The sequence below is a fragment of the Gorilla gorilla genome, chromosome 4 (assembly GCF_029281585.2).
Source record: "Gorilla gorilla gorilla isolate KB3781 chromosome 4, NHGRI_mGorGor1-v2.1_pri, whole genome shotgun sequence".
Lineage (NCBI taxonomy): Eukaryota > Metazoa > Chordata > Mammalia > Primates > Hominidae > Gorilla > Gorilla gorilla.
In genome coordinates, this window is record NC_073228.2 from 165,666,369 (window position 1) to 165,869,374 (window position 203,006).

Here is a 203,006-nt window from a genome sequence, read left to right on the forward strand (position 1 = left end):
TCCCTGTTTCAGAGCTTGCGTTCATTCATATGCAGGCAGTGGTTTAATATTTGATCAAAGGTAGAATAGTTGCACTAAATAGTTGTATTTTTAATGGGCTCACCTTAAAATCGGGTGTTCATAAATTGCAAGTGTGAAAAGACTCTAAGTGCAGTCCGTATGTCTCTCACCCTTTCTACCCTTCCCTCCCCCATTGCCGCTCCCCCCAAAAAGAGAAGCTTGCAGCAGATTGTAGAAGGATTTGAGCCTGAAGCTAGAGAGAAGGGGATTAGGGCCAGAGTGGTGCAAGTTAAATTGTGCTGCATATAAAAAATGGGCGGATTGGTCTCCAGATCCAGAGGCTGGTACCACCTTCCTTTCTAAAATAAAATCTCTCTGGCATGAAGTCACCGCCTATTTCACATCCGGTTTGCCCTGGGACGTATTACTACTGTCTTGGTAAAGAGAAATCTTTTGTTGTATAGCTGCAGATTGGGTATTGGGAAGCAAATTTGGGTGTGAAATCTTCAGCAAAGGAGCACGCAGAGTCCATGATGGCTCAGACCAAGTGAGTGAGAGGCAGAGCGAGGACGCCCCTCTGCTCCGGCGCGCCCGGACTCGGACTCGCAGACTCGCGCTGGCTCCAGTCTCTCCACGATTCTCTCTCCCAGACTTTTCCCCGGTCTTAAGAGATCCTGTGTCCAGAGGGGGCCTTAGGTAAGTGCGACTTTGGACCACGATACACAGACAGAGCTTTGAACGTGGCTTTTCCTAGCTGGAGAGACAGGAATGTTATAGTCGGGGGGGCGGGGGGAGACGGGGGGGGGGGAGAGAGAGAGAGAGAGAAGAAGGAGAGCGAGCGAGCGAGCAAGGGAGCGAGCAGGACAGGAGCCTGATCCCACAGAAGGTAGAAACAACGAAATGTTTTTCTTTCAGGGTAAAACCGCAGCAATATAAGAGCATTATTATTATTATTTTTCCGCTGTCTTTCTTCTTTTCTTCTCCTCTTTCTTAGGCATATTTGAATGCATTCCGCAGGGTGGGTGGTGGCATGTTGTTTTGGTCTTTTATTTATTTATTTATTTGCAAGGAGGAGCTGGGGCGAGTTGGGGAGGGGCGTCGGGGGCCATCATCTAAAGTTAAGACGCTGGGACGGAAAACCTGTCTCACTGTTCCATCATCCTAGGGAAGGCACGCTCTTGTCCTGGCTGCAAAATTGCCTGTTTTTCCCTTTCCAGTGGACGCTGGTGAAATGCCCTCTGGTGTAGGGGTCTCTCCCATTCTGAACACGAAAACTCAACTTAGTCTTTGATATGGATGGCATGGGATGGTAACGTTTGGAGTGTGTGTCTGGGGGAGGGGGAGGTTGAAGGTAGGAAGTGGTAAGACTGCAGCTTAGCCATTCTTTTAAACTATTATGTTTGTATTTGCAAGAAACTTTCTTAACAACTGAAGTGCCATGATACGTTTGTTTTTCTCTTTTAAAAATGTCAGAAGAGGGCAAAAAGCTATGGTGCCTTGTCAAAGGGTTTTGCTGTGTTTTGTTTACCCATTCAGATATTCAATCTTTTTAAAAAGATCAACAAAAATTAATAGGGCTAAGAAAAGTTGTTTTCCCCTTGTAACAAACGATGAAGATTAGTAAAAGGGTAAATTAAAATTTTGCAATTTAGATGTAGCAGTTTAACATAATATTTATCCAAGATTTCTTGTCATAGTCAACTAATCTGTTTCAAAACCAGTCACTAAATTACTAAATTAAGGAAAAGCTATGATGAGGCTCAGAGTTCTTATCTCTAGACCATTTCGCTCTAAACATATTATGTTTCATTGCTTACATGCCTGTTTGTAATGGTTTTTAGTGATTTGAATGATTTCCCGAGACTGCAGAAAGCATTTTGTAGATGTATTTAAAGGCATACCACATTAAACTATAGAGGGTTTAATGAAAAAGAAGCTTTAAAAGATTGCAGTCTATTAATCACTTACCCTACAAAGAAATACAGATTAAATACTTTGAACATTCCTTATATTATGACTGGAATTAATTACAGCACATTAAAATGTTACCATAGCTGCTCCTTATCCAGGTAGTGCATTGAATTTCGAAAACTGACTCCACACATAGACTATATACATTTTTAATTCTCTAAGCTTTCTGTACTCTTCCAGTTCTCCAACATTCCACTACCAAGTCTAAATTCAACAATCAGATGGTGATTGATTGCACTTTACCTAAGAGGTAAAAAGATCCCTTTATTCATGCAAAGCAAAGCACTCCAGCTTCCATCTGTTTGAGATGAAACATTTTCTAGCAGCAACCTGGCAGAATTTGAGAGGGCTTGAAAGATATGTGTGGGCATGTTTGTGTGCATTTGTGTGTGTGTGTGTGTGTGTGTGTGTGTGTGTGTGTGTGGTTTGTATGTGAGAGAGATCAGCACATGGCTTGACTATAAAGTGTGTCCTTTAGCTTCGCAGAAACATTAGGAAGCATGTTTAACAAAGCAGTCACAGGAACAGAATAAAAGCACGACTCCGGCATTCAACAGTGTGTTTCCTATGTTTTTAAATAGAAATAAATACAGTTGCTTCTGAAATCAAGGTACCTGCAGAATTCAAAGAGGAATTCAGCCATCACAACGTGTTAACCTATCCCATCCAATCCCTAAATATGTTCTTCCTGTTAGAGACACCAGCTTAAAAATTTTAATGCACAGTTCACTGTGGAAACTGAAATCATAAAAGTCCAAATTTTTAGATGATAAACAACAAGAAGAGAATAAACCAAACTATATTCTAAATATAAAACCTAGAGATAAACAACTCACAGTTTTTACGTTGAGCAATACTGTCACCTGAAAGCGTTTCAGCTTGTATTCTTTTACAGGAGAATAAGGACACTGATATATTTCTGAATGGAGAAATGGAAGGGAAAGTGGAGAATGGATGGTCCAGGTTTCCATTGCTTCCAATGAGGTGTCATATCCCAGTGAGGTCATTTCCTGACTTCAAAGCATTCATCTAAACTGCCTCAGTCAGCCCTGGTGGTTATAACCTGATGTTTCTTGCTAGAGACATTGATCTCTACTTATTCTACTTTTCAGCTGCTCCAGCCCGCGATGAGGAAAAGTCCAGGTCTGTCTGACTGTCTTTGGGCCTGGATCCTCCTTCTGAGCACACTGACTGGAAGAAGGTGGGGACACTTTTTTAAAAATCTGCATGAAAATTTCTGTAACTTTTCATTTATTTTATCAGGGGAAGAAAATTGTCCTCAAATGAATTTATGACTAAGGGAATTCAGAAAACTTAACTGCAATAATTTCCAGCTAAAAATAAAGAGGAGCAGTATGAAACAAATCATTATGTTTGCACGTTAGTTAGAATACAATTAACAAGCCATTGTTAAGACATGTATTAATTCAACATTTAAGTCTTAGATTGAACTTCTCACTGTTCAGTTGGAACTGAACAAAACGTGCGGTTTCCTAATTCATAGAAAAAGTTACCTCAATTAGTGGTTGCATACTGTGTAACCTGGTTTTACAACGAGAAAATTTCTAGCCTATTGTAAAGATCATAGAGTAACTTTTGTGTTTATAGAAATGGAAAGTTTTAAATAATATCTGTTATTTGAAAATTATGTCTCTCTAAATGCATATGCATATCATGTTTTGAAATCGTTATCTATATAACTAATAAAAGTGGACTATATGAGACAAATATTTAAGAACTTTGGTAAAATCAAATTTCCCTATTAAAAAAACAATTATTAATTGTTTATAAAGCTTAATCATAGTCAAAATATGTTCTAATGATCCAATCAAGCATGTGAAATTAATATAATAGAAACTATTTACATGACTAAGTATTACAGATTTTTCTTTATCTGCTTTTGTATTTCTTGTGTAGCCTATTCCTGTGACCCACAAGAAGGTCAGACATATAATAAAAACATGAGTTTATTCAAAATGTAATGGCAAGGGAACTCTTAAGAGTTAAGATAGGGAGATGGAATGGTCTGGAAAGACATGAATTTAGGAAGATTTATTTTAATTCAGAAGTTTTCTGTTGTTGTTTTTTGCTATTGTGTATGGTAAACACTGACAGACAGGCATTATTATCAGATATCCTTAATGAGAGAAGTTAAATGTCTTTACTGCTTTTGAAAAATTATATGAAGTGTTACTATTGCAATGACCTGTAGATGGAGTTAGTGCACAGTGTTTTATTATATAGTGGTTCATATGGAATCAAAATCAGGTACTGTAACTGGCATTTCTCTTCAAAATATATATTCAGTTTAGGAAACACTACATTGGGATGAGTGTTTAATACAAAATGAATAAGCATCTTATTCGTAGGGTTTTTTTCTGGCAATTAAAACTTGACATAGTAAGTTAGAAGTAAAGATGAAATGTCATTAAAAAATCATGTAAAATAAAGATTTCCATTCCAGCTGGGAAAGCAGAACTGGTCTTGGGGAAAAGGCAGTGGTCTCTTTGGGCATCTGCATTCCAATGCAAACAATTGGTGAAAACATTTTTAAGATAAAACCAGGAAGAAAAGCATTTTCTGAATTTTATAGAAGCTGTAAAAACTTAGAGGGTACAGATAAAGGTAATAAACACTCTATATTGTAAGAATTGTTTTAATAATTTAAGTTTATTTAGTCATGTTACCCCATTTCATCTTTTATTTCTTCTTATTGTATTGCTTTCTTCCTCAGAGTTCCCGATCAGGGCCTCCTCACAACTTAGGGTGTTCTAGCATTTCTTTTCCATTTTTATCAAGATGACCTTCCAGCATCCTTGAAAGATGCAGGGATGGCAGTTGATTTTGTGACAATGAGTTTTTATAAATAATTGCATTCATAAAACTATTTTTGCCTTACTGTTGTCTGCCAATGAGACATACTGGAAGACACTTAGCTTGTTGAAAATTTGATTAAAAAAAAACAGCAAGATGTTTAATTTTGCCAAAAGAGAGTAAGCCCTCAATCTGCATGGCATCAATGTTGAAATTAGGAGAATGAAAAATTGTTTCCAAGAGACACATTACATATATCCAATATTATGGATAGCCTTTAGTTTTAGTAACTTTATCAAATTAAAACTTTATCAGAATAATAGCCATTGCATTTTGCCGATACGAAATTAATTACCTGCAAAACAGTGTTTGTTTTTGAAATGATTTTTTGATCATATATCTTGCTGCTGTCAAATAAGTGAATTCTGGTTTCAAATGTTACTATTTTTCTTATATTTATCAGTAACATCAGCACACAGGAATGAAGCCCAAAGCATATTAAGTAGAAAATACAGAAGTGATATATTTGTGGCAGTTTCTTAGTTTACACCCTATATTCATTTTGCTTTTGTACTCAAGGTCAGAACTATGATTGAAATATATCAGTAAATGTGATCCATCCTAAGATAGAAAACAATTCTCTCAAAGGATTTTGGAGTTGTCATGCTAATCATCACATAAAATATGATTCAAGGAGCATAGATAGCAATGTGATTGATGTAGGAAAAACACAATCTTTGAACTGAGGTCACTATGTGGTCGAAACACAAAGACTAATAATGGTAAGGGATACAAGCTACATCTCCAACTAGTAACGTTTAAATATAAATAATTATCCCAATATAGAAGAAGGAAAATAAAGTTTCAGACTAGAATTTGAAGAAAGCTAGGTTCTAGGTTAAGGTTTGCTCACAAATAGGTGTGCCTTCTTAAACAAAACACTAAAACTGTGCTACAGCTTAGTCAACCACAAATTAAGATTATTGAACTTGATCTTTCTAAAGGTTCTTTTTACATCTAAGACTAGAAACAATAAAAATTAATTAGGTGTTTGAACAGACAAATTTTAATCATTGGGTCATGAATCTTAAGAGGAATGGAAATTTGCACACTGACGTAAAAATATAATTGTCCTAAGAAATAAATTTTACCTAAATCTCTTAAAAGAACATCAAGAAAATCCCACCAAAACACAGACCTATATGAAGTGAATGAAGGAAAGGAGGTTGGTAGGTAAAAACTTAGGCTTTTGCTGCATGTTAAATAAAAAAGAAAATCAGTTGTTTTGGTAACTCCTTTTAATTTGGAAAGAACTTTCCTAGGTTTGTTTTCTCTATTTTTTTTATGTGCATTAGCATTCTTGCTTGCTCAGAGAAGACGTGCATTGCAACGTAATAAACATGATGAGAATTCAAAAAGTAAACAGACAGAAGTCATTTCTTACAATTTTCCTTTCACATTTAAAAAATGAAAATTCGAAATATAATTAACTGCCCAGAGTTTAAAAATAACATTCTTTTTTACCTTGTGAAAAAATAATTTTCAAGTTAAGATTCAGTAGAAAGCAAAGTAGAAAAACTGAGAAAGGATTTATTTGGAAAGAGGTTTTAGTGGAAATGTATAATTTATCTATTGCTTCCCTTTATGTTTTTTTCAGCTATGGACAGCCGTCATTACAAGATGAACTTAAAGACAATACCACTGTCTTCACCAGGATTTTGGACAGACTCCTAGATGGTTACGACAATCGCCTGAGACCAGGATTGGGAGGTAGGTTGCATTATTGTATTTTTGTTTTAGAGAATAATATGAGATCTTTACTATCACAGCCTTAATTTACCTCTAAATGGTCAAATAATAAAAATGGTGACATGTAATTTAATGACAAATCTATTTTTAATAGATCACTCTATGTTAATTCAAGTTACTCTGTAGTTTCATATCCATACGTAGTAAAAGGCAGACACAAACTTCTAATAATGACACAAAGCAGATGCTACATTTATATGATAAGCACAGTACTTTCTGTGTAACGATTTTATCATATAGGTAAAAACTGGGATAATATTCTATCTTCCAGCATAATGACTGCAGCTATCTCACCTGGTACTGCTATGTCTGCATTTAATTCCAACAGGATATCTTTGATTCTATTGGTTCAAACATTTATTTTGGAATATTTCATATTGATCCACTATTATGTGTTAAACTGCCACCACCTCTAGGATAATAGGGGAATGAGATAGATGGTAGTGTTGTGGTTTAACTGTGCATTTGAACTTATACCCTAATTTTCTGTAATACAATTTTATTTTACTTGGTATATCAATTACTCGGTTATATTGATACATTTCTGCTTAGGAAGAAGACAGCACTTAATAACATAATATATATAACAATAAGAGTAAATAGTTCTAGGAATTGCACACATTTGAATAACACTTGAATAAGATAATCAAACTATCTTATTTGGTTAAACAAAGACTAATGAAGCCAAATCAAAATATTGATCTCAGAGTAAAACAAGTGAAGCAAGGAAATAAATTTTCTTTCAAAGTCACACAGAAAACCAAGGTTAGAATCCATGATTCCCAACTATAGCTGATACTGAACCTTTCCTAAAGCATTTGTAGTAGCTATTTAATAGCAATATTTAAATAGTGATTAAATGGCAATGTTAAGAAAGCCACCTCTTCTTCATTTAGACAGCACAGATAAGCAAGGAATAAAAAGCTTACAAATTCAAACAATGATTTTTCAACTAAATGGTTGCATGGATTTACAGTTACTTTTAAATAAATATTTTGCACAGTATAATGACATGGATGTGTATTATGGGTCTATTTTGAAGCTGCCAAATGTCATTAGTGTCTCAGAGGTTTAAGGGAAACTGCCTTGGCAAAGACACAACCCAAATATATGTCAAAGGTCTTACCAGGTGTCCTTTCTAATCAATTTCAAACATTCATTTTAGGACATACTATACAAATTTCCTCAGGTTTAGACTTCACCAAGTTTATATTGAAGTTTTTAGAAAAAATTCTTTAAGTCAAAATAGAGGGGTCACAAAATGGGGAGCCTAATTTTGTATATGATATGTTAAAATGCTGCTTGTGTACATTTAAACATCTCAATTGGCTTCAAATTTTTTTATTTATAAAATTTGTGATAAATTACAAAACTAGCTAGATGAGGAATGTATGAAAAGAAGAAATAGCCAGGCTAGTGATATAAATTTTACATAGCAAGACTTTTGAAAATACTGGTTGTAATGTATCTTATTACTTTACCTAATCTCCTCCCTACCCTATGATCTCATTCCCTAAAAAGTCAGCAGAATTTTACAACGTATCTAAAAAATTTCTCTTCATCCTAGTTTAGAAAATTCTATTTAATATTTTGGCATGTAAATATGAGTATTATTTGACACATTTGTGCATCATCTTCAATTTATTAAATAATTTTACACACAAACTGTTAAAATATTAACCATGTGGTTATATTATTGTTCAGAGTACACGTAGCAAGCTGTGACTATTCATTTCCTTTTAATTCATTTCCTTTTAATTGCATAGAATAACTCTTTAATAAATGTATACTTTAACCCATTCATCAAATAAATTTTAGGTGAAATTATTTTAACTAATTCTCATATGCACTCCTAGACCCTGGAGAGCCATAGAACTTGAAGATATAAAGATTAGACTGAGAGTACATTGAAAAGCTAATTTTCAATACTGGTGATACTGGTAGATTTGCTTACAGGAATAACTACATTAATTCATACTGCTACACTGCTATTTTTGTAGAATCTACTTTTATCATCCAGTTAATCCCAGAAAATAACAAAAATAGATATGTATTTAAAGAGCAGAAATAGTAGTTGTCCAAGTATAGACAAGCTATCTTCCTTTTAGTGAAATGAGCCTAATATGCTACAATAATTCCAGGACTTGAGAAAATTAACAGTGGATGTGCTTTTATCTTTACTAAAGATGGTTTTTCTGATATTTCTGATTCCTGGTAACAATGACTTTTGAGGGTATGATAGAAATTAAAACAAACAAAAAAGTAGCTCAAATATTTTCTCTATTTTTATTCTAAACATCCTATTGGAATTTAGTACACTTAAATGTGATGGATTTGAGATTTATGAAAAAACTTTGATACTGATTAAACTTTTTTTTAAATATTCTTTTTTTGGAATTTTTTTTAATCCTTAAGGAATAAAATGGCACATGTTTATTACTTATATCTACAGTAATAACATTTTAAAGTTATCAGAGTCATCAACATTTTAAAGTACATTTTGAGAAGGTATCTGTCATTAGAGAACTATAGTTTAAAATACTAAGTACAGTTTTAAGACATCTTGAAAAACATAACCAGCCATAGACTTAGAGAAATGTGATAATAACATGTTTGCTGGCTGCTATTAAGTTGACATTATTGTGGCTTTTTTTTTTATTTTTGCAGATTTGAAGTACTTAATTTTATTCATCTACCATGAATTTTTGGTACTTTAAGTATAACATGCATCCCAGTAGATCCCAATTGCAAAACAGACCCTCCCTTTTTATTTTTTTTATAGGAGCCATTTGCCTCCAGATGAAAAGACTATGTAAAGGAAATGTGCGAGATTATCATTAGCTTCTAAGGGAATAAAAGTTTTCCCTTAGTAATTTTATGATCACAGCTAGGATGATTTCCTCTTGCAACATAAAGGTGCCCACTGTCTTCTTTATTATGACAAAAGTCTTTTTTATATAAAAGTAACAACATTATGCAAAAAATGGGGATTTTTGCTTCTGAATGTCCTCAGGAAATAGAAAAATGTGATAAGCTGAGACTTGAGACTAATACAAGAAACTCCTGTATTTGCAAATCCATCATGACCTGTTTTTTAGAAACACACACTGCATCAGAAGGTATAGCACTGTTCTTAGTTTATATGTACCTTGGGTTCAATAATTAGAAAACAAAATATATAACTTGGTTAATCTAGATGATAGGAATCAGTTTGCAAATATTGTAAAACTATTTTAAAAGACTGCCTTTTCAGGGATAAGAGCAACCATGCAGAACTGCAAATAAAAGGATGACTAATAAAGAGATATCTCTAGGAAGGGATTTTTAAAGGTAGGAGAGCTACAAAGGATTAGAATACGTGGAATTCTAAAAATTTAATATGGTCTATTTGGGATTGTAAAGAGAAAAATAAGATAGCTATGTTCATAATTTAAGTGCAATGTCAATGAAGACACTTTTAAATGGACTTGAGTTAAAATAATCAGTATCCAGAAAATACAAATAAAAATTATCAGTAATTACAGAATTCATTCTTGTCCATAATCGCTTTATTTGGTGGCAAGGTGTGGGGGACTGCTACTTTCTTACAACTAGAAGCTGAGCAATGTATTTGAAAGAACTCTTACCTAAAGCATGGTCAGTGTAGAAGAATAAAATAAGGAAAAAAGGATAAAAGTCAGAAAAAATGGGAAGATGTGAAAGAAAAAAGTTAAAAAAAAGGAAAGCAAAAGAGGATAGAACATAGAGAGAGGGGAGGGAGAGGAATTGAGGAAGCAAAGGAGAGCAACACAGAGGAAATGAAAAATAAGAGGAATTAATCTCACGAGCCTGGGGAGACTCAAGTGTCCCTTGATCAATTTATATGGCTCTTTTAGTTTTAAATCAGGATGAAACCAAAATTTTCCCAGGAAACTCATTTTCCCAAGTTTTCTCCTCTTTGCCCATATTATAATAAACGAAGGAAGCCTGGATGTTCTCCAGCTTCCTAAAAAATTAAATAATGCTCCTGCTGTACTGCTCCCATCTGCGTGAAATTTCAGTCACTTTCATATTGGCTTCCCCTGCACTTTGGGCATAGGACAAAAATAATCCATAAACAGAGATTTGAAGCTGAATTTTGAAGGAAGATAATCAGGCTTTTATGGATACTTAATACTCTTCCAGTGATATGTTTCTCCTCCCTTTTGCCCCAGCATATATACAGGCTACACTTTATTTACAATAAGCCAAAACCCCAGGTGAGCCACACTGATGTACAGTTTATCACTAAGAGGTGATGCCACCAAGCTAAGGGTTTTTTCTTCTTCTGTACATATGCTCATTTTCACACATCTAACTTACAAAAGATGTATTATTCCATAAACACATTCATTTCACTTCTTGGAAAACAAATTAGGGCAGATACTTCTTTAACTAGAACACAAACATGCTATAGCTGAAGGAATGAGGTCTTGAGTCACATTTGGAATTTCAGAAGAAAGACCTTTTCATCCTCTCTCTCCCTGTTAATGGTAGTTCCTGGAAATATTGTTATAATATCTGAATCAGTCTTCAACTTAATATCAGTGTATACTAACTTGGATGATAAATGCCCCTCAAAAGTTTTGTCCTCAAACCACATAGATAAAGACAGCAAAGGAAACAGAGATGATTGTGTATTCCTAAAACGACAAACCCTGAGAGTAGAGTGGAGAGGCAGATGATACAGAAGTAAGATTGTAGGTAGAGAATGGCCTACTTTTATCCCTGCTACATATTTAACAGATATTTAGTTAACATTTTCTTTTTTCTGTAAATGGTGTAGATTTGGATTTTTTTGGTTTTGGGGGTTTTGTTTTGTTTTCATTTATAGAGTTTCTTTGACAGCGTCAATTAGAAAAGCGTTAGTAACTGGAGCTGTCTCTGAATGTATTTTAACAGTAACATACTATTTTACAAATCATTTATGCCTCAAAGCAGACTTTCTCCTTACCATCATATTTTTTCCTAATCTTGAATTATTTATGCCAATATAAAACCTTTAAGACTAACCTTTAGCCTAATTGTTGCAAGAGATCTCAGCTTTAAGATGTAAGAATTCCCAACTCCTAATGCAAGGCAGCTGGGTTGGAAATTCCCTGCAGTTGGCAAGATGCTGTTGGCTTCTTAGGGAATTGGCTTGGGTCTTGGGTTCCATTTCTTTATGTAAAAGTAAGAAAAAATGGAAAACTAAGAGTGCTCTAAAAAGATCAAAGTATTTTTTGTGCAACTTTGTAAAATTTAGGTGACTCGAGGATAGGAAAAGCAGCACAGTTTAATTCTTTTAAAATTCAGCTTTGAGCTGTCCCGGGATGATAAGATGCCTGATATTCATGTGATCTTTTGTTTCTTTAATATCCCTTGTAACATTGAGATCAGAGAGAAACATTTTGTTCATGTTCAACTAATGTCAAAATATCTATTTTGTATTTATATTAAGAAAACAAAATTTCAAAAAATAGGACAAAATAATTTACGTCACAAAGTGATAGCATTAGATAAAATAATCTAAATTACTGACAATTTCCAAATAAAATTAAAAGATGGTTAGGTTTATCCAACCTCTTGTTGTTGTTTTTGTTGTGTTTACTTTACCAGAGAATAGCCTTTAGTATTATGTTTTGAAATTCTACTCTGGAATCCTTCCTTTTGAACTTGCTGTCGTTTTCTCTGTGGCTTTTAATGCAAGGTATGGAGCAAATGCTCAGACTTTGGCAACATGCAATACATTTCCACAGAAATACTGTACCTAGACATTTCATAATTCAACAAATTATAGAGAAAAGGTAGTTACCAAAACCCCAAGAAGAATTGTTAAAATGAACAGAGAATACCTTTTAACATTTACTGGCTGAGGTCTACCATCAGCTCATGAAGCCACATTGTCTGATGAATTTAACTGAGCTACCCAAAGGAATGTTCTAGCGTGTTTAGACAACTTGCTGCTTTCATCTTTTCTGTGGTATATAAACCATCTACCTGATCAGTGCCAATATTTTCCTGAGATAAAATGAAACTACTGCCATGTTTGTCTTTCTGTGCCTGCCTTATTTCACTCAGCATAATCACCTCCAGTTGCATCCATGTCACATGTTCTCACTTATTAGTGGAAATTAAAAATCAGAGAAATTACACCCATGGAGGCAGAGAGTAGAAGGATGGTTATCAGGCAGGGTAGGGTAATGGGGGGAGGGAGGTGGGGATGGTTAATGGGTACAAAAGAAAGTACAAAAAAGTAGGAAAAATGACTAAGACCTAGTATTTAATAGTACAACAGGGTGACTATAATCAATAACAATGTAACTGGATATTTTAAAATAACTAAAAGAGTATAATTGGATTGTTTTTAACATGAAGAATAAATGCTTGAGGTGATGGATACCCTGTTTTCTATGATGTGATTATGATGCATTGCATGCTTGTATCAAAACCTCTCATGTACCACATAGATATATACACCTATTAGGTATCCACAAAAAATTAAAAATGAAACATTTACAAAAAAGTAATCACTGCAACTATGTCCAAGTTATAAGATGCACAGTATTAGTAAACAGCCATTTTTTTGTGCAGCTACTCTTGACCTTTTTATATAGTTTCAATTTCCCGTGTTGATTCCAGATCCAATGTGGGATTTTAACAAAATGTTGTCTATAGATCATTGCTTTTTTTTCTGGCAGAATCAGAATTCTGTACTTGAAAAATAATGTAGTGTTCCTGAGATGAGAATCTCATTTGCTATACGTCACCGAATGCCATTTTTGGAAAACTTAAGAGAAAGCAAGGCCCTAAGTATTGGCATATTTCTATAAGATTGTTAATAGTATTATTCTCGTATAACTAAAATGCTACCCTGTGAATGTGAAATAGGGTGCCTGAGAGTTATCACAGTTTGTACAATTTTGATCAAGATTTATACTGATAACTCACTGCATGCTTGTATCCAAACATCTCAGGTACTCCGTAAATGCATACACCTACTATGTTCTCACAACAATTAAAAATTATAAAAATTTAAAAAAGACTTCTACTGACCAAAAGAAACCCATTGCTCCAACAGCAAAATATACATTTTTTCTAAAGATTAGCCCTATGTCCATAGAAACTGCTCATATTACAGCATATGGAGGTAATTTATCAGTGGAAATAAGATAAATAGCTCCTGCAATAATATCGACCTTTCTTCCTAGGACATGCTTGTATAATCTGAGTTCTTGGAATCCCAAAACACTGAATAATCAGGGACTGGTCAAACGCCTTGAAACTTGGGTGTCTACCCCCATATCTAGACTTAGTAGCTGAATACAGCCAAAATTAAGTAGCTCTACATATCATCTAGGGGATAGTTTCCAGTTTTTCTGAGGCATTAATTGAATGGAGATGAAGGACAGGGGACAAAAATGTTGCTCCAATCAATCAGGTCAGCAGGGAGCTGGAACATTGCTTTATCCAGGAGTATACATTGATGTTTATGTAGGAGCCCAGGATATTTTCAGTTTCCAAACAGGACCATTTTAAAGTAGGGTTTTCAGATACATTTTACTATAATGACTAATATTAGTCCATTTAGTCTCCATGTGGTGCCTACCTGTGTGAATCAATAGACACAAAACAGCTTAAATAAGGCAATAGACTTCCATCATCAGTTATGAACCCATGGAACTGTATTACTCTGAGTTCCTCAGCAGACAGCATTTCCAGGGAAAATATGGCCAATACCATATTAAATAAATGGTTGTGATAGCATTACTAACAAAATACCACCTACAATTCTTTCTTATTCATTCCCTCCTCCATTTTTTTATTACAGTCACTCTTGCATTTCACTATTCACACAGCATCAGCTATCTTCTTAGACTGCAAGTTACATCATTTCATTTCATTACCCAAAGTCTTCCTACTGCATCAAAATAAAGGTCAACTGCTAGCTGAAATGCACAGGGCTCTTCAGATATGGTCCCACCTACCTCTAGATTGTCATCTTGTGCCATGATCTTCAGCATCACCAGGATCCAGATATACTGCACTTTCTGTTTCTTAAACATAACACATTTAACACATTTATTTTCACCTCAGATCCTTTGCCTCCTTCTTTTCTTAATTTTTTTCCTCTCCTTAATGTATTTCCCTGGATCTTACTAAATTTTTCCCATCTTTAAAGTCTCATTTCAAGTTTTATCTCTTCAAATGACATTTTTTCAGAGCATTTATAATCTGAATTTAATTAGCAGAATGTGTATATATGTGTTTTTGCATAACTCTGTAGGTACTCACATCTCTATCCATCCCCTAATTGACCTAAAATATATTTTTCCTAAAATAAGTATGTGGTTTGCTACAGAGGAACAGAAGCATTTACAGTTTTACTCATCATTGTATTACTGTTACCTAGACGAGGGCCTAAGTGGCACATAGAAAATGTTTAATAAACATTTATTACTAAATTAATGTACTCAATAGATGCCTCTCAAAGTGTTTTGGCACCACAGTGTTATTTGAACATCACTCCAATGCTATGTAGTCATTTGAGCAGGTATTATTTATTCATCCAAAATGTAAGAATAGAGACTCAGAGAGATTAAAGTATTGCACCTAAAATCACATAGCTTGTTCTCGAGAAAAATCAGAGTTTAAATCTGAGTTTTTAGATGCTTAATCTATTGTGCTTACTACTTATTTTACTACTCTGCTTTTCTCATTTTTGCCTCCAGTACTAATCTCATCTTTTTGAATTATCGCTTCAAAACATATGTTATTTCAAAACTTATCAGCAAGATATCAATATTGTAGAAAATTCCCAGGAAAAACAGATTACCTGTTGTCTGGGAGTTGGGGGATGTAATACAGTATTTGTGTATATATATATATACACATATACAGTGTGTATATGTAGAAGTGAGGATGTGGTTTGAGGAAAATGATTAAGTTTATATTTGAATAGAAAGTGGATGTGTTAGACTATTCTTGAATTGCTATAGAGAAATAACTGAGACAGGTAATTTATAAAGAACACAGGATTTATTGGCTCAGTATTCTGCAGGCTGTACAAGCATGACACTGGCATCTGCTTGGCTTTTGATGAGGGCCTCAGGAAGTTCCAATCATGGTGGAAGGTGAAAGGGGAGCAGATGTATCACATGGCAAAAGCAGAAGTGAGAGAGAGAGCCACACACTTTTAAATGACCAGATCTCAGGTGAACTCAGAGATAGAGAGCTCAATTATCGCCAAGGAGATGGCCCAAGCCATTCATGGGGATCCACCCCCAAAATCCAAACACTTCCCACCAGGCCCCAGCTCCAAAATTGGGAATTAAAGGTCCACATGAGATTTGGGCGGGGACAAATATCCAAACCATATGAGTGGATTTATGTGGATGGTGGCATTCCAGGAAAGGAAATTTTACTTGTTTTCAAGTCTTTCTGAGTTTTTTAAACTTATATTTTGAAGCTTTTTTTTCTAACAACACAATGTATTATATTGTTATATACGCCTCAAGCGTACCCTACAGCTTTTGAAATATCTTAGAGTAGCAGCCCCAAATAATTTGGGGAAACATGGGTAAACAAGGTTAACCATATTTATTTAAGACATGATTTCTCAGAGACATTAGGATGTTAATGTTTTCAACAGTGTTAGAAAATTAGCAGAGTTTTCCAGCCACATAAACTTCCCCCCTTGCTGCCCCGCCACTGGACACTTGCCAAGAGCTGATGACAAATCAAATGAAAGAATTTCTTGGGTATGTGGCAAAGGAGATATATTAGAGGGGAAAGTATAAGGAGGGGTTTATTTTCATTGTCATAAGCTATGTTCTCATTTTGAACTTTTAAAAGGGTAAACTGCAGATAATTCCTACATCAAGGGGCTCATTTAAGCAGTTTGAAGTAAATTAATTTTTTTTCTTTTATTATTATACTTTAAGTTTTAGGGTACATGTGCACATTGTGCAGGTTAGTTACATATGTATACATGTGCCACACTGGTGCGCTGCACCCACTAACTCGTCATCTAGCATTAGGTATATCTCCCAATGCTATCCCTCCAAAAATATTGTATTGTTATTGAAGGGAACATCTCTGATTCAAAATTATATTTTTAGCTGACTTACACATTATGTGTAGGGTATAACATGACCTTCTAGGGATAAATATATACTGACAGTCTTAACTCTTCACAAGTAAATTGCTAAGGGAAAAGGGCCAGCTCTTGATTTCTAAAGGAAATCATCATTTTATAAATTCAAAGGAATTTATAAAAGTTGAATCACCTTTTTTATGTTATATGCCAGAGATACAAATACCCTGGCATATAAATATTTGTACATGGCTAGAAAGATCCTCCAGGTGTTTAAGATATTCTTGGGAAATATATAGTGTACTTTAGCAAGACTTATTAATTCTTTAAGGACTCAAGAGTATGTTTTATAAATGTTTGTTTTCTTGCACTAAATCATAACTGAGTTATCCAAATTATTCCCCAGGAAAAATATAAATTAAAAATAATTTTAAAAGTAAATAAAATAAAATAAAAATAAATTTAAAAAAATAAAAAAATTAATGAACTGTTAAAGATACTGGACTGCATTTTTCAGAGCTAGAGATGAAAATTATAAAGTCATATTTTTTGTTTTCACCCCTCAACAAATTGTTCCTTTTCTGAATGCATTGTTTTTCTATTTCTTGGAGAATGGCAGTATTTCTCTGGAAATGTCTGTGTTCAGTTGTCATAGCACTATAATGAATATGCTTTATTGGTTGATATATGTGCCATCAGAGAGCAATATAATAAAATCACATGGAATGTGAAACAGAATATATTAAGTGAACTTTTTCTGTGCCATGATATGTTCTTCTCATCCTGAAAATTGAAGAGACTTATATAGGATGTCATATTTTCCCCAGGGAATAATTGGATAACTCAGTTACGATTTAGTGCAAGAAAGCAAACATTTATAAAACATACTCTTGAGTCCTTAAAGAGTTAATAACGCTTGCTAAAGTACACTATATATTTCCCAAGAGGAGCCTAAATACCTGGAGGATCTGTCTAGCCATGTAAAAATACTTAAGCTTAAGCTATACCAACATGCTAATGTATTTTCATTACAATGTGAAGCAGTTTAGTATCATTTAGGCAAGTATGTCCACTCTTGAAGAATTCATTAGGCAGCAGCTGAGTTTTCCATAAAGTCTGCCTCCCAAAGTGGCATATTTAGGCTTCATTCTCCATAGAAAATATTCACTGTGAAATTTTATGTGTAAGCAGTAAATTATCAGGACTACACAGTAGACCAATTTTAGAAATAGCTAATCAAAGACAATCAATTTCCCATTTGGGTGTGAGTATGTGGTAGTGAGATCTAATAAGGACGGTTGATAGACACTCACTCGCCCAATTTCCTGCTTCAACAGAGCGTGTAACCGAAGTGAAGACTGATATCTTCGTCACCAGTTTTGGACCAGTTTCAGACCATGATATGGTAAGTGGACACTTTATCTTTGCTTTTCTTGAAGAATTTTTAAAATTTAACTTTTTAAAGAAAAATATAAACTAAGTTTTTAGGGAGCAACCTGAAAAGTCTTGGCTATACTTTTGTGTCTTTCTGTGTGTAATATGTAATATAATATTTATACAATAGAAAAATACTCATTTGCATTCCAGATCAGACCTATTTCCATGATTTTCAACCACTGCAGTCATCTTTTTTTAAAAAATATTTTAAATGATTGGTTTGCGTTGGTTAATACCCCGCAAGCCATACAGTATGAGTTATGTTTCATTTTAGTTAGCAGGCCATGTTGATTCAAGGATGCTGTTTTCAGGTAACCAGAACTGTTATAGAATGGCCATAAACATTATGATTTCTAAATTATTTTTGGCTACTAAAAACTAAAAGGAAATAAGTGTAAAAGTTGGCCAGAATTAGACAAAAATACTTAAAATACACCACTAGGAAACATTCTGTTTCATTGCAAAAAGCATTCATTAAAGTATTATCCAGAGTGGAAATACAATGAATCTATACCTGCTCTTTTTTTCTAGTTCAAATAAATTAACATGAATTTCTCTTCTGTCTGATGGGAGTTATAGAGCTCTACAGAAATTATATAATATTCCTGAACTAATAACAGCCAAGGTTCTATATAAGCAAAACATCATAAAGTGGTCATGGAAACACACCATTATGAATATTTCAAAGATACATTAATTGAATACTATTTTTGAAATGCCTCATGTTAGCACCAGCTTACTGTAAAAGTATTTTGATTTCAAAATAGCTCACAGAGGGTCAGAATAAAACTTACAGAAACTATGAATGGCAGAGTAAAAGCCCTGACAAGTTCTGAGGTAAAACAAACAAAACTATATTTTATCTGGTGTTTTCACAATTGTATTTGCCCAAGACCTTTTTTGTCATTTGACCCCTGTTTATATTCTGTAGAACTAATATTCTGTGAAGTGAACATTGGGAAATTCTGGCCCAGAGGATAATCAGATATTTTAGATTTTAAGACAAGTTTTGAAATATGCCAACTGGACAAAGAAAAATATGTGGAGTGTATAAGAGGTAACAGAGTGGTAACTAAGAATGCAGATTTCTGAACCAGATTGCCTGGTTTATAATGCCAGCTACTTCACATAGAAGGGTATATCCTTAGGGAAGTTACTTAATATCTCTCCGGATCAGTTTCTTCATGTATAAGGTGGGATTAATAATGCCACTTAACAAATTTTAGCCATTACTAATATGCAAGAAATATAATATGAAAGTCAATCATACTTGCGAATGTATGCATCTTATGATTTATTTTGTAATTATGGTCAGTCTGTAGACCAGTTTACTGAAATAACATGTGATACAATGTGTTTTACTAAATTGACAGCTCTCTGAGGACCCATGATTCTCTCATGTTGGAACTCAGTCTTCCCACACTATTCTCTCATGGTACTTTTATAGTTAAGAATGCTTATTAGGTCCCAGTCATGTTTAAGGTCAAATAAAAACTGTTCTGCCTGTATTCCCATAAATGATTTTGCCACTCTCTGTCACTTGTTCCCAATATTAACTATTTGTTTTAGGTTTTAGTCCTGCTTTCTGCAAGGCAGTACAGTGTGGAGGTTAGCAGGGCTGGCTCTGGGATTCAAGCTGGTTGAATCCAAATCTCACCATCAGCAGCAGCATGACCTTGAACAAATTGCTTAAGCTTCTAAGGCTCAAAGTCTTTCAAATGTATATATTATTATAGTTGCCTATTCCTGCAACATTTTTATAAGTTTTAGATGAGATGTGCAAATAAAGTGTCTATCAATAGTGCTCAATAAATGATAGCTATTATTATTTTTACCTCTGAGCTCCTTATCATGCCATGCAGACCTCATGGAAATTTCTTCTACTCTTTACCCATCTAAGTCAAATACTTCCGCAGAGGCCCAGATCAAGACCCAAATGCTTTATGAAATCATTTTTATTAGTCCAATAACAAACTGACTTTCCGTTTTTGTATTCTAATCACATGTATTGACTATAAAATACCTTTTAGCTTTTGGCCACATATATAGCACTGCTTTGTAAACTTATTTCTCTTATTTATAAATAAATATCTTATTTTCTTAAATTGTTGCCAAATATGTAAAGGCACATGTGTTTCACATCTTTCACAGTATTAGTGCATTGTTATTTTAGAGTAAATGTTAAATTACTCTTTTCTTGGTGATAGGTTTAGGAGCCTATAATATTAAAAAAAAATGAGGTCTTGAGGGACCTAATAAGTTATGCCCCCTTTCTTATCTGTGTTCTGAAACTTTGAGATATAAGACAATAGAGTAGAAGGCATGGGGAATTAAAATGTCATATATATTGCTAATAATGATGATATTACAGAATGTGACTTATATCTGTAGACAAGTAGATTTGCAGAGATTAGGCACCAGAATCAACCAGATTAACCCACCCAGTCATAGGCAGTGTTGACTTTCCTTTGCTGGGGTGTACATTATGCATGTAAAACCTCCAGCATGGAAGAGCACAGGAGAATTTTTCACTCTTATAGGCAGCCAGCAGCCAAATGGAAAAGACAAGAGAAAAGGACTGAAATAGGTAAAATTGATGTCTTTTTCCAAATTAACCTATCAGATTAAATCCCCTTCCTTCCTTCTTTTTTCCCCAGTAGAAGAATTGGGGAATTGGGAGCATACAGAAATTTCCTTTTTCTCATTGATGAAAACATCAAGAGAGGGCATGCAACATTCAAAAACATCACACACTGATGGCAATACTCATCTTACTACTTATAATAATGTAAAATTTGCTTAATGGCCATTCTATCTCAGTCTCTGGCACCTGGCATGGTGCATCACAGAGTCAATGTCCAATAGGAGTTGTTAAAGGACAATGCCCAAATGAAGCCACAGGCGATCAAAAGCTTTTCTCTTTTCTTAAAAAATAGGTGGCATGCCTTTGAGTTATTGCTTCAGATTAATTGTGATTCCATAAACCAATGTTGGAGCTTTTAAATCTTAGAATAGGCTTTTTGATACACCTTCAAACCTGTGATTATAATCTACATTTTATATTTTACATTTGCTCAAGTATCAGGAATAAGGAACAGCATGTCCAACCAACAATATTCCCTATTGCCTAAAACCTCTGAACAAGACAATGTTTCAATTGCTCTGTCAAAGAATCAGATTAGCCATAGGTCTGCCACTGGTTTGCTAGTAGCTGGTAGAAATTGTACCTGACCACCTTGCTTTAGAAGATTAATCATTTAAATTACATTATAGGAGAATTGTGTACAAGAAGAAGCAGCATGATTTAGAAGCAATCAAAATTAGAAGGCAGAAAGACAAAGCTATTTTTTAAAATGGGAAAATTTTGTAGTTCTTAAAGTGAGAACTAATAAATTAATCTATATTAATAACATAACAAGATTTAATGCTATTGAATGCTTACAACACATTAGGCACCATGCTAAATGCTTTCTAGATATTTCATCTAATCCTCGTGCAAACCTTTTAGCTAAGTATTATTCTTGTCTACATTTCCTGGAGAAGGAAAGTGACCTGCTAGCTAAGTGTAGCAACTTGAACCCAGGTTATTTAGCCCTAGAGACTCCATAGCTCCCAAGGCATCTGACTTTATCTGGAATAGCAAACAAAATTAGGACAATTCTCTAACTTTATTTTAAAAACCATTAATTGGCAATCAAACAGAACATTCCCAGGGCACTAGGTTCTGACAGAAATATCCAGGCAGTACAATCACAGAGCCTTGTTTTCCATAGTGCTTAAAATGTATTAAGTCAAAGTACACACAGATGGTAATAAATGGCACAGGCAGGAACACTTCAATACAATATTTATTTAGGAACATAGCGGATGTTTTGTCCCAGATCTTCAGACTAAGACTCACATTCTCCAGAGACCTACACTATTGAACAGAGCAACTCATACTTTTCACTTGAGTGGTGGGGGCTGGAGCCTGGAAACTTGAGCAAATTATTTAGGAGAGGTTTACCTTTGTCCAACCTCTCTTCCACAGAGTCCCCTCTTTTGCATTTTGTTTTTAGTTAACTTGGTTTCGGCCACCTTCTTACTTTCCTTAGATTTCCTTTCCTACAAGCCTTCTAAAGAGAAACACATTTTCATGACCAGCTACATAAAAACCTAATATAAATTTGTGTTGATAAAATAATAAAATGGGAGACAGATAATAATTTCTAACTTTTACTAACAGCTTCCTATGTTCTAGGCACTCTTAAAAGATATTCTCACAAGTATCAGCTCACTTCTCACGATTGCAGGGTGAATTATCCCACTTTATAGATTAAGAAACTGGGGACTTAGCAAGAGTAAAATAATTACCTAAGGCCACTCAGCAGGTAGGTTCAGAACTTACATCCATAGTCATTATGCTATAGTTCTGCTGCTCGCCTCTCTCTTTTTCTAGCTTCCTTAAGAAGGGGCTTTGGCCAGGCACAGTGGCTCACTCCTATAATCCCAGCACTTTGGGAGGCCGAGGCGGGTGGATCACCTGAGGTCAGGAGTTCGAGACCAGACTGACCAACATGGCGAAACCCCATCTCTACTAAAAACACAAAATTAGCCAGGCCTGGTGGCACATGCCTGTAAATCCCAGCTACTCGGGAGGCTGAAACTGAGCCAGGAGAATAGCTTGACTCAGGAGGTGGAGGTTGCAGTGAGCTATGACCACGTCATTGCAGTCCAGCCTGGGCAACAAAGAGTGAAACTCCTTCAGAGAAAAAAAAAAAAAAACGAAAAAGAAAAAAAGAAAGAAAGGAAGAAAGAAAGAAAGAAAGAAAGAAAGAAAGAAAGAAAGAAAGAAAGAAAGACAGACAGACAGACAGAAAGAAAGAAAGAAAAAAGAAAGAAAGAAAAGAAAAAACAGAAAAAGAGGGGGCTCTGGCCAATCTTCATCCAGAAGCCCACTCTTGGTCTAATGAACTGTGCCCATGGGGCAAGGTCATCTTATAGAACTAGCTTCTGGGAACTACCTGCTGCCACCACAACAATCACACAGGGAGAGTTCTCAGAAATGGGAGACCAAATATTTACACTGTTGGTTAGGCAGAAACTAATTTTCATCAACTGCTTTTATTTCATTTTGTATTTCAACTTCTAACAGTGCAAAAAATGGAAATGAAGATTACCCAGCGAGTGTTGCTCTGTGTGTGTGTGTGTGTGTGTGTGTGTGTGTGTGTGTGTGTGTGTGTGACTGGTACAGTATTTGAAGGAAGAATGTCCTAAATGAATTTTGGGATTCCATTGTCTGTCATTAGCACAAATAAAGCTGGTGACAAACACAATAAACATGTGAACATCAGGATGTTGGCAAATCTTTACACAATTTTTTGAAATTATTGCCTTTGGGATACATCTTGTCAAAGATTTGGTAATACATCTAGTTTCAGTTTAGTTTATACTTAACATTTATTTTATTTTCATAAAACCTCTTTGGAGCAAGCAAATAAAATGAACCAAAGGCTAGATTCATGGGAACGTGGTCACCTTCAGCATCCTTGGAACTTTGATTTGCAGGTGGCCATTCATTCCTTCTGCTGTTGACCAATCTAAAGTCATTCAGTTGGACAGAAACTAGAGCTTATATGGCTAAGTCCTGAGTAACAGAAAATTTCATCATATATTATATCCCTTCCTCACAAGCTTGTCTGTCATCCAGAGAGGAAAACCTGCACATCCTGAGGTAGATCCATCCACCCAGTTTTCCCGACAGGCACTGGCACATTGTATCACTTGCTGTTATCATCCACAGTCTCCCTTCCCATGGAAAATACTATTCTATGCCCATCGTACACCTTCATGAGTTTTTCTTACAGTGCCCAAGCCTAAACAGTCTCTCCTTTGCTGAATTTATTAGGTGCTTAAGAGATACTTGTTGGCGAGTATATTCCCTTCATGTATTTATCACAGTGCCTTTCATCTGACACTTCCAGACACAAAATCATAACCAGGAAACAAGGTAACTTGTCTTGTCTACAAAGACAGTCTGTCACCGGATAACACTTCCTTGTTTCAATCTCAGTAAGCAATCAGTACTATATCTGGTGCATTATAATACGTTTAATAATAATTGTTAGTTACTTGATCAGTAAGGGCTCAGTAATGCCAAACATGTGCCAGAGAACACACCTTCATTCAGCCTTCACCCAGTATTGCTTAAGCCCTTGGAAGGAGACATGTAGTTAAGTTCGTACACAAAACTCCTAAACACATACATTTTATTTTATAGGTCCTAATGACGATATGTTTAACATTTAAAAAACACAACTGCCATAAAAAATGATGAGTTCATGTCCTTTGTAGGGACATGGATGAAATTGGAAATCATCATTCTCAGTAAACTATCACAAGAACAAAAAACCAAACACCGCATATTCTCACTCATAGGTGGGAACTGAACAATGCGATCACATGGACACAGGAAGGGGAATATCACACTCTGGGGACTGTTATGGGGTGGGGGGAGGGGAGAGGGATAGCATTGGGAGATATACCTAATGCTAGATGACGAGTTAGTGGGGGCAGCGCACCAGCATGGCACATGTACATATATGTAACTAACCTGCACAATGTGCACATGTACCCTAAAACTTAAAGTATAATAAAAAAAATTAAAAAAAACACAACTGCCTTGTGATGTAACAGGGCTTAAAGGATTAGGAAAATGTAGTATGATGTTTTCAAGTTAGTTCTCTTTCTGGTTTGGAGTATACTTAGATTAACGGAGAATGTGGTAATCTCTATTTCAAACCATTGAGCTCCAAATTTAGTGTCAGTGTGGCAAGTACTGCAAGAAAGATGGATATTACCCTTTTCAATTTTAGGAGCTGGTAAGTCACATTGCTTGTTTTCAGATTAGCAGATGTTTGTCTCTGGGTATTGCCATAAGGAATGCTGTGTTTATTCAAATAAATAGATTCCCTGGCTGTGAATGATGATGAGCTTCAAACATTTCTCATGTGGCTTATACACATGTCCAATCACAAACACATACTCACACACACCGACACACTCTGCATTCTTATTTTTGTTCTTTTTCTTTTTGAAAAGGATTCAAATTACCAGTAGAAGCAGTTTCTTTGTTTTCATAATCTTCTTTAATGTGTAGGATAATTGAAAGTCTATATACATTATCTGTGAAAAAAATGTTTATTTCGCCAAAAAAAGATGGAATTTTTACATCCATATTGGAGTCACAATTTACTTGGGTGTGGGCATGAGGTTTTCAGAGGCAATGAGAGGGCCCCCAAAACACTAGGCTTTATCTTTATGGCTGGAATTGTCTAATTTAAACATTTTTTTCTGTGCATAATACCCTCTAACATGAGTTTGTTTTAAAATTGTGATATATTCTATTTCTTCTAGTGCTGCTGTGATAGGGTGGAGGTGGGGTGTTACTTTCCTTTTACATATCTGAGCAGATAATTGGAAAAATTTTTCTGACCAAAAAATATGTCAGGCATTTTAGATATTTTTTAAAAAAATCATTACACCAACCAGTGATTCTCCTGACATCAACATGTACATGCTATCACACGTTTACTTCTAAAAACATCACCTAGCTAACATTATACTTCCAAAGTTGCAAAAATTATGCACTGTCTGTGTTAGATATTTGCATTGCAAAATACAGCGCAGTGAACTCTTCGTCATTTTCCAAAATTACCTAGGAATATACAATAGATGTATTTTTCCGTCAAAGCTGGAAGGATGAAAGGTTAAAATTTAAAGGACCCATGACAGTCCTCCGGTTAAATAACCTAATGGCAAGTAAAATCTGGACTCCGGACACATTTTTCCACAATGGAAAGAAGTCAGTGGCCCACAACATGACCATGCCCAACAAACTCCTGCGGATCACAGAGGATGGCACCTTGCTGTACACCATGAGGTAAGGATGGCTGCACTGCCACTCATGAATGTTTCTGTACTTCATTCCCTTCCACTTGTAGGCAATCATCAGGCTGATGAGCCATGGTGGAATATTTGCTTCCTTGTTTTTCAACCTTAACAATCTTAAAAATCTCTCCAACCTGTTCTAATTCCCTCAGTCAAGGATGAAGTATTATTTATGCAAATGTTTATTTGCTTACATCTAGTTTTATTCTTAAATCATTTTCTGTAGCTAGGTGGATTCAATATAAGGAACTTCCTCTCCCTACTATAAAAGTCATATATTCCTTCATTCCAGTAAGATCTAAATTTCTAGAAGCCGTCTAATGATCTACATCTGAAAACATTCCTACTAAAAATGAAGTAATAAAAAACAGAAAATATGGAAAGTTACAAAATTCATAAAACACAGATTCATGTAGACATAGGTATTTTAAGAAGTATTTGAATTCACAATGGCGTTGATAGCTAGACGAGAATATAGATACTATTAATTTTGCTCAAACTAAAGACTACGTATACATTTCTGTTGTATAAACATTTCCCTCTCTTTAAGATTGCTGTAAAGCCTAGCATCTATTAAGTGTTGAATAACTTATGATTGAATGAAGGAAACATGAATCAAATAGTTTTGAATTTTATATAGAAAAAAAGAGATGTTTAAAAGTATTCCTTATTTATGAGAAATTAAGAATTGTCTGGAACTCATTCTTGAGAGCAGCAGTAATTTATTCCCAGATGACTTGTTAGATACGAGTTTTTTACCTTTGGTCAATACACAGTAATTCAGCTTTTTCAATTATTTCTTTGGTACAAAAAGGTAATAAAGGCAAAATCCTCAATTTATGGATTGTATGCAAGTACAGTAATATTTTGCCTTTGGAGAAAGCTGCCAGAATGCCTAGCTTTTCAAATGCAAACATCCAAAAGAAAAGAAAAGAAAAAATGCTTCAAGAGACACTTTAGATATTGAGCCAACTAATTAAAATGTATTAGGACTTAAAAAAATCTAAAAGATAGAAATAGAGGGCCAATGGACACATGTGTTGAGAACTTTCTAGATTATCTAAGCAGGACCTATTCATAATTGAAATTTGAAATATTCCCCCCCGATGAAACACCATACACTTGGCTTTGAGCCTAAATCCAGTATTCATTCCTCTTAGATGGCAATTTTCTGAGGAGAGACTTGCATATCCTAAGTAGTTTATTGATTAATGGTTTCTGATGTATACGGTGTTCTTCATCTGTGTCTTTCATCTCCTAAAATTTTCCTTTGCTAATGTGTTTTTACTTTCTTTAATAATTTAATTTAAGAATGCAATTTAATCATAAATTTACACTTTGTATATTTGCTTTAGTTGGTATTCTAATCATTTAATGATTGGCTATAAATCTATCTTACTACGTTTCTTGAGCTACTTAATAATACGGGTAAATATGCTTGCTAAAAATCATATGAAGGGCATGAGTATAAATTTCCTTATAATTCTACAAACTGAAAGCAAATATATTTCAGTGAACTTCTTTCTTAGCAATCCAAAACAAACCAAAACAAAACAAAACAAAAATAGATTTCACATCCACATAACATCCCAGGGACTAGAGAGAAGCACAGCAGAGTCCTAGCTTCAATTAGATGGTGGGTTTGTAAATAAAACCAAATGGTTTGCAAGTAGTGAGATCATATATGGAGACGTTGTATTAATCTTAATCTCACAAAGCCTGAGGACACATCCCCCTTCAGCTTTTCCTACCTTCCTTTATGCATTTGGTGCTATTTTAGAGAAAGAAGCAGAGAGAGATGCACTTAGAACAGGAGAAATTCTCTTCTCTTCCATGCTGTCCATGTCTTCCTCTCAAGCAAGGATAAAGTAGTATTTACACAAGTGTTTATTTGCTTACATCTAGTGTTATTCTCAAACAATTTGCTGTAGCTGAGTGGATTAGTTAACGGTCTTTTTGGAAAATATTAACAAGGCTTTCCCATTGTACAATATCAGGGGTTGCCTTGTTTCTTAAAGCAAACAAACAAAAGGATAGAATCCACTCATTATTGTAAATATGTATTTTTAGATCATTTGATTATTAACAGCTCAGCATAACCCTGCAATTATGCCTTCTTTGTTAATATATTTGCTACAGTTAATAACATTCCACTTGTACTTATCAAGAAGTATCTAATCTATATGGCTCTTGTTTGTATTCTATGTTTCCCTTAAGGCTGACAGTGAGAGCTGAATGTCCGATGCATTTGGAGGACTTCCCTATGGATGCCCATGCTTGCCCACTAAAATTTGGAAGTTGTGAGTAAATTTATATGGACTTTTCTTGATTGTAAGTCATTAAGCAAGAGATCTCTAGCTATATCTGTGAGAAAAATGCATAGATAAGGGAATCAAGAAAATTTAAACAGCAATATACCACATGGACTTTCCATAAGTAGTGCTCTGTGACTTCACTTTTTAATGTTGCTTCAAGAGAGAGGTTATTCTTTATCTACTGAACTAGAAAGCATGGATTAAACTAGTTATTGAAATAATTCTATTTATGCTGAATTTGTATTTATAGAAAAAGAAGTGAAGTATGGATGCTTCTACCTCATGGATAATATTTTCCTCTCAATTAATGGAGATCATTGTGTCTATTTTATATCTTTACTGACACTTGTTTGATCTTAAAAATAATTAAATTTGTTTACCAGATTAAAGTGTTGGTAAATGGCAAAGGACAGTAAGTGTTTCTTAATAATGAAGCCTACACCAAACTGATGTTGCAAAAAACACAAATACCCTAATCATAGTCTTAGAAAATTAGCTGATATGTGTGTGTATCTCATGGCATTCACATATATATATATATATATATATATATATATTAGTGCTCTTGAAAGTATCCTGGATAAATGCCCTTCATAATAACTTCCTGGGTTTCAGCTGTTTGAAAATATTCAGAAACACCTTGGAGCAGCCAAGAGAAAAATGACTGTGAGAGTCAGGTTCTCCAGTCTTTTCTTTACCCTTCTGCTTTCAACTGGTTTACATGCATGGAGTGAGTGGGAATAATGTATTCTTGGTTTCCTGCAGGGGAGTTATGTACAAGGACTGAGTCAACTCCTGGACTACCTAACCGATTTTCTGTTCTCACTAGACAGGCAGTCTAAATGACTATTTTGGTGAAGATATGATTCATAGAAAAATAACAGTGGTAGTGTAGGAAGACAGAAAGTAAAGAAAATAGCAAAAGGCCTTCGGGCTCCTAGCAGCATCAGTCCTGGAGAGAGAATTTTATTTATAAATCCCATTTTGTACTGAAACTCGAAGATAAACTGCTTCAAAAACTCTAAGTTAAACAGGCATTTGGTGATAACTCCCTTCTCCCTGCTTTTTTCCCAATTTAATATACATTCCTTAATATGAACGATTATGTTTTCTCCTGAATAACAGATCCATTTGTAATAATGACAATATGTGCTACATGTTACTTGCATGTCAGATAGTATATTAAATATTTGTACATTTATAAGTTCATCTAAATCACAACCTAATCTTACAGTTAGGAAGATCATACGCCATAGTTTCCCTGGGACAGTATCGGTTTATGCCTAATATACTGGTATACTTTTTTTAAGAGACAAGGTCTTGCTCCATTGCCATGGCTGGAGTCCAGTGGCACAATCATGGCTCACTGCAGGCTTGACCCCCTGGGCTCAGGCAATCCTTCTGCTTTAGGCTTTTGAGTACCCAGGACTACATACATGTGCCACCACGCCTCACTGATTTGTAACTTCTTTGTATGGTTGTGGTATAGACAGGGTCTAGCTATGTTGCCCAGTCTGTCTCACACTCCTGGTCTCAAGTAAACCTTCCACCTTGGCCTCCCTAATTTTTGGGATTACAGACATAAGCCACAGTGCCCAGCCTGGTATAAATACTAATAATTCCCCCTTTTATTTTAAAAAATCCTAATTTGGAAAATGAACTGCATATTTTTAAAAATTAGTCAGGAATGCTTTCAGCAGTGAGAATAGCTGAAAAAAGGAGAGTTTATCATTTTATATAAGATGTGTGAAAGTGAGTGCTGATAGATTTCTGATTGGTTCAGCATCCTAACAAGGCCACTGTCTTAAGATGTCTTTAGATATTCTTTCTCATCACAAGATGGCTGCTGTAACTCCAGTCAATGCAATTCTGTTTGTGATAGAAGGTAATAGTTGGTAAAAATGAAAGGAGTAGTGCCTATATGAAAAAGATAAAAGCTTTCCCTAAAATCCTAGTGCAAATCTACTTACATCTCATTAATCAAATGTCTCACATTGCCAATGATATTTGCAAAGAAGGCTGGAAGTAAATATTTTTAATTGGACACATTGTCAACCTGAAGAATATTAGAGGTATTTTAAGAAGAGGTAAATGTATAGTGAGTAGAAAACAGTGTCTCATATAAGAAAATTGAAGCTAAAGAAAAATAAGTAAGCTATTTTCCACCTCAGAGCCATATGCTCTTTTCTTTGCTTGGATTACTCTTCCCTTGGTTTTTAGCATGGCTGACTTCTACCTCTCCACATGTCAGCATAAATGTCATCTCCCAGGGCCTTCCCTGATGACCTTATCGAAATTTGCTTACAGTCTCACCAGTCTTGTTGATCACAATGCACATTTATTTTATACCATTTATCACAGCAGTGATGATTCATTTTATTTATTGGTTAACTTTTTTATTGCCTGGAGACTGTAACGTCGTGAGAGAAGGACATACTTTGTTCAGCTTTTCCTAGCACAAAGGCAAATACACTGTAGGTTCTCAGTAAATATTTATTGAATGGATAAAGGTTACAAGACTCAGGCTTTAAATGCCCCTTCACTGTTTAAGCTTCAGAAAAGGGAGTGTAAGACCTGTGGGGAATGAAACAGAGCAGACTAGACATTGAAGTGCAGGCTTTGACGGTCATGCTTAGTGGAAAAGAACACCATGGCTAATTACCACTGCCTGGCATTGGCACAAGAAGAGGCAGGGGCAGTCCATTTGTTGTCCAGTGATTTCTCTGACCTGGCCTACTTAGCATATTTCAAAGGTGAAGAAACTGAGGCAAGAGTGGGCTAAAAATATTTTGACTCATTTTTTTGAAGTAAACATCTTGCCGAAATATCAGAGAAAAGAATAGGCAAGAGGAGTTTTCAATAATTTAGTGGAACAGTCTGTAATAAATGTTTATGAATATTCTGAAGCAACCTTATCCATATGGTGATAAAATCTAAAGTTGAGAAGCAGTCTTTCTTACCGTTCTCTATTAGATTCTGGTTGTTAAGGCTAACTTAAACTTTCTACTGGTTATGGATAAAGCTCTCTTTATAAAGTCAGCTAACCCGAGGACAATGTGCATGATACAACTGTGATCGTTTCACTGCTTTTGAGAAATATACCAAATAAGGCTTTGTTTCCAAAAGAAGAGATTTGGGTTGCAGATTCTGACATAAAGACCTAGGCAAAAGCTGAATCTATTAAGGCCTTAATATATGATTGTCTTTTGGCTAATTATCAAAAACAATGCATTTTAAACACACTGAGAGGAATGAGTAAAAATTTGAATGAATTCTGAACAATGTACGACTTTAGAAATCATTTTGTTCATGTGGCTCATACAAATGGAAACACAGAGACTCATAAAAGTGAAAAGATAGTGTCAATTAGAAACTCTCCTGATACTAAGTAATATATGTTCCCAGTGTTTTACCACCACAGAGTTCTTTCATAACACCAACCAAAACCTTCTTGTCTTTTTTATTTTATTAATTAATGTTTTTGAGACAGGGTCTCTCTCTGTTGCCCAGGCTGGAGTGCAGTGGCACAATCAGTGCTCACTGCTGGCTCAACCTCTTGGGCTCAAGTGGTCCTCGTACCTCAGCCTCCTGAGTAGCTGGGACTACAGGCACATGCCATCACACCTGGCTAATTTTCAAATAAATTTTTGTAGAGACAGAATTTTGCCATTTTGCCCACACTGGTCTCAAACCCCTGGGCTCTACAGATCTGCCCATGTTGGCCTTAAAAAATCCTGTGACTGCAGAAATAAGCCACCGTGCCCAGCCACCTTGTGGTCTTATTTCTAAAACTTTTTTGGGGGCATTATAATTTATTTGAAATTGTAACTTAAAATTTTTGGCTAAGTAGCTGAAGACTCTTTTTAACCTCACTTTTCTTATGCTGATGTCTCTGGTCAAGTACATTTTCATAGGAACTATTTTCTGGTTACTAAAATTTAAGGAAACAATAGGATATATCATCTTTGCTAAGGCCTTAAGTATATCTGTATTCTCCATCTTAAAATACCAACTTGCATCATGTGAATCTACCCTTCATTTTGGAAGATTCTCATGGAGAGACATGGATAATGAGTCATCTGCACCTTCACAATGATGTCATGTTTGTAGTAGATGGCCTACACATTTTCATATGCAATGGTGCTTCTATGAAATTGCAAGAAATGATACACCAAAATTATATAAAATGAAAAGCCAATGGTAACACATTTTTCCCCCTCTACAACTATATTAGCAGCTCCGTAACCACACATGACAAAGGATAAAAAGATAGGGTGCAGACACTTTTGCTAACATCAGTGCAACATAAAAGCAAGAGTTTTAGTTTGTTGTGAAATGACACAAGATCTAGACTTGGTTTCATCACTAATTGCACGACCACCGAATATCTTTGCTTGGCTTATGCAAACCTATCTAATATACCGTTTTGCCTAGAAAAACACTTACAAAACACAGTAAAGTCAAATGAACGGCATCCTAAGTCTTTATCTTGGTTTTCCCAGTTATTAGTAATGTCTGCTTAAACAAGTCATTTTATTTTTTTCCCTCAGTTTACCATCCGTAAAATGCAATTAAACTCTATGACTTTTGAGGCATTTGCAAATTGAACATTCAATCATTCCATGTTACCATAAACTCATTATGTCTTCTTAGGTAAGATGCTTCCATTAAAAAACAATAATTTATCATATTAAAAAATTAGTAAATATGGTTATATACAAATTGTAAGCGATAGGGTCCTTCTCAAACTAGTATGCTCTGCCTTCTTCTAAGAGATTTGTAAATCACATTTTACATCCCTCCTAATAGACACAGTACTCCTGCTATACACAATGGTGAAATGCTTTCATTTTTACGACCATGAGGATAACCACAATTAAAAAGGAAAAACAAAGATAAATTCAAAATTATCCATTTCGTACTTTTACATGTCCCATGAACCACTAAATTAAGTTTTAGTTCATTCTCTTAAACTTATGGAAAATTTTGTTTTTAAAAACCATCTGCGATAGTTTACTGAGAATGATGCTTTCCAATTTCATCCATGTCCCTACAAAGGACATGAACCCATCATTATATGTAACTAACCTGTACAATGTGCACATGTACCCTAAAACTTAAAGTATAATAAAAAAATAAATTAATTAATTAAAAAAACCATCTGATTATAAATTGATGCAGAAGCAATATTGGAACTGGCAGGCTACCCTTATAAAATCAGGGAACACTGGCTACATTTTTCTGCATCACTCACCTCAGTGAAAAGTAATCACATTAGAAGCTTTGTTTTAGGGACTGAAAGGCATGACTCCCATCTTTCTTCAGGCAGCCTTATTTTCATGTAAAAAAGCAACCATAATTTTACACCTCACTATATCTTATCTGGGGAAAATGTTTATTGGACAGAACACAAAAGCCTGGTTATTTAAGTGGGGATTGGGTCAAACAGAGGTGCATTATGACTTTTATGAGCCCTAGGCAGTTTTGCCTTTGGAGGCCATTCCTCCAAGAAGAAAATTAAAATTATTTCATGACCAGGTTGCTACAAAGATGAATATAATCCAGATTATATTATATTCACTTTATCTTTGGATTTCAAAAGAAATTAAAATATTTTTGTGGCCTCCTAAAAGTATTGAGGGCCTCAGGCCCTGTGCCTAATAGAGAAGTTGACTGTTGGCCAATGAGTCAAGCTCTTGTCATAGGCCAACATTTACTATGATGCCTCCCCCTCAGAAACACTGGAAACAGCTTGCTTTTTCTAATGTGATATTTTCTTTAATGTTTAACCTCATTCTGCATCTAAATAGAAGAGAGTACATACTATCATTCCAACCTATGTGAAGTGGGTGTTATAGGACTAGAAATCAGAAAAAGGTATGGAATTCCTTTTCCTTCTCTTTCTCTCTCACTCTATACAATCTCTCCCTCTAAACTGTGTAAATTATCCATCAGAATTATGACCTAACGTCTTATTAGGAGATGGCCAAGTTCAAAGTGACATGGCAAATAAAAATGATTGAGAAGAGTGATAGAATGTAACTCATCATCATGGAAAATATCTCTAAGAAGGATAATCAGTAGAAAAGAGGAGAGTAAACTCAGACTTGCTAATGGACATGCAGCAAAATTTCCAGTGATTTTTACATTTATCATGACCTTCGCATTTATCATGACCTTTTCCTGGCTTAACAATAATTTGGACCAAAGCTACTGCCTCTAACCTCATTTCATCTCTCATATGCTTCACTCTAGTCAAACTGGTCTTCCTCAAACTAGTCAAGCTTTTACCTGCAATAGAAGAAAACACTTGGGAGGCTGAGACAGGAGGATTGCTTGAACCCGGGAGGCAGAAATTGCAGTGAGTTGAGATGGTGCCACTGCACTCCAGCCTGGGTGACAAGAGTGAAAATGCATCAAGAAAAGAAAAAAAAAAGAAGAAGAAGGAGAAGGAGAAGGAGAAGGAGGGGTAGGGGAGGGGGAGGAGGAGGAGGAGGAGAAGGAGAAGGAGAAGGAGAAGAAGAAGAAGACACTTGTTAGTTTGTCTGTTGGACAAACTCTTCCCCAAGATTTTCACATGTATCTGCCATGTATTTGTATAAATGTTACCTCCTCAGAGACGACTCTGTCTGAGCCCCTTACCTTATTTAGGATAAGTCTCCATCCCTTCATTCTCTATCCTTTTACTCGGTTGTCTATGACTCTATCACACTTATCTCTACTTGAAATTACATACGTATTTGCTTATATGTTTTTGTCCCCACTGCTACAATGCATATTCCATAAGATAAAGAACATTTGTTCTTATGTTCACTACTGTATCCCCAGCACAGTGTTTTGTCCTTTGTAGATCTTTATAACCATTTGTTGGAAGAGTGAATAAATGACTAAAAAAAAAATCAGAAAACATGTTTTAGCTTTTGTAAATTAAGGGATATGAGCTCATCTTTCCTAGCCTGCCCTCTGGAACCATGATATAGAAAATATGAAGCTGATAAAAGGTACCGACTAAATAAGAGAATTGAAGTGGTAAAATATATGGATCATTTTCTACTGTTTCCTTTTAGATGCTTATACAAGAGCAGAAGTTGTTTATGAATGGACCAGAGAGCCAGCACGCTCAGTGGTTGTAGCAGAAGATGGATCACGTCTAAACCAGTATGACCTTCTTGGACAAACAGTAGACTCTGGAATTGTCCAGTCAAGTACAGGTAAGTACGATTTTGTTACTTCAGTTATGGAGGAAGAAGCAGAACAATATTTTGTGGGAACTCAATGAATCATTCAGTAACACAAGTCTAGGAGAGAGAACATTTCACTAAATTGGGCATCAGTTGAGCTGGGAACTAATGTAAACTCGGTAGACCTGTGACCTTGGACATGTCATTTAATGCCTCTTGATCTCTGTTTCTGTTTGTTTGTTTGCAAATTGAGAAACTGGCTCTATGTAATTACTGTAGCACAACAGGTAGCTATGTGTGAACTCTTAGAGATGAACATCTGGGTTAAATCCTTACTCCCCAAACTTGTCAGTTGTTTGTAGTCCCCTTGCAGGGTGGTTGGAAGAAATACATTAAATTCTTAAAGAGTACTTATCACAATTCCTGACACATCAAAAGCTTTTCATAAATAGCTATTTATATAGTCTAGGCTCCACATATTACCATTAGTTAATGAATTTTGCTAAATTTGTAGCAGTGATTATTACACGCAGGACATCAAAAAGCCAATTCCTTCTACAAATTCGTTTGTATCTCTAACCAAGCATCTTCCGCAGCTAAAGCCAACAGAGTCATAACCACATTATTGATCACTCCATGTGGGAATTAAAAGTAGGTAGCATGCCATCCTTTTTAGTGTAGTATCTGATTTACTAATTCTATACTCAGAACTAGACCTGACACTGTGGAAAAGCTGGACCCACATCTTTAAAGTTGTTTCGAACAATAAGATAAAAACTTTGTTATTCAAGTATCCATTTTGTACTATCTGAAATGTGATCATCAGACCAGATAATTATAAATAAAAACTGGACTCAAACAATTAGAATAATACATGCCCCACAAAGCCCATTATTTACTGAAAGCTTTAGCAAGGGTCAAGAATTATTTTTTCAAAATTATGTCTTTCAAAATTTAAGTTGACTTTATTCACTCTTATTTTTTATTTCTAAGGAAATATGATTTAGTAATAAATAAGAGGAGTGGTGCTAAAAAAACTTCTTCTGATTTCATGCTTTATATTGGGACCCTCACAAGCATAATACATTCCAATAATAGGTCAACCTCTCTTGCTATGATTATTAGATAAGTTCTGACTAACAGGATCTGTCTCTTGCTTGCTTAGGAGCCCCCATTGCTAGCCCAGAAGCTTAAATGTTTGTGTGTTTTATTTTTTTAAAAAAATGGAAACTGTTTCTCTTTTTTAATTATTTCAAATCCAAGTGGCATAGTGGAAAGGTCATAGGCTTTGTAGTGAGGAAGATGTGAACTCAAGTTCTGATCTTGTCGCTTAGAAGCTTTGTGACTTTGGGCAAGTCATTTGTTCACTTGGAAACTCTAGTATTGCCTAAGTAATGATAGTCCTGTATTTTGTATTAAAGATGAAATAATATAAAATATTGCGGAGTGTTATACAGTAGGTACTCAAATGGTAAGTAAGAGCTGTTGCTATGGTCCTGAAATATCCCAGAACATGAAAAATGCTCAAGATTTTTCCTTCTTACAACATATTATGTTGGAAAAGATATGAAATTAAGCTGTGTTTATTTTTAAAACTTGAATGTCATTATAAGCTGGGTATAATGACAGTCACTACAGATTAAATGATAGACAAGCTCAGATCTTGCTGTCATGGAACTTGAAGTCTAAAAGAAATTGAACACATAAACTGTAATTATCAAAATAGGTAGTTTAAGTGCTGTGATTAACATTTTTTTTGTGATGGAAGAGACCACATCTGTCTTCTCTATCCCTATTGTTTTCTGTAGTAGTTGAGACATAGGAGGCATTGAACAAATATTCTGAATTAATGAATAAAAAGTAAATCCAGCCTAAGATGATCTAGGAAGGATTGTTGCAGGAATTGATTTTTCATTTTGTTAGTCTGAATATATTGGGGGATAAATAATCACTCTCTAGGCTCCAGGCAGACCAAATAATGCACACATAACATTTCCTCAAGGAACTCTCCATCTATTTTTGTTAGAAAGGAAGTTGGAGAATGTTGGGAAACAAATCAAATGCAGTAGTATGCAGGCATATATGTATGAAGTCTCAAAGGTTGCTTAGAGGAGGGAATATTCCTACTCTAATTTTAGCTTTAACAACCTTAGTCATGTTACTATAACCCTCTTATGCCTGAGATCCCATGTGTTCAAAATTAGAGGCTTAGTCAAAATAATGGAGACCTTCCTCACCTTTGGCTTTCAAGGGATTCAACCTGTCTACATTATGGATACTCAGAAAAAATATGCAGTCATTTAGTAGAATGAGAGACAGTGGCCCAACCCATTGACACTTATGAGGGTAGACCTCATGGGCTGGGTCCACTAGAAGTAATCATTCTGTGCTAGAGCAGTAAGTTCACCTACATAAAATAAAAGCTTTTTCCTGTCACCACATAGTGAATATTAGGCGGTAAGAAGAATAATGAGCAAATTCTCAAATGGAAGCTCAGTTTGATGTACGTTTCAACTCCACAGTAACACTGAATTATACTTCCTCTGGGGCCACTTTAGCTCACCAAGAATCCACTGTGATAGATTTCAGTAGAAAGAAACAGAGACCTTTGTGTAAGGTCTGCAATGCTGTATTTTATGTCTCTTTGTGGAGCCCTGAAAACATCAAAATAAATGACCTTGAGTACCATTACCTCCCTGATTCTGTCAGAAGACTAGAGAATGATGGTGAGAGAGAACACACACATTGAGAATGACTAGATAAGAGGCATCTTCTTCTACTTTAAAATTCTCCCTGGAGAGAGAATCATTCAATCCCCTTGGTAGTTTAGAAAGTGCTGTCCTACTTACCTGCCACCAACACATGGGAAAACATAAACACACAATCCTACTGACCTCTTTGAGTCAAAATATTTTCTAAATCACTTCATTAACATAAGAGGCAAGAAGATGGAAATCCTAGCACAATATTTGAATTTCTAGTTCAGTACAAATACATTAGAGGTACAATTCCTTCCTTGGATACTACCATTAAATTTAGGAAAAGAATATTTAGTTACAGCCTTAGTTTCAAGTGCACTTACTCACCTGGCAGAAAAATACTACTGGACAGAGTATATGGCAGAGAAATAGGCAAATGGGAAAGATGATCCAGTTAGTTTTCAAATCCAATATGTCTTTATTATTCATTCATTTATCCACGTAATCCTTAAATCACTTTTTCATTTACTGTGTCTGACACTGTGACTGGGCTTGAAGAAGAGAGATGAAAGGCACAAAACCCCTGCCCTTCAGAAGTTCTTAGTTGAGTGAGATAAATAGCTAACATGTATTGGCACTGTTCTATTCTTCACATCTAATACTCACAAAAATCCTAGAATTGGGGTAATATTATTATCCCCATTTTATAGATGGGATATATGGGGGCCCAGAGAAGTTTAAACATTATTCCAAGGTCATACAGCTGGGAAGTGGCAGAACTGGGATTTGAACCTGGGTTGTCGACGTGCAGGGTATGTACTCTCAACTACATGTCATACCAATAACAGGCATCAGAGACACATAAGATGTGGAAGCATAGTTGTTAAGAGTATGAACCCTGAAGTTATACTACAAAGATTTCAATGCTGGTTTTGCAACTTATTTACTGTGTGACTTTTGACAACTGCTTTAATTTTTATGGTTTTTTTTGTATGTATCTTTTTCATGAGCTATTGTGAGATGGAAATAAGAAAATGCATGTAAACTGCCTAGAAGAGTATCTGGTTTGTAAAATGTATGCTGTAAGTGTCCGATATTACTATTAATAATAAGAGTAGGCCTGGGTGCAGTGAGTCATGCCTGTAATCTCAGCACTTTGGGAGGCTGAGACAAGCAGATCAGATCACTTGAGCCCAGGTGTTCCAAACCAGCCTGGGAAACGTGGAGAAACCCCATCTCTACAAAAAATTTAAAAATTAGCTGGCCATGGTGTTGCATGTTTGTAGTCCCAGCCACTTGGGAGGCTAAGGTGGGAGGATCACCTGAACTCAGGGAGGTAGAAGCTTCACTGAGTCGAGACTACATCACTGCACTCCAACCTGGGTGACAGAGTGAGACCCTGTCTCAAAATAATAATAATAAAAATAATACTAATAGTAAAGCTAGTGTAAGGGAACTACATGATGGCATAAAGGAAGAAGAGGGGTCATTTCTACTTGATGTGTCAAGGGTGGCATAACCCCTTGTCTCTTCCCACCCTCACCACATTATGCTTTCTAAGTAAGTCTTCAAGAAGAGCCCATGCAAAAATTACTACAGTGACTTAAGGACATGAAATATAACTTATAAAGAAAAACAAAATAATGAAATTGATCATGAAGCATAACGATATCAGTGTCCAGAAAACATTAATAATGTAATGCCATGCAATGTTTCAAAAACACACAGTGATGACTGCAAGTTCTCCATATTTACCTAAATAAATTTGATTATAAGAAAATTTGATAAGTTTGGTGAAAAAGAAAGTTTCTTCTGAATGACTATTGTTAATCCTTAAAAGAGATGACTAAGAAACGTTGTAGGATTCTCTTTTTTGGACACAGAGTCGTCTCTGCATGAGTTGATGTAATGATGACCCAGAAGGGTCAAGATAATAAGAAAAGCAACTGTCTTCTTTGACTATGGAGTAACATTGGTGATCGTCATTCATCCAAAGAGCCTAGGGGCTTCCATTTATGAAGCCTAGTACATGGTCTCCAGAGAAATAATTATAACTATAGAATGTAAGTCCTGGGGAAAAAAAAAGACTTCTGTGGTCATTTGGTCAAACCATTTATATTTCAAATGAGGACATGGTCCCAGAGAGGCTAAATGATCTAGAACTATAATCAGTGTCCCCTTATCTCTATTTAGAATCTCTGAAGCAATTAAAAAACATAACCACCACTTTCTCAATAACATTTTTGATAGAAAATTCCTTTTGCAATATTAGTATCCATAGAAAACACCAAGTTTAGAATACTTGGAAGGAAAATGACAGCTTCACAAGGAATCAATGTTCAATACAATTTTGTTGAATGACCAAGTGGTTGATCTCTGAGTTAGAGAGAGAATACATGTCTGTGTTTTTAATCTTCACACTGTAAATGTCCATAGAAATAGAGTTTTTAAAAAGTGCTTTCACTCAGATTATGTAATTTTATCCTCACATCCTCCTAGGAGACAGTTAAATTAAAAACTATTATATTAATTGGATAAATCGGGAAACTGTAGCCAAATGAACCTATGCAAGGTATTTACCTCCAAGTAACTAATATTTGAGAAGGCAAAGATTGAAAGCCAGGTCTAAACAAATCTTTAATGCTGTTTTGAAAAATTATGTTAGTTTCTTTTCTTCCACTCTCCTTAATTTTGTATTGCAATATATCACAAATATTGTCACATCTAATTTGCAAGCTTCCTTCAGGGTTAAATAAACTGCAAGAATATTTGAATTACAATTTCCCTAAACTGTTGAAGGAGGGGAAAATAATTTGACATGCTTTGTGCATAAGCACTTGATGTCCAGATGTATTATTTCAATCCAATTTAGGTGACTGGGTTTTTTGTTTTTGGTGTGTTTTTCTTTCATTTTAAGGCTATTACAACATGATTCTGATGTTGCTGCCCTTTTCTTCCTTATTTGAAAGTTTTGTGCCAACACTCTTAAAATTGTATTTAATTTAGGAAAAGGTTTCAACACATTGGAATTTCTGCTGTTAGGGAAAATCTGTTAGGGAAAAAGTTGTTTATAAAACAAATATAATGTCAAATAATAGCTCTTCAGATCTCCAAAAATTATATTCTTTTCAGGATCTTTGCAAAAATGTCATGTTGAGAACAACAAAAGATAATGGAATGTATGCAGACACTCATTTTCCTGACATTATATACAGATGAATTTTTTTCTTTGAGCTGGTGACATTTTGCAGGCTGCAGTTGAATGAATTGTTAGGAATAATAATGCATGCCCCCGAGATGGTGAAGTGTAGCATGGGTATGTCCACATGAGACTATATTTTAGTAGTGTTTTGGGAAAATTGTTTTTCTACATTTTTCTCAAATTTGGATCACTTCCTTCTTTTCAAATGACCTTAAAGATATCACTAGAGGAACACACAGAAAATAATAAGAAATTAATCTGGTAACATTCCATTTGTCCTTTAAAAGAAAGATTCTTATGAATTTTGTTTTGATTGAGTGACCATAAGCCTCAGTGCATCCATTTTCACTATATGAAGGTATTAAATACTGAGGATATGGCCGGTCATGCTACATAACCAAATAACTATTCTTCTTTTAATTAACTTTCAGTTTGGTGGGAGGAATATATGTATGTAGTTAAATAACTAAAATGCAAAGTATGATATATTATAAATATAAACAAGAGATATAAAGTTGAACACAGTAAGTGTTTAGTAAAGGGCAGGTGCTATTATCAATAACAGTTAATAATGAAAGCAGGCATAAGTGCATAGATAATTTCCTGCTACAGAAAGCAGGATGTGTTATTCTACCAACACTTCTACCAATTCTGATTGAGGAGAAGTGTGAAGAAAATGGAGAAACAAACTAAAATTTATTTTAACATTATAACGTGGTTACATAGTATCATCTTAATTAGAGCCATTCTTCTTTATTATCCCCATATTGTGCTTCTGACTATTTTGTAGACAAGAAAACTAAGGGTAAGAGAGTTTAAGTGACTTACCAAAAGCTACACGGCAAGAAAATAGCAGATCTGGGTTTTGAAGTCAAATTCATTTGCTTCCAAATATTAATATATTTTCTTCCATAGGACAATAATTTCTATTCCACTGAGGACCTGGTACTTGGGCTGGAACCAACTTATAGATGAGCAAAATATTCAGCTGCAGAAGATAGGTAGAGTTTTGTAGGCCAATATATTGAGATGTTGAAATGTTCGAAGAGACAAGAGAATTCAGTGCATACTAGAACTATGCTATGCATACTCTTAAATACAGATTAGGAAATTTGCTTGTTACTTTGTAGACCTTGAGTCAGTTTATATTGTCACACAAGAGAGGGGCAGCTGTTTGCTACTGGCCTCTAGTAAGTAGAGTCCAGGAATGCTGCTAAACATTCTGCAATATATAGGACAGCCACCTTCAATAAATGATTATCTGTTCAAAAATGTCAATAGTGCTGAGGTTGAGAAAGCCTAATGCTGCTAATCAGTCTCCATTAAGATATTTTAAGTTAAAAAAAAAAGAGCGGCAGAATCGCATATGTGAAAGATCACTCTACATCAAAATTTAGGAAAAATTGGAGTTAGGATGTGACTAGAGCCTATATTAACCCTATATTTTGAGTGAATAAGGCTAAACAATCCTAAGATTTTTAACTGAGAAAGTATAAGGCAAAAAGAGAAACAATAAGACTCTCCTGCAATTTGGGTTGTGTGTCTACTGCTTTATACCTCTAACTGAAGTCAGAATTCGAAGTGTTTAAGGACCTTGGAGAGCGCCTAACTAGACCACTGTTTCCCAGATCAATCTAGGAATTGGGACAAACTCAAAATCTGGTTATTAATACAGATTTTCCTGACCTTTCAAAGAACGGTTTGTAAATCTAGTTGGGATTTGAAGAACTGCATTCTTCAAAAGTTTCCCAGGTGATCCTGGAAAATAAATTTTGAGAAACAAAAGATTCTAGCCCACTCTCCTTATTTTGTAGATCAGGCCATGCTAAATTACTCATCTGATGTCAAAGAGATATTTAATGCAGTGTTGGAGCTAAAATTAAACTGTCCTGATGTACACGCCAAAGCTTCTTCAGTAGGTATTGTGGATATGCTCTGTAATGGACACACTGGAGATCTGATCTGTTTCTGACCCATTGGTCTATGTCACAGGGTTTAGCATATTGCCTTCTTAGTCAATTTAAGGATTGGAAAGCCAATCCTTAAATATAAACTCAGATTTGTTCCTCCAATATGTGATGTATTTGAATTAAGAGGTAAGAATATCTTTAAAGACTCTGGCACCTCAGTCTCATCCTCAGAGTCATTTTACTGTGTGTTAAGTATGTCTCTTTTATTTTCTGGATAAAAACTTTTTCCTCCAAGAACTGGATGTCACATGGAGAAAGGATGTGTCTAATTCCCAGACCTTTGGTACTCATAGTAAATCTCAGAGATTACCTTTTTCCAAAGTCAAATTGCTCATCTTTCTTGTCTGTTTTACTTCTCAGGAGAATATGTTGTTATGACCACTCATTTCCACTTGAAGAGAAAGATTGGCTACTTTGTTATTCAAACATACCTGCCATGCATAATGACAGTGATTCTCTCACAAGTCTCCTTCTGGCTCAACAGAGAGTCTGTACCAGCAAGAACTGTCTTTGGTAAGTCCCAATCAAGACACATACACAAGGAAGGGTATGGAAGACAAGTTATGTCATATCTGTGACACTGCAAAGAGAAATAAAAAAAATTATACACTCAAATATTAAGTTCATACAACAGAAAGTTTCATGGAATTGCCACTCTCATTATGGAATATATTTTTAAAAACTATTTAACTAGCAAGCTGTTTTAGTATTTGTGAATAGATGGCATTAATGAATATTTGATTTGATATTTTGAGATAAAAATGAAGTGAAGCAGGCATAAAATGCATAATATTAAAAACTCATAAACAAAAACTTAATATTTAAATAATATATTTAAAATATATAACATGAATCACTGAGTTGTTCGAGAAGCTTAGAAAATATCAGTAGAACTACTTACTTACATTTATAAAAAGCAGAGCTTCTTTAAGTAGGGAGAGCCAATTAATGACCATCATATCACTGCAGGAATAAGTCACTTTACCTGATGTGTGCACTTCCATAGAGTTACATGCATTCATTTTTTCTATTACAATATTTTTAATGACCTACATGCTTCAAGTTAAGAAATCTAATTGAGTATTGTTTAAAGGGTAAGCAACCTTTTACTAATAGGAAAACTTATTTCCTCATGTATTATTTTAGAGGGTGCATTTGATATAAAAAGGTATTTCCTGCCTATATCCCAGTATACTATTTCAACCGTATTTTTCAGGCTGATGAAAATGAAAGATTCCAATAGAATATCTTCTAGACACAGAACGCAGTAGTGAACTGAACACAAATCACCACTCTCGTTATGAAAATTGCATTCTGAAGCTTAAAATTGAGTAATCATAAAATCAAATGCTTTTATACTAGGCGCTATTCTATACAATTAGCCTGTATTACTTAACTATAAAACAAATTCTATCTACTATTATTATTTCCATTTTTAAAAGTGAAATCTAAGGAACAACAGATTGAGTAATCTGCCCATAGTTAGAAGCTATTAGATGGCGCCAGGACTAAGACCCTAGCATTTAGCTCTGGAGTCTGTTCGCCTAATGACAATGCTGTATCGTCACCTCTGAGCTATCCTGCTGCAATGAAAATAATTGAAATGGGAGTATTGTGGTTAACTTCATTTGGAAATCACCACTACATATTTATTGGTGAGAGGTGCAATTATCAAGGTTCATTCCACAAATATCAACTTAGGCACCTGCTGTTTTTCAGAGCTGTGCTAAAGGATAAAATCCTTAAGAAGCTTATAGTCTAAACTGAGGATTATTCACCTGAAGAGATTCCTATGGTATCATTTTTCAATAATATGTAGTGTATGAAAAATCAGTTATCTCAGAAAAAAAGCAAGACTCTGCTACAAGTACCAGAAATGTGTATTTTCTTCTGAACTTGGCAATATGCTTCTAGATTGGCAAACACCAAATCATTGCTCTGACAATAGCCTAAGCATATAGCTAAATTAATATTCAGAATAATTGCAGCTGCAGAACGAAAGAGCAGTTCATTGCATACTCATTCTTTCCCATTACCACGTGTCGATATTAACTAGCAATGAACTCACTAAAGACTAAGTCTTGTTAAGATCCTTATATCTGTATGAGTATGCCTTTTTCTCACTAGGAAATTAAAACAAACAAACAAACAAACAAACAAAACACAGGACATGCCGGGCACGGGGCCCATGTCTGTAATCCCAGCACTTTGGGAGGCCGAGGCGGGTGGATCATGAGGTCAGGATATCGAGACCATCCTGGCCAACATGGTGAAACCCCGTCTCTACTAAAAATACAAAAAATTAGCCGAGTGTAGTGGTGGGTGCCTGTAGTCCCAGCTACTTGGGAGGCTGAGGCAGGAGAATGGCTTGAACCCTGGAGGTGCAGCTAGCAGTGAGCCAAGATCGTGCCACTGCACTCCAGCCTGGAGCAACAGAGCGAGACTCCTTCTCAAAAATAATAATAATAATAATAATAATAATAATATAAATAAACACAGGACATATTTATGTTTTATTTTATTTTTGTAGTATGAGTACAACACTATATTGGAAAAGGTTCTTTTAAAAGGTGATTTTCCCCTTCCCACACCAATGAATTGTACTCTTTTGATTTGAAAATTATTACAGCATTTCAGATGGTGTATGTCAAAAAACATTGCTCTTAACTTTTTCAGCAATCTTATATCTCAACAGACTCATGGCCTTTGATGAACATAACTATATGTCTGTAAACTTAGTTGTGACAAGTATTTTTGTGTTTCAAGTTTTATGTTTCTAATATTTTAAGTTCACTAGAATCACAAATACAATTTTCTAGACTTTTAACCTTTTAACATTTATTTTGTACACGTTTCTATGCTTTTTAGTTTGAACTCAGCACATTTTTTTTTCTTAGCTCTGTGAGAAGGCTAAAAGGATCATGTAGATTCAAAAAGAAAAAAACAAAAGAACCAAACAAACAAAAGTTGTACTTTATAACCATTTATTAAAAGACATCCAGAATGAAAGAAGGTTGCAGTCTATCTTATGCCTTAGAAGACCATATTCTTGGTTTTCCATGCTGTCTCTCATTTGGAGGCAGTGTGGTCACTTAATTTTGCTGCCAAATACATCCAAGTTTGAGATTCAGTCTCGCCACCTACCAGCTGCATGGCATTGGCAAATTTACTTCCTCTTATGGAGCTTCAGTTGTCTGTTAAATGAAAGTACAAGGAAAGTAAAGTAATGCTGTTTTTTAAAAATTGAAGCAAATAAAAAAATGTACATTGTCAGGTTCAGTACTTGTAACTTAAAAGCTGTTCAACAAATCTGTGTTCTTTTCTCTTTTCCTGTAACACGAATTGTATTTTCCTATGGCACAAATTGTATCTTCATGTTAATCTTCTCAACTGCTCTTAATTTATGGACACATTTGGTTTAAAAATACCCATTACCACATTACTTCTGAGAACTGACTACATAAACCAAGATTTTTTTTTAAAAATTGAATTTATTGTAGTAGGGATTTATCAAAAAGAACTAAAATTGTCAATTATAATAGTCATTAGTTTTGCCCTTATTATCAGGCTAAGAGCTAAACACTTCATTGCATTACCTTACTTAATATTCATAATAGCCTTCTGAGTTAAACTTATTAAATCAACTTACAAGAAAAAAATTTTATAAACCCCAGAAGCTCGTGATTTTAAGTCAATTTTCTCAAGGTCATTCAGCAGTTATAGAACAGGGATTTGAAACTCGGTTGCCCTGGACTTTTAATTACCCTAATATTTGCTCAAGTTAATACTGACATGTAAATTCAGGAGCCTGAATTTACAAGTCATTGCATTTAATCCTCATGATAGTCTTTTGAGTGAGTGAGCAAAAATGTCCTTCTCCTAGAATTTCAACAATGGTATAGACAGTGGAGAGAATGAAAGACAAGTCATCCCTTTTACAGAGATGGGCACAGAGTTCCCACAGGTTAAATCACTTAGCAGAGGTCATAGAGCTAAGTGGTAGGGTTGAGACTAGTCACTGGAAGAGGTCAGAATTATTTCTACAATATGTAGCCTGATCCACCCTGAATGGGTAACTGTGACTGTTTTTTTAACATTTTTATATGGTTTAAAGGGAACCTGACAGCATTATACTTCTGTACTGAGTATAGTGCATTACAAATAGTAGGCTGACAGTATTTGGTAAATGAACATTAGAGGGTATCATCTTTCTCATACTAACTTATATAATTGTGTAAGTAAACTAAAATGGGCTAACTTGAAAACTTCTTTTGAATAGAGGGCATTTTAATCACTAGGGATGGATTTGCAGAGTAGGAAAGATGAGGCAGGCTTATCAGAAAGAAAAAAAGATTCTAACATTTGAATCGGAAAAACTGGTGTTCAGATGTTGGTACTGCTACTTCTCAGCAGTGTATTCTCTAGCAAGTTACATAAAATGTATTATTATATATATATGTGTATATATATATGTGAGTGTATGTCTATATGTATATGAGACACACATGTTTCTATCTATCTATATATGTCAGATTTAGGAATTTCTTTAAAAATGTAGCTATTTTTGAATCAGGAAAGATAGTGTAAAACCATGAGTCAATAAAGTGGCAATTTTCCCCGAATAGTTCAGTTATCTATAAATTATCAAAAAGTCATTCACTTTCTGGTTTATATATTTGGGGTACATAGAATATTAAACAGAGCTGAGTATCCAGAAGTCACTTGTGGATCACAGGCAAGTGAAGGTCTGTGATTTCTATATCAAGAACTAGGTACAGTGAGGAATGTTATTTCTTGTTTTACCCAGGACACCCATGTTCTAAGCGCCAATTTAAAGGAGCTTACTATCTTCTGAAGAGCACCTCAATAGCAGAGCAATTTATTCCTACAAGATATCCTCCTCAATGCTGCCATTCCATGAATCACAGACCACACTGGGGTTAAATTAAGACTCGTCAATTCTAAACCAAAATAAGATGGTCTAGAAACCACATTCTGTCATGATACTGTTGATTTCCTTTTGTTCAACTAGGCAGTCCTATCATGATGAAATTTCACAGTATGAACTGGCATCACGTATGTTTTTTTTTTCTTTGCAGGAGTAACAACTGTGCTCACCATGACAACATTGAGCATCAGTGCCAGAAACTCCCTCCCTAAGGTGGCTTATGCAACAGCTATGGATTGGTTTATTGCCGTGTGCTATGCCTTTGTGTTCTCAGCTCTGATTGAGTTTGCCACAGTAAACTATTTCACTAAGAGAGGTTATGCATGGGATGGCAAAAGTGTGGTTCCAGAAAAGGTAAATGCTTTAATAGTCACTGTAGTACATCAATATTATGTCTCTTTAAACCTATGAAATGAGATGTTTTGGCCTGTGGTATTGGATGGAGTATGCAGAATAATAAGGATTCTTTTTTTCTTATGTCATAAACAATTAAGTGCCATGATAATTTTGTTATTGATAAAGGGAGAGGTCATTTAGGTGAATAGATGTACAAAGTGGAGGAGATAAAGGAGAGACAGGAAGGCAAACATTTCTAGTCAAATAGGCTTTCCTGTGGTTTCTATTGATTTGAGAACAGTTTTAATGAACCTGATATTAGGGGCAAATAAACTTAGTCAAATCCTTTATTTACCAAGTGCGTTATAATTTTGTAACTTGAAAGTTATATTCTTTTGGTTGTTTTTCTGAGCCTAATCATTTGGTCATAAATGTATAACCATAATGCCTCAATTAAATTAAGTTTGCCACATGAACCATCCCTAGTTCTCTGCAAAGTCAAGGGCAGGCACATTTTCTCTTTCCAAAATAGACATATGCTTTAGGGACCATAACACACAGAAATTACCAAGAAATGCCTCATGGTAGAAAATGTTCAAGTTAAGAATACTGCTGCTTCCCTCAATTAGAACCTATTACACAGTATGGATTTTATGTCACAGCTTGGGAGGATAGCTCTATTTGTGGGGGTTGAAGAACAAGCGTGACAAAATGCAAGAAAGCTTTGGGATGCTGTGATGAAGAGCAAAGACAGAGACAAAGAGATTTTAAGATGTTTAGAAATAATCTAGAAGGAGTCACTTGACATAAGCTTTTCTGAAACTTTATTCTATAGAATATTAGTTTCTTAAGATACTCCCTGAAAATTTAGTTCTTTGTTGATGCCCACTTGAATATTGCTGCATACTGTATTTCCTGGTCACAGCATATTAAAGGGGCTAAGAAATTCTGTAGTAAATAAATTGGCTTAACTGTGTTTATCCCATAGTTAAACAAATGCATTAGATAAGAAAATCCTCTGTAGTGGTAACATCTACCATATTTAATAAAATCTAAGGTGTTGCACTTCTTGATGGCAAAAGGCTATTAAATACTGCCTGCATTTTTAATGTATTATAAATTATAATTTATAATAATATAAATTTATTATATTATTTATAATATAATATAATATATTATATTTATTATAATAAGACAGGCATAAATTATGTTTTTAAATTCTTAAATAAGGCACAGATTTAGGCTGCAAAATAAGGGCCACCTTGCTCAGCAACTTATAATTTTGCTTCTCACTGTTTACTAAACAAAATGCATTGCTCTTTCTTTCTACAGCCAAAGAAAGTAAAGGATCCTCTTATTAAGAAAAACAACACTTACGCTCCAACAGCAACCAGCTACACCCCTAATTTGGCCAGGGGCGACCCAGGCTTAGCCACCATTGCTAAAAGTGCAACCATAGAACCTAAAGAGGTCAAGCCCGAAACAAAACCACCAGAACCCAAGAAAACCTTTAACAGTGTCAGCAAAATTGACCGACTGTCAAGAATAGCCTTCCCGCTGCTATTTGGAATCTTTAACTTAGTCTACTGGGCTACGTATTTAAACAGAGAGCCTCAGCTAAAAGCCCCCACACCACATCAATAGATCTTTTACTCACATTCTGTTGTTCAGTCCTCTGCACTGGGAATTTATTTATGTTCTCAACGCAGTAATTCCCATCTGCTTTATTGCCTCTGTCTTAAAGAATTTGAAAGTTTCCTTATTTTCATAATTCATTTAAGAACAAGAGACCCCTGTCTGGCAGTCTGGAGCAAAGCAGACTATGCAGCTTGGAGACAGGATTCTGACAGAGCAAGTGAAAGAGCAAAGTCATGTCAGAAGGAGACAGAATGAGAGAGAAAAGAGGGGGAAGACGGTTCAAAGATACAAGAAAAAGTAGAAAAAAAAATAACACTTAACTAAAACCCCTAGGTCATTTGTAGATATATATTTCCAAATATTCTAAAAAAGATACTGTATATGTCAAAAATATTTTTATGTGAAGGTGTTTCAAAGGATAAATTATAAATGTTTCATGAAGAAAAAATTTAAAAAATCTATGTCTTTATTACACAAACTATGGTGTGCTTATGTTTTTGTTTTGCTTTTTAAACTGATGTATAGCTTTAACACTTTGTTTCCAAAGCTGAAGATCCCCATTCTTTCTCTTTGAAAAAAGAAAAGCCTAATGCATTATTTTGTCATAAAATGCTATTTTAAAATTCATGGAACTTTCATAGGCAAAGGTGCAGTTGCTCATTGTAGAGCACATTTAGTCCAATGAAGATAAATGCTTTAAATAGTTTACTTCACTTTCTTCTGAGCTTTTACCACTAGACTCAAGGAAGAATAATTTTAACAGACATGTATACTCCATAGAAACTAAACTAAAATAGTTTTAAAATATTCCCTTTTTCACCCTATTTTCAGATAGCACATGAGCCCAACACTCACTTAATTCTCATTATGAAGATGTTTTTAGAGGGGCAAAAATATTTTGCAAGCTCTGGAATTGTTGAATGTATTCTTTTATATAACTACATTAAAAGCTTTAGATTGAAATTTATGACTAGCAAACAAAAATAGAATATATAAACGATATATGTAAATATACAGCATGAGATTGTACATTTTTTACTTTTTTAAAATTGTGTTCTTAAAATATTGTGTAAGAATCACTGCACTTAGCTGTTAGAATGTTGTTAAATGCTATGGAAATACATTTAGAACCTGCATTTAAGAACAGAACAGCAAGTATGAACCACATGGAACTTGAAACATATGGGTGTGAAGTCCACTTATGTAGACAAAACTTATAATTTCCAAACTGTTGTCTAGTATACAGTGATCAGTTGCTCTCTGTTCAAGTCATTCCACACATTTCCCTATTTTAGGCTATTATAATATAGAAAGAAAATGGGAAGCATTAGTTGGAGCTAGAAAATGAACTGTATATTATTGCTATATTTGCTAATACCAACTATTTCAATAAGTGTTGTACCATATGTAGCATTAAATATAAAATACATAAAAGAATGTACAGAAAATAGCTTTTATTGAGTAATATTATTACATTTCATTTATACTGTAGCAATATATTTGTAGGTATACTATGTAAGGGCTTTAAATAAAAGAGGTCCATTAATACTTCCTTATAAAAATTCTAGTCTGTTTCATTACTGCCCAGATGTTTTAGAGATAAATATTTATGCAGAAGGTATTTTTGAAGTCTCCTTTTGTCTGATAGAGTTTAACAGATATTTAAATTTAGTGTTCAGAATCCACAAGTCACGGTCTAAACACACTTAGAATACTACAGCATAAATCTGTTAGCATTATTGCCAAATAAGACAGTTGGGATCCAAACCCAAGTCTTGAGCAATGTTTTTCTCAAAAAGCTGCTATCCAATGATATAGGAAAATACATTGTGTTTTCCTAAACACACTTTTCTTTTTAAATGTGCTTCATTGTTTGATTTGGTCCTGCCTAAATTTCACAAGCTAGGCCAATGAAGGCTGAATCAAAGACATTTCATCCACCAATATCATGTGTAGATATTATGTATAGAAAATAAAATAAATTATGGCTCTAACTTCTGTGTTGCTGTTTATCTTGTTATTTTTCGGCGTTATACTAATGTGTTTATTGAAAGCATTTTACCTTCCAGACTTCTCATGGCTAACTTTTGGTCTGTATTTTGCTCCTTAGATGTGAATATTTCTTATTAGTCTGCTTCCTGCTACGCAATGACTGCATTTCTATCATTTCTCAGTTTGTTAGTATATGTGGATAGTATTCTACTGTATAAATGATTGCAAAGTTTATCAAAAACAAATTATTATATGTAGCTTTTCTACAGTGCTTTGCTAAACCATGTAGTACTAGTTAAGTCTTCCTTGAAAATAAAGATACACTCTTATAGGGGACAGTTCCTGTTTACTCCCAGGAAACTTTTTTAAAAGATGACACTGAATGTTTATTGCACTTTAGTGCAGTGAAGTGGCAATAAAACCTAACATGAATCAAGGTTGTTTATGGCAGATGCATGTGTTGCTTTACAGAGTTTAGCAAAAGCTCTTAATTTTATGTCATACTGTATTCTACTCAATAATAAAGCTAACATTATTCAATAATAAAATGGAATACTTGACTCTCTTTTCATGTTTTGAAAGGACTTTTCATTGCTCTGTTTTAATGCATTTTTACATTAGAAGCACCTGAAAGTACCAAGTGCTAGCAGGAATCTAGGCCACTAGAAAGATACTAAAAAATGTCAATAGTATGATCCTAAACTATGATTTTTAAAAAATTATTTATATTATAAAAATGAATTAAACACCAGGTTTCTGGTATCACTAGTAGCACTTTGAAATTTATGAAATATAAACATAAGAGAGTGAAAATGCTGAAATGATAATGGAATTTGTTCATATGTATTGATAGCATAGGAAACTCATTTTTCATTCAATCCTGAGACTCTGATTTAATTGTTTTGAGGTTGCATCTGAGCACTGTAGTTTTATAAGCTATCCTGGTGACTCTCAGTATGTAGGCAAAGTTGTTACATTGTTAATACTTTTCATTTTAACTTAAATTCCTTAAGGTTTCTGTAATCAGTCACATCAAGGTAAAAAATATTTATAATCACATGCAAGACAATAATAGAAAAATCATTTCAATGATAGACATAAAACCATAATTGGATTCTACACACCAGACCACATGAGACAAAATTTCTGCTTTAGATGATGGTCTTGCCAGAACAACGTAAATTGTACCTTCAACAAATAAAACCTACATATTCCCTAGTAATGACTCACAACTTTATAAAAACTCACAATTAAAAATCCTCCGACGGCTGGGTGCGGTGGCTCACGCCTGTAATCCCAGCACTTTGGGAGGCCGAGGTGGGCAGATCACGAGGTCAGGAGATCCAGACCATCCTGGCTAACACGGTGAAACCAGGTCTCTACTAAAAATACAAAAAATTAGCTGGGTGTGGTGGCGGGTGCCTGTAGTCCCAGCTACTCGGGAGGCTGAGGTAGGGGAACGGCCTGAACTCGGGAGGCGGAGCTTGCAGTGAGCCGAGATCACGCCATTGCACTCCAGCCTTGGCAACAGAGCGAGACTCCCTCTCAAAAAAAAAAAAAAAAAAAAAAATCTTCCAACTAAATTATTTATTCAAATAAAACTGTCAATGTAAACTAGCTGAACCATCATATTTGTTGATTTCTGGGTTCTCATAAAAAAGAATGCAGTGAATGATGAATATTTTGTCTATCAAACCAAATTCATGTCAAGGCTCACCACATAATTATCAAAGAAATCACAATAAGAAAGGGCTTGGCATTATTGCTGACCATCTGTTTGAAATTCATTGTACCAGTTAGTTATAACCTTCTGTTGGATTTTTCTGAAATCTATCCAGCTCTTATGACCAACAATAATAAACATCTAACTTGACTATATTATACCCACAATCCAGCAAAATAGTTTAACTTCAAATGTTGATTTAATTTAATTAAACTAAATTCTAGTAACATTGGCTGAGTCTTTTCCCTGTACTAAATACTGTACTTGATGATGGGGATGTAGACGTAAATATCGCCATTTTCCTTACAAAAATAATGGTTATGTTGGGGAAGGAAAACAATCAGACAAAGATAATAAAATAAGTATTATGATAAAGTAGAGGATGCTAACCAGTATGTAAAAGAAGTGCCTTGCCACTTTTCATAAGGCTAGCAAATTGGATTTGTAGAAACTAATGATGTTCAAGTTGAAACTTGAAGTATAAGAGGAATTGAAACCATCCTGGACCTCGACTATGAATGAGTGGACTTCTGATCTAATGCCAGTTTTGTGAGTTGTTAGCCATTAAGCCACAAACCAAACATTTGAAACCTCTAAGATCCCTTTAGCTACTGGGATAGATACTGAGCTTGCAGAAATGAAGATGACAATATAATCTTGGAAAGCTCATAAGTTCATAGAGATTCAGAATGAATCTAAAATTACAATACTTCCTATATTACATATAATTACTGAAAAATGTGTAAGTGTAGGAGACTTACCTGGGGAGTGGTATGAGGGAAGTCCTTAAAAGAAAGTGTTAGCCAAGCTAGCTTTTGTTTTGCTTTAGGAATATAAACTTTATTTTTTCAATACAAGCTTCATCAATTCAAGACACTTCTGTAAGCAATGATACCAGCCATTCAGTCCATTACTAAATAACTGAGGGTCCTGGGAATATAACCATGTAAATGAAGTATTTTTTACGTTAAGTGAAGAAAATGAGTGTCTTTTAAAAATTGTTAAGATCAGAAAACAAAAAATGTCAGAAAGAGACAAATCAGGACTGTAATGATTTCCAGTCAAAACTCTTGCAAAATTGCCCTAGTTTGATGAGATACCCAAGCAGCATTGTTGGGGTGGAGAGGGACTCTCTGATGAAGGTTTCTTGGGCATTTTTCTGCAAAAACTTTGGCTAACTTTTTCAAAATACTCCCATATAAGCAGATGTTATCATTCCTTGGCCTTCCAGAAAGCCAACAAGCACATTGTTTTTAGTATCGCAAAAAAACTGTTGTCATGACCTTTGCCTTTGACCAGTCCGCTTTTGCTTTGATTGGACCACTTTGATATCTTGGTAGCATTGTTTTCAGGATTGTGCAGGTAGAGCCCATTCCATCTTCTGTTACAATTCTTAGAAGAAATGCTTCAGGCTTGGTCACATTTATGTAAATTTCCACTGAAAGGTTTGCTCTTGTCTGCAACTGATCTGCGCATAACAGTTTTGGCACCTATTAAGTGGAAACTTCGCTCAACTTTGATTTTCAGTAAAATTGCGTAAGCTGAACCAGTTGAAATGTCTATGATGTTGGCTGTTTGTTCTGCTATTAGATGTCTTCAATTAGAGCATGAACAAGATTAAAAATTTTATATTTGTAAGTTGATGTAGATGGCTTGCTGCTGTGGGCTTCATCTTCAACATTATCTTGGCCCTTCTTAAAAATAGTTATCCATTTATGAAGTGTCTATTCATATCCTTTGCCCACTTTTTGATGGGCTTGTTTGTTTTTTTCTTGTAAATGTATTTAAGTTCTTTGTAGATTCTGGATATTAGCCCTTTGTCAGATGAGTAGATTGTGAAAAATTTTCTCCCATCCTGTAGGTTGCCTCTTCATGCTGATGGTAGCTTCTTTTGCTGTGCAGAAGCTCTTTAGTTTAATTAGATCCCATTGATCTATTTTGGGTTTTGTTGCCATTGCTTTTGGTGTTTTAGTCATGGAGTCTTTGCCCATGCCTATGTCCTGAATGGTATTGCCTAGGTTTTCTTTTACTTTTTATGGTTTTAGGTCTTATGTTAAGTCTTTAATCCATCTTGAGTTAATTTTTGTATAAGGTGTAAGGAAGGGATCCAGTTTCAGTTTCCTGCAGATGGCTAGCCAATTTTCCCAGAACCATTTATTAAATAGGGAATCCTGTCCCTATTGCTTATTTTTGTCAGGTTTGTTAAAGATCAGATGGTTGTAGATGTGTGGTGTTATTTCTGAGGCCTTTGTTCTGTTCCATTGGTCTATGTATCTGTTTTGGTACCAGTACCATACTGTTCTGGTTACTGTAGCCTTATACTATTTTTTGAAGTCAGGTAGCATGATGCCTCCCGCTTTGTACTTTTTGCTTAGGATTGTCTTGGCTATTGTCTTGGCTATGTCTTTTTTGGTTCCATATGAACTTTAAAGTAGTTTTTTCCAATTCTGTGAAGAAAGTCATTGGTAGCTTGATGGGGATGGCATTGAATCTACAAATTACCTCGGGCAGTATGGCCATTTTCACGATATTGATTCTTCCTATCTCTGAGCATGGAATATTCTTTCATTTGTTTGTGTCCTCTTTGTTGAGCAGTGGTTTGTAGTTCTCCTTGAAGAGTCCTTCACATCCCTTGTAAGTTGGATTCCTAGGTGTTTTATTCTCTTTGTAGCAATTGTGAATGGGAGTTCACTCATGATTGGGTTCTCTTTCTGTTATTGGTGTATAGGAATGCTTGTGATTTTTGCACATTGATTTTGTAACCTGAGACTTTGCTGAAGTTGCTTATCAGCTTAAGGAGATTTTGGGCTGAGACGATGGGGTTGTCTAAATATACAATCATGTCATCTGCAAACAGAGACAATTTGACTTGCTCTTTTCCTAACTGAATACCCTTTATTTCTTTCTCTTGCCTGATTTTCCTGGCCAGAACTTCCAACACTATGTTGAATAGGAGTAGTGAGAGAGAGAATTCTTGTCTTGTCCTGGTTTTCAAAGGGAATGCTTCCAGTTTTTGCCCATTCAGTATGATATTGGCTGTGGGTTTGTCATAAATATCGCTTATTATTTTCAGATACATTCCATCGATACCTAGTTTATTGAGAGTTTTTAGCATGAAGGCTGTTGAATTTTGTGGAAGGTCTTTTCTGTATCTATTGAGATAATGATGTGGCTTTTGTCGTTGGTTCTGTTTATGTGATGGATTACGTTTATTGATTTGTGTATATTGAAGCAGCCTTGCATTCCAGGGATGAACCCAACTTGATCGTGGTGGATAAGCTTTTTGATGTGCTGCTGGATTCGGTTTGCCACTATTTTATTGAGGATTTTCGCATCGATGTTCATCAGGGATATTGGTCTAAAATTTTCTTTTTCTGTTGTGTCTCTGCCAGGCTTTGGTATCAGGATGATGCTGGCCTCATAAAATGAGTTAGGGAGGATTCCTTCTTTTTCTATTGATCGGAATAGTTTCAGAAGGAATGGTACCAGCTCCTCTTTGTACCTCTGGTCGAATTCGGCTCTGAATCCGTCTGGTCCTAGACTTTTTTTGGTTGGTAGGATATTAATTATTGCCTCAATTTCAGAGCCGGTTATTGGTCTATTCACAGATTCGACTTCTTCCTGGTTTAGTCTTGGGAGGGTTTATGTGTCCAGGAATGTATCCGTTTCTTCTAGATTTTCTACTTTATTTGCGTAGAGGTGTTTATAGTATTCCCTGAAGGTAGTTTGTATTTCTGTGGGAATGGTGGTGATATTCCCTTTAAAATTTTTTATTGCATCTATTTGATTCTTCTCTCTTTTCTTCTTTTTTAGTCTTGCTAGTGGTCTATCAATTTTGTTGATCTTTTCAAAAAACCAGTTCCTGGATTCATTGATTTTTTTGAAGGGTTTTTTTTGTGTGTCTCTATCTCCTTCAGTTCTGCTCTGATCTTTTTTATTTCTTGCCTTCTGCTAGCTTTTGAATGTGTTTGCTCTTGCTTCTCTAGTTCTTTTAATTGTGATGTTAGGGTGTCGATTTTAGATCTTTCCTGCTTTCTCTTGTGGGCATTTAGTGCTATAAATTTCCCTCTACGCACTGCTTTAAATGTGTTCCAGAGATTCTGGTACGTTGTGTATTTGTTCTCACTGGTTTCAAAGAACATCTTTATTTCTGCATTTGTGCAGCCAACAGACACATGAAAAAATGCTCATCATCACGGGTCATCAGAGAAATGCAAATCAAAACCAAAATGAAATACTATCTCGTGCTTGTTAGAATGGTAATCATTAAAAAGTCAGGAAACAAAAGATGCTGAAGAGGATGTGGGGAAATAGGAACGTTTTTACACTGTTGGTGGGAGTGTAAATTAATTCAACCATTGGGGAAGACAGTGTGGTGATTCCTCAAGGATCTAGAACCATAAATACCATTTGACCCAGCGATCCCATTACTGGATATATACCCAAAGGACCATGCTACTATAAAGACACATGCACAAGTATGTTTTCTGCAGCACTATTCACAATAGCAAAGACTTGGAACCAACCCAAATGTCCATCAATGAATTACTGGATTAAGAAAATGTGGCACATATACACCATGGAATTATATGCAGCCATAAAATAGGATGAGTTCATGTCCTTTGTAGGGACATGGATGAAGCTGGAAACCATCATTCTCAGCAAACTATCACAAGGACAGGAAACCAAACACTGCATGTTCTCACTCATAGGTGGGAACTAAACATTGAGAACACTTGGGCACAGGGTGGGGAACATCACACACTGTGGCCTGTTGGGGGATGGGGGCTGGAGGAGGGATAGCATTAGGAGAAATACCTAATGTAAATGAAATTGATGGGTGCAGAAAACCAAAATGGCACACGTATACCTATGTAACAAACCTGTGCCTTGTGAACATGTACCCTAGAACTTAAAGTATAATAATAATAATAAATAGTTATCCATTCACAAAGTGCTACTGATTTCTTTGGGACATTGTCCCCATAAAATTTCTGTAATGTATCAGTGATTTCACCATTCTTCGACACAAGCTTCACCATAAATTTGATGTTTGTTCTTGCTTCAATTTTAGCACAATTGATGTTATCCTTCTTAGTGCCTCAAACTAGATCCAGAAACAGAATTTTCAACATAGATTTCAGACCCAGGTTTTAAAAACTGGAACACATTGCTTAATTTTCCCACAAAATCAGTCTTATTCTCAGTAATACTTTGGGATATTTATCACTGAGATGTACTGTTTCCTTCAGCAAAAAATTTTTATTTTTTTTTCAATTTTTTAAATTTAAATTTTATTTTTTTCCATCAAAGTATCCTCTACTACCAAGTTCCAACAGATGACTCAAATGGTTCTTTATAAACAAAAGACAACCCAACAAGAACATAGACTTATATTTTTCGAAGGAAACAAGAATGTATCTTCTTTCCTTGAACAAGGATGAGGGCTGACAAAGATTCTTTGCTTGACTAAATTGTCATCAGGTTAGTGAGCCTTCTTCTAGGCCCATCAGTGCACTTCCTTGTAAAAACTAGGTTTAACAAAGAACACTGCTAAATCAGTTTATTAACAAAGAACACTGCTAAGTAAATGTAAGGAACTCCAACCCTTGACTTATCTTATCAGGTTTCTAAACCTCCACCATCTCCCAGGTCTGATCACCCTGGCCTGAATCCAGTCCAGCTGGCTTAGCAAGACTTCCCCTTTCCCCCAATACTTCCTTTTAGCAATTTCCATCCTCTGACCCCATCCAGCTTCTTGGCTGCAAACCCCCATTGACCCGTGCTATGTTTAGTGTTGAGCCCAGCCTCTCACTCCCACTGCAAGACCCCATGGCAGTGGTCCCTACAACTGTTGTGATAGTGCTTAATAAAGTCTGCCTTACCATGCTTCAAGCTAGGATTTGAAAGACGATTAGACACTTATCAGACACTTTGGTGATGGAGATGACAGTTAATGATAAGAAATAGAGCCTTTATTAAAAGATAATGTTAACCAACCTAGCTGTACACCAAAAAGTGAATTTATAAAGAAAATGTGACATAAATACAATGTTAGAATAGTATTTTACTTTTTCTTAAAAGGAAATTTTTTCATTTATGAAAACATCAATGATCCTGAAGAACATTGTGTTACATGAAATAAGCCAGGCACAGAAAGACAAATACCACATGATCTCACTTGTATGTGAAACCTACAAGAGCTGAACTCATCGAAGTAGAGCGGGAATGATGATTACCAGGAGCTGGGGAGGTGGGTGTGGTTGGGGAGATGTTGGCCAAGTGAATACAAAATTTCAGTTAGAAAAAATAAATTGAAGAGATTTGTTGTAAAATGTGGTGACAATAGTTAATAACAGTGTATTGTATTCTTGAAAAAATGCCGTGAGGAGTTTTAAATATTCTTACCACAAAAAGTGATATGTGAGGTAACACCTATGTTAATTAGCTCGATTTAGCCATTGTATACATATCCACAATATATACATCTTTCAAAAAACAACATACTGTACTTGATAAGTATATACAATTTTATTTCTATTAAAAATAACTTTTAAAAAGGATATAACTTAAAATATTAAACACAAAACAAATCAAAACAATGAAACAAGAAAACATCAAAGGAATTAAAAATAGTACACTAGAAAAATTCTACTTAACCCACAAGAAATAATAAAACAAGACTAGAAGATTACAAAAGAATTAGACACACAGAAAGCAAATAGACTGTCACCTGGCGGCATATACAAAAATAAGTCAAATTAAATCATAGATCCAAATATAAGCACCCAAACTATAAACTTTCCAGAAGAAAACATGAAGGGAAATCTTCATGATTTGGGGTTAGCCAACAGTTTTCGGACACACTAAAATCAAAATCTATAAAAGAATGGTCATGGTTAAATTACACTTTATCAAAATTAAAAACTCTGGTGCTTCTAAAGACCACACTGGAAAATTAAAAATAACACAATCTGATAGAAAATATTTGTAAAAATTATATCTGATAATGAACATTTATCCAAACTGCATAAATAACTTATAGAACTATATAATGAGAAAAACAACAACCCATTCTAAAAGTAGGCTAAACGTTTATTTGTTTTTTGTTTTTGAGACGGAGTCTGGCTCTGTCGCCCAGGCTGGAGGGCAGTGGCCCCATCTCCGCTCTCTGCAAGCTCCGCCTCCCGAGTAAAAATAGGCTAAATATTTAAGTAGGTATAAGCAAATGACTAATGAACCTATGAAATGTTCATTACCATTAGTCATTAGAAAAATGCAAATTAAAGCCACCACGATAACTTTATATTCATAGAATGGCTATAATCAAATGATAGACTATAGAAAGTGTTGAAGACAATGTGGAGAAATTGAAACATATATACATTGCTGGTGAGAATGTACAGCCACATTGGAAAATGGTTTGGCAATTTCTTATGAAGTTAGACATAAACTTACCATATATCTCAACAGCTCTACTATTCAAACAAATTAAAAATTATGTATTCTTACAGAATTGTATGTAAATATTCATAGATACATTATTCATAAGAACCTAAAACTGAAAATATCCCAAATGTCTGTACATTAATTAATGGATAAATAAAATGTTATTCAACAAAAAAGAAGGAACAAAAGCTTGATACAAGCTACCTGGATAAACTTCAAAAACATAATAAGTGAAAGAAGCCAGACACAAAGACCACATATTGTGTAATTGTATTTACACTAAATGTCCTGAAATGTAGAGACAGCAGATTGTCGTGTCTGATACTGGGGGTGGCAGTGGGAACTGGTTGGAATTGAGCATGAGGGATCTTCTTGGCACAATGGAAATGTGTTAAAATTGCACTGTGGTCATGGCTTCACAACTTTATTAATTTACTGAAAATTTTTGAGTTGTACATTTTAAGTAGGTGGCTTTTATACTGAGTAAGTTTTAACGCATTAAAGCTACAAAAATAATGATAGTTAACGTGAAGAACTGTTTTGAGGCATCACTGATATCAAATTTATGTAAAAGAATCAGGCATACTTCCTGTCCTATAGTATATCTTGCAAAATTAAATAAACTATTAAGATAAGGCCTCCATTTTTAGATTGCAACAAATAGTTAAAATTGAGTCTAAAGAGAGAAAAAAAATTACCAATGGGCCAAACACAACACATAATAAAATAGGGTAGGGATTTCTTATCTGTAAATCAGAAGTAGGGTTAAGGCCCAGTATGGATCCAAATATCTAAATAATCTAGTCCACATATATGAGGCAGGTGACTTATTTAAAACATTTGTAGAAAGATTCAACCCACCTCCTTACACACTGTGTGCATACTTCCACTTGAACAAAGGTATTCCCTGTAGGGAATAAGATAATACAGCACCTGAGTATCCTGGAAAGCCACAGACCAGTGGTTCTCAAACTTTAGCATGCATTAGAGTTGCCCAGAAGGGCTTGTTGAAAGACATATTGCTAAACCGTACCAACAGACTTTTTGTTTCAATAGGCCTGGGGTGGGATACATTTGCAAATTTTATTTTATTTTATTTTTATTATTATTTTTAAGACAGAGTCTCGCTCTTTTGCCCAGGCTGGAGTGCAGTGGCACGATCTCGGTCACTCCAACCTCCACCTCCCAGGTTCAAGCGATTCTCCTGCCTCAGCCTCCTGAGTAGCTGGGACTACAGGCACATGCCACCTCATAAGTCCCCAGCTAATGCTGATGCTATTGGGCCCACGAAACACACACTGAGAAATTTACATGTAATATCAACATTATCCACAGTCCATGTTTATGGATTAATTGGTTTTATTTCAGAATTTAAATTAACAATCCATGTGCTTGAGAAAGAGGAAAAACAGGTTTTAAACAATAAAGTATGGCCTTATTAGAGAAAGCATATACATTTTATTATTAATGACAAGGAATTTAAAGTTTTATTAAATCTATGAGATTTTTGTTTCATTCAGTATAAAACTGGTAATTATAATAAATTCCACCCACAAATGGAAAAGTGAATACAAACACAATAAAGAAATACAATTCAATAAGCCAGTTAAAACAGATTTTTTACACAGAATAATACTCAAATATTTTTGAAAATTACTTTGTCCTTTAAAGAGAGAAACTCAATTTCAGACACTATAAGTGAGACTATATTTTCCTCTCTACATTATTGCACAGCTATTTGTAGGTCAGCCAGAAATATTTTCTCCCACTGTTTGTAGCTGTATCTACTTTGCCTATTAGCTCTAGTGATTTGAGAGCAGGGAAATGTCCATGAATATTGTGATTATTATAAATGTTTATAATCTTGAATGATGAAGTATAATTTATGCTTAGAATAATCTCATTTTAGAGGATGGCAAATGCGCAAACAATAGACACTGCCTAGATGTTTATAATATTGATGGTTGAAAAACCATATTGTTGAATATAAATTTGAATTTCTGGCATCACAATTATCTCCAGGTAAGGAGTACAATAAGAGTCTCTTCATAGTATTCTTGAGTACGTCTCTTTAACAAAGCTATTCAAATACTAAAAGGTAAACACTTAAAATTGCTTTTATTAATACTGGTGATTTTCTGTTCTCCAGTAGCCATATCTCTTCAGACTACCAGTGGGAGTTGGTAAATTGACATACGGAAACTGAATCCACATATTGGGAGGCCAGTTGTCCTCATCAATTTTCTTTATGGCCCCTGCAAAAATAGAAATAACAAAACATAATATACCAAAACTGTTCTCCAATTCAAACTGTTAAAGCAAGCTAAATATGGCCTGAGAAGGATTCCGTTCATCTATATTTGGGTCCTTGTGGATGAACTGTAACCTAGCTTAATAGACAAAATTGAAACCTAATTTAGGAATAGGTATCTGTAACAATAGCTGAGTTTTGGGCAATCCCAGTGGTCATACTTCAACCATTCATAGACTGTTAGGTGTTCAAACTGTGTTCAAATAAGGCAAATGCCAACCTGTAACCAATCCACCTATTTCTGTACGTCACTGCTGATTTCTGTACTTCATTTCCCTTTGTCTATAAATCTTCTTCCACCACGTGGCTGTGCTGGAGTCTCCGTGAATCTGCTGTGATTCTGGGGGCTGCCCAATTCACAAATCGTTCATTCCTCAATTAAACACCTTTAAATTTAATTCAGCTGAAGTTTTTCTTTTATCAAACCTTAGGTAATACTTATTAAAGAATCAGGAACGTACTTTGATTCAAAAACTATTTTCTTGAAGAAGGCACTATATAAAGGTAAGATGGGAGTGAGGAAAATGGGCAGATGTTGGTCAAAGGGTACAATCTTTAAGCATAAGATGAACAAGTTCAGGGGATCTAACAAACAGCATGGGTAGTGATGTGGTAATTAATTTGATATGCATCATTACACAAAGTATATTAAATCATCACATTGCATACCTTAAATCTATACAATATTTTGTCAGTTAAACATTTCAAAATTAATTCAAATAAACTTTTGATATGTGGCCCAAAAAAGGGGACTTTATCCCCTTAACAAATTTTAGCTAGTGACCAGAAAGAAGTTAAATATTGATGTACAATTATATCTCTGAACTCCATGTATCCTAAATATAACTTTCTATCAGAAAATAAGCTATTGTATGACAGTGATAACAATCATTATTAGAAGCTCACGATAATGTGTTGCTTTTTAGTGTCAGGGATTACGATATATATACACATTATTTAATTCTTACATCCCTACTTCATAGGAATGACAATCTCCATTTTATGGATGAGAAAACTGAGACTTAAAAAGGTTATAAAACTTGCCCGTTGTTATGTAGATAAAAAGTGCCAAACCAGGCTTAGAAACTTAGAATTGAAACTAGGTCATTTTTTATGAGTTTGAGTGGATTGAAAAAGTTATCTACATTAATTCTTTTATTTTATAAATAAAATAAGAAGCCACAATGGATAAGCCCCCAGCTAAAGGTAGATTCAGGATTATAATACACTAATACACATTTCTCAAATTCTAACAACAAATAAAAATATGAATTGGTTCCTTTACATTAAACTTTTTACTGTGTTGTCTTAACCCTTAACTATTACAGTTTACAGACAGAGGGATAACCGGCAGTGGGGGGGAGAGAGAGAGAAAGAGAGAGAGAGAGAGAGAGAGAGAGAGAGATTTAACCCAAGATGTAACTTTCAGGCTATGGGTACTACAAGAAATTAATTCATTGAGTAGACACATGTTATGAATTGCTTATGTGTCAGGAAATGTTCTAGACACTAGGAATACAAATATGATTATAATTTGTATATATTCTCTCTCTCAGAATACCTCTCCCTTTAAGAAAACACAGGTAGCATAATAGGCCAAAGGTTCTTTGGGACACATATGAGCAGAACTACAGGGGGCTGAATGGTAGCTCTTCAAAATATATGTCCATGTTCTAACCTCGTAACCTGTGAATGTGACTTTATTTGGAAAAAGGATGTTTGCAGATGTAATTAAGGATTTTGAGATGAGATCATCCTGAATTATCTGGCCCTAAATTAAATGCCAAACCCTTAAAAGTCATTATAAAAAGGAAGAGAGAGATAACACAGACCAGAGACAACACACACAGAGGAAAAATCCCTGAAGAGCGGAGTGATGCAGCCACAGGAGATTCCTGATGCCACTAGAAGATGGAAGAGACAAGCAAAGACCCTCCCCATGGAGCCTTCGGACGGAGGCTTAACTTTTAAGCCTTCAGAGGGAGACTTAACTTTTGACCAACACCTTAACTTTTGACCGTTGGCCCCCGGAAAATTGAGAAAATAAATTTCTGTTGTTTTAAGCCAGGAAGTTGTGATAATTTGATACAAGAGTCCTAAGAAACAAATATAGGAACATATATGGATTTTCCTAGCCCTAGAAGAAGAGGTGTTCTAAGCAACAATTTTTGAAATAGATCTGTCATTAAGCTTCCTCTAATGTGGCAGTGACCTAAATAGCAACAGATATTTATGTTAAATATCTGTTATCAAGGAAGTTTCCCATAATAAGCAATTAAGAGTTAAAACTTTGGGTCTGGCATTGTGGCTTGTGCCTGTAATCCCAGCACTTTGGGAGGCAGAGGTGGGTGGATCACCTGAGGTCAGGAGTTCGAGAGCAGCCTTGCCAACATGGTGAAACCCCGCCTCTACTAAAATACAAAAATTAGCCACGTGTGGTGGCAGGCACCTGTAATCCCAGCTACTTGGAAGGCTGAGGCATGAGAATCGCTTGAACCTGGGTGGAGGAGATTGCAGTGAGCCAAGATCCTGCCACTGCACTCCAGCCTGGGCAACAAAGGGAGACTCCATCTCAAAATAAATAAATAAATAAATATAAAACAACTTTGAATTTAAGAAATCTACTAATTATCTTATTTATTAAACAACAGGCTCTGAGTATTGAAGTACTAAAGTTTGTGACTATAAAACATGGTACATTTCTAAGATTTTCCCACTGTACTACATAATGGTTTAATAATCTATTTAATGGTATTCAACAGCTCTTCTACATTTGGAACCAAATAATTAATTCTCACAACTTGAAAACATAAGCAAGTATTATTTGTCACGAATTTAAACATTTAACAAGAATGCAGCAGAAATAAAAGCACTATTTTCTTTATAAAACTCTGTCTCACTGGGATAAAATATAATCTTTGGACCAAACTAGCACCGTCATCATCCTACTCATCTTCATAATTTAATCTTTATCCAAAAAGCCTGCATCTACTAAAATACTGGGTCATAAGTGCTGTTGAATAAAAATACCAAAACCCAAAAGTACTGTTCACTTGAAAGGAAAAAAGATGAAGGTTTAAAATGAACCCAAATGGATCATTTGTAAACATTTAAATACTAGGAATCAGAATCACTTATTTTCTGAATGAAAATTCAGGTTATGGAACTTGAAAAGTACATCCAGGGAAGTAACTTCACATGATAGATGAGGTCACTACATCACAGAGAAGTGAATTACCCAGTTTGCACAGTCTATGGCAAAGGTGATATCTGAAATGTGATCTCAATTCTCTAGCCAATGCTATTTCCAAGATTCCTTATTCACATTTTTATATCTAAATAATGCATTACTATCAATGTTACCAAGACAAGTGAAGGGTTTTTTGTAGGTAGGTGTTGGATTAGGGAGAAGAAGAAGCTTGAGATGATCATTCTATTGCATGAACATCAATAAATTTCACATAATTATACTTCCCACACAAAGAGTAACCCAACTTAGATTTAATGATCATGAACTGTTATTTTGTTGGCTTAAAACATATGTTGTCTCAATAAGTAATATATTCTAGCAGGTGGCATTCAGATATTACTAAATTCCCACCTCTACCCATTGAAAGCTTTTAGAAGGGTTTCTACTCGAAAGCCCTACTCCTCAAATACCCGCCAGGCTATTATGAGATTATTTATTTAAACCACACAGGCTTTTCAAGTGTACAGACGTTTATAATTCTTTTATACACTCTGACAAAAGTAAAAGTTGCAATTCTAACAATAACCTTAACATTTAACCAAAATACACTTAAACTACACTTGTTAGAATATAAATATTACACTCATCCATAGACACGATTAGGCTATTTTCCTCATGTAAGGTCAATGTACTAGAGCAGGTGGTAGGATGGACAGACTAAATTAAAAGAAATAAATTTCTCTTCCTTATTCCACTTATGTGTGGTATTGAACACAGTCAAACTCATAGAAGCAAAGAATAGAATGATGGTTGCCTGAGACTTGGGGTGAAGGTTGATGGAAATGGAGAACTGCTCCTCAATGGGTAAAATGCGTTCGTTCTAGAGACCTACTGTACAACCTAGTACCTATAGGTAACAACACAATATTGTACACTGTAATATATCTTAAAAGGATGGATCTCATGTGAAGTGTTCTTACAAAAATGAAGCATGGAAATATTTTGGGGGTGATGAATATATTTAGTATCTTGGTTGTGGTGATGCTATCACTGGTATATGCATATGAAGTAATTCATCAAGATGTGTATGTTAAATGTGTACAAATTTTTTTTTTTTTTTGAGATGGAGTTTTGCTCTTGTCCCCAAGGCTGGAGTGCAATGGCGCGATCTTGGCTCACTGCAACCTCTGCTTCCCGGGTTCAAGGGATTATCCTGCCCCCACCTCCCAAGTAGCTGGGATTGCAGGCACATGCAACCACATCCAGCTAATTTTTGTATTTTTAGTACAGACGAGGTTTCGCCATGTTGGCCAGGCTGGTCTCGAACTCCTGACCTCAAACGATACGCCTGCCTTGGCCTCCTAAAGTGCTAGGATTACAGGCCTGAGCCACCAGGCCTGGCCAAATGTGTACAATATTTGTATATCAATTATACTTTAATGCAGCTAAAACAGAACAAATGCCTTTTTTTTTTCTTTTGGGTAAAGGGATGGTTTCTGGTGATTATTTGAAACGGAGTGTGCAAACAGTTAAGTCTCACGTAACTTTTACCTACCTTATTTTCTTCTCCCGTTATCTTTGCCAGTGAGTCATTAGGCATGAGCTTGTGACATAACTTTGAACATGAGGTGAAGGTGAAGTTTCCTATTGGGCTATGGAAAAGATTTCTTATTCCCTTGAAGAGGCACAGAGGAAAAGGCAGGCTCTTTTCTCCCTGGATATGGTTGTGTAAGACTGCGTTTCCTAGAATTGCAGCAGCTATCTTGGGACCCTGATAAGAAACTAACCTCAGGAGAAAATTGACAATGCAAATGTAGAAAGGGGTGATGGAAAGAACCTGAAGACTTTAACATAGATGATCTGCTGAATTAACCAAATGCATGGCTCTACTACTCCTGGGTTTCTTGTTAGGTAAGATAACATATGCCCTTATTATTTAAGCCATTTTGACGTAGAAGTTTTTTGTTAAAGCCAACAGCTTTCTAAAAGATGTCCAGAAGCAGATTATTGGGGCAATCAGGCAGAAAGGCAACCTGCCTAACAGATGAATGCTTTTAACTCCGTTTTCTTATGCCTAACCTATTCCAGGTGTCTCTCATTCTTTAGACTTCAAGTCTCCCTCATGATTTTACATTAAGTTAGAGTTACTCATTGAAGATTATTTGCTTTTGTTTGATTAGGGCAGGGTGTGTTTACAGCTGAAAATACAGAGATAATAAGTATTAAATGTAAATGACTCCTGCAAAAAAAAAATCATAAAGAAGCAGGTTTTTCCACTCCAATCAGACAATAGAGAGGATGCCACCTAGCATTGCTATCTGCATAGCAATATTCAGGAGACAGTTTATCGTCTAAATAGTTCAGACTCTCACAATTTAAGCACTCTTTTTTTTTGGCAAACTATTTTCTCCAATGAATATACACCTCAAACATTTTTAAATGTTTTTTATATATAGGTGAATATTTATTTTGACATAAAATAGAATTTATTTGAAACTTACATTCATTTTTGCAATGAGCAAGTGACCTAGATTTCTTTTTTAACTTGTACGAATTCAGTGACTCAATCTTGACTCACATTTACCTTTACCTGAAGGGTCTTGTTTCACTAGTTTGTAAGTTGAGAAATTGAGACAAGAAATTTTTATGGAGTTTCATAACATGATTAAAAATTGTTTCAAGAACACTGTTTTTCATGTGAATTATGTAAAAGATAATGTTCCCTTTTATAGAGATGAGTGGCATGACTACCTCTTAGTATAGCCATAAATGTAGGTTTACCCATAAAATATTAAACATTCACATCCAGCATTCCAGAATCAAGATACTTTATTACCTCAAAATTTTAGGTAGTTAATATGGTAGATAGTGTTGAAGAACTGCTTGTTCACTTTCTTCAATACGGCCCAACTGAATTAATCCAGTGACATTTTATTTGGAAGGTAAGCTGAATTCAGATATGATTATTCTTGTTTCTTTCATACTATAATTTTATGTATTCCAATGGGAAATCGAGCTTTGTTTGAATGAGTAAAAATGAATTGAGGATTAAGCTGTCTGTCTGGATATGTGTTCAAATGTTTGGCAATAATATAATGTGCTACGTAGAACTCTTGTATCCTTGTGATCTTTATAGGGGATCCACACGGTCAAGTCTATTTTTTTCTAATGATACTAAGACCTTTTGTTTTGTTTCACTCAATTGACATTTGCACTGATGGGACAATAGCATTGTGGGTAAAACGTCTTGAACGTTAGAATAGATCAAGACACTCAAACCCAAAATTACAGTAGTCATTACGTTGTTTACCACCCAGCCATCACAGGAAAACAAAAACAGAAACAAAAAAAGTCGGTTTTACTTAAAAGTATACGCAGTAAAGAAGTAAAACTATTGACTTTATTATATCTCAGCCATCAAATCCACAACTCCTTGGTATTCTGTGTGATGAAATGGAAAGTACTGGTAAAACACTTTTGCTGAAAGCTGAATGATAATGTTATTTTAAGGAGAAGTTCTTAAATAATTGCATGAATTCTTATCTGGGGCCTTGTTTCACAGAATACCATCTGTACTTAAAAAACTATTGGCACTATCAAATTTGGGTATTGGCCAGACATTTTCTCAAAATGAATGAAGTCATCTTATCACGTTGAAGAAAACAATGAATAGTATTTTTTGCCAGTAATAGGATTTGAGCTTTCAAGTAAAGATTTATATAACTCAGTGATTGAAACAACATTTTCTAAATGACAAGTGAATATTTTTTTTTAAATGCATATGGGTAGAATATCCATTCATGTCCCAGATGGACTATTGGATTTTATTGTAACACAGTAAGAAAATTTTATAAACAGAATTTCAGCTTCTATATTAATACTACCCTTCAAAAAACAATCATTTGTCAAATTTTTGTGTAATATCAGATAATATTCATGATTATCTTAAAAGAATATTTAAATATTTCTCCGCTTTCAACTACATATTTATTTGAGACCAGCTTTTATTCATATATTCAAACCAATGTATTGCAGCAGAATGAATAAGAATTAGATATAAGAATCTAGCTGTCTTCTATTAAGCTGGACATTAAGGAAGTTTGCAAAAATATAAATCAATATCACTCTTTTTGTAAAAATAATTGTCATTGAAATTACTTTTGGTATTTAATCGGTTTAATTATTTTATGTTTAAATAACATGCATGTTTACCTTTTAATTTGTGTGTGTGTGTGTGTGTGTGTGTGTGTGTGGTGACGGAGTTTCACTCTGTTACCCAGGCTGGATGGAGTGCAGTGTTGTGATATCTTGGCTCACTGCAACCTCCGCTGCCTGAGTTCAAGCGATTCTCCTGCCTCAGTCTCCCAAGTAGCTGGGATTACAGGCATGTGCCACCACGCCTGGCTACTTTTTGTATTTTTAGTAGTGATGGGGTTTCACCATGTTGGCCAGGCTAATCTCCAATTCCCGACCTCAGGTGATCCGTCCACCTTGGCCTCCCAAAATTATCTTTCAAATTTTAAAACAGCAAATACTGATAGGTACAAAAAATATACAAAAGTCTTTGGGGTCCTCAATAATTTATTATACGTCAAAAGGGTCATGAAACTAAAATATTTGAGAACTAGTGGTATAAGGTAACAGATAACAGTTACTTTGATTATATGCTGCGTTAGAGACACGCCCAATACAAAAATAGACTATGGGGACTCCAGAGGGGGAAGGGTGGGAAGGGTGTAAGAGCTGAAAAATTATGCACTGGGTACAATATCTAGTATTTGAGTGACGGATATACTAGAAGCCCAACTCCCACAATTACACATGTAATGCCCGTGCAACAGACAAGCACATTTACCTAGCTGAATCTAAAATAAAATTCTAAAAAGACTAAAAAAAAAAAAGATGAAAAAGAAAAATGCTGAATACTATCTCCAAAATCTAAGAATGAGAAACTCTGTTTTCTTACTTAGAATTTGTTACATGTTCCTATAGGTTTTAAAGACATTGGCCAGAAATTTTCTGGAGGACTTTCATTCATATCTTTGGCAACATGTTGAAAATAACTACGGCAGCTATTACTTACTTACCTAATGCACTGCCAGACACTCTGGTAAGTGCTTCACATGCATTACCTCACTAACTCTTACAACTTCATGAATTTAGAATTATTTATGCTTGTTAGGAATTTTTTATAAAAGAAACTCAGGTAGAATTATTTTATCAGTCGTCATGTTTCTTATATGAGAGAGAGAAAGGGAATATTTTTCTCGAAGTGCCAGACACTGTCTTAAGCACTGGAAATGCCAAAGTGAACAAGACAATACAGGTTCCTGATCTCATAGACTTTACATTCCAGTGGTTTAGACGAATGATAGAAATGTAATTAAATCATTCAGATAAGTACAACAAATAATATAAACCTATTTATAAATAGCACCTATGGTGGTCAAGGATGATCTCCGTGGGAAATCAACACAAGTTCTAAGATATGAAAGCCAGCAACTGACAATATACATGAGCCAGAGAGAAAAGTAAGAGCAAAGGACCTGTGGCTGGGATACATTTGTTAAAATTCTAGAAGAGAAATAAAGTACACATAGCTCAAGTGTTGTGGCTGAGATAGAGAATTGCAGGAGATGCTGGATAGGTATGCAGGGGATATCCTGGAGGGGGTTTTAGACCATAGTTGAAAGATTGGATTTAATGCTAAGTTTTATTAGAAGCCCTTATACTTAATCAAATGCTAGTGGCCACAGTGCTCTGCTGCTTTTTTAACATGAATTAAAAATTCATGTTTTTTCAACTCTGCCAATAACTGTAACATCATAACTGTTTCAAAAGAGAGCCAGAGAGATAGAGTTGATTTTAAAATAGATAAGAATTGCTTTGTAGGAACAAAACTATTTGTACATCCCAGGTGGTTTTTAGAAGAAGGAAAATAAAACCTATTTCTCTAAATGGTAGGAGAAGTTGGAAAACCTAACCATGAGCTTAGTGAGTCAACCAAGTGAAATCTCATTTCCAGGAACCAAAACAGTGTATCTTCTCTTTGGGTATGTATTCACATGTGAGTTTTATTTGTTTCCTATTGATTGACTAATGCCTGGGGGGAAATGGTAATGTAGAAAATTGCAAGTACAAATTTGGAATTTGTTGTAAACTTGTAATGGATACATAAAGAAAAACTACAACCATAAAATTAGAAAGGGCTAATTGAATGAGAAATAGATTAAGCTGATGTTGGGCTTGGAAAATTAGAGAACCATATTTTTTTAAGTTTAAGTAAATAGTATCAGGATTCTCCCACTCCCCAAGATAGGCTGAAAACTATAAATTTCAATACCCTAAAAGAGAGATTGCATAAAAATGAAATGAGCTTTGTAAGGGGAATTTCAGAAGTTGGCATACCAGTTTTTTCTACCAAGTAGCTTTAGCTGAACCCCCCAAAAAGGGAAAATTTTGTTTATAACAGATGAAGAAGATAGTTAAACCTCAGTAAATAGGTTTTGGAATTTTAAGAGAGAAAACCCAGATTCACAGTTGATGAATACATAAACACTCTATTATATACACTTTAAAGAGACAATGAATAAAAAATATTATTCTTCCATCACAGAGAGTAATTATCACTCTAAAATATATTTTCTAAGTGTATTGACCCTTGAATTGAGAGAAAATGTATAACATTCATATCTTTTAATATTATGCTTGTTTTAATCTATCTGTATACTAAAGTAATAACTGAAGGCATATTAAAAATAATTAGTTTTAAAATTTTAGAGATTCTTACTGTAGAAGAGAAATGGAAAAGAGTTAGAGTCACTTGAACAATTTGGCCATGAAGGCACAGGCTATAATAAGACCCATTGGCAAGCTTCAGCCTTCTGGTGTGTTTTTGTTAAAAACAAAATAGAATCACTATTTCTAACTCAGGAGAAATTGTATACACACCGGTTTGTGGGCTTCTTTGGAATCAAAAGAAAAGCTGGCAACATTAGACCTACATTCTGCAAGAAAATAGTGGCTACTTCCCCTTCCAGATTGGGCATGAATGTCTCTGCTCTTCTTGTTTCTTTCCCAACACCCCTGATGGGCCCCAACACCCTTATTGGGCCCCAAAACCCAGCAGCCAGGTCTGGCTTCATTTATTGATATAATCTTTCTGAACCTTGCAGGCATTTGGAGCCCCTGAGTCTGTAATATTATGCAGATCTCAGTGGAAACTAAACAGTTAGGATTTCTTACCTAGTGCCTTCTTCATATATCTGGATATTTGACTATTAATCTTTCTTATACTTGAGGAAATAACTACACATTTATGAAAGTATGTATGTATGTGTGTATTTGTGTATTTGTCTCTCACTCTCTCTCTCTCTCTCTCAATACACACAGGGAGAGGGAGAGAGAAAGAAGCATATACTTACACGTAATTATGTAGTTATCTCCTCAAATATTTAAATGTTGCCTTCTACACTCAGATCCTGGTTAAGACAGAGTAAAAAGCATAGCAAAAACAGCAACCACACATTCTTTGATGCAGAAAAATTACAAGCCCATAGGTGATCTTGATTCTAAATGAAACTTCTCAATAACTTCTTATGGTACGGATGACACAATTTTTTAAAATAAAGGACAATTTCTCTAACTTGGAATCCCTCAGCCTTTAGGTACCTGTTTGCTTTTGTTGTTGCCAAAGGTCATTGGGACACAGCAGAAATGACAGATTGTCTGGAGACCATAAGGCTGCTAGAAGCCCAAGGCAGTCCAGGCAGCACCAGGGAGCAAACTTCCACAGACTGCCAGGCCCTGTGCTCTTTAATCAGGACTGCTAAACGATCCAGGTGGCATGGGGTTCGGGCCCCTTAGAATAACGCAGAAAAAAATAGTGAATATTCCCTTCCCAACTGTCCCTTTTGGCTCTTCTTCACTCAATACAAAATCCTTGGGGGCAAAGGAGACCTGCTTTTAAGGAGGAGCCAAATATCCTCTGTTCATCTATGAGAATACAAAGAAATTACAAACCTAAGGAAAAGCAAAACAAAACAACAACAACAACACAAGAAGAACCTGTTTATCAGACCCAGGAAAGGCCAGAAATAGCCACAAGTCTAAAGATTTCTAAAGGCACTTCAAATAGAATATATGATTTTAACCTCTTATTGTACTTCAGATGATTGTCCCCTGCATGAACTAGGTCAGGTCCCTGGACTAAAACTCGGCTCCCTCTGAATTTCTGCCTTGGGGGTACACTTCCGTCACCCCAATGTCTTTTGCAAACTCTAGAATTCCCATTTGAGGTTGATTTCTAATTCTTAGTGCCTCCATTAAATTGAAGGTTTATCTTTCTTTATTCCCCTTATTCTCTTCACTGGCAACCAGGCCCTCATTTGCCTTGCCTGGTACCCAAAGTCTCAGGTCCTATCTGCTCCTTCTCACACCCATCACTGGCTCTCAAGACTCTCACTGGTCAAGTGGTTCACCAGAGAGACATGTGTCAAACATAAAATCAACATCACATTAGAGGCAAAGTTAATATGGTGTTGAGTCACTTATAAACCTAGCTTTGATTCACTCCAAGGACTGTTCTCTTAATAGCAATAAAAATTTTACTAAATCCACAAGAAAGGGGGTGAATGGAAGGGACAGAATGCATTGGTGAGTTCAGAGGTGAATGCACCCTCATGAACTTGAAAATCAAGAAATAATGCTCCTCCATGTACTCCAAATGGACAGGTAAAGTTTGAATATAAAGTCCAGAAATAGTGAGTATCCTGGGATGGAGAACAAAAAGACAAAGGTGACAGTTTAGAATCTACTGGGGCACATTGTGAGAACAATGAGGAAATGGTCTGTTTAAGCCATTTTGTTTCCAACAGGAGAGCAGCTGTGGAAGCTAAGACCATGTTCTAAAATCACATGTCTTAATGTATGCATTATTCCCATTCACAAAAACATCTACTAAAGTGCAGTGCTTAGGAGTATGAATTCTACTTTAAAGAGACAAATTTGAAATGTCCACTGACATTAACGCTCGGTGTGAACAACATTAAATCCTATATCCTGTCTATGCCTTATTTTCCTACTATTTAGAGTAGGAATATTATTATTTAGTTTCTAGACAGATTGGGTAAATTGAATGAGGTAATGCACGGAAAAATTAAATAAAATATCTTGCACATAGAATTATTCAATAATTATATCATTAATTATTCAATCATTTGATATTTTTGAATCATCTATTTGGTTATATTTGCTGTGCTTGACACAAGTACTAGAAGGATGAGTAACACTGAGTTCCTGGACTCATCTCATCATCTGTGAAGAAAGAGAGAAGTTAACCAATAGTTTTAATACCACATCATATGTAATGTGTTGAAGGTAAATACAAAAGGTCTCACCCGGATGCAGTGGAGTGAGTAACACCTGAGGCCAAAGGGTTTGCGGTGCTAAGGAGCAATACCTGATTCAGGACTAGGAGGTCAGATCAGTTTTCCACAACACGGAAGTAAGAGCTGACAAAACAGAAAGGATCTTCCAAGCAGAAGGAAACGTAGGTACAAAGGTCTCCCAAATAGTTCAAATTGACTTAGCCAAATGGTGCACCAGGAGCACACCCGGCCAGGACAGGAGACAGGATTGGAGAATTTCCCAAGGACCTGACATTCGTTCAGTACTGATTCAAGTAGTGTCGGTGGAGGTTGTTACTTTCTGCATGAAAATCACAAGAAAAAAAGAAGGAAGGCGAGTGACTTCATAGAGTCTGTTATGATGATTAAAAGCATTGGCTTTGGAGACAGGGAGGCTTTGCATTTTTAAACATGGTTGTTACCTTCATAGCTTCAGGTAAGTTAACTGGTGCAAATCTCATCTTCCTTATCAGTAAAATGGGGACATTTTCCCCATGGAATTACAATGGTGATTAAATAAGGTAATGTTAACAAAACAATTAGATCAGTGCCTGGCCTATAACCCAGATTCTGTATTTGCTATCCCCACTTACCACTGATTATTTTATTTATGGAAAAGGCTTTGTTAGAGAAGTCACAATGAAAGGGGTGGCCCTTTATAACATGTGGCCCTACTCCTGTAAACATAGCTGGTTTTACCAAGGCTTCAAAACTGACACAAAATTCTTTCAAGTAATTTGAAAGCTGAGTCACTTAAATGTTATGCTTGAACTAAGATGTCACAATGGAAATATGAGAGAACACTTACTAGTTTCTCACTATGTGTCAGGTATATAGTTACTATGTTATCCAATTATCAACCATACTTAACAAATTTAAAAAGAGAAGGACTGAAGTAAATTAGTCATCATAAATAATCAATAATTTATTAATTCAGTGTTTGATTTAAAAGGAAAGTTTGAATTGGATTATGTAAGCTGAAAGCTCTTGCATAGAAAATAGGAAAAAAAATGTAAATTTTATTGTTGATTGATTGGTGGCAATCTTGGACAAGCTCTTTTACCCTCTCCAGCCCTTATCTTCCACATCTGTAAAGTGAATAGATATGTTTGAGGCATGCTAAAAATTTTATGCTTTTATAATTTTATGTTAGTTTTCTATAGATTTATCAGTCAAGCTGGCCTTTTCTATATCTTCTTGGGAAATGTCTGAAATAATTTAATTCAAAAAGCTACTAGAAGTTAATTCATTATCCCATCATAGAATTAAAAATTCCTAACATTGTTATTCACACTTCCTCACTTCTTTTCCCAGGCAGGCATTGCAAATCAATCACCACACTCATTCTTGCCAAGACTGGATGAGGCCCGATTATCTCAGTGAAATCAGAAATGACAGATGAAGTAAAACTTATTTGTCAAGACATCTGCATAGTGATGTCTTGAAAAAGAAAAAAAAACTCTAGACTTCACAAGAACCATTTTGAATACAAAGTTTGCTATGTTGGGGCCAAAATACGCTCATTTTTTTTACAGCTCCTTGAATTCTGCCTGCCATCAACAAAATCAAGCACCATGTACTTCTTACAGCCTTTCCAGTTATCTAACCTAACACTAATACCTCTCATTTTGTTTAGTAACCAGAGGACTGGCTTCCTGGGCCTTGATTATATTCAATTTGGAGCATGATTATATAATGTCTTATAGAGTTAAATGAGTTTTTCTTACATTTATTCATTCGTTATTCAACAAATATTAGCTAATTTGTTTTTATAGATGAGGCAGTGATCTAGGCACTACAAATAAAACATGAAGATGATAGACACAGATTCTACAGCTGAAGTTCCTTTTTCACAGTAGATAGGCAAAAACTGTAAAATATAATTAACGGGTTATAGGAACGCAGAGTAGGAGTGTCTGAGGCATGAAGGAAGTCTTCCTGGAAAACATGAATTTGAGTTCTAGAGGATGTGTAGTAATTAGAGAAATACAGATAAAAGCAATGGGGTTCCATGATAAGGGGACATGAGGAACAAACGTCTAGAGCCAAATGAAAGGATGATAAATTAGTGAAGGAGGGAGAATTCAGTAAGTCTCAGGTACAAAGTGAAAAATGGTAAGAGATAAAGTTGAAGAACAATAAAGGGATCTATTAATAAATGTTCTTGGAAACAAACAAATTCAAGTATGGATAACTTTTTAGAAATAAAAATAATTTAAACTGGCTGATATGGTTGGGCTGTGGGCTGGGCCCAGGCCCCCCTTGCTGTGTGCAGTCTAGTGACTCGGTGCTCTGCATCACTGCTGCTCTAGCAGTGGCTAAAAGGGGCCAAGGTACAGCTCAGGCCATGGCTCCAGAGGGTGCAAGCCCCAATCCTTGGCAGCTTCTACATGGTGTTGAGCCTGCAGGTGCACAGAGGTCAAGAACTGAAGTTTGGGAACCTCCACCTGGATTTCAGAGGAGGTACTGAAATGCCTGGATGTCCAGGTAGAAGTTTGCTGCAGGGACAGGGTCCTCATGGCAAACCTCTGCTAGGGCAGTGTGGAAGGGAAATGTCAAGTTGGAGTCGCCACACAGAGTCCCTACTGGGGCACCCCCTAGTGGAGCTGTGAGAGAGGGCCACCATCCTCCAGACCCTAGAATGGTTGATCCACTGACAGCTTGCACCATGCACCTGGAAAAGCCACAGACACTCAATACCAGCCTGTGAAAGGAGCCAGAAGGAGGCTGTATCCTGCAAATCCACGTGGGCGGAGCTGTCCAAGACTATGGGAACCAGACTCTTGCATCAGTGTGACCTGGATGTGAGATATGGAGTCAAATGAGATCATTTTGGAGCTTTAAGATTTGACTGCCCTGCTGGATTTCAGACTTGCATGGGGCCTATACCCTTTTGTTTTGGCTAATTTCTCTCATTTGGAATGGGTATATTTACCCAATACCAGTACACGAATTGTAGCTAGGAAATAACTAACTTCCTTCTGATTTTACAGGCTCATAGGCGGAAGGGACTTGCCTTGTCTCAGATAAGACTTTGGACTGTGGACTCTTGAGTTAATGTTGAAATGAGTTAAGACTTTGGGGGACTGTTGGGAAGACATAATTAGTTTTTAAATGTGAGAACATGAGATTTGAGAAGGTCCAGGGGTGGACTGATATGGTTTGGCAGTGTCTCCATCCATATCTCATCTTGAATTGTAGCTCCCATAATTCCTATGTGTTGTGGGAGGGACCCAGTGGGACGTAATTGAGTCATGGGGTGGGTCTTTCCCATGCTGTTCTCATGATTGTTAATAAGTCTCATGTGATCTGATAGTTTTATAAAGGGGAGTTCTCCTGCACATGTCCTCTTGCCTGCCACCACGTTAGACTTGTCTTGCTTCCCCTTCAACCTCTGCCATGATTGTGAGGCCTCCTCAGCCATGTGGAACTGTGAGTCAATTAAATTTCCTTTCTTTATAAATTACCCAGTCTTGGGTATGTCTTTATTAGCAGCATAGGAACAGACTAATACACTGGCTAAACCACATAATTGAGATAGAAGCTGTGTAGTCAGATCACAAGAAATGTAGAAACAAAGCGGTTCCCAGAGATCTCAGTAGCAGAGATTCATGACATCTTCGTTAGGGCACAGTCATTGCATTGCATTGATTCAGTTCTGACCAACTTTGGTCCTTTTTGGCACTCTACTATGTATTCAATTCTTGGAAAAGATCGATTGATCTCATTTGGTTCATGTCCTCATTCTCTAGAGCAACACTGTTGTTGACAGTCCTAACAGAACACTATGAAATGGGAGAGGTAATTTCTTCTGAAACAAATATGCATAGGTGCACTATGTAGGCAAAAGGAGCTGCAAAGGACAAAGAGCAACAGACTCAAGACATGCATACCACATCATCATGATAAATCTGGATGCTAAACTGAAGAAAATAGCATGACACTGGGCAATTCATACAGGAGAATGACATGAGCAGGTCTGCACTAAAGATAGACACAATGAGGTATGGATTACAGGTAGATCATCCTGAAGGCCTAAGGTTATAAAAGTGAGAGATTATGGATGGAGATCTGAATAAGATAGTAGTAGGAGGAACAGAGAGAAGAAAACTGGTTCAAGAGATATTAACCTGTAGAAGGAAAAAGGCAAGGAGAAGCCATATGTATTAGAGCAGCTAGCACATTTTCAGGAACAAAGCAATAACTCAGCAAATATCTATTGATATGACATAAACACAGAACCCTATGTCTTAGAAGGTGCTTAGTAAATTTTGGCATTTATAGACATTCTATGCATTACAACACCTGAATTTTTTCAAGTTGCTCTTCATTTTCTTTACATAATTCATAATAATTTCTTTAATCCCTCCATCTTCATAGTTGTATTGCCTAATTATAAGTAAGGATGCTTGCATTTTTAGGGAAAATGCATTTGTTTCATTTGAAGAAGAATCTTTATGTGAGAATTAAATTGAACATTTAGAATAAATAGTTTCAAACATGCACCTGTTGCTTAAAATGCAAGAAGATAGAAAACCTTGGTAGGTGGACATGTAAGAGTAACTCTAATAAATCTTCCAAAATTTTACATTTGTTAATGATGATAGCCTTTACAAAGCTCAGATTTCAGCTTTTTTCTCATCTACAACTGTGACAAATACAGTATTTTTCACCCATTTTGAGAAAATAAAACAATTTTCTTGGCACATGGAATTTCACAGTAATTAATTGGAGATATGGATGTTAATAAGATTTGATGTAATCTAATTTGTGTGAATTAAATCATTTTAGTTGTTAAGCTTGTGTAATGGCAGCCCACATTTTAGATAATTCCTTGTTTCTGGAACAAAGTAAGATGAGCAAGGAAAAAAAAAATATCACCAAAATGTGTAAAACAAAACCAAAAGAAAAACATTGTAGAAAAAAAAAGGTTGCTTTAGCATACCAACCTGAGTAAGGTTTTAGGAGTAACAGATGAAAATCTATAGTCATCGTCCTATGCACCACTGTCACGAAAGAAGAAAATGAGAAAGTAGAGTCAGGGCTCAGGAGAGTTAGAATTGAAATATAAATTAAATGTAATCATGCAGCGTATTACCACCTATGCACCTGCACAGCTCAAAAACCCATTTCAGCATAAACACAGCAACGGGCTGTTCCATCTGTAACAAGCTGACCTCAAAAGAGAAAATAAAATGATCTATTTTCACAACTGAAGCGTACTCTTGAGTAAAGAAATGTGATTTTAAGGGCATAGTTGGCACAGTGTTGCAATTCAAACGAACTGTTTGTTTGAAAGAATATCATTGATCAATCTTCTCCTTTTTTTTTTCTTCCTCTCCTATCCCCTTGTCTTTTTGAAAACTGGAAATATAAGATCCAAAATGTGAATTTGGAGGAATAAAACATTAAAAAAGAAATGATTCACAATTGATTGAAAACAAGTTTTCCAGTGATGATTTTAAGAACAGTGTATGTAATCATGTCCTATGCTCCAAAGTACAATTGCAATTATTTAGGAAAAAAAAAAATCACCATTCTCCAATTACAACACCTAAATAGATTTTAATATGAACTCACACGCCTTGGTATACATGGAGTTAATAACTGGTGAGCATCAAGCACTAGAGAAATGATTTCTTCCACCCTCCCAGGGAAGTTTGAGGGTCCTGAAACTTATATATTACATTATATAACCTATATATTACATATAATATACACACATATGTATATATATATGGGTATATATATATATAGTCACATATATTCTAGATATAAACAATAAAAAAGAAATTGTGGTGCAAAGGAATATTATTCAGACTTAAAAGATAAGAGGATGCTTCCATTTGTGACAGTATAGATGAACCTGGAAGACACTATGCAAAGTGAAATAAACCAAACACAGAAAGAAAAATACTGCATGACTTTATTTGTACATGGAATCTAAAAAATGATAAATACATAGAAGTGGAGATAGTAGAAAAGTAGTTATCAGTGTGAGGAGGAGAAAATGGGAAGGTGTAGGTCAAGAGGTACAAATTGTAATTATGTAAGATGAACCTATCTGAAGATGCAATGTGCAACAAGAGAACTAAATTTCATATTATAATATACTATATTCCAGAATACATGAGTCAATGATAAAAAATCAATTTATGTATATATAATATAGTAAATAATTGTGTATACCTGATACAACTACTTCAGAAATATTCTAGCTAAAAAAATCAAAATATGCTATGCTTAATAAAAGTGAAAAAAATTCTCATATATAATTGTGATGGTTAATACTGAGTGTCAAGTTGATTGAGTTGAGGGATACTAAGTGCTAATCCTGGGTGTGTCTGTGTGGGTGTTGCCAAAAGAGATTAAGATTTGAGTCAGTGGGCTGGGGAAGGCAGATCCACCCTTAATCTGCTGGGCACAATCTAATCAACTTTCAGGAAATATAAAGCAGGCAGAAAAACCTGAAAAAGGAGAAAGACAGGCCTAGCCTCCCAGCCTACATCTTTCTCCCATGCAGGATGCTTCCTGCCCTCGAACATTGGACTCCAAGTTCTTCAGTTTTCGGACTCAGACTGGCTCTCCTTTTTCCTCAGCTTGCAGACAGCCTATTGTGGGACCTCGTGAATTAATACTTAATAAACTCCCATATATTTATATGAGATATATGTGATGCTGTTCCTACAGTTCCTACATTTATATAAATGTTGGATTCATTGTTAAAAGACCAGATGGGTGTACAGGCTCCTGGACTACTATATATATATATATATATATATATATATATATATATATATATATATATATATATATATAATTTATATATAGAAATATATATAATATATATAATAGGATATATATATATCCTACTAGTTCTGACCCTTTAAGAGAACCCTGACTAATACAGTAACCATTTTCCACTATTATTCCACTAGTATTTAGGCAGGTAAATACAGTAACCATTTTTTGCTAGTATTACACTAGTATTTAGGCAGGTAGATTAGGATATGTACTAATTAGTAGCAACATTTAAACAAGTGCAATATTGCATTACTGAGATAAAGTACCATCATTGAAGGCATTGTTCTTTCTTTTTTTTATTTAAAAAAAAGGAAAAAAGAAATATGATTACTAGTATTCATGGGCTTTTTCAGCAAGTTTGTTATATTTCTCACATTCTTGATATGTCTGTGATAGAAAATATTTCCTTTCAAACTGTAGCATATATAGGTCACTCATTCATTCATTTGAACATGACTTTAAAGAGAAAGTATTCATTTAAATACTTCTTTGTCAGAAATATATCATCCCCATTGTCTTGAGAAACTGTCCTTTTACAGGTCACCTAAAAATATGAAATTCTGTTTTACATGTGTAACTGAGTAATCAGGAAAGGCTTGGAAGTGGGTTCACTGGAGAGGTAAGTGAACACAAACCTTCTTTTGTCTTGAGAGTATCTCCCTAGTGGACTGTAATTTGGGTTCTAACAGAACATGGTCACCGATGGCCAATACATTCAGGTTTTGACTTCTACGACTGGAGTGTGATTGCTAGTAATTATTCAGACTCCTAATCAGTGCAAATATTTTAGTTTATTTTTCTCCAACACCAGCATGCCTACTGGTTGGTTTGACCTCATTCACTCTGATCCCTGGAAGTGTTTCCCACATTGGTGGGTTCAAGTACATTTCTGCAAGCTACCTAAATTCTTAAAGCCTGCCAACGGCCTGCAGTTAAAGCATTACCACACACTAAAATGGTAAAAATAAATGATCATTCTTATATGTGGGATTTAAAGCTTCTGCAGGTGCTATATAATGCATCTCCTCTTTTAATGGCCTTGAAAATAAGGCATGGAATTGTCTGACTTTAAGACAGAAAAATCCAGTGAGGTGCTGCTGCCATCATCCTACTGACTGACAGCCTGCTGTATTGACCACTCAGCAAAATGGGCTGAACTGACAGCAATGTGCTGGCCACAGAAAATGCTGTTCCTACATTTATATAAATGCTGGATTCATTGTTAAAAGACCAGATGGGTGTACAGGCTCCTGGACTACCCAGATATGTATTGTTTAAGGAATGACCACATGTGTTGACTAACTATGGGAACAGATGCAAATATTTAGCAACAAGCCAATCGTATTGTCACACATGTACCTGCCCAAAGAAGGTTCCACATCTAGAGGAAAAATCCTTTCTGCCAGCAAAACCTATGCATTCAGTTACAATTCCCTGGGATTGTGAAAGTCTGGATACTCTTATTCTGTGATTGTGAAAGTCTGGAGACTCTTACGCATCCTAATAGTCCTTTCCTTCTTTTTTTTTTTTTTTTTTTTTTTTTTGAGATGGAGTTTTGCTCTTGTTGCCCAGGCTGGAGTGCAATGGCACGATCTCAGCTCATCACAACCTCCGCCTCCCAGGTTCAAGTGATTCTCCTGCCTCAGCCTCCTGAGTAGTTGGAATTACAGGCATGCACCACCACGCCCAGCTAATTTTGTATTTTTATTAGAGATGTGGTTTCTCCATGTTGATGAGGCTGATCTCAAACTCCTGACCTCAGGTGATCTGTCTGCCTCTGCCTCCCAAAGTGCTGGGATTATAGGCGTGAGCCACCATGCCCAGCCTAGTCCTCTGCTTCTACGTGTCTAATTTAAACCGTCACTGCCTGTGTTTGTGGTGTTTGTCCCAGCAGCATACTTGACAAGTTTCTTTTATGGGAAAGAGAAGGAAGAATATATTCAGAGAGAGCCATATAGAGGGCTTCAAAGTACTGGTAATTTCCCATTACTATGCTGTGTAGTGAGCACACAGGAATTCATCTCACTTTTATCCTTTGAACTGAACAATAGCATAATACGTAATTTTTGGTATAAGTAATTTCCATAATATTTCATATTATTTAATATATGACAAGTCTACTCATACTGTTCCCCAACAGTGCACTGAAACACACTGGGGTGTCACAGAAAATTTACATGGGTGCTGTGGGATATTATTCAATTTTTAGGTAGACACAGATATACAAGTTTGCACAACTGTGAGTGTGCAAGCTATCAGCTTGATGAAGAATATAGTTTCAATATGAGATTGCTACATCCCTTCAATGATGTCATTTCTTTGGAAAGCTTGGTTTTCAGTAGTTATTGTGATAAAAGTTGGTAGTATGTAAAATCTATGTGTAACAGAAAATGAGAATAGGAATGTCCAATCTGATTACAAAATTTGAGAACTTGTTCAGTGCTCAAGTTCACCTGGTGTTAGTACATAAATATTTAATTTATTTGAGAGAATCTACATAATAAATGAAATACACATATATATCTTATTCATGTATATGAATATATGATATACCTTGTTTTTTTGCACTTTGCTTTATTGTGCTCTGCAGATACTGTGTTTTATACAAATTGGAGGTTTGTGACAACTTTACATCAAGCAAGGCTTTCGGGGCCATATATCCAACAACATGAACTCACATCATATCTCTGTGTCACGTTAGGGTAATTCTGAGAAAATTTTAGACTTTTTCATTATTATTATATCTGTTGTAATGATCTATGATCTTTGATGTTACTATTTTAATTGTTTTGAAACATCACTAACCACACCCACATAAAACAACAAACTTAATTGATAAATGTTGTGGGTGTTCTGATTGCTCCACTGATTGGTCTCTCTCTTTTTCTCCTTGGGCCTCCCTATTCCCTGAGACACAAATATACTGAAATTAAGCCAATTTATAATTCTATAATGGCCTCTAAGTGTTCAAGTGAAAGACAGTTGAACACTTGTCACTTTATACAAGAACTAGTAATGATTACACTTAGTGAAGAAGACATATCGAAAGCTAAGATAGACCAAAAGCTGGGCCTCATGCACCAAAGAGGTTGTGACTACAAAAAAAAAAAACAAAAAAAAAACAAAAAAACAAAAAACCTTGAAGAAATGAAAGGTGCTACTCCAGTGAAAGCATAAATATTAAGGAAGTGAAACATCTTTGCTGCTGATATGGAGAAATTTTGAATGGTCTGGATAGATCAAACCAACCACTACATTCCCTTAAGCCAAAGCCTAATCCAGAGCAAGACCCTAACTCTCTCGGATTCTATGAAGGCTGAGAGAAGGGAGGAAGTTGTGGAATAAAAATGTAATGCTAGCAGAGCTTTGTTCAAGAGGTTTAAGGAAAGAAGGCATCTCCATAACATAAAAGTGCAAGGTGAAGCAACAAGTGTTGATGGAAAAGATGCAACAAGTTATCTAAAGATCTAGGTAAATTAATTGATGAAGGTGGTTACAATACACAATGGAGTTTCAATAGACACAAGAGCCTGCTGTTGGAAGAAGATGCAATGAGGACTTTGGAAGCTAGAGAGACTTTAATTCCTGGCTTCAACCCTTCAAAGGACAGAGTGACTCAATCTTATTAGGGGCTAGTGCACCTGGTAACTTTAAGTTAAAACCAATGCTTATTTACCATTCTGAAAGTCATACAGCCCTTAAGAGTTATGCTGAATTTACTCTGCCTTTGTTGTATAAAAGCAGTGACAAAGCTTGAATGAAAGCACATCTGTTTACAGCCCAGTATGCTGAGTACATTCAGTCCACTGTTGAGACCTACTGCTCAGAAGAGCAAAAGAGCCCTTTTAAAAATTACTGTTCATTGACAATGCACCTGATCACCCAAGAACTCTGATGGAGATGGACAAGGAGATTAATGTTTACGTGCCTGCTAATATGCCATCCATTCTACAACCCATGGACCAAGCAGTGATCTTGACTTTCAAATTTTATTATTCAAGAAATACATTTCACAAGGCTACTGCTGCCATAGATAGCAAGTTGTCTGATGGATCTGGGAAAAGTAAAATGAAAACCTTCTGGAAAGGATTCACCATTCTAGAGGCCATTAAGAACATTTGTGATTCATAGGAGGAGGTCAAAATAGCAATATTAACAAAATGTTGAAAGAAGTTGATTTCAACCCTAATGTATGACTTAGAGGGGTCCAAGACTTCAGTGGAGAAAGTCATTACATATGTGGTGAAAACAGCAAGAAAACTAGAAGTAGAAGTGGACCATGAAGACATAATTGAATGGCTGCAATCTCATGATAACACTTGAATGAATGAGGAGTTGCTTCTTACGGATTAAAACAGAAAGTGGTTTCTTGAGGTGGTATCTACCTTGTGGTATCTACTCCTGCCGAAGATGCTGTTGTTGAAATAACAAAAAAAAATTAGAATTACATAAACGTAGGTGATAAAGCAGCAGCAGGGGTTTGAGAGAATAGACTCCCATTTTAAAGATGTTCAATTGTGGGTAAAATGCTATCAAAGAGTATCACCTGTTAATGGTATTTTTTTGTGGGTGTGAAAGTGTCAATTAATGTAACAAATTTTACTGCTGTCTTATTTAAAGAATTTGCCACAGCTAACCCAGCCTTCAGCAACCACCACCCTGATCAGTCAGTTTCCAACAACATCGAGGCAATACCTTCCACCAACAAAAATATTATAACTCATTGAAAGCTCAGATGATTGTTAACATTGTTTAGCAATAAAGTATTTTTAATTAAGGTATGTACATTGTTGTTTTAGACATAATGCTATAACACACTTAATAGCAGTGTAGCATAAACATAATTTTATATGCACTGGGATACAAAAAAATTATTACTCACTTTATTGCAATATTCCCTTCATTGCAGTGGTCTGGAAGCATATCTCAATATCTCAAAGGTATGCCTTTATTTTACTTATATATGTGTGTATACGGCACACACACAAACACACACATTTTTTGCTTAAGAGTGCTCTGAAAAAATTACTGAGACCCTAAAGATGCCTTCAATCCCTGGTATACTCTACTATAGGCACCATTTTATATTATGTAAATACAGAGATCTTAAATACTTGTGGGGATAAAAAAAGAAACAACCCATATAAACAAATATACAAAAAAATAGCCCACCACAGTGGCTCACAGCTGTAATCTCAGCACTTTGGGAGGTCAAGGTGGAAGGATTGCTTGAGCTCAGGAATTTGAGACCAGTCTGTGAAACATAGTAAGAGCCCATCTCTACAAACAATGAAAAGATTAGGCAGGCATGGTGGTGTGCACCTGTGGTCTCAGCTGCTTGGGAGGCTGAGGTGGGCAGATTGCATGGGCCCAGGAGGTCAAAGCTGCAGTGGGCTGTGATTGTCTCACTGCACTCCAGCCTGGGTGACCCTGTCTCAAAAATAAAATAAATTAAAATAAAAATAAGAAAATAACTGAGAAAACATATTCTGCAGTGAATTAAAATAGAATCCTCTAATGAATGGCCGAGTCACTAGTTTAGATAGGATTCTACTATCACATATAATTGAAAATGCTGATGTATATCACAAACTTCAAATTGTCTGAAATAATTAATTAATGGATGTTATTTTTAGAGTACTTCTAGGCATATTGAAAATTGAGGTCCAGAGTTCCTATATCTTTCCTCCTCCTTCCTCAGAGTTTCCCATATAATTAACATCTTGTGTGGGTGTAGTATATTTTTAATAATTAATGAGAGACCAAATATTGATACATGGTTATTATCTAAAGCTTATATTTTACATTAAGATTCACTTTTTGTTTTGTACAGTTTTGTTTTGACTTATGTCAGTATCCACTATTAGAATATTATTTTCTCCAAATTTGTGGCTTGTCTTTTCTATCTCTTAACCGTATCTTTCACAAAGCAAATAATAATAATAATTTTAACGAAGTCGAAAGTACCATTTTTTTTCTTTCATGTATGGTGCTTCTAGTTTTGCATCTAAAATTCATCACCAAGCCAAGGTCATCTAGAATTTCTCCTATATTATATTTCAGAAGTTTTTGAGTCTCATATCTCACATTTAGGTCTTAGATTCATTTTGAGTTAATTTTTGAGAAAGGAGTAAGGCCAATGCTCAATGTTTTTTTTGAGCGGAGGCATGTGATGTTTAGTTGTTTATTTAAAAGAAATTTATTAAAAGTAACATCTTTTTGCCATTTAATATCCTTCTTCTTTGTCAAAGATCAGTTGACTATTATTTGTGGGGATCTGTTTTTAGGCTCTCTATTCCATGATGCACGATTTATTTTTCTATTCTTTATCTAATATCACACTATAATAATCGTAAGTTAATAATGATTCTTGAGGTTAGGTAGTGTTAGGCTGACTTTCTTATTCTTCTTCAGTATTGTATCACCTCTTCTGGTACTTTTGCCTTTCTACAAAAATTTCAGAATCAATTCGTCTATATTCATAAATTAACTTGCTGTGATTTGGTCAGGACTGCATTGAATTTATAGACGAGGTTGGAAAGATTTGGCATTGAGATTTCCTATCAATGAACATAAAATGCCTCTCCATTTATTTAGTTCTTTGATTTCTGTCATTGGTGTTTTGTAGATTTTCTCAAATAAATGTTGAATTTTCTCAAATAAATCAGCTTGAATTTTTTTTCCTGAGTCTTTCAATTTTGGAGTTTATTATTATTATTATTATTATTATTATTATTATTACAGAGGTAAGTCTAGCTTGGTCACCCAGGCTAGAGTACAGTGGCATCATTATAGCTCACTGCAACCTGGAAATCTTGGGCTCAAGTGATTCTCCCACCTCAGCCTCCCAGTTAGCTAGGACTACAGGCATGTGCCACCATGTCTGGCTAATTTTTAAAAATTTTTTCTAGAGATGAAGTCTTCCTATGTTGCCAGGCTTGTCTCAGAATCCTGTCCTCAGGCAATCCTCTTGTCTTGGCCTCCCAAAGCACTGGGTAGAGCTCATTTAATAGTAGTGTGTCTTAATTTCAAATGAAAATTGCTCATTGCTGGCAAGTAGCTGACTTTTTGTTTGTTTGTTGTTTTCTTTAATAATTTAAATTTTTATTTTAGATTCAGGGGATACACGTGCAGATTTATTACATGGGTATATTTGCATGATGCTGAGGTTTGGGGTATGATTGATCTGATCACAAGGTACTGAGCATATTACCCAATAGTTAGTTTTCAACCCTTGAATCACCCTTTCCCTACCTCTCCTGTCTAGTAGTCTCCAGTGTCTATTGTTGTCGTCTTTATGTCCACGAGTGCCCAATGTTTAGCTCCCACTTATAAGTGAGAGTATGTGTTATGTGATTTTTTGTTCCCACATTAATTTGCTTAGAGTAATAGTCTCCAACTGCAACCATGCTGCTGCAAAAGACATTATTTCGTCCTTTTTTAGGGTGGTGTAGCATTCCATGCTATATATGAACTACATATCTTTATTTAATATGCCTCTGATAGGCACCTATTTTGATTCCATGTTTTTGCTATCATGAATAATGCTGTGATGAACATGCCAGTGGATATGTCTTTTCTGTAGAGCAGTGTATATTATTTTGTATATATACTCAGTAATGGGATTGCAGGTCAAATTGTTGTTCTGTTTTAAGTTCTTTGAGAAACCTCCAAACTGCTTTCTCCTGTGGCTGAACTTATTTACATTCCCACCAACAGTGTATAAATGTTCCCTTTTCTCTGCAGCCTCACCAGCATCTTTTTTAAAAAAAGACTATTTAATAATAGCCATTCTGACTGGTTTGAGATGGTAGCTCATTGTCGTTTTGATTTGCATTTCTCTGATGATTAGTCACGTGGAGCTTTTTTTCATGTTTTTTGGCCACTTGTATATCTTCTTTTGAGAAATGTCTGTTCATGTCTTTTGCTCTTTTTTTCGAAATTTTAGAATTCCTTTATTGAAAGATGCTTGCTGATCAATATTTGCAAATCATATATCTGATAAGGAAACTGTATCTAGAATATATAAGAACTCTTACAACTCAATAATAAAAGGACAAACAGAACAATTTAAAAATGTACAAAGAATTTGAATGGACATTTTCCCGAGGAAGATACACAAATGGCTAACAAGAACATGACATGACGCTCAATATCATTAGTCATCAGGGAAAAGAAAATCAAAACCACAGTGAGACACCACCTCATTCCCACCAGGATAGCTATAACCACAATGTCAGACAATAACAAGTGTTATCAAGGGTGTGGAGCAATTGGAACCCCCATATATTTTTGGTGAGAATGTAAAATGGTGCAGACACTGTGGAAAGCAGACTGGAAGTTCCTTAAATAGTTAAACACACAGTTATAAGATAAACCAGTAATTCTACTTCTGGGAATATACCCAAAGGAATTCAAAGGAGGGGCTCAAACAAATATTTGTACACCACTGTTCAGAGCAGCATTACATAAAATAACCAAAAGTTGGAAACAACCCAAATGTCTATCAACTGATAAATGGATAAAATAATATGGCACATTCACACAATGGAATATTATTTGGCCACAAAAAGGAATAAAGTACTGATTCATGTCACAAAAAAAAAAAAACAAAAAAAAAAAACGCTTTTAGTTTCAGAGGTACCTGTGCAAGTTTGTTATATAGGTAAATTTCATGACTCATGGGTTTAGTGTACAGATTATTTCAGATTATTTCATTGCCAGGTAATAAGCATGGTACCTCATAGGTAGTTTTTCAATCCTCACCCTCCCCACTACCTTCTTCAAGTAGCCCCTGGTGTCTATTGTTCTCTTTTTGGCCTCCACGTGTAATCAGTGTTTAGCTCTCACTTGTGAGAACATAAGGTATTTGGTTTCCTGTTCCTGCATTAGTTCACTTAGTCTAACGGCCTCCAGCTCCATCCATGTTGCTGCAAAGGACACAACTTCATTCTTTTTTTATAGCAGCATAGTATTCCATGGTGTATATGTGCCAAATTTTCTTTATCCAATCCACTGTTGATGGGCATTTATGTTGACTCCATGTCTTTGCCATTGTGAATAGTGCTGTGATTAACATAATGTGAATGTGCTTGATGTGAATGGGCATGTGTCTTTCTGGTATCTTTTGCCCTTTATTAAAATGAAGTTATTTGTTGTTTGCTTGTTCAATTGTTATGTATCTTATAGATTCTGGATATTAGTCCTTTGTCAGATGCATAGTTTGCAAATATTTTCTCCCATTCTGTAGGATAGTCTGTTTACTCTGTTGATAGTTTCTTTTGCTGTGTGTAAGCTCTTTTGTTTATTATGTCCCATTTGTCTTTTTGTGTTTTCTTCCGAGGACTTAGTCATAAAATATTTCCCAAGGATGATCTCCAGAATGGTGTTTCCTAGGTTTTCTTCTAGGATTCTTATAGCATGAAGTCTTACATTTATATCTTTAATTCCATCTTGAGTTAATTTTTATTCACGGTGAAAGATAGTGGTCTAGTTTCATTCTTCTGCATATCGCTAGTCAGCTCTCCTAGCACAATTTGTTGACTAGGGAGTCTTTTCCTAATTGCCTATTTTTGTGGATGTTGTAAAAGATCAAGTGGCTGTAGGTATGTGACTTTATTTCTAGGTTCTCTCTTCTGTTCCGTTGGTTGATGTTATGTTTCTATACTAGTACCATGCTATTTTTGTTATTGTAGTATTATGATATTGTTTGAAGTCAGATCACATGATGCCTCTGGCTTGCTGTTTTTCCTTAGAATTGTTTGGGCTATTCTGGCTCTTTTTTTGGTTCCATATGAGTTTTAGAATGGTTTCTTTTATTTCTGAGAAAAATGACATTGGCAGCTGATAAGAATAGCCCTGAATCTGTAAATTGCTCTGGGCAGTATGGCCATTTTAATGATGATGATTCTTCCAATTTATGAGCATGGGATGTTTATTCATTTGTTTGTGTAATCTCTGATATCTTTGAGTAGGTTTTTGCAGTTCTCCTTGTAGGGCTCTTTCACCTCCTTTATTAGATGTCTTCCTAACTATTTTTTTTGTAGCTATTGTACATAGGATTGCATTCTCAATTTGGCTCTCAGCTTGAATGTTGTTGTATAGAAATACTACTTATTTTTGTACGTTGACTTTTGTGTCCTGAAACTTTTCTGAAGTCATTTATCAGTTCTAGGAACCTTTGGCAGAATCTTCATGGTTTTCTAGGTACAGAATCATATTGTCAGTGAAGAAAGTTAGTTTGACTTATTTTTCTATTTGGATACCTTTTATTTCTTTCTTTTGCCTGATTGCTCAGGATATGACTTCCAACTTTCATATATTAATCTTTATTCTTCAACCATGCTATAATAGCTTATTAAATCCAAGAGTTTTCTTCTGTTAATTCTTTGGGATATTCTACACGGCAATCATCATGTCATTTGTGAACAAAGACAGTTTTATTTCTACTTTCCCAATCTGTCTATCTTTATTTCCCCTTTTAAACATTTTATTTTACTTTTTTTGTTGATGTTGTCTTAGTATTGGCTACAATTTCCAATATGATGTGAATAGGAGTGGTCAGAGGTGACTTCCTTGTCCTGTTCCTGATCTTAAGGGAAAAATATTCAGTTTCTCACCTTTAGGTATGATGCCAGCTGCAGGTTTTATGTAGGTGTTCTTTATGAAGTTGAGTAACTTTCTCTCTATTCCTAGGTTGCTGACAATTTTTATTGTGAATAGGTGCTGTATTTTGTCAAGTGCTTTTTCTGCATCTATTGATATGATCATATAATTTTTCTTCTTTAGTGCATTGATGTTATGGATTATATTACTTGATTTTTGAATGTTGAACCAGCCTTGCATACATGAAATAAATGCCACTTAGTTGTGGAGTATAATTCTTTTTATACATTTTTATTTGATTTGTTAATGTTTTATTGAGAATTGTTGCATCTAAGCTCATGAGGGATATTGGTCTGTAATTTTGTTTCTTGAATGTTTTTACCTGGTTTTGCTATTGTATTATGGTAATGTTGGATTCATCAAGTGAGTTAGGAAGAAAGAGTTAGTTATAAGTTTCCTCTGCTTCTATTTTTTTGACATGATTGCAGAAATATGACTTGTGTCTTGTTTGTGGAATTAACCAATAAAAACAATAGGTCCTAGCAGTTTCTATTCTGCAACAATAAGAGTTAATGATTCATTTTTTAATAATATAGTTATATTTAGATGGTCTTTTTCTCCTTGTATGCATTTAATCAATTTTATTAATCTTTTCTTTTCGAAAAAAGTTTTCAAAGAAAAAAATCTCTTTTGCTTTTCTGTTATCAATTTCATTGATTTCCGCTACTTTAAAAAAATGTATTTTCCCACTTGATCTATGTTTATGTCGTTCTTTCTTTCTCTAGTTTCCTGTGGTAGAAGCTTAAGCATTGATTTTAGATTTTTTTAAATGTTCCATAATATGCGTTCAATGCCACAAATGTTTCCCTAAGTACTGTTCCCATTGTATCCATACATTTTCAAATATTATTTTTTTAATTTTCATTCAGTACAACTTTTTAAAATGTCTCTTGTGACTTTGTCTGTGACACATTTGGTATTAGAATTTGTGGTTTAATCTCTACATATTTTGGAAATTCCTAACTATCTTTTTGTTATTGATTTCTAGATTAATTTCATTGCAGTCCCAGAACATACTTTGTATGATTTTTGTTCTTTTAAATTTGTAGGTAAGTTTTATGCCAAGAATATGATCTGTTTTGATGAAGTTTTGTTTGAGTTTGAGCATAATATATATTCTGTCTGTTGCTGTATTTTATATACATCAATTAGATATCATTGTTTGACGATACTATTTATTTAAACTATTTATTTGTTCATTTACTACCTGTTGAATCTTTCAATTACTAATAGGTAGTGAAATCTCCAACTATAAAAATGAGTTTATTTACTCCTCTTTGGAATTATAACAGTTTTTCCTTCATGTATTTTGATGCTCCATCTGAGATGAATGCAAATTAATGATTAGTATGTCACCTTGGAAAATCAACTCTTTTATGCAATCCACCTCTATATCCCGATAATTATCTTTGTAATATTTTGTAATTCTTGGTAATTCTCTCTAATTCTCTCTGTAAATTTCAGATACAGAGGCCACTCAATGTATCTGAAATTAATAAGCTACTCCAGCTTTTTCTACTTTTGTGTTAATATGGTGTACCCTTCACCATAAATGTTCTTTTAATTTGTATCTTTATATTTAAAATAGATTTCTTATAGACAACATAAAATTGGGTCCTCTTTTTTTATCCATTCTGTCAGTCTGTATTTTAATTAGTGTATTTAGAACATTCACTTCTAATGTGATTATTGATATATACATAATTGAATAATATCTACTATATTTGTAACTCTTCAATTGATTGCACTTAATATTTGCTTACTTTCTAAATCTTGTCCTCTTTTTCTGCCTTCTTTGGATTTAATCGAGCTTTATATATCATTTATATCATTTTATTTTTGTCTTATATCATTTGTATCATTTCATTTTTGTTTTTATTTTTGTCTTAAATTAATATTATATATATAGTGTATATATGTGTATATATATAGTGTGCATATGCATACGTGTGTGTATATATATATATATATATAGTCTCACTATGTTCCCTAGGCTTGTCTTGAACTCTTGGCCTCAAGTGATTCTTGCACTTCAGCCTCTCAAGTAGCTGGGACTACAGGTCACCGTACCCAGCTAATAATTTGTTTAAAAAAGAATTATTTATAGATAGGGTCTTACTATATTGTCCAGGCTACTTGTCTCTTAACAGGTAATTGTGTTTCCTTTTTATTTTCCTTTATTGACTATCCTAGGTTTGAAGTATGCATTTAAGACTATTTTAAGCTCACTTTCAAATAACATTATACCACTTAACAGATAATACAAGTAACTTATAACAGACTATCCCCAATTCTACCCTTTTCCTTATAACATTGCTACTATTTATTTTATGTACTCATAAGCTGTAATTACCCCACATATCCTGCCATTACTATTTTGAACAGTTATTTATTCAATTTGTTGAGTAAGAGAAAGTAAATGTTCTATTTTACTTTTATTTATGCCTTATCTAATGATTTTTGTTTTTATGTAAATCTGAGTTTATAACACATATTATTTTCCTTCTCTCTGAAGAATTTCTCTACCATTTTTTTTGCAAAGCAGGTCTATTGGTAACAAATTCTCAGTTTTTATTTGTCTGAGAAATTTCTTACTTTTCTTTCACTTCTGAAGAATGACTGTTGGATATGGAATTGTAGGCTGGTAGTTTGTTTCCTTTAGCACTATAAATATTTCATTCCACCATTTGCCTTGCTTGAATGTTTTATGAAAAATTCTGATGTAATTCTTCTTCTTATGTTCTGTAGGTAAAATTTGTTATTTCCTTTAAAATCTTTCAACATTTTCTCTCTGTCTTTAATTATCTGCATTTTGAGTATGATGTACTCAGGTGTGGATTTTTTGGTATTTATCCTGCTTGGAGTTTTCTGAGTTTGCTGTATCTGTGGCAGAGTCTATCATCAATTTAGAGAAATTTTCATTCATATTGCTTTACTACTTCTTTCTGTTTTTCTCCTTCTTTTGGTAGTTCCATTACACATGTTACATCTTTTATAATTGTTCCATAGTTCTTGGATATTATGTTGTTGTTGTTGTTTACTCTTGTTATTTTCCTTTTACATTTCAGTTTGCAATGTTTCTATTGACATATCTGCAAGCTTACTGATTCTTTCCTTGTCCGTGTACAATCTACTGGTAAGCTGATCAAAAACATTCTTCATTTTTGATACATTATTTCTATTTTTTCAATTTGCTTTGATTCTTTATTAGTGTTTTTCTTCCACTTATTAGATTACCATGTGTTCTTGCATGTTGTCTACCTTTTCCATGACAGACCTAAGCATATTAATCATAGTTATCTTATTTTATTTATTTTTTTTGAGACAGAGTCTCACTGTGCCTTCCAGGCTAGGGTGCAGTGGCATGATCTTGGCTCACTGCTACCTCCTTCTCCTGGGTTCAAGAGATTGTTGTGCTTCAGCCTCCTGAGTAGCTGGGATTACAGGCACGCACCACCATGCCCAGCCAGTTTTTTTTTTTTTGTATTTTTAGTAGAGAAGGGGTTTCCCCATGTTGGTCAGGCTGGTCTCAAACTCCTGACCTCAAATGATCTGCCCACCTTGGCCTCCCAAAGTGCTGGGATTACAGGCTTGAGGCTCCATGGCCAGCCAATTATAGTCATTTTAAATTTCTATCTGATTACTCCAATATTTTTGCCATATGCAAGTCTAATTTTATATTTACTTTGTTTATTTAGATAGCGGTTTCTTTCTTGCCTTTAGCATAACCTTTTTGAATTCTGGACATGACATTTTGGGTAAGAGGAACTTGAAGTCCATAGGTCTTTACTGTGAGATTTTTTAATTTATTTATTTGAATGGAATTTAGGCCTAGTTCAATGTGTGCGTCAGCTGTAGGTGCCAAGGGCTTCCTCTTCATCTAGTGTCCTTGTTTTGTCTCTGCTATTGACTTTGGGCTCCCCTAGAAACTCCTTAAATGGAATATGTATCTGGCAGCTCTCTAAGTTGTTATTTACTGTTACTCAGTATATGAAGCTCTGTTGATGTGGTGGTAAGATACCAGGAAAGGAAAACATTCTATAATCTATGCTATTTATTTATTACTGGTGAGTCACAGTCCTTGTGCTGTGACTTTCATAATAATTTCTTAGTTTTTTTTTTCCTCTCCTTGTGTAAAACAGGAGAGATAAAAGTTCACTAATTGATCTTTTCCAGGTTAAATACGGCATTCTGAATGTAGTTCTTTGAGAGTTAGCCTTTATTAAAATAAATAAATAAATAAAAATAACACATGCTCTGGATTATTTCAAAACGATGACTTTTCTTCTTTGCATATGTTACGATGGTTACCTTTTCCCATCTTCTTACAAAAAGTGTGATCAGATTTTTCTCAGATACTCACAGTGAGAACCTGATGGGGGTCCTGATAGTAAAACTCATGAACGTGTGGGAACTACCTAGGACTGTACCCTCCATAGTTTTCAACTCTCAAGTTAGTTCATAGTGAGCCTCCAGCAACTCATTAGTCAGGGTGTTGGTATTCATGGTTGTATTGGTTCTGGCATCGGGCTTCTGCTCCTGGCAAGGTGTGATTCTCTATTTCTGCTTCTTTTTCAATTTTTCAGGTCATCAGTTTGCACTGACACTCCAATTCTCTGATGAATCTAAGAATATTTGTTCCTTTTCAGTGTGTTTAGATTTTTTTCTTGTTGTAACAGAGGAGTGATGACTTCCAAGCCCTGCAAAAATCAAGAATCTAGAAGTTTGACAGACAATGATTACTCTTTTTAAGGGAAATCTAAATAAAGCAAGTGGTTTTGATGGTTTAAATTAAATGCCATAATTTCCATCATAATAAAGAGTTTCTTTTAATAAAAGGGGAAATATTCTGACTTAGCTAACACCCTTATTGACTTTCATCATCATTTCTCAAGCTCCAATTAAGGGTATAAAGTTCAATTATATAAATATTAAAAATAACAGTTAAAGAATATTAATGAATTGGTTTCTATGTGCCTGCTTTTGTAATAAGAACTTTGCATTCAGCACCTTACTAAGTCCACACAGCAGTTCTGAAAGATGTTAACAGCATCCTTGATTTTCAGGTGAGAAGAAAAGCCATACAGAGTTTACATTATTTAATGAAGGTCTCACAGGTCAGAGGTAATACAGATAGAGTTTGCATTAGATGAATCTTACTTCAAAGCCAGCTGTCTGATAATGCCTTTATGCCTTTTAAGTTTTATTTCCTCAATGTAAGATTAATCTATTGTTCACCTATTGATAAAGTTTACTAGATAGATAGATAGATAGATAGATAGATAGATAGATAGATAGATAGATATAAAATTATAAATGAAACTAAAACATATCCTGGGTGAAAGAAGCCAGGCAGAATAGACTACATACTTTATGGATTCATTTGTATGAGATTCTAGTTGGTAGTACCAGAAAGCGGATCAATGTTTACCTGGGCTGGTGAATGCAAGGATTGATAGAAAAGGGGCTTTATTGAGGTTATACAAGAGAGTAATCTCCCATAGTTCATTGAAACTATATACTCACATTTTGGGCATTTTGTTATTCGTAAATTATACCATGATACAGCTAAATAAAATGTGATAATGAAAAATCTAAAGAAACATTACATAGATATTAGGCATATGAAAAGATACTCCACTTTACTAGGTGTGTTAGTCTGTTTTGCATTGCTATAAAGAAATAACAGAGAGTGAGTAATTTATAAGAAATGAGATTTGTATTGTCTTTTGGTTCTTCAGAATATATCACAAGCATCTGCTTGTGGAAAGGCCTCAAGAAACTTTTAGTCATGGAGAAAGGGAATAGTAGCCAACTAGTCATATGGTGAGAGAGCAAGCTAAGAGAGAGGAGGGAAGTCCCAGTCTTTTTAACAATCAGATCTCCTGTGAACTCATTACTGCAGGGAGGGCACCAAGCCATTCATGAGGGATCCACCCCCATGACCTGAACACCTCCCACTGGGCTCCACCTCCAACATTGGAGAGATTTCAACATGAGATTTGGAGAGGACAAATATCCAAAGTATATTATTCGTATTTAGAAAAATACAATAGTGTACCATAACCAAATTGGCCAAGATTAAAATGTCTGAAAATAGCTATTGTGCACATGAATATGGAGATCATAAACTCACATAATTGGCTCATGGGGAAGTTAATTGGTTCAATAGCTGTAGGCAATAGTTGGTAGGATTTGGACAAGCCACACGCACAAGGTCACATGCAGTCAACCTGCTGGGTTCAAACCCCACTCATTTACTTAATATAAGTTCTTGCCTTAATTTCTTTATTTGCAAACTGAGGATAATCATTAAAGCTATTTCTTGACAATCTTATGGGCACTAGGTTAGCTAATATATGTAGTATCTGTAAAGTGCTTAATACAATGCCTGGTTTAATCAGGGAAGGTTACACAGGAGATTCCACTTTTTATAAAACATTTTATTTTTGCTTTGTTTCTTTGAACAATATCTGAATTAAATAGGATCATGTTAAATTTTGTCAAGCAAGTGTTGCATCACAAGTGTTCATGTTGTTTTATTTGAATGGTTTAATATATAAACCGCAGCTTTTCTCTACTAGTCCTAATCTGTTTACTTTTTTTTCTTCTGACCCTGGTACTACTTGTATATATTGTCCCCCCTCTAAAAGAATAAAACAATTTCAGCATAGGTTTAAAGCATATTTCACAAGAACAGTCTTAGTTTATATACATGTGTATATCTTATTTTTATTTTATCATTTTATCAGCTGTGAATATTAAAACCAAATTTACATTACTTAAACAGTAATATAAAATGTTGAGTTCTTTGATAGTATTTAGCATCAATTTATTCTACAAGAATTTTGCCTTCATTATTTTTTGTAGACTTTTTTGTTTTGCTTAATTACCCGGTGTTTTAGCCAGGGTTAAGGATGAATAGCCTAGACTCAAGAATCTGGAGATAAGTTGCTTCTTTTGTAAGAGTTTAAATGTTGATTATGCTCATTATTTATATTCTCATCAAATTTCTATATATTTTCCTCCTTATTCTTGTGTCCCAGATTCCATTATTTGTTATAATGTTTTGAAAAAGCATTTTATCATTATATCATAAATCACTTCTGAAACATTTTCCAAAAATCAGTGGACAAAATCATGTAATTTCAACATTTTTCTTAAAGGTAAATTGAGTCGTCAGACTAAATGATCTGGGAATTCAAAATTGAAAGCAGTATTGAGAGAGAGAGAAAGAGAATAGGTTGGAACTAATAAAATATTAGTTTACCAAAAAAAGGAGAGATTTTTCTGGTGTAAACTCTTTAATGAAGTTGAGCATTAGAGGGTTTAAATCTATCACTGAAATGAGAATGAATGCAGCAAGAAATAAGAACAAATAGTTGCTAAATAGATTTAAAATGAAAATGTATCTATTGACATTTCCTACATTGTAAACTCAGGTGGAATGTTGTTAAGCTACCCAAAAGTTACTTTCTTCAAAGTACCATTTCACCCACATATATAGTATTATTCTCTAGATGGTAGCATTATTGGTGAGGTTTATAATTTTTGAGCTTTAGATTTAACAATAGCATACAGTACTCTTGGAAAATTTTATTGTTAAAATGTACCTAATATCTTAAAATAACACAAAGTTTAGAATAAAATCAGATTCCATTTTTATGATATACTCCACTCAAAAATAAAAAACAGATCCTTCTAGTTCCTAAAACTTGCCAGTTGTTGGAGGGAATAAAATAGTAAGAGTTCTTTTATATTCTATAAAGAATATATCATGGATAACTTCCATGTTAAATATACAGATTTAATGTATTTGGCTGAATAGTTACAAAGTACATTCAATCACAATTGTACAACACAGTGGTTAAGAATATGGGTTTATAGTTTGCATTTCTGGGTACCAAGCATCCTAGCTGAGTGATCCAAAGCAAATTACCATGCCTTTCAGTGCATCAATTTCTCTATCTTCTATTGGGAGATTTTTTAAGTTTTTACTTACTCCCACGGGTTTGGTATGAGAACTAATAAATTAACCAGTGTAACAAGCATAGTAAACTAATACAAAGTTAGTAATTGCTAAGTAAATATTACTTTATATTATTTAGATTTTTCATTGATAAACATGTAATTTGCATTCAAAAGTTTTATTTAAGCACATTTACTAAAATGTTAAACGGGGAGAGAAACTAAAAAATTTAAAACTGAAAACGTGGAAACAATTTATTTTCACCACCTCGCTATATTCATTTTACAATTACAACACAATTGTGGTCCAACATTTCACAGCTACACAAAGAGTCAGTGAATAGGCCAGGATGCAATCTGAGATTCTTATCCCAGGGTCAGCATTCTTTCCACAAAACTTCTCTTATTTGTCTTTAGATTCTTTTTTTAATGTGTCATAGATCACCACACCCTTCTAATAATGTATTTTAGAGCAGTAAATGACGAATAATTCATACAAGCACCAATTCTGCAAATATAAAATGCTTCAATTGATCGATATTATTTATTATTAATTAATCTTCATTTATAGAAGAATTTCTAGTTGACTAACCACTTGGTGATGACACTTTGGGACTGCCCAGAAAATATGGCAGATTCAGCACTGGGTTAGCCACACTACTACCTCTCCACACTCTCATTAAAATGTCAATCAACAAATAATATAGGCACATATTCACAAAGACAAATGAATGGGAGAGAAGACAGCTATTGACTACCCATGCCAACAGAATTTTGGAAGATAGAGAAGAGATAATAACTAACATAATGGAGCAGATAAAGCCAAGTTCGTATGCTATGACTTTTACAAGAAACAATCAAGTATGCACAAGGAACAAAAGTTCCATGAACTGGAGATACATACACTTATGACAGTAGGACTTGAGGAATAGCACGAAGATTAGAAATTCATGAAAATCTATTTAATAAAATGTATCCTCATACATGTGCAGTTGAAAGTCAGCTCTCCAAACAAATGGAAGATAGCAATTTTATTCTCTGGATAAACTGAACTTGGTAAGCTACAGGCTAGGGCACAAAGGAGGAGGTGTGGCTACATTCTAACAACAGTGTTTTGGGGATATGAGTAGTCCTAATAAAAACCAACTGCTTTTCCTGTCTGATTTTAGAACCATCTGAGATATAGACAGATGGAAATTAAAATACAAGCTTTATGATGAGTATAGATGAACCCAGACTACAGGTGATCTTTGAAGAACATAATGGTTGGGATTCTGAACTTCCACACAGTTGTAAATACATGTATAAATTTTGACTCCCTGAATACTTAACTACTAATAACCTATTGATGTCTGGAGGCCTTAATAATAATATACAGTCGATTAAAACATATTTTGTATGTTTTATATATTATTTATGTTACAATAAAGAAAGCTAGAAAGAGGAAATGTTATTAAGGAAATTATAAGGAAAAGAAAATACATTAACAGTACTGTACTGTACTGATCGATACCATAAGTTTACCTCATCTGTTTACAAGATGAATCCTGTCTGAAATGGTGGGCAATCACAGCTGCAGATCTCAATCTAAGATACATATGAAGCAATTCAACCTTTTTCTTGTAGTGTCATGACTTTTCTCTGCATCTTGGGAGCACTCCCAGTATCACTGGTGGCACTCCACATGGGTACCATGGTGTTATTCAAGGTTTATGGTATTGCCCAAAATACGATGAAAAATACGCACCGCAACAGATCACTTTATGCTGCTATATGCAATTTACTGGAGAGGTGAAATGCTCACACAGAGATGATTAGCAATCTACATCATTTTAAGTGGACACTCACAACACTTATGTTCACTGCAATAACAACAGTAGGTAGCTATGAAATTATTACAATACTACAGTATAGACTACAGTAAATGTTACAAAGTTATAATTTAACACTGCATTCTTATATTTGTTTACATTTCTATTGACTGTGAATGGTGCCATGTATGGTCTGTATTTGTGTAAGTTTTAATACATTTTAACTGTTTATAATAGATGTATATATATTTTATGGTAGTAAATGATAAACTAGATAGTATCAACATATATTTTATGCATTTGTAACATAATTAATTTTTCCTTAATCCTTTCAATGTTTCTAGGGTACTGGGTTCATATAAAAGTTTTTTCAAATCTCTAAAAATTTTTAATATATTTATTGATAAAAATATCCATGTATAAGTGGACATGCTACGTTCAAACTCGGGTTGTGCAAGGGTCAACTTTAATTGGTAAGATGTGCCTTTAGATTTGAAACATAAAGAGGCTTGCTAATTCTCCTAAGAATCACATTGACTTATCAACTCCGTTAGTCAGAACTGTGAAACTTTAGGCTTCCTCTGTAGACTTCTCCACTGGAAAAGTATGGCACAGAGAACCTCTGGTTGCATGTGGTCAGGCTGGCTCATCAAAGATGGGAAGAAGGAGTGGTGCTGAGCATACCCAGTTCCCTTTGATATACTTATTCATTGGGTAGCAGTGGGGAGAGAAGCCATAAAACACTCCTTTCCAGGGAAATCCACCCACAACAAGGCAGATTATGTAGAAGGAAAAGTACTGAACCACAAGACACACTCAGCCTCTTTCTGCTGTTCATTTCCCACCAGGCTGGCATCCAGCATGGAGTAGCACCCTAAACCCCTACTTCCAGGCCACTTCAGATAGTGGATTGGAAACTTTTCTTTAGGGAAATTCAATAACTCCAGTGAAAAATCTAGAGACACCATTTTTATAACATTCTTTAAACATGGATATTCATTTCTCTCTTTTTTGGGGTGGGGGTGTTTGGTTTTGGTGTTATTTGTTTGTTTATTTCTTGACATTGAGAGCTGAATGAAAGCCTCAGGCTGAAACCCCTTCCTTTTGAACATGCATTGTCTTTTCTTCAACTGGTTGAAGTCTTTCTCCTGTTGTAGCTGTCGCTTGGCCTGCTAACTTTTCCCCATCCCCAAACCCTGCTTAGTTCAGGCTGTCATTATTCCTCACTTACAACTTTATGATAGCTTCCTTACCTGGGCTTTCTGCCACTAGAATTATCATTTCTGAAGACTTTGCGTTCTGTAGCTGTTGATTCATTCAAGACCTGAATCTGTATCTGCAACTGTGAGATACTGACTACCATTTTCAAATCGCCCAGAAGGCCATTCTAAGTCCATTTATCATTTGTCTCTGCTTGTTTGTTTGCTTTCTTGCTTCATTTCTTTTCCTTATTTCAAAAGCAATACATTTTAATCACGGAAAAATATAGAAAGACAGGTTGCCAAAAAGAAGAAAATAAAATTATCTATATTAGCACCCTTCAGATGGAGGCGAATCACTTTAAACATGCATTTTTCCAGCAAAGTTCTGAATTTGCTTTTCTGCTACCTACACTGATTTTGTCAAAAGGGCCTATTTATCATGAAGACATATTGCTCTCATCATTCATTTGCTTTTTGCTTTGAAAATAGCATGGAAGTTTCAAGTATAGAATTCTTCGTGGTCAGAAATATGCAGGAAAACTAGATTAGTGAAATCATCTACTCTTCAGTCACAATTCAATGCTGCAATCTGTGAGGTAATTTACTTAAAAATGCTGTACATTAGGAAATAAAATACAAAACATAGACATTTTATAAAATTCATAGGACATATCATTAATTAAGAGCATTAACCTAAAATAGAGAGTAGCTCTCACTGAAGGAAGTAATATTTTACATAAATTAGAAAACTAATCTCAATACCATTTAATCATTACACTAATTGACACAGTAAATTGACTATGGAAGTAACCAACAGAATATCTAAAACTAGAAAAATGTGTAAAATTTTTATTAACTAAAATTGAAACAAAAATCTATTCTTATTGACAAAACATATCTGAAAAACTATTTTCTATGGTCTGAGACTGTTGTCATCAATTTTACTTTTGGAATTTATGACACAATTGGGTGGAAAGAAACAAAACCACAGAAAGAACAATCAGCAAAATCGAAAATAAATAAATGTGGTCAATTAAGCAAATCTTTATTGTTAAATGTATCAGGAAATAACTCTTCCTGCCAACAATAATGCTTAAACTGTCCTTATTATAATATTGATCAAAGGACTACATTTGCTTAATTGGGTTAGTATCAGAAAATACCTTTTGAGAAAAATTCATCGATGTTGGCATAATTCAGTTAAAATCTTCACCAACAAAGTGGAAGTTAAAATATTCTGGGTCAAAAAAGCAGAAACTAAATGGTAGGGTCAAAATTTCATATAGAAACTGTTTCCCCCTCACGTTGATTTGAAAGTATCATGTTGTAATCCATTGATAATCCATATGTTACAAATGCATGTAATCCATTTGTTCTCCAATTTTCTTTATTTAACTGTTATAAATAGATAAATATTGTTACATGTAATTACAAAGCTGATATATTGTACCTCTAATCATACTTATTCTAGACTGAAAGTTTTTAGGTAAAATTTTTTCATAGTTTACATCTTAAAAAATAAGAATCCCTTATAGCTTAAGGAAGAAACCATAACTAATGGAATCAAAACTCTATGTTCCCTTCTCTGATCACATTCTCATAACTTGTTATAAACCAAACATACAACATACTTCTGATACGTTTCTTCCATTTGTGGCTGTTCAAGATTCCAGACAGACCTGAACTCAAGCCAGGTTCTGCCATTTTTTAGAGGCAGGATCTTTTTTAAGTTACTTAATTCTTATAGCTCATGGTTTCCTCAATGTAAAATTTAGGAAGTAATATTACCATATCATTTATGGTTCTGTGTGGACCAAGGAGATAATCCTTAAAATTACTCAGCACCAGGTTAGTATTTAATACATGCTACATGTGTAAGAAATTTTGATTTATTATTATTATCATTATTTTTAATAAAATTAGGATTAATGCCTAAATCCATACAAGGCCTTTCCCTTGGGGTGGGTTTCAACTAGGAACTTAACAACCAAACAGCTGAAGCACGGGGAGTAAATATAAAACAATTCTAAAGTCACCCTTTATAAAAGGAACATAAAATTGCCATGCTAAATTATTTGTATGATGATAAAATTTGGACATATTTTGTAACATTTTCCAAAGGCTTTAGTAATTAACTCAATTTAAGGCAGTTCAGAAAAAAAAAGTCTTCTAGAAGACAATGGTTATCAAATGAAGTGAAATATAACCTTCACTATCAGCACTGTTTTTATACCAGTGCAAGACAATTGATGAGAAATGACTTATTTTTCTGTGTTAGTACGACCAACGTGCAAAAATAGATGACGTATTATAGAGATATGTGTGCACAACACCCGTTCTATTTGAAATGATATCTGTACTCCTCTGTGTGTCATTTGCTTGTTTTTACACATTTTCCAAGATAACTAAGTCTAATTACACTTAACCATGGCTATGTTTGCTCAGATTCACATTAAAGAATAAACTTAATAAAAAAAGTATCACTGTATTTTTTAGCCCGAATTAGAAATATTGAAAAATTACATTTTCAAGGTTTCCAAATGCAGAATATGTAAAACATGCAGGAATTATTATTATATAATCTAAAATAAACTATGCTCAAACAAGTGAAAAGCAGTGTTAGAACAGAAATGGTGTCAAAAAATACAGCAAGAATACTATTATTTTCTGAAGTAATTGGACTTGGGAATATATAATGTCAAATGTATTTTATCAGCAATTTATGTAAAAGTATATGTATTTTTTATTTAAAAGTTTGACAGAATAGAAAATAGTGTTTAATTTTCAATTGCTTTGTTTTTAAGATTGTTCACTTATAAAAAGCAGCAGAGTATCATTTAGAAATTATGATGAATTTTCAGGTTTATCTTCAGATGCAACCTCTAAAATTAAGTAGTTCCTGAAGATATCAATGATACGCACAGATCTCATCAAAAACATCTTTAACATCAAGGTACGGCTGTAATCAACATTACCGATCAATGCTTATTTTCTCACTTGGTGGAAGGTCAAAAAAGATGTGGGAAAATAACAATAGCAAAATACTTTTTCCTAGCTTCTATCTTGGCAAATAGCTAGTAGTCATAGTACATTTAAGCCTAAATATCTTTAGAATTGATGATATTTTTATTCTTAACTTGATTTTCACAGAATCTCAACACGTACTTTGACAGAAATGTGAATATAGCATTCTCTACCTCTTCATTTTGCAGGTTCATTGATTCTGCAAGTCTCAGTCTAAAACTCACTTAATACTTCAAAATTTTAAAGTTTTAAATATAAAAGTAATATAGTTGCTTTTGTATTTACTATTGTAGCACTATTCCAAAGAGGGGTTCTGTCCCTAAGTTTTCTCCCTTCCTCCAGATACATTTCAAAGAATATTTCCTTGTGATATTTATCAGGTGAACATATGCATTTGCCCAGGGGATTTTCTCTCTGTCTCTATAGATATTACCTTTGGCATATCTGAAGACACTTTCTCATTTCTTTTAATCAAATTAGACTTAATTTCAGAACATAATCTCTCTTATAAAAATATGGAGATTGTGAGGACATCAAAAGTCACAGTGAAATTAAACTCACTGGCCATTTTTGTATTTAAAAAAATTTTGAGAAATCAATATTAGTCAACCAGTATTTTCTAGGCATTGTGTAGGTGAAAGTAATATGTGTAAACCCTGTGGAATAAAATGTTGTACAATATGAGGGGAATTCAAAAAGTTTGTGGAAAATATGTATTATGAAAAAAACTATGCATAGATCTCAAAATGTTTTTGAACCAAAATAAACTTGTAGTAACTTGTTATAAGATATATGAATAGGATCTACTTTAAGGCACTAAGAAGGATAAGACATCAGTTTGAAAAGAGTCCTCATCAGAGCAAAGCAAATTCTGCTAAAATTGGACCAAAAAAAACCCCATCAAACTTATAATGAAGCTTGGGTGGAAAAATGGTGAAATAATTAATGCTTTACAAAAATTTTATGAGGACAATGACCCAAAGAAATCAACTGCTTCTGAAAGAATAACTATTTGTAAGATGGGATGAGATTATATTGAAGGTAAACCCCACTGGAGCAGGTTATCCACATCAATTGTTGAGGAAAAAAAATTAATCTTGCTTGTGCCTTAAGTGAAGAGGGTTTAGGATTAACAACAGAACCAATAGCCAACACTGTAGACATCTCGATTGATTTAGTTTACACAATTCTGACTGATAAATTAAAGTTGAGCAAACTTTCCATCATACAGTTGCCAAAACTGTTGCACCCAGAACAGCTGTAGACAGGAGCAGAGCCCTCAATGGAAATATTAAGTAAGTGGGATAAAGATTCTGAAGCAATTCTTTGAAGAATTGTAATGGGATATGAAACATGACTTTACTAGTATCATCCTGAAGACGAAACACAACCAAAACAGTGGCTACCAAGAAATGGAAATAGTCCCAGTCAAAGCAAAAGCAGACCAGTTAAGACAAAGGTCATGACCTGTTTTAGGGATGTTCAAGGCATCTTGCTTGTTGACTTTCTGGGGGGCAAAAAAGACCCACAATAACATCTGCTTATTATGAGCATATTTAAATAAATTTAGCCAAAGATTTAGCAGAAAAATACCCAGAAAAGCTTCACCAGAGAATTCTTCTCTACCACAAAAATTCTTCTACTCATTCTCTTCACCAAAGAAGGGAAATGTTGCTAAAGTTTTGATGGGAAATTATTAGGCATGTGCCTTGCAGTCCTAATTTGGCTCCTTCTGACTTATTTTTGTTTCCTAATCTTATAAAGTGTGTAAAGGGCACCCATTTTCTTCAGTTAATATTAAAAAAAATCTGCACTGGCAAAGAACCCTCAGTTCTTTAGGGATGGACTTAATGGCTATTGACCTTGACAGAACTTATGCTGAGAAATAAAGTTTATATTTATATTTTTATCTTTTAATTCCATTTTCCATGAACTTTTTGAAGTCCACTTATATATTCCCTGTATTGATTCAGTTTTAATTAGAGGTGGTTTGTGCATTTGTCTTTGGTGGGAAGTGTTGGCGTTAATAATGAGATATGGGCATAAGGAAGGTGAAGCTGCAACAATCTAATGTAGAATAGGAGGAAGTGCCAAAAGTGTGTGATCTCAGCTATATATGTGCTCTAGAAATTCAAAGAAGAAACTGAGTAAAGAGATTTGTTAAAATCTGAAGTAGACATTGCAAGAAAAGCTGTAAAATAAACTATAAGACTTAGAAAAGCTAACGAAGGTTGACTTGAGCAAATAAAAAGAGGAGGACTTATTTTTCACGTATTGGGTTCAGGTGCTTAGACAGGATGGCTTCATTCCCAGGCTCCCCATGGAAGTGAGATAGTTGCCTGCAAGACTGTATCTACACCTACAGGTTGAATACTTTAGAAAAGAGAATGTCTCCTTCTTGAATAGCCCTTGCAAATATAGACAAGAATTAGCTCTGATTGGGCCAGGTGTTTGTCTTGAGACCAGTAACTATGGATAAAGAATGTTATGACCTGATTGCACTGGACAGAATCATAAAGCAGCTTTAACACATTGGTGTGGGATCAGAGCTACCTGAAAACCACCCCAACTGAAGAGAGAAGGACTGCTGATGGCAAACAAACAAACAAAAAATAATAAATATTTAGTATGCACAGGCTGATACATTATTGTGTAACACAACATTTATTTTCAGAAATTTACAGGGAATTCTTGCATAATTAAATAGCCAGCATTTTGCAGGTTCTACAAGAGATTATTATAAAATTTTCGATCACCAGTGTTTTCTCTAGGACTAATGATATTGCCATTTATTGCATGCTATTTATCATGCATTGTGCTTGGTGCCTTTTGTATGTCATGTCTAATCTGCAGTACACCTATTTCATTGAAAGCATGATATTGCACCTTATTGTCTTGCAAATAATTCCAATTCTATTTCTAAGGCTCTATTTAAGTTCTAACATTTCTCACAGTGTTTTGTTTTATTCTGTGAATATCACCATTTTTTACTTTTACAACTTTTTATTTAGTTAGACTTCTGAAGAAGAATGTTTTATTCAACAATTTTCCCTCTAATATTCCAAATCTTAATATTTATTTTCCAGGATATACAGCAGACAGGATAATGACAAAATGCATGGAATCCGGAGTCAAATAGACCTGAGTCTAAGTCCCTGTTAGGCAACAAAATAAGTACCAAAAAATTAAAACAAAGTAGACAGAAACGCTTTAGAAATAAACACATTAGAATTCTTTTTCACATTACTTTCAGTTATTATTTCTACTCTTTTTTTTTCATTTTATAACTAGATTTCCCTGTCAACATTAGTAAACTATCTGCCCTACTATCAATGAGTTCGATTTTATATCCCTGGGCCTTCACTTCATCTGTAAAATGGGTTAGTGAAGCTATGTAGTAGGAATATGTTAATTACTTTATGTTTGTTATCTCATTTGTTCCTCCCTGTCAATTTTTACAAAAGAGAAGGTAGACATTCTGAGGGTTAAATGATGTGGCAGAAGTTACACCAGAGGTCAGAGTCTCATATTAAATTTAAGTTATAATTGTCTCTGAATCATTTTTGCATGCACATATAATAATTTTTTAATTCAATATTTCTAAAATATATTTACAGGAGATTTCAAAAATATACTTGGTGATATTAGTCCTGGATGTTGATACAAAATGAGAAAGATGCAAACAAACAAGCAGACAAAATTAATGAATGAATAAATAAATAAGTAAATAAATGATTGATGATGAAATGAACTAGGCAATATACATTTCCCCTTTTCTAATCTTCAACAGGGCATAATGGCAGTGCTACCAATTGCTCAAAGGCCAGAGATTCTTACCTGACTACATAAAAACCCCAGAAGTATCTTTTATTGACATTCTGTAAGGTAGCTAGACGCAGATAAAACACTCTTTTCTCCCAGCATATTTTTCTCTAAATGCAATGAGGGTCTTGAAAATCTAAAAATGAATTATTTCAGTTTATTATTTTGTAGCTACACTTAGAATCACAACATCAGAAGAGTGGTTACTTTGCTCTGCAAAATACTGAAATAACCACTATTGCTGTTAAATGTTCCTTTTGATAGAGTGTATTCAACTTCAAATGCTAAAGACTCTAATATAATTTTCATTTCTTTATTCTCTCTTCACAATTTTGATACTATATAACACAATTGAAACAAAATTATAAACTATTTTTCAGTTCTTGATATTATCTGTATTATTTATTTTTCAAACAAAATTTGTTTTGTACAGTAAAATGAAGAGAAAATTGCTCAGTAAGATTTTCTGATAAAATCGTATGTCTTGAATTTGCATCTTTAATATCTATTAGCGAGGGTAGGAGCAATAGACATCTTTCGAAGTCGTTCATAGGAGATGAATTTATATATCTCTTTAGAAAACAATTTGCAATATTTTTCACAATATAATATTGCTTTAATGTATTACTATGGACAGAGAACATATTGATTGAGGAATCCCACTTCTAGAAAAGTTTCTTAAAATAGTATATATAGAAGCATATTATTTGCACCATAGTTTGTAATCATAAAATATTGGAAAAATCTGAATGTCCACCAATATGGAATTGAGTAAATAAATTATGATACATAGTTATAATGACAGACTATATAGCCATTAATAGAATAAAGCATCTCTACATGATTGTGAGGTGAAACAATCTAAACATATATTATTAAGTAACAGTAAGCAAGTTGTACATCCGCAGTAGAGCAAAATACCATTGAAATTAATAAAGGAGTATACATACACATTTGTAGAGACATTGGATATTAATATATGGTAAAAGAATTTCTCTAAGAAGAGGAGTTGGTGGCAGAGGGGCAGGAAACTTTTCTTCACTTTATGTACTTTTGTAACTTTTAACTTTTTATCTTTACACAAAGTAAATATGCATTCTTTTTAGAGAAAGAATATCTGGCTAAAAACAAACATTTGTATGTAAACCCTTTGGGGAACTATACTATCTAAACAGCAAAAGTTATTTCTGAAAATCATATTTAGAAGAACTTCCTAAGATGAACATCTCAGAAAACTTCTACCAAAACGACAGAAAAGATGAATAATATGCAGACAGAAAGAAAAACATTTCTATAATCTTGCTAAAGAAACTAGCTCTTGAGATGAATGTGGGAAATTAGCGATGCTAGTTATAGTGCAGAATTGGAGCTGTCTTATTGATAATTTTGAATATTCATATTGAAAAGTTACCATATGTAATACATTCATTATACATGAGACAGACAAAGACGCAGCCAAAAAGCTTCAATATGCTGACATGACCCAATTTATTCAAGGTCACTCAGCCAGTCTGTGTTAAAATCAAAAATGAACTACGGCTCATAATGGAGCCCTCATTTTACTAGACTACATTCTCTGAGAGAAGTGAGTAGCATTCATCATGGTGACATATTACCCTTAGGCTAGACCATTGTAGTTTGGCATTCATAATAAAAGAGAAGTAGTAAAAGAAAACAAAATAAAAGAAAAATCCACTTATTCAAGTTAAGAGGATATCTCTTTTCCAGTAACTCCAAATTTACCAGTATACCTGTTTCTTCCCATGAGCCTGATACAATAAGTGGGAACAAGATGTAAGAGCAATATTTGGGGTAAGGACAGCATCTAGAACGGCAAATGAATTTCAGACTCCAACTCCACCCCACTTCACTCTCCAGACTAATTTCTGATTGACATTAACAAAATGCAAACATGCATTATAAAGACATTTTCTCACCTCCCTATTATTTGCATTATTTACTTATCACGAACAAAATGCATTTTAAAGGCAGAAATGTATAAAAGGTATTCAAGTCTGAATTCTTGTATTCTGAGTATGGTCCACACCTTCACTTATGACATTACTTATATGCAAAAATCAAATGCAAGCTTATTACAATAGACATATATTTTGCAGCTCCCAATGTTTAAATAAGTTTGAAAAGTAATTGTATTTTTCAGCAATCCCTTGGGAGGAAATAAAATATTGTTTCTTCTGATCTCTAACTGCAGGAAAAAAATGACTTTATTACTACTTTCCTTTGTTTCCTACAGTCTGTACTTTGACACTACATAAACTGAAACATTTTTACAAATAAATACAAACACTTTTCCTTCATAGATGTCTTTCTAGAAAGTCTAAGTTTGGGCAATATACACACACACAGGTACACACACACGCACACACACACAGGCACACACTCCCTCGAATGAAATGGTCAAATCGAATAAATATTTGAAATATAGACAAAAATCTGAATCTTCTCTCCTTTCATATGAAGTAACTCATCTATATATGCATTGTTCTCGTCAAACCATCTTGGAATGTGGTATACACTACTAAAAAGCAAAGCATTATTCTCCTTTGTGCTGACTCTATCCTTTCATTCGTTAATTCAAAACGAGATCACAACAATTTTTTAGGCATTTTCTACAGTTAGCTCGTGTTGAACTAAAATTCCTGTATCTCTCCTATCTTTACTTAAATATACAATTAACTTATTGTTCCTGTTGTTTCCTTTTGGCAAGCCAGCATAAGACTTTGTCTTATTACCTGATATTTTATCTTCTTAAAATGGAAAATTATCTCAACCACTCAAACTTTTTTTGCATTTGATATTGTATTCCATCATCATTTATTTACAATATTTGTCACCTTGAAATTAGATAGACAAGCTATCAGTGTCTTCATCTGAGTCATTAATAAAATTTTTGATGTGCCAGAGCCAAATAAAAAGCCATCATATTCCAAAGTTAACATTAACATATATCCAACACTTGTAGACTCATCCATCTCTACTAGGAAATATTTCTATGCCTGGTTCAATAACATTTCTGAGCACTCTGTCAAATACCTTCCTGACTTACAGAAGCACTGTGGCTTCTAATCTATGAGAGCTGTTTGGGGATAGGTGCAATAAATAAATAGATTGTTGTAATTAATAATAATCAATGTGTTATTGTAATTAACATTTAGATGACAAATAGCTTAACATCCATTATTTTGTCATAATAACATTTTCACTAATTCTAAGCAAAATTATGAGAAAGTAGTAATACCACATATCCTGTTCCAGGCCTCTTTACCATCTTACTTTTTTGCATCATCTACTTATGTTCAAATTTCTATGCCTTGTTTACTTTATGCCAGAATTTTGAATCTCATAAACTAATTAAATTTAAAAATAATAGAGATTCCAATAACAATAAGTTGCCAGCTTTGTATTTTTCAAGTAAAGAGAATAAAAATAAATCAACTCAATTATGATTGCTTTCATTTAATGAAATAAATATTTTTTTATTAAAAACTAGAAAAACAATCTCAGAACATGAAAACATACACAAATTTACCTTTATGAAAACTAATCACATTTGTTTATTTATTTTTCATTGACTCAAGAAAATATTTCCATAAACCATTTTTTGGCAATTACTGATCTAGACTTTGTTGTCAGTCAACAGAAAAAGAAACATTCCATTTGCTCAAAACACATCCTGAAAAACTGCTGTGTCAGGAATTGTGATAGGTGCTAGAGGGATGGAGATTTTGATAAGATATGCTTAGCTGGGGAGAAGTAACAGACGGGCAGACTGAAAATCAATTGCAATATAGAATAATGTTAAGTCTATGTCAGTGTCAACATAGGGTGCTATAAGCAGAGAGTAAGGACTACCATTTTGATTAAAGGATCGAGTGAAGGGTTCCAAGATAAAGTGAGGGCCAAGCTAAAATCTAAGTTATGATGACAATAATGACTATGATTATGATGATGGTAGCAATCAGGAAGGAGGGAAAAGATGCAGAGAAGAAAAGATTGTTCAGATATTGGTAACAAGTAGTGAGACCAAGCACTGAGAAATACATTGGAATTTTGCAGTAATCTAGTTTATTATAAAGCACAGAATCCCGGAATAGGATTGATGAGATGTGAGAATAGAGACATGACTGAATTTGCTGAAGATAACAATGCGTACTTTCTATTTAGTTTCTACATGGCACTACAGCCATTCTTCATTTAAATTAATTTCATTCTTACACTTTTATTATAGTTAAGAACTTGTAAAACAGCAGTCTATCTTGTGAGAGAGAGACAGAAACTCATTTAATCTTCAGAATATCTATAAATATGTGTGTTATTATGGCAAAACCAAGGCCCAAAGATAGAAAGATGCTACTAACTCGTTCAAATGATACAGCTGGTAAATGGTAGAACCTGGGTTGAAACCCAGTCATGTTCTAGAATCTCAGCTTTCAAACATCACATTAGGCCATAAGAAATACATAGTATCTCCATTCTAAGATTAAAGAACTCATTTAAAAGCCCAACATTACGAAGTACAGAAAGTTCTAAAATTTAGGAACTCAGTTAAAAGCCCAAGATTAATAGGTCCAGTTAAAAGCCCATGATTTTAATGGACCTCAACTTCTGTGTTCTACAACTATGAGAAAGTAGCTCTGAACATTCTGAAGCCAGACTGGCAGTGTTCACGTCTCAACTCAACTGCTTATTAACTGTGCCAGCCTGTAAAATTTCTCAGCCCTCCTATGAATCAATTTCTTCATCTACAAAAAAATCAATAGTAAAACACTTGCTGTGTAGGGTTGTTTTATGCATAAATAAGTTACTTTTTAAGATACTTTAGAAGAATGCCTAGAATGATTGATAACGCCCAGTAAGAGTATCTATTACAATACTGTTTTACACTGCTTCCTGAAGAACGGCAGGCTCTGCAATCATTCATTGTGATTATGTACACTTTTACAGATGTATGATCAAAGAAACCATTTTTTAATATAAAACCACTCCTGAATACATTAAAAGAGCAAATTGATCATTTGACTGGCTATAGATCAATTCGAATATTAAGTTTTAAAATTAAATTATTAATTTATGTGTTTTGTTATTTTTCTTTCTGTGTTTCATTGTTTAGATTTAAGATATTCAGGTATTAGTTTTAGCTAAAGGGGAATTTTAAGTGATGCCCTGTCTCTGCTGCTTATAGCTCACAAAGATGTGGCTTACTTTTCAAGAAGAAACTGGAGTCTCCAATTAGAACAATATGACCTGTCAGACAAATGAACCATTTGCTGATTTCAGCAATAAGATGTTCTCAACTGATTTTGTTGTCACTTTTTCTTTTCTCCCTAATTTTAAGACTCCTTAACGAATTCAATGCAACAAAAAAAGTCAGCTGAAATTTGATGAGAAAAAATAAAGTAAGTTACTTCCCACGCAAATAAAATCTTAAACTTCACTAAATTTTATATCAACATTATCAGGTATAATTTATTTTCTAAGCCACCCTATAACCTCATAAACCTGTCTTTCACACATTATATCAATATCCACAGATCTGTGGATTGATTGCCTCTGTATTTTTTTTCCTACAGTTTAATTTAGAAGTCAGGTAAAGCCTGGGGTTTATTAAGTATCACAGAAGCTAGATAAATTATGTTATGTATTGCTTAAAACTCTAAGAACTATCAAGCCTGGTACATTTCAAATGTAACTAAATTTTATGAAATATTGTCAATGTTGGCTTACCAAGTGCCTGACAATGGATGTGAATGCCATACACAATGGGCAAAAGATGTATTCCCAGTTAGCTGGGAAGAAGTAAAAATAATTCAAGAAGTACACTAACAGTTAACATATTTTTAATAACAAGGAAAGAATATAATGATAGCCTTTCTTACAGATCAGGAGTTCGAGACCAGCCTGTCCAGTATGGTGAAACCCCATCTCTACTGAAAAATACAAAAATTAGCCAGGCATGGTGGCACGTGCCTATAGATCCAGCTACTCGGGAGGCTGAGGCAGGAGAATCGCTGGAACCCAGGAGGCAGAGGTTGCAGTGAGCCGAGATTGTGCCACTGCACTCCAGCTGGGGCAAGAGATTGAGACTCCCACTCAAAAAAAAAAAAAAAAAGAAATAGAGCACATCTAACTTGAATCTACTCATCTATATATCCACCCACTCAAACAAAAAAATTTTTATGTAACATTGATTATGTGTCAGGTGTATGTTGGACACTAGCAATACACAGAATAATAAAAAAAAAGCACCTGCCCTGAAGTAACAATTATATTTCCACTATTTTATAAATCTGAAATTCAAATGATCACTTTACCTAATATCCAATTATACTTTATTCAACTAGCAATAGTCAAAGTATTTATTGGTTGATATCAGTTAATCTTTAAATAATATTTATTCTTCTTTTAAAAAGATTATATAAAGTTAAATCCATTGACTTTTTAATAAAATTATGCCTCTTTCAGGTTAACAAATACACGCTTAAAAACTTGGTATCAGTAGTTTGACCTTCCTTATGTCCAGGATCAGGAGTTATTACCAGTTAATTATATAATTCTTGGCTAATGGGGAAATGAATTGAGTGTCTCCTCTTTTGTATGGGTAGTTGTTTTTCCTTTTAGAAGAAAATCTTATTCTCAATTAGAAGCTATCAGATAAGTCATTTCCAAGGTGAAGTATGGCTAAATGCATGCATTAGCATTACAAACTGCTCAATAGAATTTTCTAGATAAAGTCCTTGCTCCTAAATTACAATGTTCTTTTGGCTTCTGCACTGAAGCCAACATTTTCTCCTTATGCATATAAAAGAAAACAGCAGTTAATATGATATGCTGGGTAAAATACTCCTGTTGTCATCATCTATAAGTGTCACCTTTTTAAAATGTCCTTTTGCACTCATCTGACAGGAGTAGCCATTTAAGAATATTTTAGAGAATTGTAATTAACCCTTCTTTTCATTTCCTTAAAGAAATTTAGTTTAGAAAGTATTTCAAGATGGCTTTTCTTTTCAAAAGGAGAAACTCAAAAGCATCTGAATGAATTAGAGGGCTACATAATCATTATCTACAAAAATGGAGATTTAGATATGCCATTTCATTCACTGTAAATTATGTCTCTGTGATTTGTCTGGAAAGGAAATTGCTCATCAATTTAAGATTATGTTTGCCCCTCTTATAGAGACAAGTAGAGACACATATGCTACATTAGAGATGAAGTAGGACAGGAAACCCAAAAATTTTATTATAAGCCCCATATTGAATTTAATAGGACAGTCGTGCATGGCATAAATGAGATTTGAATGCTTTTTGAATACAGGCAGTTTTTTTTCTTTTATGACATTGCAAACGAATAGTTTATGCATCAATTGCTATGGGATGATTTAGACAGTTGAGAAAAATGTTCACGATTATCTTAACATGGCATTCAATTGTGTCAGCTCTCTTTCAACAAAAAGCATTTGTGTTTCTACATCCAGAGAAATAACAGGGCAATTTTTCTCATCATGAGAACTGGAACTGTTTTCTCTAATGTTACAAAAGAAATGTTTATCTTGCTCTGAACCACTGCACTAACTGCAAATAGGTAAAGTTTCTACTATTTATTACTCAGAGAAGGAGAATATGCTGGCAAACGTGTCCCTCCTTCATCAGTTACCTCCATTAGGAGGAGCTCTAACAATATTTGGCCTAGCTGGGTTTAACTTGGCAAGCGTTAGAAGCTACTCATTTTCACAGTGCTGCAAAACATACTGAATTTTAAAACCCACAACACACACATTTTCTGTCATTTCTTTCTCCATGTAACTGCAAAGTGTTTATCTCAGAGTCTACACACTTCTTTGGTTCCGTTGAAACATGCTAAGAGGGCTTCTTCAAGCACATTCAGCTCAACAAAGTACTAAGTCTACTTTCCAAAAGCACTTAGAGATGGTGTTGGAAAATTACAGATTAAAAAGAAGACGAGAAATCTAAGAAGCAAGCTAAGCAGGGGATAACTTACAATAACTGTATGCAAATACATTTTCAAATTTAGTTCTGATTTTCATATAATGCAATAATTAATACCATATTTTGAACTCATCAGGTACTGAAACTGTTCTAAGAATTTGCCGTAACTTACTTATTTCTAAGTAATTTATGATGTATCTAAAATTCAGAAAGTTAAGTAAAAAAAGTCTCACATGAGTGAAGACATAATAATTGGTCCAAAACCTGGGGGATCAGAACACTGGCTGCAGGGAAATTGACAGAAAGAGATTTGAAATTGTTCAGAACAAGAAGTGACAGTCTTGAGAGAGGACTGCTTCTGAAGGAGGACCAGGCATACCATGGAAACTAGGAGGCAAAGGGAATGAATAAAACAGATAGTAGAAATTAAAGTTCCCTAGGGCTGGGCACAGTGGCTACCACCTGTAATCACAGGGTTTGGGAGGCTGAGGCGGGTGGATTGCTTGAGTCCAGGAGTTCCAGACCAGCATGGGCAACATGGCACAACCCTATCTCTATTAAAAAGAAAGAAAGAAATTAAAGTTGCCACAAAACAAAAGAAAAAAAATAAAAAAATTGAACAACATACCTAATATCCTCTACTAAAATAAATACTGCCTATTAAAGATACTACACTTCACTGTACAGCTGATTAAGGCGGTTCTGAAATTGGGAACTTAGTGAATTACCCTTTACTTTCTTTAGAACACTACAACAAATTGCCATTGATAGTGTTTTTACGCTGGACTATCACGTGTGTTTTATCAGCCTGAAACACTTTCTGCAATTGCTTCCAGATGGAAAACTTTACTTATCTTTTTATATTAGCCCGAGTATCATTTCCTTTCTTCCTCTGCTGCCAAATTTTATGTGACTTTCTATGTGATCCTGTGGTAGTATATATTTTCCCATCCTCGTTCTTGCCACACTGCATTGCAGCTGTCTTTTCACCCCTCTCTCTTTCCCCATTAGGCTGTAAGACCCTTGAGTGCAGAAGCCACACCTTCCTTATTTACTGATTTGGGCCCCAGTGCTTGGTAGGCACACTAAATATTGTTTGAAAAAAACTAATGATGTCCTAAGTTAGTAAAGTGTAAAGATTCATCAATGAATATCAAGTGCAAAGAATCTCATGTTTCAAATTCCCAGAGAAGGTTTGATCAAAGTATATGATAAATATAAGCACACATGGAAGAGTTACTGAGTTAGAAAAACGGTGCATTTAAAAATTTGTTCCATATCATTGGAAATTTGCTTGGAGCTAAAAACAACACAGTAGATAAGTTAGTATTAATTAAACTACTTTCTGGTACAATAGAGTTTAACTTTAATTAGGTTTTGTTTTCCTCGTCTGATAATAACCTAATTTGTCTTCTTCTCTCACCTTTCTTTTTTCACCAAAATTTCATGCGACTTATTAACTACAACACAATAACTTAAAATGCATCTTGTGGTGTTAATTTCAAATTTAACAAGTTTATGTTACTGAAGATCTTTAAGTACAGTAGTCCTCTTATTTATGGAGGATACAGTCCAAGGCCCCCAGTGGGTGCCTGAAAGGACGGGTAATGTCATACTATGTGTTTTTTTTTTTGTCTTATACATACATACCTATGATAAAGTTTAGTTTATATATTAGGCACAGCAAGAGACTAACAACCATAACAATAAATTAGAACAATTATAACAACATAATGTGATACAAGTTATGTGAATGTGGTCTTTTTCTCTCTCTCTCAAAAGATCTTATTAACCATACTCACTTATTTTTTGGATCACAGGTGACTGTAGGAATCTGAAAGTGTGGAAGGTGAAACCATGGATAAGAGGGGATTACTGTATCATTGACTTAAAAGTTCAATAGACATGAACCTCTAGGTTTCATTAAAAAATCAAACATGTGGGAGAAACAATATAGGCGTTTTAAATTTATTAATTTGAAGTATATTTGCAAAGAAAATAGCATTCAAATTCCAACACTTCTACTCATGCATGTAAATATAACACAACCACCATGATTCTGTAAAAAGCAACTCTAGGTTGCTCTTTTTTAGGAACACTAAATATTGTTAAAAGAAATTAATGATGTCTTAAATTAGTAAAGTGTAAAGACTGATCAATGAATATCAGGTACAAAGAATCCCATGTTTCAAATTCTCAGGGAATGTTTGATTGAAATATATGATAAACTTAAGCAACTCTAGGTTGCTTTTGGTAGAAAATCTTTGCTAAAAGACACCATAGTATTTCTTAGTTATGAAAATCATATTAGTCATAACACCATGACCCTGTACCCCCAAATATTTTCAACTTGCATTTTAAATGTCTCAGCATTTTTCGTCTACTATATGTACTCAAATTATTTTTAAACATTTTATTTAAATAACTATAGATTCATAAATAATTGAAATAAAGCCCAGAAAATTCTTATGTACCTTTCACCCAGTTTCACCCAATGGATACATCTTATATCATATAAAAATAAGGAAGTTCACATTGGTATAATTTGTATATACAGTTCTTTATTATTTTATCATTTGTAATTTGTGTAGCCATCACTACAATCAAGACACAAAGCTATTTCATCACCACAAAGATGTCCCTGGTACTACCATTTTGTACACACTCAAGCCCTCTCCCTACCCCATCCCTGAACTATGGCAATTGCTAATCAGCTTCCCTCTATGTAATTTTGTAATTCTGAGAATGTTATGTAATGAAATTATAGAGTATTTGACCTTTTGAGAGTGTCTTTTTTTTTTCATCAGCATGATGCCCTTGAGATCTACCAACTTGTTTGAATCAACTTTGTTCTTTTTTCTGGCTCAACAGTTTTCAAAGTATAGATTCATCAAAGTTTGTTTAAACATTTGCCCATTGAGAGGCATTTTGGTTATTTTCAGGTTTTTACTATTACAAATAAAGCTGCTATGATAGGCTTCTGCAGAATTTTGAGCGTATGTAATTTTTTTTTAATCTGCTTTGTATCTTCTAGGGCATTTATCATAGTTTTTATTTTTCTAGGATAAATGCCCAAGAGTGCTATTGCTGGGTTTTATGGTAAGTATGTTTATTTTTATAAGAAACTCCCAAATTATTTCCTAGAGTGACTGTACCATTTTACATTCCCACAGCAATGTATGTCATATCTATTTTCTTTGTAACCTATCCAGCATTTGGTATTTTCATTATGCTTTATTTTTACTGTTCCGTATCTTTCAGTAATACCACTTTGTATTTTTAATTTGCATTATCCTAATGGCCAGTGATGTTGAACATCTTATGTGCATTTTTGACATCTATATATCCTCTTCAGTGAAATGCCTTTTCATGTCTTTTGCTCATTTTGTAATTGGATTTTTTTTTAATTATTGAGTCCTAAGAGTATTTTATATACTTTGGTTCCTAGTCCTTTGCCAGACATATGGTTTGCAACTATCTTCTCTCAATCTGTAATTTGTCTTTTTATCCTGTGATTAGAATTTTTTTTTGGCACAGCAAAAGGTTTTAATTTTGATAAATTCCAACTTATTGATTTCTTCTTTTAGAAATCGTGTTTTCAGTGTCATGATTACACCCTATGTCCCTAAGTCAAGCCTAATTAAGCCTTATGTCCCAAAGTTTTTCTACAGCACAATCTTTTAAACTTTTATAGTTTTTGATTTTCATTTTTATTATTATTTATTTATTTATTTGAGATGGAGTCTCACTCTTGTCACCCAGGCTGGAGTACAGTGGAGTGATCTCGGCTCACTGCAACCTCCGCCTCCTGGGTTCAAGCAATTCTCCTGCCTCATGCCCCTGAGTAGCTGGGATTACAGGTGCACACCATCAGGCCTGGCTAATTTTTGTAATTTTAGTAGAGACGGGGTTTCGCCATGTTGGCCAGGCTGGTCTCGAACTTCTGACCTCAGGTGATCCACCCACCTCGGCCTCCCAAAGAGCTGGGATTACAGGGGTGAGCCACCCCGCCCGGCCCTCATTTTTTTTTTTTTTTCTTGCCTATGGATATACAATTAGCCAGGCGCAATTTGTTGAAAACATATTGTTTCACTGAATTGCTTTTGCAAATTTGTAAGACATTCAGTTGGTTGCATGCGTATGAAAATACTTCTGGGTTCTCTATTTTGTTGTTTTGTTCAATGTGTTCATCTCTGACAATATTATATAGTCTTGATTACTCCAGCTATATAATAAGTCTGGAAATGGAATAGACTGATTCATTTGATTTTTTTTTATCTTAGAAATGTTTCAGTGATGTCATTTTTTATTTCAAATAAATTTTAGAAGAATCTTGTCTATATCTACACAAATTTCCCTGACATGTTGAAAGGAACTGTGATAAATCTATGTATCAATGTAAGGAGCATTTGCTTCGTAGCTATGTTGAATCTTTGAAACAATGAGCATGGATTGTCTTTTATTTATATCTTCTGTGGTTTTATATCTTCTGTGGTTCTTTTGATTAGCATTTTGTAGTCTTCAACATGTAATCCTCTACATGTTTGTTAGATGTACACCTAATTATTTCATTTTTGAGTAATTTTAAATGGTATTATAGTTATAATCTATATGTCCTCATTTTCATTGCTAGTACATGATTTTTCTATAGTAATCGTGTATGCTGCCACCTTGCTGAACTCAGTTTTTAATTTTAAGAGGGTTTTCTGTTGCTGTTTTTAGATTTTTTGGGTTATTGTATGCAGACTATTGGGAATTAGGGGCTGTTTTCTTTCATTTTTATGATCTGAATACATGGACTAGAACTTCTAGTGCTATGTTGAATAGCAGTGGTGAAAGTGGGCATCCCTAAATGTTCCCAATCTGAGGGCAGAAGCATTCAGTCTTTCACCATTAAGTATAAGGTAATATACTTTATCATGCTAAGTAGTGCTACCACCGTGGTGAATGGAATAGACATGGGCCAAGTGGTAAGCCAGCTAATATATGCTTGTGAGAATTGATTACTACCCTTTCAAACATTTTGCGAGGCAGCTGACATCATGTTAGTAGCTTCATTTTAGCCAAGATGACAGTATTAATAGCATGTAAATTGGCAAGCACCATGATATGGTTTGGATCTGTGTTCCTGCCCAAATCTCATGTCCAGTTGTAATTCCCAGTGTTGGATATGGAGCCTGGTGAGAGGTGATTGGGTCTTGGGGGTGGGCCTTCATGAATGATTTAACACCATCCCCTTGGTCTCCTTGGTGCTGTTCTAGTGAGTGAGTTATCAAGAGATCTGGTTGTTTAAAAGTGTGTGGCACCTCCCCCATCTCTCTCTTGCTCCAGCTCCTGCCAGTTAAGACATGCTGGCTTCTCCATCATGGCTTTCCATCATGATTCTAAATTTCTGAAGGCCTCCCCAGAAGCCACGCAGATGTCAGCCTCATGCTTCCTGTACAGCTTACAGAACCCTGAACCAATTTAATCTCTTTTATTTATAAACTACCCAGTCTCATGCATGTTTTTATAGCAATGCAAGACGGGACTAACACACACCACAAATCAAAAATTTTTTGAGGCCCATTGTAAAACATTTACCAGTACTTACAAACATTTACCAATATGTTACTATGTGGATACTTGTTTTAATAAAAGTGTGGATCAATGTAGAAGGCAGACAGAAACAAGTAAATTTATAATTGTAAAATAAGAAAATTGTAGAGAGGAAAGGAGAAGAGTAGTGTGATAGGGAAAAACAATGAAGACTTCTTAGAAGAGACATTTGATTTGAGATCTGAAAGCTGAGAAAGAAAATCATGTGTGGGTTTGGATATGATTGTGAGTTAGAGGAGTACATCAGTTTGAATATGAGAATGTTTCAGGAGGAAAAAACAGCAGTAAGTTAAGGGATGGGGGGATCTTGGAAATTCTGAGGAAAAGAAAGGAGGCTGGTATTCCAAGACAATAGTCAATGAGGGTTCAAGTGGCATAGAATGAGGTTGGAAGGGAAAACCAGGTCAGATCTTACACTACATGCAGTGGAAAGCTCATTGAAATTCTTCAACTTGGGATGACATGATACAATTTACATTTTAGAAGATCCTTTTGTGCTGCTGTGTGGATTATCTGTGAGCAAGATTGAAAGCAAGGGTATCATTTAGGGTAATATTAACAGAGGCTCTCTTGGTGAGACTTGATGGTATTTTGACCTACACTATTAAGATTAGAGGTTTAGAGGATTGGATGTTAAACACAGAGAGAATTTGGAGATAGTTTGGAGGGATGTGTGTGATAGGAGGAAGTATATACTTTTTTATTTTTGTATTTTATAATTAGTGTAACTATTTGTATATTTTTTCTAACTGTAGATGAGTAGATTGTACATGTAGGGTGAACAAGAACATCAGCTCTGAACTCAGCCTGTCTGGTTTGAAATCCTCCCTGTGGTACTTACTGTTCATTGGCATTTCAGAGGTAATTTAATCTCGATGTGATTCACTTTTTCTTCTTGGGAAGATAAGAGTGCTAATACTATAATACTACCTATCACGTGGCTTACTGGGAGGATTAAGTGAAAATTCAGCTAATGTTTTTAACAGAGACTTGTATTTAGTATTTCGTGAAATGAAGTATATTAGAGAAAAGCATTTATTAAACATATGAGAAGTAACCACCAATACTATCAGTGAAATCAGGAAGGAGCTTGTAAAAAGGTGGTACTTTAAATAACACTGGACTACCAGAAAACAATGGGCAGGTTAATAAAGCAGGTGGGACAGAAGTGAAATCCACTGATTTAATTGAAGGAAAAAAAAAACTAATCATCTTGAAAATAATTACATATTAACCTCAGTTAAAAATATCTTTGGCCCATAAGGCACTCTTGTAAGTTTCCAATAATACAGATTAAAGTAAAAAAAAGTATTCAATATCAATTCATTTGTTTACTATCAATGCATTAATTTAATATCAATGCATTTTGTGAAAATTTTTATGTAGATGAATGATGATGAAGTGCTCTTATTACAAATCACAGTCTGAAAATCCACCCTATGTGTATGGTTTACTCTCCACAGTACTCTTAGCAGTGCAGTTGGAAAGTTTCTATCAAAATTTCCTAAAAGAGCCATGCGCAGTGGCTCATGCCTGTAATCCCAGCACTTTGGGAGGCAGGCGGATTGCCTGAGCTCAGGAGTTCGAGACCAGCCTGGCTAGCATATGAAACCCCGTCTCTACTAAAAATACAAAAATTAGCTGGGCGTGGCAGTGGACGCCTGTAGTCCCAGCTACTCGGGAGGCTGAGGGAGGAGAATCTCTTGAACCTGGGAGGCAGAGGAGTTGCAATGAGCCCAAGATTGCCTCACTGCACTCCAGCCTGGGCAACAGAGCAAGACACCGTCTGAAAATAATAACAATAATAATAACAAAATAAAGTTTCCTAAAAGGTAAATAAACATATTTTGGTTGAAACTGAGTAGTCATGACCCCTTTCTGCCGGGATGTGTGATAGTCAAATAGCAACTTCCCTCATTTGGGCTTCATCCTATTCATGTTACACCCTGGTTCTTTAAAAAAAATAACTGTGCAGTGCTTTTTTTTTCACATCTTTCTTTCTGTAATTATTTTTATTATGTACCCGAGGAGGTGGCTGTATTTATTTAATAGTAAAAGACATGAAAGGAACATACACACATAGTTCCACACTGATAGCAGTTCAATACTAGGGCTCTGTAATATCTGAAGCAACAGTAAATAAATAACAATTATCAATGGTCTTTGTGATTTCTTCACATAACCATAGATTATTCAGAAACATGATGTTTAAATATATGGAGACTTTTAAAGACATCTAATTGTTATTGATTTCTAATTTAATATTCTTTTGGCAAGAGAATATACTCTATTTTAACCCTTTGAAATATATTAAGACATTTTTATTGCTCACTATGTAGCCTGCATTCATAAATATTACCCCATGCTTTTGAATAGAACACCTGTCAAGCAGCTGTTGGATGTCATGTTCTAAAATGTGGATTAGAAAAAGTCATTGATGGTGGTTTTCAAATCTTCAATTCTTTTGGATTTTTGTATGTTTATTTTATCAAATACTAAGAAATGGTATTAAAATTTCTAGCTATGATTCCCTATTTTTCTATTTTCTCCTTTAGTTTTTTCAGTTTTCAAATCACATATTTTTCATCTGTTCTACTATGTATATATTTTCAACCTTATGTCTTTTAGATGAATTGATTCTTTTTATCATTATGAAATGACATTTTAATTTTCAGTAATGTTCTTTATCATAAAATGTATCTTGAAAACATTATGTTATTAATATTACTTTATAATCAAGGCCACTCATATATTACACTGTTTTTTAAATGTTGCTATTTGTATAAGATTAGTGGCTCCCAGAAATTAATATATTGTGAGATTTTATGTTGTGAGAGGATACAAAAAAATGAGTTGCTTCTTCACATCCACCTTGATACACTAATTTATTTAATTCATTCAATACAGAGACATAATCTGTGCCAGCCTCTGTTCTTGGTGCTGAAAATACAGCCATAAAAAGCAAAAGAGATATCCCTGTCCACTGGAGCTTACATTCATCAATAAGAGAAGCTTACCTTTTATCCGTGTATACACTAGAATTATGTAAAATTCCAGCTAGAATTTAAAGCAAATGTATCTGTTGATAATGAAATGGTCACAAATCTACTCATATTAACTCAGTTTTCTCAATAACTAGGCTTTTAGAACTGATAGCTTAAAATAAAACATTTTTTACTTTCCATTTTATGAGAGTGAGCAGCTTTGGAAGCCAAAACTGTTAAATATCTAGGTAAATACCCACTATTATAAAATAGTTAGAAGAAAATTCTTAAAGAATAGTTATCATGAAATTAAATAGTTATTTGGACATGGCAGAAAAAAAAACAAATTGTCTGGAAGTTAAGCATGTAGAAAGTATCCAGATTGAGGCTGAGAGAAAAATATAAAAATGGAAAACACAAGAAATAAATCAAATGTGTTTTGTAAAGTGGTGAAAATATATCATGTACTTTTTAAACTTTGAAATAATTATGGATTCCATATGCCTTTAACCTTTTTATTTTAAGTTTAGGAGTACAAGTGCAGATCTGTTACACAGGTAAAATTGTGGAATCAGGGTTTGTTGTACAGATTATTTCATCACCCAGGTATTAAGCCTAGTATCCATTATTATTTTTCCTGATCCTCTCCCTCCTTCCACCCTTTACGCTCAGAAAATTCCCAGTGTGTGTTGTTCCCCTCTATATATCCTTGTGTTCTCATCATTTAGCTCCCGCTTCTAAGTGAGAATATGCGGCATTTGATTTTCTGTTCTTGCATTAGTTGTTAAGGATTATGGTCTCCAGCTCCATCCATGTCCCTGTAAAGGACATGACCTTGTTCTTTTTTACGGCTGCATAAAATTCCATGATTTATGTCAGAATCCCATAAAGTGAGAAGAGAGAGCATTAGTCCAGACAATTTGAAGAGCTACTGGCTAAATATTTTCTAAAACTGGTGAGATATAGCCCACATAATTTATCTCTAAATAACCCTATGTGAAAAAACAAAACAATATAAGAAAGAATAACAAAAAAGCACCTGGGTCATATTATGTTAAAATTCTTGAGATTTAAAAGGAAAGATACATTTTAAGTAGATGGAGGGAAAGTAAAGGACATATAACCTTCAAAGGGACTACCATGGTGGCACTCTGAAAGGACAGAAGGCAGAGGAGAGAGGATGGTGTGACAACATTCTCAACGTACGCAAACTGGAAAGTTGCTTAACTATTATAATATTATTAAAAATAGAATTTAAGACAAGTTAATATTAAAAGCATAGGATTTTTTTCTTACTAAAATGGGACTAAATTCAACAGAGAAATGCAAAAATGCAAAATGTTTATGCACCTGACAAAGTAGTTTCAAAGCACCTGACAAGGTAGTTTCAAAATACATGAAGTAAAATTCATTAGAACTAAAATGAAAGATAGATCAATACACAGTCACAATTGGAGATGTCAATTCATTTCTCTCAGCAACTAAAAAACAAGCAAATAAAAATCAAGGAGGCATTAAAAAGCAGCAAGAATAGATTATCTAAACAACATGATTTAAAAACTTGATCTATATGACAAATATAGAGTGCTGTACCTGCCCAATGCAGAATAAATACAATTTTAGTGTCTATAAAATACTTGATAAAATATACCATATGCTAGACAATAAAGAATTCTCAAATTCTCAAAATAATTATGATTAGTAATTGTGCAGAGTATATTCTCTATCCGTAGAGAAATATAGGTAAAAATATGCAACAGAAAGATAACTTAAAAATTCCATTAAATGATTGGGAAATAGGCAATACCAAATTATGTAAGCCAAGCATTAAAGACGTCACATGGGAAATTAGAAAATATTTTAAACTAAATCATAATGTAAATACTATATATTAAAATGCTCGGAATAGAATCAAAGCAATATTTAATGAAAATGTATAGCCTTATATCTGTCAAATTAGAAAAAAATTTAAAAGTCTGAAGATCAATTATTTAAATATCTATTTCAAGAAACCATAAAGAAATTTATAAGCAGTGTACATGTGAATAAAAGCAAAAATATTAATGAAATAGCAAATACATTATAGAAAATCAAACAGTCTTAATTACTTTGAAGATATTAAACATTTGCATATTTCAAAACACTCATCAAGAAAAACGAAAGAAAATACAAATGCCAATATTAGGAATGAAAAGAGTGGTATCACTGTAAATCTTACACATAATAGAAAAATAATAAAAGCATATGATGAACAACTTAAAGCACCAAAACTTGATTAATAACTAAAATGCATACCTTTCTTGAAAAAGGAAATTTACCAAACTTGGAAGAAAAAAAATTCCTTCAGTCCCGCAAAAACAATGGCAACAAAAGCCAAAATTGACAAATGGGATCTAATTAAACTAAAGAGCTTCTGCACAGCAAAAGAAACTACCATCAGAGTGAACAGGCAACCTACAAAATGGGAGAACATTTTCACAACCTACTCATCTGACAAAGAGCTAATATCCAGAATCTACAATGAACTCAAACAAATTTACAAGAGAAAAACAAACAACTCCATCAAAAAGTGGGCGACGGATATGAACAGACGCTTCTCAAAAGAAGACATTTATGCAGCCAAAAAACACATGAAAAAATGCTCATCATTACTGGCCATCAGAGAAATGCAAATCAAAACCACAATGAGATACCATCTCACAGCAGTTAGAATGGCAATCATTAAAAAGTCAGGAAACAACAGGTGCTGGAGAGGATGTGGAGAAATAGGAACACTTTTACACTGTTGGTGGGACTGTAAACTAGTTCAACCATTGTGGAAGTCAGTGTGGCAATTCCTCAGGGATCTAGAACTAGAAATACCATTTGACCCAGCCATCCCATTACTGGGTATACACCCAAAGGATTTTAAATCATGCTGCTGTAAAGACACATGCACACGTATGTTTATTGCGGCATTATTCACAATAGCAAAGACTTGGAACCAACCCAAATGTCCATCAATGATAGACTGGATTAAGAAAATGTGGCACATATACACCATGGAATACTATGCAGCCATAAAAAATGGTGAGTTCATGTCCTTCGTAGGGACATGGATGAAACTGGAAACCATCATTCTCAGCAAACTATCGCAAGGGCAAAAAACCAAACACCGCATGTTCTCACTCACAGGTGGGAACTGAACAATGAGAACACATGGACACAGGAAGGGGAACATCACACTCTGGGGACTGTTGTGGGTGGGGGAAGGGGGAGAGATAGCATTAGGAGATATACCTAATGTTAAATGAAGAGTTAATGGGTGCAGCACACCAGCATGGCACATGTATACATATGTAAGAAACCTGCACATTGTGCACATATACCCTAAAACTTAAAGTATAATAATAATTAAAATTAAAATAAACAATAAAAAATAAAAAATAAAAAGTTTAACCATCTTAAGCCAAATAAATATGACTAATTTTTCTTTGAAAAAAAAAGAAATAAGCGTTGATAGTTTATAAGTCAAAAAAAAAAAAACAAAAGTAAATTTTTAATCAAAAGCATTTTTAGAAAGGGACCTCCAGGCACAAATGGTTTCACTGGTGAATTGTTCTAGATGTTTTAGAGAAAAATAAAACCATCTTTAAAAATTTTTTTCACACAATGGAAACAGTAATATACATGTTATCTTAGTTTATAAGGCCAGGACATTGTAAGAAAAGATAATTACATGTTAATCTCTCTTATAAATACAGACCTAAGAGTGCAAAACTAAATATTTGCTAATTGAATCCAGCCATATAGAAAAAATAATATCTCACAATTCGGAAACTAGAAACATAGGAAATAAAAATTATCTAATAAAGAATATTTATAAAATGCCTATTGTAAACATTATATACATTGACACATTGTTGAGAACATTTTTACTGAGTTCAGTACTCAGTCTCTACTGAATTCAACATGATGAAGTCCTAGGCAAAGCAATAAGGTAAGAAAAAGTACCTACGTAGAGGATTTGAAAAGTGGAAATAAAATTGTCATTTATTCACATATCACATTGGGGCTGGAAAAAGTTCTATAGGAAGCTAACGAAAAACTTTTACAACTAAGTCAATATCAAATAGTTACCTGGGTAATAGTGTATATTTCTATGTATTAGCAAATATTAAAATGCTTTAGTTGTAGTAATATCAAAACAGTAAATGCGTAGAAATAAATTTAATCTAAAATATTGATTTTTATTCTTAAAATTTAAAGAAATCAAAATAAGTGGAGAGATATACCACATTCATATAAAATCATAATCATTAGGCAAATAGATTTTCTTATTGGAAATTGATAAAAATTGACTATTAATAGCCAGATATAAAAGATTTATATGATATCATTAATGTAAAATTTTAATCCAGTGGTATTAATATTTAATTTAAAAATTCAGAATTGTGCTGCCTTTTTGGGGCAGTGGATGAGGTGTATTGATTTTGATAGGGGATAAGGAAGGCTTTCATTGTGCTGGAAATAATCTTTGTCTTCATCTGGATGGAATTTTCTAGACGTACTTGTTCATAAAAATCTACTAACCTTTTACGATTAAGGCAAATTATTTTTATTCAATTATATTAAACATTAATTTCTTAAAAAAGAAAAGATGTCTATCTAACTTAAATAAAATTGATATAAGCTTAACATGGAGGAAGAAAATCTGAGAAAATGACTGGAAAAATCCATGGTATTTACATCTTTTAAAGTTTCTTCAATAATAAACGAGCAACATATTATTTCAATTGTGATGAAAATGACAGATACACTTAACTATTTCTGTGACTTCCATGTGTCATTTTAACACTTTATGGTGAATGAGTGCATCTCTTTAGAAACTTTAAAATATCAGTAAAATATTCAATTTTATTGATGTAGATATTGAAAAGCCCCTAATATGAATGGTCCCAAATCCTAAATATTGTTTATAATATCATTTATTATATGTATAATAAGTTATGTATACATGTAATACCTATCTATAGTATATAACTCTATAAATTTAAGTCTTTTAATTCTGCTCTAATAGGTCATTTTAATGAAACTGCTTGAATATTTGATAGTCAATGGAATCATGGTTTCACTTGTTGAAACTACTCACAATACTTTTTTTCCATTAGGTTCATTGTATGTTACTTTTTTATTTTAAATATTAATTTATCTCACTTTAAGATACATAGTTTTTCTCTCTTTTTGTTTTGTTTTGTTTTCATTGATAAAAATTACTTCTTACCATCAAGTTTGACCTTTTCAGGTTTAGGGCACCATTATTTTTCCAGGCCACCCAACTGTTCCATATTAGAACAGAAATGAACTAAACCCCTGTAAATATATGAATTGTTAGGTGTTGATAAATGAAATGCTCATTGCATTAACAAAAAGCCATTGACAGCAGAAATTAAATTATACGTCAGAGTAAGGATTTAACGCATGGTGAGTATAAGCTTTTGGTTAGCTAAATGTATAATTTTTACCGAAGACATTCGTCTTTCTGTCTTCTTGACAAAGTTTTAATAGTATTTCTTTACTTTTGTTTCAGTAAAATTAGAAGTACATAGGAGATAATAAAAGCTTCCCTAGACTAAGAATGAGGAGATCTGTATCCTAATTACACAATACTATTAACTAACATTCAAACGTGGCTCAAAGTTATCTTAAATTTGCTGTTTAGAATCCTTCTTTTGAAAAAGATTTTGTAAGCCTTAATTATGCCACAATGACCTTAAGGCCAACTGATGTGAAGTGAGGGAATAGGCAAGACAAGTGTAATGTCAGATTAGGGTTACAAAATTGCTCCAAACTTGAAATAGTACCCAGAAGCTCTAGGAAAAGCATTACAGTTTACTTTTTTTAAAAAAATTATACTTTAATTTCTAGGATACATGTGCAGAACGTGCAGGTTTGCTACATAGGTGTACATGTGCCATGTTGGTTTGCTGCACCCTTCAAGCCATCATCTACATTAGGTATTTTTCCTAATGCTATCCCTCCCCTAGCCCCCAACCCCCTGACAGGCCTCGGTGTGTGATGTTCCCCTCCCTGTGCCCATGTGATCTCATTGTTCAACTCCCACTTATGAGTGAGAACATGCAGTGTTTGGTTTTCTATTCTTGTGTTAGTTTGCTGAGAATAATGGTTTCCAGCTTCATCCATGTCCCCACAAAGGACATGAACTCATTCTTTTTTATGGCTGCATAGTATTCCATGTTATATATGTGCCACATTTTCTTTATCCAGTCTATCATTGATGGGCATTTGGGTTAGTTCCAAGCCTTTGCTATTGTGAATAGTGCAGCAATAAACATACATGTGCATGTGTCTTTATAGTAGAATGCTTTATAATCCTTTGGGTATATACCCTGTAATGGGATGGCTGGGTCAAATGGTATTTCTAGTTCTAGATCCTTGAGGAATCGCCACACTGTCTTCCACAATGGTTGAACTAATTTCCACTCCCACCAACAGTGTAAAAGCGTTCCCTTTTCTCCACATCCCCTCCAGCATCTGTTGTTTCCTGATTTTTTAATGATTGCCATTCTAACTGGCATGAGATGGTATCTCATTGTGGTTTTGATTTGCATTTCTCTAATGATCAGTGATGGTGAGCTTTTTTTCATGTTTGTTGGCTGCATAAATGTCTTCTTTTAAGACAAGTCGCACCCTGTTATTTCTTAGTTTATGAAGATTCGATAAGCTACTTCATCATATAAAAGGTGATTTTCATCCAAAATGTCCTTTTATTTTCTACATTTCAGAAAATAAAGGAACAAAATATAATGAGGGATCAGAAGGAACCAGAATGTAAAAATGGCAGAAAATGAATTCCTGGGCTCAATGGATCTGCACACCTCAGCCTCCCAGAGTGCTGGGATTGCAGGCATGAACCACTGTGCCTGGCCCATAAATATTTCAATGAGTGTATATGTGCATGTATGTGTGTATGTATATATTACATACAGAAGGAGAGAGAATCACGCTCAACGTAGAGAGCACTACCGTCACCCCCAAAGGTTTCCTCCTGTTCATTTTCAGTCAGTCTTCCTCCATATGTCAGTCTCCTGGCAGTCATTGATCTGCATTTGTTACTATAGCCTTGACTTCTCTATTCCTTCAAATAAATGGAGTCATATAGTGTGTAGTCATTTGCATCTGGCTTCTTTCACTTAATAGGATGCTTTTGAAATTCATCTATATATATTCCATATACATATGGGATTTAACTATTAAATAATTCTATAAAGCAAGTGCTTTTCATCTATTTCTTTATCTTTGTTTCAAACATATTAGGATTTCAGATATCCATTTTAAATAGAAGAAATGTGCACCTGAAAACATATATATGTATAGAATATATATGTGTGTGTATATATATATATATTCAGAAAATTTTTAGTATATGCCCACATTCTTTCTGTAATTCCTCACCTCAATTTTGGTTTTAGAGTGAATATTCTAATGGCAGATCTTTTCATAGTCATCTTAAAAAGATGCTAAATGTATATAAATTCTACAAGTGTCACTATGACATTTTCGTTCCTAGCAAACACCAGATAGGTAGAAGCAACCCTGTAAATATTATTTTTAAAATAGTGTTTCCCATTTATGGGCAAAGCAGTGCAGTATCATGGTTAAGAACACAGGCTCTGGGCTGGGCGTGGTGGCTCACACCCGTAATTCCAACATTTTGGGAGGCCAAGGCGGGCGGATCATGAGGTCAGGAGATCGAGATCATCCTGGCTAACACAGCGAAACCCCGTCTCTACTAAAAAATACACCAAAATTAGCTGGCCGTGGTGGCAGGCGCCTGTAGTCCCAGCTACTCGAGAGGCTGAGGCAGGAGAATGGCGTGAACACAGGAAGCAGAGCTTGCAGTGAGCCAAGATCGCGCCACTGCACTCCATCCTGGGTGACAGAGTGAGATTCCGTCTCAAAAAAAAAAAAAAAAGAACACAGGCTCTGGAACATGCCTGAGTTCAAAGCTCATTCCTGCCGCTTATGAACTGAATGTTTGGTATAGTTAATCTCACAGTGTCTAAACCTATAAACTGGGGAAATAATAGTGACCACTTGAGAAGATAATGATTATATTACTTAATGCATGTTGCATGCTTAAAACAGTGCATTTTGCATGTGATTTGCTCTGTACTAGCAGTCTTGATTAGCTAGCAAAGTAGACTTGGTTTTGAAAATTGTATACGTGTTTATGTGTTAATTGCAGTCTATGTTGTGATATTAGGAAAATTAACTATTAAATAATTCTATAAAGCAAGTGCTTTGCATCTATTTCTTTATCTCTCTTTGTTTCAAATATATTAGGTTTCAAATATCCATCTTAAATAAAAGATATGTGCACCTAAAAATTTCATAATTCAAATCCTGCAGGATTCATATGATCCACTGGTTGGAATCACTGATTTTTCTTGTCTGCCTCTGGACAATTTCTACACCTGCTCTCATACATATTCTCAGCATGGATCTCTGACAGCCTCCTTCTCCTTTTTTGGTCCTGCTTTGAATTAGGTTTTCTTATATTTACAATGGAGATAATGAATCTGGGGCCTAGTCATCTCGTGAAGATATTCACAAGGTCTTTTGAAAAAACATGGATCTCTTTGTAATCCATATTCCTGTAAAGAAATAATATCGTTCTATCATGTTCATAAAAACCTACCCAAATCAGAAATACAGATGACATGTAAGTCATAATCCTTTCGTCCAAGGCTTACACTCACAGGACTCATTTTCTTTTGGCATTTGCTTCACGCCCCATAAAGTTTTAAAATCAACATTTAAAAGCCTCCTTTAATCAGATTTTCTATGGCCTTTATCCTTACAAAAATGTTGGCTGCTTTACATTGTACTAGAGTCTAGCTTTGTCATTCAAACTTTAGACTATGAAATTGGTTTAATTACATAGTTAAAGAATCCATAATCTGCCTAAACTTTGTAAAGAAATTCTCTGCTTTGGTATTAAAACAGGAAAGTCAATTTATGATAACAAGCTAAACAAATTATAGAACCTTTTCTTCTATAATTTTTCATGTTCTACTTTTTTATTGGGATCTGGAAATTATTTTCATTATGGATAATTCTTAGAGAAGAACTTTATAAATACACATTACACTGTAATTAATAACAAAAACTTAATGCCAGTTGTTGGTTTTGTATCATCTGAGATAAAAGTAGAAGCATAAATCTCCTGTCTTCTTGATTGCTAAAGATATTTCAAACCATGGCTAAAAATAACTTCATACAATCAAGTTTGATCTTTTAATATTCATAGGGGTTTATGGCATCTTTTTATTTTTCTGTTTCAGGAACCACTGTTCTTTAAAAAATGGAAAATAAGATGTAACTCTTAAAATATTTCAGAGCAAACTTTCCTGGGTTTAAAATTCTATTTATTTTTTTTCCTTTTAGGTATTTCAAAATATTTTTAATTTCAGTGTAATCATTATATATATTAATTCCTTAAGGTCAAAAAGCTGATACACACTGCCTAATAGTTGAAAACGAACTAGAATTCCCATAAAAAGAATGTATACTTAGTGGTTAATAAATGCAACAAAATATTTGTTTTATGTTTAAAAAGTCAATCATAGAGCCATAATTTAAATATCACATAAGAAATAGCATTCAATGCATTTGGTGAACGTAAGTCATCTCTTAGATCAATAAACACATCTGTTTTTCTGGGACTGTTAATACTTTTTTTTTCCTTTATAAAAAAAATCAGTGCTGTTTTGTTTTGTCCTCTCTAGATGAGCATTCTATCACCCTCATGGATATTTCTAATTTATTTAAAAAATAAAGAACTCTCATGTTAGATAATTTCATAAACTATAAGAGACTTAGAGCTAATGTGGACCTCTGAAGAAATTAAGATCAGTTACTCTGGATAATTTAACCAAGACACTCTTTTATACAACACTGTCTTTCTAATTCTTACAAAAACAGAGTCCAAAACCAGAGAGATTTAGTTTTCAGACTTTCAAAGAACCAAATCCACATAAATAAAAATTAAATTTTAGTAGTTCTCTGTTACTAGGTTAGGCATAATATATTAGATATATTTTTGCCCAAGTTGGAAGAACAATTGGAATGGTCTGACTTAAATGCATATCTTATTTGATAAAGTATTAAATCTTTGGTGGTTGGATTTATGTTTATTTGTAAAATTATTCATGGACTTGTTTCAAAACACAGACTTTGGAATATAGGGTTTGACCTGGGTTCGAGTCCCAATATCACCACTCTAAATTACCGGGAAAATCCTTTAATTACAATTAGCCTCACGTTTTCTCATCTGCAAAATGAGGACAATAATACATTATATACATCATAAGGTAGTTATTTGATTAAAGGGTAGTTATTTGAATATCTCATAGGTAGTTATGAGATGATGCACCTAAAGTACCCAGCACAGTACCTGGTGTACAGAAAGTGTTCATTAACATTTGTTAGCTATTATTGGTATTATTATTACACTTAGGCAGTTGTTGTGAATGTTAGTGATTGCCATAAAGATAAACAAATTGGACTTCTGAATACTACTGGTACAGATAGCAGGTATTTGCATGTGTTGGGGGTGGAGGACAGCTTTCTCCTCTTGTGTCACTAGTTCATTCATTAAATACAATTCAACAAAGTTCAACCATCCACAATTATTCCCTGTTAATATACAAATATTTATTAGCAACTGTCATCTATATAGTATCTACTGTATAATATATAAAGAGCCAGTGGGTAACATTTTAGTAGTATAAGGCATGGATGGTCTATGTTCTTAAATAATTTGTATTTTGGCTGAATTAAAGAAGACTAATTCCTACAGGTCATTCACACACAACATAATGGACTATCAACTCAAAGGCTAAATATCATAGCAAAAGTGTTGATGTGGTAGTGTATTGGTAAGAAGTTTTCCAACTTCTTACCTATTTATTTAATACCTATGAATTATTCCTTATTCCTTACTTATTTAATACCTATGAATTATTCCTTTCTCCAATGGTTCAGATGAATACTAAAATTACATGAAAATTCCTACATCTTATTTTGGGGAAATAAAACGTATTCAGAAATAGATAAAATGTGGGTTCTTCAAATGACCCACTTTAATAGACAATAATGTTGAAATTACTAAATTTGGACCCTGCAGATAGATGGATAGATAAATGCATAGATAGATAGATAGATAGACAGACGTCAGCATAGATAAGGATTAATCTGCAATCTATACTTTACAAATCGCATAAACAAATTTTAAATATATTCATCAAGCAAATTGGGGAGTGGGAGAGAAGGATTGATACTGGAATTTGCAGGGTAAGCACTAAATTCCGAAATAGCTTAATCCACGTTCAAACAATATTGTGGGTTTCTCCCTCTTTTCTTTATACCCATCCATCATTCAGCTGGCTTTCCCTGACTTGTGTTAGATGCACTTTCTTGCAGACTTTCTCTATGAGGTGGCCCCTGGCAGTCCAAAGGTACATCCTCACTACCTCAAGGACAAACAGGAATCAGAGACAAATGATTTTTTAACCATCTCAACAAAAATCCCATGAGTACATTATCTGCATCATTAGTTCTGGTTTGTGTACCTACATGACCATGCCTGAAGTAAGCACACTTGTGTATGAGGGAGGGAAATGAGAGAGGGTTACAATGCCTTAATTGGTCAAGTCTGATATTCCTAATGCTAGAGGTGAATTCAGCACCACCACAAATAAACCAAGTGAATTCTTATGAAGGAAAGGTTTCTTCTCCAATGAAAAAATCACTATTGTATCAAAAGAAGGTTATATAGATGCCTGGAATCTTCCAAAACAGATGCCCATTATGCTGATAAAGGCAGGTTTGACTCCAGATTACCAGTGCTTATTGTAGAAACCCTAGCACTGTTCCAATAATTTCAGTCAAATCTTCTTCAGCAACAGCTACTTAGTAACTAAACTCTAAATTGCTTTCCAGTGAGCTTTCAATACTTTAAACTACTTAGGTAAATATTATAATCTTCATATTGCAGATGAGGAAACTGGAGCATATCTGGGGTTTGTGAATGGCTATAGGGCAAATAGAATGAGGAAAAAGTATACAAAGCCATGTCTACCTAATGTAATTACCTTACCAATTTAACAAAATCATTCAGCATTCTCTTAAGTCATAAGTCATAAAGCCTATGTCCTATAAGAGCAAGAAAGATAATATAAATTCATGGAGTGAGCAGGGTAGTGATGAACAAAGTCATGAGTCTGCATATCTTCTCCAAAGGGGACGGCTTCTACTCAGTGCCAAATAGTTGTTATCATGCAAAAATTCAGGCCGCGTATGCCTAATCTTCTCATTTTAAAAAAGTGGCTGACTGTCTGATGGTGGTATGAAATTTCCTCATGTTTAAAACTCAAAATCTAATTTATTGAAAAACAAAATGCAACTCTGTGGGCCACAAAGAAACATTTCTCATGCCATCCGTATATGGCCTGCTATTTCCAAAAGCTCAAGACTCTGGCTCCCACTCAACGTCAACACTGCGGAATTAAGCATGTTTACTCCACCTTTCTCAACCTACTGTTCTGAGAATGAATAAATTCACAGGAGCATTGTGCTGTTTGTTGGCTAAATGAGCTGCATACATTAATCTTGTTCGTGATCATTTTTCTTTGTCCTCCTCCTTCTTTGCTGCATTGTTATTATAGCTCCAAAAATTGTGGAGTAAAGTGGAAGAAGAGGCAGATAGTATAGAAAAAATTAGGAAGATGATCAGAAAGATTCCATCTAGCTAATATGGAGATAAAAGAGGGCAATAATTTGAAAAAAAGTTTCAGAGATAGAATCAAAAGTATTTAACTCCTTTGGATAGTTAAGAGAAAGGAATTGTAGGGTGTATTTGTCTATTTTCACACTGCTGATAAAGACATAGCTGAGACTGGGCAATTTACAAGAAAAAAAAAAGAGGTTTAATTGGACTTACGGTTTCACAAGGGTGAGGAGGCCTCACAATTATAGTGGAAGGCAAGGAGGAGCAAGTCACATCTTACGTGGATGGCAGCAGGAAAAGAGAGCTTGTACAGGAAATTCCCCCTCATAATAACCATCAGATGTCATGAGACTTACTCTCTATTATGAGAATAACATGGGAAAGACCTGCCCATATGATTCAATTACCTCCCACCGGGTCTCTGCCACAAGATGTGGGAATATAAGATGAGATTAAAGTGGGGACACAGCCAAACCATATCATTCTGCCCTGGCCCTCTCAAATCTCACGTACTCACATTTAAAAATCAATCATGCCTTCCCAAAAATCCCCCAAAGTCTTAACTCATTTCAGCCTTAATTCTAAAGTCCACAAGTCCAAAGTCTCATCTGAGACAAGGCAAGTCCCTTCTGCCTATGAGCCTGTAAAATCAAAAGCAAGTTAGTTACTTCCTAGATACAATGGAGGTACAGGCATTGAATAAATACAGCCATTCCAAACAGGAGCTATTGGACAATACAAAGGGGCTACAGGCCCTATGCAAGTCCAGTGGGACAGTCAAATCTTAAAGATCCAGAATGATCTCCTTTGACTCCATGTCTCATATCCACATCACAGTGATGCAACAGGTGGGTTCCCATGGTCGTGGGCAGCTCCCTGTGGCTTTGCAGGGTATAGCCCCCCTCCTGGCGGCTTTCATAGCTGGCATTGAGGTCTGTGTCTTTTCCAGGAGCAGAGTGCAAGCTGTCAGTGGATCTACCATTCCAGTGTCTGGAGGACTGTGGCCCTCTTCTCACAGCTGCACTAGGCAGTGCCCCAGTAGGGACTCTGTGTTGGGGCTCCCACCCCACCTTTCCCCTCCACACTGCCCTCACAGAGGTTCTCCACAAGGGCCCTGCCCCGGCAGCAAACTTCTGCCTGGGCATCCATGCACTACCATATTGCCCAGTCTCCATTAAGTCTTTATCAGGTGAAATCTAGGTGGAGACTAGATTTCTTGACTTCTGTGAACTCACAGGCTCAACACCACATGGAAGCTGCCAAAGTTTGGGGCTTCCACCCTCTGAAGCAACAGCCCAAGCTGTACCTTGGCCCCTTTTAGTCATGGTTGGAGTGGCTGGGATGCAGGGCACCAAGTCCCTAGACTGCACACAGCATGCGGACCCATTTTCTCCTAGGCCTCCAAGAAACCATTTTCTCCTAGGCCTCCAGGCTTGTGATGGGAGGCCTGCTGTGAAGACCTCTGACATGCCCTGGGGACATTTTCCCCATTGTTTTGGAGATTAACATTCTGCTTCTCATTACTTATGCAAATTTCTGCAGCCAGCTTGACTTTTCTCCTCAGAAAATGGAATGTTCTTTTCTATCACATTTTCAGGCTGCAAATTTTCTGAACGTTTATGTTCTGATTCCCTTACAAAACTGAATGCCTTTAATAGCACCCAAGTCACCTCTTGAATGCTTTGCTGCTTAGAAAGTACTTCCACTAGATATCCTAAATCACCTCACTTATGTTCAAAGTTCCAAAAATCTCTAGGGCAGGGGGAAAATGTCGCCAGTCTCTTTGCTAAAATATAACAAGAGTCACCTTTGCTCCAGTACCCCAAAACTTCCTCATTTCCATCTGAGACCACTTCAGCCTAGACTTTATTTTGCATATCGCTATCAGCATTTTGGGCAAAGCCATTCAATAAGTATCTAGGAGCTTCCAAACTTTCCCATATCATCCTGTCTTTCTGAACCCTCCAAACTGTTGCAACTGTTAGCTAGTTCCAAAGTCGCTTCCACATTTTTGGGTATCTTTTCAGCAGCACCCCACTCTACTGGTACCAATTTACTGCATTAGTCCATTTTCATGCTGCTGATAAAGATATACCCAAGACTGGGCAATTTACAAAACAAAGAGATTTAATTGGTCTTATAGTTTCACATGGCTGGGGAAGCCTCACAATCATGGTGGAAGGCAAGGAGAAGTGAGTCACAGCTTATGTGGATGGTGGCAGGCAAAGAGAGCTTGTGCAGGAAAACTCCCCCTTACAATAACCATCAGATTTGTGAGACTTACCCACTCTCATGAGAACAGCATGGGAAAGATCTGCCCCAATGATTCAATTATCTCTTACTGGGTCCCTGTCACAACACATGGGAATTCAAGATGAGATCTGGGTAGGGACACAGCCAAACCATATCACAGGGATTTCCCTGATTTTTACTTCATAAAAATATTAAGGTCAGGAGGGCTTGTTCAAATCCCTGATTGATGACAGAGATGTACCTGGAACAACCCAGACATTGTTGTGACTTCCAGCTATCAGTTGTCTAGCTCTTTCAAATCCCCAGAGATACTCAGGTTCTCTCTCTCTTTTAGTCTCTCTCTCTCTCAGTCTTTCTCTCTCTCTGTGAATGTGTGTGTGTATTACACAGTGAGGTGACAAATGGATAGAGACATGCTGCTTATATGTGTGCCTGATCATATGAAAATACTAAAATGTGGAAAGGAGAATTGATGTTGAGCATAAAACATAAGTAAAACAAAACCAAAAAGAATAGATACCATTCTTTCAGTAATAAAATTCATTGTTCTTCTAAACATTCCAAAAGTACTTTTTTTTTTTTTTTTTTTTTTGAGACGGAGTCTCGCTCTTTCGCCCAGGCGGGACTGCAGTGGCGCTATCTTGGCTCACTGCAAGCTCCGCCTCCCAGGTTCACGCCATTCTCCTGCCTCAGCCTCCCGAGTAGCTGGGACTACAGGTGCCTGCCACCACGCCCAGCTAATTTTTTTTTTGTATTTTTAGTAGAGGCGGGGTTTCACCGTGTTAGCCAGGATGGTCTCGACCTCCTGACCTCATGATCTGCCCACCTCGGCCTCCCAAAGTGCTGGGATTACAGGCGTGAGACACCGCACCCGGCCCCAAAAGTACTTTAAGGAAAGATCTGAATGCCTGTCTATCGGTCTATCTTTCTATCTCTCTACCTCCCTCCCTTTCTTTGATCACCTAAAACAGGAGCATGCCTGTAATATTTTCTCAAATAATTTATTTTTCATTTCTTTCATTTGAGTAGGAAGGTTTTGCCTACAACTTGGTTTCAATTTCCCTACATTTTCTCCCACACATCACTTTTGTCACAGTCATATTAGCCTTTCTCTTTTTGTTCCTGGAACATGCCAAATTATTTTTCACTTGCTCTTTTTACTGCCTGAAATGTTCTTTCCTCAAAATTTCACAGGCCTGACTATTTCTCCCTATTCAGACACCAGCTCAAATGCCCATTACTATTCAATCTGAAGTAAGTCCAGTCAAAGATTCTGTCCCTGATATTATCTTAAAACAATCATCCTGTAGATTTATTGCTTCTGTTGTTTTTCTCTTCCACAAGATGGAAAGCTCTATTTGAAAAGTTCTTATCTGTCAGTGGCACCATAGCATCCCCAAATCTAGAAAAGCGATTGACACACTGGTGGTGCAAAGGTCTTGGAGGGGCCACATCTTTACATCTTCTCCATAAGTGTTCGAGAAACAGAGAGGCGGAAAAAAAAGAGAAAAAAGGAGTGACAGATGATAAGTCCAGTCAATGATTCTGTCCCTAATATTATCTTAAAACAATCATCCTATAGATTTATTGCTTTTGTTGTTTGTCTCTTCCACAAGATGGAAAGCTGTATTTGAAGAGTTCTTATCTGTCAATGGCACCCCAAATCTAGAAGAGTGACCGACACATTGGTGGTGCAAAGGTCCACATCTTTAAATCTTCTCCATAAGTGTTTGAGAAACAGAGATGGGGGAAAAAAAGAGAAAAAAGGAGTGGAAGATGAAGGTCAAAGTATTATCTACATCACTGGCTGTAGTATAATGTGATAAACAAATAGGTCAACTAATTAACACAAGAATTAGGCTGACTTTCTCCACCTGTTTCAGTCAATATCAGCTGGGTCAGGCCTGATGCAGAAAAATATACTGCCGGAGGATCAAATGAGAATTCATGGCTTGCAATGAAAAAAGACGGAGCTATACTGAGACTGACCAGTTCATTCTTCTGGTATCAGATGAGATCACTCTGCTGTCCTAGAGGGTCAGTATGTCAAGAGGCGGAGAGAAGCCAATAGGTACAGTAACTGACCTCCTTTCACCTGGAAAGAAGTGTCTCAAGAGAGAAGTTAGTGATATCTCCTAAATAAGAAATCAATAAATATTCTTTGAATAATTTTTTCATGAACTCTTTACAGATGACAAAATGGAGATGCTGCGGGGTTAAAAGAGATTTTCCCCCAGATTTAAAGCAGGTTTCTTGTTTTCTAGTCCAGTATTTTCATACAACACTGTAATAAAGTATTTCTGAATTTAAACTTACTGGTGGCCAGCAAAGGCCACAGGAACTAATAATGAGGCATGAATGAAAGAAAACAGACATGTCCTGAAATTGTAATAGGGGACATGAGACCAGTGTTTACATTCCAAGCACCCATCAGTTTGGGATCTAAGAGCCGGTTTTCTCTGCTCATTGGCTGCTCATTTTCAGTGAGTCTCCATTACTAAAAGAAGACAAATAAACCATGGACAGAAACTAATCTATCTACATTCAGTTAAACTACGACGCACTTAATTTTTTTGCCCCTAAGAGAGTGCAATTAGTCCCCTTTGAAAATGTATTCCTGTTCCAAGAGAATAGCAGAACCTCTGAAAATGGATGTTGAAAGCAAAAATGTTTTGAAGAAAGTCTCCTCACCCTTTCTTAACCATCTGGCGTTTCAGTTTTCCCTCTTTAGGCCCAACTTCCCCTTGTTCGGTCCCCGATGCCTCCCTAAGATAATTCCCTGCATGTCATTGTTTTTCTAGTAATAATTTTCTTCTTATTGTTCACAGAGGCACCTAGGCTAAGATCTAAGAATGTATAGAGTCAGAAGTGTACCCTAGAAGTCACCCTGGCTTTGGAGGACAAAGTTCTGATTTCTAGTTCTTCGTTTTGTAACTCTGGGAAACTTGTTTCACTCTCTCTGGGCTTCAAGGCCCTTATTTTTAATTTGAAGTACTGGATTTCAGTTAGCAATAGAACACCTGAAACATTTTTTTCATCAAACTCTTAAATAAAAAGCAATAAAAACGTGCAACTTCTCTGGTTAAAGTAGAAAGAGCTTGTGGGGGAAAGGGCAAAAACCAAAGGAACTCCTTCTCAGGCCGTTAGATGTACAGGGAACAAGCCACTGAACTAAACAATGTCTGATATTCTTTGCATTTCTAATAACTCTGATTCCTTTTTAGTGAAGTATGGTCTGTAGTTATCAGATAGATCTAAGTTTGAATTCAAGTATCTGTGTGACCCTTGGAAATTTATTTAACCTCTCTATGCAGATTGTTTCCTCTTTTGCAAACGGGGGAAGTTAAAACACATTACTCTGTTTTTCAAACAAATGTTGGCACAATACTTTTTCTGAGACTTTCTTATCTCAACAATATCTTAGCATTTTTTCTGTATAAATCTTCCTCATCTTTGTAACTGCTCCAAACTATTCCGAAGCATTAATCAAACATAATTACCCTTTGCCTTTCTATTGAACTTCAGAATTTTACCATATTTTTTCTATTGTAAATAATCTTGCAATGAATATCTGTATGTATATCTCCTTCCAAATGTAAAAGATATCTGGGTTATTTATACGTTTTTCTTTAATTCTTCCCAAAGCTCCATGTGTTAGACAGCAATATAATTTTCTATTTGAGAATTGGGACTCAAACTCAGTTTTTTTCAGACTTCTAGAATATACAACTTTAAAAGATATACATCTCTAATAGTGAAATAATCATACTGTGGTCCCTCGCCCCCTGTAGTATTGGAGAAGACCAGATCTATGGCAGCCGTTTAGTGACTTTTTGGAAAACTTGCAAATTCCGATTGCAGGATTAATTTGAGTTCTGGAGTTTTAACAAGGACAGGCAAAACTTCAGCATTTGTGGTTGGGCGTGATCGCTCATGCCTGTAATCTCAACATTTTGGGAGACTGAGGTGGGCAGATCACCTGAGGTCAGGAGTTCAAGATTAGCATGGGCAACATGGCGAAACCCAGTCTCTACTAAAAATACAAATATCAGCTGGGAGGGGTGGTGCATGCCTGTAATCCCAGCTCGTGGGGTTGAGGCACGAGAATGGCTTGAACGCCGGAAGTGCAGGTCGAAGTGAGCCGAGATTGGGCCACTGCACTCCAGCCTGGGCAACACGTTGAGATTCTGTTTCAAAAAACAAAAACAAAACTTTAGCAATTGTTTATCTATCCATTGTTGGAGGGAAAAACAACAACCACAACAACACCTAGAACAACTTCTGAGTTAAGAGATGGGCAAAACAATCTGAGTGTAATTTACTCAATTATTTTTAATTCCACATGAGACATTAACCATTTGGCATTTGGCAAGAGAAGAAAAATTCATTCACGCAACTCTTGGGAAATGTTAGGAATCTGAAGAACATTACAAACCACGAAGCCAGTATTCTGCATAGATGAAATAATATCCCTACTAACTCAGTTTCTCACCCTGGATCCTACCAGCAACTGACACCAATTGTCTTACTACCAAAATTGCTGCAGTCACTTTTCAAGTGGTCTTCATCATGGAACTAGTCCTTTCATAGACAAAGAGTACTGAAGCAACAATAAAGTTGAAGCTGAGAGCAAAAACCTAAACAAAACCACTCAAGCAAACAACATGGCTGCAGTGCATACCCATCTCTAGTGGGGATCCTGACTCTCATCTATATGAACCTCAAATCTCCTTAAATATTATTTATAGCTTACTCTCTCATCCCTACTTTACTACTTATTTGATTTTATCCACACCCTCAAATAAGGAAAACAAATCTTATAGTCAATTATTTATCCCAGCTTACACACATCCCATCATTTCCAACTTTTGCAAAGTTACCTTGTTGCATCCTTTCCTTCCATTTCACTTTACCCACCATTCTCTAGGATGTCATTATCTCATGACTGGATAATCAACATTAGTCTGTCATCAAACTTTATTTTAGTCTTCTCCTTTTGTAGAATATTCTAATCATCCAAATGAAATTCCCGGAATATATCATAATGTATATATTGTTACAAAGATCCTAAAACACTCGGCTGACTGCAATAAACAATCCTATTTACTTTGAAGTTCCTTTATTCTAGGACATAATTGGCCATCTTTGTTCTCATACAAATCCGCAAAATGAGTCTAGCTTTCCTGTCTTCGCTCCACACTTTTTTATTTTATTCTCTTTTTTTTTGTAAATCCAGCACATCCCGTCATATTAAATATAAAAAGAAATAACCCTCAAGCTTTGTATTGAGGAAAGCGAGGGAAGAAAATACATAGTGAAGTTACAAAGTGCTTAACTTCAGAATAGTGCTGCAATAAACATGGGAGTGCAGATACCTCTTCAATATACTGATTTCCTTTCTTTTGGGTGCACACCTAGCAGTGAGATTGCTGACTTATATGGTAGCTCTATTTATCATTTATTGAGGAGCTTCTAAACTGTTTTCTATAGTGGTTGTACTAATTTAAATTCCCACTAACAGTGAATGAGGATTCCCTTTTCTAAACATCCTTGCCAACATTTGCTATTGCCCATGTTTCGGATAAAAGTTGTTTTAACTGCAGTGAGATGATATCTTATTGTAGTTTTGATTTTCATTTATCTGATGATCAATGATGTTGAGCACCTTTTCCTATACCTGTTTGCCATTTGTATGTTTTCTTTTGAGAAATGTCTATTCAGATATTTTACCTGTCTTTAACTCATAAGTTAAATTTTTTCCTCTAGAGTTGTTTGAGCTCTTTATATGTTCTGGCTATCAATCCCTTGTCAGATGAATAGTTTGCATATATTTTCTCCCATTCTGTGGGTTGTCTCTTCACTTTGTTGATTGTTTCTTTTGCTGAGCAGAGCTTTTTAATTTGATGTGATTCTATCTGCCCATTTTTGCTTTGGTTGCCTGTGCTTGTGGGGTATTACTCAAGAAATCTTTTCCCAGAGCAATGTCCTGGGCAATTTCCCAAATGTTTCCTTTTTGTAGTTTCAGTCTGAGGTCTTAGATTTAAGTCTTTAATCCATTTCAAGTTTATTTTGTATATGGCAAGACATAGGCATCTAGTTTCATTCTTCTGCATGTGGATATCATTTTCCCAGCACCATTTATTGAAGAGATTGTCCTTTCTCCAATATCTGAATAGACATTTCTCAAAATAAGACATACAAATGGCAAACAGGTAAAAGAGAAAGTGCTCAACATCATTGATACAACAATCTGAGAAATGCAAATCAAAATTACAATGTGATATCATCTCACTACAGTTAAAATGGCTTGTATCCAAACGACAGGCAATAATACATGCTGGTGAGGATATGGAGAAAAGGGAACCCTTGTACACTGTTGATGAAAATGTAAATTAGTAAAACTACTATGCAGAACAGTTTTGAGGTTCCTCGAAAAACTAAAAAGAGCTACCATACGATCCAGCAATCCCATTGCTGGGTATATACCCCCCAAAAAGGAAATCAGTATATTGAAGAGATATCTACACTCCCATATTCACTGCAGCTCTATTCACAATAGCCAGGATGTGGAAGCAACCTAAGTGTCCATCAACAAATGAATGGATAAAGGAAATGTGGCACAAATACACAATGGTGCACTATTCATCCGTAAAATATATGAGATACCGTTATTTACAAAAACATGGATGGAACTTCTGGCCATTATGTTAACTTAAATAAGCCAGGCACACAAAGACAAACTTGACATGTTCTTACTGATTTGCGGGAACTAAAAATTAAAACAATTGAACTCATGGAGATAGAGAGAGGACAATGGTTACCAGAGGCTGGGAAAGGTAGTTGTAGGTTTAGAGGGAAAGTGGGGATGGTTAATGGGTACAAAAAGTAGTTATATAGAATTAATACGATCTAGTATTTGAAAGCACAACAGTCAATAATAATAATTTAATTGTGAATTTCAAAATAACTAAAAGAGTGTAATTGGATGGTTTGTAACACAAAATATAAATGCTTGAGGTGATGAATGCCACATTTACCCTGATATGATTATTACACGTTGCATAACTGTATCAAAATATCTCATTTACTCCATAAATACATACACCTCCATGAATGCATACACCTCCTATGAACCCACAAAAATTGAAAATAGAAATTTTTACAAAAAGAAAGAAAAAATGCTTATCTTGGGGAAAATGGGAGTGTAGGTATCATTTTATATCATTTTTCTACTTTTCTCTACTGTTTACAGTTTTTAGTGGGAAAGCATTTCTTTTATAACACAGAAAAGAAAAAAACAGCCATTTTCTTACTTTGCTATCTACTCTCTTCCATCTTAGCGTTGGAATTTTTAAAAATATTTGAACATGTTGCTGCACAGAATAAATAACCATGTTTTCCCATTTGCTTTACAGTTAGATATGGCCATGTGACTTAGTTATGGCCAATGAGATGTAAAGGGAAATAGTATATACAATTTTGAGAAAGTTGGATCATTTAGAACTAAAATTGGCTGGAAAAAAAGGGACCTTTTTCTTCTGTCTTCCATCTTTCCTTGTCAAGTAATGATATTTTAGAATTCCCACAACCATCTTGGATCATGAAGTGAACTTGAAAATAGAAGCACTAAAGAGAGTGATGGAGCAGAACAATAGGAGCCTGGGGCCCTGAATCACAGCGTGGAGCCTTCTTATCTGCTTCAGCTTATCTACCTCCAGACTTCACTTCTCTTTTTCCAGAGATGGAAAATAAAGTTGACCTTGTTTAGGTTATCATTGCTCTAGTTATTGCTTGTTGTATATGCAGAGAAGCCTAAAACTAACTAACGCAGGGAGGTAAAAAATAAATCATCATAATGTTGTTAATAATTTAAAGTAATATAATTTATGATCACATAAATCAGCACACAAACGATTTACATAATTTATTTGTAAGAAGAAAGAGCTAATTATTCAGTCCTGGGACTCCTAGCGTCCAATATCAAATCCACCTTTCACAGCAGTATGAATTTACTGCATCTATTGAATCTCAGTGTCTTATTCAATATAATAGGGTGTGCAGTTCCCACATTGATCTCTATCTCCTGGCCTTCATTCTCTTGTGTATTCCTCCCCTTGAGTACAGACTGCAATTATTGTTTCTATTCTGTTCTACTTTATATCTACATTTGTATATGTAGAGAAGCCAAAATCTAAGAAATGAGCTTTAGTTAGGTTTAGGAATATACAACAAGCAACAACTACAGCAACAATCACCTAAATAAGATCAACTTCCAATATTAGCTTATAAAAGACCATCATTTCCATCTTTCACTTGCTTGCTGTTTCTCTCTGGCTCTTTCTCTCCTTCCCTCCCTCCCTCATTCTCCTTGGCTCCGTTGCCATGAAGAAGAAGCCAGCTGCTATATCCTGAGCAGCCCTGTGGAGAAGCCCATACTTCATGGCTGAGATCTGAAGCTGTCAGTTCAGCAGCCAGTAAAAAAACTGAAGCCTAATAATCATGTGTGTGACCTTAGTGGATCCTTTGGACTCACTTAAGTCTTGATATGTCTGCAGCTCTCGCTAACAGCTTATGTGAAACCCCATTAGAGACTTTGAGTCACAGAAATCCAGGCAAACCACTTCCAAATTTCTGACCACAGAAAGTGTGAGAATATAAATCTTGGTTGTTTTCAGTCGTTAAGTTTTGGAGTAATTTGTTATTCAGCAAAACATGGTTTAATTATATTACATAGAGGTATAAGTATCTCCTCATACATATTTATTTTAATAAAACAGCTTGAACCCTAGTATTCAAGGCTGCAGTGAGCCAAGATTGCACCACTACACTCCAGGCTGGATGACAGAGTGAGATCCTCCCTCTTAAAAAATACATATATAAAAAGAAAAAGAAGCAAAAATGTTTTTATTAAAAATAATTAACAGAAAATTATTTCTGGGAATTTTATCTCTCATTTGCAGAGCATACTCCTCTTTCCACTTTAGTTTCTAGATAAAGACTACTAAAATGTCTTATTTATCTTTTTTATAAGTCTTATGTTAGTGTATCATGGTCTTAATATAGAGTAGGCATAACAAAAGTTGCTTCACTATGGGCCACGCTTTAGGTCAGAGTTTTTAACCTCAGCACTACTGACATTTTAGGCCAGAAAACTGGCTAATTATTTGTTGTAGGAGAGTTGTATGGAGGATCGTAGGATATTTAGCAGCAATGCTGGCATTTACACACTAGATATCAACACCATCCCTCCCTCCAAGGTCTGACAACCAAAATTGTCTCCAGAAGTGGTCAAATGTTTCCAAGAGGAGCAGACAAAATTGCACCTGTTTAATGTTTTAATGTCCTGGATTATGGGCAAAAAGAGGGACTTTATTTGCAAGTAATAATTTGAACAGGGTTGAGTGATGTTCTTGGCAGATGGCACATCCTTTCTGCTGAATCTGTGAATGTCAGCCTGAGATGGACTATAACCTCCACAAAGGTAGCCCTCAGTGATATGTCTGTGATTGTGCCATAGCTCCCACTCACTCTTTGAGGCAATCAATCATTGCTGATCATGGTCCTGGACAGTCTATATGTGTGTGTGTCTCTGTGTGTGTGTGTGTATTTTTTGTTTGTTTGTTTGTTTGTTTTCCCCAGGGTCTCACAAAACTTTCTAATCTTTTGGGACCTGTTTCTAGTCTATAGTAGCGGAGTCAGATTTATCTGTTTTTATTTTCTTTCAAATGTATTCTTTCTAATATAAGCTTCTCCTTTTGGGGCTTAGCCATTTAAATTCTGAGTTAACAAGCTTGTACAAGCCAAAACCTTATGCTTTCAAGCTTAAATTCTCTCCAAAAAGTTAAAGAAGTTTGTTTTTATTTTTACTTCTGTTCTGTGCATATGATTTATCACTCTGATCTATTTTAATGTGAATAGCAATGTAAAATAAGTGGTAGTAGTTGACAGGGAAATAAATCCCTAGTAGTTAGTACATCAAAATATTCCCTCACTACAAATTTAAACAGATTATTTCAAAGTATTGGAAAAAATATAATATTTCAGTGTTGTATGTCTGTGAAACCTGGGTCACATTATTATGAAGCCATGACTCATAAGATTTAGTCTCTAAGGATGGTTGCTATTTTGCAGCATGATTTACAACTGAAAATTAATTAAAAGGAGATTCTATTCTTTTATATGTTACGGAGGCCACTACAGATGGTCCAAATCATTAACTGTCTAGCAAATTTTCTTATATTTCCTTTTAATTTTCAAGCATGGAGAGAGATACATATCTCTTCCTCAATTTGGTTTAATAACTTCTTTTCCTTTTCCCCTCATTCTTTCTTATAGAATTTTTAAGAACAAAACGGCTTACCTCCAAAAAGGGGCAACACTTTCCTATATGTTGTGAAGAAAAAGAAACAGCTTCAGCGAGATTGCCATCCTCTTTCAGTCCAGGTTGAAGGGAAAGGCTCAGCACATAAAAGCACTAGCAATCTGTGCTGAGTGCTGAGAGAACACCAGAAAGGAAGTTCTCCATCTGTGTAAGGGGAGGAGGGAAATGGGTGGGCCAGGAAAGCATATATGGAGGACGTGGGGTCTTGAAAATGAAAAATGTGCCAGAAGGAGAAAAAAAGAGCTGCAGAAGTGTGATCTTGCACTTCTCTCTTCTCAATCTCTCTCTCTCTCTCTCTCTCTGAGACAGGATCTTACTCTGTCGCCCAGGCTGGAGTGCAGTGGCATGATCATAGTTCACTGCAGCCTTGGACTTCTGGGCTCAAGTAATCCTCCTACCTCTCCCTCCTGAGTAGCTGGGACTACAGCTCCACACTACTACAGCTGGGTAATATTTATTTATTTATTTCTGTAGAGATGGAGTCTCACTATGTTAGCCTAGCTGGACTCTAACTCTTGGCCTCAAGCGATCCTGCTGCCTTGGCCTCCCAAAGCACAGACTATAGGTATGAGCCACCACTCTTGACTTTTTGCTTCTCTTCACTCTTCTAACCCTGACTTATCTCCCATGCAACTATTATTTATTACAACTTGTGTTTGTGTGTGGTGTCTGAGTGTACACGGTCTCTTCCCTTATATTACACATTTCTTGAAGGTAAAATTATGTATTACGTTTACTTATTATTCCTAAGAAAGCAATTTAGTAGATTGTAGATACTTAACAAAGGCTATTTTTTTGCCTGTTGCTGAACCTAATTCCTTTATGCAAAATGTGAATCACATGTGGCTACAGAGAGGCCTTCAAAATCTTCAGCCCATAGAAGGAAAGCACAGTAACTATAACTCACAAGACACTTCTTAACTCATGTGGAGCTTGGAATAGAAGTCTGGAGGAGGGAAATTCCACAAAAGATCGCAGATGTATTATTTGCAGATTAGTCAACATATGGCATGTTTAACTGCAGCTCTGAAAAAAAAAAGACTAAAACTGATGGTTTATTTTTAAAGTCACAAGCTATCGAGGCTTCTAAACATCATTTGAAAATGCCAGTGTTGGCCTGGCACAGTGGCTCACGCCTGTAATCCCAGCACTTTGGGAGGCTGAGGTGGGTGGATCTCTTGAGGCCAGGAGTTCGAGACCAGCCTGGCAAACTTGGTGAAACATCGTCTCTACTAAAAATACAAAAATTAGCTGGGCGTGGTGGCGGGTGCCTGTAATCCCAGCTACTTGGGAGGCTGAGGCAAGAGAATCTCTTGAACCTGGGAGGCGGGGGCTGCAGTGAGCTGAGATGACACCATTGCACTCCATCCTGGGCCACAAGAGTGAAACTCCATCTCAAAAAAAAAAAAAAAGAAAGAAAGAAAGAAAATGCCAGAGTTTTGTTGACTCAAACGAAATTACCTAAAGCATTTTTCACATTTTAAAAATTGAATTGGAAATTCCAAAGTAGTTGAAAGTTTGGAGGGAAAAATGATTTTTTAAGGGGGTCAACTGTTCATTTCATCATAAAGTCACAATCTACTCCCCCTCTTTCTCCCACAGGAAAAAAAAAACACAAGATATGAAATAAAACCATTTTAGTATTACACGAAATTTATAATCTTCCTCTTCATTCATCTTGAACAGTAAAAAGAAGCATGGAAATTAAAAAAATAAAAGATTAACATTAAATCCCAGGAAAACATTCAGAATTCACTTTTATTATTGAGATAATTTAACAATGAGGAGTCCTCCTTGCTCTAAATTAGATCATACAGTGATCATTCATTTTAATCACAGAGAGACAGAAATTTTAGGACTCCATATGACAGAGTGGACAAAAGGTTTACGTGACTCCTACGCCTTATCAATTGCAATGCCCACTTCATTTCCACTGATTACTGTTAGAGGTTTTAAATCTCTACTTGAAGGGAGACAGCTTCAATTTTCTGGAAGATTAAGAACCTCACAGGTGCACTGCATTTGTGCATGGGAAGAACAGATTGCCAAAGCCTCTCATCTGAGACTGGCAGGTTCTACTGCACTGCAATCCCATTGTTTGAACTATGACTCCATAATGAAATCCAATTACAGTTTCTTTTTTATAGTATTTTAAATCCCCATGGACTATCTCCCTAATATATTTATGGAGATATATGTACTAAAAGCACAAGACAGGCATACTTCTAACCAAAGGAAGAATATCACTCATCTTTCCTCAAGACAGACGTGCATCCAGTTGTTCATAAAGTATAGACCAATACTTTGGTTTAAGGACTGTTTTCATCTTTTATTTGTGTACTAATTTTCTCAAAGAAAAAATATATATCTTGCTGTTACACACTGAATGTTGTGTCTCTTATAGAATTCATAGGTTGAAGACTTAACCCCCCAGTGTGGCTGTATTTGTAGATGGGGTCTCTAAGAATTAATTTAGGTTGAATAAGGTAATAAAGGTAGAACCTTGATCTGATAGAATTACTGTCCCTATAAAAAGAGACACCAGGCTGGACTTGGTGGCTCATGCCTGTAATCCCAGCACTTTGGAAGGTTGAGGCCGATGGATCACGAGGTCAGGAGTTCGAGACCAGCCTGACCAACACGGTGAAACTCCTTCTCTATTAAAAACAGAAAAAAATTAGCCGGGCTTGGTGGCATGCACCTGTAATCCCAGCTACTCAGGAGGCTGAGGGAGGAGAATCTCTTGAACCTGAGAGGTGGAGGTTGCAGTGTTGCAGTGAGCCGAAATAACACCACTGCACTGCACTCCAGCCTGGGTGACAGAGCGAGACTTTGTCTTAAAAAAAAAAAAAAAAGAGACACCAAAGAGCTCTCTTACCATATGAGAAGAGATTGGCCATCTGCAAGCCAGGAAGAGAGCTCTCAACAAAAATCAGTGTCCAGATCTTGATCTGGGACTTCCAGCTTCCATAACTGTGAAAAGAAAATTCTGTTGCCTAAGCCACCTAGCATGTGGTATTTGGTTATTGCAGCCTGATCAGACTAATACACTTGCTAATACCAAGTAATCTTAGGCTACTTAGAAAAGGCACAGTTAGGCTGATGACAATTAGAAACTACCTCTTCTGAATGTTAATTTTATATTTATTTTTTCTAGTATATAATTAAGTGATATTACAGTATGGTTCTTAGTTTGTGTTATTCTTTGAAAGTAATTTTGGAAGAGAAAATGTAAGTCAGAGTATTGCAAAACCACAAATTTGAGTTTTTATCTGTAAAATTCTAAGAATTCACGTAAATCTTAACATTATTTCCTGTTATCTATAAGTAATCTGAAATTGTTATGTAAGTGACTTAAGATTGATTATATTTCTAATTTTTATTATAACCTACATTATTTGTTTTATTTTTACTTTTTAAAAATTAGTATTTATCTGTTTTACTTGTTCTCATTACATCCCCATCTTTAGTTCATTGCATCTGCCCTCTAGTGCCTTTAAAAGCATTGTATTTGTATAATATTTGGCTATATCTTCCTGATACAGCAAGAGCTCTGGCCTATAGCAATTACATTCTCCCTTGAAGCAACAATTTGATGAAAATGTTGTAAATTGATTGTATCAGGACTTTCCTCATTTACAACTTTATTAAAAAATAATCACAAAATATGCTGAATTTTGTCAAATTGTTGTTCTGAATCTGTTACATCAGGGGATTTTTCTATTTTAATCTCTTAATTCGGTGGATTACATGAATTAATTTTTGTACTGTTAAACAACATCCCTTGCCTTCTGCGATGCCTGTAACTTCCTTGTTATCCATTTTAAAGTAGTTTTAGTTTGCTACTATTTTGTTAGGATACAGCTACATTCATAAAGGAACTTGGAATGAATATATGTATGAAGCTAGAATATGCTTGATACAAAAATTCAAAATAGGGCAGCATGAAAAAGAAAGAAATATATATACATATATATACATACATAGTGTATATATATATAGTTATCTTTATTCTTATGTGTACATATATATGTGTGTGTGTATATATATTTTTTCTTTTTCATGCTGTTCAATTTTGAGGTTTGAATCACAAATATGCTAGCTTTATAAAATAAGCTAAGGTTTTTTTCTTCTTTTTATATTATCTAGAAGCATTTTTGTGCAACTGAATTTTTTTTTTAAAAAAACATTCGGTAGAAGCTATGAGTAAAGCCACTTGAGCCAGGAGTTTTCTTTGTGGGAAGATGTTTCACTACTTACTCAATTTTATTAATGGTTATGTGATAATTTAGGTTTACCTATTTCTTCTTTTTTACTTTTTTATTTTATTTTTGTGGGTACATTGTAGGTACATATGTTTATAAGGTACATGAGATGTTTTGATATGGGCATGCAATGTGTAATAACGACATCATGGAAAATGGAGCATCCATCCCATTGAGCATTTATTCTTTGTGTTAAAGCAATCTAATTATGCTCTTCTAGTATTTTAAAATGTACAATTAGGTTATTATTGACCATAGTCACCCTGCTGTGCTATCAAATAGTAGATCTTATTCATTTTTTTATTATATTTATTCTGAATAAGATTTGCTAACATATGCTTTAAAATATTTTGTCTGTATTCCTTAAATTCCAAATTTACGTGCATAAATCATGTCCTGTTATTTTATATTTTTAAAACTTGCAATTTCTGTAGTGTGTCTTGTTTTAATTCTTGTCATTAACTATTTGGGCTTCTATTTTTTTCAAGCATTTTTCTCTTTTGCACTTTATGAAATTTATTTTTGATTAATTATTTTTCATTTATTTATTATTTATTTTTTTCATTTATATTAGCCAGAGTCCACTCATAAAACATGAACATTAGACATATTAAACATATATGTTTGTTTAATGTTAGTCCACCTCCCTGGCCTTCCCAGGATTTCTGTAACTTGCTTATTATCTATTATTTTAAGTTGTTGACTTTGTGTATGTGCATATGTGTGTGTGTGTAATTATATGGATTTGATGTTATGCAATCATGGGAGTTGATTAAACAAACAGTTTCTGTAAGGATGCTGTATTTGTGTCTTGCACTAGAGCTTTAAATTGCACAGTAGGAAATCAGGCAGGAAAGATTGATGTATGACCAGAAACAATGAGGATAAGCTGAAACCCATAAGTAGAAGGTGGACCCAATGAGGATGCACTAAGACATTTCAATCTTTCTGCCTTTCACGTCCTTTAACTTCAGCAGATATGGATGTCCTGCAAGACAAATCAACACCCTGCATCATGGAGTTAAACATGCATTTTTCCCAGTTGTTGGAATAGCTGAAGGAAAATGGTGAAGGGGGAATGAACAGAAGAGGCAGCTGCAGGCTGATTGTAGCCCATGCCAAGGAGGTGAGCCAGCAAATATGAAACTTGTGTAAGCTGCAAGTGTAGTGTACTTGGTAGCCCAATCTTGGATGTAAAAATCCATCACATTTATCATATGCTATTGCATAAGAGCATTCCTAAATCCAGCCCATCCTGAGAAAAAGGGGAATATGTAACAAGAGGCAGCAAACATTGAGGGGCACCTTACGGGTTTCTTACCAATTGCTTTTCTTTTCAAAACTGCATTGACAAAAAACAAAACAATCTCATATCTCAAGATAAGCAAATGTCATCAAACTATCAGGAATTATAAACCTTTTCTATATTTTCATAACTTTAAAATTTAAAAAAACATGTTATGCAATGTTTTACTTGTTTCTTTTCTAATACTACTATACATTTTCCAGGTAAACACATATATTTACATAAAACATTAACAATAATAGTAAGAAGAAAGAAAACTAAAATTTGATTTGGCATGAGATAATATTCTTTTAAATTCCTTGTAGTTTATATATCTTTTCTTAAAACAAATGAGCTCATTTCAGCTCAGGCCAATATTTCATACTCTATCTAAAGAGTTCTCTATGAAAATTTGCAAGACATTCCAGGTGGCATAACTCTAAAGATATTCGAAAGACAGGTATCAAGCAGGCTGTAAATTTCTTCATTTATCTTTTCTCCTCTATATACTTAATAAGGACATCCTGAACAGCGGTCCAAGCTGTCCTGCTTCAAAAGGCAAAAGTATAACAGCAAGTGATTTTTATGAGTACCTTGGAGACCAAGCTGAAAAAATAGATGTAGCCAAATACTATCTAATTTATCTCCATATAAAAGTAAATATTTTTCTTACTTTTCTATGGAACATAAATCATTTTAAAACTCATATATCACTCTTTATCACCTTGCTATCCAAAGTGTCAATTAAACATTTTTGGGAAGCTTGTGCAGCTACCCATATAAAGAAACTCCATTTAATATTTAACTAAGATGGGGATAACTTTCACTCAAATTTACCAAGATAGTTAATCAGAATGTTGTAAAATATATTCTATAGCCTATTGTCTTTTTAAAATTTTATTTTAATTTCAATAGTTTTGGGGGTACAGAGGTTTTTGGTTGCAGGGATAAATTCTTTAGGAGTAATTTCTGAGATTTTGGAGCATCTGTCACTTAAGCAGTGTACACTGTACCCAATATGTAATCTTTCATCCCTCACTCATTCCCAACCCTTATCATCTGAGTTGGCAAATTTCATTATTATTATTATTATTAAGAGACAGAATCTTGCTCTGTCACTCAGGCTGGAGTGCAGTGACATGATCTTGGCCCACTGCAACCTCCACCTCCCAGGTTCAAGTGATTCTCGTGCCTCAGCCTCCTGAGTAGGTGTGATTACAGCTGTGAGCCACCATACCCTGCTAATATCTTGCATTTTTAGTAAAGACAGGGTTTTGCTATTTTGGCCAGGCTGATCTCAAACTCCTGGGCTCAATTGATCCACCCTCGTTGGCCTCCATTATATCATTCTTATGCCTTTGTGTCCTCAGGGCTTGGCTCTTACTTGTAAGTGAGAACATACAATATTTGCATTTTCCATTTCTGAGTTACTTCACTTAGAATAATGGCCTCCAGCTCCATCCAAGTTGCTGCAGAAGACACTATTTAGTTCCTTTTTATGGCTGAGTAGTATTCCATGGTGTATATATACCACATTTTGTTTATCTACTTGTTGTTTGAAGGTCATTGAGGTTAGTTCCATATTTTTGCAATTGCACATTGTGCTGCTATAAACATGTGTGTGTATGGGTCTTTTTCATAAATGATTTCTTTTTCTTTGGGTAGATACCCCAGTAGTGAGATTGCCAGATCGAATGGTAGTTCTACAAATCTCCATACTGTTTTCCATAGTGGCTGTACTAGTTTACATTCCCAACATCAGTACAAAAGTGTTTGCCTTTCACCACATTGGTGCCAATATCTATCGTTACTTTCTAATTATGGCCATTCTTGCAGGAGTAAGGTGGTATCTCCCTAGGGTTTTAATTTGCATTTCCCTGATAATTAGTGATGCTGAGCATTTTTTATATGTTTGTTGGCTGTTTGTATATCTTATTTTAAGAATTGTTTATTCATGTCCTTAGCCCACGTTTTGATGGCATTATTTGTTTTTTTCTTGCTGAATTGTTTGAGTTAGTTCCTTGTAGATTCTGGATATTATTCCTCTGCTGGATGCATAGTTTACAAAGATTTTCTCCCACTTTGTTGATTGTCTGTTTACTCTTCTGATGATTTATTTCTCTGTGTAGAAGCTCTTTAGTTTAATTTGGTCCCATTTATTTACTTTTGTTTTTGTTGCATTTGCTTTTGAGGTCTTAGTCATGAATTATTTCCCTAAGCCAACATCTAGAAGAGTTTTGCCGATGTTATCTTCTAGAATTTTTATGATTGCAGGACTTAGATTTAAGTATCTGATCCATCTTGAGTTGATTTTTATATAAGGTGAGAGATGAGGATCCAGTTTCATTTTTCTACATGGGGCTTCCCAAGTATCCCAGCACCATTTATTGAATAGTATATCCTTTCCCCACTTTATATTTTTGTATGCTTTGTCAAAGATCAGTTGGCTATAAGTACTCGGCTTTATTTCTGGGTTCTCTATTCTGCTCCAATGGTCTACATGCCTATTTTTATTCCAGTACTATGCTGTTTGGGTAACTTAAAGCCTTGTAGCATAATTTGAAGTTGAGTAATGTGATGCCTCCAGATTTGTTCTTTTTGCTTAGTATTGCTTTGGCTATGCAAGTTCTTTTTTGGTTCCATATGAATTTTAGGATTGTTTCTTATAGTTTTGTGAAGAATAACGATGGTATTGTGATGGGAATTCCACTGAATCTGAGAATTGCTTTGGGCAGTATGGTCATTTTCACAATATTGATTCTACCCATCCATGAGCATGGGATGTGTTTCCATTTGTCTGTGTTGTCTATAATATCTGACAGTAATGTTTTGTCATTTTCCTTGTAGAGATTTTTTACCTCCTTGGTTAATTATATTTCTAAGTACTTTTTTCTTTTCATAGCTTTTATAAAAGGGATTGAGTTCTTGATTTGATTATCAGCTTGGTCACTGTTGGTGTATAGCACTGCTACTGATTTGTGTACATTGATTTTGTATTCTGGGACTTTTCTGAATTCATTTATCAGGTCTAGGAGGTTTTTGGATGAGTCTTTAGGGTTTTCTAGTTATATGATCATGTGATCTGTGAACAGGGACAATTTGACTTCCTCTTTTCCAATTTGGATGCACTTTATTTCTTTATCTTGTCTAATTACTCTGGCCAGAACTTCCAGTACTATGTTGAATCAAAGTGGTAAAAGTGATCATTTCTTGTCTCATAACAGCTCTCAGGGGGAATGCTTTCAACTTTTCCCCATTCGGTAGGATGTTGGCTGTGGGTTTGACTTTTAGTTTCTATTTTATTATTATTTTTATTTTGAGACGGATTCTCCCTCTGTTGCCCAGGCTGGAGTGCAGTGCGCGATCTCGACTCACTGCAGCCTCCGCCTCTCAGGTTCAAGCAATTCTCTGCCTCAGCCTCCCGAGTAGCTAGGATTACAGGCACCCACTACCATGCCTGGCTAATTTTTGTATTTTTAGTAGAGACGGGGTTTCACCGTTTTGGCCAGGCTGGTCTTGAACTCCTGACCTTGTGATCCATCCGCCTAGGACTACCAAAATGCTGGGATTACAAGTACGTGAGCCCCACCGCACCTGGCCATGACTTTTATTACATTGAGGTATGTCCTTTCTATGCCTGTTTAGTTGAGGGTTTTTATCATAAAAGGATGCTGGATTTTATCAAATGCTTTTTCTGCATCTATTGAGATGATCGTATGATTTTTGTTTTTAATTCTGTTTATGTGTCTATCTGTGCTCTTTCAGACTTCTTGATGTAGGCATTTCATGCTATGAACTTTCCTCTTAGCACTCCTTTTGCTGTATCCCAGAGATTTTAATAGGTTGTGTCACTATTATCATTCATTTCAAAAACTTTAAATTCCCATCTTGATTTCATGGTTAACCCAAAAATCATTCAAGAGCAGATTATTTAATTTTCATGTATTTGTATAGTTTTGAGGGTTTCTTCTGGGGTTCATTTCCAGTTTTATTCCACTGTGGTCTGAGAAGATACTTGATCTGATTTCAGTTTTCTTAAATTGATTGAGACTTGTTTTGTGGCCTATTATGTAGTATACCTTGGAGAATGTTCTATGTGCTGATGAGAAGAATGTACATTCTGCACTTGTTGGAAAGAATGTTCTGTAAACTTCTGTTAAATTCATTTGTTCTAGGGTATAGTTTAAGTCCATTGTTTCTTTGTTGACTTCCTGTCTTGATGATCTGTCTAGTGTTGTCAGTGGGGTATTAAAGTTTCTGACTATTAGAGTGTAGCTGTCTATCTCATTACTTAGGTCTAGTAGTAATTTTATAATAATTTTTATATGTTTATAATTATTTGTATATGTTTTATAAGTTTGGGAGCTCCAGTGTTAGGTGCATAGAAATTTAGGATTGTAATATCTTCCTGTTGGACTAATGCTAATTCCAGAAAGCATTAAGAGCATTTGGTGTAAAGTCAATAGACATGTGAAAGACATTGTTTAAAACTTGAACTTTTGATTTTGCAGCCACTTAATTGTTCTCAAAAGGACATGATGAAATCTTCTACATTGACATGTGTATACACTCTTAACAGATGGCACCTTGTGCCCAGAATATTCTCAAGGAGGAGGAAAATTTACTTAAGTTGTGTATTTGTCTGTTCTCACACTACTAGTAAGACATACCCCAAAAATGGGTAATTTATAACTAAAAGAGGTTTAATGAACTCACAGTTCCACGTGGCTGGGGAGGCCTCAGAATTTTGGTGGAAGGCAAAGGGGAGGCAAAAGCATGTCTTACACGGCAGAAGGCAAGAGAGAATGTGTGCAGGGGAACTCCCCTTTATAAAACCACCAGATCTCGTGAGACTTATTCACTACCATGAGAACAACACAGAAAGACTTGCCCCATGATTCAATTACCTCCCACTGGGTCCCTCTCATGACACATGGGAATTATGGGACCTAGAGTTCAAGATAAGATTTGGGTGGGAACACAGCCAAATCATGTCAGGCTGTCAGTGTGTCATCTCCAAAGGAAAGATTCTAATTTTGGTAGTTACCGATTAATAATGGGTCTAAACTAACTTAGGGTGACTATAGCTTGACATCAATACCTCAGCATTCAATGGGTTTGAGGATTTCTATCTTCAGGAAAGAAAGGATCTGTATTAAATTTTTTTCAGGTCTTTTATTTTGTCCAAAGCTAAACAGGTAAGGGTATGTCTTAACAGGTAAGGGTAAGTGTGATTTTTTTGGTGTCATTTCTTGTTTCCTAAAGTCTTCTTCTGAAAACTGATCAAGTCAAGTGTTTGCTAAGGAAAACATCACTTAATTGTTTTTGTTTGTTTTTAACAGCATCTTTTGGATTGTATGTGTCTTTCAAATTTTAAACAGTAGTACTTGCTCATTGTAGAAAACTTAAGAAACACAGGAAAAATACTGAAATTTAATTTTCAGAAATCATTCATAAGCCACCATTCACATTTTGATGTTTTCACTTTCAGATGTATGTGTGTATATACAAGTTATCTATCTATCTATCTATCTACTCATATCACAAATTCTGTTTTCCAGCCTGCTTTTTATCCCTCTTAATTAAACATGGTAAATCAGCTTATTGAGTGGTAAATATTCTCATACATTCTGATTTTTAACAGTTGTATAATATTTAGTTACAAGGAAATGACTTAAACAATCTCTTACTTTTACATAGTTAACTTATAATTTTTCAGTTTGTTATCATAACATTTTCTGCAATGATTATCATATATAAATATTAGCTTACATCTCTGTTCACTGATTTCCACATAATAATTAACTACAAGTAAAATTGCTATGAAACAGGACATGTTATATTGATATTGTGATCAAATCTGCATGCCACTTATTTTTACCAAAATAAGGGAATAAGACAAAGCATAACTTAGCAAAACATACATTAATAATGAATACACTGTCCAGGAACAGTGGCTCATGCCTATAATCCCAGCAATTTGGGGGGCCAAGGCTGGCAGATCACCTGAGGTCAGGAGTTCAAGACTGGCCTGGCCAACATGGTGAAACCCTGTGTCTAATACAAATACAAAAATTAGCCAGGTGTGGCACATGTCTTCAATCCCAGCTACTGGGGGAGCTGAGACAGGATAATTACTTGAACCGGGGAGACAGAGGTTGTAGTGAGCTTAGATTGCACCACTCACTGTACTTTAGACTGGGACAAAGAGTGAGACTTCGTCTCAAATAAATAAATAAATACACCAACATTCATAAAATAGAAATATAAGAATGCTTTGAATAAAGATGGATGTCAGGGTAGGAAAAATTGTCCCTTTTCTGCATTTGTGATAAGCCAAATCAAATGGAAAATTACTTCAGACATCGAGTTTTCTACTCAATTTGTTGCTTTGTTCAGAGAAAAAAATAAAAGCAATGATTCATTTAACAAATTACTATCCAAATCAAAAGTATGATAATTGTGCTCTCTTTTTAGCAAATTATAATTACAGTTAATCTGCATGGAACTTTTCTATTTGTCAAACATGTTACAGGTCTAAGCTAAATAAATGTTTCAGTAATTTTTAGGAAGGCTATCCTCTGTTGTTGCTATTTAACAGATAATGGAAAAACTGCAGCTTAGAAAATCACTCATCCAAAATCAAGCAGAACTTTTATTTGAATTCTGACATTCTGATACTAGAGCCCAAAAAGAAGTTTACCAAATTCAAAAATGCGTCAAAAAGATAATACACCACGATCAAGTGGGATTAACCACAGGGATGTAACGATGGTTCAACATAAGCAAATCAATAAATGTGATACATAACATCAACAAAATGAAGAACAAAACCCACATGATCATATCAGTAAATCAAAGAAATTATTATTCAACATCCCTTCATGATGAAAAGTTTCAGCCAATTAGGTAATGAAAGAACATACTGCATTATAATAAAGGCCATATAAGACAAATGTATGGCTAACATCATACTAAATTGGAACAAGACAAGAATGCTCACTTTCAACACTCTTATTCAATACAGTACTGAAAGTTCTATCCAGAGCAATAAGGGAAGATAAAGAAAAAAAGGGCATCCAAATTGGAAAAGCTGTAGTAACATTGTTTCTCTTCACAGGGACATGATCTTACACATAGAGAAACCTAAAGACTCCATCAACAAACTCTCAGAACTGATAAAACCATTTCGTAAATGACATGGTTTGGCTGTGTCCCCACTCAGATCTCATTTGAATTGTAGTTCTCATAATCCCCACGTGTTGTGGGATGGACCCAGTGGAAGGTAATGTAATTATGGAGCAATTACCCTCATGCTGTTCTCATGATAGTGAGTAAGTTCTCAAAAGGGCTGATGATTTTATAACAGGCTTTCTCCCTTTTCATCAACATTTCCCCTTGCTGCTGCCATGTGAAGAAAGATGTGTTTGCTTCCCATTCTGCCATGATTGTAAGTCTCCTGAGGCTTCCCCAGTCATGCTGAGCAGTGAGTCAATTAAACATCTTTCCTTTATAAATTACCCAGTCTTGGGTATGTCTTTATTAGCAGCTTGAGAATAGACTAATACAGTAAATTTGCATGATACTAAATCAACATTAAAAAAATCAGTAGCATTTCAATGTGCAGATAAAAAACCAACTGAAAAAGATATCAAGAAAGCAATGCCATTTACAGTAGTTACAGACAAATAGAATAAAATATTCAAACAAGGAGTTGAAAAATCTTTAAAAGGAAAAGTATAAAATACTGATAAAAGAAATTGAAGAAGACTCACAAAAACAACAAAAAAAATCTCATGTTCATGGATTGGAAGAATTAATATCATGAAAATGACTATTCTACCCAAAGTAATCTACCAATTCATTGAAATACTTATCAAAATATCAATGACAGTCTTCCCAGAATTAGAAAAAATAACCCTAAAATTTGTATGGAACCACATAAGACTCCAAATAGTTGAAGCAATACTGAGCAAAAAGAACAAAGCTGGAGGCATAACACTCCTGACATCAAAACTTATTACAAGGCAATAGTAACCAGAACAGAGTGGTATTACTATAAAAGTAGACACATAGACAAGTGGAACAGAATAAAAAGCCCAGAAATAAATCCACATATTTACAGCCTATTATTTTTGACAAAGCTGCCAAGAACCTACATTAAGGAAAGAGCAGCTTCTTTAATAAATGGTGCTGAGAAAACTGACTAACCATATGCTGAAGAATAAAACTGAACCTATCTCTCATCGTATGCAAAAGTCAACTCAACATGAATTAAAGACTTAAATGTCAAACTTAAAACTATAAAACTACAAGAAGGAAACGAAGAAAACTCTTCAAGACATAGGTCTAGGCAAATATTTTATGGCTAAGATTTCAGAAGTACAGGCAACAAAAGCAAAAACAAATGGGACTATATTAAGCTAAGAAGCTTCTACATAGCAAAGGAAGCAATCAACAGAGTAAAGAGACAACCCACAGAATAAGAGAAAATGTTTGCAGGCTATACATTCAACAAGAGAGTAATATCCAAAATGTGTGAGAAATTCCAACAACTTAACAGGAAAAAATGAATAATCTGGTTTAAAAGTGGGCAAAGAATTTGCATAGAATTTCTCAAAGAAAAGATATGGAAATGGCCAACACATTTATGAAATAATCTTCACCATAATTAATCATCAGGTAAATGCAAATCAAAACCAGGAGATCTTATATCACTCCAGTTAGAATGGCTATTATAAAAAAGACAAAAATAACAAATGCTGGCAAGGATGTAGAGAAAAGGGAACTCTTACACACTGCTGATGGGAATGTAAATTAGTACAACCAGTATGGAAAACAGTATGGAGATTTCTTGAAAAACTCAGACTACCAAACAATGCAGCAATCCCACTGCTGGGTACTTATTCAAAGGAAAGAAAATCAGTAGATTAATGCAATATCTGCAACCCCCTGGTTATTGCAACATTATTCACAATAGTTAATATATGAAATCAACCTAAAAGTTCATTAACAGATGAATAGATAAAAAACGTGGTGTACATACACAATTGAATACTATTGAGTCACAATAAAAATAAAATGTTGTCATTCATGGCAACATGTATAACCCTGGAGGACATTGTGTTAAGTGAAAGAAGTCAAGCACAAAAAGAAAAATACTGCATATTCTAATTCATATGTGAGAACTAAAAAAAAGTTGAGCTTATAGAAGGGAGATTAAAATTATGGTTACTATAGGCTGGGAAGCATAAAAATGACAAGTAGAGACAGAGGTTGGTTAATAGGAACAAAATTGTAGCTAGATGGAAGGAATAATTTCTAGTGCTCTATAGCACTGCATGGTGAATATAGTGAACAATAATGTATATGTTCAAAAGCTAAAAGAGAGGATATTGAATGTTCAAAACACAAAGGATTGATAAATATTTGAGGTGATGGATATGTTACTTACCCTGATTTCATCATTATATCCTGTATGCATCTATCAACATATCACTGTATCCCATAAATATGTACAATTATTATGTGTCACCTAAAAATAAAAGGAACAAAATTAGAAATTTACTTATGTGACTATATGCTTATCATTTCACCTTATTTTTCTTCTGTGTATCTATACTGAAAAGTTAATTATGAGAGATAAAAGCAGAGACCTAGGTATAGAAAGAATCATTAGCAGCTGACTTATATACATTGATATTTACATACATTAATTCACATTTCAATTTTTATCATCACCTACACAGCTTACCTATATTACAATTGCTACTATCTGTTTTTCTTATTGTTTTTAAATTAAGAAATAACATATAATGTGTGTATACCTTAGATGTATAGCTTTATGAACTTTTACATATGATTAGTACCTGTAACTACTATTTTGATTAAAATTTCAAACATCTTTCAAGACCAAAAAGGATCTATTATTCCGCTTCGAAACATTATCCCCTTTTTAAATGTAATCACTATTCTGGCCACTAACATAACAGCTTAGTTTGCCCTCTATAAAATCCATGTTAATGAAATCATATAGTATAGAGTATATATATTTTACCTTTCTTAGAAATTTTCCAATTGTTTTCCGAAGTGACGGTACAAATGTACTAGTGATGTAATTGACACCGCATTGGTAACCCTTGGTATTGTCAATCTTTTTAATATTAGTTATTCTGTTGATGCATAGTTGTATGGCATTCTGTTAATGATTTGTATCTCTGGTGATTAATCCTGCTCATTTTTTATTAGTTGTTCAGCTGATGAACTTGATATGATAACCCATTTGTGGCTTTGGCAATTTTTTTTAAAATGAGTTGTTTGTTTTTTCTAAGTAGTGGGTTTTGGGGTTTTTTTTATGTTTTTATCTCTTTGGCTACAGTGTTTTGTCATTTTTCTCTCTTCTTTAGTACAGTTATTATTTTTTAATGCTATGTGAAATAAAAATATTTGTATTTGCAAAGTAGTGAAGATATTCTCTAACATTTTCGCCTAGAAGATTTATGATTTTAGCTTTCACATATACATTTTCAATTCATATTGGATTATTTTTGTATATGGTATAAGATAGGCATCAGTTAATTTTTCCCATTTTTTTCATTTACCCCAGCAACATTTATTGAATATCCACTTATTTTCCCTTTACATATAATAATATCTCATTTATGAAATATTAAGTATGCATATATGTAGGTATATTTTCGGGATTTCTACTTAATTCCATTGGTCTAATTGTGCTACCTTACCCTAATCTTATACTGCCTTAATTACTGTAGGGTTATGTAAAGTCCAGAAATCTAGTGGTGTAACTTTTCCAACTTGTTTCTTCTTTAAGCTCGCATTAGTTAGTGCTTCCAGTACAACGTTGAATGTGAGTAATGAGTTAGGCTACCTAGATATATTTTACAGTGGTTACTTGTCACCTTCCCTGCTAGAGATATGAGGGGATCTCTAGCTTTTCACTATGAGAACTTGGTGGGAATCCTGATGATAAAACTCACCATAATGTAGGACGTCCCTTAAGACTGCAATGGGAGTTTCACACCGTATAGCTTGTTCACACTCAACCTTCAGCCATTTATCAAAATTGCTACTTAGGTGATTACAAATTTATGACTCCAGGAGAGCATATCTCAGCTGTTCTTCTCTGATTTGAGGTGGCAGTCTGCTCTGTGAACTTAGTTCCGTGATGGCCATAGGAAAATTATTGCTAAATGTTTCTCTTTATTTTTCTTGTTCTCAGGATAGCAGTGACAACTTTCAACTCTATATATTGGAACTGAAATTGGAAATTCTCTGCCAGATACATATAATATGACAACTGTTCAAGTTGCAATCAAGTCTACTATTTTTCTTTTTTTTATATGTTTTCATTTCTTTCGTTTTTGTCACATTCTTCGAGATTAAGTATTTTAATTGTTTCATTTTATTTCTTTATTAGCTCTTTAATCACATTTTATTTTGTTACTCATTTTATTCTTTTAATGATTACTCTATAGATTAAATTATGTGTCCTAGGTTTATTCACACTATTGATTAAATTCATTTATTTAATGCTTCCCAGAGAATGTAAGAAACTTACAACATTATAACTTCACTTACCACTTCCTAATCTTTTGTGCTAAATATAATTTTAATATATTATAAACTTCATAGGATATTATTTTTCTTTTAATAAATAGCTAATATTCAATTATATTTATTGCTGTACTTAACTTTCTAGTCTTTTTGTGTTTTTTTTTCTTAGAGTTTTGTGCTTTCATTTGTGATAATTTTCTCTTTAATTTAAATAATTTCATCCTGCTGGCAAGAAACTATTGAAAAATATGAGCTTCTTAATAAAAAAACACAATTCCTTTCAAAAAACTTTACTTACTGAAGAATAGTTTATCCGCATATAATTCTGAGTTGGCAGCACTTTTTTCTTTTATCTCATTAAAGATTATCTGAATTTTTTTAGATTTTTTAAAAGGTTTATCATTGGTCTATTATTACTTCCTTTTAAATTTTTTTAAAATTTTTTAATCGGGCTACATTTAAGATGTCAGCTTTTTGACTATCATATGCTTAGGTATGGTTTGTTTGTATTTATTTATTCTGTACAGGGCTTGCTAAATTTTTTGAATCTGTGGGTTGATGTTTTGATCATATTAAGAAAATTACTGAACAATATTTTTTCAAATGTTATTTATGTTCAGTATTAACATTCTCTTTTTTAGGAACTCAAAAATAAATGTATATTATATATATGACCATAGCTCACATTTCTTAGAAATTATTTTTTGTTCTTTTCTGTATACTCTGGATCTCTTCCATTAATTTGTCTTTTAATTTTCAAATCATTTTTTCTTCTATCTCCACTCTCCTCTTAAAACCACCCAAGTTCTTAAGTTCAAATATTGTATTTTGCCATCCCAAAAATGTCCATATGACTTTTTAAATGGATTCTCAGTTGTCTCTAACATAGGATTATAGTTATGCTGATGCCTTTGTCTACAATATCCAGTGTTTTGAACATCTTCGGTCATAATTTTACTGTCTTTTTTTCCTCTTTATTACCTGTTGCTTTTTCTTTCTTTCGTAGTTTTTTGATTGCATTGGATATCATGGAAGATATGTGGTGGGTATATATTATATAACCTTTATTTAAGGAGCATTCTAAAGTACGCCCAGAGACAGTGGACCTGGGGGACATGCGATGTACTGAGACACCAGCTGGGGCAGTCAAGGAAGCGGTGGCATCACCCATCCCTAAACCCAGGCTGCACAGCTCACATGGCTCCAAAAGAGATCTGTCGGACAGTGATCAGTCAGGTAATACAATTATAAGTGAATCACTTTGTATCAAACTTTGGTTTTAGGCTTTGTTGAGTATTTTATTTTTTTTCTTAAAAATATGGCATGATCCTCATCCTAGATTATGCCTTCATTGGAGTTTCAACTGAACCCCACAGTGTCTATCAATGTCTCTTTAGTTGGGCACAGAACTTAAGCTCTCTCATCCAAAATGGAGGCATATAAATAGAAAAAACAACAACTTAAGCTCTATCTCCCCGATACTGTATAAGCTCTGAAATGTTTGCCTGGATCTCCAGCTTCCCAGTGGTTCTGCCTTCCAGACCTCCTGAAGTTTTCCCCTGTAGATGTGTAGGAGTTGGTAAAGACATTAACAAGGTTGTTTACAAAGATTTTTGGAGACTCTTTCTTGCTTCCTTCTCTCTAGGACCAGGTTTCCCAAATCCCAACTGTCTGGCCAGTTCTCAACACTAAATCTATGTTCCCTGCCTGCAGAGACCACAGTTCTCTGCTTAACAACCTATTTTCCTACACCACATTTTAGAGCAGGGATTGACGAATATTTTAGTAGGGAATGTAGTTTGCTGATCCCTGTTTTCATGGGTTCTCAGGACAAAAGCCACAGTAAAAGTGAAGTTCAACTCTTGTACCTCCCTTATTTCAATAATTTTACATATTATCCAGAAAATACAAAATAGACACCTGATTGCTTGGAAATATTCCGCTGGGATTTTATAGTTTTTTAAAGTGTGTGTATGTGTGTGTGTGTGTGTGTGTGTGATTTACAGTGATTGGGTCTGATGTCATTTTATGCCATCTTTTATAGAACCAGTTGTGTGGTCTTATTATTTTCATACAAAGCTTGTAGTTAAATTATAAGAAAAGATAAATACGACTCTTGCTGTAATTCTACATGTTCTCTGATTACTTCAAAGGAAGACAGATGTAAGGCATAAAGTTTAGAGAGGGTAGAAGGTGAGGATGAAGGCAAAATAAAACAATGGGAGGGCGGGTGAGCTCTTTCTCATACATTGTATTGATCAACCAGAGAAGTTGTACAGTTCTGTCCCTCTGCCTCAAAAGATGAAGATATAAGCAAGTACCATGTCCTTTTTCTTAGAGCTCTTTTATTTGTTTTGAATCATTTCTCATTTAATTAGCATCAATCTTACACATACTCTGATCAGAGCTAAACATAAATATCTCAGAGCAATATGTGGATAATAGGAAGCTTGCTTGAAGTTTGAAATTCTCTTAACTATTTCCCATTTCCATTAACATATATAACTGATAGAGGCTGTTAGAATCTCCTCATCTTTTTTTATAAAAGAATGTCTGCATTAAGAATACATTAGAGAGCGAGGCAGAGCAAACTGGAGGAATAGAACTCTCCACTGATCACCTACCTCCACCCCCAGAAAAACACAAATTTAACAAGTATTTACACACACACACACACACAAAACACTTTCGTAAGAACAAAAATCAGGTGAGTACTCATAGTATTAGGTTTTAACTTCATATCACTGAAAGAGGCACTGAGAAGATAGAAAAAACAGTCTTGAATCTCAACACCATACCTCCCCGACCCCCAGCATCACTTGTGTGATCAGAGAGCTTCTCTGGATGCTGAGAGGTGGAAAATACAGCAATTTTGAGGGATTGAACTCAGTGCTGTCCTGTTAGAGCTGAAAGAAAAACTGGACCAACCTGAGGTGATGCCTGCCCACAGAGGGAGCATTTAAACCAGCCCTAGCCATAGGGGAATCGCCGATTCTAGAGGTTCAAACTTGAGTGCCGGCAAACCTTGCCACCCAGGGCTACCGCGTTCTGTGCTTTCAAGTAAATTTGAAAGGCATTCTAGACCACAAGGACGGCAAAACCTAGATAAGTCCTAAGGCTGAAGTATGCCCAGAGACAGTGGACCTGGGTGACATGCAACATACTGAGACACCAGTTGGGGCAACTGAGAAAGTGCTGGCATTGCCCCTCCCTAAACCCAGGCTGCACAGCTCATATGGCTCCAAAACAGACCCCTTCCTTCTACTTGAAGAGGAGAAGAGAGGACAGGAGAGGAGAGGAGAGGAGAGCGAAATGTGGGGAGGACTTAATCTTGCATCTTGGATACCAGCTCAGCAATAGTAGGATAAGGCAATGATCAGAGACATGAGGCTTCCATTCCAGACCCTAGCTAGCAGATGACATTTTCAGACACACTCTCGGCCAGAAGGGAACTCTCTGCCTTGAAGGGAAGGACCGAGTCCTGGAAGGATTCTTCGCTTGCTAACTGGAGAGCTCTTGGGCCCTGAATAATCAGCAGCAATACCTAGGTATTACATCTAGATCCTTGAAAGAGCCTCTGAGATTTGCTGGCTTCAGGTGAGACTCAGCACATTCTCAGCTGTAGTGGTTATGGTGCAAAACTCCTTCTTCTTAAGAAAAGCAGAGGGTAAAGTAAAGGGGACTTTGTCTTGCACCTTAGGTATCAGGAGACCTACAGTGGGTAGAGCACCAAGCAGGCTCTTGGTGTCCCTGATTCCAGGACATCAACATCCCTTCATGATAAACATCCTTCATCATATTCAACATCCCTTCATGAATTCAACATCCCTTCATGATAAAAGCCCTCAAAAAACTGGGATGGAAGAACATGCCTCAACTTAATAAAAACCATATGTGACAGACCATTCAGCTAGTATCATACTGAATGAGAAAAATCTGAAAGCCTTTCCTTTAAGATCTGGAACACGACAAGGATGCCCAGTGTCATCATTGTTATTCAACATATTACTGGAAACCCTAACTAGAGCAATCAGACAAGAGAAATAAATAAAGGGCATCCAAATTGGAAAGGAAGAAGTCAAACTACCTTGTTTGCAGAAGAAATTATCTTATATTTGGAAAAACCTAAAGACTCCACGAGGAAACTCTTAGAACTGATTTATTTAGTAAAGTTGCAGGATACAAAATCAACATGCAACAGTCAGTAGCATCACTATATTCCAACAATGAACAATGTGAAAAAAGAAGTTTAAAAAGTAATCCCATTTATGATAGCCACACATAAAATTAAATACGTAGGAGTTAACTTAACCATATAAAACACTGATGAAAGAAATTGAAGAAAACACCAAAAAACGGAAATATATTTCATGTTCATGAATTTTCAGAATCAATATTGTTAACATGTTCATACTACCCAAAGCAATCTACAGATTTGATGCAATCCCTATCAAAATACCTATCATACTCTTCAGAGAAAAAGAAACAAATACTAAAATTTATATGGAATCACAAAAGACCCAGAATAGCCAAAGTTATTCTAAGCAAAAAGAAAAAAACATACTGGAAGAATAACATTACCTGACCTCAAGTTATACTACAGAGCTATAGTAATCAAAACAGCATGGTACTGACATAAAAAACAAACACATAGACACATGGAACAGAATAGAGAACTCAGAAGCCAATACACACATCCACAGTGAACTCATTTTTGACAAAGCTACCAAAAAATACACTGGGGAAGAGACAGTCTCTTTAATAAATTGTGCTGGGAAAACTTGATATTCATAGGCAGAAGAATTAAACTAGACTTTTATGTATCACCATATACAAAAATCAAATCAAAATGGATTAAAGACTTAAACCTAAGACCTTAAACTATGAAACTATGAAAAGAAAATATTGAGGAAAATCTACAGGACACTTGTCTGGGCAAGAATTCTATGGCAATACCCCACAAATACAGACAATAGAAGCAAAAATGGGGACAAATGAGATCACATCAAGTTAAAAAGCTTCTACACAGCAAAGGATACAATAAACAAAGTGAAGGGAAAGCCCACAGAATAGGAGAAAATATTTGCAAACTACCCATCTGACAAGGGATTAATAACAAGAATATAACAGGAGCTCTAACAAACCTACAGGAAAAAAAAAAAAACTAATACTCCAATCAAAAAGGAGGCAAAAGATTTGAGTAGACGTGTCTCAGAAGGAAGACATACAAATCGCAAACAGCCATATGAAAAGGTACATCATCAGAGAAATGCAAATGAAAACTACAATGAGATATATCATATCATGCAGGTAAAATGACTTATATATAAAAGACAGGCCATAACAAATATTTGTGAGGATATGGAGAAAAGGGAACACTTTTCTGCATTTGGTAGGAATGTAAATTAGTACAACCACTATGAAGAACAGACAGGAGGTTCCTCAATAAACTAAAATCTGAACTATCATATGAATCAGCAATCCCATTGCTGGGTATCTACCCAAAATAAAGGAAATCAGTATATCGAAGAGATATCTGCACTCCTGTGTTTGTTGCAGCACTGTTTACAATAGCTAAGATTTGGAAGCAAGCTATGTGTCCATCAACACATGAATTGATAAAGAAAATGTGGTACATATACACAATGAAGTACACAATGGAGTTCAGCCATAAAAAGGGCTGAGATTTAGTAATTTGCAGCAACATGGATGGAACTGGAGACCATTATGTTAAGTGAAGTTAGCCAGGCACAGAAAGACAAACATCGCATGTTCTCACTTATTTGTGGGATTTAAAAATCAAAACAATTGAACTCATGGACAAAGACAATAGAAGGCTAATTACCAGAGGCTGAGAATGTTAGTGGAAAGTGGCGGGGAAGTAGGTATAGTTAATGGGAACAAAAAATAACTAGAAAGAATTAATAAGACCTACTATTTGATCACACAACAGGATAACTGTAATTAATAATAATTTAATTGTGCTTTTTAAAATAACTTAAACAGTGTAATTGGATTGTTTGTAACTCAAAGGATAAATGCTTGAGAAGATGGATACCCCATTCTCCATGATGTGCTTATTTCACTTTGCATGTCTGTATTAAAACATTTCATGTATCCCATAAATATATATACCTACCATGTACCCACAAAAATTAAAAATAAAAACAGTGAAAGGGAATACATTACAAAATGCCTTCAGAGAAAGTTGTGTTCTGGAGCTTAAATAATAATGTTACTTAAGAAGAAATGTTACCTAATAAAGTTTTTAACCTGAGGCTCAAATTTCTTGAATATTAATTAAATTCTTCAAGGAAGACATTTTTCAAACCCAAAGAAATGAAAATAAGTGATACTTTTTCCTAAGTAGCTAGGAAAAGTTGGGGAAAAAACTCCAGAAAACTTATTTAGAGGCAATACTTATGTCTCAAGTAATGTGGGTATTCAAACTCTGAGCATAATTCAGCTCAAATCCTTCACTCCACCTGAAGTGATGTTTGCAAATACTAAAACTAACACCAAGTCGTTTGTATTGACCAGCACTGCATTTGTAAAATCACAAACCCCTTTGCATAGAAATGTCCTTGATTTATATTTACCTCAAGTTAGCTAAATCCAACATGAAGTAAATAATTCTAAATTGTTACAAAGACACATTCTTTGCTGTAACTGCTCAAGGTATATATGCATGTAGAAGAAAGATTTGAAATAATTCCAAAATATAGTGTGGTTAATTTGCCCATAGAAAGTACCTAAAATCTCTCTAATTATGGTGTTAACTCCTTACTTATCATATAGCTAATGTTCTCACTTTAAATATGAACTTTTAAAATATTTTAATATATTTTTTAGAGAGATGGTCTCACTATGTTACCCAGGCTTGTCTCAAACTCCTGGCCTCAAGCCTCTAATGATCCTCCTGCCTCAGCCTCCTGAGTAGCTGAGACTACAGGCACAAGCAGCCTTGCCCAGCTTCTAAATATAAATTTTAACATGTGGAATTAAAAATTAAAGGGCGTTGAGGAGAGCTCTATTTGACATTTATTGCATCTGATGACCTATGGACAGATAGACTCACTTTGTGCAGCAAGAACGCCAAGAGTTATTTCTAAAAATCCTAAGAACTAACTAACACTTACTGAACCCTTAAAACAGTGTCAAACACTACACATAAGTTATATTTTTAGCTTTCCCAATACATTATAAATTGTTATGTCCATTATGTGCAAATGACTAGGTGCCCAAGATGGTCAAGTGACTCACAATTCCGCAAAATAGTCAGTGTAAAAGCAGTGTCACCCTAGGTCTCTCAGTTAAAAGCCGAGACTCTCAATGCCTTTGACATTTTGCCTCTGAGCTAACATGACAGTTATGAAAAATTAGTTCTTTTGGGTTTTAGTCAATTAAACTATAAGCTCAGAAAGGCTGAGAGCACTTCTGTTGATTATTTTATTCACTCATTTGTTAATTCATTTAACAAATGTTTATTTAATGAAGATCCCCTGGGCATTAGAAATTTAAAACAAGACAGAAAATAATCCCTGTATCATGAAAATTATATTCTAGTAAGGAAGACAGTAGCATAGTAAGAAAAATAAATAAGATAATTTCTGTTAGTGCTAAGTTCTATGAAAATTATAAAATGTGATAGAAATGGGTTACATTTAGCTAGAGTGGTAATGTGAGACCATTTTCGCAGAAGAAACATTGGAGTTTATAAATGCACAACCCTCCATCAGCATTTTGAAGACAAGATTTCACATCTGTCGTCTTAATTTTGATTAATTCAAATTCAATTTTTTCTCTCCATTTCTTTAAAATTACTTCAGATGAAAAGTCACAGAGCTCCTTAGATGGAAACGTCTCCTTCTGTTGCTAACATTCTTCTTTTTAATCACAGTTACTGCTTCATAGTAAGAACATTTTTTGAAAAGAATGAGCTTGTATAATAGGATAACTTTGAGGAAAAGGTGATTATTTTTCCCATTGCTTGTCACTTAACAATTCAAAGGGCCTCTTTTGCCATTGTTAGTCTTGTTGAAGGTGGCTCTAATAAGTGAGCAAAGAACAATCTGCTTTAGTAAACGAGGCATATCAATTCATGAGATGGTAGTGAGTTTCTTTGTTTTCTAATGTTAGAAAAAGTATTAACCAACTAGGCGAATGAGGGAAATGTAGTGATAATATCCAATAGTCATTTGGGCACTATCTTTTTTTTAGTTTCCTAAATCGAATAACTGTCACTACTCATATGAACCAAATGCTTCCCTCATGTTTACCTTAAAATATAACAAAAAAGAATTCAGGCTAAATTTTTTTTAATCACAAAATTCTTATCACTTTCATAATACACCACAATATTTATTGCTTGTTCACTTTACTAAGGCAATCTCTGAATTAAATTTTTGTTTGTACTATTTCCTGATAGCATCTGAAAGTCCAAAATAAAACCTCTGTATACAGAGGCAATTAGAAACTTATCTTTCACTGGGGAAAATGTATCACCGAGGAGAAAGACTTTAATAATATTCTTCTTTTAGAGGACAAGATAGCCAACAACTATTAAAACTCTGAAATAGCATTGTAAATTGTAATTATATATTGTTTCACTATGGCTAAACTATGATTAAAAGAATATTTATATTCTTGTTATCAAAAAGGTACAGCACATTTTTTTTTTTTACTTTGCCTCCTATTAATTGAAGCTATATAATCTCTAAACGCGAGAATAGAGCCATCTGCTCTTTCTTCTTCCTTTAATTAGTTTGTGTTGGCTTTGACAAGATGTTACTGGAGATTTATTGCAAACAATTTCACTGCACTGGAGCCTAGGTCCTGTTGTTTAAACATGGCAAAATCTGAGTGCCCTGTGGCTTGTGTACATGGTTTTTCAATGGGCTAATTTCCAAAAGAAAGCTCAGAATCTGTAAAAGCGGCATGATACAACTGATGTCCTACTCGATGGACTCTTGCTGAAAGCAAGGTTCTGTTACCAAAACTCTTATTTTGTTAACTTTTTATTGTTATCTTGTCTGAACAATCAATATGTCTTTCTAAATTTTCGTTCCACAGATGTTCAGTCCTCTTTCTCTAGGACTTTCTTTGTAAGCTCCATTAGGGAAAGTTGTTTAAATAATAAAAGTTTCCTGTTTTTCTCACTTGCTGTCTCTTTGAAATGTTGTTGAATAGTGATGCTTTTCCTCCTGAGAATGTTCTAATAATTAAGTTTTCCTGGAAACCTACAACCTATCAAGATTGCATCAGCAAGAAATAGAAAACCCGAGCAGACCAATAACAAGTATCAAGAAGCAGTAATAAGGTCTGCCAACAAAGAAAAACTCAGGACCAGATGAATTCACTGCTGACTTCTCCTAAAGATGTAAAAAAGAACCAACATCAAACTTCCTCAAACTATTCCAAAAAATGGAAGTGGAGGGAATTCTCTGTAACTCATTCTTTGAGGCTAGCATGACTCTAATACCAAGATGAGAGAAGGACACAACAAAAAGAAAACTACAGGCTGATATCCCTGATGAACTCAGAAGTGAAAATCCTCAACAAATACTAGCAGACCAAATCCAACAACAGATTAAGAAAAGATAACACACCATGATAAAGTGAGATTTATCTTAGGGTTGCAAGGATGGCTCTATGTTTGCAAATCAATAAACTTGATGCATTACATTAACAGAATAAAGGAAAAAACATATGACCATCAATAGATGCAAAAAAAGCATTTGACAAAAATAAAAATCCCTTTATGACAAAAACTCTCAAGAAACTCAGCATAGAAGAATAACACCTCAAAATAATAAAGGCCATATATGACAAACTCCATACTGAATAGGGGAAGGTTGAAAACCTTTCATCTAAAAACTGGAACAACACAGGATGCCCACTGTCACCACTCCTATTCAACAAGTACAGGGAGTCTAGTAAGAACAATTAGGCAATAAAAAGAAATAAAACACAGTCAAATTGGAAAAGCAGAAGTCAAATTGTTCGTCTTCTCAGATGGCATAATTTTATATTAAGTTGGTGCAAACGTAACTGCGGTTTTCTTCTAATGTCTAGGAAAAAACAAATGACTTCACAAAAAAACTTTTAGGACTGATGAACAAATTCAGTAACGTTGAAGAACATAAAATCAACACACAAACATCAGCTGCATTTCATACATCAATAATGAAATAGCTGAAAAGAAATAAAGAAGACAAACCTATTTACAATAGTTATAAAAAAATACCTAGGAATAAATTTAACCAAGGAGATAAAAGATCTCTACAAGGAAAACTACAAAACACTGTTATAAGAAATTGAAGAGGATGTAAATAAATGAAAAGACATTCCATGTTCATGAATTGGAAGAATTAATATTGTTAAAATGAACATACTGTCCAAGTTAATCTATAGATTCAATGCAATCTCTATCAAAATACCAATGTCATTTTCACAGAATTAGAAAAAAAAAAACCTAAAATATTTATGGAACCAAAAAAGCAAAAGCAATCCTAACCAAAGTAAGGAAAGAAAAATGGGAGGAAGGGAGGAAGGAAGGAAGGAAGGAAGGAAGGAAGGAAGGAAGGAAGGAAGGAAGGAAAGAAAGGAGGGAGGGAGGGAGACACTTAACATGCAATAATTCACAAGGTATACAAGCTACAGTTGAATCATGAATTCATTTAAAAACATATCTTTGGCTAAAACTTGATAAGTATTTTCTCTTTAATTATGATTTTCAATATATTTGAATGCAGAGATTTTAACAGCAAATAGAAAGAAATATTCATGGATTGTGATTTTTCTGTGTGAACTATACATAGTGGTTGACCTTGCATTTTCATTCATCATTTTGTATCTTTTGATTGTCAAGTAATACTTAGTGATTGATAACTGAATGGCTATCAATTATATGTGATAAATGCATCGATTAATTTAACAAAGGTTATACATATATTATAGGAAACTAGCTCCCTTGCACTCACAACTATTTATGTTTGAATCATTTGTGAGGAATGTAAATGGACAAATGTAAATATTTTCTAAATGATGGTAGATAGGATTATGTACTTAATCATAAATCAGAAATTATAAATATTATGTACTTAAATAATTATTTGAGACACTAATGAGGTAATCTTACTATGTCTTTTAAAAATTCTTAAGTAGGTAATATCAAATGTCAGGAATGGTGTGGAGTTACTGAAATATATTTCTGGTTGAAAGAGTACATTGGTAAAATGACTTCAAAAAATAATTTAGTATGATCTGATAGTGTTGAATTTGCACACAGCTTATGGCCCAGCAATTTCATTCCTAAGCATATGAATATTCATCCTCAAACCTTCTAGAAGAGATATGTTCCCATAACATTACATGCTGATGGCCTAGAGGTCTTAGCTTCAGAGGGAGGAACGCTGCCACCAGGAGACACAACAATGATCCCATTAAACAGGAAGTTAAGATTGCCACCTGGACACTTTGGGCTCCTCCTACCTTTCTGTCAACAGGCTAAGAGGAAGTTACAGTGTTGGCTGGAGTGATTGACCTTGACTATTAAGATGAAATCAGTCTACTAGTACACAACAGAGGTAAGGAAGAGTATACATGGAATATAGGAGATCCATTAGGTTGTCTCTTATTATTACCGTGCCCTGAGATTAAGGTCAATGGGAAACTACAACAGCTCAATCCAGGCAGGACTACAAATGGTCCAGACCCTTCAGGAATGAAGGCTTGGGTCACTCCACCAGGAAAAAAAACAAAACAAAACAAAAAAACCACGATCTGATGAGGTGCTTGCTGAAGGCAAAGGGAATACAGAATGGGTAGTAGAAGAAGGTAGTCATCAATACAAGCTATGACCACGTGACAATCTGCAGAAATGAGGACTGTAATTGTGATGAGTATTTCCTCATTGTTTTGTTAAATACATGTTTGTGCATGTATACACTTGTACTAAGAAAATATCTTTATTTTATTTCCTTTCTCCTTTATCATGTGACATAAGATTTATTGACTTCATATCAGCATTTAAGTATTGTTATCTTTATGTAATAGTATTTGGGTTGGGGATTGGTTCATTTCCGGTTGTACAAAGGATAGTTGTATGATGTTAGGCATAATTATGACCTTATTGTTGTCTTTATTTGAAGATTATGTATGATCTCAGGAGATGTGTATGGGTTTAAGTTCACAAGGGTTGGACTTGTGATGGTTAATACTGAGTGTTAACTCGATTTGATTGAAGGATGCAAAGTATTGATCCTAGGTGTGCCTGTGAGGGTCTTGCTAAAAGAGATTAACATTCGAGTCAGTGGTCTGGGAAACGCAGATCCACCCTTAATCTGGGGGGACACCATCTAATCAGCTGCCAGCGTGGCTAGAATATAAAGCAGGCAGAAAAACATGAAAAGACTAGACTGTCCTAGCCTGCATCTTTCTCCCATGCTAAATGCTTCCTGCCCTCAAATATCAGACTCTACGTTCTTCAGCTTTGAAACTTGAACTGGCTTTCCTTGCTCCTCATCTTGCAGACATCCTACTGTGGGACCTTGTGATAGTGTGAGTTAATACTAAATTAACTCCCCTTTATATATAAATATATTTATATAAATAAATATATATATTCTGTTTGTTCTGTCCCTCCAGGGAACTCTAAGATATTTAAAATTATATATAAAATAACAGCTTGTAATTAAATAAGTAGTGCATGACCACCAACATTAGAAGAGGTAAGTAATTTTTTAACTTAATTAATTAATTTATTTATTTTATTATTATACTTTAAGTTTTAGGGTACATGTGCACATTGTGCAGGTTAGTTACATACATATACATGTGCCATTCTGGTGTGCTGCACCCACTAACTCGTCATCTAGCATTAGGTATATCTCCCAATGCTATCTCTCCCCCCTCCCCCCACCCCACAACAGTCCCCAGAGTGTGATGTTCCCCTTCCTGTGTCCATGTGTTCTCATTGTTCAATTCCCACCTATGAGTGAGAATATGCAGTGTTTGGTTTTTTGTTCTTGCGATAGTTTACTGAGAATGATGATTTCCAATTTCATCCATGTCCCTACAAAGGACATGAACTCATCATTTTTTATGGCTGCATAGTATTCCATGGTGTATATGTGCCACATTTTCTTAATCCAGTCTATCATTGTTGGACATTTGGGTTGGTTCCAAGTCTTTGCTATTGTGAATAATGCCACAATAAACATATGTGTGCATGTGTCTTTATAGCAGCATGATTTATAGTCCTTTGGGTATATACCCAGTAATGGGATGGCTGGGTCAAATGGTATTTCTAGTTCTAGATCCCTGAGGAATCGCCACACTGACTTCCACAATGGTTGAACTAGTTTACAGTCCCACCAACAGTGTCAAAGTGTTCCTATTTCTCCACATCCTCTCCAGCACCTGTTGTTTCCTGACTTTTTAATGATTGCCATTCTAACTGCTGTGAGATGGTATCTCATTGTGGTTTTGATTTGCATTTCTCTGATGGCCAGTAATGATGAGCATTTTTTCATGTGTTTTTTGGCTGCATAAGTGTCTTCTTTTGAGAAGTGTCTGTTCATGTCCTTCGCCCACTTTTTGATGGGGTTGTTTGTTTTTTTCTTGTAAATTTGTTTGAGTTCATTGTAGATTCTGGATATTAGCCCTTTGTCAGATGAGTAGGTTGCAAAAATTTTCTCCCATTTTGTAGGTTGCCTGTTCACTCTGATGGTAGTTTCTTTTGCTGTGCAGAAGCTCTTTAGCTTAATTAGATCCCATTTGTCAATTTTGGCTTTTGTTGCCATTCCTTTTGGTGTTTTAGACATGAAGTCCTTGCCCATGCCTATGTACTGAACGGTAATGCCTAGGTTTTCTTCTAGGGTTTTTATGGTTTTAGGTCTAACATTTAAGTCTTTAATCCATCTTGAATTAATTTTTGCATAAGGTGTAAGGAAGGGATCCAGTTTCAGCTTTCTACATATGGGTAGCCAGTTTTCCCAGCACCATTTATTAAATAGGGAATCCTTTCCCCATTGCTTGTTTTTCTCAGGTTTGTCAAAGATCAGATAGTTGTAGATATGCGGTGTTATTTCTGAGGGCTCTGTTTTGTTCCATTGATCTGTATCTCTGTTTTGGTACCAGTACCGTGCTGTTTTGGTTACTGTAGACTTGTAGTATAGTTTGAAGTCAGGTAGTGTGATGCCTCCAGCTTTGTTCTTTTGGCTTAGGATTGACTTGGCGATGCGGGCTCTTTTTTGGTTCCATATGAACTTTAAAGTAGTTTTTTCCAATTCTGTGAAGAAAGTCATTGGTAGCTTGATGGGGATGGCATTGAATCTGTAAATTACCTTGGGCAGTATGGCCATTTTCACGATATTGATTCTTCCTACCCATGAGCATGGAATGTTCTTCCATTTGTTTGTATCCTCTTTTATTTCATTGAGCAGTGATTTGTAGTTCTCCTTGAAGAGGTCCTTCACATCCCTTGTAAGTTGGATTCCTAGGTATTTTATTCTCTTTGAAGCAATTGTGAATGGGAGTTCACTCATGATTTGGCTCTCTGTTTGTCTGTTGTTGGTGTATAGGAATGCTTGTAATTTTTGCACATTGATTTTGTATCGTGAGACTTTGCTGAAGTTGCTTATCAGCTTAAGGAGATTTTGGGCTAAGACAATGGGGTTTTCTAGATATACAATCATGTCATCTGCAAACAGGGACAATTTGACTTCCTCTTTTCCTAATTGAATACCCTTTATTTCCTTCTTCTGCCTAATTGCCCTGGCCAGAACTTCCAACACTATGTTGAATAGGAGTGGTGAGAGAGGGCATCCCTGTCTTGTGCCAGTTTTCAAAGGGAATGCTTCCAGTTTTTGCCCATTCAGTATGATATTGGCTGTGGGTTTGTCATAGATAGCTCTTATTATTTTGAATTATGTCCCATCAATACCTAATTTATTGAGAGTTTTTAGCATGAAGGGCTGTTGAATTTTGTCAAAGGCCTTTTCTGCATCTATTGAGATAATCATGTGGTTTTTGTTTTTGGCTCTGTTTATATGCTGGATTACATTTATTGATTTGTGTATATTGAACCAGCCTTGCATCCCAGGGATGAAGCCCACTTGATCATGGTGGATAAGCTTTTTGATGTGCTGCTAGATTCGGTTTGCCAGTATTTTATTGAGGATTTTTGCATCAATGTTCATCAAGGATATTGGTCTAAAATTCTCTTTTTTGGTTGTGTCTCTGCCGGCTTTGGTATCAGAATGATGCTGGCCTCATAAAATGAGTTAGGGAGGATTCCCTCTTTTTCTATTGATTGGAATAGTTTCAGAAGGAATTGTACCAGTTCCTCCTTGTACCTCTGGTAGAATTCGGCTGTGAATCCATCTGGTCCTGGACTCTTTTCGGTTGGTAAGCTATTGATTATTGCCACAATTTCAGAGCCTGTTATTGGTCTATTCAGAGATTCAACTTCTTCCTGGTTTAGTCTTGGGAGAGTGTATGTGTCAAGGAATTTATCCATTTCTTCTAGATTTTCTAGTTTATTTGCATAGAGGTGTTTGTAGTATTCTCTGATGGTAGTTTGTATTTCTGTGGGATCAGTGGTGATATCCCCTTTATCATTTTTTATTGTGTCTATTTGATTCTTCTCTCTTTTTTTCTTTATTAGTCTTGCTAGCGGTCTATCAATTTTGTTGATCCTTTCAAATAACCAGCTCCTGGATTCATTAATTTTTTGAAGGGTTTTTTGTGTCTCTATTTCCTTCAGTTCTGCTCTGATTTTAGTTATTTCTTGCCTTCTGCTAGTTTTTGAATGTGTTTGCTCTTGCTTTTCTAGTTCTATTAATTGTGATGTTAGGGTGTCAATTTTGGATCTTTCCTGCTTTCTCTTGTGGGCATTTAGTGCTATAAATTTCCCTCTACACACTGCTTTGAATGTGTCCCAGAGATTCTGGTATGTTTTGTCTTTGTTCTCGTTGGTTTCAAAGAACATCTTTATTTCTGCCTTCATTTCGTTATGTACCCAGTAGCCATTCAGGAGCAGGTTGTTCAGTTTCCATGTAGTTGAGTGGTTTTGAGTGAGATTCTTAATCCTGAGTTCTAGTTTGATTGCACTGTGGTCTGAGAGATAGTTTGTTATAATTTCTTTTCTTTTACATTTGCTGAGGAGTGCTTTACTTCCAACTATGTGGTCAATTTTGGAATAGGTGTGGTGTGGTGCTGAAAAAAATGTATATTCTGTTGATCTGGGTGGAGAGTTCTGTAGATGTGTATTAGGTCTGCTTTGTGCAGAGCTGAATTCAATTCCTGGGTATCCTTGTTGACTTTCTGTCTTGTTGATCTGTCTAATGTTGACAGTGGGGTGTTAAAGTCTCCCATTATTAATGTGTGGGAGTCTAAGTCTCTTTGTAGGTCACTCAGGACTTGCTTTATGAATCTGGGTGCTCCTGTATTGGGTGCATATATATTTAGGATAGTTAGCTCTTCTTGTTGAATTGATCCCTTTACCATTATGTAGTGGCCTTCTTTGTCTCTTCTGATCTTTGTTGGTTTAAAGTCTGTTTTATCAGAGACTAGGATTGCAACCCCTGCCTTTTTTTGTTTTCCATTGGCTTGGTAGATCTTCCTCCATCCTTTTATTTTGAGCCTATGTGTGTCTCTGCATGTGAGATGGGTTTCCTGAATACAGCACACTGATGGGTCTTGACTCTTTATCCAATTTGCCAGTCTGTGTCTTTTAATTGGAGCATTTAGTCCATTGACATTTAAAGTTAATAGTGTTATGTGTGAATTTGATCCTGTCATTATGATGTTAGCTGGTTATTTTGCTCATTAGTTGATGCAGTTTCTTCCTAGTCTCGATGGTCGTTACATTTTGGCATGATTTTGCAGCAGCTGGTACCGGTTGTTCCTTTCCATGTTTAGGACTTCCTTCAGAAGCTCTTGTAGGGCAGGCCTGGTGGTGACAAAATCTCTCAGCATTTGCTTCTCTGTAAAGTATTTTATTTCTCCTTCATTTATGAAGCTTAGTTTGGCTGGATATGAAATTCTGGGTTGAAAATTCTTTTCTTTAAGAATGTTGAATATTAGCCCCCACTCTCTTCTGGCTTGTAGGGTTTCTGCCGAGAGATCCGCTGTTAGTCTGATGGGCTTCCCTTTGAGGGTAACCCGACCTTTCTCTCTGGCTGCCCTTAACATTTTTTCCTTCATTTCAACTTTGGTGAATCTGACAATTATGTGTCTTGGAGTTGCTCTTCTCGAGGAGTATCTATGTGGCTTTCTCTGTATTTCCTGAATCTGAATGTTGGCCTGTCTTGCTAGATTGGGGAAATTCTCCTGGATAATATCCTACAGAGTGTTTTCCAACTTGGTTCCATTCTTCCCATCACTTTCAGGTGCACCAATCAGACGTAGATTTGGTGTTTTCACATAGTCCCATATTTCTTGGAGGCTTTGCTCGTTTCTTTTTATTCTTTTTTCTCTAAACTTTCCTTCTCGCTTCATTTCATTCATTTCATCTTCTTTTGCTGATACCCTTTCTTCCAGTTGATTGCATTGGCTCCTGAGGCTTCTGCATTCTTCACGTAGTTCTCGAGGCTTGGTTTTCAGCTCCATCAGCTCCTTTAAGCACTTCTCTGTATTGGTTATTCTAGTTATACATACTTCTAAATTTTTTTCAAAGTTTCCAACTTCTTTGCCTTTGGTTTGAATGTCCTCCCATAGCTCAGAGTAATTTGATCGTCTGAAGCCTTCTTCTCTCAGCTCGTCAAAGTCGTTCTCCATCCAGCTTTGTTCCGTTGCTGGTGAGGAGCTGCATTCCTTTGGAGGAGGAGAGGCACTCTGATTTTTAGAGTTTCCAGTTTTTCTGTTGTTTTTTCCCCATCTTTGTGGTTTTATCTACTTTTGGTCTTTGATGATGGTGATGTAGAGATGGGTTTTTGGTGTGGATGTCCTTTCTGTTTGTTAGTTTTCCTTCTAACAGACAGGACCCTCAGCTGCAGGTCTGTTGGAGTACACTGCCGTGTGAGGTGTCAGTGTGCCCCTGCTGGGGGGTGCCTCCCAGTCAGGCTGCTCGGGGGTCAGGGGTCAGGGACCCACTTGAGGAGGCAGTCTGCCCATTCTCAGATCTCCAGCTGCCTGCTGGGAGAACCACTGCTCTCTTCAAAGCTGTCAGACAGGGACATTTAAGTCTGCAGAGGTTACTGCTGTCTTTTTGTTTGTCTGTGCCCTGCCCCCAGAGGTGGAGCCTACAGAGGCAGGCAAGCCTCCTTGAGCTGTGGTGGGCTCCACCCAGTTCGAGCTTCCCGGCTGCTTTGTTTACCTAAGCAAGCCTGGGCAATGGCGGGCGCCCCTCCCCCAGCCTCGCTGCCGCCTTGCAGTTTGATCTCAGACTGCTGTGCTAGCAATCAGCGAGACTCCGTGGGCGTAGGACCCTCCGAGCCAGGTGTGAGATATAATCTTGTGGTGCGCCATTTTTTAAGCCTGTCGGAAAAGCGCAGTGTTCGGGTGGGAGTGACCCGATTCTCCAGGTGCGTCTGTCACCCCTTTCTTTGATTAGGAAAGGGAACTCCCTGACCCCTTGCGCTTCCCGAGTGAGGCAATGCCTCGCCCTGCTTCGGCTCGTGCACGGTACACGCACCCACTGACCTGCGCCCACTGTCTGGCACTCCCTAGTGAGATGAACCCGGTACCTCAGATGGAAATGCAGAAATCACCCGTCTTCTGCGTCGCTCAGGCTGGGAGCTGTAGACCGGAGCTGTTCCTATTCGGCCATCTTGGCTCCTCCCCCCGGTAAGTAATGTTTGATATATTAATTCCACAGACTATTCTACAGCAGAGAAAACAACTGAATAATAGCTACATGAAATGACATGGATGAGCTGCAAGATGTAAATCAAGTGAAAAGAAAAATTGAAGAAGAATATACAGCTTAATTCTATTGATGCATATTTCAAATAAAACAGGAAACTTTTAGAGATAAAAATATATATAAGTAAATAGAAGCAAAGGAACAATAAATAACTCAATATGATGAGTACCCTGAACATGGAGAGAAGGAGATGGGAAAGGGATTGGGCACACAAAGAATTTTAAGCTAATAATTTTTTAATTACACTGAGTGTTGTGCCCACAGAGCATCACCATATCTTTATTCTTAATCCTTTACACATATTTTATAAATTTCCTTTTGTTTCTACTCAATATTTAATGAAAAATGATAGGTAATTGTGTAATGCTAGTGTTTTAAATAGGTATTTATAATAATTAAATTAAAACATATTATTGCTCCTTAAGCATTGAAGAAGAAATAAAAAAGAAAGAAAATAAATTAAAAAATTAAACCCCAAACAAAATTTTAGAAGTAATAAAAAAAGAGAATAATTTTGGACTCCTGGCATTAGCTACTATGATGACCTATTTATCTCCTACAGTGTAGTTGACATGAAGAAAAATTTGGCTAACTCTGGATTTTATTTCTGGCATATACTGCATTTAAAAACCTGTTCAGAAGAAGAATTGCTTGCATTTTGATTCTCACATAGCTAAATCCCCAGCCAAATCTAAGACTTTGTTTCATTGCGAGTAGATGCACATCTGTGTGTGTGTGTGTGTGTGTGTGCATGCACACATGTGACCTGCCTACTGGTACCATCCAAGGACTTGGAATAACATTGAAATTGGCTCAATACTTTTATCTATCTGAGCTATCATTTTTTCCTTCAGAAGCTGTGAAATGTGTTTCATAAATTATAACCATATTATTTGATAATATATCACTACCATTGCATTGTAAATTATCAATCACAAGAAGAGTTAGGTCATCAGGCCCCCAAAATAGAGTTGTGGGAAGTAGAAAGCATTAAAGTCAAAAACGCTTATGTTTCTCCTTTCTGTATTACATGTCATATGACCAAGGTCCACCTCACTATGTCTTCAACACTCCGTGTCTAGCCTAGGCTAGAGATTTAACCAAGCTCAGTTCATTAACTAATCGATTTCACTTAACACAAATTCTGCAAACATGTTTTCAGGGGCAAACAAATTTTGGAAATACCTTGTCAACCACAGGTAACAAGTTCCTTTACTACTGATTTAGAGGATGTAAAACAATAAACTGTATTTTGATTCTTCATTAAATGGGGAACATTATGCACATTTTTTTCCAAATTCATTTGATTTTGATGGTTATTCCCCTCCCTCGAAGATCTACCTCATAGGACTAGTGATTTTGTGGAATGGACTTTGGGAAATGCTGCTACAAGTTATTCTATTCTATTCTGTACCTGTCTCTAAAAAGGTATGGTAATTAGAAAATCCAGGATGTGTTAATAGAATATTAGCATATATCATGGAGTAGCAGAATGGGCACAGAAGCTGCTATTGTTTTAATGTCTCCCACAGATAGTCATGTGTTGGAAACTGAATCCCTAATGTAATAGTGTTGGAAAGTGAGAACTAAGAGGAGGTGTTTAGGTCATGAGGGCAGAACCCTCATGAATAGATTAATGTCATTATAAAAAAACAAGTTCAACCCCCTCTTGGGCTTTTGCCCTTCAGCCCTCCATCATGTGATGGCACATCACGAAAGTCTTAGCCAGATGCAGATGTCTTGATCTTGAACTTCCCAGACTCCTGAAGTATGAACCAACAAATTTGTGTTTATTATGAATTACCCAGTGTCAAGTATTCTGTTATAGCAGTGCAAAACAGACTTAGACAGAAGTGAGCAGAAGTAAGCTGAAGCAAAAGTTTCTATATATATATATATATATATTTTTAAACTTTGAATATATAAATATATAGTCTATAAAATATATAAAACTTTGAATATATATAGTATATAAAATATTTAAAAAGTATTTTATAAAATGTAATTTCCCCCATGATCTTTGAGGATACTATTAAAGACAGCCTTTGCCTTTAATATTTACTTGTAGCTTTTCTCCCCTGTTCTAAATCCCCCAAAATTAATCTGGCATCTAATGGTTAAAAAAGTGGTAATCTAGTTAGATTCAACTTCTCTTTAATCAGGCCAAAGGATTTTCACCTTAATTATAGAAGAAGGTCTCACTCAAGTTTCTCTACAAATATCATGTGACCCATATCCTACTTGGTTGTTTTTAGATTATTAGTCTCCATAAAAGAACAAGACCAAAAGGTGAGAAAAGTCAGGTGAATGTTCTGAATGGAATGTAATAAAAAGAATCTAACACTCCATATGGAACTAAGTTTTCCTTAAGTGTGAAAATGAGAGAAAAATAACGTATAATGTTGTTATGATTGCCTGTAGGATTTTAGAAGTTTCAACGCTAATTTACACATACCACTTTCCTCCAAAACTTTATGTAAGCTGTACGTATACTTATGGGATTATAATTTTTTCCCACATAAGGATGATAAATGTCAAAACACAAAACATTTAGATTACCTGTATAAAGCCACAAGGAGTACTATGACATTCATACAGTGAGAGAGCTGGATTAGATGTGTATCAGGAGCTGATCAAGATCTAACACTATTGGATTCTATAATGTGCCGATATTTCTTCCAGTCACAACTTGCTTTCAGAAACATGAAGGAAGATGACAACAGCAAACACATCAAGGTTATTTCTCATGAATAGTCTCAATACTAACCACACTCAACACCTTGATTAATTTCCAAATCAACCATTCATCTTTGGGTCAAATATGGTAGTATGGAGTGACTGAGCTGGAGTCCATTGCTTCTGCCCTACTTGCCTGCACGCAGGCAGATGGTGTAGCACTGCTGGTCTGCAATAGTGGTATGTAGAATTCTGCCTGTTACCAGTACATGAACGAAAATACAATGGCATGCAGGTGCTTAATAGATTAAATAAATATACAATATGTAAAACAAGCAAATATTTTTGGTTTGTTTGGTTCAATAATTGGAATGTTTGGTTCAATAATTCCTGGAATATCAATTGGGAAAGATTGATAGCTTTGTAGAACTGGAAAACTAACACACAAAATGACTCCTTGCCACTTATCCACCATCAGACCAAATATGTGCTCTAAAGTCTTTAGTAAATGAAGTTTGTTGGTAATGTCAGGCACCTGTTAACCTCAATTGGCATGGATATTTGATAATGTCTATTGCAATTTCTGCTTGAATTGTCTGTACAGATGAGCACCAGATAATCAGGTGTCAAGATGGGAAAAGTATAAAAAATATAGGGGACTAACATGTCTCCATTTCTTAGCTTGTTCAGAAACTGCTCTGCAGAGTGAAAACTGGAAGCAAGTCTTTGGTTACAAAGTGCATTTCTTGAAAAGATTGGGTAGATTTTGCCAAAATAAAAATGGAGAATAATGCATCCCAATATTTTCATGTGTTTATGTTTTTTAGGCCTTTAAAACAGTTCTAAGCTATTATTCCCATTGTGTAGTATAGGAAGCCAAATCTGAGACAGGTTAAGTAACCTAGCCAAGATTTACAAACCAAAAATGGCAAATCCAGAATTCTAACTCAAATATTTCTTACTACAACACCCACTACCTTTTTTTTAAATTTGTGTGGGTACATAGTAGGTATATATATTTATGGGATACATGAAATATTTTGATATGGGCATTCACAGTGAAATAAGCACATCATGAAGAATGAGGTTTCTATCCCCTCAAGCATTTATCCTTTGAGTTACAAACAATTCAATTACACTCTTTAAGTTATTTTTTAAATGCACAATTAAGTTATTATTGATTATAGTTACCATGTTGTATGATAAAACAGTAGGTCTTATTCATTTTTTCTAGCTACTTCTTGTACCCATTAACTATACCTGCCTCTCCCCCACCTCCTACTACCCTCCCTAGTAACCGTCCTGTTACTCTCTATCTTCATGAGTTGAATTGTTTTGAATTTTAGATCCCACAAATAAGTGAAAATATGTGATGTTTGTCTTTCTGTGCCTGGCTTACTTCACTTAGCATAAGCCCTCCAGTTCCATTCATGTTGTTGCAGATGACTGGATCTTATTCTTTTTTATGGCTGAATAGTACTTTATTGTGTATAAGTACTACATTTTCTTTATTCATTCATCTGCTGATGGACCAGGTTGCTTTCAAATTTTGAGTATTGTGAACATCGCTGCAACCTCAGTGTCTTAAGCACTAAGGTTTTTGCCCCTAAATAAATGAGAAGCCTCACATAATGTAGAGGAGGACTTTTCTGAAACTCTGAAATTGTATTATTCTAATTTGTACTAACTGAAAAGACAATTGTGTGTCACTCCCATTTCATCTCACATATCTCAAAATGCAGAGCAACTTAGTGATATATAGATGTAAAATTCAGAATGTTGGATTCTTTTCTACCTGTGAGAACTGGGCAAGTCACATAGCCGTGTCAGAACTCAGTTTCTGCCTTAATAAAATAAAAAGGCAGGAACTATGATCTTTAAGGTCCCTTTTATATTAAGCACTGTTCAAAATTCCGTCATCATTTTTCCTTTATGCCTAAGAATATGATTTTAGAACTCTTCTAATACATAATTCTTTGGTAAAATGGAATTGTACTATGAATAAATAAATAAATAAATTTGCATTGACATTAAAATAAGTCTTTCCAAGTTATATATTATAGATCTGTCTTATCTATTTTAAACATGTCACAGTGCCTCAAGTTTATTTAGATATGCTTCCATACAAGGGTATTTATTATTATTTCCAGTGTTTTATTTTTGTTTTTTTCTTCTTTTTGCTTTTACAAGTAAGGCTGATGTGTGCATGTGTTGTGTGAAATTAGACCATATATATGCAATATATATATATGTATCAAATATATGACATAGATATATTCATCTATCTATTTATATGCACTATTTAATTTGGATAGATTCCTAAGATTCCTAGTATTAGTAGCTGGGTCAAAAGAGATGAATACTTTAATTTACTTACATTTATTTGCTGATAATTATCCAAAAATGTTGCAATAATTTACATTACCATCCACTGTTTGAGGTATTGTATCAGGTTACTTTGGGTTGCAAATAAAAGAAAATGTCAATTTAAGCTTATTTAAATGAGAAAATTCACTTTGTCATGTAACAGAAAGTTCAGAGGATGAAGAGGGCTCTGCTGTGGCCTATTTTTCCTCCTGTTATTCTATTCTCATAGAGCTCTCCAAGGTGATTTCAAGATGACAGCTGCAGCTTTTCCTGGTGTCCATGCTAGGCCTGACACCATTCAGAGACAGAAATGGGCCTCTTGACCTGTTTTTTAAGAGTGTGCAAATCTTCTGCAGAATTTTTTTTAGCAGATTTCTCCTCTCTTATTCCCCTGAATTATGTCAAAAATCCATGCTTAAACCAATTACTGGGAAAGGGAATGACTCATGAGGATTTAACCCAGATTCGGATCTATGGCCAGCATATTCTAAAGTGTATGAGTATACTAAGAGGAGAAAAAAACCGAACAAAATTGGTTGTTTTTAGAAACGATGTAGTTGGTTGTGGTTAGACAAGCAATAATGTCTGCAACAGATATTTTTGGTCTTGAGGAAAGGATTTATAACTATATGATGGGCATAATGGTAGATGTTTTAGTATGCATATCCCTGGTTACTAGTGTACTTGAGCCTTTCTTTCATGTATTTATTGACCTTTATCAATTCTGCTCGGTTAAAATTCTTTTTGTATCCCTTTATCATTATATTAAAAAGAAACACTTGTCAATTAATAGGAGCTCTTTGAAGAATAATATTTTCAGACTTTTTGTGTTAAATATTTTGCAAAAAAATCATAGTCTGTAGTTAGACGTTGATTTCTTTTACATTTTTTTCATGAAGATTTCTATCTCATCATTTTTCTTTATGAATTTTGGATATGTGTCTTGCTTAAGAAACCATAAGTTATAAAAATATTTTCCTGTGACTGGGCAAGTAAAATCTAAGCTATTCATTTTTTGATCTTCATCTCTTTTGACATAAAAGTATTATGATAAATTTGAGGGAAGTTGCATTAGGCAATTATTTATCAAGATATATGAAGGATTAGAAAGCAGGATTTGTTCAGGATTTAATAAGGCCTTTCCTGAGCCCAACCTCAATGTAAACATGTCTTCTACCATGTTACTAGTTTTCATTACAACTTAGTTTATTTAGTTCTTATAATAATTCTTTGGCTCATATTTATTTACTACTATGTGTTTTTCTGTTTAATATCTATCTCCCAAACTAGAAAATTAGACCAAAGAAGAAAATGACTACCTTGCTTTATTCATTGCTCAGTCTTCAGGATACGTAGGGATTGTTGCCTAATCCACTGTAAATGTTCAATAGTGTGATGAAATGAATTAATTGAAACAAAGTTAAGTAAGGAAAGGTAAGAAAGGACAGTGAACCCTGCATTGCAAGCAAATGCAAGAATGAAGATACTACTGTGGAGAGGCCTTTTGGTTTTTTTTTTTTTTGAGATGGAGTCTCGCACTCTCGCGAGGCTGAAGTGCAGTGGTGCCATCTCGGCTGACTGCAAGCTCTGCTTCCCAGGTTCACGCCATTCTCCTGGGAGAGGCCTTTTCTGAGACCTAGTTGCCAAATTGTTGCAATTTGACAGTACAGCTTAAAAATGGAGAATTATAAAAATGCTTTTGTCCTTTGACTCAATAATTTGGTAACAATAAATTATCCTATGGGAATGAGTAGAGTGACAATCAAAGATTTGTGTATAATAAAATTTTTAAATTTTATTTTCCTTATATTTCCCAAATATTCCACCTGGATCATGGGTTCCTTTTGTAATCAGTAAAAAGTAAATATTATAAAATGTATGAAGACACATTTCTCAGAAATAACACTGGCATAGCCAGGTTTTTCTAAAGCAGGGAATTATACGTAATTGTTTTCCACTCCTGCCCACCCACTCAACTACATCCAGTTCACTCGAATCTCCCTAATCTCCTACCAGTGAGTGGTATTGTTTCTCACATTCTGATTGATATTTAATATAGATTTTTTATCACCCTACTTTCAATAACTGTATTTAATAAAGGAAAAGGAGAGAGAGAGAGAGAGACAGATGAAGACCTCTGTCTAAATGCAGGCACACGAAGCAAGTCGAATATTTCACTCACTTAATTAATTTTCTTCAAGATATTCCACATAGTTCTGGGAAATTAAAATATGTATTATATATAAGTCTCCGTTTTTTCTCACCTTTGATGCATAAAATAAAGATAAGAAACAACTAGTTAGATTTTAAAAGATTTGTGAATATTAGACCAAACACAAAGGAAGGCCCTCATAGGAGTAAGCCTCTAATCAGAACTGGACCAATTTCCTTTTGTTTTCACTTCTGAAATGTATCTTTCTAGTACTTATTTGTATTCTCTAACAACATAAAGCAGCAATGATATTTGCCACTTGTTAATCTTTATATAAAGATAAACATTCTGAGAAGGTAGTTATACAAATATAGACCTATTCAAAAGGACACAAAGTCAAAGAGTAATGAAATATACAATTTTATAAAAAAAAACTCAAAACATAAAAGATCTTAAGTGTACCAGTCTTTCTGTTATATGGATTGGAGAGCTAAAATATAATACCCTATTAAAATGTGTGGTACCCCTTAAGTATCAAGCTGAACGCTTTAGCACATAAGTATCTTTCTAAAGAGTATTTATAGAATTTCTAGCAAAACATCTAAAGTACTAAATATAGTTAGCAGTAAAAAAATACCTTGATAAGGCCAGGCACAGTGGTTCATGCCTGTAACTCCAGCACTTTGGGAGGCTGAGGCAGGTGGATCACGAGGTCAGAAATTCAAGGCAAGCCTGGTCAAGATGGTGAAACCCCATCTCTACTAAAAATACAAAAAAATTAGGTGGGCGTGGTGGCGGGCACCTGTAGTCCCAGCTACTTGGGAGGCTGAGGCAGAGAATTGCTTGAATCCGGGAGGTGGAGGTTTCAATGAGCAGAGAAAGTGCCACTGCACTCCAGCCTGGGTGACAGAGCAAGACTCTGTCTCAGAAAAACAAAACAAAACAAAAAAAACCACACCTTGATGATTTCACTTAATCTTACAACTTTTGTTTATTAATGCATAGATGGTGTGAATGGATTAAATTAGAAATGCAGGCAGTTTTTAGGCTAGTGTTTTTTCTTCAGGATCTAGCCGTAGAAACAACTTAAAGGGCAGAAGAGGGAGAGGGAAAGGAGTAATAGCGTGTGTGGCAAAGGATCTGAAATAATTTCTTCTAACAGTACGGAGTAGTGGTTAGGGACACAGTCTGACATCATGAAGATTTAGTTTCTCGGCCGACCTCTACTACTGTCTTGGCAATATAATCTGTCTAAACCTCAGTTTTCTATTCACTATTATATTAAATATAACACTATTCCCTACTTCATTAAGTTGTGATGCTTAAATGAAACAGTGCATATGAATCAGTTAACCGAGTGATTGGCACAAAGCATTCTCCAATTCCTTCTCTGAGGCGGGTGATATTAAAAGTCTATGCCTGTGACTATTTCTGTATCTATGACCCAGTCATTTGGTCAAATGCCTTGATTTCACAAGGACATATATCTTAGACATATTGTCTTATGTATTTCACTTTTCAGAAATTCGATTTTTAGAATAGAAACACAGCAACACGGAGCCATAGAAAGTATCATATTAAAGTGGGATCTAGCAAGCATTATGAGGTTTCCAGAACTGGTCTGTTTTCCTTTCTTTCTAGCTGTTAGTTATTCAAGTCTTTATAAGATGTGTTAAGAGTCTTCTGCCGAGCATGGTGGCTCACGCTTGTAACCCCAGCACTTTGGCAGGCTGAGGTGGGAGGATTGCTTAAGGCAAGAGTTCAGTAATAGCCTGGGGAAAATAACAAGACCCCCATCTATACAAAAAAAGAATAAAAAAAATATATTGGCCAGGTGTGGTGGTGTGTACCTGTAGTGCCAGCTATTCAGGAGGCTGAGGTGGGAGGATCACTTGAGCCCAGAAGCTTGAGGCTGTAGTGAGCTATTATCACACTATTGTACACCAGCCTGAGCAACAGAAAGAGACCCCAACTCTTAAAAAAGAAAAGATCTTCTAATGTTTTGTTTTAGGTAAGACAACAAGAGTTTGTAACTCAAAGAGGCTCAATTATTAATAGTATAAAACTGCTGTACATGCTAGTTACTGTAGCTTGTAACTAAAAGAACCTCAACTAGTAGTACAAGACTAAGAAAATGTTCCAGTTCTCATGTGCATATTCAAATTTCTATTTTTGTCTAGAGTGGCAAACAAAATTAATGTTTTAAAGAACATGATATTGAGAAGTGAGACATGAGAAAGAAAGAGGAAGAAAATAAAATTCAGGAAGAGCAACATCTAAGAAGTTGGAGAATTGACTAAATGCATCCCCCAGCTAATTCCCTACTGCATGTTTTTCCTTCACTTTTCTTTCCTTTGTAAAGGATAAATAATAAATAACATACAAAATGGCTACTTTTAAACTTTTATTCCTTTCACCTTAGAGGATTTATAACAAATTGGCAGCTACAGGAAAAAAAGAGGATTCTTTTTAAATAAAAGTTTAAATGTTTTTTAACTTTATAGCTTAGAAAAATTATTTGAGAATTACTGCACTATTATTAACCTCTTGTTACCTCTTTTTAAACATATTTTAATTTCTTAATTCCTTATCTCTGATTATAGCAAAAAATACCTTTTGGAAAGATTGCAAGTAACAACTACTTGCAATTTTTTTTCTTTGCATATTTGTGTGACAACACTCAAATATCCGTGTTGTGAAGGTTTACTATAGTGAAAAATGGAAAACAACCTAGGATAAGAGGAGTTAAATAAATTATGATATATCCATTCCTTGTGATATTAGTCTGCACTTACCTAGAATAAGATAAATTTATATTTTGTCATGAAGCAATAGTGCTTTTAAGGCAAAAAAATTAAAAACTACAAAACAATATGTATAATATAATCAAAACTTTATATAAAAAATTAAAAAAGCTTTCCACTTCCTAATACCATCACATTGGGGATTCAAACTTTAACATATGAATTCTGAGAGGTCACATGCATTTGGTCTATCACATTTTACCGCTGGCTCTTACAAGCCCTCTCCTTCTCACATGCAAAATACCCTCATTTCATCTCAACAACCCCAAAAGTCTTAACTCATTTTGGCATCAACTCTAAAAGTCTAAAGTCTCTTCTAAATACTACTAAATAAGATATAGGTGAGACTCCAAGTATAATTCATATAATTCTTCCAGAGACAAAGATCCTCTTCATCTATGAACCTGTGAAACCAGATTAGTTACCTGTTTCCAAAACCCCAAGGGCACGCACAGCAATTTGCCTCAAATGACCTGCTAAATAACAGCCTCCCTATTGCCATTGACACTTCAAGCATTACTGGATTTGCTAGATCATAAGGTCGAAGCAGTAACACATCTTTCACAGCAGCCTGAACCTCTTGCTGAGCCTTTTCTTGTTCTGGGTCCCACTCAAAACTAGCACCTTTTTGGATTACTTAGTAAATTGACCAGAGTAACACACCCAAATGTAGAATATGTTCAAAAATTCAAATAGGTCCCTAGACATTGTTCCTTTTTTTTTTTTTTATCTCAGCATGCCCTATATCATTGGATCCCAAGAAATTTTGCTGAGGTAGAAAGCCCCTGAATTTTTGTCTGATTTATTTTCTACTCTTTACATGCAGATGTCTTACCAATAAGTCCAGAATAGTTGCTACTTCTTGCACTCTAGGTCCAATCAGCACATATTATCAATATAAGGGACCAGTGTGATATCTTGCAGAAGGAAAAGGTGACCCACATCTCTGTGAAATAATTAGGACATAGGGCTGGAGGGTTAGTAGACTCTTAAGGGTTGTAACTGTGCCAGCCACAGTATGAGATGCTGCATGTAATTTTCAGTCATCTCAGACTTGTGGCTATAGAAGATGAGGATATCCTCTAGAGCACTCAGAGAATCTTTCAGGTTAGTTATGTGGCACTCAAACTGGGAAACGGAATCCCTGAGCTCATCTTTTTCTGCCATCATTTTGTCCAGCAACCATTTTCACAATATTCTTTTTTTTCTGAAAAATGTCTAAATATAATATAGAGTCATTCTGATTCTTGCTTTTTATAAGTGGTGGTTGATTAGGAGTATCATTATCTATAGTTATTACTTTTATTTAATTACAATTTTTAGTGGGTTTTTTTTGGCTTAATACTCTTAAGTAAAAGGGAACAATTGCTTGCGAATAGTTGAGGTCACAAACAAGGTATCATATTGAACAATTTGCTCATAACTACCTCAGATAGCTCATATGAGGTAGCTCATATGGCTACCTCAGATAAAATATATTGAATACAAGAAGGAGAATTCTATTCTTATCACAATGAAAAATTGTTAAAAACTATAAGATACAATCCCTATTTTTAAGAAGCTTAAAGTTTCCTTAGTAAGATGAGAAACTATATTGATGCAGTAGTATTTCTTAAAAAATAATTTTAACAGTGTATTCAGGTTTCACACACACATGCACATATGTACACAAATGTACACACACACAACTCTCTAGTCACAGAAACACATTATTATTATTATTATTATTATTATTATTATTATTATTATGAGACAAAGTTTCGTTCTTGTTGCCCAGGCTGGAGTATAATGGCAGGATCTCAGCTCACTGCAACCTCCACCCCTGGGTTCAAGTTATTCTTCTGCCTCAGCCTCCCAAGTAGCTGGAATTACAGGCATGTGCCACCAAACCCATCTAATTTTGTATTTTTAGTAGAGGCAGGGTTTCACCATGTTGGTCAGACTGGTCTCGAAGTCCTAACCTCAAGTGATCCACCCACCTCGGTCTCTCAAAGTCCTGGGATTATAGGTGTGAACCACCGTGCCCGGCACATTGTTTTTTGATATTACTAACATGTTAAAGTTATCTTTGATATTACTGCTTGAAGATTTACAGACTGAGGTATTTAAATATGCAAAAAATATAATTTTCTGTAGGGTTCAAAGATACTTATTTTTCACTTCCATATATAGGTTAATATGAGAGAGACAGGCAGACAAAGGGATCTGAATGATATCTGCCATGAGGCAGTATAGTCCCAGAAGAGGGAAACTTTAAAATTATGAGAAGAAAGTAGGCATGGCTTCAAAGAAGAGGTACTCAAAGCATGGTATTAGAGAAAAATCAGAAGGCTGTTGCTTGCTTCTATCATGCTGTTATTGTGTAGTCTTTGGCAAATCATTTGGCATTTTTAGAATTCAAGTTGTTTCTTAGTATAATAAAAAAGATTGAATTGAATTATCTGTCACTAGGATTCCTTCAACAAACAATCATGTATGGGTGTATTCAAGAAAAAAGTATACATTTTACAATTCATTTTATTTAATTGTGGGGATAATAGGTTTTCAATTTTGCATGTAAGTTAAATTTTAAGAATGGTTAAAATAACCTTAAAAATACCAAAATTATCTATGAAATTTAAATATATATGCTGACATTAAATCAGGTAGAATGCTCACATTGTGAGCAGCATGTGGGAAATGAAGATAAATAAGGCAGTAAACAATTCACTTAGTTCATTCTCTGCTTCCTCTTGGAATCAATGGCAGAGATTAAGGGAAAAATCTCCTGGACTCTACCTTCTCTTCTTTGATCTTTCACTGTCTAACTCTTGAATTTGTACTCACCCTCTCTGGTTTGCACTTTTCACCCACTGTAATTAAACTTGCCTTCCTCTGTAACTTTATAAGTATCACAATACCTGCAGATGTCTGTATCTCTCTCACAAACCTACACATAGTTGGGGATTAATAAATGTTTATTGAAACAACAATCAAATTTAAAATTTAAAATTTTATGTTTACAATGAGGCTCAATTAAATATGTAATATAAAAATGTATGTATAAATCATATTAAATAAAATGCCTATACATATATACATATAGATGGTAATAATAATACACAAGTGAACACTTACTGCTTTGATATGGCTAGTTATGTACCTGCCAGTATGCTAAGCACTTGACTAGAATTACCTTATTTTATTCACAATAGCCTACGAACTAGTTATTGGTATTACCTACATTTTACAAATAGGAAAAATACGGCTCAGAGAGACTTTATGTAATTATAATACACAATTAATTAACCTAGAACTAGTAAATTTTCAGCCAATATTCAAACAATCT

General features: G+C 35.0%; 1 protein-coding gene and 1 long non-coding RNA gene across 4 annotated transcripts; one reads left to right on the top strand and one right to left on the bottom strand.

Annotated features, from left to right (window-relative positions):
• The first annotated feature begins 247 nt into the window (after positions 1-247).
• GABRA1 (gamma-aminobutyric acid type A receptor subunit alpha1) lies at positions 248-52,899 on the top strand. 2 transcript variants are annotated; one of them, XM_019028401.4, is made up of 10 exons: positions 248-696; positions 3,084-3,172; positions 6,443-6,555; positions 18,025-18,092; positions 25,825-26,045; positions 28,271-28,353; positions 35,436-35,579; positions 43,781-43,933; positions 48,520-48,722; positions 50,037-52,899. In XM_019028401.4, the coding sequence occupies exons 2-10, from the start codon at positions 3,099-3,101 to the stop codon at positions 50,346-50,348; spliced, it is 1,371 nt and encodes a 456-aa protein (XP_018883946.3). In that variant the 5' UTR covers positions 248-696; positions 3,084-3,098; the 3' UTR covers positions 50,349-52,899. The 2 variants fall into 2 exon arrangements, with proteins under 2 accessions (XP_018883946.3, XP_018883947.3); XM_019028402.4 differs by lacking the exon at positions 248-696 and adding an exon at positions 807-886.
• A 7,313-nt stretch (positions 52,900-60,212) lies between these two features.
• LOC109026865 (uncharacterized) lies at positions 60,213-154,005 on the bottom strand. Of its 2 annotated transcripts, XR_008679826.2 has the most exons (4): positions 153,664-154,005; positions 81,364-81,420; positions 76,468-76,715; positions 60,213-63,761 (listed from the first exon to the last, which is right to left on the bottom strand). It is a non-coding gene; the product is annotated as an uncharacterized lncRNA (long non-coding RNA). The 2 variants fall into 2 exon arrangements; XR_002005916.3 differs by lacking the exon at positions 76,468-76,715.
• Between the last annotated feature and the right edge of the window lie 49,001 nt (positions 154,006-203,006).

What these genes read in the sequence shown, in the direction of transcription:
- GABRA1 (XM_019028401.4), top strand. Translation starts at nt 3,099, where the DNA reads ATGAGGAAAAGTCCAGGTCTGTCTGACTGTCTTTGGGCCTGGATCCTC. An exon ending in AGCACACTGACTGGAAGAAG is followed by an intron (nt 3,173 to 6,442) that starts GTGGGGACACTT and finishes TGTTTTTTTCAG; the next exon opens with CTATGGACAGCCGTCATTAC. An exon ending in CAGTTTCAGACCATGATATG is followed by an intron (nt 18,093 to 25,824) that starts GTAAGTGGACAC and finishes AAAATTACCTAG; the next exon opens with GAATATACAATAGATGTATT.